The sequence below is a fragment of the Colossoma macropomum genome, unplaced genomic scaffold (genome assembly GCF_904425465.1).
Source record: "Colossoma macropomum unplaced genomic scaffold, Colossoma_macropomum, whole genome shotgun sequence".
NCBI classification, from domain to species: domain Eukaryota; kingdom Metazoa; phylum Chordata; class Actinopteri; order Characiformes; family Serrasalmidae; genus Colossoma; species Colossoma macropomum.
Window position 1 is genome coordinate 32,805,534 of NW_023494804.1, and position 235,701 is coordinate 33,041,234.

At 40.2% G+C, this 235,701-nt stretch overlaps 4 protein-coding genes across 4 annotated transcripts; 3 read left to right on the forward strand and 1 right to left on the reverse strand.

Annotated features, from left to right (window-relative positions):
- The first annotated feature begins 7,386 nt into the window (after positions 1–7,386).
- Positions 7,387–16,566, forward strand: LOC118824597 (tyrosinase-like). The gene is made up of 5 exons (XM_036594871.1): positions 7,387–8,579; positions 10,652–10,868; positions 11,761–11,908; positions 13,610–13,791; positions 15,296–16,566. Exons 1-5 carry the CDS (start codon positions 7,755–7,757, stop codon positions 15,535–15,537), a joined length of 1,614 nt encoding a protein of 537 aa, XP_036450764.1. The 5' UTR covers positions 7,387–7,754; the 3' UTR covers positions 15,538–16,566.
- A 2,097-nt stretch (positions 16,567–18,663) lies between these two features.
- Positions 18,664–25,178, forward strand: kpna7 (karyopherin alpha 7 (importin alpha 8)). Its single transcript, XM_036595193.1, has 10 exons — positions 18,664–18,864; positions 20,348–20,488; positions 20,563–20,648; positions 20,735–21,003; positions 22,006–22,088; positions 22,159–22,422; positions 22,561–22,794; positions 24,455–24,637; positions 24,776–24,922; positions 25,041–25,178. Exons 1-10 carry the CDS (start codon positions 18,799–18,801, stop codon positions 25,128–25,130), a joined length of 1,563 nt encoding a protein of 520 aa, XP_036451086.1. The 5' UTR covers positions 18,664–18,798; the 3' UTR covers positions 25,131–25,178.
- A 1,234-nt stretch (positions 25,179–26,412) lies between these two features.
- On the reverse strand, positions 26,413–32,580 carry chordc1b (cysteine and histidine-rich domain (CHORD) containing 1b). The gene is made up of 11 exons (XM_036595194.1): positions 32,379–32,580; positions 31,922–31,971; positions 31,751–31,807; positions 31,490–31,650; positions 30,031–30,131; positions 29,860–29,918; positions 29,686–29,756; positions 28,509–28,614; positions 28,144–28,263; positions 27,688–27,750; positions 26,413–27,581 (listed from the first exon to the last, which is right to left on the reverse strand). Exons 1-11 carry the CDS (start codon positions 32,440–32,442, stop codon positions 27,411–27,413), a joined length of 1,023 nt encoding a protein of 340 aa, XP_036451087.1. The 5' UTR covers positions 32,443–32,580; the 3' UTR covers positions 26,413–27,410.
- A 2,358-nt stretch (positions 32,581–34,938) lies between these two features.
- On the forward strand, positions 34,939–166,468 carry LOC118824364 (protocadherin Fat 3). Its single transcript, XM_036594455.1, has 30 exons — positions 34,939–38,218; positions 56,423–56,740; positions 76,074–76,135; positions 81,535–81,849; positions 83,411–83,621; positions 87,561–87,632; positions 88,279–88,415; positions 90,815–91,090; positions 92,359–92,569; positions 92,738–96,838; positions 99,699–99,895; positions 101,209–101,362; positions 103,000–103,233; positions 104,790–105,182; positions 113,791–114,005; positions 114,566–114,703; positions 115,035–115,178; positions 116,802–116,999; positions 120,053–120,330; positions 120,610–120,994; positions 122,347–122,512; positions 123,552–123,683; positions 124,550–124,707; positions 128,811–129,288; positions 131,172–131,325; positions 144,691–145,475; positions 151,468–151,566; positions 158,394–158,453; positions 163,699–163,764; positions 165,888–166,468. Exons 1-30 carry the CDS (start codon positions 34,939–34,941, stop codon positions 166,466–166,468), a joined length of 13,998 nt encoding a protein of 4,665 aa, XP_036450348.1.
- Positions 166,469–235,701: the final 69,233 nt, after the last annotated feature.

A 235,701-nucleotide genomic window follows, 5' to 3' on the forward strand; every position in this document is an offset into this window, starting at 1 on the left:
AGATAGAGGACTTTATTAGAACCATTCATCCAAGCCAAGACATATTTAGACAACCTTTCTTTATAAGAGTGGACTAGTATACACTCTCAGAGATAAAGGTACGGGGCTGTCACTGGGGTGGGACCCTCAAGGGTCCATCTCAGTACCTTTAGTCAGGGAACATAACTGTACCATAATCCACTGAAATGATTTTGGTAACACTTTCTATGAATGTCACCTTTGTAAGTATCTATAAACACATTCATAACATGTTATAATGCATTCATAAGGCATTATAATCATGGCTATAAATATTTATAAAAATGCATTATACATTATAGCCATGCTTATTATGCATTATGAATTGTTAACATAATACATTATAAGTACTGTTCATAACAAATTATAAGAGCTCATAAGTTGTATTTGTCCGCTCTAAGTAAAGTGAAGCGTACTGTACTAAAGCCTCCTCCAGTGTTCAGAGTGAGGCTTCAAGTTGAAGTATTTACTGAAGGATTTACTGAAACACTAAAACATTCACAATAAAGCACATTATAGGCTTCAAATGTCAGAGTTTAAACTAATGCTGCCATCAGTGTTTTACCCAGTGTGGGAAAGGTAATGTACACCACCGTTAGCTTGGTATTTGTCTTTACTTTGCAGTGTCCAAGCTGGGACTGACTTCTTTGGCACTGACATTATAACATGTTATCAACACTACTTATAATGCATTATATTAACAATTCATAATGTATAATAAACATGGCTATAAAGTGTAATCCAGTGTAATTCATTTTTGAATTGTTTATGATCATGTTTATAATGTATGAAGGCATTATAACATGTTATAAATGTGTTTATAGATGCTTACAAACGTGACATTCATAGAAAGTGTTACCATGGTATTCTCTAAGCTGTACTGACTCCACACCCCCCGTCTCGTCTCCAGGCTTTTATTTTATTGTTCTGTTTTAAATCATTCGGTTATGAAAAGGTACAAATACGAACTTTTCACCTGGAAAAACTGATTTAAGGTTTACAATCAGACCTTAAAACCGCTGTTGTACCTTTGAGGCAACATTTACATTGTTTGTACCTTGATGAATGAAAAATGTACCTGAACAGAACCTTTACTTCTAACAGTGTATTGTGTAATGTTTATACTCCACCAGTCAAAAGTTTGGACATGTCTGCTCATAGGTTTTCCTGATTTTTACTGTATTCCATGTTCCACACCAAAAATATGAAATGACACATAAAAAAGCAGAAAACATATTTAACAGAACACGGAAGCCTCAGCAACTAAATGTAATATCAGTATTTAGTGTGTGTTTTATTTCAACTTGCTTGCATTTTTTTAAGAAATCTGTAGGGATATTTTTTTTACACATCTCCAAAGTTCAGTCTTAGAAGTTGGTTGTATTTTCTGCTTCTCAAGATCCAAATAATCCCAAACACCTTAAGAGATGTTGAGGTCTGGACTCTGGGATGGACAGTCCATTGTTCCGAGAATACAAGCAGCTTCTTTGATCTGCAAGCATTCTTCTTCTTCCTTTGTCTACTCCCTTGTAATGATTTCTAGATAGCTACACATCTTTTCAGAAAGCCGTTTTCACTGGAAGTTAAGTAAATAAAAGGTGGTTCCTGACTTTATTATTTTGCATTTAAGCCTTTAGATCAAAATATCTTTAATATTCTGAACTGTTTTGTTGTCTTGTCTAGTATATATAGTATTTATAGTCTTGTGTATTTATTGTTCTGCACTCGTTTCACACTGTTGTGTATCTGCACTGTATGTAGTCCTGTGTAATGTACTGCTATTGTGTGTTGCTCCATGGAGCCCGAAGAACAACCTTTCGTTCCAGGTTTTAATGACAATAAAGACCACTTGACTCGACTCGACTATCTTCAGTTACGTGTGTCCAGACATTTGACTGGTAGAGTATATATTTTTTTTGCTTTTGGGTGGATTTTGGGGAAATGTTGCAAAATTGCAACTAATGTTTTTTACAGTTTTTGAATTGTCTCATTAACAAAGTTAGTTGGTGTTTCTATTAGCGAGTCCCGAAAAGATACGTATGTTTAATATGTTATTTTATGTACAAACAGTAAATTCAGCAACACTTTATTTTGGATCGTCCACTTTAGATTATTTGTAGATTTTTAATTTACCTTTGCAGATTTTTAATTGACCATAAATCCGGCTCTAATCCTAATCCTAACCTTAACCTCAACACAAAACCTAAACCCAGCCCTCACCCTGGTCCAAATCCTAACCCTAACCCCACCACTGTTTAGAGTCAACTGACTTTCAACAGATAGCTTGTTAACAATTAGAACATCTGTAGATAATCTATAGGGGATTATAGTGGGCTATCCAAATAAAGTGGGACCAAAAATTTATTTCATATTTAAGTCTAGTATGAACTTTTAAGCTATAAATAGAGTAGGTAGGCCTGCACATGTATTCTCTACACCAAAACACCTGATTACCTCATAATGGACTTGAAAATTAGCTGATAAGCTGGATCAGGTGTGTTGGGGTGGGAGTAGGTGAAAAGGGGCAGAGCAGATGGTCTCCGTTCCTCGAATGATGCTACAAATGATGTTCACAGAAATATCACAGGTCAGTTGCTTACTTGGAAGATCCAAAGATCCATTGTTAGCACCACTGTTAGCTTGCAATGGGAGTCAACTATGCTGTGAGACTCAGGGTCTGTATTCATAAAGCAACTCGGCAGCAGGATCTAGAGTCAGTTTTGTGACCCTGGCGGTCATGAATACGGGGGAATCTGAGATCCGTCTTCCAACCAAGTGCTTTGTGAATTCCAGCCCAGCTTTTTTTCCTTTGATAAATCAGAGTGCGAGCAAGTGCAGTGTTTTATTTTACTTTTTAATTATTTCATAATAGCATGGGTTATTTTTAGAATAGCCTTGCGGTGGCTGATGAGATAGATGATGTCATTTAAGGCCCCCAAATGTTTAGAGATGGCCCTGATTCTGAGTTGTTTACTGCCACCCTTTAGTAAGACACTGGTTGTGTCAGAGGGCTTGTTTTTATTTATGTGGTTGTAAAGGTGTTAGCCCAATGATGTAGTGAGCTTGATAACACATTTGTGTAGGTTTATATTACGATCACACACACACACACACACACACACACACACACACACCCACCCCTCTAACAGAAGGTTAGCTAAACAGGTTGCTACTTATTTTTTTACTCATAATGTTCCTGAGCTGATCTGGGATGAAGTTTCACCTCTCCAAAGCTCCACTGTCTGGGCAACATCTCTACAGGGCCAAGAGCATCATTACTGTCCTAAAAATAAATACATTAAAAAAAATGAATTAATTAATGAATTAAAAATAAATCTAAAAAATGGTAACTTTAAATGAAAGTTCATATAAAGATATTTTATATCACATAGTTTTTTGGCATTTCTATTGGTCCATTCATGATAACCTTTTTACACAGTGTAAAGCACAGCTACTGTGCTCAAATGATGTAGAAAAAGAAAAACAGGGAAAATGGAGATTGTTTTGTCTTGACAGAGATCAAAACTATTTATTTAGTCTGCTAGACAAGCAAGGCTGACACTCTCGTTATTTGAACACAGTGCCATCATCTGGTTAGGTCACGCACTGCGCATCAAACTTGAATTCAGTTCCAAGTAGTTTAAATACTGCCAATTGCCACTGACTACACTCATAAAATACAGTTTTTTTTGGAGCTATGCCTTAGAAGAACCACTTTTGGTTCCCTAAAGAACCTTTCAATGAATGTTTCTTTAGGGAATCATTTTATGTGAGTGGGATGTTTAAGGGGGAGGAATTTTTCATTAAAGTTTAAAGAACCACATACACCCTAAAAATAAAGGTGCAGAAGAGCCACTTTTGATTCTCTTGAAAAAGAGCATGAAGAACCTTTTAAAGGCTTGAAGAACCTTCCCGTAATGTAAAAGTTCTATACCAATTTTCGACCTTTACATTATGTGAAGTTTTAAAAAGCTTTAAAAAGGTTCTTTACATTCACATGTCTCACTTACAGAAACGATTCTCTGAAGAACTGTCCACTGAAAGGTTCTTGAGGGAACCAAACGTGGTTATTCTATAGTAGGCTTTCCCAACCCCTGGGCCGAGGACCACAAGTGGGCCGCAAACCACCCCTTGGACCTATACTGAGGGGGGTCAGTGGTCTGTAGTGGGCCTGTGATGGCACTTTGTCATTAAAATCAGTGAAAAAGTAAATAACTTAACAATAAAAAAGAAATAAAAATGTTTGACAGTTAACAACATTAATACAAGCCCCACAGTAACAGTGCACAACGGCAGTTTCTTCAAGTTTCTGCCCTCTAGAAACACCTGACCTTTCAACTGTCCACTCACACCAATATTCTGTATTGTTTCCTTGAGGTGGAAAAGGTTGAGAACCCCTGTTCTATAGCATCAAACCTAAAGAACCTTTTTTTGGCACCTTTATTTTTAAGTAACCTAATGTAAAGGTTCTGTGCCAAATGACCTAGGACCATACATCCATGCTGAGAACCCCTTTTATGTTTTATTTTTTAAGATGGCAACTAAGATAGACATTGCCCTACATGGGGCAAATTATTTTCTTGATTGATAAATAATAATATTAATAATGATGAACGTTTGGAGCGAGTGCAGATGTAGATGAGGAGGCCTATGTTAGCTTGGTGGAAGGTAACCTTGCTTTGAATCTTAAAGCTTGGTTTAGGAAGCAAGAGATAGATCACCTGACTGGCTGGCGAGCATGTAGGTAAGCAGCTGGAGCAGCTGGGTGAGCTACACACTTTAGTTAAGGCAATGGTTCTACTTGGAGCCATTAGTTCTATATAGAATCATTTCATGCTTGAAGAGTTCTTTGCATGGTGAAATGGCTCTTCAGGCTGATGGATAATGTGTTATATATGGTTCTTAATAGAACATTTTTGAAAATGATTCTATATAGCATATAAAGGGTTCTTATATTGCTATAGGTTTGGCATAGTAATAGTAGAAGAACGCTTTTTGGTGCTATATAGCAGTGTTTCTCAACCCTGGTCCTGGAGGCCACACTGTTAGAAATAAAGGTTCTGTGCAGGTACATTTCTTGTTCATTGAAGTACAAACAGTGTAATGGTTCCCTCAAAGGTACAACAGTGGTTTTAAGGTCCAATTGTGAGCCTTAAATAAGTTTTTCTAGGTGAAAAGTTGGTATTTGTACTTTTTCATAACCAAATGTTTTAAAACAGAACAATAAAATAAAAAGCCTGGAGACGAGACGGGGTGTGTGGAGTTAATACAACAAAATATTATATTATATATATATATATATATATATATACTTCAGTGGATTATGGTACAGTTATGTTCCCTGACTAAAGGTACTGAGATGCACCCTTGAGGGTATTTCTGAGAGTGCACTGCCATGTATTTTCCCTGCTCCCAACACACCTGATCTGACTGAACAGCCCAATAACAGTCCATTATTGAGTTGAATTGGGTGTGTTAAAGCAGGTAAAGTGCTAAAATGTCCAGAGCAGTTGGCCTCCAGGACCAGGATTGAGAAACACTGCTATATAGAACCATAAACAACACATTCTCCATCAATCTGAACTCATGGTTCTAAACAGAAGCATTGCATTTACTAAAGAAACCTTGAATAACCATCTATTCTAAGTGTGCAGGGCTGTGATACATGGGGTGGCTCTTGCTATAATGTATGACCCAAGCCATCCTCTTCACAATGAGTCTGAGCTGTTACCTTCTGGATGATGCTTTAAGATTCCCTTCACTGAGAGAAACCTTAATAAGAAATACTTTAGTCCCACCACCATTAGCCTCCTGACTCAGTCAGTTTTTAAAATAAAATTAATGTAACTCTCTATAAAATTATAACTTTATTTGTTATCATTTGACAGCATGATATCTTAGAAAATATACATTTAACCTTACAAAAAAGTATTAGCCCATCTCAGAAATGATATCTCACATGTTTTCTTTCCTGGCTGTGGCTTTAATGAGTATCAGAGTTGAGTTTTTTGGCATATAGATAGGAAATACACAAAATGTGGTTAACTAGCATTCATGTCAGTGGCATGAGGACATTAAGGACATTTTACTGATTTATTTAATGTATATATGTTAAAGAATCATTCATTTCCAGTGTAGAATTTGAGCAACTGGGTAGAATTTTCAAACAGACCCCATCAGTCAATATTACAATTTCACTGAGAATAAAGAAGAAAGAGTGAGAGAACTCTTCTTCCAATAATCTCAGAGAATTTCTGTTAAATATAATCACTGTCAAAAAAAACACAAAAAAACAAGCATCTTCATTTTTGTCAATTTTTGTTTTGGTATGTCATTTGAACCTGGCAGTTGTTCTGTACAATGTGTGAAAATGTAATGATGAATGGACCAATAGAAATGCTCCAAAATCTCTTGGAATAAAACCCTTTTTACCTTTATTTACATTAAAAGTTTAGAAGATTTTTGCCCTTTCCTGGAAAATGACTATTCTGGAGATACATGTTTTTCTGATGATACGTGAATATATTCTAAATATTTCAGAAGGTTGAGTGAAAGTTGAAGGACACAACTAAAATATGCATTTTCATAACCTGTAATGAATGCCTCATGAACAAGGACGTTTTGGGTGTGAGATGTTAAATGGATGCATGCATTGAAGCAAAAATAGTATGATTTTTGAAGTACTGTAATATTTATATTTCAAGGTAAAGTGTAGTTATGGTGGGCTGGGACAAAAAGAAATGCTGTTTTCTAAGTTCTGCACTGAGGCCCTATTAATGTTTAAGTTATTTATCTGAAATATGCACGTAGGTTATGGTGAGGGGCACTTTGTCTATGTTTAATGTCTTTTATCTTCACTTTACGTAAAGTTGTGTGCAAAAGTCTGGGTGCCCTGTTAAAACTGCATGTTTTATTGAGTTCCTTAGTGAAAATAAGCACACATCCTTTACAGAGAACACTTCAGCATATTTTAAAGCACTGTTTATTAGCTGAATTTAACATACTGCAGGACAAAAAATGTGGCCTGGACAAAAGTTATAGAACATTTTATTTTTTCCCAATGTTGCACTCAGCGAATAAATAGAAATTCTACAGTAAATGTACAAAAAAGGACACATTGAAGTCATTTAAGTCTATTTTTTTACCTAAATGGAATAGCAATGGGACACAAATGAACAAATTTCAACACAGTCAGACAAGAACGGTTTATTCTATTCTACAATTATAAAAAGTAAACCAAATACTAAGGTTGAGACACCAAGCACAGAGATCATAAAGCTTCCTTTTAAGCCAGTTTGTCAAAACCCAGTGCTGAATATGTATTTAAATGTTCGTTTAACTGTCATTCCTTGACACTTTTGTCCCAAATAGTGTATAATAATGTTAAAAGGCCCCCACTACAGCAACACAGCTAAACGCACAGAGCTGACTCTCCAAACTTCTGCTAAATAAACACATAGTCTTCATTTAGGTCCTACTGGGAGTACAGGAGAACTGTAAGAGTTAACTCAACACTGGGGATTTTGCTGCGGAGGGGAAGAGTTCCCAGTACCAGCGAAGGGCGGATTTGACTGAAAGAATTTTTACTCCGAAACGACCTGAGGCTGAGAGGCATGTGATCTGAAGAAGCTGATGGGGGGCGTGGGAAATACTTGTGAAGAAAAAGGACCTGAGAGGATTAACCCCAAATTCTCACTGAACCGTCAGAAGCAGGAGAAGCTCTTCTCTCTGCTGAGATGCGGCTGCTGGCTCTAATCACTCTTGTCGTCCAGTTGCTGAAACCATCATATCAGCAGTTTCCCCGACAATGCGTCACCAGAGAGGTCCTCACTTCCAAGGAATGCTGTCCCGTTTGGGAAGGGGATGGCTCAGCCTGTGGAGCCCGATCGGGCCGGGGAGCGTGCCAAGATGTGGTCGTGTCCGAGGAGCCTAACGGCCCCCAATTCCCATTTGAAGGCATAGACGACAGAGAGAGGTGGCCACTGGTGTTCTACAACCGCACCTGCCGCTGCCTCCAAAACTACATGGGCTACAACTGTGGAGAGTGCAGCTTTGGCTACTTCGGACCAAACTGTAGAGAAAGGCGCGAATTGATTCGGAGAAGCGTTTTCCAGCTGTCGACCACAGAAAAGCAGAAGTTTATTGCTTACCTGAATCTCGCCAAGAACACAGTCAGCCAAGATTATGTGATTGCGATCGGCACCTACAGCGAAATGAACAACGGCACCAACCCTCTGTTCAGGAATGTGTCCGTCTATGATCTGTTCGTTTGGATGCACTACTATGTTTCTCGACACGCTATGCTAGGTGGCACCAATAATATATGGATGGGGGTGGACTTTGGGCACTGGGCGCCGGCCTTCTTGCCATGGCACAGGGTGTTCTTGCTGCGCTGGGAACATGAGATAAGGAAGTTGACGGGAGACTTCGGTTTCACTGTTCCGTACTGGGACTGGAGAGATGCGCAGGAATGCCAAGTATGCACCGACGATCTCGTGGGGAGCCAGAGCCGTCTCGACCCCAACCTCATCAGTCCATCATCTGTGTTCTCCTCCTGGAAGGTAAGTAAAAAAAACATTTTGTAGATAAATTACTATAAACTCCATCAGAGGGAAAATGCACTAGTGTAGGTACCAGTTTATTAGGTTTATTAGGCCACTTTTCTACATAAAACTTTCAATAAAGGTGCCAAAAATTTCTTCACAAGTTATGGAAGAACTTGCTTTGCAAAGCAGTCGTTCTCAAACTGCTCCTCAAGGCCCCCCAGAGGGTCCACATTTTCGCTCCAACTCAATTCATAGCATATATAGCTAGCAGAAAAATGTTGACCTTGTGGGGTTCCCTGAGAACCGGGTTGAGAACTACTGCCCTAAAGAACCTTTCAGTCATGGTACTTTTAAGAATAATTTCTGAAACTGTGATCTGTGGGTATGAAGAACCTCTAAGAACCTCCTCATAATGTAAAGGTGAATAAATCCATGTCGTGTACTTGAGTTCTCACTTGTAAAATATTGTTTCAGTGTCAAAATGTCCCTCTGGTACAGTATTACATGAATCACTTTACACTCTTAAAAAGGTGCTACAAAGGGTTCTTTGTAAAAAAACAGTGCCATAGAAGAACCGCTTTAGCTTCCCTAATGGACCACGTTTGGGAAAGAGATTTGTATGAAGAATTATTGAAAAATCTGAAAAACTTCACATGATGTAAAGGTTCTTTTGCAATTTAAAGGTTTCTCCTAGAACCTTTACATTACATGGAGATTCTTTGAGGAACCTGTGAGGAGCTATCTACACTCTTAAAAATGAAAGTGCCAGAAGCATTTGTTTTTATGTAGTAGCGTACAAGAACCACTTTGGGTTCCCTAAAAACCTTTCAGTGGATGGTTCTTTGGAGAACCACTTTTGTAAATGAGATGTGTGAGGGTGAAGAACCTCTTTTAAGTTTCATGAAACTTCATATAATTTGAAGGTTCTAAGACGAATTCTTAAATTGATATAGAACATTTACATTATGTGGAGGTTCTTTGAGGAACCTGTGAGGAACCATCTACACTTAAAAAATTTTTATTGTTCCCTTAAAACCTTTGGTTCCCTTAAAACCTTTGGTTTCCTGAAAACCCCCCCTTAAAACCTTTCAATGGATGGCCCAAGTTCTGCACCTGTGTGAGGGTGTAGAACCTTTTTTAAGTTTCAAGAAGCTTCATATAATTTGAAGGTTCTAAAAAGAATTCTTAAATTTGTATGGAACCTTTTCATTATTTGTAAGTTTTTTGACAAATTTAAGTGCCAGAAGCATTTGTTTTTATGTAGTGGCGTACAAGAACCACTTTTGGTTTCCTAAAAACCTTTCACTGGATGGTTCTTTGGAGAACCATTTTGTAAATGAGGTGTGTGAGGGTGAAGAACCCTTTTAAAGATTCAAGAACCATCATATAATGTAAAGGTTCTAGGAAAACCACTTAAATTGGTATAGAACCTTTACATTATGCAAAAGTTCTCGACATTTTAAATCAATTCTTCACACTCTCAAATCTCAAGTTTCAAATTTCAAGCATGGTTCTTTAGGGAAAAGTGGTTCAGATCCATTTGTGGCACCTTCGTATTAAGATTGTACATATAAGGTTTCAGACTTAGACTTCATATAAAGGTTCCAATAAAGGTGCCAGGACGTCACTTCTGCTTCCCTAAAGAACTTTTTAATGATGGTACCATTTCTGAAATTGAGATATGGTGAGGATGGAGAACCTATAAGAACTTCCACATCATGTAAAGGTACCATACAACCAAGCCAAGAACCATAGAGGAACCTTTACTTTTTAAGAGTGCACAGCTACCACAGCTGCATTTTGTAGGTAAACAATTACTGACTTCAACCCATCTGCACCATCAATCAGCTCCTCTCTAACCCATCAATCAATGAGAAGGGACCACCATAGGACCACCACTGAGATATTAATGTTTGGAGTATTCTCAGCACAGCAGTGATGCTGACATGGTGGTGGCATGTTAGTATGTGCTTGTATGAGTGTGTGTAGAACTGATCCACTGTTATTTGAAAGCCTCACTGATATTAGATGTTTATGGTTGGTCCTATACAGTGAACACAGTATTGAGTGTTCTTGTGTTTTTATAGGTGATTTGCTCCAGAGCACCAGAGTACAGCTTAAGGGGTGTATTGTGTGATGGAAGAGAGGAAGGACCCTTATTGCGCAACCCTGGTAACCATGACCGGAACTTGGCGGATGGACTGCCCACGTCCGCTGAAGTGGACTTTACTCTCAGCCTGTCCCAGTACGACACTGGACCAATGGACCGTACGGCCAACATGAGCTTCAGGAACACACTGGAAGGTTAAATACTACGATAAACAAGAGACACATACTGTGCATCACTTGAGATGACATTCCAATGATGTTGCGTGTATTAGGAATTTTTCTTGGTGCTTGGTTACAATATACTACGTTCAATTTAAAGTATTTGCAAAAGTCTGAGACCCCCCTTCGTTTATTTCATTTCCAGTCAAAACTGTCAATAAGCACAAGTTATTTATTTTTCTGTGCCAGTAAAAAAGCAGAAAAGACACAACAGAAAAAGACACAAAAGCCTCAATAACTAAATATAATATCAATTAAAGTTGAGGAGCAATCAAGAAATCTCTACATTTTTAATCATTTTTATGAACTCCTTATACAATATCATATAACCAGTATCCTCAGAAATATCTCCTGAAAAAGTATACTCAGTGGCTATTGAGTGGACACTGACTGGACAGAAAATAACACACATAAAAGGTAGTTTCTGACTTTTGCACAGTACTGTACATCTATACATTGCTCCTGCAATGAACACAATACAATGCACACATACTATACATACCATACATACAGGTCAGTCTTATGCATGCCTGGACATAAGTATGGATAAGGGATAAAGAGCAGTAACTGTGGTGCAGTTATGTGCAAGTCAAACATAGTATAATCTGCAGCAGACGTGTGCTGTAGAAAGTGCTGCATTAAATGTACTCAATTCAACTGTGTACATTATTTATATATTAATAAAATACATTACATCAAATACATCACAACAAAACAGACTTTTGTTGATGTAATATACTTTATCCGTGTGGAAAAAATTGAAATTAAGTAATTAAATTTACACACGTTTCGAGTGGGATTGTAGAGTTTAGGCAAACTGAGTCTGTCTCTCTCTTGATCTACAGTCTGATCCCCCTTCCTTGTGCAGGATTTGGAAATCCTCGGACGGGCCTGGGGAACAGTCCTAAGCTGGGTATGCATGCAGCGCTGCACGTCTTCATGAACGGCTCCATGTCTTCAGTACAGGGTTCAGCCAATGACCCAATTTTCATACTGCACCATGCATTCGTGGATAGGTAAGAATAAGACAGGAGAAACTGACCATGTCCATTCAGGGGTCAAATCCATATGTCCACTTCTTTATATTTCCAGTGATTTAGTATGTCCACGACCATTTCTGGATATTTGGGAGCAGGAGTGGATTTAGTGATTCTGGGGCTCTGGGCAAAGACAAGATTGGGGCCCCCTGGACACACAGTTTTAAATTAGTGGTGCAACTATCTACACTTCAAAAAATAATATCTTGGCAAGTGAACTCATCTTAAATCTCTACTATTTCTCATTTTGAGATTACAGTAAGAATGTTATAAGATGACTATTTTTTTCTTATAAAGATTAAGAATACAGAGAAATCTCTGTATGCAAGGGACAAGGTTGAAAACCAATACTGGATGCTCATGATTTTTGGGCCCTCAAGTGGCACAGCATTAAAAACCAACATGATTCTGTAGAGGAAGTCACTGCATGGGCTCAGGAACATTTCTGAAAACTACTGTCTGTGAACACAGTTCATCACTGCATCCACAAATGCAAGTTAAAACTCTACCAGGCAAAGAACAAACCATATACAAACAGAATCCTAAAACTCTGCCGCCTTCTCTGGGCCCGAGCTCATTTAAGATGGACTGAGGGGAAGTGAAAAAGTGTCCTGCGGTCCGAAGAATCAAAATTTGAAATTCTCTTTGGAAATCATGGACACTGTGTCCTCCGGACTAAAGACCACTCAACTTGTTATCAGTGCACAGTTCAAAATCCAGTATTCATGATGGTATAGGGGGGCATAAGTGCACATGGCATGGGTGACTGGCACATCTGTGAAGGCACCATTAATGCTGAACGATATATACAGGTTTTGGCAACATATGCTGCCATCCAGATGACGTCTTTTTCAGGGGAGGCCTTGATTATTTCAGCAAGACAATGACAAACCACATTCCTGCATGTATTACAACAGCATGGCTCTAGAGTAAAAGAGTCCAAGTGCTAAACTGGCCTGTCTGCAGTCCAGAACCGTCACCATTGAAAACATTTGGCATATAATGAAACAAAAAATACAACAAAGGAGACGCAGAATTCTTAAGCAGCCTAAATTGTGTATCAAACAAGAAAGGGAAAACATTTCTCTTTCAAAACTACAGCAGCGTCTCCACAGTTCCCAAACACTTACAGAGTATTATTAAAAGAAGAGGTGATGAAACACAGAGGTAAACAGGCCCCCGTCCCAACTTTTTTGGAATGTGCTGCTGCCATTAAAATATCAAATGGGCATATATTTTTCAAAAAACAATAACATTTCTCTGTTTTAACACATTATTTCAATTAAATATAGGGTTTACATGATCTGCATATCATTGCACTCCATTTTTATTTAAATACTTCACAGCGTCCTGACTTTATTTGGAAACCTGGTTGTATAAAGGTTTAATAAAAGGTAACATAATAAAATGTCAAAATAAAATCTTGGGTAAAAGAAGTATCCAAGGAGCACAAGCTGTGATTAAATTGTTACAGTCAACTGCAAATATTAAATCAGACAATAAATATATTGGATAAAATGAATAATAATAATAATATTCAAGGGCCCTCAGCAGCTGCTTTTGTCACTTATAGCAAGACAGGCCCTGAGTATGTAACTTTAATCATTACTTTTAATCTGAAAAACACTTCCTATGTGAATAAGACCTTATTTTACATCTCCATCCCCATTTTTTCCTCAGCATCTATGAACAGTGGTTGAGGAGACACCAGCCAGAAAGGTCTCACTACCCACAAGCCAATGCTCCGATTGGACACAACAGTGAATACTACATGGCTCCCTTCCTCCCTCTATACCGGAACATAGATTACTTCATGTCCAGCAAAGAGATGGGCTATGAGTACTCGTACCTGCGAGATCCTGGTGAGTGCATGGTTCCCCACTTTTATACATTTCAGAGATTCCAGCTGTGAATATTGTTTTCATGTCTTTAGCAGAGCAGTCTTGCACTATGTTTTGACCAAGCTGCTTTAGAAGTGGTCAGTTTAGCATTTAGAGCCGTTTCTTACATTTTTTATTATTTTATTATTTCTTTACTATTATGCTTATTTTCCAAAATGTTATTACATTTGTAGGGTTTATGGACTAAAACAAGCCATAATCATTTGTACATGACCATTTTCCAATCTCTATGTAGTCTTTATAACAGTGGTGGGGAACCCCAGTCCTGGAGGGCCGGATTCCTGCACATTTTGATGATTTTCCTGATTCAACTCATCAGTTAATTATCAGGTTTAACTGGTGTGCTAGAGCAGGGAATATATTTACATGTTATTTTTATATCTTAAATACATAGTATTTTTAAAGCTTTTAATTGCCTATTTCAGTTATTAAAACTGTACTTGTCTAGTTGTGCCACCTGACTTTTCAGACTAATTTTAAATCAAACAGTCATCTACTTGGACACCTGTAGAAACTTTTGCCCTTAAACTTCCATTTATACTTACTTTTTCAAATAAATAAACATTATTATAATAATTACACATACCACTGGACATGGTGAACATGTCCAGAACCATTCTAACCATGACTCAAAAATGATATTTTTCCCAAATGTTGTGAAAGGGCTACTGATCTTGGCATTGCACCATGAAGGCCGTTTGAGGTCTTCTATATGATGCAATACACTGGCCCCTCTTTCGTATAAGCACGCCAAAATAAAAGTCCTTTGTTTTTGTTTGTGCTGCCAGCCATTTGAGGAAGTAATAACTTGCAGACAAAAGTTTTTCAGTGAGTTGAGTAAAGTTGCTTTATTTTGCAACATGGGTTTAATCTGAAAGTGTTCAAACATAAAATCATGCCAAACTATTTTTTTTTTTTTTTTAGAATTTTAGATAATTCATTTGCCTTATCAAATTATGACTTAATCAGCAAGTGGTTGCACCACCTGACCTTTTCTACTTTTGGAGGCAAAAAGAAACTAAGATGATTTTTAGATGGATGCACTGAAAATTATTTCAGCAGTATTGTTGAATAATTTAATGTATGTTATGTATCTATTCATTTATTTTTTTGGAAAATAATGGACGTTTGTTTCTCCAGACCTTTGTAAGCAAAACATTTGGTGAAAATGGACCTTTTAACTTTCCGTTAAATACCATTAAAATGGAAGAACCACTTTTGGTTCCCTAAAGAACATTTCAGTGGATCTTCTATAGCATCACAAAGAAACCTGTTTGGCAATTTTGTTAAGCATGACGAGGAAAGTTTAAGGCTAAATTCTCCCAAAGGAATCAAAGAACTCGAGCTGGTTTGAGCTGAAAGTGAGGGAATGTAACAAAAATTCACCACCTTTATTCACTGATAGAATCACAGCAGCTCAAGTCCCTTCATGTATTTTCATATGAGTCTCTGTCTCCACCTGCAGGTCAGCGGTTTGTCGATGATGTGGCTTCGTATCTGGAGGAGGCGAGGGGGCTGTGGCCGTGGCTTCTGGGGGCAGCTGTCTTGGGGGCCCTTTGCGCTGTAGCCGTGGCTGTGTTTGTAGCTAAAGTCTCCAGGTCCGTGTGGCGGCGCAGGAGCAGGCGACAGGGCTCCGAGAAGCAGCCCCTCATTATCAGCACCGACACAGAGGGCTCCTCGTCCTCTTACAGAACCATGAGGCCATGAGGGATGTGGGCACTAGGGAGGGACAGCATACTTAAAATTATGTAATCATCAGTTTGACAGCTAGGGGGCGACAAAATACATGAAAATGATGTAATAAGCTATGTGGGCACTAGATGGCGACAGCATCTATACAGGGTTACATACAGGGCCTGTGCTTCCACGCTGCAGTGCTGGAGATTGTCTTTGTACTTGAGCCATATTTGCTAATAATTAAGTCCCTCTTGAGCTGAATTATAAAGAAAACTGTGCAACAAAGTGAACTACAAGACTGGAGTTGGGGAAGGAGGATAATGGGTCCTGAGCTTGCTCTCAAGGCACGGATTAATTGGAGAATTCCACTAATTTTTCAAAATTTCTACATATTTAAATGGTTATGATGTAAACAAAGTCATTCAGAATTGTTTGGTGTAAAATGCTCCATTCTGGATAAACTGTCCCAGTCAGAATCGTCCACAGTGGTGGTGATAGGAACCAGACGTCTGAAGAATTTAAAGCCCCCCTCACAGAATGTTATTACATGAAATGGTTTGCCTGACACTGTCTAAGACATCATTTGTTATATTTTTTTGGATCTTACGATTAATTTGGAATTTTTCAAAAAGCCATAATTGTCAGGAGGCATTGGCAGGGTGTCATAAAGATAAATCATTCTAAAAGAAACCTTATTTTTTAAAAATGTATTACTATTTTACCATCATCATTACATATAAAAAGCCAGAAGACGTGTGGGTTCAGTAGTAGTTTTGTATCGTACACCCCTGGTTCCTATGACCACCACTGTAAAGGAATCAGAGTTGCTAAGTTTCTTTACAATTTCACATCAAACCACTCTGAATGACTTACATCTCAAACACTAAATTACATAGAACTTTGGTGGAATTTCCCTTTAATCCTCACCTTGGACTAATTTTTAATGTCAGTTGATACAGTTACAATCAATACATTATTACATTATTATACTTTATTACATCATTACATCAGCCTTAGTTTAGGCTTAACCTCAATCTGGGTCTCACAAGCCCACAAAAGTTCAGGCCTGGCTAAAATCTTGAATTTCTAGCTAGAGTGCTTACATGTAGGCTATTTGACGTCTCTGTCAAATGTAAATGCTTTTTCATTTCATTTAAAGATCAAATGTAACTAGTTTAATTCCTTTTTGAACCTGTGCTCGGCAAACACATGCCTCCTTACTTGCTGTCACAATTCCTTAAAGATAAAAGATAAATAAAGATTTTGTTCAAAATCCATTCTAGTAAAATGTTCTATGACTATATTCTTACACGATACAAATAACAATACAAATGTACCCATTTTTCTCATGTATAGGCTCAGAGCAGATAACAGTAAATTTAATATGGTATTAAAATGTCACAGAGTGTTACAGACAGAGATAGACTAGCATTAACTGAGTGGACCTAATCTCTAAAGTCTGCTCTGTGCATTAGCTCTGAATGACTGATAAAGTCAAATCCCATTGAATGTGGCTCAGTGAGGCGTTTTTGTCAGTCTTGTTCCACTGCGCTGCATATTTGCCTGCATTAACACCCTCAATTTGCATCATTAGCTTATCAACCAGCCTTTAAATGGGTTCGAGATGGGTGTGTAAGAGGAGAGAAAACGCTGGCCCTGGGTGAAGAAGACCGTTGCGCCTGAGAAATGTTACTAAAACCTGTACATCCTGCAAGATGTTTTATTACACTGGGGCTCAAAGCTTACAAGCATGATGCTGTTAGTGATGCTAAAACTAAAAGACAGTTAAAAAAATGTGACAGTCGCAGGTTAAACAGCCTTAAAGGGCCCATATCATGAAAAAATTCATTTTTTTTAAATAAAAGAGTTTGTTGTATCATATAAACACTGTTCCAATGTACCATTCACTCCTCACTGCATGCCGTCAATATATAGAAATGAAACCGCAAAAAAAGCCCATTTTGAATTCATTGTGTTTGTGATGTCACAAAAAACAACATCAGGCTGCAGCAGATTAGCTCCACCCATTTATGCTGAAGCTATAAGGAGAGTTTTAGCCTAGACTGCTTTTTGAATGGGGCACAAAACAGAGCAGCCAATCAGAGCAGAAGTTGCCTATGTATATCCGTCTTAAAAACAGAGTAATAAAAAATATTTACTAAACAAAACAGCCAGTTTAGTTGTAAGGGATAAAAAGAGGTTGGAAAATGGTTATGTAAAAATTATTTATGACTGTTTTTGCTACATAAAACCACACAATTGTTAGAAGTGGACTTCAAGGAAAAAATTAAATCAAAGAAAAATATCAAATATGGGCCCTTTAAATTGCTAATCCTATGATTTTTCAACATTTCTCATAATTTAATGGTTAAGATGTAAACAAAAAGACATTCAGAGTGGTTTGATGTAAAATGTTCCATTCTATAGAAAATGATCAACTCTAAACTCTTCACAGTGGTGGTGATGGGAACCAGACGTCCTAAGCGTTTAATGCCTCTAAAAGCTCTTTCCTTCGCCAGAAACATTGTTTTACGATTGTTCTCAGATCAGCGTTTAGCATATTTCATATTTTTTAAAAGCCACCCAGGGAGGAGAGGTACATGCAGGTTGCTGTCAGGCGAATTAGATTTTAAAGCAAAATTAATTTTCTGATTTACCATCATTTAACCATTATCAGCATCATATGGGAAAGAGTGGAGCTCACTGATCACTTTTGGATAGTAAATGAAATACTAACCAAATGTCATTCCATGAAAAGAGTTTCATTTGAGAACATTCAGTGCAACGTATAAGTGGGAAAATCTGGTAATGAGTATCTTTTGAGCTGAAATATATTCTTTTTAAGTCCATCATTAACATAATATATGCTTTTTATTGCAAGTAAGATCAATCAAAAAAAAAAAAACTAAATAAATACTAAATAACAACCTAAATAAATATTTTTATTCGTCGTAGAAATATGACCATATGAATGCTAGGCGTGTCGTGTAGTGGGCGTGTCACCGTGTTGGCGCGCCTCCCGGTGGGCGGATGGTGCAGGATGCAGATGAGGGAGGCTGCTGGAGGACACGGCTCCTGATTGGCGCTGATTGGCGTCACCTGTTCGTAGTTGTGCTCAGAATTTAAATGTTTTCAGCTGAAGGCCGGTAAAGAGGTGGAGATTCCGTAAGAATAGCGTGATTATTTAGTTTGACCTGCTCTGCTGGTCCTTTTGTGTGTCTTAAATCTGCGCGTGGGTCATATTTGGTCATTTCTTCGTTTGTGAGTGGTCGCACAGGTTAACCCTTCACAATGCCGACCGAGAACCTGGGCGACAAACGCATGGCCAAGTTCAAAAACAAGGGCAAGGAGCCGACGGTGAGTTTTAAAGGGGAGCTCAGCCGTTTTTCACAGAATTCTACACAGTTAAAGCGTTGAGGTGCAAACAGACATTCAGAGACGTTTAACTTGAGATGCTCAGTTCTAGAGAAACTTGCCGAGTCAGAATCGTTCCCAGTGGTGGTGATAGGAACCAGACGTCTGAAGTGTTTAATGCCTCTGAAAACTCTCACAAAGAAAGTTATTACAATAAATTGTTAGATATGCTGCCTGATGTCTGACACATTGTTTTACGATAAATTTGTGGTAAAGTTTTGGCCTAAAATGTTTTAATTCGTTTATTTTAATCATTTCATGGTGGAGGGGTACATGCAGGGTGTTGTGAGGCAAAATAGTTCCTCAAAACTGTATTTCTTCAGATTTATGACTCTTGCCATCAGTAATACATATAAAAACTCAGACAGGTTGGTTCACTTGTGGTTTTGGATAGTAAACCACTAAAGTTTGTCTACAGTGAACCACTTCACATAAAGCCAATAACTAAATCTGTTCATCTTAAGGACTTAATTTATTTAGAAATGTGAAATTCCCCTTTAAGCTCCTATTTAAAGACCATTCCACAGACTTCTTTAGATGTTTCAAAGCGTCTGCACCTGATAATTGCAATGCAGCTCATTGTAAAGAAGGCTATTGACTTTACAGTGGTGGTCATAGGAACCAGGGGCTGGATCTTTACAGCATGGGCACTTTCTTCACTGTCTAAAACCACTGTGAAGCTTCTACATGTAATGATGTTTGGGGGCTATTTTGCCTTATGATGTCTGTGCCACTACCCAACGACTGGATTATGCATCTGACCATTTTGGACCAAAACCTTATCTCAACTATTGTAAAACCGCTTCACAGTGGTGGTGATGGGAACCAGATGTCCACCAGAGTTTAATGCCTCTAAAAGCTCCCTCACAAAGTTTATTACATGAGATGGTTACAATTATACAGCCTGAGGCCTGAGACGTGGTTTTACAATCACTGAGATCAGGTTTTTGCATAGTGTATATATTTTAAAAGCCATCCAGGGAGGAGAGGTACATGAAGGGTGCTGTACGACAATAGATTTTAAAGTGAATAATCTTCTGATTTACCACCAGTTAACCATTATTAGCAACATGTATAAAAGACTGGTCACTTTTGGATAGTAAATAAAATGCTGTCTTTTATTACTATGATGTCTGTGCCACTACCCAATGAGTGGAATATGTATCTGATTTGTTATGGACCAAAACTTTATCTCTGAACTATTGTAAAACAGTGTCTGTCTTCAGGCAGCTTGTTCATAACCATTTTATGCTGTACCTTTTTATGCAGGCTTTAAACTCTCCAGATGTCTGGTTCCTATCACCACCACTGAACAATTCTGTTTATCTAGGATGGTGCATTTTGCATCAAACCACTCTGAATGACTCTGTTTACATCTTAACCATTGAATTATTCAATTTTGCTTTGTCTTTGTTCGTTCCTGAAGAAAATGCGTGAACGCAGAGTGGCGGAGTGTGTTGAACTTCGTAAAGCACAAAGGGTGGAGAGTATCCTGAAGAGGAGAAACATCTCGTCTCAGCCCGATGAAGAGCCCCTGTCGCCAGAGTACAACACTGACAACCAACAGGTTAGTCACATGATTTCATTTTACCTTTAAATGTATTACGGTACTCTTACCTGATCTTTGTGTTGCTCGATCAGGTGATATCTGCAACAATCCAGGAGATTATCGCCAATGTTAGCAGCGACTGTCCTGAGAAACAGACACAAGGTTGTCAGACGGCCAGGTAGAGCTGCTTGTTTCATTTATCGTTATCTCTCGTGGGCTTAAAGTTCTTGAGCGTTTCATGGCCACGTTCTGCTGTCTGTTTAGGAAGCTACTGTCACGGGAGAGGAACCCTCCACTGAAGGAGATAGTGGATGCAGGCCTGCTGTCCCGCTTTGTGGAGTTCTTGGGCAGGAACGATAATCCCACTCTGCAGTTTGAGGCCGCCTGGTCCCTCACCAATGTGGCATCAGGCACCTCATGGCACACACAGCAGGTGGTTGAACACGGAGCAGTGCCTGCCTTCATTGCCCTCTTAGCCTCGCCCATGCTCAACATAAGTGAACAGGCTGTCTGGGCTCTGGGGAACATTGCAGGTAACACCTGTGACCACTTCTTGTTGGGGCAAGAAATGTCACACTTGTTTATATCTTTCAGTTGCTATTGGCACTTCTTGTTTGCCCCCCAACCCTCTTGAAGCATTAGGTGCAGGTTCCTGGGGTCCTTCCAGGCTTTGAAGTAACTTGGTTCTAAGTATTTTTAGAAAGCAGTGGCTGTCTAAGGGGTGTAACAGTCGTTATTGTATTAGACACAGTAGTGTCTGGATACATTAGCCTCTTATTCTCTGGGGTATATTTTGGTTTTTCCATCTGATTTTATGTGACCAAATCTTAAGGCAAATTATTCAGTAACTGCATGAAATGAATGTGAATTTTCATTTTATTTACTTATTTATTTTTGTAAAAGCTTCCCTCAAATTAACAATGTGTTATGATCACACACATTGCTATATGCTTACAACTTATTGCTGAAAGTCAAATCTTAGATGCTCTTTGTATTTTATAAAAATGTTTACAGAGCAGATCACTGAAGAGACGCCATCTGTTTATAGTTTATAGCACGGATTTGTGGAAAAATGGGTCAAATTTCAGTAGACAAAAAAATGTGAGTTCAGCATTTTCTATTATGAGGGTTTAAAATGACATTACCCCTCTATTTGACTGGAAAAGACAGTTACAGCTCTCATGACACCCACTTTTTGAATGTGGTTTATGAAATATGAAAGTTGTGAAGAATATGATGAAGTGCGTTTTGGAACCACTGGTGGTCCCAAAGAGTTTAAGAGGTTAATATAGCAAATTAATGGCTGAAAATACATACTTGCATTAATGTTAGTTGTGTTCAGTTTTGGAACAATTAGTATTAAGTACAATATTCAGATGTTTCCCTTGTATCCCGACTAAAGGCTCTAGTTACTGGCTAATGTTAGCCCTTAGCTGACACTAGTCGCAAGCTAACATGGTAGTCATGATACTATATGGGACAGCACAACTTGATTGATATATCTGTAGCTAAATGTGTCCAGTGTTCTTCCACAGGTGATGGCCCAGCATATAGAGATGCACTTATTGACTGCAATGTAATCCCTGCTCTACTGGCTCGACTGACGCCTGATGCCCCAGTAAGTCCATTACTGACCTGAACTTCATTCATAAAGCACAGGAAATGAGCCACTTTATTTTTCCCTCCAGGTTGGCTACCTCCGCAATCTGACATGGACCCTCTCGAACCTGTGCAGAAACAAGAACCCTTTCCCTCGCTTTTCTGCTGTCCAGCAGATGCTTCCCTCCATTATACAGCTGATTCACCATAGCGACAAATCCGTCTTGTCGGATGCGTGCTGGGCTATCTCCTACCTCACGGACGGGCCCAACGAGCGGATTGATGTTGTAATTAAGACTGGAATCCTTCCACGGCTGGTTGAGCTGCTGGGCTTTGAGGAGCTTGCAGTGGTGGTGAATATAGTTTTACAGAGGCTTAGAGTTAAATTGAGTAAACTAATTTCAGTTCTATTAAGGCAATGATTGTTACAAACTTTCTGAGGGAGGGGTGGGGCTGTGCACCTGATCAGACTCTTCTATTTTCAAAAACAGACTCCAGCACTGCGCTCCATTGGGAACATTGTGAGCGGCTCAGATCTGCAGACGCAGATGGCCATTGACGCAGGCGTGCTCAACGCGCTGCCTAAACTAATGCGCCACCCCAAACCCAGCGTGCAGAAGGAGGCAGCCTGGGCTGTATCCAACATTGCAGCTGGACCACGCCAACAGATCCAGCAACTAATCACGTGTGGTCTACTGGCGCCCCTTGTGGACCTCCTGAAGAATGTAGGTAGTGAAGGCTCCATTTACTGTATAGGTCTAAAAAAGATTGGGACAGTCTTGGGCAAAAATTAAAGCTAGTCTTAAGATTTTCATGGAAGTTCTCCACTGTTTGCTCCAATTCCAACTAAGGTTAATGTTAAAGATGGTAAGCCTGTTCAGGTATGTGTTGGATGTTCTGATACGTGCTGTTCTCCAGAAAACATGGGCTACGATTACGTTTTCAGATCTGATGTTTTCAGGGCTGTGTAGACACAAATCTGATCTTTTCAAATCTGACTTGAGCCACTTTCATATGTGGTCCTAGATCGGATACATACCCGATTCATGGCCATGTGACCTTAATGTGACGCTCAGATCAGAATTCGTGTCCTTTTTTCCATCATGCGCCATCGTTCAGCATTACCATGGCAGCGTTACCATCTCACCTTTTTCTCCTTCGTCTCGCTCTAATAATGAAGCTGAGAGCTGATCAGAGTTAATTATCTTCACAGCGAAGCTCGTTCTGCTTGTTAGTCTGTTTGATGCTGCATGTGATTCATTCACGTGACGTTACTGAGTAGGATGTGCGCATGAGGGTCGTTTCAGGACGCCGGTTCGTTCACATTAATGACAGATTTGAATCCCTTACCTAAACAAATGTGAACCATTGCATCAGAGATCGGATTTGAGCAATGTAGCAGGTTAACCTTGATCAGAATTCTAAACTCTAAGTGACGTGCTCTGAGACTACATTAGTTATAAAGGAGTGTCAGTTTTGGGATCATTCAGTCAGGTTTAAGGGAGGCACAGTTGGGATTGGCCAAGATCTGAGCTGGCAGACTTGCTCGAAGCATTAAAATGTAGGGGCATAATTATGCATGACCTGTTAAATAGCTGGTTGCCTTTCTTCTGATGTAGCACTCATTGATTCCTGTTATTTAAATGGTTTCTATGGTTTTAAATAGAAATATAAAATGCTAGTTTGGCCCATTTAAAAGCAAATGTTTTACATTGAAAGTTCAGTGAATAGAGTACTGGAAGTGTTTCATGTGTACGTTCACCCAACATGGTGCCGAATCCGAATAGTCCATATTCATTATCTGTGCAGTCCTAGTTAAGCTACAAGTCCTTCAGTGTGTTTGGCTGTTAAGTGTGTATTATAAAGAAACCTGCCAACTTGGATTATCTTTACAAATGTGGTGAATGGTTATGTGTATGTAGCCATTATTTACTATCCTGAACCTGTTGTTGGGGAGGGGGGCGGGGTTTGCCTTACTATGAATGCATTTAAATATTTTAGACCAAAACCTATATGGAACAATGCATCTGTCACAGTGTGACTCATGTATTGGCTTTAATTGTATTTGGCTTCTTCAGACATCATTTGCATAACCACTGTATTAGTTTCTCTCTAATGGTGCCTCTTGTATCAAACCACTCTGGTTCCCCCAAAGTAATCTTAGGAACATAACTCTTAAATGGCTGTGTGAGCATCTTACTGAACACTACCAGCCAAGATGATCTGGTGCCTTTAGGAGACCCAGTACTGTTACTGTTTACACCCTAACAGTGTAACTGCAGATATTTCAGAAAAATGGTACCCTTTAATTTAAAAATTCCCCTTTAAGAAAGTACCAGTGTTATCATGCATAACTTGACTTTGTCTGCTGGACACATCTTTCAGGCTGACTTTAAAACCCAGCGAGAGGCTGTCTGGGCAGTCACCAACTACACCAGCGGAGGAACAGTGGAGCAGGTAGTACAGCTCGTCAAGTGTGGTGGTCTGGAAGCCATCCTAAACCTACTTACAGTCAAAGATGCCAAGACTGTCCTGGTCATCCTGGATGCTGTCAATAACATTTTCTTGGTAAGGGTGCCATCAAGGACCTTATAGCAGTTGACATTGGATCTTCTGTATTGGTTGCATTACTAGCAGGAAAGCCATTTAATAAATGGGTGACCTGTTTGGCTTATTGACTGACCAAGCCTCCACTTGTTTCCCCAGGCTGCTGAGAAGCTAGGGGAGGTGGAGAAGCTTTGCCTGCTGGTGGAAGAGATGGGTGGACTGGATCGCATTGAGCTCCTCCAGAATCATGAAAACAATGCAGTGTATCGTGCCGCCCAAGGACTCATAGAGAAATACTTCAGCGAGGTGGGTTCACTGGAACAGAACTTCACTGAACCTGATGTGCTGCACAGAAATTGGGTTTGGTTGCATTTGTAGGTTATTTGAGCTGTACTTTGTACCTGTCCCCCTTGTCAAACTGCAGGATGGTGAAGATGAATGTCTGAAGACTGAAGCCACTGAAACGGACTTTGTTTTTGGACCAACTGAGGTTCAGAGAAGATTTGACTTTTGATGTGTCTTATGCATTTAAGTTATGGATTAAATAAATATTTTTGCAGTATTTGGTCACTTGTTTTTCTTTGGAATATGCCCAGCTGGCCAAAAACCTAGTACAAAGTACAGAGATGCACTGCACTTCTGTTTACTTTCAGAAGGCTGGATTGCATTCTGGAAAGTGTTTAACCATTTACTGCAGAAGTTATAAAATATTAGTGTTTTCAAAACAATGACTTTGGGGGTGGGGGAGTTTTTGCATTTTGTTGCCATATGGCAACAGCACAGGATGGGACTGCAGTTTGCAGTGCATAAAAAGAAGGGGGTGTAAAATTGCACTGCAGTAAAAGCTACATTCATCATCCAGGCATGAGGGGAAGTGCATAATAGTGATAAATTCTTATTTATCTAAACTGGTTTTGCCTGTGAAAGAAATTGTAACTTCTATTTTATGTGTAAACAGTATTCTGCCAGAATCAGACCACCTATTAATGTGGTTAATTTTCAATGCAAGAAGCCTTTGTGTAGAAGGGCTGTGGCAGAAAACATTTAACTATACAGCTAAATAGCCCATCTTGGTATTTCATGTCTATCCTTTTTGCCTTATCTGCCATTCTTGTCTTCAGATGACTTAAGATTCCTTCATGGAATCAATTTACATCTCAGATGTCCAGTTAGTGTTCTAGTGCAATTTTAACAGCTTCTTGATTGTACATCCTTTTGGACCCATAGCACTGACTTGTCTTCACAGTGTAAGGATGGACAAACACCTGTTGTGTGTGTTTTTTTTTTAGTTCCATGTGGTTTTGTTGTAATACTGGACAAGAAAAAGGTTGAATTAAGTCACTAAACTTTTACTACATAGTGCTGCCATATGGCTACAATTAGATGAATTTGTATAATACTGTATAACCCTATATTCCCTGACCACATGTCTTCCTGTTGTCTGTATAATAGTGATCATTGTGGTGGTCTACCAGGTCTTGCACAGTTGTTAGGAGTCACTTTCTGACATTTTAAATTCTACTTTTGGAAACTTTTTTTCCCCCCATATTTTTCTTTTGACCTTACTTATGCAAATGGATTATTTTCTCTAATCTCAGAAGTATCTCCTTTTACACATCACATCAGATTTCTCATGATGTAGATGCACATAAGGAACCTAAAGCGTGACTGGGTAGTTGTAAGAATGTCTCTGAAAGGGAACAGACGGTCAGTGACGAAGAGCTATACCTCTGTAAAGTGTCAGTAGGGTGTAAAGTAATGAGTAGACAAATTAAATACTGACAGATTTGATAGACTTCAGTGTTGGAGGGTTTTGTATAATTTTCTGATAAATGTTTTCTGCTTTTCCCCCTGATACGGAAAAAATAACTTGGCCATTTTGACTAAACATATAGAGAGGACTAACATGGGTGAAGATATACAGACAACAGGAAAAAGTATACTGTATTACACAAAGCCTTGTTTCCTAAAGTAAACAAAAAATTAAGTCAGACTTAAAAGTAATTGATGCCATATGGCAACAATGCAGTAAAGAGTTAAAGACTTAATTCAACCTTTTCACCTTCTTTTGTTTCCTTTGTCCACTATTATACTGCAAAACTTACATAGATCATATTTTTATTGGACATTAACCAATTTCTACATGGCTACAGATGGGCTAAGTGGTGGTTTAACTCCCATCTCCAATACATGCTTATTCTACTAAAAAAGTAGACCCGTCTCAAACGACATGCTTCTATGAATCATTTTCAGCAATGAATCTAGGGGTGTGAGTGGTCCGACCTTTAATAAACTCAGTAATTGTCGTAGGCAAATCTTAAAACATGGAGGGAAAAACAGGAATGTGTATGTGATACAATGATAAAATCAAAGATGACAAAAGCTCTGTTTCAATGAAGATCCGAAGACCTCCAATATCTCCTGAAACTGAGTTGACAACAAAGGGACAATAGCATACCATCGTCGCTTTCAAGTTTATGTTAAACTGGCTCTGGAACTCTCAAGCTCCAAGTGTGGAAAATGTGCTGGCTGATGGTGCAAAGTACCAAACAGCCACTCTTAAAAACCTACTACAATCATTACTGTAATTTCAAATGATATTCTTTGGAATGTGAAAAGCTAAAAAGCACTGTCATGTTGCAAACTGCAATGACATCAGGACATGTAGAAAAAAACTCTAGTCTTCACAGAAGGAAACGCTTTCATGCACCTAGTCATCTTCCTGAACTTCTCGCATTATAGAATCAGTTTGAAGACTTCATACAGTACTTCACTGTTGCTCTTGCATGTTTGTTTAATCGTCATCATCGTCGCTATCGCTTTCTTTCTTCTTCTCCGGTTCTTTGGGCGGACTGGTCACAGGTGGAAGGTCCAGCCGTCCCCAAGACACTGGCTCGGCTTTCTTCAACACAATCTCGATCTTAGCAGCCATCATGTTCATTGTGCTTTTGCTTATGTCGATGACCTACGGCAAGAAGAATGAAAAAATTTCTTTGATGTATATAAGAAACTAATTTGGTGTTTAATTATTCAAATAAACGTTTGCTATGATAACTAAAATCAATACTTACACCCCATAAGATGATCTTCTGTTCGAATTCCTTGTCTCCATCAAATATAATGTGAATATCCAGCTGAAACAGAGAGAATGGCTTTTAGAATGAAGCTGGTTTTTGAGCTTGTTACTTCAGTAAAGGCTTCTGGCTCAGTTATTCTTAATGGCTATTCTGCAATGACAACTTAATCAACATTAAACATGTCTGAAAAAGGACTGAATGAAATTTGGCAAACACCATGACTGTAACTGCAGGAAAACAGTGTAACATTTTGTGTCAAAGTTGACCAAACCACTGAAACCATAACCTAAAACTGCAATATATTATTGCACATACAGGAAATAAATACTAAACTGTACCACAATTATAAAAACAGTCATAAATGTTTCAGAAAGTTATGTCAGGTTTTTCATATTGTGGTGATTTCTATATTTTGGGCTATAACACATCATAGAAGAAAACAAGACATACTGTGGTGCTGTTCCCGTCCACATAGCTCAGTTCAGGGATGGAGTTTTTGGCGTAGACAGTTATGGTGACTTGACTCCCTGTTTGGTGCCAATCAAACCTGCATGGAACAACCTTTTTACCCTGTGAACATACAAGAACACTGAATCATTAATACAATATACTTGAACAGTGTTCCTGGAGGAACCATTTTCAGTTAGACAGATTTGTGTTCAGTCATCTGAGAAAATTTTGTTTCAAACAAAAGATTTTAACTACTTTTACACTTCCACACTGATTGGTACTGGAGGACACTGCACAAATTGTTCTCATAGTATTGTGTCAGTATCTGTGATAGTTAATATTACAGGGCATGAACAGAAACGCACCATGTCCTTCTTGCGCCACAGATGCTTTCCTTTGGAGCATCCCTCTTGTGAAAGAAAAGTGTTGAAGTCAGATGTTTTCCTCTTGCAGCAGCTCCAGTATTTCATCCTTAGAAGATGAGAAAAAAAATTAGCACACAAAAACATAACACATGAGGAATTATCTCTCTGGTTTCACCTTACACTGTGTAATATTTTATACTGGCTATGCTATTAAAGAAAAATAAATTATACTATTAAGGTTATCAATCCTTATGGAAGATATAGGGGAAAAGCCCATAATAAACCCACAGACTGTATCCACCAACTTTTTAATTGTGAAATACCTTAAGTACTAAAAATAATGGGCATCTAGTAACACAACTTTGTTTATTAGTATGAATTTTGAGCCAATTTCATTACTTTAGTGTACTTGAGATATTGGTGTAAATGTGGATGGACTGTCCTGAGGTCACCAATTTTGTGAAACAATGTTAAAGTTCGTACTGTTTATAAACTAAAGATTAAAATGTAGATTAATGACAATTAGTGGTTGAAAATACAGCATTCCAGTTTTATAATTATTTAATCACCACAAACAAACAATTTTTCCTGTGTTTTTCAAAAGTTCGCAATTGTTTCGATAGTGGGTTTAAATGGTACACCATCATGACTAAACCTTACACATATGCTAATTATACTTTGGGACAAACATGTTACTTTGTCAAACTTTCAAATGCATCAATTATTGTGGCAAGAACTAAAACGCTAAGACTAGTCAGCTAGTTGCCTCAGTAAGAAACAGCCCCAGCTTGAATGAATTAAATATTAATGTTTGTTTTGTTCCCACTTTTTCTGTTTGTTATTACTCCCATGAAATAGTGTTTGTTGTTCATAAGATTAGCAATGATTAAAATGAATAATTTTCTAAAAATAAATTATCTAAAATAAAACGCTGGCTGAACTTTTTACAGACACAAGCCCATTTCAGACTTTTACTTTATTGCATTATTTCTTTTTAATAAAATCATAGAAAACTTGCCTATTTGAGTCAAATGAGAGATTAATATTTAATTTAATTATATCACTAAAACCTAGAAAATCCTAATAAAGACAATGTTCTCTTGGTTTAGGTGGACTTACTGGGGGCTTTGCTCCAATTAACATATAATTATAGATAATTTATGAGTGAGCTGTTTACCCTTCATGGAAGATGGGGACTCCAGCATGAAAAGAGCAGACTTCTTCATCACTCTCTGGTCCATTGAAGGTCTGAGAAAAAGAATAGAAAAGAACAAATCATTACATAATTATTCACTCGAAGTTCAGGAGAGGACGCATTACTGCAGAAACCTTAATTAGCGGAGGACAGTACCTTAGTGCAGCCTCCATTTTTACAAGATGTTCCAATCTTAATTTCGTCTCCTTCCTCCTCTGAAAGACAACAAAAAACGGTCAGATAAACAGTGTTTCTGTCAAAAAAAACAAGAACACACCAATTTCACAGCTGGGAGGTTGTGTGCGCAGAGTTATAAAAATGGCTCACCTTTTTTGTCGGGTGCATTTTCAGACAGCTTGAGCTTTTCTAAAGCCTGTTTGAGTGAGGCAGAGACCTTCTGCTGAAGTCTTGAGATGGGTTCATCCGGACTGAATAAACAACAGTAAGAGATTGTTACGTGTCTCGTCCTAATGAAGTTGTCAAATTTACGTTTTTATTTCAATAATAAACACTTTGTAACATGTTTCTGCTTAGGGTTCCACACTGTGATCCAGGTGACTTCTATTGTGGGCAGGACTGTCTAAACAGTAATTTCCTCTAGCTCAGTGGTTCACAGTCCTGGTCCTGTAGTGCCCCTGCCCTGCATAGATGGGTGTTATCTCTTCTCCAACATACCTGATATTAACTAATCAGATGATTCTCAAATGATAGAGCAAGCATTGCACCTAACAGTCGCTCTACTAGTTAAGATGACCTTAACCCTTAAAATGCGATTGGGGAAACTGGGGTGAGCTCATTAACAAGCCCTGAGCTGAAGTCTAAACTACTAAACTGTACAGAGCAAAGGTTTTCCAGGACAAGGAGCATTTCTTACAAAGCAGAATTTCTTCCTTAGCAGCAAACTTGAAACTTACTTTGATCTAACCCCAGATTTTTTTTCCCCCTCATGATAGATAGATAGATAGATACTTTATTGATCCCGAAGGAAATTTAGCACATTTGATACTGGCTGACTTTCTACTGGGACACATCACCAACTTCTGCTGCATGTATAACCTGCTCTGGGGCAGGTTAAGTTTGGGATTATGTAAACAGCTCTTAGACGAATCAGTGCCAAGGGCAGACTCTCCAGTGGAGGCATACTCCTAGACCTTTTGGGGTCACTTTTTTTTTTGCACGAATTGCAGTGGTGCAATGAAAGACATCAGATATTAAACTGTTCTGTACTCCACATGTACTTAACACACTAAGGTTCAGTTTTCAAAACAGGAATCAAGCATAGTCCTGGACTACACAGCATTCTGTAAAACCGTAGTCCTGGACAAGACTTAATCCCTGTCTAGAAAACCACTTAGCTACCCATTCGTAACATTTTGGCAAAGCCACCACATAATAAAAAAAAGAAAAATTGCTTTTCAACACAGAAAAAAGGTTATTATAATGGAAAAAGCCCCACTCACACAGTGACAGCAGTGACAGAGTTGCTTTATGCCATTAATTAATAACTGCTTTTCTTCACACTTTCTTGTTTCTGAAAAAGCAGCTATTCAACTCCCCTCCACGTTTCACATGATTGTCAATTAAACGTAATGCTTCTATGCATGTGCACAGGGTTTAAACACCCTTTCTAAAAATGAGTTAACCACAACTGCATTTGTTAGGCTTCGAGAAGCTGAAACTTAGTTGTATGTGCTTTGTGAGACAGGCCCCAGGACTGAGAATCCCAGCTCTAACTCTGTAAATGTTACTGTAATACGTAAACGTTGCGCTGAGTAAACTGCTTCACCTTGGCCGCCGAAAACATTCAGCAGGTTTTGGTGCTTGGACGATAGACTCAAAACACTTTGGCTTAAGACCATCCACATCCTTCTTTTCTCCAGATGACTTGACTTCAGGTTTGACAGGCTCGGGGGGCTTCTCCTTGTTATGAGGGCCTTTTGTACAACCCTGAGAGAAATTCAGAAACAGTCAGAACTATCGATTTCAGCATTACTTCAGGTTCGCTCAAGCCAAAATAAGCACGCTCTGTCTCAGAGCTGTTACTCACAGCAATGCTAAGGAAATCTGAGAAGTCAGTTGTTCGTCTCTTACAGCAGGACCAACCCTGATGAGAAACAGAAAAGAAAAGTATGTGTTAAATAGGTCTTCGACTAAAGAATGGTGGAAAAGGTAATCTGATGTACTTAAAGTAATTCGCCTGCCTTTTCCTAACAGTTACCTTCAGTGCATCATGAAAAACTGGTACTCCAGGGTGATAGGTACAACCATCTGTGGGTAGAAGGTTTTAACGTTAATGTTAGTAACTTAAAAACTTGGCAGGAGGCACATAGCTTCAAATAGATACTCACAACTTGCAGACAAATGACATAAATGAACTTTTTTAGTGCCACACAATTTGCCCTGCTCGTTATCTGGCTAGCTAGCCTACCTACAGTCTCTTTCTATGGCAATTAGCAACAACCAGAACGGTACTTGGTTAGCTAGGTTAAGTATCTCACGTTTATATATTCAAAAAAGACTCAAAATGATCAATGTGTTTAACTGTAAGTGCTCAGTCCACGTTAGAAGTATACCATTAGCTTAGCTTAGCTAGCTTAGCTAACCTGAATGGCTCTAAGCATGTCAACTGTTCGTTAGCTTCTAGTTAGCTGTATCCTCAGAGCGGACTGACTCACCTTCTGGATTGTTTTCGGGGTCGAAACGCTGTCCACATCCCTTGTTGTAGCAAAGGACAGACATTATGAAGCTACAGCAGTCGTACACTCGCAAATAAAGCCAAGTTCAGCCTCGGCCGGCGGCTGCAGGCTTGGGTTTGTTCTAGAAAGCTACACGCGGCTCCGCACTCCGGCTATCACATCACAGCCGCCAAGCGCTTCCTTCTCCGGAGCCGGAGCCTTTCGGTAATTTCCGTCAGCTGTCGGGCGCAGTCGGGCTCGTTCGTGCCCTCAACCATCCCGTCGCTGGAATGAATTGCTGCTGTTTGGGATGCCTGCACATACAGGCACAGTGTGCATTAATCACGATAATACATTTTACCGATAGAGCCAGTGTAACTATATTCACCTCGCAACAACATGGTAAATATATATGCTAATTAAGGTAAATAGAAATAAATAATATTATATATAATAATATATAAGTATTACTTTAATCTCTTTCCTCGTGTGATTTTACGTTATTTTTTTATTTATTTATTTTTTTATTAAACGATGATGTCTGCTGCCGGGACCACAGCGCCAGTCTCGTTTGCGCATTCAGGGTTATGGTGGCTCGGGAGCGCGCTCCGGGCGCCGTGCACGCCACCGAGATTACTGAACTGAGGGCAGCAGCGTAGTCAGTGTGAACGTACCGGGACCGTGAGGATGGTGTAGTTTGGCACAGCGGTTTATGTTTTTTAGGTTTACGGGAAGGACTGTGGTTTTTCTCTCACACACTTAGAGGTAAGACATCTCTCTCTCTCTCTTCATCCTTCAGTGTTCCAGTTATCAGCGAGCGAGGTCGCAAGTTTAATAGCACATTGTTTGATTCAGAGCTCTTGTGCTACAGAGGTGAAAGTTTCTAGTGAGCAGTGGCTCCAATGCCAGCAGGTGAAAGCTGACCGCTGCTCATTTTCATCTTTTTCATCAAGTGCACGATTCATTATGCCCAGCTGATATATTTAAAGGAGAACTCAACCGAATTTTCAAAATTTTCTGCATAACTACATAGTTGACATGTCAGCAAAGTCATTCAGAGTGGCTTGGTGTGAAATGCTCCGTTGTAGAGAAACTTACAGAGCTAGAATTGTTCACAGTGGTGGTGATAGGAACCAGACGTCCACCTCTAAAAGCTCCCTCACAGAAAGTTATTTCATTAAATGGTTATAATGGTTATGATTACCCAGTCTGATGTCTGAGACGTTGTTTCACTGTAGTTTTGTGATAAAATGTATTTCTATCCATTTATAGTGGAGGGAGACACATGAAGGGTATTCCAGGGCAAAATATTCCCCAAAGAAAGCTTATTTTTCCAGACTGACCACTAGTTTACCATCATCAGCTTTACATAAAAAAAACTCAGAAGACGTTATGTTCACTGGTGTTTTTGGATAATAAATAAAATGGCTATATTTGTGTTGGGACCTCTGGTTCCTGTCACCACCACTGCAAAGGAAACCTGAGTCGCTAAGCTTCTCTGCAAAGAAACCATTTCACATCAAACCGATCTGAATGACTTTGTTTATATCTCAATCACTGAATTATACAGAAATTTAGAAAAAACGGTGGACTTCTCCTTTAACCATTTAACTTTAACATTTCTTTACTCGCAGCATCACATACGCATCCAGTAGCTTGTGGAATATCGATACAATAATAAAAGACCAATTCTTCTATTGCGCAACCAACTTACATTCAATTATTATTCTTTCTTTCAGTTGTTGACATTTAATCCATTGGTCGTTTTATGCTCTGAATGTCTTTCTGCTGTGAGACTACTTTCATTAGTTACATTGCAAATTCAGTCCATGTTTCAGTGCTGAACACCTTGCCTTTATGATCAGTTATTATTTTTATTTATTTTTATTTTTTGACAGTTTACTCGTGGTAGGACTTCTAAATTGTAGCCGCCAAGTTCATTTTAAAGGGAAATTCCATTGATTTACTGTAATGATTTCTGTATCTTTCAATCTTTGAGATGTAAACAAAGTCATTCAGAGTGTTATGATGTAAAGTGGTGCATTAGAGAGGAATTTTCTGGCTCAGATTTATTTACAGTGGTGATGGGAACCAGGGGTCATGAGGTCTACAACTAAAATATAGTCATTTATTTGACCAGTGAACCTACAGGAGTCTTCAGAATTATGTCATGTAGATGGATTTGAAAAAGATACATTTAGGCCAAAACATATAGCAAATCTATTGTAAAACAGTGTCTGGGGCACCAGGCTGCGTATTTGTAACCACTTCATGTAGTAACTGTCTGTGAGGTAGCTTTAGGCATTAAACGCTTCAGACGTCTGGTTCCTATCACCACCACTGTGAACAGCTCTGAGTCTGAGTTTCTCTAGAACAGAGCATGTCACATCAAACCACCCTGAATGACTTTGTTTACATCTTAATCATTTAATCGTGCAGAATCTTTATATGTTCATTGAAAGGAACATGTGTGTTTAAATTGGCATTGTGAAGTGACCACACTGTATTTCCATATTTGATAACATGTGCTCTCCTATTGACAGGGCTCCTGGACGATGGCATGGCTTTGAATAGGTTTCCTGGGGGCAGTATGAGGACCTGTCCCATCTTCACCCTCGTCCTCTTTCACCTGCTTTCCTGCTGGGGACAGCTTCAGGAGCCTGAACCCTCACTCTTTCAGTTCACACGCTCTGTCTACAATGCCAGCATTTATGAGAACTCTGCAGCTCGGTCCTACGTTAGAAGCGAGGTCAAAATGGGCATCGTTCTGCCACAGTCCAGCTCATGGGACATTAAATACTTCATCGAATCGGGGGATGATGAGGGCTTGTTCCAGGCAGAGGAGTATGTTCTGGGAGACTTCTGTTTTCTGCGCATACGGACTAACGGTGGAAGCTCTGCTATTCTGAACCGCGAAGTACAGGACAATTATACGTTAAGTGTAAGAGCTTTGGATAGAGATGGTCAGGAGGCTTCTAGTAGAGTCAGTGTGCAGATTATGGACATGAATGACCTTCGTCCTTTATTCTCCCCCACCACCTATACCATTACTGTACCTGAAAGCACCCCACTGGGAGCCAGTGTGGCCCAGGTCACTGCCACAGATGCCGACATAGGCTCCAATGGTGAATTTTATTATTTTTTCAGGAAAGTCGTGGAGCACTTTGCCGTCCATCCCACCAGCGGGGTTATATCTCTCACAGCCAAACCAAACGCAGATGAGATTAAAAGGTTTGACCTTGAGGTGTTAGCGGTTGATCGTGGAACAAAGGTTTACGGAAACAATGGTGTGATCAGCACAGCCAAACTAATGATCAGCATCATACGTGTTAATGAATATTCACCCACACTGAACGCAATCGCACTTGTCCCCTCGTTATCGGACAAAGAGCCGGTCTTTGCCGTGGTGACGGTGGAGGATCTGGACGAAGGGCCGAACGGGGAAATCGAATGGGTTGCAATCATTGCCGGTGACCCACTGGAACAGTTTGTTCTTGACAGAGCAGCACTTGGCAATGAGTATAGATTAAAAACGTCCGAGCCCGTCGACTGGAATACGTTTCCGTACGGCTGCAATCTCACCTTCCAAGCTAAAGATAGAGGCAAACCTCCCAAATTCTCCAATACTCAGGTTCTCCAGCTCTTGGTTAAAAAGCCACCGTCTGTGCTGGCAAAATTTGAGAAAGACATTTACAGGGCTACAATTAGTGAGATTGCTCCTCCTGGGACCATCATACAGACTGTTGGAATCTCTCCCAAGCCACGATCTGTCAGCTATGGCCTAAGTCTCACCTCAGACTCCTTTTATTTCAGTATTAACACTTTTACTGGTGCAATCTCGACTGCAAGGCAGCTTACCATGCTGGGTCAGCAGCTTTTTGAGCTTGAGGTGACAGAAGCTATGAGTGGCCTGAGAGCCAAGGTGCTGATCAGCGTGGAGGATGCTAACGATAATATCCCCACTTTTACTCAAGCCTCCTATGAAGTGTTTGTCAATGAGAGCGCGCCGGTTGGTACTGTGATCCTCATCGTTTCAGCCGTGGATGATGACAGAGGGGAGAATGGATGCATAACGTATAGTATAGCAAGCCTCCAGGCTCTGCCTTTCACAATCGACCAAAATACAGGCGAACTGAAGACAACTAAAGAGCTGGATTTCGAGTCTTTTTTAGAGACGTATGTTTTTCCTGTCCGGGCCTCTGACTGGGGCTTACCTTACAGGCGAGAAAACGAAGTAAACGTCACAGTGCGGATTCTGAACGTTAATGACAACCCGCCCCTTTTCGAACGCGTGTCCTGTAAAGGTATGATCGCTCGAGATTTCTCTGTAGGGCAGACAATCATTACAATGTCTGCCATTGACATAGATGAGCTTGGCTTGGTGAAATACCAGATATTGTCTGGAAACGAACAAGACCTCTTCAGCCTTAACCCCGATTCTGGGATGCTCTCACTGAGGAGGTCTCTTGTTGGAGCTAATGTGAAAAATGGAGTGTTCAGCTTGAAGATAGCAGCAACAGATGGAGAGATTCTCTCAGAGCCCACCTTTGTCAACGTATCAGTTGTGAGAGGGAGAATGCCGTCAAAGAGTTTCAACTGTAAAGACACGAAAGTGGCGCAAAAGCTAGCTGAAAAACTTCTCAAAAAAGCCAACGCTATGGGAAAATCAAAAGTTGAAGAAATCTACACGGATCTGTATTCCGTCAACCGGCAGACTCCTCAGTTTGAAGCATTTCCCTCTGATATAGTAGTACGTGAGGATTTGCCTGTCGGGTCAACTGTCATTAAAGTGAACACCAATGATGGGGACACGGGCTTCAATGGTCGCATTCTTCATGTTATATCGGATGGAAATACTGACAGCTGCTTCAACATTGATATGGAAAGTGGGGTTATATATATCTATCGACCTCTGGATCGTGAAAGATCAGACCGATACCTTCTTAATGTAACCATATATGATATGGGTCTATCACAGAGGTCCAACTGGAGGCTATTAACTGTAAACGTTGATGATGTGAATGATAATAGTCCTCAGTTCTCCCTGGAGAGCTACACCGTGGTGGTGCCAGAGAACACAGCCATCGGCACCGAGGTGATCGAGATCACGGCCTCAGATCTTGACCTGGGTCAGAATGGTGAAATCTCCTATTCTTTAATTACAAGCACCCCTTTTTTTGGCATTAACAGCGCCACCGGATGGGTCTATGTCTCTGGCCAGCTGGACAGAGAATCGATGCCAGATATTACTCTGAAAATCGAAGCCAGAGACAAAGCAGAGAGAGGGAATCAAAAGTTCTCAGTGACAACTCTAAAGATCTACCTGGGGGACGTGAATGACTGTCCTCCAATGTTTATTCCCAAGAGTTACAGCTGCCGTGTTCTGGAGGACCTTCCTGCAGGAACTGTGATCACCTGGCTGCAAACCCAGGACCCTGACTTTGGCTCTGGGGGGAGAGTGAAGTATTATCTGGCTGAAGACTTCAATGGGACGTTTGTGGTTAATGTGGAGAGTGGAGCTGTCAAGGTGGCCAAGGAACTGGACTTTGAGAAGCAACAGTTCTACAATCTGTCTGTAGTTGCGGAGGATTGTGGTCTACCCGTTCAGCTCCGCTCCTCCTCTTACGTGGAGGTGGAGGTGGTTGACGTGAACGAGAACCTAAACGAGCCCTACTTCTCCGAATTTGCGGTGAAAGCCACCATTAAGGAGAACTCCCGCCTTGGAACAAGTGTGGTTCAAGTCACTGCTAAGGATGACGACAAGGGCAGGGATGATGTAATAAGATACTCTATCAAGGCGGGAAGTGGTCTTGGCAGGTTCTCCATTGACGAGGAGACTGGTACGTGTTTAATCATTCCGATATCTGTGTAGCACCTCTTCGCTTCTGGTGAAGGTGAAGATGTTTAAACCCCTTTTACCTGCAGATCGTACATCATTCACACAATGCGGGACATTAGTAATTAATATGATAGATTAGCGCTAATACTTTTATTATATGGTGGTGTAGCATTTATAATGTATTTCCCTCATATCAGGTCCTTGAATGGAAAGTAAAAGCCCAAACTAGTACATATATCAATGTGTATTAAAAGTCAATTCCACTGCTCTTTCAAAATTTCCACGTAGTTCAGTTGTCGAGATGTAAACAGAGTCGTTTAGAGAGGTTTGATGTGAAGTGGTTCATTGTAGAGAAACTGATTGGCTTAGATTGCTTCACAGTAGTGGTGAGCGTGATGAGGGGTCGCTTTGAGGGGTCATTTTATATTTTATTTGCTATGCAAAATTACGATTGAACCTACTTGTGCCTCCTGAGTTTTATATGTAAAGCTGATAATGATAAAATAGTGGTAAATCTGAAAAAAAGTTTGCTTTGGGGGCTATTTTGCCTTACAATGCCCTGCATGCACCTCCCACCATTAATAGCTTTAAAAAATATGTTTTAGCTCATCTCAAAACGATCGTAAAACAATGTAGGCATCGTATTCGTAAGCATATCAAGTAACAGCTTCCTGTAAGGGACCTTTTAGAGGAATTTCAAGCACGTCTGGTTCCATCCACCACCATTGTGAATAAGTAAGAGTAAGGTTGGATTCTCTTTAATCGAGCATTTCATATGAAACTACTCTGAATGCCTTTACATCTCAGTGACTCAATTATGCTGGACATTTGAAAAATGGGTGGAATTCCCCTTTAATTAGATGTCAGATGTCCTATATGAGGTGTCTGGAGCCTCATATGGCTTCACTGACAATCGAACTAAAACAGCATGATAAAGCATTAGTCATCTTGTTCTAATAAAACAATCTGTCTGTTAGCAGGTGAGTAATTTCACAAGGTTGTTCCTGTATAATTTGTCTTGGCAGTGAATTTGAGCTCTATAGGATGAAATTACATTCGTGGGCCATCAGAATGGACTACTGACCTAGAAAGCAGGACCTCTGTGGTGTTTAAAGCAATGCTCTTAAAAGCCACTTTGTGGTTTTCTGTGTTGATTGTGCTCGTGAGTGTTGCATGTGGGGTCTATTCTTCATGTAGAATGCAGGTTCAGCACAATACAACGTGAGGTGGGAAAAGAATAGCTAAAAAAAAAAAGGATCCCCAATTACTGACATGACATGTTGTCGAGCAGCAGCCTGACCATTAATTACAGCTAATTACTATTGATCAGATGACTGTGGCGCTGCGGTGGGACACGACTGGGGCCCCCGCATTCACATGTCAACTAATTAGGTTGAGTGTGTTAATCATGCAGTGGTTTAAGCGGTAATGAGCGCGGCTGGTCATGTCAGAGCTGCAGATGAGGATGGATTTTCCAGGGAGAATCAAAATGCCCTATCGGCAGCCACGGGCCAGCTCGCAAGGGTTGAGCGAGGCTCCGGAGCCGGAATTTTTTTTTTTCTTACATTTTTTTTTTTCTTCTTTAATCTTCAAAGTCAGCGCATCCCGTCAGCCGAGGACAGTGGCTTTGGCTTTGGTCGCCCACCACCGATCTGCCCACCAGCATCCATTTAGCTGCCGCATTGAGTGGCATGTTGTGACTTCCCGTCACTCCGGCTGCGTTTGGGAGCCTTTTGATAGAGTGAAATCTGCACTTTGTTCGCGCAATAGATGTGGAATCAAAGGCACTCGGCTTCCCCCTGGCCCCCTGTTTCCAACTCCCGCCTGAGACGTGTTTGATAGTAGCGCTGTACATGTTAAAGCGATTTAGTAATAGGAACTCCCTCTCCGTTCAAGTGCCACAATGAACTAAAAAGATGGATGGGATTTATAAAGGGCTTATCTGCGCTCTGCTTCTCCGCTTTGAGCGGCCATTGGTATTCTCGCCAGGACTTTGAGAAATAAATCAAAGCGCATTCTCGCTCAGATTGCTGTCAAGAAACAGGTTCAGCTCTAATTCGCCTCTGAGTTCTGGACCTATTTACTCCTGAGACGGGTTAAGTCCTCTATATCAAAATCTTTTATATGAAAAGCCCATAAGCACAGCACGTCCTCACGGATGGAATAATCTCATCTCTTTTGCCCTTTCCTTTTTCTTTTTCTTTTCCGGAGAGGTGTTTGTGTGAAGCGATTGGGCGAAGAGAATCGTTACCACCAGCTCCAATCTCCTTCCGGACGATTGAACTTTAATTATAATTCTGGGTAGATAGCTGGCGGTTACGCGCCGGTGTGCGAATGTGGAAAGGGAGGAAACCGGCATCCCAACAAAAAGGTGCAGATCTACCTTAGAACCGAAAGGCCAATGAAGGGATTTGTGTTTAAACTAAAGCATTCTTTAACATTCACAGGGCATGGTGTGCTGTGAGGAGCTTGCAAGTGGGGAAGCCAATTGGGACAAGTGATTGAAGTGCCCTTGATGGTGCATGTTGAAATGAAGGATGAGCAAGATGATTTCAGTCTGACTTTCAAAATTGGGGAAAAAGCATGAATTCTTGATGATGTGTCTCTCCGGATGTAAATTAAACATGATTTTATGAAATGTGCAAATTAAACGCTGAAAACACACCACAAAGATTGAAGTGACAAAATAAGGAAATTGCTTTGTGTTTCCCAGACTGGTGACAGTTTTCCAAAACCTGAGGCATGATAATGAATACTGAAATATGCAATATGCATGTTCAACATGTTTCTATTTGAAAAGAGATGTACTTTCATCGATTTTAACTTAAAGGCAACAAGCAAAATTGAGAATTTACTGCAGAATGTGTCTGGCTTAGAGAAATTTCGAGCATCCATTTACCTGCCAGTGGTAAGAAGTGGTCAGTTATATAGTGAATACAACTACAGTGCTGTGCTGGTGCCAGCATTTAAGTCAAAAGCCTGTTTTCAGGGTGTTTCAATAGTTGTTTAGGTGAAGATTTTCTTTTTGTTTGGAATAAAGAAAGTTGGTAAGCTAATTTGAGTCAGTGAGCAGAGTAAACAAGTTCACCACACTGCAGTGTTTTCCGTGTAGTTTTCGATTTCCTCTTGAGCTGTTACAGCTGCTCTAATTATCCATTACTGATTGAGGATCAGGAGGTCAGTGAGCATTTTTGTGGTCTGCAGTATGTAATCTATATATTAAGATGTATGGTACACCTAATTTTTCAGTGTTGTTAAACAAGCAGTAAATATATATATATAACAAAATGACACTAAAGCCTTAACAACTTAATACAATATAAACATTTTCAGTGTTTTATTTATGTAGTGTGTCCACGCTTTGCCTATTACAGCTTCCATTCTTGTCAGGAGACTTTCTTCCAGTTTTTCAAAGGAATTTGCAGGGATATTTTTCCCTCCTCCAAAGTTCAGTCTTAGAAGTTGGTTACATTTTCTGCTCCTCACGATCCAAGTAATCCTAAACAAATTCAGTGATGTTGAGGCCTGGACTCTGGAGTGGTCAGTCCATTCATCTGGGAATACCAGCAGCTTCTTTGATTGATTTGCAAATTTTCTTTTCTCAGAAACGACTTCTTGACAGCTACACATCCTTTCAGACTCATAGCAGTTCAATTCAGATCTGAAGCAGCTTGATTTTCTCCTCTCACTCAAAGATGAAAGCTTTAAGTTCTGTTTATCTGATGTTGTCGGTTTTGGTGTCTACCAGGTCTCACACAGTTGTTAGGAGTTTTAGAATCAATATTTGAAGTCAAGTTTTGGAAACTCCTGTTTTCTTCACTCATTTTCCTTTGACTTTCTCCTTTTATATGCAGGTGGGTTATCTTATATCTAATCCCCTTAGAAATATCTCCTGAAAAATAACGTTGCCGTTTTGAATGGAAATTGAATAAATGAAGTGTAAATAGTGTATTTTCCATTCCATATTACTGCAGTGTAAAAATCAAACAACAACAATTTTGAAATCGGTTATATTCTTGCAGCTCATCTGCTGCCACAATTTATCTGTTTTCTCTGGTAAATAAAAATGTCCTGTGTACATTTTCATCCGTATATCACTGGATCCTTTGAACTACAAGGTTGCTAAAGAGCCGTAACACTAATATTGCTGCATGCAGGCTAATGCTGCTGTTCATCAATTTGACGTAACTAAGCTATATGAAAGTAACACAGATGTTCTGACGAATTGTGCTAATATTACCTTGTTGAAATGTCCTACAGTAGCACATATTTATAGGTAGCTTTGTACATTAAACCTGTAGGTAGGATATTTTGAAAGCTTAAATCACCTCATCAAAAAATACTACTAGCATCAAAACTACAAAGCTGATGTCAGCTTCTTGTTCAAAGCTGATGTCAGCTTCTTGTCCCACTCCACCTTAAATGGTGCAACAGTTATTATTATAACGCCTCAGGCACCTGTAACTGCTGTATCATTTAAGGTAGAATGGGAAATTCAAACAAGAAGCTGGCAAATGTCCATATCAGAAAACGTTATTAGCATTAAAAGAATAATTAGAATATTTCTGCAGCCTGAATCAACGTATCAAGGGGTAAGTAGTAATATTAAGCCTGCAGTGAATTAACATTAAAAGCATAATAAAACATTTAAAACCCATTTAACTATGCTGTACTAATGATATGTTCATACTCGGTAGGACCACTTAGTGGTTGTTGTATCACTCTGTGGTTTGTCATCCTTTATCAAGGAAGACCAAAAGCTTATTAAAATAAGTGAAAACCACTTTCTGTCTGGTCATGTTGAGCAGTGTAGGTCAGCTTGTAGGGCTACCACAGTGGCACTGTTCAAAGGACAAAACGTACCAGCTTTAAAACATTTTTGATGACCACAGAGTGCGACAGAGGCAGTTTTCGAAAACTCCATTCATTTTTAGACCCAGATTTCCTTATATGGGCACAAGAGCATGGCGCCGACCACAGAATGACGACATGACTTTAGCGGTCTATTAATGGAAAAGGGATCAGCATAGGACCACCGCTGACCAAATTATTTGGGTAGTGGACCAGAAGTGACACTTACAAGGTACTGGCTTGTTCATCAATGTCACTGCTCTATTGATAATAGTCCATCAGCCACAAATATCCAGCCAACAGCAGTGCAGTGGTCAGAAACTGCCCACTGATGAAGGGCTAGAGAAGGGATCCCAAGCGTTATCCTCAAAGGGCAATTGTGGTTTTTATTCCAGACAAGCAGGAGAACATCTCATATAACTAGTGAGACCAACTGATTAAACAAGTGGAGTCAGGTGTGCTTCTGCTTGACTGGAATGAAAATCTGCCCTTTGCAGATAGGATAGGTGACCCCTGGGCTAGAGGATGACTAACACAAATTATGCAAAAAAATAAGTTGCAGCCTCTGACTGTACACCGGCTGACTCAGTGTATAATTATTATGACTGAGTGCAGTGGATTCACAAAAATATTAAGGAATATATGTGAAGATGAAAAGCAATGCATTTCAGTTAAATTACGGCAGAGTTTTGCAGAATGTAGACAGCTATGTTAGTGGCTCTATTAAGGGGAGATCAAAAGTTTCCACCTAAATAAGTACTGGATCCAATCTGGGAGGTGCCAGATCCACTAAAATAAGTGCTGGATTCAGTCTATGAGATTGGATCCACTAAAATAAGTATAGGATCCAATTTAGGAGGCGCCAGATATAATTTGTGAGGCACAAAGTCCATAAAATAAGTACTGAATTCAAACTTGGAGGTGTCGGATCCATTAAAATAAGCATTGGATCCAATCTAGGAGGTACCAAATGTACTAAAATTAGTACTGGATTTAACTTGATCTACTGGATCCACTCTGGGAGGTGCCAGCTGTACTACAATAAGCACTGGATCCACTAAAATAAGTATTGGATCCAGTCTGGGAGGTGCCAGATGTACTAAAATAATTACTGGATCTACTAAAATAAGTATTGGATCCAGTCTGGGAGGTGCCAGATGTACTAAAATAAGTACTGGATCCACTAAAATAAGTATTGGATCCAGTCTGGGAGGTGCCAGATGTACTAAAATAATTACTGGATCTACTAAAATAAGTATTGGATCCAGTCTGGGAGGTGCCAGATGTACTAAAATAATTACTGGATCTACTAAAATAAGTATTGGATCCAGTCTGGGAGGTGCCAGATGTACTAAAATAATTACTGGATCTACTAAAATAAGTATTGGATCCAGTCTGGGAGGTGCCAGATGTACTAAAATAAATATTGGATCCACAACAATAAGTATTGGATCTGATCTGGCAGGTGCAGAATCTACTAAAATAAGTACTGGATTTAATTTGCGAGGCACAGCATCCACTAAAATAAGACAGATCCTTTAAAATAAATATTGAATCTATTCTGGGAGGTAGTGAATCCACTCAAAGAAGTACTGGATCCAGTCTGGGAGGCGCTGTATGTACTAAAATAAGTACTGGATCTGATCTGGGAGGCACAGAATCCACTAACATAAGTACTGGATCCAACCTGGGAGGTGCCACATGCACTAAAATAACCATACTTTAATCATCCTGCTGTCCACCGGTTATTAAGTAACAATAATAATTTTAAACTTTACTTTAAACTGTGAATTCGCAAGAATGTTAAATATATAGATAAAAGGCAATGGCTTTCAGTTAAAGTAAGGCAGAGTTTGGCAGAATGTATACAGTTAAATTAATGTCTCTATTAAGGGGAGATCAAAAGTTTCGAAAGCTCTAAACTGCTGATATCATACAAAGTAAGGGATGCTCTAATGAGCACAAGGGTTAAGTCCTAATGATTGCTGTTACTGAGTCCTCTCCTCTGATGGAGACCTTCCTGATCCCCGTATTCCGTGGCCCGGGAGCTTAAAGAGGACGCACGCGTTCTCTCGTGTGTGAAAAGAAGCTGTGATGTGATCTGCCGCTTTTTCCTGGTGTGAGCTGACCCGTCACCTGTCACTCTTTGTTACATCTGTAGGAAACTCTGTTGTCAGCCTCAAATGTCGCTGTTGAATTATTTGGCCTTTCTTTTGTGTGTGTTTTCTTGGGCGAGCATTTGTGCGCACCTGGTCTGCGTCTGTCCTCTGGCACTTCATACCTTCTGCAGAAGCTTTTTAGATTTTAGTTTTTCAGTCTGGGACCGCCGTGCTGTGTGACCTGTGTGCCTGAGTGGTCTTTTTTCATTTTTGTTCCTCCTCTGCTCATGGTGGCTGTGTAATCAGACTCCCTGAGGCAGCGCTTTCTTGGCTGAGTGCTACCAACGTCTGTTCCGTGGCGTGGGCTATAGGCAGAGGACAAACTGTACAAAAATGTTGAAGGGTTCTGGTGGGTCATATGACCATGTGCATGTGTGGGTGGGGGGGCAGTGGATATGAACTGTAGCTATACTTACTCTTTCAGTGCATAAGAAGGCAAGTCTTATACTGTGATCAGACTGCCTGTTTGTTTATATACAATAAAGTATAAGCTTTTTGTAATTATGCTTTAAAAAAAGGATTCCGTGTGTTAACCTGGTGACCCTGAAGGGGGCACACCCTACATTTTCCCCTGTTTTTGTTGCTGGGGTCCACTTATGACCTTTTGTATTTTGTTACTGTGCCATTAAATCCGAGTCCTGTAAATAAACTCTATAGGTATTATTGGCTGTTCTGTATTGTGCCAGAGATTCTCTAACATAAGGGGAACATTGGATGGCAGTCCTGTGCTGTTAGGCATTGGGGAAAAGTTTAACGACCAGCTTGGCCAGTTATATCAGACCTCATTAGGGCTGAAGTGGGACTTGCTTTCAGACTGGGAGTTATATGATGCAAACCAGACCACCTTAAACTCTAACTGTATTTCTCCTGCTATACACACACACAGAATTGCCTTCATGCAATATAATTTTTTTTCTAAAATCTGCACATTTTTATCTTATTTTCTCACTCTTATCGCTTACTTAATATTTATATGCTACACTGAGATAACCAAGGAGACTAGATGGTAATAAAATGAATACTGACAAAAACTTTCGTCTTAAATGTGATATAATCACATAGTCAATATGCTACAAACGCATAATGATGCTAACATTAATAACAGTAATTTAATTTAAATTCCTGTCAACATTTCTCACTGCCCACCTGCTCGGATATGTCCTCTTCCTTTTAGCCTTTTCATAACTTGGTTCTCGGTAGTTCTTGCTGCTGCTGTCTATCTTTAGAAGATTCACATATGGATATTGCGAAAACAGTAATAAACTCTGTGGAGCACTGTCTGTTGCACATTGCCACACTTAATTTGATAATCTGATAGTCTGATGCTGTTAGCTTAATATTGAGATTTCCGTTCCACCTTAAATTGTGCAGCAGTTACACGCTAGTGCCCGTACAGGTGTCTGAATGTAAGTGCAACATCATTTAAGGTGGAACAGGAAATAAGAATAATAAGCTAACCTAAGCATCATCTATTTTCTATCCACTGTACGAGGTACAGTCAGCCGGGCTGTACAACTTATTACAAATTATTACATACATACACTTGGATGTCATATTTATACTTTGTCAGAGGGTTTTTGTGCTTATATGTGTGAGTTTATTAGCTCACAGAAATTGGCCCAAAATGCTACCAGCCCACCAGGAATTCTCCCGACTCTTCTGTTTACCCACTCCAGCATTGGACCTTGTAAGTTTTAAGCCAATCTTATCTTACCTTTACGTGAGTGAAGCTCTTCCAAGTTTTTTTTTTTTTCTTTTTCGTATTAGACACACAGTGGCTTAAAAAAATGGACACGTGGAAAATGGAAAACATGATCGAAAACATTCTGAAGATTAACAGCAGGGCAGTCATTTTGTTATGTTGCAATCTACATCCACAAAATAGCAGTTTGTTCAGGCTTCTCAGGTATTTCCTCTGTTTACTCCCATTCATCCACTCAGAGCCTCTCGACTCTCTGCTCGCACTCCGTTCCGCTTTTTTTTTGATCAAGTGTTGTCATCTCCACCTGGGGAGGGTCTCTGAGTGTTTCTCATTTAAAAAGCAGTCTAGGCTGAAACACCCCTCGTAATTTCAGCATGAACAGACGGGGCTAAACTGCTGTAGACTGACATCACAAAAACAGGATGCTTTTGCAGCTTCATTTCCAGATGTGGCCTTTATAGACATACCAATTACTGTCCTGTGAACTTTCTATTGGACTTTTAATGAACTCAGAATCTGAAGGTAGCCAGCTTACTTCAAGTGTTCTCTCATATGTGGGTTTCCCAGAACTAAACTTGCAGCTTCTAGTGTATGAGTAGTTAATACACTGATGTCTGAAGCCAGAGGTTTCACTGTGTACTAAGCTCTTTTGAGGGATGAACAGTCGCAGCAGTTCTGGGTTATTAGTAAAAAACAAAGTGTATATATTTCGTATGTTGGATTATTATGTTTTTTTCTTTGTATATCTCCACACATTGTTGCATGAATGTATTTAATAGGTGAAGGAAGTACAGGATAGATTAAAATAAGTACCAGCTTCAACCAGATCCATGAGAGTGTTGGATGCAGCATAAATTAAGCTCTGAGCACTTTCTTAATGCCAGCTGCGTAACTATTTTCTGCCTGTTTATTGATGATTCTATTAAATTGTCAGAGTTCAAAACACATTTCAGCCTTTTAACTGACTGGACTTTAAACTAAAATCCTTTTGCTTTGAATGAGCCTGTAGCTTAATTATGTTTATTTTATTAAAACAAGTGATTTAAGATTCTATTTTGCCTCTAAAAAACAATTAACACTACTGTACCTTTACCAAATGTTTCAGTAGTGACGGTTTCGAAAGTGACAATTTTTGCCAGTTTTGAGCAGAACTCAGAACTGCTACACAGTACGCACATAAAACCACACTATTTTTATTAAAACACAAAAAGTTTACTTGGTTGCAGAAAGTTTGCATTTCGTTGGTGACTCGTGAGTTTTTAATGTTACACACTGATTTTCAGACCTTGGGACACATTTACTTCAAACCAATGGGATCGAACTGCTCACCATTTGGCCATGAGGGACAGAGATGTAGTCTATTTTCCTGCTGTAAAATGTAGGGGTGTGGCTAAAATAAGGCTCCGCCTATGGTCTAAAATTCTTTGTGTTTCTGCAGTGACATGACTACATGGGACTCATGATAAATCTAAATCTTTCAACTGCACTTTAACAGTAATCAAAAAGATCTTAAAAAAAAAAATTTGACTATTATTTTCTTAAGTTGAAATTCAGAGGTTAGAGTTTGAGACAGTCCCCTCCCTATATTTGAACTAATTCAGTAGAATGATCCATATTAATGTTATTAAAAAAAACACATTTTTACATAAAAAATTTACTCAACACGGTTATTGCGGAAAGTAAACTGAGTTAATGTATTTTATTAATTAATGAGGGAATTATATACATGTTTTAATCAAGCATTTCTTTCCATGTGTTAACTTTAATATTTTATGCCGTATAAGTTGCTCACTTCGCTATTGCTACAGGTTACTCAAGAATTAATGATAAAGCCAGCCAGGGTAACAAGCTGACCTGGCTTTAGCACAGACACATTCCACTCAGCACTGGATTCACCTCAGATTTAATTCAGCCTACGACTCACACATGCTCAGCTTTACACTCTAAGGTGTCTTGGATGTATCAGGAGTTTCTCACGTCAAGCCAACAGGTTATGTAGGTTGAAGGCAGCATGTGTGCGCTAACCAGGGGCCAAGGAGTGGAGAGGGGTGGCCTACAACTCACACATACTCAGCTATAAAAAAGAATTAGTCAACATGACACATGATTATAGCTGGGTAATGTTGGATATTAAACACATCTTATCTTAGCCCAGGTTTTCTCGACCTGTGGGAGCACCGTGTAGTGGTCCGCAGGCCTGAATTCTGGGGAGGCAGTAATTTGTAGTGGGCCAGTAACGTCATTTTAAGTCATGAAAACATAAGTGGAAAAAATAATCGAATAAACGAATATTATCAAATTCTAACCAATATATGTAGAAATAAAAACATAGCAGGAGTAGGCTTAATAAACATCATCAGTATGACAGTGCAGCCATGGGTGCGCGATTCGGACAGTTAACGAGATGGAGAGGTTTCTCAGGGCACTTTCACACCTACTTTTAGGACGGTAGGTCACTCCGTCTTGACGACAGTGAGTACTCCACCCGTCTTAGGTCTGCAACAGAGACGAAAACTGTGGGTCTCAGTTTGCTTCCACACAAACCCTTGGTGCTGGCGGGAACACATTCTATGATGAAACAAGAAAAGTCATCAACAGAGCTTGCTTTCCTCTTCTTCTAGCAGCATGTCGGCGCTGTACTGTCAGCATAATCTGCCTGTTTTACTGTCTGACACTTTACAGACTCTCATTCGTTCTCATTTCTGCTGCACGAGCTGCTGTAAAATAAAATAATAGTGAAGATATGTGTTTGATTTTGGCTCATGAATCGGGAATGTATTTTTGCCCAAGCATCAGTGACCTGAGTGGTTAAACTCAAATTGACAAACCAATCCTAAAGAAGCTGATATCAAGTAAGGTTTACTGTTATTGTTGATTTTGTCAAGGCTAATCCAAAAGCCTGGTGAGTGGAGTGAAGTTTGGCTATTTCAAAAGAATCACAAAAACCCTCAAGAGAAATTTCGAGACCTAAGGAAATGGAGTATTTATACACTTCTATTCTTTTTGCTTTTTTCCCCTTATTTAACGTCTCTGCAAAGTAACAGCAAAATTTGGTTTCTGTGATTGAACCAAAATGGACGATCTGATCTCTTTCAGGCCCTGATTGTGAGGTTTTCAGTATCAGCACTAAAGAAAAAGAAATGTGTATTTAAAAAGTTGATTTTAGTTTTCCTGTGCGCTGCTAAATGCTTTGTAGTTATAAACAGGTGGGCCTTGGATTGGAAAAGGTTGAGAATCCCTGCCTTAGCCTACTTCATATGCTGTAGCTCTGAGCAGAACTGCTGAAAGGACACAGTGGAAATGAGTGTACTGGGCAAAATCTTCAGTCGTGACCCACACAGAGCATGACATCAAAAATACTGTACTAGTATATGGATGCAAAATGCATTTAGATGCTTTTAACTGTATTTTCAACCATTCTCGCCAATTTGCTTAGCAGAGCAGTTTATCACAGTGAGCTGATCAGTAACTGCCCTAATGACCATAAATATAGCTGTTCACACAGGGGTAGGTAGGACAGCTCTTCTATGGTGTCTGCTTTATCGATGATTGCTGTCTCACTTTGTTTACCTGGGGTGACTAGAAAGGTGGCCATGCTTCACGCTATGGAGGCACAGGCCACCCCTGTCCACCCCTTGGCTATACGCTTGGTTAGTGCGCACATGCTGTCGTCAGTCATAACCTGTTGGTATGACAAGAGAAACTCCTGATACGTCCAAGGCACCTTGGAGTGTAAATGTCAATCATGGATATATTGAATGTATAAAATAGATGTCTCAGGGTTTTTACAGCAGTTCCAACCATACAATCTGATTTTTAATTTGAATGAGGGCAGCCAATCAGAACATTCTTTACATATATTGGTCTTAAAGGCACAGTAATAAAAACAGCCTGTTCTAATTCTAAGATTAAAAAGAGTGTCACGCATCCCTCCATCCTTGATTCACACAAGGACTCCATTTCCCAGGACTCCTTGGGAGACCATGTGACTGAACTTCCTCGTTCAACCAATCAGCACTCTAAATCTCCTGAGTACTGATTCTCTACATCTGTGTTCTATGTTATATGACCTGTTTAGTTTAAATGAAATGAAATTAACCTTTTTAGCCAACTGTGTCTGAACACATCGGAATTACCCATCCGTGCAGTGAAACGCCACATACACACTAGGGGGCAGTGAGCACACTTGCCCGGAGCGGTGGGTAGCCCTATCCACGGCGCCCGGGGAGCAGTTGGGGGTTAGGTGACTTGCTCAAGGGCACTTCAGTCACATACTGTCAGCTAAGGGGATGGAACCGGCGACCTTCCGGTCACAAGGCTGGTTCCCTAACCTCCAGCCCACGACTGCCCCCGGGACTAACTGTTGTATAATTGTGGTGTTTTGTCTCTGCCCTACTGGTTATGATTGCTCTGTTTTGCCGTCTTGCTACTTTGGATTTGACCCATGGCTGTACCACGACTACGATTCCTTCCAATTCCTTTTGTGTTAAAGCCTCTTCTCTTGGATTTTACTGTGAGCGTCTGACTGGGTCTGTCACGTTACAAAGACGCTGGAAATTGTTTTTTGGTACATAAACACTCACAAATGTAATAAGTGGACCTCAGGGAAAACATGATGTACAAGAAGAATGTAGAATGTAGGTTCAACCTAAGAGCCAAATCGTGATGTGCCATTTTGCGCTGGTGCAGACTCGCCAGACCGCCACTGTTTCTTTTTTTCATCTGCTGTGCTACTAAATTAGAACCAGGAAATACTAGAGAAAAACTACACACAACAGTGGCTCAGTGATGCTAACAGGCCAATACTTATGCAACACCGAACACATTTGAGTTTGGTTGCCACTCCAACACAGACAGTCATCTTCCTACTCTCAGAGTGTTTATCCTCTAAATGGGTCACATTTGAGGGTCAGCTAGCTGGAACCAAGCCTGCACTGTGATGGGTGACACCTTTAGCCTGCTATCTATGCTAGTGTGTTTTTATCCCAGTGGGCTACAGCTCAACACCATTCATTCAACTTTGCTCCCTCAGACATTAGTTTTTAACATCTACATTTGTAACAGCAGAGCAGCAGTTAGTCAAAATTGAACCTGTATTGCACTGTTTGCCTCTGTAGCTGACTAGCTAAGCTAAAAAAGAGTGCTCCTACCAAGGAAAGAGGATCCAGCTCAGCATTGGCCTAGTTAGGAGGCTACAGATCCAAACACCAAACTTTGCTTACTCAGATTTAGGTCATTATCATCTAAATGTCAGTCAGTGTAACTGTTATCCGGAATTATACAACAGTTAGTTCCGGCCCCGCAAGCTGATTGGTTGAGAAGCGTTCTAACTGTGCTGTTATTTCGCCATAACATCACAGGTTTTTCCACAAACACTGTATCACTCCGCTGGGACGCCATTGCTAAGCAACGACTTTGACCGCTGTAGGAGACGCTTGAACGTTTTTACTTCTTACTTTGCCACAAACAGAAAATGGACACTTTTAAGATCACATTTGACCGACAGCCGATTTGGTCAGACTCTGAAGACGAGACTACACTAAATTCCCAAACTGTCAGTTGGTCTGTGTGGAGCTGGAGAACGAACTGCCGGCTGAGCAGCGAGTGGGCGGAGCTCGTTACTCTGACGTAGCAACAAGCTGCTCGTTAAGGAACTATAATTTGGTGAAGGAACTGCGAACATTAGAACATATTAAACGCCGCGTTCACGGCCCAGTTTATTAATTTATTACTTTATTTATTTACCTGTTGTATTAAAGCAATAGAACACTCGAGGAGTGTGTTATCGCCAATAACATCACGGCTGTGATGATCTACGGCGACCAAATCACAGCCATGATGTTATTTCATGATAACACACTCCTTCTCGTGTTCTATTGCGTAATCGAATCTGTTCTGTGGTGAGTAGAGCCTGTTGCATTGGTCCTAGTTAGCAGTGCTGTTTAACATCTACCAGTTGTTGCTAAATTGAGGGTTTGCCATTTATTGAACGGTGGGTTATAAATCATGTACTGCTTTCATTTATTTGGCGATTGTGTAAGCAAACTGAACTCATTTGATTGTTTTCGGTTTTGAACTTACGCAGGATGAGGTGGCGCAATGCTGATATACACTAATCAGCGAACAGGTACGTCATTAGGTCATCACATGGAATGAATCAGAGTCCCTGAGCACAGGTAATCATGTCGAGAAGCCGCAGGGAAGTATCTGACACACTCCCTCTCGGTCTTATGCCTAAATATCACATAACAATTATATCACAATTGAATCAGCGTACATTACATTACATTGATGCAAATGGAAATTGAAAGGAGGGAAATGACAGTTTTCCAAGGGGGATGGCATTCCCTTGCATAACCCAAATCGAGCCCTGGCTATTGGGGGGGTGGTTGTCTGATCGACCTCACAGCACAGCGCAGCCCTGAACTGGGTCACTCTGTCAGCAGCTCGCTGCCCCAGCAGTGCTCATATTTACCCGTGGTAAAGTGGTGCAGCATCTAAAGGCCCTAATCACAGAACAGCAGAGGCAGCACTTCGGTCAGGAACGATTAGATGTTCTACGCTGAAGACCTGAAGGTCGTGTAGTCCCTGAGAGTGGCGCCGTGGTGCTCAAGCCCCGCGGCGAGATGCTCTCCGGTCCAGCTGATCTCCTCCAAACTTAGAGGCGTAACAGGCTGCGCCGCGTGCAATCCGTCAGTTTGGATTGGAGACCACCCGTTCACAAATCTGTCCATTCAGCACCATTCAGCATCAGGCATGTCCCTGGCACAGTATCACCCCTTCGCAGCGAAAAAGAAACAGAAGGCCTTTGCAAATAAAACTGATTTATTATGTGCAGATTTCTGTGTGTGGCCCATTATCCTAAATTCAATAATTTATGAGATCTTTATTTATTTATTTATTTTAGGGGACATTTACTCACTGCATTCATGCTTCGCAGGAAATGGCGCGATAGTGTGAGAGCGCTGGTCTGATGTTAAGAGCTACAAAGTGAGCAATTTTCTTTCCATTGCTGGAGGTTGTTTTCAGTAGCCTGTGTGGTTGGGTAAATTTCCCTAGAGAAAGTGCTGGAAGAAATTTCGCTTTTTAAGACAGGCCAGCGCAGAGCTGGTAATGAAACACAAGGCTTTAGTGGCTTTTGTTACAAAGATCGTGTTTGAGAAAATGTACACACTCCTCTCCCCAAAATCCAAAGCGTATTAGAGTGCCACAAAGTGTGATTTATTGTGGGAATTTGTTCTTTTGACATGCTAACAGATCGGGAACCAGTAACGGATAGCTTGAATTATGAACACTTGAATGCGAAGCTCGCTATTGTTGTTCCCAGCTGATTACAGACTGACAGAAATGCAAATCAAAAGTTCAATTTACACAACTCTATGTAACAGCTGCCAAACGTAAATAATAAACCCTGCAAATCTGTATCAGCCCTCTGAGCGCACTATTTTTCACTTCGACACTGTTTTCATGAAGAACGTCTCCTGTCAACCTGTGATTAAGAGTGGAGGCTCCTCAGAAGCTTCTACTCTTTAACTCTATGTACATTTGGTAAATAAAGCAGTGCTAACTTGCAAACTAATGACATTTGATGTAATGACGTAATTTTCCATTGATGGGAATTTGTGCAGTTTAGGTTGGAGGCGCAGTGGGTAGCGCTGTCGCCACACAGCGAGAATGGCCTGGGTTTGATTCTGGGTGACCAGTGTCATTTCTGTGTGGAGTTTGCCTGTTCTCCCCGTGTCTGCGTGGGTTTCCTCCGGGTACTCCGGTTTCCTCCCACAGTCCAAAAACATGCAATCAGGCCAACTGGACATGCTAAATTGCCCCTAGGTGTGAGTGTGTGTGTGTGTATGTCTGTCTGTCTGCCCTGCGATGGACTGGCGACCCGTCCAGGGTGTATCCTGCCTTCCGCCCAATGACAGCTGGGATAGGCTCCAGCACCCCACCGTGACCCAGAAGGATAAGCGGTTTAGATGGTGTGTGTGTTAGGTTGGAGGAATAGCTTGACATGTTAATGTGGCCAACAGTGAATGGAAGCTAGCCATTGATTACCATGACCTATTTTACATAATGCTAATTGTACAGGTTTGAGCCGTGCACATATGCTTGCAGTATGAGAAGAGATTCTATGACTGAAGGAGAGGAGAGAACTTTGAGAACTTGGGCTGAAGTTCTGAGCAGTTTTTGCTTTAAGCTAGAAGGCCGGACCCCACTTTGATGAACTGAGTTTGGACTGAGAGATAGGACTGAGGAACAGGGAGGAGATAGGGTGGTGGTGGGATACGAAAACCTCATCACTGGAAAGAAGGTCCAGATGGATGATCTAAGTACGGAGGAGGAGCTGCAGGCATGGTCCTCCTCTCAGACATGACTTATTCCATAATTCCATTTGTGGTCTTTTTTTTTCACCATTTTTTTCAACATTAGCCTCTTTAAACCAATTTAAACATATTTTGTGAAAAAGTTTTAAATACAGACTCAGATATGGTCAAGTAAATGTCTTTTTCAGTTCCCATATTGGACCATGGATCATACCTAGTTCCTAATACCTCCTTAGTCAAGTTGAATGACGTTGGCATTACTATGATTTTATAGTCCACAGTGCAAAAAAAATGAATGTCCCAAATACGAAAATTAGTTTCAGTGAATCCAAAATAAATTCCAGTTCAATTTGCTTATTTACTCACTATTTTTATGTCTCATAAGTTGCTGCTCTGAAGGCAGACCATTCCACCCTCTGGCCTCCCACATTGACCAGAATGTTTACTTTAGATTACCTGTTCAATGCTTTAAAATGCTAAAAAATAAATGTATTTTTCAGGTTGTAAATGATCCGTTTGAAAACAGATGACCATAGATGAGCTGTATTAGGAATAAGAGGGAGATAAATAGATTTAGGGCTGTCTGTGTGGTGTTGAGGGCTACCTGGGGAGATATGTTGTTAAGAAATTGTACCTTTCTGTGAGTAATGGGTGTACAATTGTGTCAGTAGCCCCACTATAGATTTTAGGGGGCTCAATTGCTGCAGGCCACCACGTGCCATGGAGGGTTTCTGAGCTATCTGTCATTGACGCTCGATAGTTTATTGGATGGTGGGAGAGGGAGGTTAAATGTCATAATGCCCACTGGTCACAAATCAGAAGAAGTTTTAGAGGTAGGCATTATTTTTTGATGGAAAAACAAGAATTTTATAAAAATCTTTTAAAAGTCTCCAACTTTTGCCTTCCAAAGTGTATCACTGGAAGTGAGCTGCTTAGGCAGGAGAGAACCATTTGAGAGAAGTTCTCCATTCACTTCAGGCTGATTTCAGTCCAGTGATAAAGGCACACCTGAATTTTATAAACATTTTCATTTTTATGATGAATCATACCTAATATGACCAGGGACATGATCTAGCGAGATAAAAAGGTCAGGTTGACTTTAACATCTGACACTTTCATTACATTATAGCAATTTTTCCAATTTAATAACATCCCCTGCTCTTTCCTCATAGGAGTCGTCTACACCACCAGTGTTCTGGACCGTGAGAAGCAGGACTCCTACTGGCTAACTGTGTACGCCACTGACCGAGGGGTGGTGCCTCTCTCTGCCTCTGTTGAAGTGTTTGTCCAGGTGGAAGATGTCAACGATAATGCCCCGTTGACCTCAGACCCTGTCTATCACCCCTTCGTCATGGAGAACTCGCCCAAAGATGTTTCTGTGGTCCGCGTCCAGGCCCAGGACCCTGACGTCACTTCCTCTGCCAACCGGCTCACTTACCGCATCACGGCTGGAAACCCACAGAACTTCTTCACTATCAATTCCAAAACAGGTGGGAGTGGGTTGTTATGATGGCCTTGGCTAGTTTGGGTGTCTTTTTTGACAATTTGTGTACCTAAAGCTCCAGTTAGGACTGCCACAGCACACCAGGGGAGAGTTCCACAAAGCAGGATTTCTTTGTAAACTGGACAGCTTAAGCCAAAAGTGAGGACTGTCCAACAGCAATATCTCTCTTAATAATGAAAGTGTCAAAAAGGGTTGGAGCAAAGCCATAACAGAACCACTTGAGTCCCTAAAGAAACTTTTAATGGATGGTCCTTTGAAAAGCCATTTTCTAAAATGAGAAATGGGAACAGCCTTTTTAAAGTGTAAAGAATGACACCGTATTATCATGGTTCTGTACCAATTTGGGCCGGTTCCCCAGACCCAGGTTAGGCCTAAGGGTAAACTTTAAATTTAAATTTTAATGATCAAACACCACAGATATTGCAGGATTAGGGTACATAAAAGAGGCCCTAAAAGATTTTAACTAGAAGTTATACATCCAAGCCAAGAACCACAGTTCTTCTTCTCTTATTGGGCTTAAGTTAACTAGCTAACTGAGAAATCCTGCATTGTGAAATACCTCATAGGAATTCAAGCTAAATGTATATATGTTTGAGTTTACGTGAGCGTTGCAGTAGTGTTGTTCTCCAGCACCAACATCTCTTCAACCCTCTTCAGCAGTGTCCGATGCAGGCTTCAGGCAATGCTGCAGATGTAGTCAGTATGCTTAAAACATTTTAAAATGTCTGAATTTTGGAAGCAAGCCACCACTACCAGGGATGGAAACCGACCTCATTAACTCCATCCCTCACTGGCTCCAAAACTATTTCCTTTCTGCAAAATGTGAATGCTCACGGGGGCAAACAGGTCCACCTGCATTGTCCACAAAGTTCACAACTTTCCACTATGTGAAAATCTGTTAAAAGTGTCTGTTTTCCAACTTTTGGAAAGGTCAGTATGATAATACAGGAAAAACTCTTTGAACACAACAGAGAAAGAGTATTTTTGATATATAAATTTTTCCTCTTCCATGAATTTTACCATTATACATCTTTTGCATTCACTTTGGAGGTCATTCCAAAACCTTAAACACACTTAAAACAAATGTGAGACAGCTGTGGGAGAGCAGGGTGCAAGCTGCAGGCAAGCTATTGTGATTGCGATCTCATTATAACACAGCAGGATGAATAAACACTCATAGAGATATTGATAGTTGTTCTGTATTAAACTTGATGACATTGAAGAAATAGAATAAGGTACAGATGATGAGGATGAGGCCCTCAGTGGGAATGGGTACAGGGATAAGGATGAGGATAGGAATTAGAATGAGGATGAGGATGGTTTTTATCTACAGAATACATAAGACATAACGCTGTTGTCGGAAGAAAATCTCCAAAATCATCATCAAACTTACTTTTAATGTAAGTCAATGGAACCAGACTTTTTTTCAAGGTCATTTTGGGTCATTACTTTTAGCCCATTCATCATGAAATTTACACACAATGTAAAGGCCAACATTTTTCAAATTATGTCAAAAACTGAAAAACGTCAAAATTGGAGATATGAGGTTTTCCTCCAACAACAGCGATAAGTAAGAACACAGATCAACAACATGAATACAAACTTAACTGATGAAACATGGAGTATACAACCAACACACCAACACAAACTCCTGGTAGAGACAATACAAACATGGCAATAACATACAAAACAGAATAAAGATGAGAAATCAAATACTTATGATGAACTGCATGAGGAAACACACTTACATAGGCCCCCAGCTTTGGCCTTCCAAAGTGTATCACCGGAAGTGAGTACTTAGGCACAAGAGGACCATGTGAGAGAAGCTCTTCATTCACTTCCATTCATTTCGAGCTGATTTCAGTCCGATGATAAAGGCACACCTGAGCTGTTGTAGATCACTTTTACATCCTATTCTAGAGAGACTGGGCTGTGTGTCATTGATTCACAGCTCAACCATCCCTTTATAGTGTCAAAATAAACGTTTATCCTTGATGATGTATGAAATAATGTGATAAAGCTGCATCTTGAATCACTGCACTATAATATTTGAAGTAGTTCTTCAATAATATAAAGCACTGAGCGGGTTCAGTATATTATAATAATAATCAAAATAATAATAATAATATCGATAAAAATGCGGCACGGTGGCGCAGTGGGTAGCGCTGTCGCCTCACAGCAAGAATGGCCTGGGTTCGATTCCCGGCCGGGCGACCAGGGTCGTTTCTGTGTGGAGTTTGCCTGTTCTCCCCGTGTCTGCGTGGGTTTCCTCCGGGTACTCCGGTTTCCTCCCACAGTCCAAAGACCTGCAGTCAGGCTGATTGGACATGCTGAATTGCCCCTAGGTGTGAGTGACTGTGTATGTCTGCCCTGCGATGGACTGGCGACCTGTCCAGGGTGTATCCTGCCTTCCGCCCAATGACAGCTGGGATAGGCTCCAGCACCCCACTGTGACCCAGAAGGATAAGCGGTTTAGATGATGTATGTATGTATGATAAAAATGATAATAATTCTAAGTCTACAGTATATTTTACACAAACAACTAGTGATGGAGGAAGTAGTAACTAAAATTCATAATGTGGTGAAAGTGTACTTTCATGCGGAATGGTTGTGATGATTTATGTTCCCTTCAACACTTTCACAAAAATTTACTGGGCAGCTCCCAAACAGTTTGGTTATTTGCACCACATGGTTTATATTTGCATCATTAAGGTTTCTGTGCAGCCTCACACTATCCGCCGCATGAGAAGCCAGTATTTAGACATCCAAGTAAAGGAAACCTCCAAACAGTCTTCAGTCCATACGGCAATGCATGGTAAGACAACGGCTGTCTGTCACCCTTTAAACCATTAGCCTCAAGTTAATGCCAGCTCCTCCTGGGGAATGTCCAATAAGTAAGATACAAAAAAGGGTTCATAGTCAGGCCAACCTAAAATTATAAGGCAAGCTATGTAAAGCTTTATCTCAACGCGACTCAGTTTAGTCAGAAATTCTCAGAAACTCACATTTTTTTTTTGCTGAAAAAAAAAACAAACAAGCAAACAAACAAACAGGGAATGTGGTCTCACCAGGGTGGTCTTTATCTATTCCCATGAGCTGGCTACAATTCCCCAGTTGAATGATGCCCCCAGGCTGGGGGTGAAGGCTGAGTGCTTCGTCCTCTTGGACTCCTGAGCACTCAGGATGACCTGATGATCAGTCAGTTTGACAGCTGCACCACTCAGCAGCCACAAGATTACCAGTAGAAAGAATAAAACGATATTTAAATACCACAACAATTCAGTAATAATAAAACAATTTGGCTCACATTCATTTCATCACCAGTAGCCTTCTTTATCTAAGCAGAGTCAGTGCTGTCTGTTTGAACACCATGTACCTTTTCAATCTTTCTTGGACACAGCAGCAACTTTGTGGCTTCAGTAGCAGAATGGCCAGTTATCAGGAGATCGTGACTTCGTATCCCACCATCATCCAAGCCCTTTATGGCTGGGAGTCTGAGTGGAGGACGCAGTCAGCTTTTACCCCCAACCCCAGCCTGGAGTATCATGCAAATGGGGAGTCCTAGTCAGTGGGTAGCAGTTAACAGAGAGTAGAAAACAAAGTAAAAATCCAACAGAACTATGGGAGGCAAATCCAGCCAAAAAAGAAATTAAAATTAAAACCATAAAATGAAAATGCAAACCTCTTTTTGCCATTTCTTTTTCCAAACATCTGCGCAAATATCCTGCCAAAACTGAAAATGAAATGAAATGCCTACATTTGCAATTTCATTTTTCACATGAGCACGAGCCATTTGTGACAAAAATAAAAATAAATGTAAAACAGCTATTTGTCATTTCATTTTAGTCGTTATTCTGGGTTTTTCATGGCCAAATCTAAAATGAAAAAGCTAATAGAGAAAAGAAAATCCAAGCTTCACTTTGGCTTTTCTCCATGAAGTGCAGAATACGGGTCAAAACTAAAATCAAAATGCAATGTTTACATTGTTATTTCTTTTTCACAGCAATCGGCTGCAGATCTGACTAAATGAAAATGAAAAGGCAAAACTGATAAATCAACAGCAAAGTGACGGTTTGTGATTCAGTTTTCGGCGTCGACGCGCTTTAAGTGTCAGAATTAAAAGGCAAATGCAAACGAACATCAGCGCCACCTGCTGGACATTTACTTTTCATTTTCGACTTTTCGATTTCGTTTTCAAATTGACCAACATGCAAATATATGTTAATATATGTTAATTAGCACTAGGCGAGGTCCTCGGACCTCTGAGTCAGAACGGCATCATTCCTCAAGCTAAATGACTTCGAGTCTCGAGAAAATCCATCGTGATGACTCAGATCTGGTGAAACTGAACGTCAGCACAAACACCGTCAGACCAAACGGCCTCAGAGAAAAGGTGTCAGACCAAACGCAGGCCTGGTCGAGCATAGACTGGTTCATATAACTTAGAAAACTATTATGTATCTCGATATAAATGCCAGTACAACATTTCCAGTTTTTTCTGACGTTCAGTTTCACCAGATCTGAGTCGTAACGATGGATTTTCTCGAGACTCGAAGTCGTTTAGCTTGAGGAATGATGCCGTTCTGACTCAGAGGTCCGAGGATGTCCTAAATTGTACCCCGTAGCCCCGCCTAGTGCTAATTAACATATATTTGCATGTTGGTCAATTTGAAAACGAAATCGAAAAGTCGAAAATGAAAAGTAAATGTCCAGCAGGTGGCGCTGATGTTCGTTTGCATTTGCCTTTTAATTCTGACACTTAAAGCGCGTCGACGCCGAAAACTGAATCACAAACCGTCACTTTGCTGTTGATTTATCAGTTTTGCCTTTTCATTTTCATTTAGTCAGATCTGCAGCCGATTGCTGTGAAAAAGAAATAACAATGTAAACATTGCATTTTGATTTTAGTTTTGACCCGTATTCTGCACTTCATGGAGAAAAGCCAAAGTGAAGCTTGGATTTTCTTTTCTCTATTAGCTTTTTCATTTTAGATTTGGCCATGAAAAACCCAGAATAACGACTAAAATGAAATGACAAACAGCTGTTTTTTCACAAATGGCTCGTGCTCATGTGAAAAATGAAATTGCAAATGTAGGCATTTCATTTCATTTTCAGTTTTGGCAGGATATTTGCGCAGATGTTTGGAAAAAGAAATGGCAAAAAGAGGTTTGCATTTTCATTTTATGGTTTTAATTTTAATTTCTTTTTTGGCTGGATTTGCCTCCCATAACAGAGCAAGCAATAACTTACATGGCGACATCCACATTCACTGTTTTTTATATAAGCTGAAATTAAAATGCCTCCCAGCCGTCAATACTGAATAGCTCACAAACATAGATATACATACCTAGAGGCCACGTTGGGTCCAGCAGGCACGTCAACAGCGCCACCATTTTGGGCCGGTCAACATCGCTGCTGGACTGCATTCAGTACCTTTACAGAGCGGCAGTTTAAGAGAGATACTGTCCAAAATTATACTATTTCAAGAATATTGTGCTCAGGAAGTGGGATAGGAATATATAACGGAGGGAATGCAGTGATCCACACTCATGTTTGTGTGATGCGTAGAACCTGTTGATATGATTGTTTTTCCTCTGGTTTTATATTAAGCTTATTTCATTTAATAGTCTATTAACTTAACTTGATGTAGAAGTAATTTCCAATTATGTTTAATGCTTTGTAGCCTGGTAAGTTAAAGCATTCCTTAATCCGTGTAGATATTCATAATAGATTCACGTTAGCAGCTTCTTACACAAACCTGAGGTCAGCTTCTTATTTGCCAGCCTGTTGTTTGAATTTTCCCATTCCACATTAAATGCCCAGAAAGTGACTGCTGCACCGTTTAAGGTGGAACGGGAAACTTCAGCTTCGTCCTTCTTACTGTGTTTTGGGGGGTTTATTTTATTTTTATGTGTCTTAAGATTAGAAGTGATTCACACATTGATAGATTTGCTGATGTGTGTGATTATGTTTCTCGGCTAAACACGGTTTTTAACGTCAGGTGCTGACTGAATACTTTCCTGCTGGTCTGGACGGCTAATTATCACGATCAGTTATTAAAGTAATAAAAGATATTGAGAGCAGATCCATGCAGCCTGGATTAATCTGTGTCTGAGGATTATAACAAAACAAATGTGGTGAAAATCGGTTGAGTAATAAGGAAGTTGTGGCTGATTTAATCCTGAGACTCATCGTCTCTCAATACAAGTGAATCTGTTCACAAGCAGATCTTGACCGCTTCAACATGGCGGACGTGCAGACGTATCGCCTCAGATAGAGAACAACAGACAACGCGGCATCTAGGTATGGATATCTACGCGCTCAATTGACAACAGCTGCTGATGAAAACACACTCACTCACATTCTGATTTTGCAACATAAAAATATGATTGTGGAGAATATTTGCTGTAATAATTGTGATCAGCTCAAAAAAATTACAATTAGGTGATTATGTAATAATTGTGACAGGCCTAAATGAGAAATGTCCTTTCCATGGCTCTTTAAAGAACCATTTTTTTGAGTGTAAGGAATGACCCCACATAATGTAAAGATTCTATATAATTGTACCAAAGACTCTGTACCAGCTATACTGTACATCAAAGCCAAGAACCATTTAGAAACAATTATTTTTAAGCATGAACATGTCATGATGAATACAGCAGGTCCAAATTTATTTAGCATGAAATCTTGTTATATTAACACACAGGATGTTTTTTTTCCATTCTCTCATAAAATTTCCAGTGGTCAACCATTTATTCAGAGTCAGGCCTCAGTTTGGGCCATAAATGTGAAATCTCCTCTAAAATCACCTCTAAAACTGCACTAAAAATGCTAACTTTTGCTAGCGCACTTATGGGATTTTAGTAGTGATTCACATGAACCTTTTTTTACTGTTCTAGAATAAACACAGACATTTACACCTTATAAAAGACATTTCATTGTCTATTTGAAGCTTTTAACACACATTAACATGTAGTTTACCTTATAGCAGTTTTACAGTGACTCCTTCAGTGAACAGTCCTAACCCTACAGCCCCTGTTTTACATTTCTTACAGCTCAGTTGTCACCTCCTACATTCACAGTCAGTGATATATTGGACCTCCAGAAGGCCTAAAATGATGGTTTTGTCAGAAAATTCTTCCCATCCGTTGTTAATCAGAACATAATTGGTTGATTCCACTGTCAGTTCCTAATGATGTTAGTGGTTAATCTGAGACCCATGTGTCAAACACACGGTCTGCGGATCAAGTCAAGTCCATGGCACAATCCTATGCGGCCCGCAAAATTATTTTAATTTTCAGTTAATATTAGCCCATTTCACCATGAGCTGCACTATAATTCGTAGCATGCACTGCAACGTATTGTGTGCTCCCACCCCCTCCCCACCAACAGCCTATGGGACAACAACAACAAAAAAAAGATGCCTAGTTTAAAAGAATGGGCGGTTTTAATATACATCAATTAAATGTCCACTGGGGACATTTAAAGAGGTTTATCAGTTATCTGCAGCTAATGTAGTCTCTTAATTTACATGAAACAATTTGCTTGTTTTTTTTTTTTGTTTAAAGTTATTTTTGAATCGTTTAAGTATTCAGTGCCGTTGTAGTTTTGGCATATTTTGAATAAAGGAGTTGGGGTCCAGTTGGGGTCATGGCAAAATGTTAAGTAAAAACCCAATAAAGTCACAGCTGGCCCACAGATTGGTTGAGATTTTTTAATATGACCCTCTTAGTGGTTGAGTTTGACACCCCTGATCTAAGACATCCGGCCTTCAGCTTCTGAAAGCCTAGCCAATGGGAAAGCCAGCTTAGCCGTATCTGCCCAGGTAGAGAAAAGAAGTCGTTTTCACTTGGCCGCTGGTGAAAGAAATGCTGTGACACTTGCAGAGTTTAAGTGTAACAAGAATGATGATTCCATTAACCAGAAATAAAGGAAAAATTACAGATTATTTATAAGCCCTGAGTGAAAATATGCAGTTAAGAAATGTGAAGTTGTGTTGTGACAGTAAAGAATTACTGTTTGGGTTATATTTAACGACTATAAAGTACTGGTGAGTGCATCACTTCCTCAGGTAGTTGAATGTGGCCAGTGTCGGCTGCATAGGGGATTTGCACTAACAGCTATTGATCCACACGTTTCTGTGTGCCTTCGCTAGCTGACTAGTAATCACCTTCTGCGTCAGGACATTGTCTGATCATCTATTAACTGCCACTCACCCCCACATCGTATGGAAGCCAGTATGTTACTCTATGTCCCTCCATGCAGCTGAAACTTATCCTGCGTCTCTGATTGCGCCCACTCTTCACCGCATATGTCGTGAGTCATGGGTGATCAGTGTGTGCGGCTTAATGAAATAATTAAAATGGTCGCTTCCACTGGGGGAGCTTGTGAGAGTAAGCAAAAGCTCTGGGCTGCACTGTCAGATCACATACTTTTACTGGCTCGCTGAGATTTTTCACGTAATATTACTGTGACAAATTATGAAATACAGTGTGACGCGAGTGCTGAATGTGTGTTTAAGTAAATTAGGGTAATACAAAGCAGCACATTGAATGGGAAACTCTATGTTACATGCCTTGGGCTTTTGTTCATGTTCCACTTATAGTTTACCCCAAGGCAGATTTCTGCATCATGTCAAATCTTTATTTATTTATATTTTTTTTTGATGTAGGAAAAACCATGAAGCCACCAATCTCTCCGCTGTGGCTATATGATCTTTTTAGGGGATCTCCATTCTTAAACAAAGCCATCGAAGAACAAAACAGCTCTTCCAGCAGCCAGCAGAGCAAAGAAATGAAGATGAATAAATAAAGAAATAAAGAATAAATAACTAATAAGGGGAAATCAAGCACTGGACGGCAACTACTCGCGCTTTTGTAGTCTACTCCAAACACTGCATTGAAATATTAATGGGGTGAAAGTTTTGCAATTATCTTTGATCAGTCTGCTTTTGCAGATTTGTCTGGAATGGAGCGTCACCGTTTAAATAAATCATATCGTTGTGGTTGAAGGGAGGACGTGGAGGTGGGGGGTGTGACATAAGTACAAGATGACTTTTATAAGCTGTGAAGGTGATAATAAATAAGAGGCACAGACGACAATAACTGACACGATACGCTGAACAGATACAAACAAGATTGCCAGGAACACAGTAAGAGGCTGGACGTGCAAGCAAAAGCCCAAACCTTGGAAGTTGAGTTATTAGTGTAATTTTATGAAGAAATTATTAGATGTTTAATGATTTAGAAAAAAAGGAGTATGTGAAAATGTAATGTTAACGTTGAATGAAAAATGAACAATCGCTACATCTGTTGTAAACATGCTTACTCACATCTTATACTCTGAAAAAACATGGCTCTTCAAGGGTTCTTTAGTAAAGAATATGGTTCTATATATACACAAAAAAATTTGCATGCGTAAATCGCTCTTTGCATCGCAAAAGAGTTCTTCAGATTGATGAAGAATGTGCTGCAGATGGTTCTGTATAGAACCTTTTTTGAAAAGTATTCTGTGTTGCACAAAAAAGGGCTCTTCTATTGCTACAATGTCAACCATGAACACTCAAAGAACCATTTGCATGTTAAAACAGTTGCATGGTGAAATGGTTCCTCAGATTGACAGAGAACATGTTGTATATAGTTCTACTTATAACCTTTTTGAAAAGAGTTCTATATTGCACCAAAAAAGGTTCTTTATTTATTACAGGCTTGACATCATAACAATAGAAGAACCCTGTTGGGGCTATTTAGAACCCTTTCAAAAAGTTCTATATGGGACCATCTATAGCACATTCTCCAGTGAAGAACACTCATGATACAAAGAACCATTTATGCATGCAAAGGGTTCTTTGGGTGTTCATGGTTCTATATAGAACCATTTTCTTTACTAAAGAATCTTTTTTAAGAGCGTGCAGTATCCTACAGTAGTCCCTAAGATTAGATTTTCCAGTTTAAATATAAGGAAATTATGATTGTGATGATGTATCTTGAAGGTGGCTAGAACTTTTGAGAAACTTCAGCTTTGGGGTGGATTTTTATGCATTCGTACCTCAGTTTGGCTACTTTTCTCTAGTTGAACGTGTCGATTTCGTGCTGAATAATGACTGAATAACATTATTTTGTTTGATGACTGAATGAAGAGTTACACTATTGCTACCTTGGTTGTAGTTATTAGCCTATAGGTTAGTGGCCAGGCTAGCAGTCAGGATTGGTTGACACCACAGGGATCCCCAGTGGTTGTATGATGTATTATGGTGCTAGGTATTGTGGTGGGAGAACACTGATAAACAAAAACAAAACATGAAAACAATATAAAATCAAGGCTGAGGGACACAATCCTGCATTACAGAATACTGCAAACATGCCAAAATACATATTACACTGGAATGCCTCTTTAATGTGTTAACATTAATATGTTAATGTTTCTATCTTCATTTTATTAGAGCATTCAGCATATGTGAGACTTAAGAATGGCACAGTGGAGTTCTGCCTCATCCATTCGTTCAGGTTTCTTAGCAGCATATAAACAATAAACAAAAGCACTGTTTGAGCCCCAGTAGGACGTGCTAGCCACAAGCTAATATGTTGGCTCTGATACATGGTGCAATATGTTGTATTGTTCCCCCTAGCCATGAGGGACGGAACCAGGGGTGGGACCACAGGGGGCACTGGTCGCAATAAAAATCTAAAAGGCCCATTCAGTGACTCTTTCTTGTTAATCACCATCTCCAAGCACATTATTAATATACAGTCGCATAGCTCGTCAGCAAAACGTGCTATTTTGAATGGTGAATATAAGATGTTAATCAGTCAGATTTTTAAAGTTTTTTGGACTTTATTTTGATCCTTGATGTCAGCAAGGAGAAGTATGAAGAAGAGTCCCCTTTCCCCAGCAGCAGACCAGAGCCGTTTATATATGGATAAAATATTGTGTTTTTATATTATAAAAGTTTAGAAGGTGAGAGCTTTTAGACTGCTGCAGGGCTGGATTTAATGATACTGAAAAGTGGAACACTTGTGAAAAAGAAAGGAAAAGAAATGTGAAAAAAAGAGAAAAGTTTTGTAAGCAGTGAAGTTGGTTTCATTTTCACATGTATAATTTCTTTTTTCAGTAGCTTATGAATGTTGTTTACATGTTAATATGTGTGAATTATTATTGTTTTAACTGAGACAGTCGGCTAACACTTTGGTTTTATTCAAAACTGATATAGAACATCTTGATTTTCATGGACTGATCCACTATGAGAGCTAAGTGACCGTCTACATACAGTATTATATCACAAATGGCAATCATAGGGGTCCAGGCACCCCACGCCTTGTGGAGCCAGTATAGACCGTTCAGCAGATCGAACACACATGATAAGTGTTTTTGGAGTTTTTAGAATGGCATCTGTTTATAATAACTATTGAGGAAGTGTCTTAAAAGGAGAGTCTGTCAAATTGGGACATTGACCTTGGTATCTTAAGCAATAGGTTTTTAACAAATAAGCCAAAAAATCTGAACTGGAAAGCAGTACAGTTTTTAATATGACTAATATTTCCTAAGCTGTTGAACTCAGTGAACTGAATCATTCTAAGGCAGTTGCTCGTTTGCACCATACTGCTTTATTTTCACATTAAAATCACAAAAAAATTCTCCTGAGAGACCAAGTCCCTTGACTCCCCCTTAAGGGGATGGATGAGATTCAAAAACACACATTGTTTTATTGCTTACAAGTTTGCATGTCAGAATATGGTAGTTTAAACCTCAGCCTCATGATTAGATGGTTATCATGTCTGCGGCTGAATGTAAAACACACTAAATAATATGGGATGAGCTATATCATTAGAGTGGTTGATGCTTAATGAATGTTCTTATTATTATAGAATACAGAGGTATTATGAGATAATTGTGGAGCTCCTTGAATTTGAAGACATTTATTTGGCCTCTAAACAGAAACTGTGGGAACCACATTAAAAAAAAAATCTTAGATTCGCCACTTCTAGTAATTACACAGGGAATTATGCAATAAATTATGTTTGCATTTTGTATTGACTGGTTCAAATCTCCACTACACAAAAGACTGACTATAATGCAGGAAGGCATGATGACATTGGAATCATAAAAGTATACAAAACTATTTCTCTAAAAAAAAATAACAGCTATGTTTGTATTTGTCTGATATTTCAAACTGAAATTTGATGATGTCTTTATTGTTCTTCACAAAAGCAGATTATTTAGGTCATGCTGGGCTACTGCACAGAACAGCAACTTCTAATGAAATTCAAATCATAATAAAACATGTCAACTTCACTTGCAAACACAGACGAGGCATTGATTGAAGGTTTAGAGTCTTCTGACAGAATTTCTCTGCTTGTTTCACTGACCTAATTGATATTGAATTACACCATGCTTTTGTTATTGCTGGTGATGACCACGACTTCTGAGGCTAAAGCTCATGAAAGACTTTGAAAAGACAAACAGGGAAACTCTATATAGGGACTGTATATAGGCTGTGATTGTCTGGGTAGCAGACCCAGGTGATGGAGAGGTAGTGTGGGGATGGAGCAGCTGGGGGTGAGCACATAACAGCGGTGTTGCTTTATTTAAGCCTTATAGTGCACATTACTGAGCCTTTCGTAATGGGAAATGCATTTATATACAGTACATTTCCTCCTGATGCTGGAACGTCTGTATATATTTATGCTTTTGGATTCTGTGTGGGTCGCAGATGAGTGAGACGTTAATATATCTGTCCATATAGATTTATGCTTTTGGATTGTGTGTGGGTCGCAGATCAGTGAGACATTAATATATGCAGTTATTGCCTAATTTAACACACTCATTTCAGTGCATGTGGATTAGGTGGTACATGGTTTTGATTGCTAGCTTTTAATGCCGGAGTCATAATTTTAATTCCATCAACACATTACGAATTACTTCTTCATGCTTTGCAGGCGACGACTGCTGCTTTCGCTCACACTTTAACTTTGCTTGCACTTTATCTCTCTCTCTCTCTCTCTCTCTCTCTCTCTCTCTTTGTGCACGTGTGTCGTGGCGATAGTTCGCAGCTGTTCTAATTTGTTTAATTGAGTCTCTCCGGATCAGGGTGTCACACGTAAGGGAATTGTCGCCAATTCAGCTGCGCTCTTCCGCTCTTTGTTGCCACGGTAACGGGATGGGGCGACACAGCGGCCCAGGAAAGGTTTGAGATGGGGGGGGGGCCGTTATAATCCCATCGCCGAGCCGTCACACTCACGCAGTGTAACAATGACAGAGGCATGTGCGGTCCAGGAAAAGGCGCATGAAAAGGGTTTAAGCACAGGCCAGACAGTGCAACCCTTATTGTTATTGTACGAAATAACTGTCTGGCTTTTAAACGAAACTCTGAAACTAGGACAAAAAGTGCACTTCCACTGAGTGAAAGCTTCTACTTCATCATTGCTTCCTTTTGGATGTTTTCTCCTAACAAACACATACATTTTACACAAATGAAAAGGTTCTATCTGCATTCATTGCAGTTTTTATGTATAGGACTCAAAGCATTCACTTTCAAAATCCAACACCAATTCCAAAAAAGTTGGGAGGCTGTGTAAAATGTAAATAAATGTAAATGAAAACAGAATGCAATGATTGGCAAATCTCATAGACCCATATTTTATTCACAATAGAACACAGAACACAGATCAGATGTTAAAAAGTGAGACATTTTACCATTTCATGAAAAACATTAACTTATTTAGAACTTGATGGCAGCAACAGCTCAAAAAAGTTGGGACACTGGCAACAAGAGGCTGGAAAAGTAAGTGGTACTAACAAAAAAACAGCTGGAGGAGCAATTTGCAACTAACTCACATGACTGAGTATAAAAAGAGCATTTTAGAGAGGCAGAGAGGTTCAGCAATCTGCGAAAAACTGCATCCAAAAATTGTGGAACAATTTCAGAAAAATGTTCCTCAACGTAAAATTGGGAAGACTTTGGATATCCCACCATCTACAGTACATAATATCATCGAAAGAGAATCTGGAGAAATCCCTGTACGCAAGGGACAGACCGACGGTCAATATTGGATGCTCGTGATGTTCGGGCCCTCAGGCGGCACTAAAAACAGGCATGATTCTGTACTGGAAATCACTGCATGGGCTCAGAAACACTTCCAGAAATCATTATCTGTGAACACAGTTCGCCGTGCAATCCACAAATGCGAGTTAAAGCTGTATCATGAAAAGAAGAAGCCATATGTGAACAGGACCCAGAAACGCTGCCGTCTTCTCTGGGTCAAAGCTCATTTAAAATTGACTAAGGCGAAATGGGAAACTGTTCTGTGGTCAGATCAAATCAGAATCAAATTTTGAAATTCTTTTTGGAAACCACGGACACCATGTCTTGCAGACTCAAGAGGAGAGGGACCATCCAGCTTGTTATCAGCGCACAGTTCAAAAGCCTTCATCTCTGATGGCCTGGGGTTGCATTAGTGCCTATGGCATGGGCAGCTTACGCATCTAGAAAGGCTCCTTCAATGCTGAACAGTATATAGAGGTTTTAGAACAACATATACTCCCATCCAGACAGCGTCTCTTTCAGGGAAGGCCTTGCATATTTCAGCAAGACAATGTAAAACCACATACTGCATCCATCACAACAGCATGGCTTCTCAGAAGAAGAGTCCGGGTGCTGAACTGGCCTGTCTGCAGTCCAGACCTTTCACCAATAGAAAACATTTGGCATCATGAAACGAAAAATCTGGCAAAGAAGACCCAGAACTGTCAAACAGCTAGAATCCCACATCAGACAAGAATGGGACAACATTCCTCTCCCAAAACTCCAGCAACTGGTCTCCTCACTTACCAGATGTTTACAGACTGTTGTTAAAAGAAGAGGGGATGCTACACAATGGTAGATACGACCCTGTGCCAACTTTTTAAAGATGCATTGCTGCCATCAAGTTCTAAATTAGTTAAGATTTTTCTTGATATGGTAAAATATCTCACTTTTAACATCTGATATGTGTTCTATGTTCTACTGTGAATAAAATATGGGTCTATGAGATTTGCCGATCTATGTAATCTGTTTTTATTTACATTTATTTATATTTTACACAGCGTCCCAACTTTTTTGGAATTGGGGTTCTGGCAAAGTACAAGTTTGTACATTCCTATCCTAACAAAGTCATTACCTTGAATTACTTTTGACTGCTAAATGTTTCAATTGTAGGATATTTGGAAATAGGCTGGAATAGACCAAACACAGATAGAACTTTTTAATTATGAAAGCTCTCTTTAATTTAATAAGCACAGTATTTGTGGACAAGAAGTCACATTGAGATGGAAACTTTACCAGACTCTTCAAGATTTGATTTGATCTCTATTATTCTAAATGCTTAAATTATATGAAATGTAGGTTGACATAAAGGCAGCTGTTTCAGTGTAATACAGTGTAGTACACTGTTTTACATGAATGTTAGTTCCAGATATTTGTACAGGTTTCATAAGCCACATCAGTATCATGAACATGTTGTTATAAAATATATCCAGCTGATAATTATGAAAGAATAAGCATCAGAACAGGTTAATTCCATAGTATAAATATGTTGTACTAGATCAGTGTGAGAACTCGTAACTGTGGGAAAATGTATTGTACTATGTACACGACACATATATGAGGAAGGTAGTATAACTGTAGGATAAATAAGCTGTGCTACATTATTATAAGGTGAAAAAGAGACTCCAACAACGTAAAATATATTCAGTGTAGCACTTCAACAATAGACATATTCTCTCTCTGATGTGTGTGTCTTGCTGTCTCTCTCTCTCTCTCTCTCTCTCTCTCTCTCTCTCTCTATCTCTCTCTCTCTCTCTCTCATGCCTCTGCTGCATTGCTACTGTCTCACTGCAGTTATCCTCAGAATTTATGAAGTTAAATGTTTAAAATGTACTTTTATGACATTATTTTAGATTTCTACCTACTATGTCTGACTACTCTGGTCGCTAGCCTGCTGCAGGTTGTGTAAGCTAGCTAATTAAGCTGAATATTAGTTAGCCAGCTGGCTAACTAACACCAGTTTAATAAGGAACGTAAGTTAGCTCACTTTAATATTAATTTTTTTGCCAACTAATAACCTCCAAAGTTGTCCATGTTAGCTGATCAATAACTCATCTTTGAGCTTTTAGTTAGATAGTTTGCTGTTTTGTAGAGGTGATAATTTTGCTAGATAATTTAGCTCACTTTATATGAATATTAGCAATCGCTAACAAGATAACTGCTTCAAACTTGGAAAAAAAGCTTATAATTTACATTAATTATTTCGTGTTTCTATACTTAACTTGTGCTACTATGATCATTAATAAATAGTATTAAAAGTCTACTAGTTCCTTTAACTACGCTCTTAAAAAAAGATGGTTCTTCAAGCGTTTTTTTAGTAAAAGGTATGGCTCTATTTAGAACCATGAGTTCTATATAGAACCATTTAATGCTGAAATAATTCTTTGCATGGTGAAATGGTTCTTCAGAGCGATGGTGAATGTGTTGTAGATGGTTCTATAAAGAACCCTTTTGAAAATGGCTCTGTACAGCACCAAAAGAGTTCTGCTATTGTTATGAAGCTTGACATCATAACATCATAACCCTTTTTGGTGCTGCACTGACAGGACATTGGGTCATCCAGCCATCTCAATATGTAACTCTAATCCATTGCATCTGTGTCTTACTAAAACCACTTGACAATGTCAGTCAATAATGCTTCTAATATAGAAACAGGCACAGGTCATCTTGCATGTGTGTTTCAGATCTGTCCACAGATTGTCATCACATTGATTTATCAGTCTACTCAGGCTTTAGCAGGAACAGATGTTGACTCCTCCATGTAGTTGATGTAACAAGTGCACAGTGGACCAGTGCATCACTATTCCCGTTTCAGCCAAATCTACCTGTAGTTCCTTGGCAGTCATGTGGGGGTTTTGCTTTGCACACCTGAACAGTCTACGAGCTTTTTTCCAGAGATTTTTCTTTGTCTGCCAGATCTTGTCTTAACTTCAATGATTCTTCTTAACTTCTGTTTCTTATTGAACTTTCATACAGTGAAAAGTTCAAGCAGAAGGTGTTTATATATCTTTTGCAATGCTACACATTGGGTTCCCCACTGGCAGAACCGTCATTGTCTGTGATTGAGACTAATAAAACCATAGATTGTCAGCATCAACCAGTATTGTTGGCCAATTTATATATTAGTTGGGCTCTGATGATGATGTGTGTGATAAGTCACAAGCATAACTTCATGAAGCCCAATGTTGTGTCCGCAGTTGTATTTTAGGTCAAGTCGTTTGACCCATTCTTCGTTATTTAACTAGTCTCCAACCAGGTGTCTCCAGCCTGAAGGAAAAGTTTAAATTCCAAAATATCTCTCCAGTCTGGACCTCTCTGGGTCTTGAGGTGGTTTTAAGGCTTTCTGAAGGCCACAGGGGGCTCTGAAAAAGAGCTTGACAAGTCCACTTCTTGCCATCTGTGAAATGGGGTTATGCCAGAAGCCCCCTGAGCTCCGACGGCTGCTGCCCCCTCCCTCCTCCACTCCACACAGACGCTACAACCATGCTGGATTTCGCCACTTGCCGTGTTGCTGCATATACTTGCAAATGGACTGATAATTGCTACTGATTCTGATTTCAAAGTCTTCTGTAGAGCTTTTGTTCATTTCATGGCAAAACGATAGTTTGTGGGGAAATTACATTTATTCCTTTTCCCTCCTTAACCCAAATGTAGTTAATCAACCTAGACATTGTGTCCAAAGTTTACTTCTTTAGTTTTGTGCTAGAGTTACGAGGCTAATGTAGCTGACAAGTAATAGAAAACAATTAGAATTGTGCCAAGTGCATGTCTAAATCATCACACACTTGCATCAGGTTATTATATAATCTCAGTTAGACTTTGTGTTATTTAAAACTGTATGACATACTGTTATATATGAAAATGAAACATAAAAAACATTGCATAACTAAAAACAGTAGCAACAGCCATTGTGAAGTAATTTAAATAAGTAATCCATTCAAAATTACTATTTACTTATTATGTCCTGGAAAAATTAATCCCACTACTGATTACTTTGCTTGCATGTTATTCTCTACAACTCACACAAATCTATACCAACTGGAAAGTACAAACGAAAACTTGACAGCTGTTTCAGAAAGAAATAGCCAATCAGGGTAAACAACATTTAACAGGCCTGTCAGTATCCCTGCCTTTGAACAAGATAATAGCTGTGTCCCAATTCAGGGGCTGTGTCCTTCAGAGTCTGCATTTGAAGGCCGATTGCATCACAGCGGCGCAACTAGGCTGTCCCATTTTGAAGGCTCCTTCATATGCAGTCAAGAAATGTGTCCTTCTTTTCTATGGCAACAAAGGATTCAACGGGTGGATCCTTCACCAGCCAGCATATCCCGAGGTTCATTGCGTGCCGGCGATGATTCGAGAACATGACGGCGTCGGAAGAGGAGCGAATGGTGGTTGCGGAGACACTTTTAAATATAAGTACTAGGTTTCAACTGAGACGAATAGCAAATGATACAAATGTAAAAGAACCCCAATCTCATCAGTGGCCGGCGGTGAAGCATCTCTATCTCTAATAAATGAAAAAATAAAAGAAAAATCAAAGTTTCTGGCTCCATCTTTAAAGAACTCAACAGGAGTGCAGTGGTAAGGGTGGGAACAGCGGTGCAGTGATGCAAACAGAAAATCCGCCATAGAGCAGACCGTCTCCCCCTGTAAAGCCTGAAACCGTAGGTTGGATTTTGCAGTTGAGAACTTCGGACCACATCATACGTCTTTAAATATTAACGTTGTGCTTACAGGCTCAAAAAGGAGATCCAGCTTAATGATTAAGCCTCAAATGCAACAATATACTGTTGGAAGTACTATTCGGATAGAGAGATGGGGTGATGCCAGTTTACCTCAGGATGTCTATTATGTTTAGGACTAAAGTAAAGAGTATGATGACAATATTAGGTAATCCTCAGAAAACACATCGTTCACCAAATTTTGACTGAGTTCTCTTTGAATACTTTTTCAGTGTGCTTACAATCACCAGATTCATCTTAACAGGGAAGGGGTCTGACGCACAACCAGTGTTACAGACTGTTCCTCTGCTTGCGTGCAATTCCTTATTTCCACCAGAGAGGTCTCCAAATCCCCAAAACTTACATAGTTTACATGAAGCTTTAACAAAGATTAGTTTCATTACATTTTTTTTTTGGCCAAGTTTATCACATTAAGGTATGAAAGCATTTATTTTAATGGTTTGATAGTTTGAAATATTTTGCCTTGTATGACGAAACTTTTTTGTTTCTTTAAGGACTCATCACCACAACGTCAAGAAAACTGGACAGAGAGCAGCAGGCCGAGCACTTTTTAGAGGTACAGTGTCTTTTCAGCTTTTCATATCTACCCACATTCCCAAAGCTCGTCATAACATTAAAACTGAACCATGTGTCTTTCAAACACATCATTATCAGTTGATTGCGTAGTGCAGACACAGGTATTTCTGTGCAGAGCTCAGAGCTTGGAAAGTGCAGCAGAATACAGTCCACAGCGACAGACCATATAATGTTTAAATGTTTTCAACTATTGCGTGACATAGACCAAGTCTCAGCACAGCCAATAGGAGGGCAGTAGGCGTGTCTGGTCCTGTCACTACCTAAAGGGCTAGTTTTACTGAAGAGGGCTGCCCACTTTTGTATCTAACTGGAGTGGTGTGAAAACAGCTTGGCGCTGACACAAGCGGCGAGCGCAGTGCATATCACGTGAGCAGCTTAACAGACCCTCTCTAACTGATTGGATTTAACTGAGCAAGTTAGTAGAAAGCTAACCGGCTAACAGGCTAACGATCCAATCTTTCCAATCCAAGACAAACTTGAAGTTCAAGCCTTCACAGAAGGAATTACTAAAAACTCAAAGTAAACACAGAGTGAAGATTTTGCATGTACTTACATGCCTGTTGTGAACTTATATTCATCTAGACCTTACACCTGTCATCAAATCCAACGTAACGCTGACCTAACCCTTCTAGCTTGGCGCTGACATACCATGTGAGGAGCGTTATCTTAACACGGGTTAAAATTAACAGATTTTTACACTAAACATTTATGTGTAATGACAGTGCTTTATGGTTTCATGCATGTGCATTTACCATAATTTATGAACAAAATAAAAAGTTAAGATGATTTTATTAGAGCAAGTAATTTGTGTGAGCTATAAATAGAATCTTCTAACCAAACCGTTTCTCTCACACAAGTTCAGGTTTTTTCTTTCTTTCAGATTCGATTACAAACATTGGCACAAAAGCATTCAAGCATCCCAACAATAAAGATTATTTACATTTTTATTTTTCCCACTTCTCTGTCATGTTAGGATGTTGTTAGCATGTAATATGTATAGTCTGTTTATACTTTGCAGGAAATTTTGTTCATTTACTGGGTGTAGGAATAAGATTAGATTGAACTGTATTGGATTTTTGGAGGATTTGCTGTTAATTGCATTAAATAATATTATTAGTATAATAATATTAATAACAGCTAATTTATTAAACATGAATGTATTTCATCATATCATTTCTTCTTAAAATGGTTTATTGCTTTGCTACATTGCAGATTCAGCCACGCTATAACTGTGAGAATCGTCCGTCTTACATGTAAAAGCATTGAGTTGAATAGAATTTTGTGTTGTTTTCAGTATTTTGTTGATTTTATCAAGCAATACGCGATGTTTACATTATCTGTCCATTGATTTGTTGCATGAGCGCATCTTTCAGCTGGAAAAAAAAGCACTTTGCATAGGAAAAGGACAGGCCCTTATATGCTATTGATTATTTAAAGCAGGATAGATTGCATACAGGGCAAAATAAGAGCCATTACTGTGCACTTTAATGACTTTGTAATGAAGTTCTTGATGAGGGCAGTGCAAAGCAATAGACCTCCAGTAAAAGTGACAGGGAGGCCTGTTATGGAACACACGTGGAATTATTCAGATTTTGACACAGTCTGGTGAACAAGCGGTCATTGATCAGCGTGGTCAGAGTTGGTCAGCGGCGCGGGTCGATAGCATGGGCGTGATTCCCCGTGATTACATCCCCACGTGCACGAACTGGAGGGAGAAGCATCAATTTCTTTGTCCTGACGATCATGTGACATGGTTTTGAACTCTTTAGAGCAGCAGCCCCGAGCTCAAACTGTGGGTGAGATCAAGAGACCCCTTCTGTGTGGCAGTATGCTGATCAGTGCGGCCTGCGGGCCTTTCACTGGCTATTATCTAATGGATCTGTGAAGACAGCAGACGCAGAAGTGCATTCATAGGCTGTGATGTTCATTAGCATACGCCGTGTTTAACCCCTCATCCTATGTAAAAAACGTTTTTTTATATCTTACTTTCCTTTTTTTTCCTTCATATCCATCACACACTGTGCTTCACCACTCAAGTGTGATTTATTATATCCTATAACTTAATGTATGCATTGATCCGCTAAAGCAGAATTATTCATGCTTATTTACTCCCTCGCTGTGAAATCCCGAACGCTGTATCTTCTCCCATGCAAATTTTGCAGTGTCGACTCGTGTGGCATTTCATCCTAGATGATTTCTGCAAGCTGTTCGATGGTAAAAGCCTTCCTGAATTTCAAGTCAGATGTAATTCTGATGAATATATCCTATCGTATGAGTGGACGTGCAGAAACGTAATGCAGTTTAGGCAGCCATGTGGTCAATGCAGACCTGAGTGATTAGTAATTGATATTTTATTGTTTTCCTCTTCTGTAATTTAATGTATCATTTGATTGTTTATTTAGTTCATTTTTGCCTGGTTGAGTCTCATTCAAGAAGCAGTCCAGGATGAAACACTCCTTATAACTTCAGTGGGAGTGGGCGGGGCTAAACTTTTTTAGGCTAAATTGGCTAGTTGCACGATTGTAGTTGCGTGATTTAATTTCCGATATAAGCAAAGTTTGCATAGCAACATCCGCTGCAGTCTAAGTTGGTACTTCACCATGACTTTCTACATGAGATTTTAGCGAGATCTGCCAGACATCACAATTGTCACAGTGATGTATATCCCTGCATTCAGCACTGATGAGTAAAAGAAAGATTCGTGCGGCATTTAAACCTGAAGTTACTATCATTTATACGTCCACCAGCGATGTCGCATCTCTTTTATGCAGAGCCAGCACGCTTTGCTGCTTCTATCTTGCAGCATGCTACTAAAATTATATACAAAACACACTTTTTTCACTTAAGGAAAACTTTAAAAAGCTCACATTAAAACCAAACGTGCCACAGAAATGTTTCATTTTGCCAGCCATAATCAAGATGTCATCGAAGAAGCCAGTGTTACTCGGAAAGACAGCAAAAATGTTTTTACTTGGGCAAAGCTGAACGTTTCTGATAGTGATGTGTCATTTGCAAATCACTCATCTCTTTAAGCCAGCTCAATATGAATGATGGGAGCCAACTTGCATTGAAAAGCTGTTACCTGCTAGCTGCCTGGTAGTCTCTCCCAATTACCGGATAGGGCCAACGCTATGCTGCGTTCACATGTTTGCGGTAGATGGACAATGGCAAACTGGATATTCCATTGTTTTCAGTGGAGCTGTCATGTAAAATTGCATCATTCTGGAGGCCACAGCGGTAAAGGGACCGTTCAGGAAAGAGTTCAGTTTTCCAGACTTTTGCTGTCGACCGCAGCAGTGAAATAAACCGGATGTTGATTATTTTGGGGAGCCCCAAATAAATAATCAATCTGCACTGCTACAGCTCTTCTCTGATAATCATTCATTTTCGCCAGCGCTGTGGTCACCATGCCATTGTTTGTGTGGCTTCATGCTGCCATCGGCTGCGTACCTGCATAACGCTGTGAGGCATAGAATGAATTTTTTCAATGCAAACTTGAACACAGTTACACTTGGGAGCTCCTCTGAGTTTTGCTTGTATTGTTGATGACTGGTTGATGGATTTGCCTGCATTTTGCCCAAAATTCTTGCTTTGTGAAATTAATTGTATATTAACTTACTGACAGTCAGTTTTTAAAATAAAATGCTCAGTGCTCTAGCTAGTTTTGTGGAAAAAACATTTAGAAATAGGAAGAACTACTGAATGAAGAGATGTTTGGGAGCCAAAAGAGTCTAATGGTTCTAATGGTTGAGTTAAGTTGATTGATCTAAAAGAGCTGGAATGGCCATCACTAATTTCTGCTGCATGTTTTAGGTTAGTTTAATGTTAGTTTGAGTAAAAGAGAGTGTATTTTGTACATGACTGTAGGGGCAAACCACTTGAGAGAAGCCTTCATGTGTGCACAAAAGTGATGCAGCAGCGCCAGTACAGCAGAACGTTTGTGTTGTGCTTTTGTTTTTACAGTGGAGTTTTCAGTCTCTGCAAGAGAAAACGTAGTAAGACTGTATTTTGCACATGATAGAGAAATAAAGGAACTGCTGGTCATTCATGTTGAGAATGTTACATCATATGTAATTGCGGCAAATGTGAATGTGTGCCTCCAGTAGCCTGTAAGGGCTGCAACTTTGAATGACACAAAGCCCGGATAATAGTAGTAAATGTGTACTGGTAATGTATCCAGGTTTGAGTATGAGGGCTCTATTATACCAGCTAAATCTAATGTTAAATGGACATAATAGCTAAATGCCATTAATTTAACTTTCCTTTGTTATTATCTGTGTAACTGGCCACATTTTGCAGCACTTTATTCTTTTACTCTTCACTGATCGTGATCTTTGGCAGATCTTTTTCAAAGCTCTTGCAGCATAATTTTCATATATTATATGGAGTAGTGTATTGGGAATGAATTGCTTGAAACATTGTTTACATACTACATCAAACGGGAATTTTATTCTTCCATGATTTGGCAACTTAAACATATAAATTTCATGTACAAGAAAAAGAAAAGACAAGAATAAGGAATTACATTTTATATGACTTTTACAGTCTTTTAAGTCAAACATAACACAAATACTAATATTGTGCTTGAAAAATGTAAAGCATATATAGTGTAAGGTTTAAAGTATCACCATAAGCATTCAGCTGTGTAATACCTATTGTCTCTTTCACTCTAAGGCTCATTAGAGCCTCATTTGCATTCTTTGAATATGACCACAAGTAATCAATCATGAGTGTGCACTGGAACTGGTCATTAAGCCCTTTTTTAGGGTCAGTTTTGATAAGATATCTGACAATTCAGCTGTACTATCATGTAATTATTTGATAGCTCATTACTAGACTCAGTGTAAGATTATTCTGACTTCTGTACCATATATTTATCTTGTAGGCTATGAAGTTTTTTTACCTCAGCACTGAAAGCTTAGGGTTCTCTTTGCTTTAATACGTCTGATTCAACACCTAGGCTTATTATCAAGTGTTTTATTGAATTGGTTAAATAACATGGGAAAGCAATTAAGCCTCAAGCTCGCCTCAAGTGCTGTGCTCACCCTACAAATGCACTTTGATAACCCTGCTTTAATCATTCCATTTAGAGCCTTTGTAGAATCAATTTGAATCTATTGCAATAAAAAGCCTAATAACTCTTAGTTTCATTTTTTAATTGTCCTCATTTGAAAAAGACAGCTGCCCTTTGCGTCGCGTGAAAATTTCATGACAAATGAGCCAAAGGAAAGAATACGGAAGGAAAGAATAGAATGCAAAATTACATGGAGAAAAATGATAATGAAAAATCCTTTTCCGCTTTGGAGGAATGAGGGTCTATTACAATAGCGATGATATGAACCTGCATGACTTTGTTTTGAAACGTTTATGTCCGTTCAGGTGACGGTTACGGACGGCAGTGATGCGTCCAGGCAGTCCACAGTCTGGGTGATAGTGCACATTCAAGATGAAAATGACAACAAACCTGAATTCCCTGAGACAGTTTACCGCATCAGCCTACCAGAGAGGGACAGGAACAAGCGCGGAGACCCTGTCTACAGAGTCTTTGCCTACGACCGGGACGAGGGGCCCAACGCAGAGCTAACCTACAGCATAGTGGAGGGCAACGACGATGGCAAGTTCTTCATTGACACCAAGACTGCCATGGTTTTCTCGAGGAAGATGGTCACAGCAGGAGGCTACGACATCCTTACGGTACATGACCATCGTGTCTATGTTAAAAAGTTACTTTGACAAAAAAGACCCTCCTCACCCTAAATTTGGTCAGTCAGGTGAGACATGTTTGTTGTGTGAAGTTTGCTTATTTAGTTTCTTGCCGACGCTTCCAGGATAATGTGGCTAACAACTAACACGAAGCTTATGTGCCAATTAGCATTGTGCTAAATCATCACTTACTTATGACGGCGTTTTAGGGCCACTGTTAATAAAAAAAGAAAGTCATAATATTTCGAGAATAAAGTTGCAATATTTTGAGAATAAAGTCGCAATATTCCGAGAAAAAAGTTGGAATATTTCAAGAATAAAGTCATAATATTTGGAGGATAAAGTGGGCTAACTGTAGGGGGGCTAACTGTAGGGGGGGCTGCTATAACACATTGTGGTCTCGGTTGCTGTACTGGCGCCGGAGCTCCACTCACTCCTGTCTCTCTGTGGATCATTTTGATCATCATTCTCACTGTCTGTGAAACTTCATGCCCTCTTTGAATGGGGGGAGATGTAGCCCCTGATAGCCATGTAGACGACCCTGCCTGAGATTCAACAACGCAGACAGACAGTTTCCTCCGAGTCCGTCTGGCTCTTTATTCTAGATAAACACAGTTTCCTGCTCAGCCGTTTCAGCCGGTTCTTACACTAATAACAGGCTGGTGCTGATGTGCAGGAGAGACAGGGAGACTGAGTGTTTCTTTATGGGTGAATCGATATGAAAGTAGAACTCCACCAACTCACCGCCCCTCATTTAACATGAGGAGGTGCTGCCTTCCCTCTGCAAAGCCTTTGGCCACAATATTGCAACCATTCCTGGTATTACTGCCACTTTAATGTCGTAATTGTACATCTTTTTTTTTTTAATATTACAACTTTTTTCTCGAAATAGTACGACTTTATTCTTGAAGTCTACTACTATTATTTTTATTAACAGTGGCCCTAAAACGCTGTCGTACTTACTTGCCCCAAAGCACATTGAGTTCTTAAGTCAGGGTGTCCAGTCTTATCTGCAAAGGGCCGGTGTGGCTGCAGGATGTCATTTTAACAAAGCAGGAGCTCACATGATCAATAATTTGAAGACTGACCAATTGATAAACAAGTACAAACAAGAAAATCTGCAGCCACACTGGCCCTTTGATTACTGAGCACCCCTGTCTTAAATAATCTCAAATGAACTTACTTTCTGATGCTGTATCACATACTATTATCTATAAAATGGACAGGACTTGGCACAGTTTGAAGCGAGTGTGATGATTTAGGCGCACAGTTTGCCTGGTGTTCATTGGTAGTCTTGAGGATCTATTACTTGTTAGCTGTGTTAGCCTCATAAGCTAGTGCAAAACTAAAGAATCAAACTTCAGACACCAAACATGTCTTGGCAATCAACCACATTTGGGGCGAAGGGAAAATTATGTAAATTAGATATTTCGCTGAGCTATCACTTTAAATTCAATCATAGCCTCTTTATTATCTACTTCCAAAACCAATTGGAATCTATTGTACACCTCTCAGTTTGTCTTGTTCATTATGCATTCTCTGTACTCTGCAGATAAAAGCCACGGACAACGGGAGCCCTCAGAAGTGGTCGACAGCACGGCTGCATATCGAGTGGATACGGAAGCCACTGCCCTCGCTACAGGCCTTGCGCTTCAGTGCGCCGAGCTTTAACTTCACAGTGTCAGAGAGCGCTAAAGTGTCTGAAAGTGTGGGAGTCGTCTCTGTCCGGCAAACAGAAACACCACTCTGGTTTGATATCACTGGTGAGCTTCAATATGGATACGAGTTTAAAGTGATGGTCTGACAGAAATCTAATTTGCAGAATGTTCACTTTACCCCAACAGCGAAGATGAGTTTCGTCTCCGAAGTTAACTTTTCAAGTCAAGTCAAGTCAGGCTTTATTGTCATTTCAGCTAAACACAAGTACACAGTGAAACGAGACAACGTTCCTCCAGGACCAACACAGGAACACAAGTGCAGAACAATACAATATACACAGAGCAGACAGTACAGTACAATAAATAAACCTTACAATAAATACAAAACAGAACACAGGCAGTTCGCGGTACTGAGAGCATGTGGAGCTGTGTAAAGGAGGATGTAACATAGTATGATGTAGTAGCAGATTAGCAGATAGCCTATCATATATGAGCATAGCGGTCACTGAGGTAGCCAGAGCAGCAATATACAGTATACAGTATTTGGTTGATACAGTAATTCTAGCAGCTAACATTGTTAAAGTGATGTAAAACGTGCAAAAATGCAAGCATTCAGATCTGCAGTCATATCAAATGAAGTGTTTCAGTGAAATGCAGTAATTATATTTAAATACAGTGTTTCTGACATAATTCAGAACTGCAAGAAGTGGGGAGTGAGTTAATCCCATATTGTTATGTATATGTGTGTGTGGGTGTTATGTATATGTGTGTGTGGGTCCATGTGGGTGTCCTTCAATTCAGTCCGTGGGAGTTGAGGAATCTGATGGCTTGTAGAAAGAAGCTGTTGCCCAGTCTGGCTGTGAGGGCCCGAATGCTGCGATACCTTCTTCCAGATGGCGGAAGAGAGAACAGTTCGTGTGAGGGGTGTGTGGGATCAGTCACAATGCTAGTGGCTTTTCGGATGCAGAGTGTGGTGTAAATGTCCGTGATAGAGGGAAGAGAGACCCCGATGATCTTTTCAGCTGTCCTCACTATTCGCCTGAGGGTCTTGCGGTCGGAGGCGGTGCAATTCCCAAACCGGGCAGTAATGCAGCTGCTCAGGATGCGCTCTGTAGTACCTCTCTAGAAGGTGGTTAGGATGGTGGGTGGGAGATGAGCTTTCGTTAACTTCCGCAGGAAATAATTTTTTTCCGGTTTGCACTGGAGCTACAAGACTACTGTAAAATAGGCTAATGGAAGCCTATATTTGCCTAAATCATCACATACTTGCCTCAAACCATGTTGAGTAATCTCAGAGGGGCTCATGTGTAGTTTCTCTGCCTGCTGTGCTGTTATCTGTAAATAAGGACTAAAATACATTGCATAGCAAAAGGCTAGTAGCAGAAATCTTGAAACCAGAATTTTGTGTGTATGTTTATGGATAACAGTATGTTGTGCAATGTCTGAAATCATAAGCAAATCAAGTCTGTTTAAGATTACCTAATGATTTAGAGTGGTTTTAGGGAGTTGTGTGATGATTTATGCATGCCGTTTGCTCCGTGCTAACTAGTCTTAGTGAATAAGCTGACTTTACTTGATAGGTATGTTAGCCTTGTACAAAACTGAAGAAGCAAGCTTCAGATACCAAACATGCTTGGGCCAATGGATTACATTCAGGATAAGGAGGAAACTGTAAATTTGATATTATGCTGACTGATCATTATAAGCTTCATTTATGGCAATATTAGCATGAATGCATGGTTTACTACTATATTTTGAACAATGCATTGATGGTTTTTTTAATGTTTTATTAGGCACACCTATCTTGTATCGACACTCTTTGTCCATTTGATCAGCTCTACCTACCATATAGGTGCTCTTGCAATTGTAGTTCTACAGTTACAGACTGTAGTCCATCTGTTTCTCTGCTTACTTTGTTACCCCTTTTACCCTGTTCTTCAATGGTCAGGACCCCCATAAGGCCACCACAGAGCATATTATTTTGGTGGTGGACCATTCTCAGCACTGCACAGTCACTGACATGGTAATAGTATCTTAAAGGGGAAATCTGTTGATTTTTCATACATTCTACAGAATTCAGTCACTTAGATGTAAACAAAGTCATTCGGAGTGGTTTGATGTGAAATGCTTAATTGTAGAGAAACTTACTGACAGATTTCTTTACAGTGGTGGTGATAGAAACCAGTGGTTTAGATGTCCACAACCCAAATATAGTCATTTTATTTGCTATCCGAAGCCATCAGTGAACCAACATCAGCTGGGTTTTTATGTATAGTGTTGATAATGGTAAAATAAAAATTTGAAAAAAAAAATTATGTGAGGACTATTTTGCCTTATAAAAGCCTGCATGTGCCTCCCTGGCATGAATAGATTTAAAATTAAAAGGCCCGAACTTCTCAAAACTACTCTAAAACAATGTTTCAGACATATGGCAGATATCTTCACCATTTAGTTATGCAGAATTTTTGAAAAGCCCTTAATAAGTGTCTGAGTGGGTCACACACAGCAGTGTTGATAGTTTTTAAATAGCTCAGTTTCATGAATTGTCATAACAGATTTTATCCAGTAATATAAAAGTGCCTTGTTAACATTACTGTTAACTGTCATGACAGATGGCATGCTTGATGCTGTAATCGCTAACTAGAGTATACTTGGCAAAAATTAGCACGACATAATCTGACGTGACATCAAACACGATGTCATCTGTTATTAAATTTGTGAGTAATAGGAACATGACAGTGTTATATTACTGAACAAAACCTGTCCTGTGGAGAATGATTCATCACTCACATAATACCTGCTCTGTGGAGGTCCTGTGGGTTCCTGACCATTGAGGAATGAGACAATGAGTGGTTAACAATGTATGCAGAGAAACAGATGGACTTCAATCTGTAACTGTATATGGTAAAATGGTAAAATGGATAATAAGTGTAGATACAAAGTAGGTGTACCTTACGAAATGACCAGTGAGTGTATTTTTGCCTTTCTACACTTTATGTCCAAAGTATGTGTGCATTATTGAGTTCAGGTGTTTCAGACACACCCATTGCTAATAGATGTGAAAAATAAAGCACACAGCCTTGTAATCTCCATTACAACACTCACTGTAGAGTGGTTCACACTGAAGAGCTCGGTCACTTTGAATGTGGCACTAGGTCATAGGATGCCACCTCTGCCACAAGACAGTTCGTAAACTGTCTGTCTTGCTATATCTGCCCTGCAACAACAGCTCAGCCACAAAGCAGTGGACTACATAAACTCACTGGCTGGGGCCGTCACCCATCCTCTGTTGCATCGCTCACTATGGAGTTACAAACTGCCTCTGGAAGCAATATTAGCACAAGACCGGTGCATCAGTAACTTCGTGAAGTGATTTTCCATGGCTGAGTAGCTGCACATAAGACCAAGATCACTATGTGCAATGCCAAGTGTCGGCTGGAGTGGTGTAAAGCATGGCATCATTGGACTCTGGAGCAGTGAAAATGTGTTCGCCCAGTCTGCTGGATGAATCTGGGTTTGACAGATGCCAGGATAATGCTACCTATGTGAATGTGTAGTGCCAAAAATGGTAGACGAGGGCGCTGTTTTAAGGGTTTGGGCCCGCCCTCTTAGTTCCAGTGAAGGGTAACCTTAATGATACAGCATACAAAGACATTTTAGACAGTTGAGTGATTTGGAATGTTGATTGTGAGTCAGACCTTCTTGTCCAACATCAGTGCCTGACCTCAGAAATGCTCTTTTGACTGAATGGGCATGAATTCCCACAGACACACTCCAATATATTGTGGAAAGATTGGGGTTTTGGGGGTTGGACAGGATGTCCAACAAGCTCATTTATGTGTGACAGTCAGGTGTCCACATACTTACAGCCATATAGTTGTCCTGGATGCCGACTTGCTTTTCTGATCCCACATGTTAAGCTTTTCAGTGACATATCAACAAATGAGCCTCAATTCAGCACAGATGGACAATTATGATCATCATTATTATCATTATGTTTGCCATCTCACTATTTCTCCCTCTTCGTCTGTCTGTCTTTGAAAGGTGGAAGGACAACACAAGAGACATTCTACATTCCTCAGAGCTTCTGTACTAGAAACTATACAACCAACACAGGCAGGGGGGAAAAATATCCTCTTCTTATTTTGCTTGCGTTTTGCATTAGCCATTCCAGGTCAGCTTATCTAGTTTCCAGATTTTCCCATGCTTGCTTTAAGAACTCTGCTTGCTTGGGGCAAAAGCAGAACTCTTGTTACAGTAAACAGTGAATACTCAGACACCTGCCAGACTCCAGCTCCTCTGATCTCAGTAAAGTGCGGTGGAAATTGAGTGGAATTGGATAAGATACATGCAATGAATACTAAAAATGCCCGGAGAGTTTGCCCTCATCCTTCAGAGTGGACCGGAATTAATGATTTGAGGAAGCGCGGCAGAGGAGCCTGAACCTGCTGCAGCTGTTTTGTGGCAGATTGCGATAAGGGGCTCGCAGCTGATGAGAAAGATGCCAGCATAAAGCGGCTGATGTTATGAAATCCGTAAAAAACTTTGATGACGGCTGCGCGACATAGGAATGGATTTTCTCAGGGAAGCGGAAAAAGCACGTAATCATGATGTTGGTAGAATGATAGCGCTGATCAACCCTAGCTAAACCTTGACATCACAGCAACATCATAAATATGCCGTCCGCAAAAGACTTTCTCGCAGTTAAAAGATGCTATCGTTCTCCTATTTTATATGTGTTTATTTGTTTATTTTGTGATAGGAAACTATGATGGACCTTTTGACATCCACAGAGGGATGGGGACTGTAGTGTTGGCAAGGCCTCTCGATGCAGAGACTCAGTCTCTCTACAACATGACCGTCCAGGTGACTGATGGGACAAATACAGCAACTACACAGGTGTGTTTATACTGTGATAAGCGTTTACTGTAAAAGCTTCAGACAAACTACTGCTGAAAACACTACCTTTTCTAATTGTTAGTAAGACTGAGTAACACTAGGGGCAGTTTATCCAGATGAACTGTTCTGAATGATGTTAACTCATTTGTAAAGGGTGATATAAATATTATATTCTGTCAATTTCAGCATAATGAAAGATTGACCTGCATTATTTTGACTAGAGGTGCACTGATCATGACTATTTTATGGCTAATTCAGATTTTTTCACAGCCAAATTGGCTGGCTGTGGAGAAGTTTCTGCTGAGTTCCTAATATTAATTAAATATTTAGAGAAAATTGGACTCCTAACAACCATAAAAAGACATGGTAGCCCATAAAAACTGTCTCCATCAGATAAAAGTACTTACAGCTTTTTATCTTTGAGAGAAAATCTCTCTTGCTTCAGATCTGAAAACATCCACAGCTGTGTGAAAGGATGAGTTGCTGTCAAAAAGCTGCTACTGAGAAATGGAAACTCGGAAAAAAAGAAAAAAAAAATAGAGAAAAGAAGACTATTTGCAGTAGAACACCAAAACTAGATGTCAATCATTTGCCTATTTAAATAACATGAATCACATAAAGTTGTACATTAAAAGTAAGAGGCAACTAACAGCTGCACAATGAGTCATGCATAATTATACAACAGCGTTTTGGTATAGCAGCAGCATTACATACAGCACCGATACACTTACCCGATATTTACATCATAAAATTCCACCACAGATCAGCTAAAATGAAAATAATAAATGAGCAAAATTTTAGATGCAAATTGTTTACATTGTTTGAATTGCGAATGCTGTCAAAAACCTACAGGAACTCATCTGGAACATCTAAGTTGGTTAGAGACACAATGCCACTTTTTCTGACACCGAACCTAATAGTGAAACCTTGAGTATCAATCCAAAGCTTTAAAATGAACTATTTTAAACTGAAGCACTTCACATAAGATGACCATGCTATCATTTTTACACTGACCACATTTTATATATATATTTTTTCAAATAAACAGTAATTGTGCATTAAAATAAAAATGCAGAAGGGGGATGTGTAAATTTATTCTCATTTAGAATATAAACAAATTTTGTCATTTGACTGGGGCACGCAAATATATAATTTGACTGGGAGTGTTTGAAACGTTTCCATATGACTGTGCACGCATATATATGTGTATATATATATATAGTGAAGAGTGTTCAAAAACAGATATTTTCATTTTAATGTACATTCATAAATCATGTAATTTTATTGTGCATTTCAGGTAATATCAATCAAACTGCAGTTGGGTTGTTTTGATTAAGTAAAAATAACTTAACAAAAAAAAAGGTAACTTACAAAATTAAACTTTATTAAAAATTGTTGTTTTTTGAATTAAGTTTTTTTTTTGTTTTTTTTGTTTTTTTTTCCAGCAAAGGCAGATAACTCCAAAGTCATTTATTGTTTCAGAGTTAAAGTTCAGAGAGCTGAAAATTGCAACAGAAAGAGCCCATTAATGGTCAATATTAAACATCTATATGATCAGACCTCAGAAAATCCTGAGGCTGAATCTCAAATGGCTCACTGCTCCCTATGTAGCGCACTATGTGAGTTATACAATTTGGGTTCTAACAACCGTATAAAAATTAGGACCATTATAATATGGTTTTGCTTTCTGATGGAAATTGGCTTGATCTGTTTCCTGTAGAAAACCTTTAGATCCAGAAACCATCAGATACATTTGACATCAGCTATTGGTCACCTGTTAAACCATTAAGGTTACATTGTGATGTCAACAAATTAAAAGAAAGGCACACAATAGAAACTGTGTATATATATATATATATATAGCTGTTGTCAGAAAACCTTGTATCTCCAAAATGGTAACTTTACAGGAGAAGGAAAAAACCTACTTTACTTTTAATGTAAGTCAATGGAACCAGACTTTTTTCCAAGCCATTTTGGGTTGTTTCTTTTGGTCCATTCATCATGAAGTTTACACACAATGTAAAGGGCAACAGGCATTTTCAAATTATGTCAAAAAGTGAAAAACGCCAAAAAACGTAGAGACGAGGTTTTCTTCCGACAGCAGTATATAATGTATGTAAGGCCGGAAGCTTAGCATTTGTTTTTGTTTGCTGGATATGCTCAAGACTGACACTGGCTCTTTATTTATGTGTAGTGTGTTTATTTGCTTTGTGAGTTAGATACTTGAACGTCCTTTGTTTTGTGATGCTCCACTTTATCTTCACACTAATGGACTTGGCTGCTCATAGTATATATAGAGACAGCTGAGCTAGACACGTATACAGGTTTATGGCTTCTCTTTATTATATGAGATAATGCAGATATTTTAGCTTGTTGGTTTACACTGGTTCTCCCTCCAGGTTTATATCAGGGTTTTGGACAGCAATGACAACGCTCCTGTGTTCTCCCAGCCCATGTATGAAGTCTCCATTTCAGAGGACACACCAGCGGACACGGAGATTCTGCGCATCAAAGCCACGGATGGAGATGAACGCGCCAAGCTCAGCTTCTCTATCCATGGCAGCGTCGATCCGGCCAGCATGCGCATGTTCCGGATCAATCCGGGCACTGGTGTCATGTACACGGCCGATCGTTTGGACTACGAGGCACGCACCCAACATATCCTCACTATTATGGTGAGAACTCACACACACGTATGCTACCCTACTTAGTACAGATATGCACATATAGTGCAGATATTGTTCCACAAGGAGACGTATAATACTGTATGTAATATACAGTATAATATGATATAATATAATAATGTGAGTGAAGAAAGTGAAATTTGTTAACTTCATTATTATGTCATCATTATTGATTTCATAGATGCTGAATGTCAGACAGAAATATTGATATGGAACTACCCTACTATTGCACTGGCTTCAGTTACTCATCACTATTCATTGTAGTCTAGTCGTTTATCTCTTCTTCCTTTCTGCTTTTTTAGGGGCAAACTTTTTTTTAAGTATATATGTATATATACACTGACCAGGCATAACATTATGACCACCTCCTTATTTCTATGCCCATTGTCCATTTTATCAGCTCCACTTACTATATAGGTGCACTTTGTAGTTCTACAGTTACAGACTGTAGTCCATCTGTTTCTCTGCATACTTTGTTAGCCCCCTTTTACCCTGTTCTTCAGTGGTCAGGACCCCCATGGACCCTCACAGAGCAGGTACTATTTGGGTGGTGGATCATTCTCAGCACTGCAGTAACACTGACGTGGTGGTGGTGTGTTAGTGTGTGTTGCGCTGGTATGAGTGGATCAGACACAGCAGTGCTGCTGGAGTTTTTAAACACCTCAGTGTCACTGCTGGACTGAGAATAGTCCATCAACCAAAAATATCCGGCCAACAGCGTCCTGTGGGCAGCGACCTGTGACCTCTGAAGAAGGACTAGAGGATGACCAACACAACCTGTGCAGCAGCAGATGACTTTACATCTACAAGGTGGACTGACAAGGTAGGAGTGTCTAATAGAGTGGACAGCGAGTGGACACAGTGTTTAAAAACTCCAGCAGCACTGTTGTGTCTGATTCACTCAGACCAGCACAAAACACACTAACACACCACCACCACGTCAGTGTTACTGCAGTGCTGAGAATGATCCACCACCCAAATAGTACCTGCTCTGTGAGGGTCCATGGGGGTCCTGACCACTGAAGAACAGGGTAAAAGGGGGCTAACAAAGTATGCAGAGAAACAGATGGACTACAGTCTGTAACTGTAGAACTACAAAGTGCACCTATATAGTAAGTGGAGCTGATAAAATGGACAATGAGCGTAGAAACAAGGAGGTGGTCATAATGTTATGCCTGATTGGTGTCTCTACATGAACATATAAATATATAACAATATATCTTAGGTCTTTTACCACTGTATCCTGTTTTATTTTCTAGGTGAAAGACCAGGAGTTTCCATATTACAGAGACCTGGCTCGAATCATAGTGAATGTGGAAGATTCCAATGATCAGAGTCCTTTTTTCACACGTGTAGTATATGATGGGGTGGTGCCTGAATCAGCTCTTCCTGGAACACCTGTTGTACAGGTCACAGCCTTGGATAGAGACACAGGCAGGAATGGGGAGCTGATATACACAATTGAAGCAGGTGGGTTTCAAAAATTGCAACCCATTTTTCTCACCCCCTCATTATATTTCATGAAATGTTTTTTGTCATTATTATTAATTTATTATTATGTACAGCTTATGTGTCCACTTCTGTAAATTACCTATTTCTCCTTTACTGTCTACTATGTGGTACTCTGTTCTCTTTCAGGCAACACTGGAGGGGCATTTGGAATTGATTCGCTGTCTGGCATCATTTCAGTGGTCAGAGAGCTAGACCTCACATCTGTTGGGTATTACATCCTCACCGTGCGTGCCACAGATGGGGGCACTCCAGCGCTAAGTGCCACAGCTACTGCCAGGATCACCGTCTCACTCTCAGACTTCTCCAGCCCTAAGTTCACCCAGATGGAGTACCAGGCTGAGATCACTGAGAACGTGCCTATAGGAACGTTTGTCACCAATATCAGTGCCGTAAGCCGTTCAGCACTCATTTATGAAATCTCACAAGGGAATATTGAGAGAAAATTTAGAATAAACTGCTTTACAGGCGTAATCACGACTCAGAAGTCTTTAGATTTTGAGGCCACCGCATCCTACGTGCTGGTCATCCAGGCAGTCAACATGGCAGGGATTGTTTCCAGTGCCACAGTCAACATCCAGGTGGTAGATGAGAATGATAATCCGCCAGGTTTTAAACAGCTGCGCTACTCTGGGAGCATTAGTGAGGCAGCCCCCGTCAACACCGTGGTTTTAGGTGAAGACGGAAGTCCCCTGGTGATCCAAGCCATTGATGCTGATAGGAACCAAAATGCCTTATTGGTTTTCGAGATTGTGGAAGATATGGCTAAGTTGTTCTTCACTGTGGACTCAGGTACTGGATCAGTCAGGACCATTGCCACCTTGGACTATGAGACCTTTAGTGGGTTTTACTTCCGTGTCAATGTGAGGGACAGCGGTACGCCACAGTTGACTGCAGCAAGTCCAGCTGAAGTTGTAGTCAAGGTAGTGAACATCAACGACTCTCCTCCTAAGTTCTCACAGGATGCCTATGATGCTGTCTTAATGCTTCCTACTTATGTCGGTGTAGAGGCTTTGAGAGTGGAAGCATCAGACCCTGACATGACCTTGAGTAGTGTTCTGACTTATTCTTTGGCTGACAACAACTTGGAGCTCTTTGCCATTGAGCCCACTTCTGGCATCCTCACAGTCAAAAACAACAAACTGTCCCAAGACCGCTACCGCTTTAACGTAAAGGTGTCAGATGGACGTTACTCCAGCACAGCTCTTGTGACAGTGCTAGTCCGGGAAGCTATGGACAGTGGTCTTCTTTTCAGTCAGCCCTCATACTCCTCTTCAGTGCTGGAGAACACTTCAAACATATCCACAGTGACGGTGGTCAACGCTATTGGGAACCGTCTAAATGAGCCACTTAAGTATACGCTGCTAAACGCAGGGACTCGCTTTACTATCCGACCTACATCTGGGGTCATAAAGACCACAGGAGTCCCATTTGATCGTGAGGAACAGGAGTTTTATGAGCTGGTCGTGGAGGTGTCCCGGGAGTATGACCGACTGAGGGTGGCTAGAGTGACCGTACGAGTGCAGGTGGAGGACGTCAACGATAACGCTCCTGAGTTTGTCGGCCTTCCATACTATGCTGCGGTGCAGGTGGATGCCCATCCGGGCTCATCCATATTCCAGGTGTCGGCCACGGACCTGGACAGAGGGATAAATGGGAAGGTTTCCTATGAGCTCAAAGAGGAGCACAGACATTTTGAGATAAATCGTGTCACTGGTGAACTCACCCTAAAAAGAGCTTTTGTAGCAGACCTGTCCAATGTTGAGTACCCGGTGGTCATTCTCGCACGCGATGCAGGCTACCCCTCCCTTTTCACTGCAGTGGAGCTCCCAGTCACAGTAGTTAACAAAGCCATGCCTGTTTTCGACAAGCCCTTTTATGGCATTTCTGTTAGAGAGGACATAGCTGTGTCCACCCCTATTTTAAGCATTAATGCTACAAGTCCTGAAGGACAGAATATCATCTACACCATTGTGGATGGGGATTCCTCTCTTAATTTTGACATTGGTTTTGACAGCGGTGTGATTAGCGTCATTTACCCTTTAGACTATGAGACTACCTCCTACTACAGGCTGACAGTCAGATCCACAGACACGCTCACTGGAGCTAGATCAGAAGTAGATGTTGACATTGTTGTTGTAGACATTAATGACAATGCACCTGTGTTCGAGAAAGCCTCATATTCGTCCATGCTGGCTGAGAACTCGATGATTGGGACAGCAGTTGTACAGCTCTTGGCAACAGACAAGGACTCTGAAAAAAATGGTGCTATTCGCTATCAGATTCTTTCAGATGCTTTTAACAGCACAGACTACTTCCATATTGACAGCAGCAGCGGTGTAGTCCTGACAGCCCGTCTTCTAGACTACGAACTTATCCAGAGCTACAACTTCATCGTCCGGGCAACAGACAGTGGCTCTCCGGCCCAGAGTAGCGAAGTCATGGTTACTGTTTTGGTGAATGACACGAATGACAATCCTCCAGCCTTCAACCAGCCACTCTACGAGGCTTTTATCAGTGAACTGGCTCCCAGGGGACACTTTGTGACATGCGTCCAAGCTTCTGATGCAGATAGCTCAGATACTGACAGACTAAAGTACAACATACTCTCTGGAGATGACAGGATGAACTTTGTCATTGACTCTCAGACAGGAGTCATTTCCTTGTCCAACCAACGCAGGCAAGGCATAAGGCCGGCCTACATCCTCAATGTGTCCGTATCGGACGGAGTGTTCACTAGTACAGCACAGGTGAACATACGGATCCTGGGGGCCAACCTCTACAGCCCTGTCTTTAGCCAGAGGTTTTACCTGGCTGAGGTGCGAGAAAATGCACCTGCAGGAACCAAAGTCATTCAGGTGCGGGCCACAGATGAGGACTCTGGGCTTTTTGGTCAGATCATGTATTCATTCATCAATGACCTTGGGAAGACTCAGTTTAGCATAGGAGCGGATGGAGTGATCACTACTGCTCAGAAGTTGGACCGAGAGAATCCTGTGAACAGGGACATTGTACTGACGGTGATGGCTCTTGATGGAGGTGGGAGGGCATCCTTCTGCACTGTTAGAGTAATGCTAATAGACGAGAATGATAACGCTCCACGTTTCAGGGCTGTGGAGTACAGAGTTAGCATCAAGGCTAACATAGCTATGGGCTCGCTGGTGACTCAGATCCAAGCTCAGGACCCAGATGCAGGAGATAATGGCAGGGTGAGTTACTCCCTGTACAGTGAGGCCCGACTTCCTCTAGTGGATGTGTTAGAGATTGAGCCCGATAGTGGCTGGATGGTCACAAAAGGAAGCATGGCTCACTTAAGAGGAACCGTTCTCTCCTTCTTTGTTAAAGCCACAGATGGAGGTGTACCTGCTAAACACTCGTTGGTGTCCGCCTTCATCCATGTCCTGCCACCAGATGCCAACATACCAACGTTCACTCAGCCCCAGTACTCCTTCACTGTTCCAGAGGATACACCTGTTGGGACAGCTTTAGGTTCTGTGTACCTGGGTCCAGGTCAGACAGGAGCTTTTGCTGCAGTAAACGGTGAGACCATGGCGAGCAACCAGGGCGGAACGTTTCTGGTGGAGAGAGAGACTGGTCTTCTCAGGCTTGTTAATGCACTAGACTATGAGCAAGTCAGCATCTACCGCTTCAAAGTGTCTGCCACCATGAGACAAGCTTTGGTTGAATCCATGTCTGTCGTGGATGTGGAGGTGAAAGTGCTAGATGTGAATGACAACAAGCCATCCTTTGAGACTAGCTCTTACGTAGCAATGGTCATGGAGGGCATGCCGGTAGGAACGAGGGTTGTCCAGGTACGTGCTCTGGACCCAGACTGGGGCTCAAATGGACAGGTCACCTACAGCCTTGGGCCAACCCTGAACCAGGAGAAGGACCAGACCTCTGGCAGAACCTCTGCCACAGGCTCCATGTTTGCAATTGATAGCAAAACAGGATGGATTACCACTCTTGGTGACCTGGACCATGAGGTGTGTCCATCTTACACCTTCAGTGTGGTTGCATCAGATCTGGGAGAGCTAGTCTCTCTCTCTTCGACTGCTGTGGTTACTGTGGCCATCGCCGATGTCAACGACAACCCTCCCACTTTTGAGAGGGGATACTACAGGGGTGCCGTGAGGGAGAGCGATCCAATCGGAGAAGTCGTGTCTGTACTCAGCACCCGAGACTGGGACACCTCCGATCAGAATAGGCTCGTCAGCTTTCATATTACAGGTGTGTATTAAACTAGACCATGATTTATGGCTGCTGGGGACTCTCAGGAAAAGATAATCACATTGAAAGGGTTTAATTTAATGAACTAGGGGAACAAAAACAATGCGAGTGAAAAGCCATCTGTTTTATGTGTCACATCCTTTGTTTAAAGCCCATTTAGGGGAGTAAGCAGATTGTCAGAATTAAGCTCAGTATATTGCTCAGGTTTCTAATTACACTGAGTACTTTAGGTATGTATTCCATGATGTCACACACATTATGGGTACCTGTCTGAATGCATGTTTACTTAGGTGACGGTTACTGAAATGCACTTTGGATGAATATACAGTGGCAGTCAAAAGTTTGGACACACAGAAGATTTTCTTTTTTCACATTTATTAAACAAATCAAATATACACCGATCAGGCAAAACATTATGACCTTTATATTATGATCATTATGATCTTTGCCGCCTTTTACCCTGTTCTTCAGTGGTCAGGACCCCCATGGACGCTCCCAGAGCAGGTCCTATTTGGGTGGTGGATCATTCTCAGCACTGCAGTAACACTGACGTGGTGGTGGTGTGTTAGTGTGTGTTGCGCTGGTCTGAGTGGATCAGACACAGCAGTGTTGCTGGAGTTTTTAAACACTGTGTCCACTCACTGTCCACTCCATTAGACACCCCTTCCTTTTCAGTCCACCTTGTAGATGTAAAGTCAGAGACGATAGCTCATCTGCTCCTGCACAGTTTGTGTTGGTCATCCTTTAGTCCTTCATCATTGGCCACAGGACGCTGTTGGCTGGATATTTTTGGTTGGTGGACTATTCTCAGTCCAGCAGTGACACTGAGGTGTTTAAAAACTCCAGCAGCACTGCTGTGTCTGATCCACTCAGACCAGCACAACACACACACTAACACACCACCACCACGTCAGTGTTGCTGCAGTGCTGAGAATGATCCACCACCCAAATAGTACCTGCTCTGTGAGGGTCCATGGGGGTCCTGACCACTGAAGAACAGGGTAAAAGGGGGCTAACGAGGTATGCAGAGAAACAGATGGACTACAGTCTGTAACTGTAGAACTACAAAGTGCACCTATATAGAAAGTGGAGCTGATAAAATGGACAATGAGCGCAGAAACAAGGAGGTGGTCATAATGTTATGCCTGATCGATGTATATTGTGCCATATTTTATGTACTTGTGCCTGAAGCTCCTCCTCCTTCTAATCTGACATCCTGTATATTTCCACCTTTGCCTTTTGTATTTAGATAACCTACCATCTGATCAATCTTTCATTCTGAATCTAGTTCCTTCATCCTTTAGGCTTTTACTCTTGTACCAAGCTTTAAGTTCTCCCTCAGAGATCTCAGAGATCCCCCCCCCCTCCTGCAACGGAGTGGTCTGAAGTTGTGGACTAACTGAACTTTGAGAGGAGAACCATGCCTGAAGTGCCTCCCCCTTCCAGTGTAACATCTTAGAATTTTCCATCTCTACCTTTTGCTTTCACCACCCCATGTCCTCCCTGTTCCTCAGTCCTGTCTCTGTTCATCAAAGGGAGTCCAGCCTTGTAGCTTTAAGTTTCTCAGAGTTTTCTCAGCCATACAGTCTCTTCTCATACTCTGATCATGTGTTGATGGTATGAAGGCATGGTCTGAACTGGCAAAAGGTATTTTTGAAGATCCCAAATACTGAGCACTGGCTAGCAGGTCTTGGGATGGAATTGAACATTTATGTGTTGTAAGTTTGTGCGTCACTGTTATCTTAGAAATAAATCTGAAGCACTTAAGTATCCTTTAGAGCTGAATGTCTATAAGATTATAGAGAAACATACATTCACTCAGGTGTGTACAAACATTTGACTGGTTCAGTATGTCTTAATGAAGAAAAAAGCTCTGGTGAAATCTTCCTTTTTTTAACTAGATTAGATTAGATATTGTCGTTGCATGTTTGCCTACAATGAAATTCAAGTGCACCACCTGAAACATCTCTCTTTCTCTCTCTCTCTCTCTCTCTCATATATATATATATATATATATATATATATGTGTGTGTGTGTGTGTGTGTGTGTGTGTGTGTGTGTGTGTGTATTTATACATACACATATGTAAAACATCAAACTTTCACGCAGCTCACACATACATCCTTGGCAACCATACACATTCTTTAAAAAGTGTGTACTTTACTGGTTCAAATAACATAGATAGATAGAACTTTATCTAAATTGCAGTGTTTCAATAGCAATACATATAACTGCACATAAACTTACATATACTATGCCAAAAATAAAAAAATAGAGATAAAAATAGACATAAGTTAAGGTGTAAGAGAGTAGAAATAAAACTATATCTATTTGCATATAAGACAGATTTGTTGTATTTACATGATAGCAGACACTAAGTGGTATGAGGGAGTCTAAAAAAACAATGAGTACAGACATAACTAGGAGTTGCAGCTATATTACAGTGTAGAGTGCGCAGTGAGAGTTATTACAGCAGCAGGTTATGATATATTGCACAGTGTGTATTAACAGGAGAGGTGATATAGTGATGTGGTTCAGCTCAGTTCAGACAGCAGGAGGTCAGTACCATCTCTGCATTGAGGAGACTCGTTGTAGTGGGTAAGAAAGAGCTCACACGGCTCTTTAACAACAGTCTGCACTGAATGTGCTTCTCTGTTTATCCAGTGTAGCGTGCAGAGGGTGTGAGGAGTTGTCCAAGAGTGAGGTGTTGTCTAAATAATAAATAATCATAGAAATCAGACGAACCCTGAACACTTGTATGACTTCATAATAATCTGTTCTGACCTTTGCAGAACATCATATTTCTTCTCATCATTTGAAAAATTGAGGATACATATGTTTTCTTGTTTTTTTGACCCAGGTGGGAACCCTAAGGGGGTGTTTGCATTAGCTCCAGTGCAGGGAGAATGGAAGGTGTTTGTGAAGCAGCCGCTGGACAGGGAGGAACAAGATCGATATCTACTAAATATCACTGCCAGTGACGGTCTATTTGTTTCCCGGGTGATCGTGGAGGTCACTGTCATGGATGCCAACGACAACCGCCCCATATGTAACCAGGTCTGGATAAATTACCTGTGTTCACTCAACACCTGTCAAAGTCCAGTGTACACAGAATAGTTATTCAAGTCTTATATAGGCTTTATGTACACTTTAGGGTGCTGAAATGGCTGCTTTTGCTGCTGATGCCTAGATTTAAACTTAAAGATTTATTGTAGAAATGATTTATATACAGTACTGTGCAGAAGTCACAGTTTTACCCTGCATTCATTTCATTTCCAGTCAAAACAGCTATTAAGTACAGGTTTTTCTGAGGTAGTTCTGAGGAGATTAGATATGAGATAACCTGCATGAAGTTAAATTCAAAGGAAAACAAGTGGAAAACAAAACTGGAGTTCAAAACATTATTAAAATATACACTGATCAGGCACAACATTAGCAGCACCTCCTTGTTTCTACGCTCATTGTCCATTTTATCAGCTCCACTTACTATATAGGTGCACTTTGTAGTTCTACAGTTACTTTGTTAGCCCCCTTTTACCCTGTTCTTCAGTGGTCAGGACCCCCATGGACGCTCCGAGAGCAGGTACTATTTGGGTGGTGGATCATTCTCAGCACTGCAGTAACACTGACGTGGTGGTGGTGTGTTAGTGTGTGTTGTGCTGGTCTGAGTGGATCAGACACAGCAGTGCTGCTGGAGTTTTAAACACTGTGTCCACTCACTGTCCACTCTATTAGACACTCCAACCTTGTCAGTCCACCCTGTCGATGTAAAGTCAGAGACGATAGCTCATCTGCTGCTGCACAGTTTGTGTTGGTCATCCTCTAGTCCTTCATCAGTGGTCACAGGACGCTGCCCACAGGACGCTGTTGGCTGGATATTTTTGGTTGGTGGACTATTCTCAGTCCAGCAGTGACACTGAGGTGTTTAAAAACTCCAGCAGCACTGCTGTGTCTGATCCACTCATACCAGTGCAACACACTAACACACCACCACCACGTCAGTGTGACTGCAGTGCTGAGAATGATCCACCACCCAAATAGTACCTGCTCTGTGAGGGTCCATGGGGGTCCTGACCACTGAAGAACAGGGTAAAAGGGGGCTAACAAAGTAACTGTAGAACTACAAAGTGCACCTATATAGTAAGTGGAGCTGATAAAATGGACAATGAGCGTAGAAACAAGGAGGTGGTCATAATGTTACGCCTGATCGGTGTATAGAGAAAATGGGGCTCCTAGTGCAGTAGTGCAGTAGCAGTGCTTTGAGAGACAGGAGAAAATCAAACTCTGTCAATCTCCACCTTCTCATTTTAATTTGTTCTGCATTGTTATACAATATTACGTTTGTTATATGTTGTGCTTCATTTCACCAGGCCTTATATGAAGCCTCGTTTCCCGAGGATATCCTCATCAACAGTGGCATCCTGACTGTTGGGGCTGTAGACTTTGACTTAGGCTCCAACGCGGAGATTCAGTATTCCCTATTCGGTATAGGAGTTGAAGACTTCTACATGGATGCAAATACTGGTATAAGACAACATCCATTACCCAGTGCTATAGACGTTTTACACTATGTACATGAGAGTCTCAGCATTGTTTGATCTTTCCTGAAAACAGTGATGCATTGAATTCTTCAAAGGTGCGCATCATTTGTCCATGAATAAAATCTACCACTAACACAATTTTGCCTTTCAGTTGGCTAAACCGTCATACACTGGACGCACAGTGTCACGCTGCACAGCATCCAAAAATTTGAAACTCCATGAGTCAAAGCACTGTTCAGTTCCTCAGCGCCTTACAGCGTGACATGCAACGTTCTGTCACTACTACATTAAATTAAAGCCATATTGAGACCACGGAAACCCAGAGTAGATCACATGTGACCTGAATTTTACACAGAGGAAGGCAGGCAGTCTTTTAGATAAACAGACAGATGCTGATGGTCAGTTACCTCAGCTAACTTTACCAGCCTAGCCTTTTACAGCTCAACAACAGCCAGTTTGTGTAGAGGTAGTAAATGGGTGCCAAGCATGATAAGTGATGCCGAATTTTTTTTTTTAATTAAATTCATATGAATAGAGTATAAAAAATGAACTTGAGCCTGTTTTTTGGGTTCTCCCTGCTGGCATTCAATAGCAGTGCTCTGCTGACGCTACGCGATGCTGCACTGGGCAACGACCTTTACAGTACACTCTCAGAAATAAAGGTAGTAATCTATCACTGGTGCAGAACCCCTCTTGTCACTGGGGTGGGACCCTCAAGGGTCCATCTCAGTACCTTTAGTCAGGGAACATAACTGAACCATAATCCACTGAAATGATATGTTCTAAGCTGTACTGACTCCACACACCCCGTCTCGTCTCCAGACTTTTATTTTACTGTTCTGTTTTAAAACATTCAGTTATGAAAAGGTACAAATATGAACTTTTCACCTGGAAAAACGTATTTAATGTTCAGAGTTGGACCTTAAAACCTCTGCTGTACCTTTGGGGGAACATTTACACTGTTTGTACCTTAATGAATGAAAAAAGTACCGGCACAGAACCTTTATTTCTAACAGTGTACAGTTCAAAAGCTTATCATAATGATAAATGTTCTTATTTTATTCGATAATAAAAGCAGTGTTGTATAAAATACTGTAAGCTGGACACCAAAAGGTATTTTAAAATGTTTATATTTGATACTTCAAATTTTTAAATGATAAATATCTGTTATCTATTTACAGTGATTCTTTGGTAAGTTATCTATCTGGACGCATGTAAAATGATTTTTACAGGTTTCTTCAAATTAGTTAAAAACCTATGAAGAGTAGTGGTATGATATGGCAATCATTATATATATATATATATATATATATATATATATATATATATATATATATATATATATATATACAAAAATTAGTTTTATTTTATGGAAACAGAAACTGATCCCAAACTTTTGAATGGTTGTGCACTTTTGGCAACATCTGTGTTAAATATAAATTCACTGCATCATTTTCTTTAGCGAAGGTTTTGAAAATAGACTACTATATATCTCTGAGATGGGAGTATTATTTATCACATGGCAGTGATCTGGTCATCTGATGACATCCTACAAGGAATTCACTATTCTGTTTGTTTATTATTTTTTATTTTGATATTCATTTCTCTTTTCTCTTTCAGGCGAGCTGAAGACAGCCTCTGTAATGGACCGAGAGAAAACGCCAGGCTATAAACTAATAGCCCAGGCTACGGATGGAGGCGGTCTGTTCTGTCGCTCTGAGATATCCCTCGCTGTTCTGGATGTGAACGATAACGCTCCATCCTTCTTTTTCACTGAGTTTCTAGCCAGCGTGTTTGAGAGCGCTGCACCCAAAACCCTGCTAACTCGATTGCAGGCCAGTGATCCTGACGAGGGTATGTACCCCTTTACAAGCTTAATAGTGCCATATTCAGTGTTCAGTTAACTGCTGAGTCAGTGGAGATACAGGCAGGCCCATACATATTTGGACATTGACAAAGTTACTGTTATTCTAGCTGTCTAGCACAGCATCTTGGAATTGAAATTAAATATGTGAGTTCCACTGTGCTGAACAGCTGAGGTGGTATATTTTGGGTCATGAGCACAACTTTCCCTTCTCCATTCTCTTCCCATCCCATCATTCTGGGACAAGTTGATCTTTATATAGCATTACATAATAAGATAAGATAAAATATATATAAATAAATAAATAAAAGCATATATGTATATATATATACATTAAAAGCAAAGTTATATATATATATATATATATATCACTGTTGTCGGAAGAAAACCTTGTATCTCCAAAATGAGAACTTTACAGGCGAAGGAAAAAAACAACTTTACTTTTAATGTATATATATATACACAAAAGTGATGCCTTTGTTTGTATTTATTTTAAAACCAGAAACATTATTTAAAAGCAAAACCTTCCCAAACAAATAGTCTCAGCAGCCGACAAGGTCTCAGCATATTTGAATCTTCTTCAGCCCTGTTGGAAAATCATCCCAGATGGCTCCTCATGAAGCTGCTTGACACCAAGAAAGTGCAAAGCTGCATCAGGGCTTAGAGGGCTGCATCTAATAATGAGTAGCTTTGCTGAAGAATCTTAAACAGAAGAAAGTTTTAACTTTTATAACATGCTTTTTGGTCCCTGAATAATTCCGCATTTTCACTGTTGTACAAAAATCGTACTTATTTTATAGAAGGAATGTCTGTTAGAGTAACAAAATAATATTCCAAGACCTTATCTGTAGTTTGTATGTGTAGTTATGGATTTAAATACTAAAGCATAGGTTTAGAACCAGAACATTGATATTAAAACATCTTTTTAGTATTTATTTCACAATGTAACCAGCAGCTAGCATTCAAACAGTTTTCTAAAAAAAGGTACATTTTTTAATGCTACAGTGTTTTCTTTTTCAGGAACAATATATCACTATAAAAAGGTGTAAAATTTACAGCAATTTACTAGTAGAGAGCGGGCATTAATGTACTGTATATTCATTGTAAATATTTTACAGTATTTTACACAGTAAAACTACAAGATTTTACAGTGTGATCCTGTAAAATAAACAGGTATTTTACTGTAAAATTAATACCATAATATATATATATATATATATATATATATATATATATATATATATATGCATATATATATATATATATATATATGTAGTTTGGGTGCCTTCATCAGTATTGTAAAATGTGGAAAAGCAGTGAAAATGAGAAACACTTTTCACGAGTAAGCGTGTCCAAACATTTGTCTGGTACATTGCCAAAATATTGAAATCATAATTGCATTAACTAAATAAGATTGTCGAGCTGCAGGTGTCATGACTCTAATTAAGCCTAGCCTCAGGCTGAAACACTGTGCCACTGGAAATTGTTTGAAATGTTCAGTTTAATTAAAATCACTCTCATCGTTTGTCTCTTCTGTCTGGACCAGGCCTGAACAGAAGCATCCTGTACTCTTTGGTGGACTCGGCTGATGACTTCTTCTCCATTGACCCGTTTTCTGGAGTGGTGATTCTAGAGAAGCCTCTGGATCGTGAGCTCCAGGACTCGTACCGTCTGAGGGTCCAGGCTGCAGACCAGGCAGGGGCACCTGGCTCCCTCTCCACGCAGGTGGACCTAACTGTCATGGTTCTGGACGTGAACGATAACCCGCCGGTCTTCCAGAAGCAGGACTATGCAGTTACAGTGCCCGAGGATGTTGCCGTGGGAACAGAGGTGCTGAGGGTTTTTGCCACCAGTGAAGACATCGGCGTCAATGCTGAGATCTACTATAGTATCACTACAGGCAACGAACTGGGCAAGTTCATCATCGATGAGGCCACAGGTGAGAGGAGTGACTGCACTCTTAACACAGACACATCTGTATGTCCACTTAAGGACAACACATAATGTGTTACTGTTAACACAATTAGTGTATTATCTAATTGAACTCTTATAGAAGTTATTGCAGATGATAAAACACTATTATTTCCTGATCATTGATCATTAAAGCAAAATCATAGAAATTCTTTTGAAAGTGCAGATTCTAAACTTTCAAAAAAGGAGATATTTTATTAATAGAGATGCACTGATATGGCAGTGGTGGGCCAATACTTAATATTTTTCATCACATATCTGTCAATGCCAATGCAGATACATATATAAGGACTAAATGTGCCTGTTTGAAATGTTGGCCAAATCTAATCATCTGCCGATGCGGATCATTTTTTAAAGTAATTATCTGCCAACATCATTGTGTTTAGCACATCATTATACATCCCTATTTATTATAATTTGATTGCGTACATTTTTTAATCACTATAATGACCAAATCTTTTATCACAGTTTATAACTTTATCACAATATTGCATTAAAAAAAACTTTTGTTTAAAAAAAATGCTTAAAAATCAAGATACAAAATCAATACATTCTGAATGCCATTTTTTTAAGTATTAAAATAAAAATGAAAAACTGTCCACTTACTGATGCTGTGTATCACTATCATACAGGACTATTTGCAGTGGAGACTGTGAAGCTGCTCCAACATAAAATACAGCATGGAACGTACTACTGGTACCTGCACCGTACCAACAAAAATGGCATATACTGCTCTGTACCATATAATTATCATGAGCATGCCATATTAGTCATTATATAACAGTGCTTAATGTGGAGATCATTGCTTTATTAGTATCCTCTGTTGGTCAAAAAACAGCCATTATGAAAAAATGTTATCAGGTTTTTTCATTATATATTAGCATCAAGCTAACAGTGGTGGCGTTTTTACACACTGAGTTCAATACTCAAGTCGACTTTAGACAAACAAAACTTGCATGTTGCAGTTTTACAGTGAAACAGCTGTAACTAATAGTAACTATTTTAACTAAAACCTAACCGAATGTTACTGGATTCGCTTGTTAACCCATTAGCAGTCTGCTGAGCTGCTTTCATGACTTTTACTTTATATACGTTAAATTTGTGACTTCAAAGCTACAGGTATTTATAAGATTGAGCTTTTTCTTCCTTCTCCATGCTGGGTGGGATTTAAGATTTTTACCGTTTTGAGGGATAAAAACTGCTCTGACTGCTTCTAACTCTTCCATGCTCGGCTGTTGTGATTATTTACAAGCTCTGCTCAGAAGTGGAACCGTATTCTTGACAGTGTAGTGGGTGTTTATCTGTATCTCTAAAAAATAGTGTTACCTTTATACTGAATATACCCCCGAATTACAGAATCCCGGCACATGTACAGCTCTGCGTACAATGTTCTTTGGGGAAGAAAATGATTCTTAACACTTTTGACATATTTTTTGTCATTTTTTGACATTAAACCAGTGGAAAAAGTGTGAATCGCAGCATGCAACACAGAATGCAAATCAAATGTAAATGCAATGCATTTAATAACTCAGAGGAAGTAATAATGTAATTCCATTTGACTAGTATACCTTCAGTATAGCTTGAGAAAACATGTTTTGGGTTGAGAAGTCTTGTGTCTGTAGCCATGTTGCAGTAAAGGCCTGTTTAGATTGCTATGGACATTCTCTCAAGCTTTTAAACCCCACTCAGTATAGCATATTTGATATTTGCATGATTATTTCACCATAAGTAGCACTACATGCTTGTGCTTTCTGAAGTGCAGCTACAGTGTTCGACTTCTAAGGGTTAACACAACCAGCCTGGTCAGAATTCAGAAACAGAAAGATGTTCTAATTACACAGTCTGTGTCGGAGACGTGTTGCGAAGCCTAATACAAAATGTGTTAAAATAGTAATAACACGAAATAAGTGATGTGTGACATCACTTTTGAGAGTGTGGTGCTGATCTGTGAACAGGAGAAAGAACTCACTCCTCATAGGATCCCTTTCCCAGGACCCAGTAAGTAAATCTTTCCCACTATAATGGCAGAATCCTTCCACATTAACTGAATGACGGGACAGAAGTGTCAGAGGAATGTTAACAGTGGATTATAATTTGAGGATTGTGGAACATCTGAGTGCAGCGGATGAAGTAATTAAATTATGCATAGCCCATAAGCTTAAGCAGTGTTATATATAGTCGTATATACTGGACCCCGCCCCCCCACCCCCCCTTTGAATGCACAGTTTAGTTTCCACCCTGATTTCCAGCGTGCGAATCTGGGTGGGAAACACTGACAGGTATAGATTAGTGCGAGAGACGCACAGCGTTCGAGTTTGCTACTTTAGCTTTGCACAAAGCTAAGAACTACTGGAAGCTGATGCCTCATTAATTAGCACTGTGTGAACTGCATGCTTAAATCATCAAACACTTGCTTCAAACAACATTGAGGTGTTAAAGGGACACTCCAGCCAAAATAAAAAATGTACCCATCACTACATCCATTGTAAACATTCCTTCTCGCCTCCTACAGCAGTGTTGTGGTTGTCTGTAGAGTGAGATTTTCTGGTTTAAATGTTAGGAGAACCTGCTTCTCATGATGAATCTTGAAGGTGATGGGAACTGCAACTGCTTAGGGGTGGATTTTTGGGGGATGGCTGTTTTAAAAGGTTTTTTTTTTTTTTTGTTGCATGCATTAGGAAGACAGATGGCTAACGTTACTGCTAGGAAACTGAATATCTTATGGAAGCTGCATGACCATCATTCATCATTACAGTAGATGAGGGGTTCTCAACCTTTCCACTCCAAGGCCCAACTGTAAAGCATAGTGGCCCACAAAAAACTAAAATCTACTTAAATTGCTTCTTTTTCTCAATTACTCACACTGAAAACCTGTGAATTGGCGCCTGAAAAGATCAGAACGTCGATTTTACTTCAATTACAGAAACCAAAATTTGTAGTTATGTTAAAAAAACATGTTTGCAAACGTCAAAAAAGAAGAAAAATAAAGAAAAAAGGGAAGATGTAGATGTGGGCTGTGATTTGGAGCTGCAGTTCATCGCGTTTTCACTGCAAACACTCTTGTGTCTTTCCCACAGGAGTAACTGTTTGGTCTGGAGTCTCTTTAGTTTTGAGGGTTTAAGCGATATGAGAGCAATGAGAACGATACGGAACGATATGAGAACAATGAGAACGATACAGAACGATATGAGAACAATGAGAACGATACGGAACGATATGAGAGCAATGAGAACGATACAGAACGATATGAGAACAATGAGAACGATACGGAACGATATGAGAACAATGAGAACGATATGAGAACAATGAGAACGATACAGAACGATATGAGAACAATGAGAACGATACAGAACGATATGAGAGCAATGAGAACGATACGGAACGATATGAGAACAATGAGAACGATACGGAACGATATGAGAACAATGAGAACGATACGGAACGATATGAGAACAATGAGAACGATACGGAACGATATGAGAGCAATGAGAACGATACGGAACGATATGAGAACAATGAGAACGATACAGAACGATATGAGAACAATGAGAACGATACAGAACGATATGAGAACAATGAGAACGATACCGAACGATATGAGAGCAATGAGAACGATACCGAACGATATGAGAGCAATGAGAACGATATGGAACGATAGCAGAGCAATGAGAGTCTGTAAAGAGTCAGAGGTTCAAACAGGCAGATTACGCTGACAGTACAGCTGACCTGCTGATAGAAAAAGAGGAAAGCAGGCTCTGTTGACAAATTCCCTCGTTTGATCATAAAATGTGTCCCAGCAGCAGTGAACTCAACAGGGTTCGGTTGGAAGCGGACCGAGACCCACAGGTTTTGCAGAACCGGCCTCTGATGTAGACCTGAATACGGGTGGAGTGTTTACCCACATCAAAACGGAGCGAACTAAAGAAAAAAGTTTGATAGATCCGCAACAAACAAGGTAGGAGAAACACCCTGAGAAGCCTCTCCATCTCTGGTTAACTCTGTACTGCGCACCTGCGGCTGCCTTGTTTCAAACTGATGATGTTTAATTAGCCTGAGACTGCAATATTTTATTTATACATCTCTACCAGCCCACGACGAACGACTGTCTGCCCCTGAGTACAGGCCCACGGACCACTAGAAGGGGCTCCGCGGCCCACAGGTTGAGAAACCCTGCAATAGAGAGAAGTCAAGTCAAGTCAGCTTTATTGTCAATACTACAATATGTACAGGACATACAGAGTATTGAAATTGCGTTACTCTCAGACCCCATGGTGTAGCAATAACATTAAATAGAAAGTAAACAGGAAAAGTGTGAATTTAAATAGACACTAAATAAACACTAAACACTAATCGTAAAAATAAGCACAAAAAAAAAAATATATATATATATATATAAAATAAAATAAAATTTGAATAATAAATATATATGTATATATATAAATATGGATCTTGAAAATTAACACGAAGTGACATGAGGCACAACAGATTAAGATCTGTGGGTATAAATAGTGCAAATATAAACAGTAGTGCTATTGGAATGAGCTTATGGAGCAGTTAAAGTGATGAGTGCGTAACAGTCCCTGAGAAGGTCAGAGTTCAGTATTGGGGGAGTGGGGATCAGGAACCCGTGTATGGGTCCAAAACTCTGTGTGTGGGGGGGGCAGAAGGGGAGAGGGGGGGGCAAAGTAGGGAGAGAGTTCAGCGTCCTGACAGCCTGGTGGATGAAGCTGTCCCCCAGTCTGCTGGTCCTGGCCCGGAGACTCCGCAGTCTCCTCCCTGATGGCAGCAGGCTGAAGAAGGTGTGTAGTGGGTGAGCGGGATCACCTGCCATGCTGAGGGCTTTTCAGGTGAGACGTGAGCTGTATATCTCTTGGAGGGAGGGGAGGGAGGTGCCAACGATCTTCTCAGCTGCTGTCACGATGTGCTGGAGTGTCTTGCGGCAGGACACGGTGCAGGATTACTCAAACACCAGAAATGACTAGTCAACTGTGGCGAACAATAAGCTGAAAGTTAGTGAGGTAGCTATCATAGCTGTTAGGATGCCTTACCTCAGTTTACCTCAGTTTCCCTCAGTTTCCTCTGGTTCTCTGACTGAAAGAGTAAAACTTTGCCTCTGATGTCCATTTTGTGCTGAATAATTATTTTTAATTATTAATAATAATTATGAAGAATTATGCTGCTGTTTTCTTTATGATTTTGTTTGAGGCCTGAGATTACAGTTACACTAATGCTGGCTGGGTTGTGTTTATTAGCCTTTACATCAGTGACTAAGCTAGCAGTCACGACTCGGGGACAGCACAGGGATTCCCAGTGGATGTACTGCGTGATGTACGGGTACTGTAGTGAGACAACAATTAGAAATGAAAACATGGAAATGATATGAAATAAAAAACTGTGCTACAGAAAACTGCAAAACACGACAAATAACATTAAAAGATATGAAAAGATAGATTTAAGCTGGAATGCCTTTGAGTAATATGTTGTTTCTGACACTGTATGACACATTGCTGTCTAGACAAAATTCAGGCTTCTACTACTAATAATTTCCCAATTATGTAAAAAGGCCCAGAAATACATTTTTGTACTTAACTTGATCAACATTTTAATAAAACCCATTGATGGTATAGTTTTATTGATAATGTAATACCTTATTTCATTATTGGGAATTAGTTATATTTACGAGGTGAGCATATTTTTCAAATTGATGATTTAAAACTTTGATAATGCAACAGTATGTTTTTATTCCATATTCTACATTCTGGGCTGTTTTCAGAGTTGAGTTTAGCGCATGTAGAGGAGATAATATTCCAATTGAAGATCAGTATTCAGACGTCAGTCTTATCGGAAGACTCAATTAATGCTCAGACAGATATGTGCAGTGGGAGGAGTCTGTGCCAAACAGTGGTGTGTTTCAGTCTTCCACCATTCAGTCTTTGGACTTTTGCTTGTCTCTAGCATTAGTGTTGTTTTCACATGCTTTTTTATTTATTTTCATTTTAGAAAAGCGTATAATAAAATAGATATTTTCACCAGAATTTATACCTGTAACTACAGAAACACTACAAACATTCCATACAAGTTTTCCTGACCAGATGAAAAGTGTGCCTCTTTGCAAAATATCCAACAAGACACAACACAATTTTTATGAATGTCACCTTTGTAAGCATCTATAAACACATTCATAACATGTTATAATGCATGCATAAGACATTATAAACATAGCTATAAATATTTATAAAAATGCACTATACGTTATAGCCATGTTTATTATGCATTATGAATTGTTAACATAATACATTATAAGTACTGATCATAACAAATTATAAGAGCTCATAAGTTGTATTTGTCCGCTCTAAGTAAAGTGAAGCGTACTGTACTAAAGCCTCCTCCAGTGTTAAGAGTGAGGCTTCAAGTTGAAGTATTTACTGAAGGATTTACTGAAACACTAAAACATACACAGTAAAGCACATTACAGGCTTCAAATGTCAGAGTTTAAACTAGAGCTGCCATCAGTGTTTTACCCAATGTGGGAAAGGTAATGTACACCACCGTTAGCTTGGTGTTTGTCTTTACTTTACGCTCTCCAAGCTGGGACTGACTTCTTTGGCACTGACATTATAACATTTTATTAACACTATTGATAATGCATTATATTAACAATTCATAATGTATAATAAACATGGCTATAAAGTGTAATTCATTGTCATTCTTTTTTATAAAAATGTATAACCATGTTTATAATGCCTTATGAATACATTATAACATGTTATAAATGTGTTTATAGATGCTTACAAAGGTGACATTCATAGAAAGTGTTACCGGTTATTCTTTCACCTTCAAAAGATCCCATGGTTAGCTCTCTTTTCTTCATGAATACTGAAAAAGTTCAACACTAAAATGTTTCTTTCATCTGATACAATATTCAAAAAAATATTATGGGCAGAAACCAGAGCCAGTCTTACAAGAAGTCTTAAAAGTGGGAGCTCCTCCTGAAAGAAGAGTGTGTATATATGCACTCAATAATCAGATCATAATCAGATTTCTGTAGTTATCCGATTATTCAAATGGTCATGTAAACACCATACCCCGATCTATAAATCTGATTGAGGAATCTGATAAAGAGAGCTGGATTTTAGCTCAGTAATCAGATTTCTCAGTGCATGTAAACTCTTACTCTGATTTCTTTCGGATTTCTCAGTCTGCGCATGCGCGAGATCAGACGGTGGATGTCGCGAGACGCAGCAAAACGCTTTTGGAGTGACACTGAAACCAAACACGAAATCATGATTTCAATATTCTTCATCTTTTAGATGATGTAAGTTCATATTTTCAGGTAAAGTGGCGCGATGTGTAAAAAAAAAGCTTGAGTTTGAGTTTTACATTATGTTTACACCACGTCTTTTCTGTGAGTCTGTCAGCTGGTTGCAAAGCAGAAATCCGATTACTGTCTGACTCATGTAGACCCAGAGTTTCCACATTGTCTGATTACTCAAGTGCATGTAAACATGTTGATCGGATTACCGACAAAATCTGATTTTCTGCAGTTATCGGATTATTGAGTGCTTGTAAATGCACTCATTGTCTTATTGATGCCCCCCTTCTTCCACACTGGGCTGATTCTGTGTACACCAAAAAAGCGTTGTAGGAGCCCCTTGTTAACTGCTCTTAGCTGGGTTTCCTGAAAGCATCATAGCACATAGATGATTCTTAAATGGTAGAGCAAGCATAACATTGATCATGATACAGGTTAATACAGTCTTAATACTAAGATGCTTTTGGGAAACTGGGCCCTTAAAAGCATCACCCGATTAGAAAACAAGAGCACAAAGCATCAGTGAAATGAAGCGCCAGCATGTAGCACCCCAAAGGTTCTAGAAAGCACACACGTCTTGCATGTCTAATACTCAGTAGACTCAGCCAAGGTTGTTTTCACTCTAGTTACTAGAGTGCGGTAGCTCCCCCTTGTGGATGATCGTGTTAAACATGAGTCAGTGAGTGAGTGAGTGAGATCCAAGCCATGAGGTGCTTCACATCTAAGAATAGAAAAAAATATCAATTTGTAACTACAGTTAATTCTAAATAATAAAATAAGGTTTCACATTCTGTAAACCTGAAAATGTAATACATTTCCTGTCATTAAATAAGTTATTACATTATCCATAAAAGTATTCATACATTATCAGTTAAGACATTATATTACATCATTGAGCAAGTTTTTACATTATTGGATTTTATTACATATTTGAGTACAAAAATGTATTACCTTTCTGGGTGTTATTATGTTATTGAAGAATTATTACAATATTGGGCTCTACATGGGATGATTTCGGCGTGCAGTTTACATGATGCTATTTGATGGTCATAAGCTTAGCTTCTATATTAGCTCCCGAAGAAAACTTCAAGCACCAAACCTGTCTTGGGGTTAAGTGGGAAATATAAACTTATTAACTAAAATAAGTTTGCGCCAATAGTTAACACCTGTGTTTGCAGAGGTGTGGTCACTGAAACTGCCCGAAAGCAGGTCTGTCTGTCCTGTGGTGAACGCTAATGCAAATTCTCCTTTCTTGTAACCCCAGGCACCATCGCTGTGGCTGACGATTTGGACTATGAGGTGTGCAAAGACTTCTTCCTCAAAGTTGAGGCCGTGGATGGTGGAACACCGCCTCTTAAAACCTCCACCATCGTAACTATCGAAGTTATGGACATCAACGATAACGCACCATCCTTCAGCGAGGACATTTACAACGTCCTGATCAGTGAGGACGCTGCCATCGGAGAAGCAGTCACCAGGGTAAGGTTCTCTCATTTTATGGCTTTATAGCTTCATTAGCACTTAATGAGCCAGAGGCATCACTTTATTTTTACAGCCGCTACTTATTGACCTTCAGTACTCTCGTCCATCTTTAATGAACAAACTGATGGTATAAAGTTATTTGCGTTATGTGCCTATGCAGTATCCAAGCCAGCTGATTGTTTTTCTTAAATGAATACTCCAGTGCTTTTCAACGTGATCTCTGTCTGCTGCGTCTGTGGCATACGGTCGGTTACCATGGACAATGGTTTTGAAAGATTCTCTGTATTGAGAAAACAACATAAAAATCATTGACTGGAAATAAACACATAATAGAAGCCAATGGGCAAATGCTGTAGCAACTGAAGCTGAAGAAACTGCCTATTGACTTCCATAATAAGTGTTTTTCAAGTCAACATATTTTCTGTTCTTTTAAATGTTGAAACTATTGTCGATGGTAACTGACTGTATGCCTCAGACTCTGGCTGATGGGGAATAGGTTGAACAATGCTGGAGTATTCCTGTAGAGCAACTGCTTTGTGTGCGTTTGTGATGTGAAGCTGTTAGCAGAAGACCTTGACAGCCAAGTTAATGGACGCATCAGTTACTCCATCCTGAGAGGGGACCGTGGAAACCAGTTCTGGATTGATCCCGTCACTGGACTTCTGAAGGTCAACAAAGCACTCGACCGAGAGACGGTTAGTGCTTTGAACAACTCTGGAGATTAAATAAGCCTCCTGACTTTGACTAACCACACTTGACACTAAATTACTTTGGCTTTGGTGCTTAGAGTCTTAATTGTGTCCTGCCCCATTCTGTATATTCGCTCAATTATTTGCAAACCAACCATAAAAGCTTGAATTAACGCGCCGGTGCTTCTGCAGGTGGACTAGAATTGCTATGTGGGATGGTTGATGTTGAAAGAGGGGACAGTTAAAAAACTATCCACACACAGTTCGACTCCTTTGATAATCACACTCTGTCCTCGATGTGTGTTTGTCTTCTGTCTTTCTGTCTCGCTCACCTAAGGTCTCCAGCTACTCGTTGTCAGTCCAGGCATTTGACAGTGGATCACCTGCAATGTCCACGACAGTAACTGTAAACATTGAGATTGCTGATGTGAATGACAATGCACCAGTGTTCTCCCCAGCCAACGCCTCAGCGGTGATTCAGGTACGTGTCACTTAGCTTAAAGGAATACAAACGCAATTCCGAAAAAAAGGTGAGACAGTAGGCAAGATGCAAATAAAAACTGAAAGCAATGATTTGTAAATGTATTTTTGGCCTTTATTTATTTAAATGAAAACATCCTAAAGATCTAAAAATCTTAAAGGCCTAGACCTTTATAGGCCCTTTATAGGCTGTTTATTTCACCGTTTATAGTGTGTAATAACACCAAAAGATTCAGGGAATTTGGAGAAATCTCTGTGCATATAGGGCAAGTCTGAAAACTAAAATTGAATGTCTGTAACCTTTGATCCCTTGGGCAGCACGGCATTAAAATCAACATGCTTCTGTAATAAATACACCGATCAGGCATAACATTATAACCACCTCCTTGTTTCTACGCTCATTGTCCATTTTATCAGCTCCACTTACTGTATAGGTGCACTTTGTAGTTCTACAGTTACAGACTGTAGTCCATCTGTTTCTCTGCATACTTTGTTAGCCCCCTTTTACCCTGTTCTTCAGTGGTCAGGACCCCCGTGGACCCTCACAGAGCAGGTACTATTTGGGTGGTGGATCATTCTCAGCACTGCAGTAACACTGATGTGGTGGTGGTGTGTTAGTGTGTGTTGTGCTGGTCTGAGTGGATCAGACACAGCAGTGCTGCTGGAGTTTTTAAACACTGTCCTCTCACTGTCCACTCTATTAGACACCCCTACCTTGTCAGTCCACCTTGTAGATGTAAAGTCAGAGACTTTGATGCTGCACAGTTTGTGTTGGTCATCCTCTAGTCCTTCATCATTGGTCACAGGACGCTGCCCACAGGACACTGTTGGCTGGGTATTTTTGGTTGGTGGACTATTCTCAGTCCAGCAGTGACACTGAGGTGTTTAAAAACTCCAGCAGCACTGCTGTGGCTGATCCACTCAGTCCAGCACAACACACACTAACACACCACCACCACGTCAGTGTTACTGCAGTGCTGAGAATGATCCACCACCCAAATAGTACCTGCTCTGTGAGGGTCCAAGGGGGTCCTGACCACTGAAGAACAGGGTAAAAGGGGGCTAACAAAGTATCAGAGAAACAGATGGACTACAGTCTGTAACTGTAGAACTACAAAGTGCACCTATATAGTAAGTGGAGCTGATAAGATGGACAATGAGCGTAGAAACAAGGAGGCGGTCATAATGTTATGCTTGATTGGTGTACATCAGTTCTTTATTGACTGTTCGAAAATATGACTAATTTTTGACTAATTAATGTTATTAAGTAATCTCAGATGACTTGCTTGTGTTCTTCCTGACACAGTATGACACGCTTTTATCTACAAAAATAGACAAATGCATTTGAACATCTATTTGAAATCACTGAACAGCTCAACTCGGTATGTGACGATTTAGGCATGCGGTTTGCCTGATGGTAGTTGCTGAGATATAAGCTGCCGTTTATTAGCTACATTCTGGTTCCAGCACAAAACTAAAGAACCAACTTCAGACATCAGAACGTTCAAATAAGACTCTGTAACTGTTCTTTTCCAGAATTGTTACTTTGCATTAGAATCTGCTTAACAGCTTCATGTCACGAACTTAATTAATTATTTGTCGGTATTAAATGTTGATTTTTCAGCTGAACAAGCCCGCAGGGACCACCATCCTGACGCTGTCTGTGTCCGATAACGACTCCCCGCGAAATGGAGGTCCTTTTGAGTTTCGCATCGTGTCTGGAAACGAGGACAGCGCATTTAGTCTGGACCAGAACGGCGAGCTGCGCTCCAACAGGGTGTTTGGGCCGGACGCTACGCGGGAGTACACGCTGGAGATACAGGTAAACACACCACTAAATCATTAAAAGAGCACAGAACGCAGGTCTTTTCCTCAAATAGAGAAACGTTTAAACTACATCCATGAAGATTTTTCAAATATCTTCAGGTTCGACATCTGATCACTTCAACCATTAACCTCTTCAACTCCTTGAGACCACCGGTGGTTCTAAAACGCACTTCGTCATATTCTTCATAACTTTCATATTTCATAAGCTACATTCTAAAGGTGGGGGTCGTATGAGAGCTGTAACTGTCTTCTTTACAGTCAAATAGATGGGTGATGTAATTTTAAACACTTATAATAAAAGAAGCTGAACTAAATTTTTTTTTCTACTGAAAGTCGACCCATTTTTCCACAAATCTGGGCTATAAACTATAAACAGATGGCGTCTCCTCAGTGATCTGCTCTGTAAACATTATTTTTATAAAAAAATACTAAGAGCCTTTGAGATTTTTGGCTTTCAGCAGTGAATTGTAAGCATATAGTAATATGTGTGATCATAAAACATGTTCTGTTAATTTGGGGGGAGCTTTTACAAAAAATAAATAAATAAAATAAAAATGTACATTTATTTCATGCAGTTATTGAATAATTTGCCTTATGATTTGGTCATGGAAATTCAGATGGACAAACCAAAATATACCCTGGAGAATAAGAGGTTAAGGACAGGAAATTCAGAAAGGAATTAACCAACCTTGAAGTGTTACTGATTAAGCATGATCAGGTCAGAGGGTCGATTTCACTAATTTATGAAATCTTGCTAAACAGTATTAAGGCGACAGACTTAAAATTTGGGAAGGGGACCTAGACCAGCCTATCTCAGAAGAGGACTGGCTTAATATTAGTAAAAACCTGTTTCCCAAATGTACCTCATCTGACGTTCATGAGCTTAACTTTAAATTCATGAATAGGATATACTGTACACCTGTTTGTCTACAAAAAATGTTGCCAGACAGATCAAATTTGTGCTTTAAATGTAAAATTGAAAAAGGAACGTTCTTTCATGCCTTTTGGTGATGTTAAAAAACTGGCACATTCTGGGACAGAGCACCTATTACGGTACAAATATTTTCCAAACATGATTATTAGAGGCCCCTGCCCTGTATCTTTTGGGAATAGGAGCAGAACATATTTTTGATACTGATGGCAAATTTTTGTTTCTGATGTTTTCATTTCTGGCCAAAAAATGTATCCCCATTCAATGGGCCAGTCCCACTTCGCCAACTGTTGAGCAGTGGCTTTCCCAAGCTGCTACGCTGCTTCCTTTGGAAAAACTGACCTACGATCTACGTCACCAAACAGACAAATTTTGGGAACTTTGGACCCCCCTGTAGAAAATCTTTCTTAAAATTCTTTGTATGTTGGCCAGATTTAAAAGTATGATTGTCAATACTGAATAGAGTGCAATGAAAAACTACATCCACAAAATGTCAGTAATTTATCGATATGAACATTTTTTTTGTGCTTAGATATTAATTTTATTCAGTAGTAAGCTTCATATTTTAAGGCTCTATTGTAGAGGTTACATTGCTTCCATTCTTTCTGCCTGAATATTGTTACTGTCATAAGCATATTATTGCATCCTTTCTATTGGTCCATTTGTCATGACATGTTCCCACAATGTGAAGGTCAGCTGGTGTTTTTTAAATAGTGTTAAAAAATAAAGAAAAAATGTATGAGGTCACTCCCCGTGTCTGCGTGGGTTTCCTCCAGGTACTCCGGTTTCCTCCCACAGTCCAAAGACATGCAGTCAGGCCAATTGGAGATGCTAAATTGCCCCTGAGTGTGAGTGTGTGAGTGACTGTGTATGTCTGTCTGTCTCCCCTTCGATGGACTGGCGACCTGTCCAGGGTGTATCCTGCCTTCCGCCCGATGACAGCTGGGATAGGCTCCAGCACCCCCCGTGACCCAGAAGAAGAAGCGGCTTAGATGATGTGTGTGTGTGTGTATGAGGTCAAAATAAACGTGACCAGGTTAAAATATGTCTAAGTACTACAGTCAGAACATACTACAGTATGCGTGCCGTTATAAACTGTGAAAAAAAAAAAAGATGTGCATTCTTCGTTCCCCAGTCAAAGCCCTTGCTAATCCTCTCTAATCCTCCCTAGGTGCTACCAGAAGATGAAGCAACTGATTAGCCTGTTAGACTGTTTGGGCTGACCACAGTCTCTTTTGAAATAAAGAAGCAAAGAGCTTCAGAATCCTTTCAAGTTCCTCAGATTTATCTTTTATCTTTCAAAACGTAGCTAATTCTCTTCGAATGTAGTGTATCAGTTCTAAAAGGCTTTGCTGTGCTAACTTGAGCTTTTTTTGATGTTGTTTTCAGCTAAATTCATTAAGCCTGCAGAGACTTGCTGTAATAGAAAACAACTATGACTACATCTAAAAAAACAGGACAGGAATAAATACAAACACTGGCATTTAGAGGTGGCACAGTACCAGCTTTTATATTGCTGATACTGATTGAGTATGGCTGATAACGATACCAATCCATGTTTTTTCTTGAAAACTAAGCTTTAAAATGAAATATTTTTACTGGAAATAATACACAACCTCAGTGTTTTTCTGTTGATTAATAAATAAATAAATAAATAAAGATACAACACTGTGCAAAAATCAAGGACCTTTTAATTTATTTAATTTCCACCCAAACAGCTATTAAGTAGAAGTTATTCATTTTTTATTTTTATCAGGCAAGAAAACAAAATTTAAATTACAGAGAAGTTTTTACAACTGAATATCTAAATATTTAGTATTTATATATAGTATTTAGCATGGTCACCCTTCACCTTCGCTTCTGGTCTTTTAAGGAGTCTTGCTTTCAGTTTTTCTAAGAAATCTCAGGGATATTTTTCCACACCTCCAAATTTCAGTCTTAAAAGTTGTATTTTCTGTTTCTTACAAACCAAATAATTCCATTGACAAATTTTGCTTCATCAATCCTCAAATCCTTAATCTGATACTGGCTCAGATCAGTGCCATATCTGAGTATTGTATATCTGAGATCTATAACCTTCTGCGTGTCGTTTCCACTCTGATCCTGTTGTGAGGAAGGCTCGGGACTTAGGCAAGCCTCAGCTGTCATCCTCCTCCTTCGTGTTCGTGCGTGTGATTGGAGACAGCCTCTTCAAGCCTGTGGCCTTCCCTCTGGAGATTAGCGTGGTGATGGCTGCGGACGTCTTCCCCGGAGGCATCATTGGCAGGATCTACGCCACTGACCGAGACGAGAATGACGTGCTGTCCTTCACACAGCGTCCTCAGCCCAAGAGCCTGTTCAAGATCAACCGGCAGGACGGCAAGATTGTTGCCCTCAGCGGACTGGAGCCGGGCAGGTAGAAATGTGGGGAGGCGTCTTTTGTTGATCTCTCCTTGGTTTGTTTGACTTCTTGTTTAACCCTTGTGTGGTGTTGGTGTCTGTGGGACCCATTTTCAATGTTTTTCAAAAAAAAAAAAAAAAATGATGTGATTTATTAATTTAACCCCAGATTCCTTGGCCTTTGCTCATTTTCTGTGAAGAAAATATAAAATAACGCACACTAACACACTAACAAGTGCATATCTGGTGTGTTTATTATTGATATTTTATCAGTGAGACCATAATGTCTTCTCAGGTACTTCATGAACGCGACGGTCAGCGACGGCCGCTTCTCGGTGACGGTGGGTGTGACGGTGCAGGTGGAGCAGGCCACGGAGGAGATGGTGCAGAACGCGGTTACTCTGCGCTTTCAGGACCTCTCCCCGGAGGACTTTGTGGGCCTGTACCTCCAGGACGTGAAGAGAGCTCTGCAGACGGCACTGGGGGAAGCAGGGCTGGGTGCGGGTGGAGTGGCCCAGAGCCCGGACCCCCTGCACATCCTAGGGGTGCAGCCGGTGGGGCGCTCCTCAGATCTGGAAGTGCTTCTGGCAGTGGAGGCGCAGGACGGAGGCTATGTGGGGCCGGGGGAGCTGGCGCTGAGGCTGGGGGAGGTGCGGGGGCAGATGAGAGGAGCGCTCAAGGTAAGGAACAGATTACCAGTTTTAAAAGTTAACCCAGAAATGTGAACAAAGATGAAACCAGTCCACTGTAGCAGGTCCAGCAGCATCACTCCTAGAACATTTTAGTGATTTTTAACATGGAATTCTGGTGCAAAATATTGTACTGTTTTAAAAGTATTTTGACTTTTTGGTTAAAAATCTGTTGCTTACCATACCAAGTTCAGAAGGTCAGTCTGGATGAAATTTGGCAGACATCTTCTTTTGAGACCCCACATCTATTGCAAAAAGTCCATTGTAAAAATTTCCATAAGGCGCGTCGTGCTTGGACCCCAATTATTGCCCCTTGTAGACAGTTTTGTAGTTTGTATACAGTTGTTTGGCTCTTATAGTGGTTATGACAGCCCACAGGAATCAACAGTAACTGGCCAATAATAATAAAATGCAGCAGAGACCACCCCCCCCACCGAAACTGTTTCATTCAAAAATACGTCACAGCTTTGAAGGGAAAATGCATTATGCTTCATTTTGCTTTTCGGTTTGTTTTGTGTTTAGAGCCGCAAGTCTTGAATATTTTCATTTTAGAGTATTCTATCGCATATTATCTTGAATATTTAAAAAAAAATCTAGAACAATTGTGAAACATATGTTTTAGTTTAATAACTGATTAGAAACTTTTTTATTCTTATTATAGCTTAATTATTTCATAGTAAAACTTATTCTGATTCTACCCAATCTGGCAACCCTGATCTGGCTCTGAACAGCAATGGACGGCGCAAAAAAGAACCGACACAACGTCTTTTAGCCGTCATCTTACAAATGAAACCTGTTGAGTAAACGCTTATCAGAGAACAGAAGAGTGATGGAGGTTTTTAAGCCGCTAAAACCGCTTTATGCTGTAGAACATGTGCAAACGTTTCCCCACAGAGATTCCTGGGTTCATAAAAATGGAATAAAAACATCTGTTATCCAAATGGCTTTTCTGTTTTCTAATATTTTAATTATAGAACTTATCAGATATTTGTTGCAGCCCTATTAGACTTTATTGAGATAAGATTGCGGTAATCATACCATCTCAAATACATAGAATTTTAATAACTAAGTACAAATTACTGTCTTTTCATGTAGTCACATTGGAAGGAAACACTTTAGACAAAAATTAATAGCTTAAATCTCTTTTATAATGTAAAATATATACATCAAATATAAATATATGAAGTTTAATAAAATATATCCTTATGAATAAAGGTCCAATGAAAGGTCTATATCTATAATACGTATAATGATTAATAATGATTTTAGTATGTATTACTGCCTTTAAAACATTTTCAATATATTTTACAGTTTTACATGATGAGTGTTCTTCTGTGCTGCAGATGGTGGACGTGGTGGATCAGAGCTGTTCAGGTGAGCTGGACTGTGGGGACAGGGTGTGCGAGCTCAGCCTGAGTCTGGAGCCCAACGGCCTGGTCACTTACAGCACGTCCAGAGTCAGCTTCGTCTCGCCACGCTTTGCTCGGACAGAGAGCTGCACCTGCCCAGGTAACAGCTCTGTTCACCTCCGACCCTAAACTACACAACAGTCACATCATATTATTATATTTCCCTCCCTTTTTAAATAAAGGAGTTTGAAATAATATGTAAATATTAAGTATAATATTTATAGTTATAATAGTTATATAAGTTTCAAAAGGTATTATTCAGTCCTCAGTCCATATATGGACAGTAAGCTACAAAAACCACCTGTTTTGAATACATTTTTTCTATGATGTCATGAGAACCAACTCACCTACATATATCCACCTATGGCTGGTGAGCAGCGCCCACTCATGTTGACCTTCTAAGCAGTGTTTCAGCTCTGAGCGCTTTATAAATGAGGCACAATTCAGGACAGAATATCAGAAACGAGATCATTTACAGATATCAGTCTTAAAGGCACAGTAATCAAAACAGGCTTTTTAATTCTAAGAGGTTTATAATCATGTAAAAATGAATTATGATGTTTTTGGTACATAAAACCCAACAGATTTTATAAGTGGACCTCATAGGAAAAAATTAAATAAAAAATCAAAATATAAGATATGGGCCATTTAAGAAATAACTTGTACAGTATAGATTGTAAAATTGTACAAAATATTTTAGAAGTTTTTAAAATGTTTTAGGAACAGTTGGAAGTTATTAAATGATAAATATTAACTGTGATACTATTGATATTAATTTCTTTAGTTTTGTGCATCAAGACGATCATATTTGGAAGTTTCTACAACTCATCCTACAAATTAGATGAAAAATCTGATGCTGCAGAGTGGCCTACTAGCATTGTGTTAGAATAATTGCTATACCTGCTACTCAATGGTTTTTATATTATTGAAAACATTAATCAACTTATTAATGATGATCCCAACTTTTCACCAACAGAATAAAAATCAAACAATCCTCAAAGACTGACTTTAGTACCATTTGGCTGTTTGCCTTGTCGTCGTTTATTAGGCATGTTAACTGATATTTAGCTAAAGTTTTTTTCTGGTACACTTTTTTTGCTCTGTATAGTTTGTGAGTTAACAAATCCTCCTTCTGGCAGGTGGAATATGTCCGTCCTCTTTAGAGCTGTGTGAAGGCCAGGCCTGTCCGGCTGACATGCAGTGTGTGCGCAGTGGCCCAACAGCGCCCTCTGTCTGCCAGTGTCTGCCTGGCACACTGGACCAGTGCACAGGTCAGTGAAACTCAGGGTCAGATGTAGGCCTACTAAGCCTTTTGGGCCAGTTTCAGGCATAAATGGGCCGCATTCTGCTCACGTGTTGTGTACAAATCTGGCATACAGGTCAGTTTATGCCGTGTGCATCTGTATGCAAAGGTTTGAATTCCCCGTGGCAGATTACATGTGAAAATAATTTTTAGTACACAATGTCCATTTTTTGCTGAGTTTAAAATATTAGTTAAAAAAAATTTACATTATGTATAAAATTGACCATTTTTAGTGCGCAATTTCAGTTTATTTGATGAGTTTAACATATTGATAAAAAAAAGATGTAAAAACATTTAAAATGTGCCAAACATATAATATTTAGTTTTCCCCCAATATGTTAAATATAGCAAATAAACATTATCTGTGCATTCAAATGTGCAGATGTGTTCTCTGTAGGAACGTCTTAATGCATTTACACTTAGAAAATCAACAAAACATATAATTTGACCAGAGACATCAAGACTTTGGCATAATATACAAGCAAAATTATCATTTTCCTTCATACATATGCATCTGAGCAAAACCTGGGAGGATCACACAAAAATGGGTGGAGTTGTAGTAAGTGGGGCCGATATTCTGCTCCCAGTTTAATCATCTTAACTGAAGAGAGAGAGAGAGAGAGAGTTCAGTGTGATGCTCGCTCTACCATTTAAGAAGCATCATAAATGGAGGAGCAGTAGAAACAAATGGTAGAGAAAAAAACATTTGATCAGGATTAATAATATCAAAGATTTCAGTATTGATATTTGTATTGGAAAAGAAAAAGTGGTGTCATTCCATGTCTGGTTTGTGTTCATGCATGTTCTATCGTATGTTCTGTTATGTTGTTCTAGGTCAAACGTCTCTGAGTTTTGCTGGAAATAGCTATATTAAGTACAGAGTGACTGACAGCAGTAAGGGTCAGGACATGAAGCTCAGCCTGAAGATCAGAACCCTGCAGAGCAGAGGAGTCATCATGTACACCCGCGCTGACCCCTGTACCATGCTGAAGGTCAGTACACACACGCCCACACACACACACACACAGCGCAGCACACACACACAAAAGTTTGTATTCCTTTCTATTTGGTGTATTTCTAGTGAGCTTTGGACCAACAGAGTAATAGAAATGGTCTAAAATAAGCCAAATGATGGGGAAAAAGCATAGATTGGACCACATTTAATGATGTACAGACTATTCTGTGTCTGATTCATGAATCTTTAATATAACTTGGAAACAAACAGAGATTTGAGCGCAAATGATGAATAGCTTCAATGCCTGAAATCAAACCTCTGCCAACCAGTAGGTCATTTACACCGTATTTACATTAATCCCTCATTCATGCAGATATTTTGATATTTTGAGCCAATAAAATGACAGCATTCAGTGGCCAAAGGCTGTGCTTGTTGGTAGGAGTTTGAGGTTGAGCAGTGACTGCACTGCTCCCCCTACTGACCAAACATTATATTAGACATAATATATATACACCTTGTTCCTTGTTTCTACGCTCATTGTCCATTTTTATCAGCTCCACTTACTATATAGGTGCACTTTGTAGTTCTACAGTTACAGACTGTAGTCCATCTGTTTCTCTGCATACTTTGTTAGCCCCCTTTTACCCTGTTCTGCAGTGGTCAGGACCCCCATGGACCCTCACAGAGCAGGTACTATTTGGGTGGTGGATCATTCTCAGCACTGCAGTAACACTGACGTGGTGGTGGTGTGTTAGTGTGTGTTGCGCTGGTCCGAGTTGATCAGACACAGCAGTTCTACAGAAAATTTCTGTGGTTATCCGATTATGGAAATGGTCATGTAAACACCATACTCCGATCTAGAAATCCAATAAAGAGAGCTGGATTTTAGCTCAGTAATCAGATTTCTCAGTGCATGTAAACTCTTGCTCTGATTTCTGTCAGATTTCTGAGTCTGCACATGCGAGAGATCAGACAGTGGATGTCGCGAGACGCAGCGAAACACTTTTGGAGGGGCGCTGAAACCAAACACGAAATAAAAGATTCAAATATTCTTCATCTTCTAGATGATGTGTGTTCATATTTTCAGTTTGAGTTTCCATCACGTCTTCTTCTGTGAGTTTATTGGCTGGTTTCAAGGCAGAAATCTGATTACTGCCCAACTCATATAGACCTGGAGTTTGATTACTCAAGTGCATGTAAACGTGTTGACCGGATTACTGACAAAATCTGATTTTCTGCAGTTAATTAAGTGCATGTAAACAACCAAAACATTTTTTTTTTGGTGCAAATATGTTTTCATAGTTTTGGTGCTAACATTGGTAGTGACAAAATGGAATGTTCAATCCATTATTATGATAGAGTAAACAGTATTAAGGTATAGGGTCACTCAAAGCACACACAGTCTAAAGTCCAGGTCAGTTTGAATAAAGTCTGAAATAGGAGTCCTGAACTCTGAACCAATTCGGTGGGATGATCAATAATATTTTATAAATGAAGCCCTTGGTCCCCACAAAGATCTGTAAACACAGCCACACATACACATCAACACATTGTCATAGTCTTGATTATACGAGTGCTTTCTACTGAACTCTGTATTATTGTTGCTAACCTTAGACCTGGTCCCAAACCCTAAACATGAGGAAAAACATCTTCTAGCCCTCAGTTTTTTCAAATGAAAGCTGCAGCAGTTGAGGAAAAGCATTTCTCCTCCATACAATGTCAGAAGTGTTCTCTTCTTGTGGGGTTTGGTCCCCACAAAGCGAATAAAACAGGATTACTTAATTCTCTCTTTCTGTCACTCACTCACAGACACAGGCCACTGCAGCCCCCTCGATCTCAAACACACTTTAATTCTTTTATTGGTCAAGGACGAACGAAACTGCTGATGGTTTTGTTTTGGACCGCGTTTGACAAAATGCAGTTGATTTTGAAGCGAGCTGGACTGGAACAATCGATAAAGCAGTAGAATTAAATTCAGGATGAGTCATCAGGCCAAGACTGAATGGAATTCCATTCCAATGACATTTCATTCCTCTAGGTGCACAAAATATCTGCAGTCCCTCTTCTCTTTTTTCCTCTTCTAACCTCCTTTAAGGCACACTGGCTTTTTGTCAGTGAAACTGCATGAGTGCAGGTGCATTCATAACAAAGGCATTAGCCATAAAAACAGTTCTGCATCACAGATTTCCAGAGCTACTAAAACTTGCATGTGAAAATTTGCATGGAGTTAGACTTCGATGAACTTTGACATATGAATTCACATCCTTTGGCTGCAGGGACCTCGAATGGGACGGGTTTTAGCACTTAAGATCTAAAATTGAGGGAAAGCTAATTTTATCCGTGTCTAAACACAAATCTTAGAACATTTCTTTCACAATGGCTATAAATAAGCACATTAAAGAGAGACTGTATCAGTTACACAGTCAGGAGACTGTATTAGGTGTATAGGTGCTCTTTACTTTTGTATGCCAGTTTACTAGCTGCTTAAGTTAGCTGCTTGGCTAACAGCTGCTGCATGCACCAGTTATACCGTTGCCGCTGACCACGCCAGTTACCGTACAGTTTTTGCAACTCATTGTGCAGCACTGTGCTCTTGTGATAATATAATGATACAGTTTAATTATGTTCACTTTGTGTTTTTACTGCTTATAGTATATAGGGGACCTTTATTGTCACCAACCCACTGGTGCAGCCTTAGTCAGACATATTTCACTAGGAGATGTAAACTGCAAGATTCTAGTGTGACTGCAGGTTAAAGCAGTGGTTGGCAATGCTAGGGTTAATGCTGCGTTCACATGTTTGCAGTAGACAACAACAAACCATATATTCCGAATTCTTCCACCGGCAGCAGTGCGCAAAACATCCCATTATGAGTTCAATTTTCCTAACTTTTGCCAACATCCACAGAAGTGAAGTAAACTAGATTTTCTGGAAGCCATGGATGCCAAACTTCTCATTGTTGAATTCCACACAAACAAACAAAATCATAAAATCTACACCGCTAAAGCTCTGCTAAAGCCATCATTGGCTGCATGCAAACTGTGAAGTGTGGAGCAGCATTTTTTTTTCAATGTAAACATATGAATGCAGTGTGAAGTACAAAGTAATGTAAGGTGAGTTTTTCCAGTTTAAAGGTAACGTAACACATCACACTTTAAATTCATGTAATCAAATTGCAGTAATTACTTGCATTACTCATATAGATAGATAGATCTTTACTGTCAAAACAATGAAAAACCCTTTAGCAGCTCTAGAATTGACAGGAAAGACATGAACGAAAAGAAATAAAGATAAATAAGGACATAAATATGAATACAATAGGTAGGATATACAACATACTAGTGCAACATTAAATGATGTATAGTGCAAAATGAAAGTGTCTGTCGTTTGCGGGTGCATGTGCTGCCTGCAACAGCTGACTGTGGGCAATCTGTCAAAGCATCTAATCATGCTAATATGAAAACGATGCACAAAGACGCTACAGACGAGAGAGCCCCAGTGTGATGATGTCAGAGGCCAGGACACTGTCTAAGACATTACACCTCATTAATAAGAGACATTGTAGGAGATTAATAAATGTGTACACTTACCTTGAATCCAGAGAAATGGTGGCGCAGGGGTCTTTATTATCTTATAAGAGCTGGGTGATGTCACAGCTGTCCTGTAGAGGGGGAGCAAAGCTGGAGTAAAACCTGTAGAAAGAAAACAGAGTTATCTAAAAAAGAGTAACTGAGCTACATTACCAGGCTGAAGTGGCACAAATCCGATTTTGTACCTTAAAGAGACACGTCTGATTGTTTTCAGAGCTGTGTGGACACGCAAATCTGATCTTTTCGAATCAGATCTGATTCACTTTGGCTGTGTTCACATTACAAGACTCATTTCACATTTTTTTTTCTGATTTTTTTGCTCAGATTTAATTTGGTGGTCCTAAATCTGATCCGTATCTGATTTGTGGCCATGCGATCTTGAGAAAATTCAGATCGGAATTCATGTTAGAGAATCCCATACACACAAAAACTGTCAGACCTTTAGTCGTTTATTTCATTACCAAGTAAAAGTCTGTGTGGAAACACGTTTCAACTTCAAGCATTTAATCAAGTGAATGTCATGAAAAAAGCTTTTTTAATGTGTGCTTAGATCGAGGAGGGACGCCTGTGGTTCCAGCTGGACTGCGATAACAGCCTGGACATCTTGGGCATATCGGGTCGTCCCATCAACGATGGCTCCTGGCACGCAGTGACCCTTGAGCTGACCCGCAACTACACACTACTCTCTCTGGATGATAGCTACGTAGAGCGCCGGCGGGCCGCTCGGGCCCCCGTCCACCTCTGGCCGCTGGCCGCCGACGGCTCGCTGTTCTTCGGGGCGCAGGTGGTGCGTGGGCCGGCGTCGGCTGGAGGCGGGCAGGGACCCCCGCGTCCGCGGGACGGCTTCCAGGGCTGCCTGGGCGCGGCCGTGCTGAATGGAAATGAGCTCCCACTGCAGAACAAGAGGAGCCGCTACGCAGAGGTGGCCGCCCTCAGTGAGGTAAAGCTGGGCTGTGTGCTGTACCCTGACCCCTGCCTCGGAGCGCCCTGCCAGAACAGAGCCACATGCGCCAGCATGCCCTCTGGTGGTAAGACGTGGAACTGTGTTGTGTGTGACGGTTTTTGCTGCATTCGCATGCTAATTGGATGGTCCTGTTTCACACCTGTAAAGTCTTGGCATTAGGTGCTTTGTAGTCAGATGAAAGGTTAGATAATTATCTAGTTTAATCTGTTTTGATTAACATTTTCCTGCAATGTAATAATGTACATACTAATGTTCAAAAGTCTGGAATCACTGTTTTCAATAATGCAAAAACTTATCTGGTTGCAGATTTTCACTGTCAAAGCAAAACTTTGTATCTCCATTTTTCACGTTTTTACATAATTTCAAAGTTCCAGCTGCCAATTACATTCAAAATTTCAAGACAAACGTATTGATAGAAACAACCCAAAATGACTGTTACAATAATTTACATCAAAACTTACTTACAAACTTACAAAAGTTACATACAAAGTAGTAAAAAAAGTAAAAGATTCTAATTAGATCCTGACCAATATGTCAGTTAGCTGATAATATTAGTTGTTACTGAAGACTAGCAGTTTTAACAGAACCAGAGAATATATCGCCAATAATGCACTGATAATTAGCAGCTTTTTGGTTGTGATCTCCCAAAAATAGGGCAAAACCCTATAAGTCTGTGCTACTGTGCTATACTATAAGGTATGTTGGTTAGGCCCAAATTATAATCTGATACTTGTACTGTGTAACTTCTGAGGGTTCAAACGATTAGCTTGAAGCTGTAAGACTGCTGACAAAATATTATATGGCTAATTACAGTATTATTTATCAAGTAATAACTTTTGTTGTTCCCAAATATAATAAATGTATATTGTAAATGTAAATTTGATCAGTATAAGGATTAGTATGACATGTGACACCAAACATAGGTGTTTAAGTTAAGTTGCATTTAAGTCGCATTCAGAAAAGTAAATAGCCCTGTACCCTTTCGCCGTGGCATGATGAAAGTTAAAGATCGGTAACAAGTTAGAAACACAGGAATCAGAATTGTTTACAAAGTTTCCCCCTGTAATTGCCACATGTGCAATTTGTATTTACAATAATTGTGATGTATATGAAGGCATGTGTACAGCAGTGGTTCCCACCCCTGGTCCTGGTGTCTCCTTGTCTTGCACAGTTTGGTGATCCAAATAATTAGCCTTTCCTGAGTTGATATAGGTGTCTAGAGAAAGGAAAACTCGAAATGTTCAGGACAGGGTTTTCCATATTTCTACTGTTTTCCACAATTCAGAATGAAGGTATTATAAAAGATGTGAGCTGCGTTTTAAAGGTACATACCTCATTTTAGCAGCCACCTGGGATACCACAATAACGGCCTTGCAGCACCTTAGCAGCCACCTGGGATACCATAGCAACAGCCTAGCAAACTCTTAGCAGCTGCCTGGTATATCATAGTAACGGCCTAACGACACTTTGATAACCACCTAATATAGCAATATCTTAGCAACCACCAAGCAAGGCCCTAACAACAAGCTGGAATACCATAGCAACCTCGTAGCAACTATCTGGAATTACCATATTAATCCGATTAAGTCATCGAAAACAGTCGACAGTTTTCTGCAGCTGCTTTAACTTTTGAAACATTATTAACTGGCTTTGTCAGCCAACTTAAACTTTTTTCATGAACTTTTCCTTTTCAAATTAAAATTTCAGTTCATTGAATATTCAGGAACTTCAGGTGGGTCTAGTTAGAGCTGCAGTAAAACTCTGCACAACAACAGAGAATCAGTTGATCGAACTCTATCGCTGCAGACATCCCGTTCCATATTAATACACATTACTGTCTGTTATCTCTTCAAAAATGTGTATTTTACTGAACTTTTACTGAACTTTCTGAACCTTTGGCCTGGATACCTGTCATATTGTCTAATCATCATGCTTGTGACCCCACAGCGTTTTCCTGCGGCTGCCCCCCGCAGTACACCGGAGCCCGCTGTGAGACAGAGGTCACGTCCTGCGTTCCCACGCCCTGTCAGAACGGAGGAGACTGCAAAGCAGTGGGCAACACCTTCCTGTGCGGCTGCCCCAAAGGCTTCACTGGACTCATGTAAGGGAATCATTTTCTGCTAAATGACACACCGCACTCTCAAAACAGAAAAAAATAATGAAAGCAATATTAGTGTTTTATTTTTTAACACATCTGCATGTCCAGTTAAAGGTCCCAGAAAACTGAAAACGGAATTTATATGAAGTATATACATGGCATGCCATTTAGGAAATTATTTATATATATATATATATATATATATATATATATATATATATATATATATATATATATATATATTGACTGAAAACCCTGAATATATGGAATGAAACCTGAGAATATGGAATGAAACTCTCTCTCTCTCTCTCTCTCTCTCTATATATATATATATATATATATATATATATATATATATAGCCCAATCATGTTGAAGGTGTGTTTCAACCTGAACTGCTTTTTGAATGAGACATAATTCAAGAGAGACAATTAAAATGGAGTTTATCTGCATACAGTGCAGTGCAAAAGTCCAAAGCAAATTCTATACAGCCATTTATCTGGACAACGAGTGAGTTCTTCCTTAAAAAAACACTTATAACATTAGAATTAATTGCTGTTGTCAGAAGAAAACCTCATATCTCCAAAATGATAACTTTACAGGAGAAGGAAAAAACCTGCTTTACTTTTAATGTAAGTCAATGGAACCAGACATTTTTCCAAGTCATTCTGGGACATTTACTTTGGTCCATTCTTAATCAAATGTACACACAATGTAAAGAGTAACAGGCATTTTCAAATTATGTCAAAAACTGAACAACGATAAAAATGGAGATGCGAGGTTTTGTTCCGACAGCAGCGAAATGCAGACGTTAATGCAGTGACTTCTTATTTTCAGAAAAGTGTCTGAAGAATTCCAGATTTCTCCTGGTTGTCCTCAGCCATTCCATGGAGTTTTTTCAAATCCATTACCAGCACTACTCATTTAATATAATGAAGTATTGATTAGACAGTCTAGGTACTGGCTGATTATTATAATTAAAACTGGGCTGTCATGAGGACAGGTTTGGAAATGATTGTGAACATACTGACAAACCTAAAATCATGACTTATTATATAAATGTTTTGCATTTAGTGTTTATGTCTAATATTACTGTTTTCCTGAGCAAATAAATGCTTACTGACCAGATAAAAAACTTTAAAAAATCATTACCGGGCCTCATATTGGTGCTCTGTGCTTAGACTTTGATTGCAATGCAATTTATTGACGGTCTCTGAGCTTTCAGTGGTTACGGCAGTGCAAAGAAATGAACGTGGACATGTTGGAAGCTTAAGAGGCGTTCATTTCAGATAAAAGCCAAGTGGGAGTTGAACATTGACTTACTTCAGCATGATAGAAAAGTTATATATATATATATATATATATATATATATATATATATATATATATATACATAAATATATATTTAAGCAATAGAACACTCGAGGGAGCGTGTTATCGCGAAATAACATCACAGCTGTGATTTGGTCGCCATAGATCTTCACAGCCGTGATGTTATTGGCGATAACACACTCCTCGAGTGATCTATTGCTTTTATACTACAGTTAAATTAATAAAGTAATAAATTAATAAACTGGGCCGTGAACGCGGCGTTTAATATGTTTTAATGTTCGCAGTTCCTTCACCAAATTATAGTTCCTTAACAAGCAGCTTGTTGCTACATCAGAGTAACGAGCTCCGCCCACTCGCTACACAGCCGGCATTTTCAAATTAGGAAAAACTGAAAACAATAAAAATAGAGATCTGAGGTGTTTCGTCATATCCTGCTAATAATCACCCTGTTTTTATAATGTACCTGTTATCTGATTACTGTCTTTTTTCCTGTAATTGTACAGTAACATTATTTATATCCTGGTTATGTAGCTCCGTTACACGTATTGCTTTACTGCCCAGTCCTGGTGATGCTCATATTGAATCATTTGAACCATTTGAGCAAAATGAATCAGTTGCTCTGATCAGATTACTTGATTGCACGTATAATTTCTCTCCAGGACGTAGCATAATAAAGACTTTCTCACTGCAGATACATTTTTTCCTCATGAACATACTGATGCGACGTCACACCTTATACATATTTTTATGCACATGGAGTTGAACATGTTTTGCTGTGTGCTTCTTCATTTATACATAAGAATAAAACACATGTAATCAGTACTGTAGCATCCAGAATTGAGGATACAGAGAATGTGTGTTTTAAGCCGTTTCGAAACACTGAGAGTTTTAAAAGAATCGATGATTATCTTTTTTGTCCTTTTTATGATTATTTATATTACTTAGAGGCACAATAATAAAAACAGCCCGTTAATTTTAAAGAGAGGTTGGAGAGTGGTCATGTAAAAATGAATTATGTCTGATATTGGTCCTTACAAGGGCTTACAGACCTTGTAAGTGGACTTCAGGAGAAAAAATTAAATGTAGGCTGTGGGCCCTTTAAGGACTTGGTGTTAAGTTTAACACAACCAATATATTCTCTTATTAACACACTCACTTAAGAATGCGTTCTGCTTGCACAGTCAGTGTCAGAGACGTGTGTCCAGCTCTAAATGATTAACAAAATCATTTACTCCACATGCAGTTGAATTCAATATTTTACCAATTCATTTGATTTCTTCCCAAATTTGCATTCGGCAAAAGTCAAACATTAGTTTTGATGTTTGAACACAGAGTCTGTTGAAGTCAAGATGAGACGGAAAGTATAAACAGATTTAAGATAATGTAACAGTCTTTTATACACATACACACTCAGTCAGCACTCAGTCTGTGCACCTCCCGCGCGTATGCACACACATAAATATGCATACACACACTTACACGCTGCGTCTAATCCCTCATTTCATTTCATTTCATGTGGCGCTTATTCTTAATTAAGTTCCTCATAATATCTTTATGGCTGGAAATGATTATTGAGGGATATTGCATTAATTAGAGCTCTGTGATTGCTTCCATAGTAATGAGTCACGGAATTTGGGGTGAGTAGAGAGTGTTTGTCCATTAGAGGGCAGCAGTGCAGTTGATTTCTCTGTTGAGCTATGTGGACAGTGGACAGTCATATGCAAAAGTTTGTGCACCTCGGTTAAATTCCAGTAATGTTATACAAATGTTTTGTTGATTTTGTAAGAGAAAGTAAGTGAACAGATCCTCTACACAGAAAACACCCGGTAATGCACAGTTACTGTTTACTGAAGTTATATATTGATGGGTCATTCACGTCCACTTTTCTGTGTATCCATAGGAGTCACTGGTGTTACCTTTCTTATTTCTTTGTCTGATTTTATAGTTTTTTTAAATATATATATATATATATATATATATATATGTATATGTATATATATATATATATATATATATATATATATATATGTATATGTATATGTATATATATATATTAGTCAGTTTATACCTGAGCTATATAAAGCCAAAGTAGAGAGAGCAGCAGCAGGGCCAAGAAATGTAATCATTGGTCAAGACCACGGTGACCACACCACATCTTTTGTCCTCCATTGCTGTGGCTGCTGATTATGTTAACTTCTGTGATGTTTTAAGTCACGTTGGCTAAATTTATAGGGGTCGTTCTACAGAAACGTCCACTTTTTTATCTGTCCATAAGAGTCACTGGTGTTACTGATCGTCACGGGTGTTACACATAAGAAAAGTAACTCCAGAGACATTTTTAATTAAAAATGCATTTTACAAAATGGCTGCTACAGAGCAATCATGGAATATCCACCAAAATATGTAATTTAATCCATTTGTATTCTATTTTTTCATAATAACCTAAGAATAAAGTCGGTCACACCAGTGACTTCAGCTGAAAGTCTTCATATGAAATCATGAGCTAAATGAGAAAATCTCTGATAACTGAAAGACACAGTGGACTCACCATGTGCTTTTCTTCATAGATCCTCAGAAAACAGGTAAAAAGAAGTCAAGTGATGTCATCAGCGTGACCTTTATTTCAGAATAAGAGATTTTTTGTTACTCAGTAACACCAGTGACACGACTCCCGGGGGACCACAACTTTCATTATATATTTTATAATATTTGTTTGGTCTTTGTTTTCTTTATATAATTTAATTTATATATTCCACAGTCATGTATAGATTATGGCAGTTAAAATGGCAGGATGTGTTTTTTCTTCAAAATATGGCCTCAGCCTTCACACATGACTGTGGGGACGAGCTCTTCTGTGGTGCTTGGAATTCTAGATGATCGATTTAAAAACCAAATATTGCTAAATTGAGGCTCAAGAAGGTGTAACTGTTAAAATAACTTTTTGTTTTATTTTAAAATATGAATAAATTGTAACCTGTAACAGGTTTAAGTGTAATATATCTGTAAACTCTAGGGACACAAAAATGGACGTTTCTGTAGACTGACCCTGATAAAAAAAATGACAAAATGTAAAATGTGCAAATTCATTTCAGTTTGTGAAATTTCTGTTCTGCTAGGTCTGTCCACATTAATGTGCACATTTATGTGGACAGTTATGGCACATTTTATATTTTATTTTTTATTTTTTCCAAATACATTAATCTGCATTAACATTTGCAGACAAATGCCATATTTAATTATGCTCTCTTTAGAGGATGTGTTCAAAATCAGCAACACATTTAATTTGAGAGGAGGTGTTTAAAGTTTTCCGTGTCACATGATTTTTCCTGTTGTGGCCGCCATATTTGGGACCGCATTTCTGGTTTTGCTGCTCTGCACAAACTTAACTAGAGGTGAAAGACGGCTAAAATTACTCTCCTTACTTTGGAAGAGAAAAACGTTCCTCAATAAAGTCGATAAAACAGTCTGTGATCCTCCTGCTCCCACTTAAGCTGGCAGAAAGCTACCAAATTTGTGTTTTCCTGATATATTTATCTCATACTCAGCCCCTCTCCCTATTCTGGAGAGTCTCTCACAGCATTTAAAAGCACAGAAGCCCACCGGCTCTTCACGTCATGGTGGGTAAAGGACCCCATGGTGTTGCATGAAGAGGAGAAAACACTCTGTCATCATAGGAGGGTAACGACATCAGCTACTTAACACAGATGTGATCAATGCTGGCCTTTAGATAACTTTAGCTGATGTTAACAGCCGAGAGATGAACAGTCGTCCCCCTAACGGAGCTGCAGACAGCCGGTATGACTTCACTCTCTGTTTCTGGAGATTTAAACGTTTGGACGTTTAGACGTTTGACGTTTGAATGGAGAAACATAAACGTTAAATGTCAGACTGAATGTCGTGGGTCGGAAAACGGCGTCCTGTTTCGACAGACGTGATTCTGTAAGTTTGCTAATGCAGTTAGTTCAGAGTTCAGCTCCAGTCCTGAAACCCCTGCACTGCATAACTGTGGTTTCCTGGTTAAAATACCTGATATTATTAGCTAATCAATCCCTTCTTGAGCTGAACGAGGTGAACAGCAGAGAAACACTAAACTATTCAGTGCAGCGGCTCCAAGCCTGGAGTGAAAACACTGAATTAAAGGTCTGTGTGTCTCTCGTCCCTCGGCTTCTGCCGCATCTTGCAGGTCAGTCATTCACAAAGCACAGCAAATTGAAGACATTGCACAGCGCAGTCACTCCCTGATTCGGTCCTCAAAACGCCGGCCACTATATAGTATGTGGACACCCCTTCTAATGTATTGAGTTCAGGTGTTTCAGCCACACCCATTGCTAACAGGTGTGAAAAATTAAGCACACAGCCATGCAGTCTCAATAGACAAACAGTGGCAGTAGAACGGGTCATACTGATGAGCTCAGTGACTCAGTAAACATGGCACTGTCGTAGGATGCCAGCTTTGCCACAAGTCGGTTTGTAAAATTTCTGTTCTGCTAGATCTGCCCCTGTAAACTGCTATCACTATGCTACTTTGCTCAGCCGCAAAGCAGTAGGCCAAGCAAACTCACAGAGCCGCTAAGTGCTGAAGTTCGTAGTGTGTAAAAATTACTTATGCGCTGGGGCATCACTCACTGCAGAGTCATCAGCACAAGAACTGTACGCCAGGAGCTTCATGAACGGGTTTCAGTGGATAATCAGCTGCACTCAAGCATAAGATCACTATGTGCATGCCGAGCGTCGACTGGAGTTGTGTAAAGCACACCGCCACTGGACTCTGGAGCAGAAGAAAGTGTTCTCTGGAATAATGAATCGTGCTTCTCTGTCTGGCAGTCTGATGGACAAATTTGGGTTTGGTGGATTCCAGGAGAACACTACCTATCAGTACACATAGTACAAACAATAAAGTTTGGTTGCGGAGGGATAGTGGTCTGATTCTGTTTTTCAGGTTTTGGGCCCTTTAGTTCCAGTGAAGGATAAAGTTAATGCTGTAGCATTCAAAGACATTTTAGACAAGTGTAAGGGTTCAGCCGGCCCCGCCTGCTGCCAGCAGAGGGCGACGGCGGCAGGGTGTCCAGCCTGCGCCGCCAGCTGCCAGCAGAGGGCGACGGCGGCACGGGGCCATAACTTCAGGGAACTCCAATTGCCAGAAGCCCACGGGCTGATTAGGCCCAACCCGACACACCTGCGAACTCCTCTACTTAAGGCCGTGGCAAACAATGGTGTTTGTCACACCTTTGTAGAAGGGTGACCGGTGTGGTAGAGAAGAGAAGAGAAGAGAAGAGAAGAGAAGAGAAGCTGTCCCAAAGCTACTTAAAGCCAAAATCGCTCAGGAGCGCCCTCTAGTGTTTGAGAAACCCGGAAGACATTTCAGTGCAGTAATTCTCCTCACTACAAGTTCTCAGGTTGTAGTTATTATGACCTTCTTCACCGTCGCCATGTTTGTTGTTGTCTGAAACCTTTTACGCTGTGCTGCCCTATATTGGATGTACTACTTAACATCCATGCCAACGTAAAGGATGCATGGAAGTATGTGGGCAGTGACGGTTACATCATTTGAAACTGACATGGTCTTTTTCATTCATTACAGGGAGTATAAATGGGCCTTTAAACAGGGTCTCTTACAAAGTTTCAGCTTCACGAAGCCAAACAAATGCAGCCATGGTTAACTCCTTTTACACGGACAGGGAACAGCTTTCTCTGTTAGCCCAGGTGTAGATACTACGATCAGTTTTTTATCTGCAAAAAAGAAGGTATCTTTCACACTGTGGACACCACAAAGGAAAAAATGACCCCAAACCAACCATCCACTTGCATCAGAAGGCTGTCTCTGATTGGTCAGAAGCTTGGCCCTGATTGGTCCAAAAGCTGTTTATGATCCAAAATCGAGAGCTTAACCTACTCAGGCGGAGGTTAGGTGTGCATCATGAGTTGCTAACATGATGTAGCCCAAAAAAGTGAATCACTGTTGTGAGACAGAAAATCCAGGGTTAGACTGAACTGAGCTTTAAGTTAGTTGGCTAAGCAAAAATGATGCTTTGTGAGACAGACCCCTGGGGGATAGGTTTAAGATTAGGTTTAGATTTTGTGTTGAAGTTAAACAGAGTTGGGGTTATGTTTAAAGGTTAGATCTAATAGAATCACATACAGTTTAAAGCTGCATTTAAAATGTCCGTATCATGGAAAATTTAATTTTCATCACTGTTTTTTGAAATAATAGTTTGGTGTAGAATGTAAACACTGTTAAAGTTTCACAAACCCAGTCCATCCAGTCCATATATGGAAGCTAAGCTGCAAAAACAGCTCGTTTTTGTGATGTCACAAAAACCAACACATTTACACAGTCTTATGCAAAAGTTTGAGCATTCTTTGTCAATTTACATGATTTTTTTTAAGTGAAAATAAGTCAATTCATCCTCAACAGAGCACAAATACTGTTTATTTTATGAATTTAACACATTGGAGGGGGAAACAAAAAAATGGCCTGTGCAAAAGTAATATGCTTTATGCTTTATGTTTTATATTTTATGTTTTATTTAAGTGTGTTCCCTGTTGAAGATACGTTATTTTCACTTAAAAATCAATAAAACTTGACCAGGAGTGTTCAAACTTTTGCATACGACTGTATATCTGCCTCTACAGCCTACAGCAGTTTAGCCCCTCCCATTCACACCAAAGTTATAAGGAGTGTTTCAGCCCGATCTGCTTTTTGAATGAGGTACAATAAAGTGCAGCCAGTCAGAACAGAGCTTATCAGTTGTCTGGATCTTCTGGATATCTTAGCTATGGTCACAAAAACTGCAAAACTAGTCTGTTTAATTCTAAAGGATAAAGAGAGGATGAAAAATTGGTGTGTAAAAAATAAAAAATAATGACTTTTTGATACATAAAACCTGCCCTAGTGCTTTAATTGTAGACATATACACTGATCAGGCATGACATGATGACCACCTCCTTGTTTCTACACTCACTGTCCATTTTATCAGCTCCACTTACTATATAGGTGCACTTTGTAGTTCTACAGTTACAGACTGTAGTCCATCTGTTTCTCTGCATACTTTGTTAGCCCCCTTTTACCCTGTTCTTCAGTGGTCAGGACCCCCATGGACCCTCACAGAGCAGGTACTATTTGGGTGGTGGATCATTCTCAGCACTGCAGTAACACTGATGTGGTGGTGGTGTGTTAGTGTGAGTTGTGCTGGTCTGAGTGGATCAGACACAGCAGTGCTGCTGGAGGTTTTAAACACCTCAGTGTCGCTGCTGGACTGAGAATAGTCCACCATCCAAAAATATCCAGCCAACAGCGTCCTGTGGGCAGCGTCCTGTGACCAACGATTAAGGACTAGAGGATGACCAACACAAACTGTGCAGCAGCAGATGAGCTATCGTCTCTGACTTTACATCTACAAGGTGGACTGACAAGGTAGGAGTGTCTAATAGAGTGGACAGTGAGTGGACACAGTGTTTAAAAAATCCAGCAGCACTGCTGGGTCTGATCCACTCGTACCAACACAACACACACTAACACACCACCACCACATCAGTGTTACTGCAGTGCTGAGAATGATCCACCACCCAAATAGTACCTGCTCTGTGAGGGTCCATGGGGGTCCTGACCACTGAAGAACAGGGTAAAAGGAGGCTAACAAAGTATGCAGAGAAACAGATGGACTACAGTCTGTAACTGTAGAACTACAAAGTGCACCTATATAGTAAGTGGAGCTGATAAAATGGACAATGAGCATAGAAACAAGGAGGTGGTCATAATGTTATGACTGATCGGTGTAAATATTCAGTGATTCATTTTTGCAATTCATCGCTCATTCAGGACCGACTGCTGTGCAAAAAACCATCAAGGAGATGATTAGGAGTGTTTCTTTCTATAGAGTATGCATCTATGAGCTAAGACATGTCTAATGGCACAGGAAAAGACTTTCCTTGCCTGAAGTGCGTGCGTTTGGGTGTGTTTGTATGATGAAATTCTAGCTTCATGTATCGTAGTGCGTCAGTCTGGGAATTGATTAAATCCATTTACATGTTTTTTATTTTGTGCACTCATCACAGAGTTATGTCATAATGTTTCTTTAGTGGTTTCAGTTTTTTTTTTTAAACCAGAAATGATCAACTTAGCACCAGGCTGGGACTTATTTTAAAAAGACATTCTGTTTACTTCCGTTCCGTGTTATTCATACATTCATGAGAGCTTTTGATCCTTTTTTTTAATAACTAACTATGATATAAGCAAAACAATTAGCACTTCCAGGCATGTTTCTTCATATTACGCACTGCAGCCTTTTACAGCTAGAGCACTTTCCAAGAATCAGAGGGGAAATCGTCTACCTCTATCTTTTTTTAAAACTTTTTTCAAAGCAGAAAATAACATTCCTAAAGTTTTTTAGCTTAGATGAAGCAATAAAAAGGTTCTATGACTTTTTGCGTAAATACTGAAGTCCCTACACTTGAGTTTCATATCACTCAGTTTACAGAAAGGCCTCTGAATTCCCTCTGAATGCAGAGTATAATTGCATTACGTAACTGTTCGGTTGTTTAAGTTATGCAACATTTAGACCATATAATTACAGCCTCTCGCATGGAAGACTTGCTTAACTTCATAGCATTTTAATCAAAAGTTTGATGTCTTTCAAAACTTTGTCCACTTTTGAACTGTGTGCTCCTCTTATCAGTGCACTTATATCTGGTGTTTGGAAATTCCCTTAATCACAGATAATTAAAAGGAAATATTACACTGTGTTTTGCACGTCGGGCACAGTGGGGGAGTTTTTTGTATGGTAAATTACAGAACATGGAATTCTGAATCATTAAAAACAACAAGCCCCCTGGTGGAGCCCCTCTTTTGGAGCCTGACAGAGCTTAGTTAATGAGGAAAAATGAAAGGATGGGAGAACTGATGTCAACAAGCTTGTCTCTCACTAAAGGCTGGGCGATATGGTAAAAATACAACCTCGTTTTGAAAAAGTTGGGACGCTGTGCAACATAATGCAAAGATATGCAAGTCATTTTAAACCCTATATTTCATTGAAAATGCTTCAAAGACAACATATCAAATGTTGAAACTGAGAAATATAAATGGGTATAAAAGAGCATCTCAGAGAGGCTGAGTCTTTCAGAAGTAAAGATGAGGAGGGGTTCACCACTCTGTGAAAGACTGCATGATCAAATCATCTATGGTACATAATCACATTTAAAAGATTCAGAGAATCTGGAGAAATCTGTGTACAGTTCAAAAGCCAGTATTCATGATGGTTTAGGAGTGCATTAGTGCACATCTGTGAAGGCACCATTCATGCTGAACAATAGATACATGTTTTTGCAACATGTGCTGCCATCCAGATGACGTCTTTTTTTAGGGAAGGCTTTGCTTATTTCAGCAGGACAATGCCAAACCACATTCTGCATGTGTTATAGCAGCATGGCTCTGTATTAAAAGAGTGCAAGCGCTAAACTGACCTTCCTGCAGTCCAGACCTGTCACCACTGAGAATATTTTGCACATTGTGAAATAAAAAAATACTGCAAAAGAGACCCTGAACTGATGAGCAGCTGAAATCCTGTATCAAACAAGAACAGGAAAACATTTCACTTTCAAAACTACAGCAATTGGTCTCCTCTGTTCTCAAAACGCAGAGTGTTGTTAAAAGAAGGGGTGATGAAACACAGTGGTAAACAGGCCCCCGTCCCAACTTTTTTGGAACATGTTGTTGGCATCAAATTCAAAATGGGCACATTTTTCAAAAAAAACAATAAAAATTTCTCAGTTTCAACATTTTTGAGATGTCTTCGTAATATTTTCATTTAAAAATATAGTTTATATGATTTGCACATTATTTTTATTTACATTCTGCATAGCGTCCCACCTTTTGTGGACATGGGGTTGTATATCTCAATGTTTTTCAGCCTTTTGGCAATAAGCGAATGAGTGAGATTAAAATATTGTTGTTCCCAGGTAGTTTCTGCAGCAAATGTTTACTGCAATGGAAATACAGTAAAACTCTATGCTCGAACAAATCAGTCTTTTTCACTAAATGAACATACATAACTTTACACCACAGTTAGTTCTGACCTTGCAATGTGATTGTCTGAGACTGAGAACCATCTCCTGATAAAAACACTCTGAATCAATATCACTCCACCAATTTAAAAAGGAACCAGCCACAGCAAAGCTTGTTATGAGCAGCAAGCCTGACAAAAAGAACTAGGACTATAACATCTTGTCCTCACAGCAAACGATGCAGGCGAGCAAAAATGACAAAACCCAAACACTCACACTGTAATCAGTAAGACTTCACCAGACACAAGTGACAGGTCGCTGTTTCCGATGCCCTGTTCCACCGTAAAGGCAACATGAACTGAAAATCGTAACACATTTTGTCGTAATTCCAAGTGAAACTAGATATTCAGGTGGGAAATCATTTGATTGGATTGTGAAAAGCAGGCATTGTGTGGTTCTGCACTTCACACCATCATCAGCTGACCTGCCTCACAGCCTCACAACCTCACAGTGCGACTTCAGAAAACTTTAAAAAACAGTGCAAAAGCTGCCAGATATTTGTTAATATATTCATAAATAATGGAAATATACTGTAAAAATAGAATGCATAGCTCAGCCCTGCTTTATCTCTCTGTAATTGTCTTACATAACTGTTTGGTTGTATAATTTATGTAACATTGGACCATATAATCTCACATTCCTTCATTGCAAATAGATCATCATCAAAAAAAAGGTCTGTAATTATTGGCACCCTTAGTAAAGATGGATACAATGTCATAAAAATATCACTGGCACACTTGGAAATTCCTATAAAGAAAACACAGCTGAAATATTTTCCATTTATATTTAAGTATTTGTGTTCAGGAACTCTTAAGCAGTTATCCATGACTTCCTGTTTTAATGGGATATAAATATGAGGTGAGACAGAGGCCAAATTCTCTATTCATTAATTAACACGAGAAAGATTAGAGAATACTCAGCTGATGTGAGACAGAAGTGTTTTGAGCTTTATAAATCAGGTATTGGATATAAATAAGGAGCTGCATGTTGAGGTGATACATATGAAGTTTCAAACAACCGGAGTTGTAGTGAGTCTGTCTGAAATGGGACTCAAGTGTATTTTTGCCTCCACACACAGTGAGGAGGATAGTTAGAGAGACAAAAATGTCTCTATGTTTACAGAAGATAGTAGCATTTTGGGGTCACTAAGTGGAAGCCAAGTCCATGCCAGTAAACTTTGGAAAGCGTGCCAGAAAAAAAGCTGCTTCTTTCATTTAACCAAAAATGAAAGCAGCTAAAGTTTGCTGGACAGTACTTGCACTGGGTTCTGTGGTCAACAAACACCGAAGATGGGTTTGGTATAAAAAGGATGATACAGAAACTCAGTCTCCACTCTTAAACATGGTGGAGGGTCTGTGATGTTTGGGCCTGTCTTGGGAATCTTGGTAGGTTGCATGGTGTCATGGAATCCATGGAGTGCCAGGAGATTTTACATGAAAATGCTGCCTCTGCCAAAAAGCTAGAACTCATGGTTGGACCTTCCAACAGGATAATGATTCAAAACATGCATCTAAATCCACACAAGTGACTACAGAATCAAGCTTCTGACATGGCCACCCCAGTCCTCTGAGCTAAACCCCATTGAAGACCTATGGGGTGAGCTGAAGAAGAGAGTCAGTGGAGGACCTGGAGAGATTCTGTATGGTGCAATCTCAGATTTCTTGGTCTGTATTCTCTCAAAAAGCATTATAGGAGACGAGTCATTGCTGTTATGTTGGCAAAGGGAAGCTGCCCAAATCGCAAATTACAGGACTGCAAATAACTGACACATGTGGTATATAATATTTTTGTTTCTCAGACTAAATTTACTTCAATAAAAAGTTAGATTTCTCTTGGTGTGAGACTGAGCTTATTAATTACAATGACATATTTATGATTTTTTTTTTTCCCTTGTTAACAAGGGTGCTAATAATTATGGAGCTGAGTTTATATTGTAACCTTTCAGTACATTGCCCAGCCTTTCTCCCTCTCTCCCACAGATGTGACGAGGATGTGAATGAGTGCGAGAGGGAGGAGTGTGAAAACGGTGGTGCGTGCGTTAACACGTTCGGCGCCTTCTACTGCAACTGCACAACTGGCTTTGAGGGCCAGTTCTGCGGGCAGCCGTCATCCCGGGACAGCTCAGACCTGCAGGCGGAGGCGCTGTCCTACGTCGGGCCGGGGGAAATCATCGGCATCGGGGTGCTGCTGTTCGTGGTGCTGGTGCTGCTCACTCTGCTGGCTGCTTTCCGCAAGAAGGTGCTGCGTAAGGACTGGGCCAGAGCTGAGGCCGTGGGCATCTCCACAGAAACGGGCTACAAGGGCACCGAGGGCATCGAGTTCAAAGCGGTGCGGGTCAGCAGCGCCGGTCTCTATGGCAGCGACGGCACTGGAGGGCCCCCGCAGGTCATGGTGCGCCCTACGGCCTACACTCTGCCCCGTTGCCAGGGAAACCCCGGAGATAAAGCGGAAGGGACCGGGGTCCTGGCCACTTTGTCCTGTCCGCCCCAGTTGAGCACCTTCGGGACGGATGGGTCGCACATCCTAGGGGTCCCTCGGAGGGGCGTGGCGGTGTGCAGCGTGGCGCCAAATCTGCCCTCATCGTTGCCAGCCCGCCCTGCAGATCGCAGCCCTATTCGCAAACCCCCCTGGGAAGAGGAAGAGGACGATGAGGATGATGAAGATGATAATGATGAAAACGATAATGCAGAGCGGGAGGCCCGGCTTCTGGACTGGGAAGATAGAGGCTATCAGGCAGATGGAGAGGAAATGGACAGGGCGCAAGGTAACAGCTTGAAAACACACGCGCACACAACACACATGTGCACTCGTCTCAGATAAAGCAGATGCTGCGATAAAACACAGAGGGTGTGTTTTTTTTTTTTTCTATGACTCACAAAAGGGCCTCTATAATTCCCCAAGGCCAATTTAGCTGCCATTTATATGCAAGGAATTACGTATATTGTTCCCCATTTTCTGAATGTTACCGCACGCTAATGTAAATAGACCGAAATTACCTTGGCGCCGACGAACGGTGACTGAAAGGCTTTATTCCAAGTGCAAGTAATAAAGGAGAGAAGGCTTTTAGCATCGAACCCCACTCCTGTATGTGACACTTAAACAGCACAGATACATTATGGACCACTAAAAGTATCGGAAATGCACCTGAATCATGTGGAGCTGGAGTGAACATACATCATAGCCTAAAGCCTGAAGTACTATTTGGGGTTAGTTTTACATAGTGAGGTTTGCGGTAATGTACTTTTTTTTTCCAGAGTGTCTGTAAAGTTCATGACCGATTTGCACGTGACAAGAAATCTGACTATAATCTACAGAATTGAGAAGGGCTACTCACTGTGCATTGCTGTCACAGCAAATGTTTCAGCGTCACTTCATTTGAATTGTCCACTTTAGTCCCCTATAGATTATCTACAGATGTTCAAGTTGTTATCAACCTGTCTGTTGAAACTCAGTTGACTCTAAACAGTGGTGGGCTTAGGGTTAGGATTTGGACCAGGGTGAGGGTTGGGTTTAGGTTTTGGGTTGAGGTTAAGGTCAGGGTTAGGTTTAGAGTTCAAGAAAATTATGGCCAATTTAGTAGATATTTAGTTGAATGTAACTTTAAAGTATCTACAAAGCATCTAAAGTGGACTGTTCATATAAAGTGTTACCAAAGTTTCATACGCAAAATGTTCAGCTGCTCACAAGTAGAAAATGTTTCATTTAATTTGCTTAACTTAAATATCTACCTAGCTGTTGCATTGTCATTAGCATAGGAATTCACAGCCAACAATCATCACTTCATAAAATCAAAATGTTCAATTGCGCAATTCAAGGGGAATTCCACTGATTTTCTCCATAATGAATCAAATTAATGACATTTTTCAAACATAAACAAAGTCATTCAAAGTGATTTATGTGAAATGCTTCTAGAGAAACTTACCAAGTCAGAATTGTTCACAATGCTTGTGATAAGAACTAGATGACTAGTGTTTAATACCTCCCTCACGTAAATAAAATACCTCCCTCACAGAAAGTTATTACACAAAATGGTTACAAATACACTTCCTGATGCCCAAGACATACTTGTATGATAGTTCTGAGATAAGCTTTTGATCTAAAACATATTTTTATTTATTCATGGTGGAGAGATACATGCAGGAGGTTGTAAGGCATAATGATTTACCCCTATTCTAACATTATCAACGTTACTTAAGGAAACTCAGAACACATGTTTAGGTTCACTCTTTCGTTTTGGATAGTAAATAAAATGCCTATATTTGTGTTGTAGACATTGAGACCCTTGGTTCCCATCACCACCGCTGTAAAGAAGTCAGTAAGTTTCTGTACAATGAATCATTTCACATTAGTAATAAATAAGCTACATGGTGGACAGTTCTAAAATCACTAAGACAACATCACACAACAACAGTATCCAAGTCCACCTTACCCCAAGACCGTGACAAGTCCTGGTCCAAATGAGGTTGAGACCAAGAAGAGATCGGGACCACTCGTTTATGGTCTTGAGGTCAAGACCGGACTCAATTACTTTAACAATACTAGTTTGTATTAGTTATTAAAGGAGTCCTAAAGACTTGGCCAGAAACTAAGTGTGCAAAGCTGCCCAAAGGTAGTCAAACAGCCAAGACTCGTTTGCAGTCTGCAGTTTAGTTTTGCACTGGTGCTATGATGCTAATGTAGCTAACAAGTAAAGGAAGCTGTACCCAGTTAGCATCATGCAAACTACATGCCTGAATCATCACAGACTTAACCAGGCAAGTCTATTTGAGTTACTTCACTCTGTGTGGTTTGAGGCGAGTGTGTGATGATTTAGTTATGCAGTTTTCACAGTATTTCACTAGTTGTTGGGGACTTCCATTGCTAGCTACATTTAGCCTTGTAGCTCCAATGAAAAGCTAAAGAACAGCTCCAGACACTAAGCATGTCTCGGCTGATCTGCTACACTGGGGATTTAAAAGGGGGGTATGTACATTTTTGGCCGAACTGTCACTTTTAGATTATTAACCGAATAATAAGCTGAGTGTTTAAACGGTTAAACGCATAACATTTAAACAAAATCAGCAGCGTTGACTAGTTTTAAACGAACGAGCTGTTGCTTTATGATTTCATATCCTATGTTCTTGTTTTGTCACTGCTTTTTACGGCAGAGAAATTGCCTTCCTCTTCAGAATTGACCAGAGGCTTGTAAATTGTTTTGCAACAAAGCAGATTATAGTAATCAAAGCCATCTGCCACGGTGCTTGTGGTGACGCTAGAAATAGTCCAAAAGAGAGTCGTTTCCGTCCATATGAAATATTGACAAGCCCTTTCCAGGTAGACAGCAGCGTGACAGGACAAGTGCCCGGGCTGAGTCGAGGCTTTTTTTAAGGTTTATTTAGCAAGGTACAAACTTTAAGGTCAGAAAATGTTTTTGAGGTGAAGCACTTTTAAGTATCAGGATCAGGGACTGGCCAAATTATAAGTGTTTAATTGCCTGTTAGTATCTTTGCTTTACACAAGATTAGAAATATAGCACAAGCTAACAGTGTCAGTAAAACATCTGTTTCTCAGCCATCTTCCTGTCTCATCCACACACTCACACAGCAAGTGTGTACACACAGTTTGTGGGCATAAAAAATATCTTCTAGTGATGCCTGCTTCAGTATTAAACCGATAGGAGTTCAGTTTGCAAATTAAAGAACCCATACCTTGGAAAACTTTTTCTCACCAAATTTTTCTCACTTTTTTTGAAATAAGAGTCTGAAAACATTTTCTATGAATGTCACCTTTGTAAGCATCTATAAACACATTCATAACATGTTATAATGCATTCATAAGACATTATAAACATGGCTATAAATATTTATAAAAATGCATTATATGTTATAGCCATGTTTATTATGCATTATGAATTGTTAACATAATACATTATAAGTACTGATCATAACAAATTATAAGAGCTCATAAGTTGTATTTGTCCGCTCTAAGTAAAGTGAAGCGTACTGTACTAAAGCCTCCTCCAGTGTTAAGAGTGAGGCTTCAAGTTGAAGTATTTACTGAAGGATTTACTGAAACACTAAAACATTCACAGTAAAGCACATTACAGGCTTCAAATGTCAGAGTTTAAACTAGAGCTGCCATCAGTGTTTTACCCAATGTGGGAAAGGTAATGTTCACCACCGTTAGCTTGGTATTTGTCTTTACTTTACGCTCTCCAAGCTGGGACTGACTTCTTTGGCACTGACATTATAACATGCTATTAACACTATTTATAATGCATTATATTAACAATTCATAATGTATAATAAACATGGCTATAAAGTGTAATTCAGTGTAATTCTTTTTTATAAATATTTATAACCATGTTTATAACGCCTTATGAATACATTCTAACATGTTATAAATGTGTTTATAGATGCTTACAAATGTGACATTCATAGAAAGTGTTTGCGAAATTTCTTCTTAAAACCCACTTATGTAAATTCTGACATTCACCAGTGTTTTCTTATTTGGGATTTGTTCTTAGGTAGAAACAGAATCTACACACGCTCATGAACACAGGCTGTGTCCCAATTCAGGGCCTGCATCCTTCGGAGGCTGCGTTTGAAGGCCGTTTGCGCGACTAGGCTGTCCCATTTCGAAGGCTCCTTCATATGCGATCGAGAAATGTGTCCTTTTTTTTTCATGGCAACGAAGGATCCACCAAGTGGATCCATCACCAGCCAGCATATCCCGAGGTTCATTGCGTGCTGGTGAGGACTCTAGAACACAGAAGTGGCAGCAGAGGAGTGAACATCGGCTGAGGAGACACTTTTAAATGGGTTTAAACTGAGTCGAATAGCTAATAATACAAATGTTAAAAAAGCCCATGTGGTCTGAAGCAAAACTTACACTAATGTGCCGGCGCCGGTGGTGAAGCATCACCAGCTCTAATAAATGAAAAAAAAAACTAAAATCAAAGTTTCTTTGAAGAACTTTAAAAGAACTTGACAGGAGTGGCGTTTCTTAAAGCAGTGGTAAGAGCAGGAACAGCGGTGCTGTGATGCAAACAGGAAATCCGCCGTAGAGCAGACGGCCTCATTTCGGTTCAGCCTTTGCGGGTCTACGCGGCCTTTAAAGGACACGCCTTCATAGACCACATCATTCAAAGGATGCAGCCCTTGAATTGGGACACAGCTATAGACTTTTTATTAGGACCTTTCTCAAGAACAAATTTAAGAAGAAACTTCGGAATATATTGGCGAATGAGGCCCATTGTCCATTCCATCTACCATATAGGTGCACTTTGTAATTGTTCATCAATGTACCCCACAGGACCACCACAAAGCAGGTATTAATTGGCTGGTGGTGACATGTTTTTAAACAACTCATTGTCACTGCTGGACTGAGATTAGTCCACCAAACAAAAATATCCAGTGAAAAACATGCTTTGGCTAGAAACTGACCACTAATGATGGACTAGACGATGATAGACACATTGCACTACATTGCGTAGCAGATGCAGATAAACTACATAGAACATTAAGCTCATAAAAGAACATAACATTAAGCTCAAGCTCATTACGTTTGGCATCAGCTTCCTAGAGGTCAGTCTGACTGCCTCTCTCGGCGTACATTTATTGCCGCATGTCATCTACAGGTTTTTGTGGTCTTGTAAGTAACACTGCTGTCTCTGATACACTCATATCAGCTCAACACACACTAACACACCACCGCCACATCATTGTACTGCAGTAATACCTGCTCTGTTGTGGTCCTGTGGGGTCTGCACCACTGAAGAACAGGGTGAAAGGTGGCTAACGAATTATACAGAGAAACAGACGGACTACAGTCTGTAGTTAAAGGACTACAAGGTGCACCTATATGGTAAGTGGAGCCGATAAAATGGACAGTCAGTGTAGAAAGAAGGAACCTAAAAATCAAACAAATAGCAAAAATGTTAAGGATGTTATTGTCTTTTGGCAAAACAAGGCTGTATGCAGAACAGGAACTTTGTAATATGTATTTTAAATTTGGTAAACACAAATGTGGTATAGATTAAAACTGTAGAATCCACACCTTTGGTGGAATTTCTCAGCTTGTTTCAATGACCTATGAGTGAGAAATAACAATAACATTATTTTGTTATTGCCCACAGCAACTTCTAAGACTGGCTTCACACAGGAACACTTTCATGGAACATTAGTGGTGATGTTATTTACATAATTGCACCTTTTTCATCATCTTTTTTTTTTTGTCGCTGCTGCTCTTTTTTCCTGTGTCTATTTACACCGATCAGTCATAACATTAGAACCACCTCCTTGTTTCTACGCTCATTGTCCATCTTATCAGCTCCACTTACTATATAGGTGCACTTTGTAGTTCTACAATTACAGACTGTAGTCCATCTGTTTCTCTGCATACTTCGGTACCCTGTTCTTCAATTGTCAGGACCCCATGGACCCTCACAGAGCAGTGCTGAGAATGATCCACCATCCAAATTATACCTTTTTTGTGGTGGTCCTGTGGGGGTCCAGTGAACTCACCACATTATTGCAGTTTTGACTAGCAGTTTAATAAACCTGCTTCACAGAGTTTGCAGCTGTTGTTGCTGAGTTTCGAATGAGTTGCGGGATGTTTTACATTATGCAAGTGCAATTTAGTTTCATGTAGGTTTCAAACAAAGAAAGTTTGAAAGTTTTGCTGTGTAAATCCAGCCTAAAGTTTAACACAGTAAGGGCTATTAGGTTTCATATACATTTATTTGTGTGGGTAACCTGTTTTCCACTCCTCTGTAGAACGCATCAGCTCTGTGGAGGAGGCCACCTGTTTTTCAGACAGCAGTACCAGCGAGGCTCACACAGATTCTGTCAGATCCGACTCCTGCGACGACAATGGTGAGGCCTGCAGGCTACATGAACTAACCACCCACCCCCTACAATGCTCACGACCCAAACCAGCTCCCACCTGCTCCAGCACTCTACCTCCATATGGGAAGCAGTAGCTCAGTGGGCGGAAAGCTCAGCCATGAACAAGAGAACATGTTCACAGTGGAACAAGGCACACTTGCCTCAAGCCATGTCAGGTTGTTTAAGGGGAATTCCACCATTTTATTATCCAAATTTCTGCATAATTTAATGGTTGAGATGACAAAGTCTCTGAAGTTGAGACAAATTCATTTAGAGTGGTCTGATGTGAAGTGGTTCACTGTAGAGAAACATACCGGCAGCAAATACAGGGTGATTCAAAAAGATTCATCTGATTTCAAAATGGTTTATTTCACTTGTAAATCATTACAGATCAATGCAGTAAACTGTAAATGGTTTAAATGAGCATAAAGTTTCTTATGTAATTGTACAAGTGCTCAGTATGAACCTCCTCCAGCTGTACAGACATCAACGCCACAGTCAAATTCATCCCATACTGGATTGAGCATGTCGGGTGTCTCTGTAGTCACGGCTCTTTCAGTGCGATTTTGGAGATCATCCAGTGTTGTGGAACCAACGACGAACGCTCTGAGCTGTTGGAGGTTCGCTGCCCACAAAAATCACGCTGCAGTTATGACGGATTCTCTCTTATTGAAGTGGAGAACGCAGAACGCTTTCTGCTCAGGGGTCGCATCTCCTCACAGACTGAAGCGAGCCATCTGCCGGTGAAAGTCTATGACCCACTCTTTCAATTGGATTGTGATTGGTTCCTAGGTGCCTCACGGTTGTAAGAATATGGCGCCTTGAAATCGGATGAATCTTTTTTGAATCACCCTGTAATTAAAAAAGCAAGTTTTTTTGTTAAATACATACAGAATTGGAGTTGAATCCAAAATTTCTGTAATCTAACAGGCTAAAATCCCCTCCTCAGTCAGAACAGATGGTTCTCTCTCTTTCTTACACATACATTAAAATTGTCCAGTGCTGTTTGTAATTTTCTGTAAACTTACAGCAAAACAAGTCATTTGCAAATGTTGCTAGTGCATGCACAGAGATTTTGGCCTTTGAACAAGTGTGGATTTACTTGTCCATAATGACCCATAAGTCCGCAGACAAGCTTAATGTCAAGCCTGGAATCCATATCGCCAATTTACATCTGTAAAGTAGCAGCTAAATGGCATAATCAATACTGTTATTAACTTACTCCTTGTTGCCAAGTGTTCAGATAAACACATTATTACACACTACACTGTACATAAACACTGTCATTTAGTGTTTTTGGAGAGCGGAGCTGGTTGAGCACATGCCAAACTCACTGTTCTCCTTCACAGCAGCCTGGTCCGTTATTTATCTCCATATGGGCTTATTTTTCATTCACATAATTTCCATCATAACGAGGAGAGTCGTGTTGATGGCCAGAGTGATCCATTTTGCATTTTCACAGCCAATCACACGGCTTTCCATTATATAAATCATGTCAACCCGCTGCGGTTCTCCATGAGGTGGCGAGCTAATTTATGAAATGTGTTCGCTTAAGAGATTTATTACTGTAATTATTTTATTTATGGAAATAGTCTGCTGACAGGATGGGTGGGTGGGCAGCTGTGTTTTCTGTGTTCGTCAGGTTTATGCAATGCTAGGGTTGACCTGTTTGTTGACTTTGTTTACTTGTTTACTTGCTGGTGGGGATTGAGAGATAGTCATCAGAAGTTTGAGTCACAGTGGCCACTTCCCCCCAGAGGGACGTGCTGGTCGATGTACTAATAAGCTCACACAGGAATCTGCAGTGCTACTCTTTTGGACACATCTGCCAAAATCATCCTATGATAACAGTTCATTCATGCACATGCCTCAAACCTATTGATAGAGAAGTAGTCCACCAGTGAAGCTTATAAGTAATGCAAAGCATATTTTAAAGGAATATTCCAGTATTTTGCAAACTAATCTCTATCTGCTGCGTCTTTTATGTATGGTCGATTACCACAGACAATGATTTTGAAGCCGTTTTGCATATTTACACCGATCAGGCATGACATTATGACCACCTCCTTGTTTCTATGCTCATTGTCCATTTTATCAGCTCCACTTACTATATAGGAGCACTTTGTAGTTCTACAGTTACAGACTGTAGTCCATCTGTTTCTCTGCATACTTTGTTAGCCCCCTTTTACCCTGTTCTTCAGTGGTCAGGACCCCCTTGGACCCTCACAGAGCAGGTCCTATTTGGGTGGTGGATCATTCTCAGCACTGCAGTAACACTGACATGGTGGTGGTGTGTTAGTGTGTGTTGCGCTGGTCTGAGTGGATCAGCCACAGCAGTGCTGCTGGAGTTTTTAAACACCTCAGTGTCACTGCTGGACTGAGAATAGTCCACCAGCAAAAATATCCAGCCAACAGCGCCCTGTGGGCAGCGTCCTGTGACCACTGATGAAGGACTAGAGGATGACCAACACATCTACACTTTACATCTACAAGGTGGACTGACAAGGTAGGAGTGTCTAATAGAGTGGACAGTGAGTGGACACAGTGTTTAAAAACTCTAGTGTCAGTGTTACTGCAGTGCTGAGAATGATCCACCACCCAAATAGTACCTGCTCTGTGAGGGTCCATGGGGGTCCTGACCACTACAAAGTGCACCTATATAGTAAGTGGAACAGATAAAATGGACAATGAGTGTAGAAACAAGGAGGTGGTCATAATATTATGCCCAATCAGTGTAAATAAAAGCTGAAAACCTGTTTGCTCAAAACTAATTTAAACAGAAGTCATAGAGTTGCTGAATTTTGTGAATAATGTCTGAAATACATGACCTGAGAGAATGTCCAACCAAAACTGCTCTTATGAAATTTACTCCAACACTAGGGCAGCACAATAAAAAAAGTAGTCCCTTCCACAAGGTTATCCAGTGTCTATGCACAAATAGGCCTATGAAAACTCCACCTACATCACTAGGCTGGTAATATATTACTATAGATACTCCTCTCTAGAAAAAGAGTCTCATCTCTGAAAGAATTAATTGAACAGATTAACAGCTTAATCTCTTAAACCCTATATGACCTGCCACAAATATTACATAATCGACTAATCACAATTATTTGAGACGGTCGCAATTATTTAAGATGACCACAGTAATTTTCCACAGTTGTTAGCCTTTAATGTCACAGGTCTTAAAAAAACTTCAGATTTTTACACCTTTAGACTGTTTGTTAGTATTATCTTTAGAGGGCAGTGGTCAGTAATGTTTTTGTTCAATACCAGGGGTTGCAACTCAGGTGTTAAGAAGAGCCATTTTGTCATTTCAACAAAAATCCAACCATCTTGGGAGCCACATTTTATGTCCATTTTAACGTCTTGGCTGTAAATATGTCTCAGTATGTGCTAAAGTACTAGTATAGGCTAAAAATATAATACAAACAAAAACACAGACTTGGCTCTGCTTTAAGCTTTAGCTCAGCTATAGCTACTTCTCTCACATCTCCAGCAGGAAACTTTTCCACAAACGTTGAATAGTTTCTTGTAAGATGTCTCTCAACGTTAGATTTTTACGAGGCTGAAGTCACTTCTCATTCCCCAGCTTCTTGTTTGAATTTTCCCGTTCCACCTTAAATGTTGCCTGAGGCTCCAGAATGTAACTGCGGTACCATTTAAGGTAGAACGGGAAAGTTCGAATGAGAAACTGACTTCATCTTCACTTCAGTGTTTGACAGTTTCTTGTTGCAGGTCAAACATCTTAAATCTTTCTCTTTGCCTTTTAGTTAGCTGCTGGCGAGACTGTTGTCTGTGTTGCTATGTGACCAGCAGACTGCGCACTTTATTTTACTGCAACAGAGGATTATTTTATTTTTACCTAAAAATCTAATTCTGCTGTGGAGCTGCAACAGGGCAGTAAAAGAGCCGCATGATGCCGACCTCTGGTTAACACCTTTAGAGAGCAACTGTGAAAGATGTTTGTGTATCTCAACTCGAGCTGTATCTGTTGCCAGTTGGGAGCTTGTATTGACAGCTAGGAAGTAAAATAGCTCATCAGTCAGTTTGACCTCTTTAGGCTTGTACTTTATAGTTGCATACAGTGAGCAAATAAAATTGTTAATTACAATGAATTACATGCCAGTTAATCAGCTACAATTTCATGACTGTGACTTGCCTACTTTGTCTTTTATTACATCCTAAGGACTATTTTTCAAATATTTCATAGATAGCAATGCAAACCTTCAGAGTTATTCTTAAGTTACAGAATTGAGAAATGCAAGTCTGTCTGGTTGGGCACAAGAGGTTAATTTCCAAATATCTTTGACTGACGATTTCATGAAAGTGTCCAAAATGTATGATTTGAATTAGGGATGCAAATTTTCAAAATTCAGATTACGGATCATACATGGAGTAGCAGAAAGTAACACAGTGGAAATGCTCGGTACACACATGGAATGGCGATACTTCGCAAAGTAACTAAAATTGGTATATAAGTTTGCGCTTTAGCTAACAAACACATGAAATGAGGAACAGGTGTGGGTGATTAGAAGTCAGGCAATCTTGAACAGGGATAGGTGGATTTCTGGGAGTCCTGTGTCACATCCTGCAGTGAGGGATTCTGGGAAACGTAGTCCTGAGTGGCAGGGTTGGCTATAGGCTCAGCCAGGTCTGAAGAATGCGTGACACTGATAACCGACCGTTATTAGTGGGAGATTAATCGTTGACCGACAAACCTAAAATTATGGACACCACCTATCAAATACAACATTACTCCATTTATATGAACAAGGCTTTTGGCTTTCTTGATTGACAGCCTAATGCAACAGATATGATAGTAACATAATGTAGTCTACTTATTTACGTCCACCACATATTGTTAGCCTACATTAACGAACATGTAGCCAGACCAGGGCAAGCTCAAAATTCATATGCAGTGTGTGAACCAGTGTTTCCCAACTGTGGTCCTTGAGGCACACTGCCCTGCACAACTTTGTTTTGCCTGCTTCCACATTTCAACTCAGTAAGGGCTCGTTAATGAGCTGATTAGTTGGATCAGGTGTGTTGGGAGCAGGGGAGACACTAAAATGTGCAGGACAGTGTGGGTCCAGTACTCAGGTTGGCCAACACAGGTTTGAGCAACTATCATAAAGTTGGTAGCTGACAGACTTTTTTTTTGTCATTGCTAAACACATTTGTAGGCTAAAGCTCAAGGCTAAATGTGGCTAAATATCCTGATTGCTGTAAACTACCTTTAGGGCAGTATAGTCTATGTTATATCTCTTTGACAATGGCTCTAATGCTTTGGTTTAAACTAAGTGGACTAGAGGAGTCGACTCTAAAGACTCCGGCAGTAAGAGCTGAGAGTCAGAGTCTCACTAAGTAGCACTACCAGAACAAGTTGCTCCCTCATGCATGCAACTCTAAAATGGTCCTCAAGTTGAAAGAAAAACCCACCTTTTCAAATGTCGGTTGTTTAACGGAAATAATATAAACCTTTTTAAGCATTGATTGAACATTTATGTTTTTGTCGGTTAACAGTTGATCAGTTAATCATTATCATAAACTCTCAGAAATAAAGGTAGTAAACTGTCACTGGGTCACTGGGGCAGTGCCCCTCTTATCACTGGGGTGGTTCCCTCAAGGGTCCATCTCAGTACCTTTAGTCAGGGAACATAACTGAACCATAATCCACTGAAATTATATGTTCTAAGCTGTACTGACTCCACACACCCCGTCTCGCCTCCAGGCTTTTATTTTACTGTTCTGATTTAAATCATTCGGTTATGAAAAGGTACAAATACGAACTTTTCAGCTGGAAAAACGTATTTAAGGTTCACAATCAGACCTTAAAACCACTGATGTACCTTTTGAGGCAACATTTACATTGTTTTTAACCTTGATGAACAAAAAACGTACCTGCACAGAACCTTTATTGTCCCAAATTCGCAAAAATGTTTATTGATGAAATTCAGTAGCTGCCCAGTGGCTTCTATGTTTAGTATGTGTTTTAGTGTAAAGGTTTTCTGTTCTTTTCTAAGCACAAGGAAACGCCTCAAAATGATTGTCTGGGTCAATTGACTGCACGCTACAGATATGGCAGATAGAGCTTAGGCTGAAAAACACTGGAGTTTTCCTTTAACTGCTTTCACTAAGACACTGTCTATGCTCTAATCAGAGCACTGTTAACTACGGTTCAGTTAAGGATCGGAAGGAATTTAAGGCTGTGATGTGCTCTGCTGAATTTCTTCACTGAGCCGTTAAAACGTCGTGCTCATTAGCACTGGTGCTCGTCCCAAAAACCGCCAGCCTACAGCACAGAGCACAAGCATACCCCCACTCAGACACCCACATAATACAATTAGTGTCTTAGTCATAGCGAACTAATTATGCCATTCACCTAATAAAGATGGCTTAAGTGTATGAGCTTTCCCAGGGACAACTGGAGGATTAGTGATAACACAGCTTTTGAGAAAAAAAGAGAAGAAGGCAGTCAGAGAGGGCCAGAATGGGTCAAAACAGTAATTACGCTCTTTGATTTGGCGCATGGCATTATCCTCTCAAAATATGATTGCCGCCATGACTCAGCGTGGAAACTGCGTTCACGTAAAACAAAACAGTCGAACAGATTTGAAGCACTTCTTAATTTTCCACTTGTTTTATTTGTTTAAACGGGTTTCATAACATCGGTGTGTTACGGACAGACGGCTGGTTTCCTGTGAATCACAATGGAAAGGTCAACTCGGCTGTTTGACAAATACACTCAAGTGTAATAATTCAGCCCTTTGTTGCCTGACGCTGTGCCATCCTTTGCTTTGCCCTCAAATTAGCCTCCATCGTGACGGTCATCCGGCTGGTCAACGACGCAGTGGACAGCATCGAAAATGAAGGTATGACGCGGGCTGCATTGTGAAGGCGCTGACTTCATTCTAAAGGGAGGGCAAAACACCTGCTGTGCCTGAAAGCTACTTTCAAACTCCTGACGTTGTCCTCAAGGATATGTTTTTGGCAGTGTGCCTATAATGTGAACTGACTGCACTCTGTAGGTGCCACAAAGAATTCTTCGCGTGATGCCGTAAAAGAACAGCTTTTGGTTTTCCATTTCGAAAAAGAGGTGTGTTTAGAGAACATTCAGATAATGTAGTCAGGACAAAGTTTATTTGTAGAGCACTTTTTTGTAACAGGTGTTGTCACAAAGCAGTTTTCAGAAAAATCTGGGTCTGAGCCCCTCATGAGCGCCGTACGGAGCCCCTAAGGGGCCGTGGCTAAAAAAAAAAATTAATGACAATGTATTCACTCGCAAAGGTTTTGTGTTCCCTTGCAAATATTCTGCATTGCGATGCAACAGTTTGCGTTCACTTGCAAAAGCTGTGCTTTGCTTAAGCTCAGACATGAAGCAGCTCATTCAATTTTATGTTGATCTTGGATTGAAATATAAAGACATAGTGTCGCTTCTCAAAATCAAACATGATTCTGTTATTAGTGACACAAACTGAAACTGAGGTCGAGTGTCCTCGTACAGTAAAAGCTACATTTACAGAGACTGCAGAGAACAACTCTGAATAAACTCAGCAAACTGGGAAAACGGCTTTTAACGTTAGCTATGCTGAAAACCAAGCTCTAATGTAGGCAGTGTTGTTGGGCACCTCTGGTCCTACATTTGCTTGCTGTCTGACGAGCATATATTTTGTGAAAAAATTCAAAACATTTGCGAGGGAATGCAATGTCATTAACTTTCTTGGTAACACTTTCTATGAATGTCACCTTTATAAACACATTTATAACATGTTATAATGTATTCATAAGGCATTATAAACATGGAAAAGAATGACACTGAATTACACTTTATAGACATGTTTATTATACATTATGAATTGTTAATATAATGCATTATAAATAGTGTTAATAACATGTTATAATGTCAGTGCCAAAGAAGTCAGTCCCAGCTTGGAGAGCGTAAAGTAAAGACAAATACCAAGCTAACGGTGGTGTACATTACCTTTCCCACATTGGGTAAAACACTGATGGCAGCTCTAGTTTAAACTCTGACATTTGAAGCCTGTAATGTGCTTTATTATGTATGTTTTAGTGTTTCAGTAAATCCTTAAGTAAATACTTCAACTTGAAGCCTCACTCTTAACACTGGAGGAGGCTTTAGTACAGTACGCTTCACTTTACTTAGAGTGGACAAATACAGCTTATGAGCTCTTATAATTTGTTATGAACAGTACTTATAATGTATTATGTTAACAATTCATAATGCATAATAAACATGGCTATAATGTATAATGCATTTTTATAAATATTTATAGCTATGTTTATAATGTCTTATGCATGCATTATAACATGTTATGAATGTGTTTATAGATGCTTACAAAGGTGACATTCATAGAAAGTGTTACCACTTTTTTTTTTTAACCACGGCTCCGTAGCATCATCAACGGTGACAGTAGCAAGAAAAACTCCCTAAGAGCAAGAGGAAGAAACCTTGAGAGGAACCAACACTCAAAAGGGGAACCCATCCTCCTCTGGTCGACTCCGGACAGCAAACAATAACAGCAGAGAGTGAGATTTGATCATTAGTATAACATACGGAAAAAGCAGGAGTAGCAATGTCTATGATTAAAAAATGCAGCAGCATCATCAGGAGGGTCAGTTCATGCAGGTGAGCTTTGTACAACGTTGCTCAGCAGGAAGCTCCATGAAGGTCAGACTGGTCCAGAAGGCTGGTGAGCAGTGGGCATCTGATCAAGGCAGATGAAGCAACAGTATCAGACCACACAGGACGGGCAGCTGTTCAACTCAGCAAAGAGACACACAGGCAGTTAGTTCTGTTAATAGAGACTGGTTACAGTATACAGTGTTAATGTAAAGGTTCTATACCAAACTAAGGGTTTTTCCTTCAAACTTTACATTATGTGGAGGTTCTTTAAACATTCTTCACACTCAGACATCTCCTTTAAAGAAATAATCCTCTAAAGAACCAACCATTGAAAGTTCTTTAGGGAAGCAAAGTTGGTTCTTCAATGGCAACATGCAAAGAACCCTTTGTGGCACCTTTTTTGTGTGTTTGCGTGTGAATCTGTGAGTGTGAATATTGACTGTCATATTGGCTGGACATGCAAAATGTACAATGCTATGCTGAAGTCAGAGACCCTTTCTTTTGTTTAATTTCCAGTCAAAATGTTCAAAATTTCAATTTTTGAGCAAAACCTGAAAGGATATTTTCCCAAAGTTCCCAAAGTACATTAAGTAATGTTGGTGTTTTGGACTCTGGGGTGGTCAGTCCATTGTTCTGGGAGCACCAACGGCTTCTTGGTTTGATAAATACATCTTGATATTCTCAGCTTTGAGACATTATCTTGCTGTAGAATGAATGTCTTCTCAATCATAAGTTTTCCAGAGGGTGCATGATGCATTAAAATGTGCTTGTTCTTATGAGAATTCATGAAACCTTCAGTCAAAAAGAAATCTCTCCAGAGGAGCTTAACCCTTATGTGGTGGTGATGTGTTTGTTACTCAGTGGTCTGCTGGACCCACCACAGTATTGTTTTTTAAATCAATACAGCGAAAACAATTTATGTAAAAATAACAGATGTTTAAAATATCACAAGTGTCCAGTGTAGGGTTCTCCTTTAGCAGCTATAGCCAGTCAGCAGCCTGTCCATGTTGTCCACCCTCACACACACATACAAACACACACACACACAGACACACACACACACAGACATACACTAACAGCAGGCCATGTAGGAGGAGAACAGAGTGAAGGACACAGCACCTCCACACTTTAATTCCCTACGGGTTCACCCAACACCACATGTGTAATATAAATGTGTGGGGGGTGAACAGAGTGAAGACACTGAAAATGGGTTATTTTATATGTTCTTCACAGAAAATGAGCAAAGGACAAGAATCTGATGATGAAATAATAATAAATCACATCATTTTTTCTTTTGGTAAACATTGAAAATGGGTCCCACAGACCTGAACACCACACAAGGGATAAACACCTCCAAACTTGCGCTAATCCTCCACCATGTTTGACTGATGGTAGACATGGTTCATGGAGTCTTTGTCTGCATACATACTGCCTTCTGTTACTTTCAAAGAGTACATATTTTTTCGTTCTTTGTCTATTTCCTTTTCTCAGAGAGGCTTCTTGACAGCTACACATCCTTTCAGACCCATAGTGTTGAGTTCACAGTGGAAGGTTGGACTTTTTCAGATCTGAAACAGGAGTGGAACTTCATTCCTTTTCTCACAGATAACAGCGATATGTACTGTTTATCTGATTGTGGCAGTTTTGGTGCTCTTCCATTTTCTCTGTATCTTTTAATAGATTTTCGAACTCCAGTTTTGGAAACTGCTGTTTTTTCAGTGATTTTCGTTTGACTTTCCTCTTCCTTATGCAAGTGGATTATCTTATATCTGATTTCCTCAGAAAGACTCCTTTGGCCATTTTAGATACTCATGAGAAGGAAATTGACTGCTGAGGTGTGTTTGTGTAGTTGCTTGTGTGAATGTTGGTGTCTGTTTGAAGGGGAACATGATTTCAGTGACTCCATTGGGAGCAGCTTTTGTTGGGAGGTCACAGCTGTAACTTGACAGGAAGGATGGAAGAGTTAAATTGGCAGTAGATACACAAAAGTAAAGAGTGGATAAAATAAATATTGATAGATTTTATATTATATTTGATATTTGATATTTTTTGTTATATAAATGTATTGTGGTAAAAAATGAATTACTTAATGGCTGTTTTGACTAGAAATTGAATTATGAAACGGTGGTCTCTGAATTTTGCATAGTACTGTACATTCTGCAGAACCTAGTAATAAAGTATATAACTTTAATGTACAGGGTGATTCAAAACGATTCATTCATTTTCAAAATGATTTATTTCACTTGTAAATCATTACAGAACAATGCAGTAAACTGTAAATGGTTTAAATCAGCATAAAGTTTATTAGGTAATTTTACGAGTGCTCAATATGAACCTCCTCCAGCTGTACAGACATCAACGCCATAGTCAAATTCATCCCATACTGGATTGAGCATGTCGGGTGTCGCTGCACTCACGGCTCTTTCAGTGCGATTTCGGAGATCATCCAGTGTTGTGGAACCAATGGCGAACGCTCTGAGCTGTTGGAGGTTCACTGCTGATGAAAATCACACTGCACAGATATGACTGACTCACTCTTATTGAAGTGGAGAACGCAGAACGCTTTCTGCTCAGGGGTCGCATCTCCTCCCAGACTGAAGGGAGCCATCTTCCACTGACAGTCAGAAACTCTATGACCCCCTCTTTCAATTGGATTGTGATTGGTTCCTAGGTGTCTCACGGTTGTAAAAATATGGCACTTTGAAATCAGATGAATCTTTTTTATTCACCCTGTATTTTAATGTAATCACATTTTATTCAAAGTAATGTTCTGTTAGCCAACTCATCATTAAATGATCACACAATGCAGTGGATGTTTTCAAATGGTGTGAAAAAAAATATCTGAAAAGTTAGAAGTTATGAGAGGTTAAGAGTTACAAGGTTTTGATATGCAATGACATATTTTGTGTGATTGCTATTATATTTTCAGCCCTGATATATGCTGTCTAATGAAAAGTGTATGGTTCATTCTAAAAGCTCTAATGTTGGTCAGATCAGAGCAAAGATTAACTTTCTTTTCTCTTTTGCAGTTGCAGTCCTGGATGAAGGACCAACATATAGTAGTACTTGTGAGTTAACTTTGAATTTACTACTTTATTTCTAGCCATTCCTGCTCTCATCTTTTATGTTCAAATACCCAGAAACATTCTCATTACATCTACGCATGCACATCTTATGTAACTGTCTTGTTTGTGTGAGATATTGCACACAATAACCAAATGCTTTTTTGCTCTATTTTCCCTTTTTATTTGACCTCTTAAACTGCAAGGTCCTGCATGTGTGCCCACGGTTCACTCTCATAACCACTTGACTTAGTTTCATAGTAGTCAGTGAATAATCATTTATGTTAATCACTGAACAAGCCTGCAGTTTAAGAGGTTTGTCATTTAATGACATGATAATGTAATCATATTTTATCTCCTCATCATCTAACCATTCCATCTGTGCGATGTTGTTCTTGTGTTTGTTTGCAGCCGCCCCCCATCTTCATCGTGAGGATCAAATATGCGTTGAATATGTCAAAGAATATTTTGTCAACTGTAAGGATCCCAACTCTAGCCTCAATCGTTCCCTCAAATCTTGAATGACTGGATCGAAGATGAAGGAATGGCACTCAGTATAGTTGTATTTGGAAAAACGAGAAATGTGTGCAGCCACAGTCGTTAAGCAGTAAGCAATTTAGACTCGCAAGCAATTTCTGTGTTTATCAAGTTTACTGTATATTCCCATCGATTCCTGAAGAACTTTCTGATGCCTCATTTTTCCAAATACAATTATTTTACCCTGTGAGCCAAAACAATAGGGGTTTCAATTCCAGTGCACAATAAAGAAACCAATCTTACGTTCTAGCTATGAATAAACGGATGGATGCAAACCCCCAACTCTTTGCTTTATTGCTTTTAAAAGTTCACAGCAGTGCTTCCTGCCACTTACTTGCTCTGAATTGACCCTTGCTGATTCTTTGATTTATATCTTTCCTTAAAATATAACACTGATGTGCTAATATTAATAAAAATGTATTTTTATTAATAAAAAAAAAACATGTTGCCCTTTACATTGTTTGTAAATTTCATGATGAATGGATCAAAGGAATCAACTCAAAATGACTTGAAAAAAAGTCTGGTTCCATTGACTTACATTAAAAGTAAAGTGTGTTTTTTCCTTCTCCTGTAAAGTCACCATTTTGGAGATATGAGGTTTTCTTCCGACAACAGCGATATAATGTGATCATCATTTAGCTGAGACATGTTTAATGATTGAAGTTAGCTTTTTTGTCTTGCAGTAGAGCTATAAGACTCTTGTTAAGCAATTTATAATGTCTGTCTGTCTATCCATCCATCCATCCATCCATCTATAGGGGGAAAAAAGCAGAAAACATTTAACCAAAAATGACAGAAGCCTCTAACACTTAGTATATTATCAATATCAGTATTTCAACAATCAATATCGGTATTTAATTTATCCACTCTATACTTTTCTGTACCCTACTTCCACTTTAACACTTCCATCCTTTCAATCTTAAAACCAATGAGTGACCGCCAACAAAAGCTTTTCCCGAAAATTTCACTGACATTGTTATACTTCATAAAGACCATCAAAACTGTCACCATCAGATAAACAATACTTAAAGCTTTCATATGTAAGACAGAGAAAATAAAGCTCCATTCTGGCTTCAGATCTAAAAAAAAATCCATGAGAGTTTAAGTTCATCCTTCCACTGTGAGAAGACAACTCAGTACTATGAGTCTGAAAGGGTGTGTAGCTGTCTAGAAGCCATTACTGAAAAAAGGAAATAGACAAAAAAGAAGAAAATCTGCAAATCAAACAAAGAAGCTCCTGCTCTTCTTAGAACAATAGACTGGCCAATCCAGAGTCCAGACCTCAACATCATTATATGTGTTTGGAATTAAGTGGATCACAATAAGCAGAAAATGCAACCAACTTCTAAGACTAAACTTGGGAGGTGTTTTGAAATATCCCTGCAGCGGCCAGGAAGCCATTACTGAGAATAATGCACAAGAAAACACAACCTAAGATGTGGAGTAAGGTTTTATTAACTGATGAGTCTAAATATGTAACAGGGATTATTTGGATTTTGCAAAGCGAAATGCAGCCAACGTTGACTGAACTTTGGGGGTTTGAAAAAATATCCCTCCAGATTTCTTTGAAAAACTGAAGGCAAGTTTAGAAGGCAAGAAAAGAAGCTGTAATAAGGGCAAAAGGTGAAAACAGTCATTTCTGAAAACTTGGTATCATAATTTGTTGTTGCGGCTTCTGAAGTAATTTTCTGTTAAGTATGTTTTCTGCTTTTTCCAGACGCTGAACAATGAATAACTGTAATGAATGTTTTGACTGGAAATTAAATAAATGAAAGGGTTTATTTAACTTTTGCACAGTACAAAACATGTCTTTGCTAATTAACTAAGTTTAGAAGGGAAATTGGGGTGTAAATTAGATTTTTTTGCAAAGCTGTTACTTCACCATCACTTTACTGGCACAAGTTTGTCACATGTTGCATAGTAGCGCACCTCTGTCTACTCTCTAAGCTACTTCATATGTTTTGCAACATGTTTCCGAGAGTGAATGTTTCATGAGTTGGGAAGGTCATGCTTAATCAATGTTTTGATCACATCTGGCTGAACAGTCTGTTCCTGTCCCACAGCTTACCACTGGGAGACGGCAGAGTGGCTTCCTGACACCTGCCTGCCAGGTTTGGAATCCGAAGAGGCCCGAGACCTCTCTCCTACCCCTCCCCCTCCGCCTCTTCCTGCCCCTCCACCCCCCCTCACTCTCACCCCCAGTCGGCTGGGCGGCAGCGTCCGTTTCGGGGCCAGCGCGCGCCCCCTACAGACGGGCTACCCGCTGAGAAGGTATGAAGGCCAGAGAGACTTCTACTCGTCACTGTCCCGGGACGAGTGTTCCTCCCCGGTGTATGAGGAGTACCGAGACGACGAGGGCCATTATGACAGGCTTCCTGTCGCACGGCCCCCCTACAGGGGCTACAGCGAGGGTCGGGCCAGCCCGTCCTGCTACCACTCGGGCCACAACCAGCCTCCATCACACCCCCCTCTGCTGGCCTGGGAAGAGAGGCCGCGGATCTGGGAGGATTCGCACCCCTTCGGCAGCCAGAAGGAAATTAGCAGACTTTCAGACAGGCACTCACTGCGGGCCCGGCACCAGCGCGCTAACCAGAGCAGCCCATTCAGGTCACTATCAGCAATGAGTCAGTATGAACACTACTAGCTCTACTAGACTTGAGACTATATATGGGGACGGCCATGCTGTACGCTTCTGACTGCTTTTGCTTAAAGCTGCCATCATCACTGTGCCATTGTTGTTCTGCTGCCATACATGGAACTGTAAATAGAAATGGACAATATGATGCATGGCGGCATGGCCCCTATAACGGTAAGATAAGAAGTACAGTTAAAGTTAAATCACGGTATATACTACTGCCTATGTATTGATATGTATTGCCTCATAATTCAAGCCTCCGGCTGTGTGGACTGTATGTAGCAGCATACTTCAGAAGTAGAGAGAGACTGAGTAGTACTAGTCTGTGAAATTGTATAAAAGTGACCATCTCTCCATTTTAACGCTGTTTTTAACATGCCCTTGTCGATTTGCCCTCGTCATTTCCCAAAAGAGGAAACCCACACCTTCTTAGGGGCTGTTCTATTACTGTATTTGCTTACATAATTAACATAATTTAACATAAATTAACATAAATGTAGTCTTAAGCAGCAGACCTTCAGCAAAAAATCATTGCAATCAGACACAGTTTCCTTCTTAAACCTGAAACAATGGCAACTGTTAAAAGCCAGAGGAGTAAAGTACTGTAAATTACTTAAAGCTGCACTGTGTAAGATCTCAAGATTTGGAGACCTCTCTGGTGACCATGTGTAATTGCCACAACATGCAGAAAAATATTTTGTAACAAAGGTTGTGCTTCGGCCCTCTTCCCCAAGTGGATGAATCCGATGATAGCGAGCATGTTGAAAGAGTATTCAGAAAAACCTGTGGATTTAAGTGTCATATCTTCATCAGTATAGTGTTGATTTTGCATTTGAGACCCAAACATCGAGCTGCACCCTCTTTTTCAGCCTGTGTGTGAGACAGTAATACGTAAAGACGTATGATGTGGTCTGAAAAAATCTCCCGCTGAATCCGACCCAACACCTCTGACTTTTATATTACTTTTTTTAGGCTTTACAGGTTGACATGCATATTTTAGCATGTTTTGCTCTCAACCCAGTCATGCTACTTCTTTGGATTACTTACATAGTGCAGCTGTGATATTTTAAAACTGTAACATTCAATTTTCTGTGTTCAAACTGGCCTTTATATAACAAACTACCCAATTATACATAAATGCTGGTGTTACTTTGTGAGTTTACTCTGCTAACTTGCTAGTTAGCAAGTTAGGAACCAGCAACAACAAAAATGAAAGCAGCTTTGCAACAACAGTGAAAGACAAATGTGCCACATTTCTCATTATAAACCTGCAGCTTAAGCAAATCGAAGCAATTATTAACAAAGTGTATTTACATCACACTCAGACTGGTGAGAAAAAGAGAGTATATCATTATAAATTTGCTGAACCAGTTAACTGGCTTACTGAGACTAGCCTAGCTAAGGACAAGTGTGTTCCTATTGAAAAATCTGCTCCTCTTTGTCCCTTCCTGCCCTTGTCCTGTGAGTGACCGCTTGTGTAACCTATGCGCCAGGTGTGAGTCATACAAAGTCAGCAAGGTCTTGTTAAAAACACTATCGGAAAGGAGGGCGTATCTAGATAAAGGTCAACCCTGGTAAGACCCTGATTGTGTCAGTGTGTATTGAAGTGTTTTAGAACTGGACTGTCAGACTTACAGTATATGGCTGTTTATAGAGACTTGCACTCCGGGTCTGTCTGGGAGTGACTGCAGTGGTCAAAGAGGTGGGTGGAGTAGTAAAAAATACATATTAAAACAAATATAGTAATTAAGAGACTTTAACGAAGTTCATTGGGACTTAAAAGATGGGTATTATTATTTTTTTGTAATAATTGACGAAATTAACATTCTGTCAGCTGTCAATAAAGTATATGATCATAGAAAAAACATCTGCTCTCTGTGGTATCCTCAGTATGGAGCCCCACTGGTGACATCCTTTCTAAATAAAAATAATGTGTGGCCATAATAATTAAGATAATTAGATAATTAAATCGTGGCCACGACTTAGTAAGGCATTGGAATGAGATCCTAATGCATGGCCACAACTTAGTAAGACATGGGAACGACGTTCTAATGCGTGGCCATGACTTAGTAAGGCATGATCTTGTTCCCATGCCGTACTAAGTCATGGCCACAACTTGATCTCAGTCTAAGTCGTTGCCATGCATTGGTATCTCCATGCATTAATAAGTCGTGGCCACGCATAATTTTTATTTATGTGGAATGTCGCCAGCAGGGCTCCGTACCTCAGTCTCCTGTAAACGGGCAAAAACAAAAGTGGACCACCCATCGTTCAACAAATCAGGACAAGGAGAGGTATCTACCGGTCAGTCTGCTAGTCATGTTGCACACTCACAGCACATAGCGAGCTAAAAACCTGAGCCCTACTAAGTGAAACAGCTGGTTAGAAGTAATGGCAAAGAAAATAGGGTAACACTTTCTATGAATGTCACATTTGTAAGCATCTATAAACACATTTATAACATGTTATAATGTATTCATAAGGCATTATAAGCGTGGTTATAAATATTTATAAAAATGAATTACACTGGATTACACTTTATAGCCATGTTTATTATACATTATGAATTGTTAATATAATGCATTATAAATAGTGTTAATAACATGTTATAATGTCAGTGCTAAAGAAGTCAGTCCCAGCTTGGAGAGCGTAAAGTAAAGACAAATACCAAGCTAACGGTGGTGAACATTACCTTTCCCACATTGGGTAAAACACTGATGGCAGCTCTAGTTTAAACTCTGACATTTGAAGCCTGTAATGTGCTTTACTGTGAATGTTTTAGTGTTTCAGTAAATCCTTCAGTAAATACTTCAACTTTAAGCCTCACTCTAAACACTGGAGGAGGCTTTAGTACAGTACGCTTCACTTTACTTAGAGCGGACAAATACAACTTATGAGCTCTTATAATTTGTTATGATCAGTACTTATAATGTACTATGTTAACAATTCATAATACATAATAAACATGTCTATAACATATAATGCATTTTTATAAATATTTATAGCCATGTTTATAATGTCTTATGAATGCATTATAACATGTTATGAATGTCTTTATAGATGCTTACAAAGGTCACATTCATAGAAAGTGTTACCGAAAATAGTACCAAAAATGCCAAAAATTCCACACCTGCCTACAGTAGCTTATAGTACAAAATAAACCATGAACTCAGAGCTGAAAGGCAAGAAGAGCGATGCTAACCTAAATCTCTGTACTCTGTATTTAGCATAGCATATCTGAAGCTAACAAAGCCTCCTAGCCTAGGCAGTGTGCCATGTGTTTTGGAGGTGGGATTTTGGAGAATATAGGAAATGAGGGCCTGAATTTGTTTCAAAGCAATGAGTTTCAAAGCAGCTGGCTTCACCAAAATAAGTGACCCCCTCAATGTTATCAAGATCTGATAGTAACTCTCCAGCACGGAGCTGGAATAAAACATACATCATCATCATACATACATACATCATCTACACCGCTTATCCTTCTGGGTTGCGGTGGCGTGCTGGAGCCTATCCCAGCTGTCATTGGGCGGAAGGCAGGATACACCCTGGACAGGTCGCCAATCCATCGCAGGGCAGACAGACAGACGGCACGCATACTGTAGTATGTTCTGACTGTAGTACTTAGACATATTTTAACATGGTCACGTTTATTTTGACCTCATACACACACACACACACACACACACACACACACACACACACATCTTCTAAGCCGCTTCTCCTTCTGGGTCACGGGGGGTGCTGGAGCCTATCCCAGCTGTCATCGGGCGGAAGGCAGGATACACCCTGGACAGGTTGCCAGTCCATCGCAGGGCAGACAGACAGACATACACAATCACACACATTCACACCTAGGGGCAATTTAGCATGTCCAGTTGGCCTGACTGCATGTCTTTGGACTGTGGGAGGAAACCGGAGTACCCGGAGGAAACCCACGCAGACACGGGGAGAACAGGCAACTCCACACAGAAATGACCCTGGTCACCCGGCTGGGAATCAAACCCAGGCCATTCTTGCTGTATGGTGACAGCGCTACCCACTGCGCCACCGTGCCGCCCCTGGTCTGCACCCGTGGTCTGCACCCGTGGTCTGCACCTCGCTGTGCTCTTCCAGCACATGCCTATAGCAGAGTACCTGATGGCCAAGGGACAGGAAGTGGATGTCCCAGACTCAAACGGACAGACGTCATTGATGCTGGCTGCACAGAAGATCATTGGGCCGGAGCCGACCAACTTCCTGTTGAAGTGTAACACATCAGTAAACGCGGTGGATAATTGAACAGGAACTCTCCACTGCACTGTGCCGTGCTGGTGGAATAAAACAGTGTGTGGTAAAAATACATTATTTTTATGCCAATACTGAACATAGTTTTTAGCACTCGAGCTTAGCAATTGCTTGCAGAGCATCTGTTGATACCTGGCCTGGACTCTTTTTCTAGGACTAGCTCGCTCTTTATGCGGTTGGTCTAAAGGACTACGCTTTAAAGGAGATGTTACTGGAGTCTTGGATTATCAAAGTAGTGTGGATTCAAGAACATGATCGAATCAAATGTCAAATGAATGTCAAAAGGAAAGGAAAACGCGCAGTTCAGTTCCAAATAACAAGAAAGCAGACAAATTTTTCACAATTACGAGTGAACGTCAAACCCGATGTGAACTCATCCGTGAATTTGACATTGTTGCTACCCTCTGCAGATGTTTTTTTGTTTGCAGTTTAGGGAGAGAGAGAGAGAGAGTGCTTCTCTGTCCGTGTCCAGATGAAAGGTTGAGTAATAATGTCCGTGTGGGACAGTGTCCGGCAGGTACAGTCACGCATGCTGGGCTGCTGAGGACATTCAGTTCCTCTGCCCAGCGCCCAGGCTCAGACAAAGACTGGATGTTCTTATCTTTTCGACCAAAGTCGCATGCAAAAATAAAAACAGCCAGCATAAAAGCGACAGGATGCTTTCAGCCACTTATTAGTCTGTTAGCGTATTGCGATGTGGAAATGTGTAACTATATTTCATTTTGGTGCAGTAATAAAAACATACAGCAGTTTTATGGATGGAGGGAATGGAGTTTACCTTTAACACATAATCAAATATGAAGGAAACATCAATATTGCTCCACGGCAGTGGGTGCAGTGTATGAAGGATGCAGTGAAGGCTCATGGATTTTCCATGAGCTGAGAAAATCCCCTTCTGTTTGGGTCACGCAGGTTAACTTTTATTCCAATGTCATAAAGAGCCATGTGACTAGCCGTGTGACCGTTATTGAGCCAGAGCAACATGCCAGAAATGAGGATCAAAGACAAAATGCAACAAACGCTACTGCTGCTCCTGTAAATTGCAATTTCATAGCATCTGACTGATGCCATAAAGCTTTTTCCCCTCATCGATTGCCTGCTGTAAAGCAGACAAATGTGGGCCTAATCAGACTGCATTCTTAAAAAACAAGGTGCCAAAAATGGTTCTTTGGTTGCATAAAGAACAATTTAAGTCTTTACAGAACCAGAATCAAAATCACTATTTTGCCAAATAGAAATTTGTCTTGGTGAGGGCACACATTTTAGATATAGAACATACTAAACAGACGTTTAAATATTCCAAAGAAAATGAGTCATTTAACTAAGGGACAAATAAAAGCAGAATAATGAATAAGAGAATAGAAAATAAAGAGCCAGTGTTTTTGCAAGAACCTCCACAAAACCTAAAGGTTCTTTCTAATTCAACATTTGGTCATACTTTATTTGGATGGTCCCCTATAGACAATCTACAGATACTTAAGTCATTAACAGATTTTTTGGTGATAGTTGATTATCAACAACATTATGATTAGGGTTCGGTCTAGGAGAAGGTGTAGGTTTTGCCTTGAGGTTAATGTTAGGGTTAAATTTAACAGAATCTTTCACACACAACTTCAGGTTCAGTTGCATTTAATAGATATTTAGTTGAATGTTAGTTAAAGATATACTGAGCATCTACAAAGCATCTACAGTGGACCATCCAAATAAAGTGTTACCCAGCCTTTTTTTCCTAGGATCATCCAAGCATGGGTGCCTGAACAACGGAGATGCACCTGCACCCCTGCTTTTATTAGACATACGCTTTTGCAAAAGATTGATTCAGTGCAAATTACTGTGTGAGCACAAGTTTAACAAAATAATACATTGAAGAAAATAATATAATGAAAGCAGTGAAGTCACTCTTTGCTGTGAGATTTGATTCTGAGCATCTCAGGACTGAAAGGCAGAAATACAAAGGTAGCTTGTAGAGCTTTTTGAATAACTCAGCTGTAAAGATGTAAACAAAGTCATTCAGAGTGGTTTGATATGAAAAGGTGCATGGTGGAGAAACTTAAGAATCACAGTGGTGGTGATAGGAACCAGACGTCTGACGTGTTCCTCTAAATGTTATTTCACAGAACGTTATTACATGAAATGATTTTGACATTGTTTTGTAATAGTTTTGAGATGATATTTTGGCCTAAAATGTCATTTTTTTTTTTATCCCTTCGTGGCAGAGAGGCACATACAGGGTGTAATGCAAAATAGCTCCAAAAACCTTTCCCCAGGGTGCACCAGTACCATAGTACCTGTACCACAGTACCAGTACTACAGTACCAGTACCACAGTACCAGTACTACAGTACCATGTAGTAAATAAAATGGCAATATTTCAGTTATACACATCATGACTCTTGGTTCCCATCACCACCACTGTAAAGAAATCTGAGTCAGTAAGTTCCTCTACAATGAACCACATTTCACATTAAACCACTCTGAATGACTTTGTTTACATTCCAGTGATCAAATTGTGCAGAAATGGAGTGAAAATCACTTTAAATGTAGTCTAGATTATCTTGGCCAACATTAATATGCAGCAGTGATTGTTTCAGCCATAAACATTTTCAATATCTCTCAGTTGGCTAATGTAACAAGTTAGCTAACTGCATATGCTAGCTACTGCAATGTAGTTTGTAGCTAATGTTAGCTTGTGTTAACTAGTTTAGGATTTTTTGTCTTTATTAGTCCGAGAAATCACAGAACTAGCAACTGGCAATTAAACACCTAGTTTAATTTAGCATAGCAAGTATAAACTAAGCCTCCTTCCAACTTTGCTCCTCCCTTTCCACACAAAATTGTTGGTTAAGCATCGAAGAATCCATTTAGAAACTTATTTTTAAGAGCGTACACAAGGTAGAAAAATGGTTTGGTAACACTTTCTATGAATGTCACGTTTGTAAGCATCTATAAACACATTTATAACATGTTATAATGCCTTCGTAGGCATTATAAACGTGATTATAAACATTTATAAAAATGAATTACACTGGATTACACTTTATAGCATGTTTATTATACATTATGAATTGTTAATATAATGCATTATAAATAGTGTTAATAACATGTTATAATGCCAGTGCCAAAGAAGTCAGTCCCAGCTTGGAGACTGCAAAGTAAAGACAAATACCAAGCTAACGGTGGTGTAGATTACCTTTCCCACATTGGGTAAAACACTGATGGCAGCTCTAGTTTAAACTCTGACATTTGAAGCCTGTAATGTGCTTTACTGTGAATGTTTTAGTGTTTCAGTAAATCCTTCAGTAAATACTTCAACTCAAAGCCTCACTCTGAACACTGGAGGAGGCTTTAGTACAGTATGCTTTACTTTACTTAGAGCGGACAAATACAACTTATGAGCTCTTATAATTTGTTATGATCAGTACTCATAATGTATTATGTTAACAATTCATAATGCATAATAAGCATGGCTATAACGTGTAATGCATTTTTATAAATATTCATAGCCATGTTTATAATGCCTTATGAATGCATTATAACATGTTACGAATGTGTTTATAGATGCTTACAAAGGTGACATTCATAGAAAGTGTTACCAATGGTTTAATTCAACTGACTGTAGCCTAAGATACAAGACAGTTCTTTTATGAATATGAAAGGTAGAAGAAATGGTCCAACTCTACATGAGGCTCGAACTTAAGACACGAAATACAGTTGTTTCATCAATATGCAAGGCCTCTCCACATGCAGCTCTGTTCAGGGAGCCATATTCTCTCTCCAGATAAACACTTTCAAGGACGCACATGCTGACGTTAAAGCGCTCCGCGGCTCAAACAGTTATGAAACCGAGGAATTATTCATTTCGCTTTTATTGGTTAATAATTAACATGAAACACAAACCTGCTAAAGTTTACTGAGACAGCGTGGCTTCTTTCACAGCAGAAAAGCCTTGAATTTTTCACATTTCTGTCCATATTAGTTGATTTTCTGTATGCTTGATGTATTTCTCATGATACATACTCATTTAAACTTTATGCTAATTGACTCCTCAGGTAGAGAACGCTGGATCTGCACTAGTTTGTCATGCCATGAAATCAACATGCTTGGGTTTCAATTCCACATTTGCATATAACTGTCTGTAATAAGATGAACTGTATTCCATGGAACATACATCAGTCTCAGCACATTTTAAGGGTTGTCACACTTACAAAAGTGACAGATGTATTTTCCCAAAGTAAACGGTGTTGATGGCTAATACTCCGTTTTCTCACATGTACTGATGGTGTGATGGTCTGTTTAAATAATGAGGTACCTCAGGCCTGTGAACGATATGTATGAGTAGGAACACTGATTAATTATTATTATATGTATTATCAATGTACACTGATCAGGCATAACATTATGACCACCTCCTTGTTTCTACGCTCATTGTCCATTTTATCAGCTCCACTTACTATATAGGTGCACTTTGTAGTTCTACAGTTACAGACTGTAGTCCATCTGTTTCTCTGCATACTTTGTTAGCCCCCTTGTACCCTGTTCTTCAATGGTCAGGACCCCCATGGACCCTCACAGAGCAGGTACTATTTGGGTGGTGGATCATTCTCAGCACTGCAGTTACACTGACGTGGTGGTGGTGTGTTAGTGTGTGTTGCGCTGGTCTGAGTGGATCAGACACAGCAGTGCTGCTGGAGTTTTTAAGCACCTCAGTGTCACTGCTGGACTGAGAATAGTCCACCAACCAAAAATATCCAGCCAACAGCGTCCTGTGGGCAGCGTCCTGTGACCACTGATGGAGGACTAGAGGATGACCAACACAAATTTTGCAGCAGCAGATGAGCTATCGTCTCTGACTTTACATCTACAAGGTGGACTGACAAGGTAGCAGTGTCTAATAGAGTGGACAGTGAGTGGACACAGTGTTTAAAAACTCCAGCAGCACTGCTGTATCTGATCCACTCGTACCAGCACAACACACACTAACACACCACCACCACGTCAGTGTTACTGCAGTGGTGAGAATGATCCACCACCCAAATAGTACCTGCTCTGTGAGGGTCCACGGGGGTCCTGACCACTGAAGAACAGGGTACAAGGGGGCTAACAAAGTATCAGAGAAACAGATGGACTACAGTCTGTAACTGTAGAACTACAAAGTGCACCTATATAGTAAGTGGAGCTGATAAAATGGACAATGAGCGTAGAAACAAGGAGGTGGTCATGATGTTATGCCTGATCAGTGTATGTATATAATAATATATGTAACCCTAGTTCTTCCATTCAGATCAGAATCTTTAAATTGTGATTGATAGAGGCTGGCTGACAAAAAATAAAATATAAATAAAAAACAATACAATATTGAAGTGGAATCATGGCATAGAACTGTGATTCTTTTGGGGGGTGGCATGGGTGGGGGGACTCTACCTTGCTCCACAGAAGCACTGGAGTGACAACAGGATGCCCTAATGAGGGCTCTCTCCAGTCTGGAAGTGCTTAGAGGCAAAGCACAGTCTTCTCTGATCACAGTTAAACCGCAGAATCTTCACAGAGGCTGTTTTTTTTTTCTCTGCAATCAAAGCATTACAAGCACACTCGGACGATTTTGTGGTGAGCCTGTCATTTTGCTGTTTTTTTGTGTCGTAGCTGTAAGTGATGAACAAGACAGGATAAAAGATGATCAGAATAGGACATCGCCACAGCAATGCCTGTGATTGAACACACCGGGTGCATTTGGGATGTCTGATTTCTGACCAATCGGAGATGACGAGGTGGATAACAGCACAATCAGAGGCTGTCGTCCTGAGCTTGCTTCCTAGTATCCGGCAGTAATAATCTGAACGTGGTGATTTCATCATAGGATTTGTTCGATGGTATCTTCAGGAAAAATGCTAAACTCTGTGTGAGGGGTTTGGTGAAAAAAGGGAGCACTATCACTTTCCAAGAACCTTTTCGATAGAAGGGAGTGATTTCTTCTCTTTGTGTCGTGGAGTGTGTGCCGTACTGTATAGATTTGCCTCATTGTGGGCTGGAATAGCTCGGGGAATAATGGTTAAATGGCAGTGTCTATCATCTTTTCTCTTCGAGGGACAGACTGTCCTAAATCAATACTCATTTCACCTTAAATTTTACAAACCCATGCTGAAATACTTAGACTGGCACTGCAGTGAGGTGGCTAGAATTTCATTTCTGAATCCCACCAACTAAAAGGAAAGCCAGAAAAACTGAATCAGGACTGGGGAGTTTGCTTTACAGATGTATTACACTATATATTACCATACAAAGGTCAAAGAGCACCTATTCGTTTGTTTCATTTCCAGTCAAACTGGCCAGTATGATATTAATTTTTCAGCATAAAAAAAAGACGAAACGACATTTATTCATATTGCTGTTGTCTGAAGAAAACCTTGTGTCTCCAAAATGGTAACTTTACAGGAAAAGGGAAAAACCTACTTTATTTTTTATTTTTTATTTTTATTTATTTTTTTAATTTTTACCCGATTTTCTCCCCAATTTAGTCGTTTCCAATTCCACCCGCTAGTTAGGACTCCCCCAATCACACGATGCTATCAACGCTAGGAGGGTGACCTACTTTATTTTTAATGTAAGTCAATGGAACCAGACTTTTCCAAGTAATTTTGGGTCATTTCTGTTGGTCCATTCATCATGAAAATTCATCATGAAATTTATACACAATGTGTTGGACCATGAGTACTTTCAAATTATCTCAAAAACTGAAAAAAATCTCAAAAATGGAGATGTGAGGTTTCCTTCTGACAACAGCGATATACATTTATTGAACAGGAAATTACCCAGAGGCCTTAACAACTAAATATAATTTCAGATGTTTCAGTATTTCATGTGTCCACTCTTTGTCTTTATTACAGCATCCATTCTTTTCAGGAGACCTGCTTTCAGTTTCACAAAGAAATCTGCAGAGTGATTTTTCCACACCTCCAAAGTTCAGTCTTTGAAGTTGGTTGCATTTGCTGCTTCTTACAATACAATTAATCCCAATTACAAATTTAGACTCATCAGTTTATGAAATCGTGCTCCACATCTCGGATGTTTTTGTGTTTTAGTGCTTTTTTTTTCTTTTTTGTCTATTTCCTTTTGCTGCACAGGATGGACAGAAACACCCGTGGATTTTTTTCAGATCTGAGGCAAAAGTGGAGCTTGATTTTCTCCTCTCTTTCAAGCTTTAAGTTCTGTTTATGTGATGGGGGCAGTTTTGGGCCCAATCCCATTTCACCCCTCGCCCCTACCACTCAGCCCTTAGCCTTCTGTTTTGTGCGTTCACATCTAGGAGTAGGGTGTCCCGATTTTTGTTGAGATGGAGGGGTAGGGTGAAGTGTTGGGGCTACATGATCCTCCAAACTGAGGTTTTTCAGAGACTCACTCCAAACAAAGAGTTATGAGAAAAAAGGAAAAACGGCAAGATGGCTGAACAAGAGACCAAAGAAACACAAATGTAAAAATTTTCTCTGTTACAAAAAATATGATAATCATTGTTTTATCCTAGTTTAATGTCATTTCAATGTATTGTGGTCGTTTTCTTCATAACAAGCATAAAGAAACCGCTAATAGTTTGCTGATGTCTCGGTAGCTAGCTAGCTGACTTGCCCTTTCCACCTTAAATAGTCCAGCACTTCTGACGCCTTAAGTGCCAGAATATAACTGCTGCACCATTTAAGGTGGAACAGGAACATAGAACTTCAGCTTTGTATCACCAAAAATTTAGAGGTGGGCAATAATAAATAATTGTCTTATACCCCCTCTTTGAAAGCATATGATGCCCTAAATGTAACTAAAGCCCAGCAGTGAGGTTGCTGAGCTTTTCCCTCCTCTGCTATCACTGATGACAGGCCGGGTCACCTACAGAGCATCACTAGTAGCCTGTTAATGAAGCAATGTTTGTTTTTTTTGTTTTTTTATTTGAGGGTCCCATTTCATAGGGCAAGATTTCAACCACTACCCCTTGTAACTCAGTTCCAAGGGGTTAGGGTGACACTCAAAAATAAGAGGTAGGGGTGAAAATAAGAAATGGGATTGGGCCTTGGTGTCTACAACGTCTTGCATTATTCTTAGGAGTCCCATTTTCTCTGTATCTTTTAATCTATAATTAACTCCAGTTACGGATAGTCCTATTTTTTCACGTATTTTCTTTTGGCTTTCCTCTTCCTTCAGCGAGTGGATTATCTTTTGTGTAATCTCCTCAGAAACATCTCCGTTAGCCCTTTTAGATTAAATTTAAAAACTTGCAAGGCAGTTAAGGTGTGTTTGGGTAGTTTCTTGTGTGAATGTTAGGCTCTCTTTGAAGGGAAACTTGATGTCAGTGACTCATCTGGGAACAGTGTTTGTTGGGAGAACACATCTGTAACTCATTGGTTTTAAGATTAGAAGGGTGGAAGAGTTCAACTGGCAGTAAAGTGTGCAGAAATAAAGAGTGGATAAATGAAACACTGATACTGTGATATGTTTAGTGTTGAAGCCTTCGGTAAATGTGTTCACTGATGTTATTTGCACACTGAAAAATGAATCATTTATGTACTCGGTGGCCATTTTGACTGGAAATTAAATAAACAAAAGGGTGGTTTATAGATTTTGCACAGTACAAAACTTTGTAGACTCACTTGCTTGTCCAGCAATTCTTCCAAAAATGAGGATATTAATAGAGTTTGTCTTCCCTTTGATGCCAGTCTCTACTCTTCTGGCAAGCCTTTACACTAGATGTTGGATCATTGCTGTGAGGATTTGATAGCATTCAGCCTCAGGAGCATCGGTGAGGTCAAGTACTGATGTTGAATGATTAGCTCTGGACCACCAATGCCACTCTAACTCATCCCAAAGGCACTGGATTATGCTTCATCAATCTTACACAAAATTCCTAATAAAATTCTTATAAAATTCTAAAACTCTTTTTTGTTTATTTGCTTTTTTTGTCTTTGACAGCAGCTGTCCTTTACATTGTGTGAGCATTTCAAATGGACCAATAGAAATGAACCAAAATTATCCCAGATGTAAAATAGTTGACATTAAAAGTGCTCATTTTTAATTTTTTTATTATTTATTTCCTCATATATATAAAGCTACTGTTTTATAGACATCCATTGATGTCCAAACCTGCTTAGTACTACTGCCCGACAGCAGGGTCTCTAGTCCAGCCCTACTTGGGGTCTCTAGTAGCTGTGGCGAACACTACATGTATAATAATGTCATTTGCATTCTGTGGCTCCGCAGCGAGCCATAGCTGATGGATAATTTGTCCCAAAGGCAGACAAATGAGAACAAATTCAAGGTCATAACTCACAGCCTGCAGACTGTCCACTGAATGAGACTGGCCATCTTAAATCCAGAGGGGACACTGTACGAGCCCTAATCCCTGTGTGAGCTGTCATTGGTCCAGCTGCTGTTTACACTATAAAGAAGGCTGAGCCGTGCTGGAGAATCTGTTTTCTCCTGGTCTCTTTTAACTCCTGCTTTACACAGAGGAGAGGAGAGTGGACAGAGAGAGGGAGGAAGGGAGCAGAAGAGAAGGAGAGAGAAAGGAATTATTACTCCCCTGTTTCTGCTTAGAGACGGGGGACAATTACAGCAGTGATTAGAGCCACATGATTTACTGAATAACACCCAGATTAGACACACTGACCAGCCTTAAAGGAGCAGTTCAGTGAAAAATCAAATTAACATGGTTTATCACTTACCCCAGATGCGGTCGATCAGCCAAGACGTGTTTGATTGAAGTCTGCCTCTTTAATTTTGAATGGGAGATGCTAGGCTAACATTGCTAACAAACCCTGGATTTAGACCAGGGATGCCCAGTTCTGGTCCTGGATACCTGCTACCCCCAGTTTAGCTCCAGCCCTAATCAAACACACCTAATTCAGGAAATGAAGGCCTTAATGGGCATTTGGATATTAGAAAAAGCCCAGTTGAATCTGAACCATCCAGGGTGGTAGAGGACCAGGAGCAGGACTGGGAACCCCTGACTTTCACTGATCTCATCTTCATAAATACATGTCAGGAAATGTCTCTCTACACGCTCAAACGCATCCAGATCTTCATTCATTTTGCAGGGCTGTCAATGCCATTTTACTACACCGCTTTTAGACACTTGTTTATGTAGTTTTTTGATAGATTTCTGAAGCAAATAAAATGAACATTTGGGCTTGTTTTTATAGAGATGAGACTGGTGACAAGTCCAGTGTTAGCAGTGTTGTAAACTAAAGAAGCAGACGTCAGATATCAAACATGTCTTGTCTGTTCGAACTATTCTTTTGACCCTCTTCCCCACTCAACACACAGACACACACTCTAACCAGCTCTCTTCCTCACTCAGAACCATCTGCCTCTACACACACACACATGCGCATGTATGTGCGCACACATTGAACACACACAGAAGATCACACACACGGGCAGGTGGGTGTTACACACAGCGCTCTTAAACAGATGTGTGTGTGTGTACGTCACACACAGAGCAGCGTCGTACAAATGATACAAAGTGATGTAAAGAGAACGATCTGTACTCAGCCAGAGCTCAGTCCTCCACTATCTATCTATCTATCTATCTATCTATCTATCTATCTATCTATCTATCTATCTGTCTGTCTATCTATCTGTCTGTCTATCTATCTGTCTGTCTGTTTGTCTGTCTGTCTGTCTGTATCTATCTGTCTGTCTGTCTGTATATGTCTGTCTGTCTATCCATCTGTCTGTTTATCTGTTTGTTTATCTATCTATCTATCTATCTATCTATCTATCTGTCTGTCTGTCTGTCTGTCTGTCTGTCTGTCTGTCGGTCTGTCTGTCTATGTCTGCCTGTCTGTATATATCTGTCTGTCTGTCTGTATATGTCTGTCTGTAAACATCTCTCAGTCTCTCTATCCATCTGTCTGGTTATCTGTTTGTTTATCTATCTATCTATCTATCTATCTATCTATCTATCTGTCTGTCTGTCTGTCTGTATATGTCTATCTGTATGTATATATCTTTCAGTCTCTCTATCCATCTGTTTATCTATCTATCTATCTGTCTGTCTGTCTGTATATGTCTGTCTGTCTATCCATCTGTCTGTTTATCTGTTTGTTTATCTATCTATCTATCTATCTATCTATCTATCTATCTATCTGTCTGTCTGTCTGTCTGTCTGTATATGTCTATCTGTATGTATATATCTTTCAGTCTCTCTATCCATCTGTTTATCTATCTATCTATCTATCTGTCTGTCTGTCTGTATGTATCTCTCAGTCTCTCTATCCATCTGCCTGTTTTGCTGTCTATCTATATGTCTGTCTATATATATATCTATATATACACGTCAGGTATGTTCTCTGGAGCACCTGGAAGTTCCCAGACATAAGGCCTTTGCAGCCATTCCAGCCAGGGGAAGTCCTCGTTCTCCACCATGGACACACACTTGCCAAGCTGACCTCCCCATCCCTGAGAAGAGAAACGATAAGGCGTGGGATCAGGTGTGGGCCAGTGATGTGACGGGGGATGGTGGGACTCCAAAAACCCCCTAACTCATCCAGCAGAACACAGGAGCGCGAGAGAGAGGGAAAACAGAGCTGGGTGGACGCGGGAGGGGGCCATCGCTGTGCCAGGGACTTCCTCCAAAAACAGGATTAAAGCAGCATTGCCGAGGGAGTGTGCAGGCCAGGGTCATGGGATGGCCAACTCCACTGGCTCAAGCGTGTACAGTGTGGTGTGTGGAAGCTCGACTACATCTGGGGCCTTGCTCTCATCGTCATCCTCCTTACTGCTGTTGCAATCATTCGCAAGATGTCTCTCCCTTAGGCACCATGTTTACCAGTCCTACTCCGGCAGTGCTTAGGCGCCGCCTCTCCTCCAGACATGAACCAAGTGGTAAATCAGCTCAGCCAAACTATTGACTCCCATTGACCGTTGAGCTGATCGCTCCAAGCTCAGCAGAGCAGCTCCAGTGGGTCCAGTGGGTATAAAGGTGAGTTGCTGGCTTTTCTTGCTTCTTCATTTGTTCCATGTTCTCGGCATTTTCTTTTGTATATTTGTTACACATAAAACTCTCTGCTCCCAGTAAAAGGACATGCCACCAGGGGGGTGGTGCCCACATTCTCCACCACTGTGGCATCGGCCTGGGGAGGGGCCTATGCACACCGACTGGGGAACTCAATGGAAACTCAGAGACACACGAACACCAGCGTGAGTGAACCAGAGTGCTTTATTGACATATTAATGTAAATGCAACCATAACAAGTTAATCAGTCTTACTTATCATACTATAAAGAGTCCTCTGGGCTCTGTTCTCTGACCCTTACTTTTTCTCAGCTTGCGGCTTTCAGGCCAGCGTCCTTCTCCCTCCTTTCACGCCGGAAAGAGCCAGTCTTACGCTGCCAGGGCTCCTATCTACACGAGCATCAGCTCTCCATGATTAGGGGAGGAGCACCCATCAAGTGCTCAAATGAAATACTCAGTTGCTACTGCACAATTTCTAAAACATGGATAAAATCATTAAATCTGTAAGTATATTCATCACATCTGTTTATTCTATATGGCACAGCAACATATTTCACCTGCAACAGGTCATAGCTCACTCGAAATGTTTGACTGACCCTTTATGGTTGCTTACAGTATGAAAGCCAAAATGCAAAATAACAATGTCAAAATGACCATGCTCTTCAGAAAATGTTTCCTTACCAAGTTTCTCCCTGATACAGTCGTCCACTACGAAATCCGGTCAAAATGACTCCTCCATCTCTTCCATGTTTCTACTGTGATGTCCTCAAAAGCAGCACACATCATGCCTAGCTAAGTGCGTGGTCATCAGCTCAGTGATCATAACTTCCATCTCCGCTTGTATTGCAGGATGAGGAGTAGGGTAGGAGGGATAAGTAGGTGTGTAAGAAAGCTATGAATGTGTTGTGTAACCCAGTGATGGTGATGCACATCGTTATGTTGCTCTATGGTAGCTTGGCTTGTCCACAGTGACTCAGCCACTTCTGACTGCCTCGTCAACGTAACATTTGCCTCCAACTCCGTCACTCTCTATGACGGATATACAAGTGACTTATAAATCACTTCTATAAATCTATTGGACTGAATTTGACAGCATATTTCACTACTGCAGTTCATGGCATGTATATGTTCGACAGTTGGCTAATAAATTTCTCATGTAAGAATCTACTCAATGAGCATATTGATAAATGCATGTGAGAAAAATAAAGTTATATGCAAAAAGAAATGCATGTAAAGCTGTCAGTGAATGAGCTGTTGATTTGGAGCGTTTTATGCAGTGTTTAGAACACAGTGGTTTTCATTTGTGAGTTGTGCTTATGCAACAGGGCTGCACAGTATAACGTATAATAAAAGGGTGCAATATGCGATTGAATCTCACTGAATTGCATGAGAGCATCCTAACCAATCACAGATGCATGTTTGGATGAATTAAGCATTCACACGATCCAATAAAGCCCTGCGATGGACTGGCGACCTGTCCTGGGTATATCCTGCCTTCCGCCTAATGAAAGCTGGGATAGGCTCCAGCACCCCACCGCAGCCCAGAAGGATAAGCGGTTTAGATGTTGTGTGTGTGATGATGACGATCCAACAAACATAAATGATTTGGGTCAAAAATAATGCTGACCATCATATTCAGGGTGTTTTTAATATGATGGAAAGTATCTCAGTATGTAGCAGCAGAATTCACTGAGACTTGATGTTTTGTCCATATTGTGCAGTCCTAACCAGAATATTGGGTAACACTTTATTTGGAGTGGTCCCTTGTTTGGAGTGGTCTCTTAACAGATTATCAGTAACACATCAACAACATGTCAGTGATGCAGCAGTAGTGAAGCATCTGAATACACTGAAGTAAATACCTTGTAGATTTTCTGTTGATACATTACTTATATTAAGTAGATGTACTGTTAATATGTTACTTCCATTATGCAAAAACTAACCTTACCAATCTTACCCAGCACCTAACCCTCACCCTGGCCCTAATCCTAACCCTTAATCTTATCCCAAAACCTAATCCTAACCCTGACCCTGGCCCTAACCCTAACCCTTAATCTTATCCCAAAACCTAATCCTAACCCTGGCCCTAATCCTGACCCTAACCTTAACCTTAACCCAAAACCTAATCCTAACCCTGACCCTGACCCTGGCCCTGGCCCTAACCCTAACCCTAACCTTAACCTCAACCCAAAACCTAATCCTAACCCTGACCCTGGTCCCAACCCTAACGTTAACCATAACCCAAAACCTAATCCTAACCCTGACCCTAGCCCTAATCTTAACCCCTAGCCCTAATCTTAACCCTTAACCTCAACCCAAAACCTAATCCTAACCCTGACCCTGGCCCTGGCCCTAACCCTAACCTTAACCTCAACCCAAAACCTAATCCTAACCCTGACCATGACCCTAATCCTAACCCTAACGTTAACCGCAACCCAAAACCTAATCCTAACCCTGACCCTGGCCCTAATCCTAACCCTCATATGTTTTTAACATGTTACTGAGAGTCTGTTGAGTATTTGTTTCATCTAAAAAGGACCCTCAAAATAAGGTGTCACAGAATATTGAGCTACTGCATTAATTCCCCCTCAATACACACCTTTTTATTTCTAGAGTCAAACTTAGCTCCAGTTGGAAATAATATATCTGGATACAGTTTTATTTCAGTTATGGATTCTCAAAGTGCTTTACAAAGATGATAAAAAATCAGAAAGAAAAATATTAAATTCTAGATGAAGTAATAAATTAAAACAATATTATTATACTTTATCCATACGCTATCCCAAACAATTAAAGCACCTATCAAGCTTACATACCTGACATTCCCTGGGTTCCCTATTCCAGAGATTAGGTGCTATATAAGAGAATCATCTTCCACCAGCAAAAGTAGTAGCAAAGTGGTCTGGATGGCCTTAACAAATCAGTAAGATATGCTGGAGCTGGGCCATTAAGAGCTTTAAATGTCATAAGTAAGATAATGTAGTAAGGGGCGGTGCCAGAAGTTTTTCTGCAGGGAGGCTAATATTTGAATAGGGTTCTTTACCTGGGGCTGTTGCGGTGGCTGTATTTGAACTCAGCATTTGAAATCAGTATGTAGAAGATTCAACCTGAAGTTTCAGTATTTGACTGCACATCTAAGCAGCTAAGGCTGCTGTCACCACGTTTCATTGGGTTTTCGTAGTCCATTTTATTAGCTCCACTTACTATATAGGTGCACTTTGTAGTTCTACAGTTACAGACTGTAGTCCATCTGTTTCTCTGCATACTTTATTAGCCCCATTTTACCCTGTTCTTCAGTGGTCAGGACCCCCATGGACCCTCACAGAGCAGGTACTATTTGGGTGGTGGATCATTCTCAGCACTGCAGTAACACTGATGTGGTGGTGGTGTGTTAGTGTGTGTTGCGCTGGTCTGAGTGGATCAGACACAGCAGTGCTGCTGGAGTTTTTAAACACCTCAGTGTCACTGCTGGACTGAGAATAGTCCACCAACCAAAAATATCCAGCCAACAGCGTCCTGTGGGCAGCGTCCTGTGACCACTGATGAAGGACTAGAGGATGACCAACACAAACTGTGCAGCAGCAGATGAGCAATCGTCTCTGACTTTACATCTACAAGGTGGACTGACAAGGTAGGAGTGTCTAATAGAGTGGACAGTGAGTGGACACAGTGTTTAAAAACTCCAGCAGCACTGCTGTGTCTGATCCACTCAGACCAGCGCAACACACACTAACACACCACCACCACATCAGTGTAACTGCAGTGCTGAGAATGATCCACCACCCAAATAGTACCTGCTCTGTGAGGGTCCATGGGGGTCCTGACCACTGAAGAACAGGGTACAAGGGGGCTAAGAAAGTATGCAGAGAAACAGATGGACTACAGTCTGTAACTGTAGAACTACAAAGTGCACCTATATAGTAAGTGGAGCTGATAAAATGGACAATGAGCGTAGAAACAAGGAGGTGGTCATAATGTTATCGGTGTATGTGTGTGTATATATATATATATATATATATATATATATATATCTTTTTCCAGAAATGGTTGTGGTCATCATGGTATCATCTCAGGGTTGTGGTGGTCCTTGCAGCTGTAAAGATGACCACACGCTATGGTCACTTAAAACACACGTGTGGGCACTTAATCAGTACAAAGTGATGAAAAGCCTACTGACTCAAAGTTGCAGCAGCTGGTATGACTCTCCTTACCTTCAGTGTTTAGTGCTGAATTTTATATATTTTGGTGACTGACTGAGGGTCAGTATTTTAGAGTGTCCTCTAATGTTCGACCCCTTAAAATCCCAAGATAATTACATACTAAGGCTTATTACTCAGTAGCTACAGAGACTTCACTGCAAACTGACTGAGCAAATTTGGGCCCGCCGGCAGGCCCTGGTCATGTAAGGGGTTAAGAGTACGCAAAAACAGGACTGATCCTGTATCAGAAGCCTACTGTGTGTTCTCAGTGAATACATGTGTGTAGCTACACAAACTAACAAATGACTTGAGTGTACGCATATCAGGTGGAAGGTGGAAAAGATTTATGAACCAGTAGTCTAATTGTATTTATATAATTTATATCATAAAGCCAATGAACATTTTACATGGGGTGATAACAGGGGTGCTGAATGGTTTTCCGAAGGTGCTTGAGCACCCCCAGGACAAGCAGACCCCCAGTCTGCTTGTAATCAATGTGAAACCTAAGAAAAAGCCAGAGTAAACTGAAAAACCCCAGAATAACAGGCTGAGCATCCAGTCCGCAACACATTACAGTAGACCAATACAATAACGTCTGAGCATCTTGTAGAGTTAGTTGTTGACTTATTTTAGCTATTTTTCTGAAGTCATAAAATGCAGTCTTGGAAATATTACTGATATTACTCACTCTGATAAACTAGCAAGCAGTTTTACGTCAGCTTTTGACTCATTAAGTTCAAGGATAAAATCCCAAAAGCACTACTTCTGTTATCAGAGTTTAGCAGGAAGAAGTTCTTAGTCATCCAGGCTTTTATGTCTTCAACACAGTCTTTCATGATGTGTTACTGTGTTGCTGAATCATCAGATTGAAAGTAAAATGCAACATTGTGTTTATGGGTTATGTATCCTAACGGCTGTAAATAAACAGAGAACACTAAGGGCCCTAAAACAGAGCCTTTTGGGACACCACATTGCATTCTTCATGCTTTACATGCATTACACAGACTGCGTCACTAATGGTCAAATCTTATTCTCTGCTGTTATCTGGTGTCGACCAGAGGAGGATGGGTCTTGGCTTTCTTGGTTCCTCTCAAGGTTTTTGCTCTTGCTCTTAGGGAGTTTTTCCCTGCCACTGTCTCCTTTGGCTTGCTCATGGGGGCTCGGACCCAGATGTTCTCTGAAAAGCTGCTTTGTGACAACGTCTGTTATAAAAAGCGCTAAATAAATAAACTTTGACTTGACTTACGTCCTTATCACAGTGTTTTGGGTGACGTGAAGTTTTTGACGTAATTTCAAGACTGAAGTTGATTGTGAAATGTCAGTGGGCGACACTCTTTCATACACCAACACAGTAGATTCAAGAACTATATTTGAGATTTCAGAATGAAACTGTTTGAAACCACCTTTGTAGAAGAAAACCACCTTTGCCGAACATCACAGATGTAACACAAAGGAGGGAATAACTACTGTACACAATAGACTGGACAACTACTGTATATATTGTGTTTTCAGGGGCTGCAAACTGTGCTTTCATAACAGTTTCTCGGAAAGTATGTGTGCGGAGGGGGTGCACGTTTTTCGAGCGTACAGTATGTGTGAGATGGAAGACTTACTGACCATATGTTTCAGTGAATGAATGAATGACTGAATGAACAAATAGGCCGAAGCGCTGACATACTGTGTATACGGCCGCAGCTCATGGCTAGAATGAAATGTGCTCGTCCATAAGACAGTATTACATAATGTGATTATTTCAACAGGATGCGTACACAAACACACTGTGTACACACTGGAATTAAATCTCTGTCTAAAGAAGTCATGTTAAATAATGCCCTCCTAGTCTAACCCTATTTACAATTAGGTGAACAGAAAAATCCAACTACCATTTTTTTTTGTCAGAGAAATTTGATTTAGGTACTTATTTACTCTGCTTTTCCATATCGGCAGATTCTACAGCAGCAAATTGATTAGGAAGTAAACTCTTAAACTTTACAATCTTACAGTTTGACCATTAATCTAACTTTGGCTAAAGGTTCAAACAGGTAAATGGAACCTGTGCAGGACAGAAAGGCAACGTACTGGGTACTGGGACTGTAAACACATTACACTGCAAAGGGGTCCAAGCACAGTGCACCAACCTGAGGCCTTAAGAGCATGTATAGGCTTTTTAGCAGCATTATGGCCAGTCAGAGTTTCTCTAATGGCTGCTATTTATAATTATTGTTGATGAAGGGTCCCAAAAAAGATGTCTACCAAATTCCAAACAGAACTGACCTTTAGGTATGGTATGTATGATTTGGTATGCAACAGATTTTTAACAAATAAGGCAAAATCCCAGTTTATAACAAGACATGCATTTACATAGATGATGCACAGATCAACTGAAGTGAACTATTTAACAGCAACTACTGGTTTCACTGGACTGGAATACATTTTTTAAAGTAGTTCTCACAACCCTGCCATGCTAGTGTCACTGCTGTGTTGAGAATAGTAGAATGTATTCTGTGCAACAAGGCAGGAATCACTCACACATACATTATGGATTTTAATCCAGTATGAACCTGCCATGTCCGTCGCTTTAACAAGTCTGCAAAGTAATCATTCCGGAGCAAATTACTTTCTTTAACAAGAAGAGCTTCTTTTGTAATAGACTGTTCGAATCAAACTCACTGTAATGTAATCACAAATCCTGGTAATAAACATTGGCACCTCTGTATTTTGGCAACCAGGAGACAAGGCTAAATGCTCTTGGCATGCAAAATGCACTTGGCACAGATCCTAATACTAGGACTACTGTAATCTAAGACATTTATGCTAAAGGACTAATTAGAAGCAGAATGAAATCGAACATCTGAAGGTGCCTCTCACAGGGCAGAGTGATTTCTGTACTGATGGGTGACATTTGTTAAGTTAAATGAGCTCACTTTACTAGCTTAGTGCTACTCTCACTGGAATAACTGGAAGTTCTCTTTGTGGTTTGTTTGGATCTGTTTAATTTTAATCTTAACGGTGATGTGAATTTCCAGGCTACGATTTTTTTATCTATGCTGTCTGAAGTAATTTGTGGAAATTACACAAATACACATGAAAATATATGGTCCACAGAGGTCATGTGGTCCAAAACAGACCAATGATGATGGGAGAGTGGCTGATTGTTCTGTCCAATAACAGATGGACTACTGTCTGTAATTCTGTACTGATATGGAATATCCTAGTGAATTATAAAACTACAAACCCTAATTCGAAAAAAGTTGGGACAGTAGGTAAAATGCAAACAAAACAAACAAACAAAAAAAAACAGCATTCATTTATTCATCATCTTTAACTGCTTAATCCAGATAGGTAACAGTTGGGAGAGCAGAGAATCCAGGACGACCCTGCCCCCCGCAACTTCCTCCAGTTCCTTCCGGGGACCCCGAGCCGCTCCCAGGCCAACTTGGAGATATAATATATATATATATATATATATATATATATATATATATATATATATATATATAATATATATAATCCCTCCAGCAGATCTCAGAAAAAGAAAACATTGATTTATAAATCTACTTTGACCTGTACTTGCATGAGAGCACCACACAAAGACAATATATGTAATGTTTTACCTCATCCACTTCATTGCTTTATATAAATACTGATGCCTGCATCACATTCCAAAAAAAGTTGGGACTGGAGCAATTTAAGACTAGGCTTGGACATAAAAGGAGCATCCAGGAAAGGCCTGGTCTTTTATGAGCGAGGATGGGTCAGGCTTGACACTTTGCCAAAAATGCATTATCCAACAGTTTAAAAATAACGTTCCTCAATGAAGTTTTTGCAAAGATTTTTGGCATTTCACCCTTTACTATCGCATCAAAAGATTCCAGAAACCAGAAAATCTGTTCTCTGTGCATACAGGGCAAAAAACCACTGTGACCTTCAACCCTTCAGACAGCACTGCATTAAAAACTGCCATGTTTCTGTGATGGATGTCACTGCAGGGGCTCGGGAATACCGTGACAAACTGTTGTCAATAAACACCGTTTGTCACTGAATCCACGAATGCATGGTCAGACTGTACTATACACAACAGAGGTCATATGTCAACAGTGTCCAGAAACACTGCTTTCTTCAGACTTAAGCTCTTCTGAAATGAACTTAAGCACAGTGGGAATGTGTATTATGGTCTGATGGGTCAACCTTTCAGATTATCAGTGGAAATAATGGACATTGTGTGATCTGAGCCAAAGAAGTAAATGACCATCCAGATTGTTACAAACATAAAGTTCAAAAGTCGTGGTCTATCTTGGTAGGTATTAATGGGTAACTTGCAAATCTGTGAAGACATCATTAACGCTGAACATACTTTGGAACGACGTATGCTGCCATCTAGACGCCGTCTTTTTCAGGCATGTCCATGGTTCTCCTTTAGCGGCTGTAGCCAGTCAGCAGCCTGTCCGTGTTGTCCACCCTCACACACACACACTCACACATATATACAAACACATACACACACAGACACACACACACTAACAGCAGGCCATGTAGGAGGAGAACACCACACCAACCCAACACTACATGTGTCATATAAATGTGTAGGGGGTGAACAGTGTGAAGGCACAGAATGTTCTTCACAGAAAATGAGCAAAGACCAAGAAATCTGAGGCTGAAATAATAATAAATCACATAATTTTTTCTTTTGGTAAATATTGAAAATGGGTCCCATGGACCCCAACACCTCCCCCACCCCCCCAGGGATGAAGGTTATGTACCAGCAATAGAGAAACACAGGAAAAGTACAGAACATTTTAAGATGACCTAGGAGAATCAGGCTGGTAGAGACAACACAACAGACAAAATAAGCTTACAACAGAACTGACTGTCTTAAACTCTAACCCATATATTTTAACTTTAATACAATTTTTGTATTTTTTCAATGTTTTAAAAGATCTTGAAAGTGAAGAAAGATTTGGATTTAGATTTATCATGAGTTCCATAATACATTATTGAAAAACGTGTCCCATGTTTTCATATTAGTACTGAAACACAAAGTTTAATCCATAGGCGGAACCCTATTCTAACCACACCCCTGCATTTTAGAGCAGGACGTGATCCTTCTGTATCCTTCTCCCCCATGGCCACATGGTGAGCAGTTAGATCCTAGTGTGTGTTTTGTGTATAACATTAAGAATTGTCACTACCGAAACACGTTTTCTGCAATTAAGTAAACTTTTTTGTGTTTTAATAACAAAAAAAAATATTTAATGCATGTTCAACAGTTCAAAGCTGTGTTTGCTAGTCATATACTGGTTAGCATTTTTGAGTTATGCTCAAAATTAGCTAAAATAGTCTGATAGTAATGACAAAATGGAATTTTCAAAAAGGTTTTGAACTCTAACTCTGATCAATTTGGTAAAATGATCCATATAGTGGACCTAGAATTGTAAATCATAAAGTTCTAGTAAGTGGAAAAACATAGCAGGTGTTTCAAATAAAGTGGACGATGACTGTCACACTGCTTTAAAACTCTAATCACTTCAAAAGACAACAGCGATGATTGCACTGTTTCTCTTGAAACATGTCAGACAGTATTACCTAATGTATATTATGTGTTTGATTTGATTGACTGAGCATAATTACACAGACACACTTCAAACTCTGACCCTTTCAGCAATCTACTGTTTAGATGTGACTGCAGTCACTGTGGCAAAAGGGGTTGAAAATTCTGTGCCAAGTCTGGAAATTGATTTGATCATTTTTGCAGGTGTGTTTAAAGAATCACAATCATCTGTTCAGAGGAAAACATCAACAGCAATTAGCTCTGAGGTGTGTTAACTGCTTTGGGAGCATTGACCTCAGTCCTCAATAACATTCTAAAGCAAATAAAAGCCTGAAATAGCTCTGCTGGTTAAAGGAAGTATCTAGGAGCACAAATGCACTAGTGCTGCACAGGAAATGGGACACAGCATTTTTAGCTAAAACTGTTCATTTCTCTTCCCAAATTTCTGCATAATTCAATCACAGGCATGTAAACCAAGTCATGTTGATGTGAAATGCTGCACTGTAGAAAAGCTTTCCAACATTTCTTTACAGCAATGATAGGAACCAGGGGTCTCAATGTCTAATAGAACCACAACACATATATAGCCATTATACTTAATACCCAAAATGACCACTGAACCTACCCATCATCTTCTATGTCATCACTGGCCCAAGAAAAACATGTATCTCCAAAAGACAAACTTTGCAAAAAAAGTGATTCATTTGAAGTCATTTTGGAGCATTTCCATTGGTCCATTCATGAAATGTTCATACAATATAAAGTGTAGAAAAGCATAATTAAGAAAAATGGAGATAATCTTTTTAATACTTTTTTGGACAGCTAGGATATGTAATGATTGTAATATAGTTAATACTTGGCCTTGCATGAAACTCTTTGCCATGAATGTATTTTTAAATATGACTTTACACGTTTAGGCCAACACTTTTACCTGCAAAGCAATATCTCAGGCAACATATTTATAATCACTTCATGTAATAACGTTCTGTAAGGGAGGCAGAGGCATTAAAATCTTCAGACATCTGGTTCCCATCATCACCACTGTAAACAATTCTTGGTACAATGACTTGGTATGAGCATTTCACACCAAACCCCTGTGAATGACTTTGGTTACATATTAAACATTTCATCACGCAGAAATTCTGAAAAATTGGTGGGATTCCCCTTCAATTTAAGTTAACACAGGAAAACATGAAGCTTCAGCTCGGAACTGGAGCAGATCAAAGAAATGAATATGTTTATGGGGTATGTTTGTCAGTGCCTGCAGTCACTCACATACTAAAAATCATATTTCACTCACTAAAGTAAGGATAATGTACGCTGTGATTGAATGAAGGAATAGGCTGAGAGCTGCAGTGCTGTGTTTATGGACATAGCTTTGTGCTGGAGTGGCAGTAAGACATGCCTGAATTAAATGAATAAATAAATAATCAAACAAATTAAATCTATGCCTTAATAATTCATGTTAAATAAAGCCCTCGAGTCCCCAGCATGCACTGCAATGGAATGTGCGCTCTGACTCCCCTACCCAAAAGGAATCTATGGGACAGCGGTTACACCTTAGTTCTACACAGTTCTACCCAGTTCCACACCAGTCATATCACCAACTAACTGCAGTTCAGCCAGTATAAACACTTAGGCCCAGTCCCATTTCTTCTTTTTACCCCTACCCCTTGTTTTCGAGTGTCACCCTAACCCCTTGGAACTGAGTTACAAGGGGTAGTGGTTGAAATCTTCCCTCTGAAATGGGACCCTCAAATAAAAAGAGCATCACTTCATTAACAGCTACTAGCGCTGCTCTGTAGGTGGCCCAACCTGTCTTCGGTGATAGCAGAGGAGGGTAAAGTTCAGCTCCTCACTGCTGGGCTTTAGTTACATTTAGGGCATCATATGCCTTCAAAGAGAGCGGCCCTCCCCTAATTCTTCAGTGATATGAAGCTGAAGTCAGATATTCACCAGGTTCTTTTTCGAATTTTCCCGTTCCACCTTAAACGGTGCAGCAGTTACATTCTGGCGCTTCAGGCGTCAGAACTGCTGGACTATTTAAGGTGGAACGGGAAAGTCAGCTAGCTAGCTTCCGAAACATTAACATGCTATTAGCGATTTTTTATGCTTGTTATGAAGAAAACGACCAAAATACACTGAAACGTCATTAAAATAAGATAATACGATAGTTATTATAATTTTTTAACAGAGAAAATTCTCAGTTTCTTTGGTCTCTTGTTCAGCCATCTTGCCATTTTTTCTTTTTTTTTCTGATAACTCTCCGTTTGTGCCTCTGAAAAATCTCCGTTTGGAGGGTCATGTAGCCCCGACGCTTCACCCTACCCCTCTATCTCAACAAGAATCAAGACACCTACCCCTACATGTGAACATGCAAAACAGAGGGCTAAGGGCTCAGTGGTAGGGGCGAGGGGTGAAATGGGATTGGGCCTTAATGTTAATTCAGCAACTCAGGAACTGAACTTAAGTTTTAATGAACGTGCAGCAAAGAAAGGATGCCAGATGTCTAGTTCAAGTAGACAGGTAGGTTTAGACTGAGCTAATGGGGGCTTTTAAATTGAATATTTCAAGTATCCATGTAATATTTCATGGATTCTTGGAATATATAGGTACTACTACAAGTGCCTGTGTTTTACTGCTGAATTTTTTTGCGTATTTCTAATAAACAATGGTCAGTTTGGTTTATAGCAACACGGTAAATGCAAAATGAAATAAAACACAGGTGTTTTCTGGCCCATGGATTTGTTGAGATTTTTTAATATGGCCCTTCTGGTGGTTAAGTTCGACACCCCTGCTCTTGCTCCTCATCAGTGGTCTGTCTTTGACCGTAGAACTACTCTGGATATTTTTAACACACTATTGTTACTTAAAGGAATAGTCGGGCAAAACGTACAATTGACCCAATTTTCCACTTATCCCAGATATAGGTGATCAGCCAGGACATGTTTGAAGTCCACATTTTCCTTCTTTAGAACTGAAGGCTAATGTTGCTAAAAAAGCACTAGATCTCAATAGTCACCCAAATCGTTTCTGTGAAAACACATCCCCAAAACTTTTTTCAACTTGCTCAAACTGCATCCAGGTCTTTATTAAGGTCGCACAGACTCGCTGTGGTTTAGAGCGCAGTATGTCTTACTGTGAGCTTTGGTTAGCAATTAGCATCAGATTACTCAGTCATTGTCACAAATAATGATTCTAGATTAGCGCTCCTACTACTGAGGTGGTTTGTGAACACAGACCCTGTTGTCTAAAGTGGCTCTCAGCAGTTTTGCACTATATAGGAAGACATACTGTCTCCAAAACCACATCTAAACATGTCTTCACAACCTAAAAGAAGACTTGGATGTGGTTTAACCCTTTTGTTGCCATATGAAGGCTGAAGCAGAGGGCTAATAGCAGGTTTTACAGTGGTCTGGCTGTGTGTTTGTGCTGTATTTCTGGGTTGTGGGATGTTAGAGCTGGTTTCTCTCACTCTGGCTAGTGAGGTCAGGTCCCTCTGAGTGTTCTGATGTGAATCATGTCGCTATTTTTAACCCTTTGTTTATAATATGAAGGCTAAAAGCAGAGATGTAATATAACAGTGGCGAGTGGGGTTTGGGTGGTTTTGGAGCTGGATTTCTGGCTGATGGACGGTCACAGATGGATGAAATCACTCTGTATGGTGAGGCAGAGTCTGATGAGTGATCTGATGTGTGAATCATGTCGCCGTTTTAACCCTTTGTTGGAATATGAAGGCCGAACAGCAGAACAATAATATCAGGATTTTGGGTGATTTTCCAAGCCAAATTACTCACTGATGCTGACATCTGAACTCAATGACGTCACACTACCTATTTAGGGAGGGGTCTGCTGAATGTCCTGATATGTGTATCATGTCTGTAGCCTAAACCGTTTTGAAGTTATGAAGGCTAGAAGTGACCTATCATGCAGTCTCCGGGTCCCAAGGGTTAAGAAGGTGGAAAATGATTCGGGCTATTTGGGTGACTATTGAGTTCTAGTGTTTGTTAGCAATGTTAGCCTCGCTGCTCCAGTTTTAAACTAAAGAAGCAAAATATGGACACCAAACATGTCTCAGCTGGTCAACTACATCTAGAGTAAATGGACAATTGTGCACATTTAGTTTCTCACCGAACTCTTCCTTTAAAGAATGTTTCTACAGAACAGTGCATAACTCTAGTTTACTCTTTAATAGTTAATAGTATTTCACAGAATAATAATACATTTCGCCAAAGACCTACAGTGCAAGGTTTTGAAAGTGATTTGGACAGTTTTGGTGACCCGTTTTTTGCCACTGTAGCTTTTAAAGTTAAATTAGTTCTACACCTGCGTTAAGCAATTGGGGGAAAAAGGTGAGCTTTCATTTATTCGAATTTAAATCTAAATGAATGGCGAAGTAGTGCTGATAAGCTACACTCCTGGCATTCACTCACTTCTTGTCTTTGATTATCATCACCTGGAGCCTTAAGCTAAATGAGTAAGGCACGAGAGGTCAAGTGCGGTGACTCCAATTCAAACATTTTGATAAGGAAGTGACTAGTCGCCCCACATATTTAAGAGAGAGGCAGGTATCTGTTTGTGTTTTCATTAACCTTATCCCCTGCAATTATGCAGATCCCTATGCCAGAGTCTGTGAGAATCAGCTCAGCATCGACCGAAGCTAATCAACGGCCCTCTTCACTTACGCTTCAGCGAGAACCTCCGCAATGACCTGTCGGCGAAAAATAAACCCCCTCTTTGTGTGAGCATTACTTAAGACGCTATCTCGGGTTGCCCCGAGTTTCAGTGGTGAACCCAGATCAGCTACAGCAGTGAAAAACTTTCCAGATTCGTTCTATTTTGTAACCCCAGAGAGACTTAATACACAAAACTAGTACTTCAGCAACATGGCCCACATTCAGATTCAAAGCAGGTTTTTCACATGTTTTTGCTTCCAAGCTGCCACATATTTGTGAGTGTTTAAATCCGCCTTTTTTTCACTTTCGAAGCAGCGAATGAAGAAAAACACCCTGAGGATATTATGTCTTGCCCCGGGAGCTCATGGACAAGTGGGCTCAGATCAGTGCGAAGTAATTATGCCAGTTTCTGTCCGATATCACTTAACTAATATGGGCAGAGGAAATGAGTCTCTCGCTCTGGCGGCCTCGAGTTGCCTGTCAGTAAAAGTCTAAATGTCTGGCTGAATAAACTGAAAGATGTGCATGGCGGTGCAGTTCACTAGTGCACACGCTCAGGCAAAAACTAGTGAGGGCTGAATATTGAATGCAACATGTTCAGTAACTTATTCAGAATATATTTGGGAAAAATAGTTTTTTTTTTCTTTTTCACTTAATTTACACTGTTTCTTGCTGTTACTGGTTGGCGTACTGGTATTAGTTTGATCATTCCTTTATCAGAGCTCAGTAACACTGAGATTAATAACTGATCATCACATTGATTATCAGTCCACTCAGGCTTTAGCAGAGCTCAGTAACACTGAGATTAATAACTGATCATCTCATTGATTTATCAGTCTACTCAGGCTTTAGCAGAGCTCAGTAACGCTGAGATTAATAACTGATCACATTGATTTATCAGTCTACTCAGGCTTTAGCAGAGCTCAGTAACACTGAGATTAATAACTGATCACATTGATTTATCAGTCCACTCAGGCTTTAGCAGAGCTCAGTAACACTGAGATTAATAACTGATCACCACATTGATTTATCAGTCCACTCAGGCTTTAGCAGAGCTCAGTAACACTGAGATTAATAACTGATCACATTGATTTATCAGTCTACTCAGGCTTTAGCAGAGCTCAGTAACACTGAGATTAATAACTGATCACCACATTGATTTATCAGTCTACTCAGGCTTTAGCAGAGCTCAGTAACACTGATTAATAACTGATCATCACATTGATTTATCAGTCTACTCAGGCTTTAGCAGAGCTCAGTAACACTGAGATTAATAACTGATCATCTCATTGATTTATCAGTCTACTCAGGCTTTAGCAGAGCTCAGTAACACTGAGATTAATAACTGATCACATTGATTTATCAGTCTACTCAGGCTTTAGCAGAGCTCAGTAACGCTGAGATTAATAACTGATCACATTGATTTATCAGTCTACTCAGGCTTTAGCAGAGCTCAGTAACACTGAGATTAATAACTGATCATCTCATTGATTTATCAGTCTACTCAGGCTTTAGCAGAGCTCAGTAACACTGAGATTAATAACTGATCATCTCATTGATTTATCAGTCTACTCAGGCTTTAGCAGAGCTCAGTTACACTGAGATTAATAACTGATCATCACATTGATTTATCAGTCTACTCAGGCTTTAGCAGGAATTTCAATGCTTGTCAAGAGGCCGTTAACTGAGGTGCTTTTTAGAATTTGTCTAACAAGCATGTTTGCTCCATGATGTGCGCTGATTCTGAAATAGTTCACAAACTAGCAGTGATGGTGTTTTTATTTAGTGGGTAAATCTTCTAAAGGTATTCTTCTAAAAATGTAAAAATACTGCCATTACAAAATGGAGCTTGGACTTAATAAAGACTGAATCATTCCTGTATTCTAAATATGTGTTCCCAATACAGTTAGTTATAGTTACATCCCAACACTATGATGCCAAACGGCAAAAATGCTTACTTCTATTAGAATTTGAATGCCAAAATAGTTCTCCAAAAGACCTGTGTCTAAAACTGTAGTATTCTTCTATTCTTACGATAATAATAATAAAAATAATTATAATAATACTATGATTTTCGGTTTAGTTAGAAAATCTCAAAGTGCTTTACATAGGAATATAAGTAAAAGAGTATAGAGAGATAAAACATTATGGTCTACATTAAATAACAACACAATTACAACAAACAAACCACAATACTCTAGACATATGGTAGCCTAAACATTGTAATCTGGATGTAAAACACTTCCGCTTCCATTTCTGATATTCTCTGGAATGCTATTCCACAATATGGGAGCTATACAAGAAAAAGATCTTCCACCAACTTAGCTGTCAGTGATTATAGGACTTTGCAGTTAACTAAAGTGGCTAAAACGCTTCAACAAATAATTAAAATATGTGGGAGCCAGGCCATTAAGAGCTTTACATGTCAGAAAGCCAGTCTCAATTGAATAAGCCTGAAGTAATATGTTCAAACTATCTTTTGCTGGGAAGCACACAGGCTGCTGGATTCTGAGCTAGTTTGAGCCTATTTAGAAAGACAGCAGGGCAACCAGTCAGTAACGGTACAGTGGTTTAATCTAGTAGTTATGAAAGCATAACTACATAACAGCTGAACGGGTCTAGCTCAAACCTTCAAAAATAGCCCCAGACTATTATTTCCTCTCCACCAAACTTAACAGGTGTCACTATGCCTAGTGTTCTCCTGGCAGATTCATCCACCAGACTGCCAGATTGTGAGGTATAATCCATCACTCCAAAGAACGCTTCCACTGCTCCACAGTTCAACAGCAGTATAATGTAAACCACTCCAGCTGACACTGCGCATAGTGATCTTAGGCCTGTGTGCAGCTGCTCAGCCAGAGAAACCCATTCCGTGAACCTCCCGACACACAGTTGTTGTGTGGATGTTGCTTCCAGAGGCAGTTTGGAGCTCTGTAGTTAGAGATGCAATGAAGGATGGGTGATGTTTATGTGCTACGTGCTCCAGCACTCAACGTCCATGTAGTGTATTACTGACAGGGGACTCAAGGATAAACTACCACAGTCAAGGATAAAATCTGCAGTCTTATTTATGACCCAACAGCAATACTGCTGTTTTATAAGAGTTAGCAGGAAGAGGTTCCTGGTCAGCCAGACTTTTATGTCCTCAAGACAATCTTCCGTTATGTTTAACTGTGTCAGTGATCTGGCCGAGCTGACACGTAACTGAATATCATCAACGTAAAGTGAACGGCTACATGTTTACGGATTATGCAGATCAAAAATGTATCAACATGTAGGATGCTTACAGGATGCTTCTCATCAACGCTAATAGTAAAATATACTTTTCTTACTTTTTCTATCAATGAATTCTTTGTCTTTGTCATGCATTCGGCCAGTCAGCCAACAAACTACATTCTCCAGAATACACTGGGGAATCAGGAGCCGGAGGTATTTCCTTTGCTGCCCAGTAATGACTCGAACTCCATTTCCCAGAATCCTCAGCCAGCTCACATGACTCCGCAGAGATCCTCATCCTATCACCGTTCAAGATCACCTGAATACTAATGCTGTGCACCTGTGTATTTGTGTCACATGACTCAGATAGATAGCATTTTAGCCCGGGCTATAGCTAGAATCATTGTGAGGTATTGCTTTCCTTAGAGAAACTACTGAGCAGTCTTCTTCTTCTTCTTCTTCTTCTTCTTCTCCTCCTCCTCCTCCTCCTCCTCCTCCTCCTCCTCCTCCTCCTCCATGGAGTGTATGGCCTTCTGCTTTCCATTTTCTCTGACTCTGTTTTTGGATTTACCCCTGTGTACTTTTGCCTGGTTTATTGGATTTATGGTTTTGACTCATCGTCTGTTTTTCGGACTTCGCTCTGTTTTCCCCTTTTCTGTTATGGTATCCATTTCTCTACTACTGTTTATATTGGAACTGACCCATGCCTGTTTGCTGACTTCGTTATACTTGCCTGAATCCACAAGTAAAGCTTTGTTTTTTAACTGTGAGCATCTGCTGACTGGTCAAATGTTACAGTCTTGCTAAAGTTACCAGATGCATTGATTAATAGTCCTAAGTAATTATGTTCCATAGTGTGCTGTAATATAATGCCACCAAAGGTAAAGTGGGATTTTGATTTGTGTGATCTGGCTTTTCTTTTGAAAAAATCATATTTTGGTTTTGTTGTTGATGTCTAATGCCCAATTTTGACAATATTCTTCTAATGTTTATGTGTTGTTGCAAGGCTGGCGCTGTAGGAGCTGGACAGACCAAATCATCTGCATATGGAAATGTATTTCTCTATTATTTAGTTCTAATCCTAAATTTGATGATTGTTCCAGGGTTGTGGCCAGGATGTTAATGTATAAGTTGAAGAGCGTTGGGGAAAGTCACAGCCTTGATGCTCTCCACATCCTTGTGTAAAGAATTCTGTCCTTTTTAATTTTATTTCAATCGCACATTTGTTTTTATTATATCTGAATTTATGTAAATATTCTATGTTGTCCTGTTGGTAAAAAGCCAGTTTGACCTTTTGATAGTGTTGTATTTCATTAAATATGTCATTAATACAGTGTTCAGTATACGACAGAGGACTTTGCCTATACTGCTATTCACACAGATACCTCTGTAGTTTTTATAAAGCTCTTCAAAAGTATATTTTCCAGGTTTTGGCATTTTTAATTGGGGTAGTTTTGGAATGAGCTGTATTGTATTTGTTCCGAAGATCCCCAAAAAAATGGCTTTTTCCATTTTACTGAATTTATTCTTCATGCGTTGATTTCTTTCTTTTAGTGTGAATTAATTTTTTATATTGTTGTTGTAGTGCTTGGAGGTTTTCAAGTCTAGTTAGTTGGTCAGTTTGATTCCTGTGTTTTTAATGGACAATTCATAAAAGTTTCTCTGATATTAAACATTCGGAGTCAAACCATCTTTCCTTTGGTTTTTGTTGAGATTTCTTAGTTTTGATATTTTTGTCAGCTGGTAGAAAATTTTGTTTAAATCATGTGCTGCTTATGATTTGTTTGTGCTTATAAAACGGATAGCTCCGGTCCTGAAATCTGATTGGCTGAGCCACGTTCAAAGCCATTGTAAAATCCATGATATAGACCACTGTAGTCGTGTCGTCATTTTGTAGTCGGCTCCATGCTCTTACGCCCATATTAGGAACTCCAGGTCTAAGCTTCATTTCTCTATGGCCAGAATGAATAGGGTTTTTGAAAAATCGCCTCTATCGCCCCCTGTGTTAAATAAACATGTTCAGAAGCCGATACATTTTTTCCTATGAACATTTTTCTCCTGAATACCACTGGACCCTCTGAATTACGAGGTCGTTAAAGAGCTATAATTCTAATATTGCTACATGCGAGCTAAAGCTACTGCGCATCAATTTGATGTCACTAAGCTACACAATACTAAGGCGGGCTGTGGCGGCGCTCTGACGAGCTGTGCTACCTTATCAAAATGTTCTACTGTCGCGAATAATTACAGGTATTACCTGTAAATAAAACCTCTAGGTAGGATATTCTGATAAACTAAAACAACTTATCAAAAATACTGCCTGTGTTAAAACTACAAGGCTGAATTAGCTTCTTTTTTTCACTTTTTTCTACAATTACAGACTGTAGTCCATCTGTTTCTCTGCATACTTTGTTAGCCCCCTTTTACCCTGTTCTGCAGTGGTCAGGACCCCCATGGACCCTCACAGAGCAGGTACTATTTGGGTGGTGGATCATTCTCAGCACTGCAGTAACACTGACGTGGTGGTGGTGTGTTAGTGTGTGTTGTGCTGGTCTGAGTGGATCAGCCACAGCAGTGCTGCTGGAGTTTTTAAACACCTCAGTGCTCACTGCTGGACTGAGAATAGTCCACCAACCAAAAATATCCAGCCAACAGCGTCCTGTGGGCAGCGTCCTGTGACCACTGATGAAGGACTAGAGGATGACCAACACAAACTGTGCAGCAGCAGATGAGCTATCGTCTCTGACTTTACATCTACAAGATGGACTGACAAGGTAGCAGTGTCTAATAGAGTGGACAGTGAGTGGACACAGTGTTTAAAAACTCCAGCAGCACTGCTGTGTCTGATCCACTCAGACCAGCGCAACACACACTAACACACCACCACCACATCAGTGTTACTGCAGTGCTGAGAATGTATATTAATATTGAAGTGATATATGCTGGCATATGTTATTGATTGGACGTCACGAAGGAGAGAGTGCAGAGAATCCAGTGTGTGTATCAGTTGTGTACTGTATCAGTTATGTGTGTGTTGTTGTGACACATCATGACGCTGTTTCATGTAAATTATGAGAAAAAAGGCGAATCGTTTTGCATAACATCACTGAACATATCATTCATGTACTTTTTCATGTAATTTACATTTTAGTTAGTCTTTCTACCTCTATCTGTCTCTCTCAACACCTGCGTGTCTCTCTATCTCTGTGTATCTCTCTTCATCTCTCTGTCTCTCTCAACCTCAGTGTGTCTTTCTACCTGTGTTTGTGTGTCCCTCTCTTTCTACCTCTGTGTTTGTGTCTCTATCTCTCACTGTGTGTCTCTCTACCTCAGTGGGGGTCTCTCTATCTCCTTCTGTCTCTCCGTCTTTCTACATCTGTCTGTCTCTCTCTCTCTCTCTCTCACTGTGCCTCTCTACGCCAGTGGGTCTTTCTATCTGTTTTTGGATGTCTGTCTATTTACTTATGTGTCTCTCTTTATCTCTCTCTGTATCTCCTCAGTGGATCTCTCTTTTTCTACCTGTGTTTGTGTGTCTCTCTGGTTTATCTCTCTGGTTCTCTCTGTGTCTCTCCACCTCAGTAGGCGTCTCTCTTTCTACCTGTGTTTGTGTGTCTCTCTCTACCTCTGTATGTGTGTGTGTCTCTCTGGTTCTCTCTGTGTCTCTACCTCAGTGGGTGGCTCTCTTTCTACCTGTGTTTGTGTGTCTCTCTATCTCCCTCTGTCTCTCCATCTTTCTACTTCTATGTGTCTCTCTTTATCTCTGTCTCTCTACCTCAGTGTCTGTCTCTCTTTCTACCTGTGTTTGTGTGTCTTTCTCTACCTCTGTATGTGTGTGTGTCTCTCTGTTTCTCTCTGTGTCTCTCCACCTCAGTGGGTTTCTCTCTTTCTACCTGTGTTTGTGTGTCTCTCTATCTCTTTCTGTGTGTCTACCTCAGTGGGTGTGTCTCTCTCTATCCCTGTGTGTTTCTCGCTGTCTCTCCTTTCCTGTGTCCCTCTGTAGCTCAGTGTGTCTCTCTGTCTACCTCTCTCTGTGTCTCTCTCTCTACCTCTGTGTGTTTGTCTCTCTAACTCTCCCTGTGTCTCTCCACTTCTCTATCTCTCTTTCTCTACCTCTCTTTCTCTGCCTCTCTCTGTGTGTCTCTGAATCATTTTGATCACTGTGTTGGTGAGAGGGTTTACTGGGCTGTGGTTTGAAGGTGATGTTGTTCACTGGGGGGTCTGAGGGGGTCTATTTCCAGATGTGTGCAGTTGCTGAGATACACTGTGTGATGGTAATACTCTGGATGTTCCTGGGATGAGCGAGAGAGGAATTTATAGCTCATTTTAACACGGAGAGAGAGAGAGAAAGAGGAAACTCACCCGGGTCTGATCCGCACAACAGATTTGCTGTATTTTGCACTTTTAAGATCATCTTTATAAAATTCTAGATTAAATGTTTTCATGGGTTTTTGTCCCATAAGGTGTCTTTTCAATACATTATTGATCCTCAAACTTCACTGCAATATATCAATATGACAATATGTAAATTCTGCATGCTTTTCCATTTTTAAAAACTGTGAGTTTTTCTGGTAGGTAATGAGGTCGTCTAGAAGGCACTGGTTATTTTTTATTGATAATTATAATTTGCTAGGTTTTTAATGGATTGTGGCCTGGTTTGAATTCAAATGATGACATTTCAAATTGTTTATTTAAGCTCTTTAAAGTATATTTTCCAGGTTTTACTATTTTTAATTGGGCCTTTTTGCATTTGTTTTATGGATCCCAGAGGGAATTTTAATTACTTTTCCATTTTACTGAATTCATACTTCATACTTTTTTTTAGCGAAATTAATTTTTTGCATTGTTGTAGTGCTTGGAGGTCTATTCTAGTCTGGCTTGGTCAGTTTGATTTCTGTGTTTTCGACTGGACAGTTTTCATATTTTCTTTTATATGAAACATTCTAAGTGAAATCATTTCGTTTAGATGTTTTGATTCTTACCATCTTCAGTTCTCATAGTTTTGTCAGCTGGTAGAAAAAACCTTGTCCAAATCATCCGTTACCAGATTCATGCCTTTTTTTTTAGTCTGATAGTTTTAGGGAAGTTTTAGGGAAAAGCTGTTGTGTAATCAGTGATGCTGTGTTCTGAGTGTTTCTGTAAAAGGGTGTAAGTATCAGTGCTTTGGTCTTGTTTGTTCTTATATGACTGTTTGTCTGTAATCTGATAGATGGAGTTGAGGTGAGACTGAAGGCAGTGATATGACTGTGATGGTGTCTCAGAGTTTTTAGAATTTTGTGGTAAAAAGGCATTTTGTTTAGGTGTAAATCAATAAAATATAATCAACAAAAATCAATGAAATGAATATAATCTTGTTCTCTGTTAGTTCTAGCGTTTCTATCAGCACCGAGCAAAATGTATCTTGAGTTCTGGAAATGGCTTCATCTCCATCTGAAGATCTTCAAAAGTGTCTTCTAAGTAATACAGAGAATTTGGTGGAGATTTATAAATTACACATAAATAAACATTGTCATTTTCTAACAAGATCATTTTGATCTATAAATACTTTTTGACTGGGTTATAAATGATCTGTTCTTCTTTATATCACACGGGTCTCTTTATACCACCAGAGTTTCTACCAGTATTTTTATGAAAATATTTATAAACATATAATTCTGGGTGATGGTTTGGGCAGAAAGAATTGTTGTAGTTTCCAAGTTTCCTGTAAGATGATAAAATGTCTATTTATAACATCAGAGTGGAAGTTCCTCTCTACCTCTGTGTCTCTCTCTCTCTCTCTCTACTTCTCTGTGTCTCTCCCTACCTCTTAGTTGTCTCTCTCTATGTTCTTATCTCTGTCTTTTTCTCTCTACCTCTCTCTGTCTCTCTTTCTATCTTTGTGAGTGATAGTAGTGATAGTGTACCTCTACCTTAACTCTGTGTGTATCCCTCTCACTACCTCTCTCTCTGTGTCTCTCTACCTATGTGTGTATGTGTGTTTCTCTCTACCTCTATCTGTGTCTCTCTTATTCTCTGTGTGTGTCTCTGTATACCTCTCTGTGTCTCTTTACCTTTGTGTGTGTGCATGTGTGTCTCTCTTTCTACTTCTATCTGTGTGTCTCTCTAACTGTCTGTCTCTCTCTCTACTTCTCTGCCTCTCTCTACCTCTCTCCATGTGTATCTTTCTCTACCTCTCTCTGTCTCTCTATACCTCTCTGCGTCTCTCTACCTATGTGTGTATGTGTGTCTCTCTCTGTGTGTCTCTCTCTGCTTCTATCTGTGTGTCTCTCTTATTCTCTGTCTCTCTCTCTACTTCTCTGCCTCTCTCTACCTCTCTCTGTGTATATCTTTCTCTACCTCTCTCTGTGTGTATCTCTCTCTATTTGTTTCTGTTTAGTAAGCTTTATTGGCAGGACCATATCTGTCTCTCTCTGTGTGTCTCTCTACCTGTCTCTATCTCTCTACCTCTACATGTATGTCTTTCTCTACCTCTGTCTCTCTCTGCCTTTCTGTGTGTGTCTTTCCCTCTCTGTCTCTCTCTACCTCTCTCTGTGTGTATTCGTCTTTTCCACTCTCCGTGTCTCTCTACCTGTCTCTACCTCTCTACCTCTACATGTATGTCTTTCTCTACCTCTGTCTCTCTCTGCCTTTCTGTGTGTGTCTTTCTCTACCTCTTTGTCTCTCTCTACCGCTCTCTTTCTGTGTCTCTCTCTTGGTGTAACTGTCTCTACCTCTCTACATGTATATCAGTTCAATTCATCTCAATTCAGAAGAGCTTTATTATAATGACTGTTAAATACAGTATTGCTAAAGCATCATGACAGTAGCAGTTTACCTCCCTGTCTCCTTCTACCTCTCTAAGTGTGTCTCTAGCTCTCTCTGTGTCTATCTCTCTGTACCTCTCTTACATCTGTATGTCTTTTTCCTCTACTTCTCTCTGTGTGACTCTCTCTCTCTACCTCTCAGTGTGTGTCTCTCAAACTCTGTGTTTCTGTGCTTCTCTGTCTGCACTTCTCTCTGTGTGACTCTCTCTACTTCTCTGTTTGAGTGCCTCCCTCCAACACACACACACACACACGTCTGCCTGCATGCATCCGTCTCTCTCTCTCTCTCTCTCTCTCTCTCTGATCCAGTGAATGTGTTTGGTATGACGGCACAGCAGGTGTTTCTAATTGATTCTCGGTTGCTTTTGCCTTTAACACGCAGCAGTGGGATTCCTCAGCCTCTCGGCTTTCGGCGTTGACGATGCCATTTACAGTTCATGCATTTCATTTTCCCTTCAGCTCTGAGCTATCACACTTTAACTCAGCACTCCATCCAGGTTCACAGGTGGATGTTAAAATTCAGCTTTTTCTGAATACTGAGCTCAGGCTCTCTATGTGCTGCTGGACAGATACACTGTGCCTTTACATGACCAGCAAATAGAAACAGGGCACAATAGAAACCTGCAGATCTTTGTATTAAGTCTAGGATCACCTAGTCCAGGGGTCACAACCCAAATGTTAAGAAGAGTCATTTTGTCCTTTCAACAAAATCGAACCACTTTGGGAGCCACAACATTTTATGTCCATTTTACCATCTTGGCCGTAAAGGTGTCTCAGTGTGTGCTGATGTGCCAGTATAGGCTAAAAAAATATAAGTGAAAACACAGACTTACTTTGCTCTGCTTTAAGCTTTAGCTCAGCTGTAGCTTTATAATAAAGATTAGTGTTTTGTAGTAGGTACAAGTTCCTTTAATAAGTTAATAACATTTGCTTTCTGTTTTCTAAAAAGACTGTGGGGGAGGGTGGGGGGTTGTTTTTGAAAGGTAGGGGTGGCACAGTGGTTCCTGTGCTCATGCTGTACTAAGACATTCCACTGTAGTTCTGTAAGGAGCTCAGCACAGCAGGGGTTTTTGGACCTGATACTTTTTGCTCTTTCTCATGCTGTTTTGGTAGCTACTCTTGCTTCTACTTGAGTTATTGATTCATTGAAGTATGTAGGTCAGTAGTTGGGTTTTAGGCCACCTCTGGATACCGCTGTGCTATGCGGATACGACTGCCAAATAGCGCTGCCAACTTTGATTTCACTGTTTGTAAAGATCTATAAAGTTCAGGCTGCAAACTCTGCGCTTATCATGTATACTCGCAAAAAAATGCGTTCCCTCGCAAATGTTTTGCAATCCTTCGCAAAATATATGCTCGTCAGACAGCAAGCAAACGTAGGACCAGAGGTGCCCAACCACATTGCCTACATTAGAGCTTTGTTTTTAGCATAGCTAATGTTAAAAGCTGTTTTCCCAGTTTGGCCAGTCTGTGCTGAGTTTATTCAGCAATTGTTCTCTGCAGTGTCTGTAAATGTAGCTTTTACTGTACGAGGAAACTCAGTCTCAGTTTCAGTTTGTGTCACTAATAACAATCATGTTTGATTTTGAGAAGCGACACTATGTCTTTATATTTCAATCCAAGATCAACATAAAATTCAATGAGCTGCTTCACATCTGAGCTTAAGCAAAGCACAGCTTTTGCAAGCGAATGCAAACTGTTGCATCGTAATGCAGAACATTTGCAAGGGAACGTAATTTCATTGCTTTTAACCACGGTCCCTTAGGGGCTCCGTACATCAGTGAGTTTGTTAGAAGAATTTCAAAGTCAGACTTCAGAACACATTTCAGTTGTTTAACTGACTTGGACTTTAGACCAAACTCTTTGTGCTTTGAGTGACTCAGAACCTTAATTATGTTTATTTCATTAAAACTAATGATTGAACATTTCCATTTTGTCACTACCTAAACAATCATAACACTACCGAAACTTCACCAAATGTTTCAGTAGTGACTGTTTCCATAGTGACAGTTTTAGCTAATTTTGAACAGAACTGAAAAACGCTAGCCAGTATTTGGTTAGCAAAAACACCTTTGAACAGTTATGCACAGATAGTTATAATACTCTTATTAAAACACAAAAAGTTCACTTAATTGCAGAAAATCGTTTTGGGTAGTGACAGTTTTTAATGTTACACCCTGATTCTCAGACTTATTTCAAAACAATGGGATCGAACTGCTCACCATGTGGCCATGAAGGACAGGAAGGCAGACTCACTTCCTTCATCAACAAGCAGGGGTGGGGCTAAAATAAGACCCCACCCATAAACTAAAATGCTTTGCTTTTTAGTAATGACAGGAAAACATGGGACAGCATTTATTGAATAAAGTTATTATATTTAAAAATTGAACTGGTTGTAAATGGAAATCTTTCAACTTCACTTTATATTATGATACAGCACTGATATTTCTTCTATGTGTAAAGCCCACTCCCAGCAACATATGAAAAAAAAGGACATTTTTGAAAGTAATGCATTTTGGAATTAAACTCTTAGTTTAGCAATAATCCTGAGGAATGCTGAAATGATTAGAACTGCAATTTGACCAATTTTCGACCCCAGGCTAAGTTACAGTTTAATTTTCCAATCCTTGGCGCACCGGTGCCTTGCAGGCCCCTCCCCTACACCAATGTGTCGATATGATGTGCACGTTGAAATCAAGTAAATTCCATGCTTTCCTTTCTCAGTATGATGCAGGGCATATCAGCAGGAGACAGTTGCACATTTAAGTAAATAATAAGAGCGCATATCATGCATATAGTGGTCCGCAGTGGGCTTCTGATGTGGGCGAGCTTTTCCTAAGCAATTAAGGGCCACTATGACAGCTTTGCATCTTTTTTTGATAAGAGCTTTCTATCCTTATGCACTGGCTGGACACAATGTGCACTTATTCTTCATGGCAGATTTGCTCCAGCTCCCTCAAGTTGCCTGAAAATTGCTTGCGGACTGCAGTTTCCTCGTTATGCAACAGATCCTCAATGGAGTTGAGGTCAGGGCGATGGCTGGGCCTCTTGCTGAATTCCTTTTTTTAGTTTTGGAATCGCTGTTGTAGAGCGTTGGCCCTGTGCTCAGGATTTATGTTGTGCTTCACTCTTCAACTTTTTTCCCCGACAACTAAAAAATAGCCCAAAATTCAAGCTTTTTCGTGCTGTCTGGAAAAGTCAAGGTGAACTCATACTTAACCCTACGGTGCACTCATATTCAACCTTTGATACAAACGGTACACTTTTAATGTTACTCACTGCTTTATCTCAGGGATCTTTCCTCTCTATGATCCGAGTGACACTAGAATTTAAGGTCTCTCAAACTTTAGACAACACTGATGGTTTACTGCTGGTTTGAACAGGTAGGAGAAATTCATGCACATCTTGCCACTGAAACCTGAGTCAATCACAGTTAAATTCTGGATTTACTGGATTTACACACTTTGTCACACACTTCTATAACCTAAGAATAGCTCAATATGCTTGCATTGAAGTCCCTGTATTTCCTGAATAGTAAGGCTTGGGATTTTACAGGGTTAAAAATGTTATGTCAAGTGGTTCAATGGCACTGTGTGCCTCTTTTTACTTGTGTAAAAAGGGAGGCAGGATGTAAGTCCATGTTTCTTTTATTACAGTTTTATGAAATGTAGCTAATAGCTGTAGCGCCTACAAATTTTTGTGTAGCTATAGCGATAATTTTAGCTACAATTTCGCTACAGGCTTCAGGCAATCCGCGCAAAATCTGTACCACAGAACGCGGTCGATAACTGGGTTAGTAATCCTGACTGAGCCGCGGACAGTTAGAGCAAACGGGCACGCGCTGATCACCCCGTACTAGTAGGCTTAGCTCAGGGGTCGCAACCGAACTGTTAAGAAGAGCCATTTAGTCCTTTCAACAAAAATGAAACGACCTTGGGAGCCACAACATTTTATGTCCGTTTACCATCATGGCTGTAAATATGTCTCAGTATGTGCTGATGTACTAATAATATAGGCTAAAAAAATAATATAAAAAAGAAAACCACAGACTTACTTTGCTCTGCTTTAAGCTTTAGCTCAGCTGCAGCCGCTTTTCTCACATCTCAGGAAACTTCTCCTTGAGTTTCTTGTAAAGTGTCTCTCAAGAAGCTGGTGAAGGAGAAACTGACTTCAGCTTCGCAAGTTGTTGCAGATTAAACGTATCAAGAAACCAGCTGAGTGATTATAAATGCAAATAAATCCATTCATCTCCAGATTGTTGGTGTTCATCTCAAATCTCTCTTTGCCTTTTCGTTGTCTGCGTTGCTGCATGACCAGCAGACTGCGCGTCGGTCTTCAGTGTTAAAGGTTGGTGAATTAGCCGTTATGCGTTAAGTCCAGTGTTTAAGACCATTTATTGTGAAAACTGTGTTAGAACTGTGTGTTACAATGATTTTACAGTAAAGGAGGATTATTATGTTATTTTACCTAAAATCTAGTTCTGCTGTGGAGCCACAGCAGCTCTGCAGCAGTGGAGAGATTATTCAGGCCTGATTCTCACCCCAAACAGAGCCAGGGGTCACTGATGAGGATTTTGAGGCTAAAGTGTTGCTGAAGTTTAAAGGACTCTGAATGTCATGTCTGTATATCTTGCTGAATGTTTAAATTGGAGCAGTTTTGTTTCAACAGTTGACAATGCTTTGCACAAAATTGTTTGGTTTATATTTGGTTATTTTTATTGGTTTTTGTTAGGAAAAACCTGGAATGATTAACTTTGCCTTTACTTAGTCTAATTTTTGTTGGGTATCACAGCTTTGGTTGTGTAAGTTTGATTGTTGGTTACACTTAAACTCACTTTGTGGTGATCTTTTTGTATATTTGCAGCTTTTTAGTTACAGGTTTCTTTCTGGCACCTGATTAAATGCAGTGTCTTGTTCACACTATCAGTTGGGCTTGTTTGGTGAGTCAGGTGGAGATTGATTTTTGAAAGTAGCTAAAAAGTAGCCACTACTTTTTCTGGAAAGGTAGCTAAATTGTAGCTAGCTATAAATTTTGGGAAAGTAGCTACAAAGTAGCTAACTACTCATTTTTCAGTAGCTATCCCAACCCTGTCTGGAATCACAGTTCTGCTCTGAGTTCATATCTTTCCAAGTCACATCATTAGGATCTGGATCACATCTTTCTGGATCAGTTTTCCGGTTCACAGTTCCCTTCTGGAATCAGATCTTTTCTGGATCATAGTTTTCCACACTACAGCTTTCTCAAATCACACCTTTCTGGATATAATCTTTCCAGATCATATTTCTGTATCATAGTTTTCTTCTTGATCACACCTGGAGCTTTTTTAGAAACAAAACCAAAACAACAGAGACAGAAAACTAGAGACTGAATAACTGAGAAAAACAAACCAAGAAACTTCCTCTAAAACAATAAACAGGAGGGAGCAACAAAGTCACAAAACTTATCCAAGAAAAACAAGAAACAACCACACACGATGCCCAGCAAGGACAAGGCAGACCAGAGGGGTTTGAAATACACTGAAAGGAACAAGACAAAGCTGAGACCAGTGGCTACAGGGCGAGGTTACAGATACCACTCAGGTGAAGGGCAGAACAAAAGGGCGGAGCCAGGCAGGAACAGGACAACAAACAAAAGCACATGGCTAGACACGCAAGGGAAGGTAAACAAAAGCAGACACAGACAGAAACAGAGTAATATGTACTTTACAAATTCACGTAAATCACATTAAAATGATTTGAGTAAATTCGAATTAACTGAACTAATCATTTATACATCTTACTCGACATTCAACCTGTGATGGTCATGTTCTAGTAATTAAAGTAGAAAAAGAACATTAATAGGTTTAAATTAGATCTACATCATTTCATTAGGTTATTACTGAGCTACTGAGCTGTTGTAGCCAATGTGGCTAAGCAGGAGAACAGGGGGAAAGACAACATGAAGATGAATAAAACAAGTAAAACTAAATGAGAATAGATGAGAATAGGAGCCAATGGTAAAGATGTTGAGTTGTACTCAACAATATTACATTGACCAAACAAAGACTTGTGAACAAACTAAATTAATTTCATTGAAACAACTCAAGTAATTCAGTTTCATTGACTTACATGCATTTGTTAAGTAAAATCAATGAAAGAAAACTGATTAATACCAACAACAGTGATTTTTCTGCACGCAGCAGAGACATTATAAAGGAGGAGGAGACAGTTCACTTGTTGAAAAATGAATGAAAAGGCTTGTACTGTTCATTGTTGGGCGGCACGGTGGTGCAGTGGGTAGCGCTGTCGCCTCACAGCAAGGAGGGCCTGGGTTCGATTCCCGGCCGGGCGACCAGGGTCCTTTCTGTGTGGAGTTTGCATGTTCTCCCCGTGTCTGCGTGGGTTTCCTCCGGGTACTCTGGTTTCCTCCCACAGTCCAAAGACATGCAGTCAGGCTGATTGGAAATGCTGAATTGCCCCTAGGTGTGAATGCGTGTGTGATTGTATATGTCTGTCTGCCCTGCGATGGGCTGGCGACCTGTCCAGGGTGTAACCTGCCTTCCGCCCAATGACAGCTGGGATGGGCTCCAGCACCCCACCGTGACCCAGAAGGATAAGCGGTTTAGATGACGTATGTATGTATGTATGTTCTCTCATTGTGCAGCTATGCATATGCAGTAGCCAAAACAAGCACGATTTATTGCATTATTCGAGCCAAATGCTGCAAACTATGTGATTTTGGTCAAATTTTAGCAATTTCAAATATGAAACTATATGGCTTTTAGTTTGGGGGTTTATACATCTTGCCCCATTTAAAGAGACAGGAGCCAGGGGCCATAATTACAGAAACGTCCTATCTTTTTGTCTTAACTTAAGATCTGACAGGTCAAGATAAGATTTTTCACAAATTCGTATTACAGAAGCAAATCTGATCTTGATTTAGGAGTCTTATCTTACAGCATCTTATCTCAAGCTAAGAAATCTTAACTCACTCAATTGAAGTCGACAATCAACTGTCATGTCTGTTATCTAGCAACCGAGTAAAGTTAGTTACTTAGCCAGACAGCTAATGTTAGCTACCATTACTGACATGCAAAAAAAGTTCAAACAAAACTAAAGCGCCATAAACTGAAAGTTGAGAATATTGCTGTTTATTCAGAAAGTTGCCGCTCCAGTTTCAGTCTCCATTTCCCAAATGTTTTAGTTGAGCGCGCTAATGTTAATCCTCCTAATAAATAGACACACGTTCAGCTCTGTCTCCTAATATTTTAAGAGGGGACAGTGGAGTTTGTGTCTGCAGCATTTGAGATTTTCAAACACTGTTAGAAAAAAACCCTCACAAGTCAAAGCAGCCTTTTCAGTGTAGATAAATGTAGCGTCATTATGCCAGTTATAGTGAACTGAGCTGCCTCTCACTGCATAAAACAATAGAAACAGACAGTTAAAACTGAATTTAAGATGCTCTGGGGTTTGTCTTAAAGTTAGGACTGAATTTAGGAGACTTAGTCTAGTTAGGGTGTTTGTGCAGCAGTGTTTTCTTATCTGGAGTTAATGGACAAGATCATGAACTTAAGAAATAACCTCTGTAATAGCTTCTGTCCTAAATTCAGTCCTACGTAAAGTTGTCATGGTGACTAATCAGATAAGATAAGATTTCAGACTTAAAACGTTTCTGTAATATGGCCCCTATACTGGAAATAACTGGCCAGGATTGCCAAGATGGTCACTGAGTGGACAGTCAGTTTCACTCATTAGCTAGGCTTCCCCAGCACACAGTGCTATCTATACCACTGGTGTCTATTTAATGCTACAGACAAGTTTTCCCCAGTTAGAAAACACCTCAACTAAACGCTGTGACTTTAGAACATGTTATAGTGTTTAGAACCAAAACATATGGATTTACAATGTACCTTAAGGGGCGTTTTCTTGCCTCTGCTGCCTTCAGCTTCATCTTCAGGGGACTGGTATGACTTTGAAAACTCTCCCTTGCAGCTATGATACAGTGCTTCCTGGACTGTTTTCTTGCTTAGATATTGGATATTGACTGAAATGGCAGGGGGCAGGGGTACAGCCTATGGCTCAACATCAACACAACCTTCTGGCTTAAGGGATCACTGAGAGATTTAAACCTTCCCCTTGGCCAAATCAAAATGGTGTAACACAAATTAGCCTCGTTGAAGAAAAATCCCCAAACATACGTTCACAGCACATCAGGATAGACACAGTGGCTGCATCCACTGTGTACTGAGCAGTGATTTTACTGAGTAGGTGACTCAAGTGAATGTAAATGTAACGTTTTAACCCTTAAAATACCAGATTTATTACATCCTAAGGCTTATTATTCACTAACTACACCCTCTCACCAGTACACACCACAGCCCAGCACACCATATCACCATCACACACCACAGCCTAGTACACCCTCTCACCATTACACACCACAGCCCAGCACACCATCTCACCAACACACAACACAGCCCAGCACACCCTCTCACCATCACACACCACAGCCCAGCACACCATCTCACCATCACACACCACAGCCGAGCACACCATCTCACCATCACACACCACAGCCCAGCACACCATCTCACCATCACACACCACAGCCCAGCACACCCTCTCACCATCACACACCACAGCCCAGTATACCATCTCACCATCACACACCACAGCCCAGCACATCATCTCACCATCACACACCACAGCCCAGCACACCATCTCACCATTACACACCACAGCCCAGCACATCATCTCACCATCACACACCACAGCCCAGCACATCATCTCACCATTACACACCACAGCCCAGCACATCATCTCACCATTACACACCACAGCCCAGCACACCATCTCACCATCACACACCACAGCCCAGCACACCCTCTCACCATCACACACCACAGCCCAGCACACCATCTCACCAACACACAACACAGCCCAGCACACCATCTCACCATCACACACCACAGCCCAGCACACCATCTCACCATCACACAACACAGCCCAGCACACCATCTCACCATCACACACCACAGCCCAGCACACCCTCTCACCATTACACAACACAGCCCAGCACACCATCTCACCATCACACACCACAGCCCAGCACACCATCTCACCATCACACACCACAGCCCAGCACACCATCTCACCATCACACACCACAGCCCAGCACACCATCTCACCATTACACACCACAGCCCAGCACACCATCTCAGCATCACACACCATAGCCTAGTACACCATATCACACCACAGCCCAGTATACCATCTCACCATCACACACCACAGCCCAGCACACCATCTCACCATTACACACCACAGCCCAGTATACCATCTCACCATCACACACCACAGCCCAGCACATCATCTCACCATTACACACCACAGCCCAGCACACCATCTCACCATCACACACCACAGCCCAGCACACCATATCACCATCACACACCACAGCCCAGCACACCCTCTCACCATCACACACCACAGCCCAGTATACCATCTCACCATCACACACCACAGCCCAGCACATCATCTCACCATCACACACCACAGCCCAGCACACCATCTCACCATCACACAACACAGCCCAGCACACCATCTCACCATCACACACCACAGCCCAGCACACCCTCTCACCATCACACACCACAGCCCAGCACACCATATCACCATCACACACCACAGCCCAGTATACCATCTCACCATCACACACCACAGCCCAGCACACTATCTCAGCATCACACACCACAGCCCAGTACACCCTCTCACCATCACACACCACAGCCCAGCACACCATCTCACCATCACACACCACAGCCCAGCACACCATCTCACCATTACACACCACAGCCCAGCACACCCTCTCACCAGTACACACCACAGCCCAGTATACCATCTCACCATCACACACCACAGCCCAGCACACCATCTCACCAACACACACCACAGCCCAGCACATCATCTCACCATCACACACCACAGCCCAGCACACCCTCTCACCATCACACACCACAGCCCAGCACACCCTCTCACCATCACACACCACAGCCCAGCACACCCTCTCACCAGTACACACCACAGCCCAGTACACCATCTCACCATCACACACCACAGCCCAGCACACCATCTCACCATCACACAACACAGCCCAGCACATCATATCACCATCACACACCACAGCCCAGTACACCCTCTCACCAGTACACACCACAGTCCAGCACACCCTCTCACCATCACACACCACAGCCCAGTATACCATCTCACCATCACACACCACAGCCCAGCACACCCTCTCACCATTACACACCACAGCCCAGCACACCCTCTCACCATTACACACCACAGCCCAGCACACCCTCTCACCATCACACACCACAGCCCAGCACACCATCTCACCATCACACACCACAGCCCAGCACACCCTCTCGGCAGTACACACCACAGCCCAGTACACCCTCTCACCAGTACACACCACAGCCCAGTACACCATCTCACCATCACACACCACAGCCCAGCACACCATCTCACCATCACACAACACAGCCCAGCACACCCTCTCACCAGTACACACCACAGCCCAGCACACCATCTCACCATCACACACCATAGCCTAGTACACCATATCACCATCAGACACCACAGCCCAGCTCACCATCTCACCATTACACACCACAGCCCAGCACACCCTCTCACCAGTACACACCACAGCCCAGTATACCATCTCACCAACACACACCACAGCCCAGCACACCCTCTCACCATTACACACCACAGCCCAGCACACCATCTCACCAACACACAACACAGCCCAGCACACCATCTCACCATCACACACCACAGCCCAGCACACCATCTCACCATCACACACCACAGCTCAGTACACCATCTCACCATCACACACCACAGCCCAGCACACCATCTCACCATCACACACCACAGCTCAGTACACCATATCACCATCACACACCACAGCCCAGTATACCACCTCACCATCACACACCACAGCCCAGCACACTATCTCAGCATCACACACCACAGCCCAGTACACCCTCTCACCATCACACACCACAGCCCAGCACACCATCTCACCATTACACACCACAGCCCAGCACACCATCTCACCATCACACAACACAGCCCAGCACATCATATCACCATCACACACCACAGCCCAGTACACCCTCTCACCAGTACACACCACAGTCCAGCACACCCTCTCACCATCACACACCACAGCCCAGCATACCATCTCACCATCACACACCACAGCCCAGCACACCCTCTCACCATTACACACCACAGCCCAGCACACCCTCTCACCATTACACACCACAGCCCAGCACACCCTCTCACCATCACACACCACAGCCCAGCACACCATCTCACCATCACACACCACAGCCCAGCACACCCTCTCGGCAGTACACACCACAGCCCAGTACACCCTCTCACCAGTACACACCACAGCCCAGTACACCATCTCACCATCACACACCACAGCCCAGCACACCATCTCACCATCACACAACACAGCCCAGCACACCCTCTCACCAGTACACACCACAGCCCAGCACACCATCTCACCATCACACACCATAGCCTAGTACACCATATCACCATCAGACACCACAGCCCAGCTCACCATCTCACCATTACACACCACAGCCCAGCACACCCTCTCACCAGTACACACCACAGCCCAGTATACCATCTCACCAACACACACCACAGCCCAGTACACCATCTCACCATCACACAACACAGCCCAGCACACCCTCTCACCATTACACACCACAGCCCAGCACACCATCTCACCAACACACAACACAGCCCAGCACACCATCTCACCATCACACACCACAGCCCAGCACACCATCTCACCATCACACACCACAGCTCAGTACACCATCTCACCATCACACACCACAGCCCAGCACACCATCTCACCATCACACACCACAGCTCAGTACACCATATCACCATCACACACCACAGCCCAGTATACCACCTCACCATCACACACCACAGCCCAGCACACTATCTCAGCATCACACACCACAGCCCAGTACACCCTCTCACCATCACACACCACAGCCCAGCACACCATCTCACCATTACACACCACAGCCCAGCACACCCTCTCACCATCACACACCACAGCCCAGCACACCCTCTCACCATCACACACCACAGCCCAGCACACCATCTCACCATCACACACCACAGCCCAGCACACCCTCTCACCATCACACACCACAGCCCAGCACACCATCTCACCATCACACACCACAGCCCAGCACACCATCTCACCATTACACACCACAGCCCAGCACACCCTCTCACCAGTACACACCACAGCCCAGTATACCATCTCACCAACACACACCACAGCCCAGTACACCATCTCACCATCACACACCACAGCCCAGCACACCATATCACCATCACACACCACAGCCCAGCACACCATCTCACCATCACACACCACAGCCCAGCACACCATCTCACCAACACACAACACAGCCCAGCACACCATCTCACCATCACACACCACAGCCCAGCACACCATCTCACCATCACACACCACAGCTCAGTACACCATCTCACCATCACACACCACAGCCCAGCACACCCTCTCACCATTACACACCACAGCTCAGTACACCATCTCACCATCACACACCACAGCCCAGCACACCCTCTCACCATTACACACCACAGCCCAGCACATCATCTCACCATCACACACCACAGCCCAGCACATCATCTCACCATCACACACCACAGCCCAGCACACCATCTCACCATCACACACCACAGCCCAGTACACCATCTCACCATCACACACCACAGCCCAGCACACCCTCTCACCATCACACACCCAGAGAAGAACGAATATGTCATCAATGCAGTTCAGGACAAACCGAAACTGAGCAACACTTTCTCTCCTCATGTAACAAGCATAAAAGTCTTAGAGAAGATTATTTCAAATCATTTAAAACTTACATCCCATCATTTAAGGAGGAAATGGTTAAAACTAAAGATTCGTTAAGTGTGTTTAGGAGAGACACCAGAATGTGTTGAACTATCAGCTAAATATGTTTACAGCTGAAGAGTGAAACAGCACCTTAAACTAATCCCATGTAAATATATTGTTTCTTTGATGTGTGTGTGAATGTGTATGTACATATGCATGCAGATAGATATATAGATATATAGATAGATAGATAGATAGATAGATAGATATGAATATTTTATTATTTTACTCTTTCTTGTATACATTATTTTCTTCTTCAACATTATCTTCATATTCTACTGTAATATTCTACCAATTGCTTTGGCAACAATTGTTCATTAAGTTATTTGAATTGAACTGACACACACACAGATAGATGTAGAGAGAGACACACAGAGAGGTACAGAAACATATTGAGATAGGTAGAGAGACACACAGAGAGAGGTAGAGAGGGAGACACACACATACACACACAGACAAGAAAGAGTTAAACTACCACTACTACTACTCACAGAGGTAGGGAGAGTCACAGGAGCCACAGAGCGGCTCCAGAATGAAGCCAGCTATGTTGCTAACTGTTGCACTTTTAACGGTGGAACGTGAAAATTTGAACAAGAAGCTGGCAAACTAGAAACGGACTTCAGCCTTGTGACTTTTTAGTGTTTGACAGTTTCTCTTCGCAGATGAATTGTATTAGGGAACCAGCTGGAGTGGAGTGATTATAAATGGCAATAATTTGTCTCCAAATTATCGATGTTCCTCTTAAATCTCTCTCTTTCCCATTTCGTTAGCTACTAGCTAGGTGAGATTGTTACCTGCATTGCTAGGACCTTCAGGGTTAAAGGGTGAATCAGCAGTTCTACATTAACTCCAGAGTTTAAGACCATTTATTGTTAGAAAGCTTTATTTTACTGCAGAGGAGGATTATTTTATTTTAACCTAAAAATCGAATTCTGCTGTGGAGCCGCAACAGGGCAGAGAAGAAGCCGTATGCGGCTCTGAAGCTGCATGTTGCCGACCCCTGACCTAGGACTATTAATGCATCTGCTAACTTTAGCAGGCCTATGAATGCATCGGTATGAAAATCAATAAAGGCATGTTACACTATTAAAGTATCAATAAACATACTTAACCCACTAATTTAATTTTGGCAAAAATATTTAATTGTGTATTTAAAATCATATTGATATATTGCAGTGAAGTTTGAGGATCAATAATTTATTGAAAAGACACCTTAGGGGACACAAATAACCATGAGAACATCTTAAAAGTGCGTCAAAATACAGCAAATCTGTTGTGCGGATCAGACCCGGGTGAGTTTCCTCTTTCTCTCTCTCTCTCCGTGTTAAAATGAGCTATAAATTCCTCTCTCGCTCATCCCAGGAACATCCAGAGTGATACCATCACACAGCGTATCTCAGCAACTGCACACATCTGGAAATAGACCCCCTCAGACCCCCCAGTGAACAACATCACCTTCAAACCACAGCCCAGTAAACCCTCTCACCAACACAGTGATCAAAATGATTCAGAGACACACAGAGAGAGGCAGAGAAAGAGAGAGAGAAGTGGAGAGAGAGACAGAGAGAGAGGTAGAGAGACAAACACACTAAGTTAGATAGAGAGACACAGAGAAAGCTAGAGAGAACGAGACACACTGAGGTACAGACAGACACAGAGAGGCACACTAAGATAGAGAGAGAGGTAGAGGGAGAGAGACACACACAGAGAGGTAAAGGGAGAGAGACACACAGAGAGGTAAAGGGAGAGAGACACACACAGAGGTAAAGTGAGAGAGAGAGACACACACAGAGGTAAAGGGAGAGAGACACACACAGAGGTAAAGGGAGAGAGACACAGAGAGGTAAAGGGAGAGAGACACACACAGAGGTAAAGGGAGAGAGACACAGAGGGGTAAAGGGAGAGAGACACAGAGAGGTAAAGTGAGAGAGAGAGACACACAGAGAGGTAAAGGGAGAGAGACACAGAGAGGTAAAGGGAGAGAGACACATAGGCAGAAATTTTGGATGTCCCTTTTCAGACATCACCTCAGCTGTCAGCAGTTTAAAGGTGCTGTATCTCCTCTCAGGTTTCTGTGAAGAGTCTTATCATTCATTCTGTAATGACCTCAGACATTTTTGCAGTGTTTCAGTATCTTTCACTTTATTTATTCAACTTTTCTTACTGTCGTTGTCCTTTTTCACTGCTGTTGTCCTTTTCACTGTCGTTGTCCTTTCCCTGTTGTTCTTTTTCTCTGTTGTTGTCCTTTGTTGTCCTTTTCACTGTTGTTGTCCTTTTTAACTGTTGTTGTCCTTTGTTGTCCTTTTCACTGTTGTTGTCCTTTTTAACTGTTGTCCTTTTCACTGTCATTGTCCTTTTTAACTGTTGTCCTTTTCATTGTCATTGTCCTGTTTCACTGTTGTTGTCCTTTTCACAGTCATTGTCCTTTTTTTACTGCCATTGTCCTTTTTCATGGTCATTGTTTTTTTTTCCACTGTTGTTGTCCTTTTCACTGTCATTGTCCTTTTCACTGTCATTGTCCTTTTCACTGTCGTTGTCCTTTCCCTGTTGTTCTTTTTCACTGTCGTTGTCCTTTCCCTGTTGTTCTTTTTCTCTGTTGTTGTCCTTTGTTGTCCTTTTCACTGTTGTTGTCCTTTTTAACTGTTGTTGTCCTTTGTTGTCCTTTTCACTGTTGTTGTCCTTTTTAACTGTTGTCCTTTTCACTGTCATTGTCCTTTTTAACTGTTGTCCTTTTCACTGTCATTGTCCTGTTTCACTGTTGTTGTCCTTTTCACAGTCATTGTCCTTTTTTTACTGCCATTGTCCTTTTTCATGGTCATTGTTTTTTTCCACTGTTGTTGTCCTTTTCACTGTCATTGTCCTTTTCACTGTCATTGTCCTTTTCACTGTTGTTGTCCTTTTCACTGCCATTGTCCTTTTCACTGTCATTGTCCTTTTCACTGTTGTTGTCCTTTTCACTGCCATTGTCCTTCTTCACTGCTGTTGTCCTTTTTACAGTCATTGTCCTTTTCACTGTTGTTGTCCTTTTCGCAGTCGTTGTCCTTTTTTTACTGCCATTGTCCTTTTTCATGGTCATTGTCCTTTTTCACTGTCATTGTTTTTTTTTCCACTGTTGTTGTCCTTTTCACTGTCATTGTCCTTTTCACTGTTGTTGTCCTTTTCACTGCCATTGTCCTTCTTCACTGCTGTTGTCCTTTTTACAGTCATTGTCCTTTTCACTGTTGTTGTCCTTTTCGCAGTCGTTGTCCTTTTTTTACTGCCATTGTCCTTTTCATGGTCATTGTCGTTTTTCACTGTCATTGTTTTTCCCACTGCTGTTGTCCTTTTTCACTGTCGTTGTCCTTTTCATTGTTGTCTTTTTTCACTGTTGTTGTCCTTTGTTGTCCTTTTCACTGTTGTTGTCCTTTTAACTGTTGTCCTTTTCACTGTCATTGTCCTGTTTCACTGTTGTTGTCTTTTTTCACAGTCATTGTCCTTTTTTTACTGCCATTGTCCTTTTTCATGGTCATTGTCCTTTTTCACTGTCATTGTTTTTTTTCCACTGTTGTTGTCCTTTTCACTGTCATTGTCCTTTTCACTGTTGTTGTCCTTTTCTCTGTCATTGTCTTTTTTCACTGCCATTGTCCTTCTTCACTGCTGTTGTCCTTTTCACTGTCATTGTCCTTTTCACTGTTGTTGTCCTTTTCACAGTCGTTGTCCTTTTTTTACTGCCATTGTCCTTTTCATGGTCATTGTTGTTTTTCACTGTCATTGTTTTTCCCACTGCTGTTGTCCTTTTTCACTGTCGTTGTCCTTTTCATTGTTGTCTTTTTTCACTGTTGTTGTCCTTTGTTGTCCTTTTCACTGTTGTTGTCCTTTTAACTGTTGTCTTTTTCACTGTCATTGTCCTGTTTCACTGTTGTTGTCCTTTTCACAGTCATTGTCCTTTTTTTACTGCCATTGTCCTTTTTCATGGTCATTGTCCTTTTTCACTGTCATTGTTTTTTTTTCCACTGTTGTTGTCCTTTTCACTGTCATTGTCCTTTTCACTGTTGTTGTCCTTTTCTCTGTCATTGTCTTTTTTCACTGCCATTGTCCTTCTTCACTGCTGTTGTCCTTTTTCATGGTCATTGTCCTTTTTTTACTGCCATTGTCCTTTTTCATGGTCATTGTCCTTTTTCACTGTCATTGTTTTTTTTCCACTGTTGTTGTCCTTTTCACTGTCATTGTCCTTTTCACTGTTGTTGTCCTTTTCTCTGTCATTGTCTTTTTTCACTGCCATTGTCCTTCTTCACTGCTGTTGTCCTTTTCACTGTCATTGTCCTTTTCACTGTTGTTGTCCTTTTCACAGTCGTTGTCCTTTTTTTACTGCCATTGTCCTTTTCATGGTCATTGTTGTTTTTCACTGTCATTGTTTTTCCCACTGCTGTTGTCCTTTTTCACTGTCGTTGTCCTTTTCATTGTTGTCTTTTTTCACTGTTGTTGTCCTTTGTTGTCCTTTTCACTGTTGTTGTCCTTTTAACTGTTGTCTTTTTCACTGTCATTGTCCTGTTTCACTGTTGTTGTCCTTTTCACAGTCATTGTCCTTTTTTTACTGCCATTGTCCTTTTTCATGGTCATTGTCCTTTTTCACTGTCATTGTTTTTTTTTCCACTGTTGTTGTCCTTTTCACTGTCATTGTCCTTTTCACTGTTGTTGTCCTTTTCTCTGTCATTGTCTTTTTTCACTGCCATTGTCCTTCTTCACTGCTGTTGTCCTTTTTCATGGTCATTGTCCTTTTTTTACTGCCATTGTCCTTTTTCATGGTCATTGTCCTTTTTCACTGTCATTGTTTTTTTTCCACTGTTGTTGTCCTTTTCACTGTCATTGTCCTTTTCACTGTTGTTGTCCTTTTCACTGTCATTGTCCTTTTCACTGTCATTGTCCTTTTCACTGTTGTTGTCCTTTTCACTGCCATTGTCCTTTTCACTGTCATTGTCCTTTTCACTGTTGTTGTCCTTTTCACTGCCATTGTCCTTCTTCACTGCTGTTGTCCTTTTTACAGTCATTGTCCTTTTCACTGTTGTTGTCCTTTTCGCAGTCGTTGTCCTTTTTTTACTGCCATTGTCCTTTCTCATGGTCATTGTCCTTTTTCACTGTCATTGTTTTTTTTTCCACTGTTGTTGTCCTTTTCACTGTCATTGTCCTTTTCACTGTTGTTGTCCTTTTCACTGCCATTGTCCTTCTTCACTGCTGTTGTCCTTTTTACAGTCATTGTCCTTTTCACTGTTGTTGTCCTTTTCGCAGTCGTTGTCCTTTTTTTACTGCCATTGTCCTTTTCATGGTCATTGTCGTTTTTCACTGTCATTGTTTTTCCCACTGCTGTTGTCCTTTTTCACTGTCGTTGTCCTTTTCATTGTTGTCTTTTTTCACTGTTGTTGTCCTTTGTTGTCCTTTTCACTGTTGTTGTCCTTTTAACTGTTGTCCTTTTCACTGTCATTGTCCTGTTTCACTGTTGTTGTCCTTTTCACAGTCATTGTCCTTTTTTTACTGCCATTGTCCTTTTTCATGGTCATTGTCCTTTTTCACTGTCATTGTTTTTTTTCCACTGTTGTTGTCCTTTTCACTGTCATTGTCCTTTTCACTGTTGTTGTCCTTTTCTCTGTCATTGTCTTTTTTCACTGCCATTGTCCTTCTTCACTGCTGTTGTCCTTTTTACAGTCATTGTCCTTTTCACTGTTGTTGTCCTTTTCACAGTCGTTGTCCTTTTTTTACTGCCATTGTCCTTTTCATGGTCATTGTCGTTTTTCACTGTCATTGTTTTTCCCACTGCTGTTTTCCTTTTTCACTGTCGTTGTCCTTTTCATTGTTGTCTTTTTTCACTGTTGTTGTCCTTTGTTGTCCTTTTCACTGTTGTTGTCCTTTTAACTGTTGTCTTTTTCACTGTCATTGTCCTGTTTCACTGTTGTTGTCCTTTTCACAGTCATTGTCCTTTTTTTACTGCCATTGTCCTTTTTCATGGTCATTGTCCTTTTTCACTGTCATTGTTTTTTTTTCCACTGTTGTTGTCCTTTTCACTGTCATTGTCCTTTTCACTGTTGTTGTCCTTTTCTCTGTCATTGTCTTTTTTCACTGCCATTGTCCTTCTTCACTGCTGTTGTCCTTTTTACAGTCATTGTCCTTTTTCACTGCTGTTGTCCTTTTTACAGTCATTGTCCTTTTTCACTGCCATTGTCCTTTTCATGGTCATTGTTGTTTTTCACTGTCATTGTTTTTTCCCACTGCTGTTGTCCTTTTTCACTGTCATTGTCCTTTTCATTGTTGTTGTCCTTTTCACTGCTGTTGCCCTGTTCACTGTCGTTGTCTTTTTTCCACTGTCTTTGTCCTTTTCACTGTCATTTTATTTTTTCACAGTCATTGTCTTTTTTCACAGTCATCGTTTTTTTCACTGTCATTGTCCCTTTTTCACTGTCATTGTCTTTTTTCCACTGTCATTGTCCCTTTTTCACTGTCATTGTCTTTTTTCCACTGTCATTGTCCTTTTTCACTGTCACATTTTTTCATTGTTATTGTGTTTTTTTGTCACTGCTGTTGTCCCTAATCATTTGTTACTGTTCTTTGTCCAGTAGTCTGTGCTCACATGAAGATGTGTTCTTTTCCTTCTTAACTGCCCTTCATAACCTGAAACATAAACCAAGATTTACGATAAACGCACTTCTGAGGCAACTTCTTGAGGCAAATTTTGAATTTTTTCATCTTAATCCATCATTTCTACTACACTATCTCCTCTCCTCACTAGATATTTTAGGCTTTCTGCTTCTTCCCCTAGCCTCCCTTGCTAACCTGATCCTAGGCTTGGACAGTGCACTGGAACCACTGATGCTGCTTGCAAACTAGGCCTCGAGGATGGGTTGCGCTGAAGGCACCATTCGATCAGATTATAGCATTCTGTGCAGAGTGAGCAGATTGGATGGGAGAGAGATACTTAACTACTACATTTCAGAAGAACTACCAGTAAAAGGGTGGGATGTGACTATAACATGAAAAATACACTATTTTAAACTTATACGTTTAGGGACATCATCCATCCTAGAGATACCTCATTTACCTGGACACTCCCATTTATCTTACCTTGTGATAGGCCATTCCTGAAGTGCAGAAACCCTTGAACGACGTCCTGTTTTTGCATAAAGGGATATTGTCCACAAACCATCTTGAACAGCAGGACACCAAGTGCCCAAACTGTTGCAGGATTGGCATGATACCTGTTCTCCAGATGAAACTCGGGTGGGCTGTACAGATACGTGCCTGAGAACATAACAAGGGAAAGAAACAAGCACAGGTGAGCACAATGACCCATTAAACAACTAAGCAGCTGAGGGACACGATTCTCCTTTCAGCTCATGTTTTTAGATGTAAAGCACCTCATGGACCTGGTTGGAAACTCATTCACTCACTGACTCACTCTCTCTCACACTTTTAGCAGGCTGAAGGTTCTCCACAAGGGGGAGCTGTTAGCGTTCAAATTTACCTTCATAACGATCATAACCCATACTCCTGATTACATCACCACACCCGAAGTCAATCAGCTTGACCTCTGAGGTGTCCTTGTTGACCAGAAAGTTGGCCAGTTTAATGTCCCGATGCAGGACACCTCGCGAGCTGCAGTGGCTCGCTGCCTCCACTGCCTGAAGCATTAAGGCTCTGGCCGTCTCTTCATCCACATAGCCTCCTAAATTGTTAAGAAAGCACATCAAGTCCACACAAGGGTCAGGACGCTCCAGGACCAGGATGTATCGGCCTGGCTCGTCGAACCACTCAATGAGCCGGATGATGTTCTTGCAGACAGGTGGCTGGTTCACCATCTGCATCAGGGCCACTTCCGCAGGCACGGCCCTGGACTCAACAGGCTGCAGGGAAGTAGACAGTTTGGTGGTGAGGTGAAGAACATGGGGAGAAACTCATGGGGGCTGTTTAGGATCATCATGTGTTATGAAAAGTAGGTGCACTTACACTTAGGAGATATCGACTATAAGTTGGCCGTTTTGAGACAATTTTGATTGCCACCTACAAACAAAGACAAAAGATATTAAGATTACTAGCAGTGAAAAGAGAGAATGAAATAATGACCATTAAAATGAGATTTGAGGTATGAGCAGAACCTGTAGGCCATCAGAAATGCGTCTTCCCTTGAAGACTGACCCAAAGCCTCCTTGGCCCAGTTGCTCTCCAATCACGTAGTGGGAGGCGAAGTTTTCTATGGAAAAAGATCATGTTGCAAATAAACAACAGCCCTCTTTAGGTCATTTTTTAGGGGTTTAACAGTCACAATTTCACAATTACTGGCTATAAAGGATGCAGTGGAATCTACTTTCTGTGAACTTCATTTAGATGATAAACCCTTTTCACAAAGGCTGAGTAAAACGCTGAGTAAAACAAGCTCCGCTATTGCCTTTTGGACAGTTACTACCCTCAGAAATACAGACGCTCGTGTGACTTTATCTTTGTCATAGTTGCCAAGATTAAAATGCGAGGCTGTGTCCAGAATTGTTGGAGAGCACCAAACTCACAACAATGTGTGAGTAAAACTAAATTAAGGATAGAAATGATTCGTGGAAAAACTCCTTTACAGCTATCAGAGTACAATAATGTCAGCTGACGTCTACAGAGTGATAAGTTGATGGACAGGTGAAAATAACTGTAACCAAAATGCTGGAGATGTAAAACAGCTCGCTAACAATAAACTAGTTAAAGCGGCAAGAAGCTAAACACGCGCACATCCCAGCAGCGCAGGGGGGCATGCCAGGTCGTCAGGGTCCATAGCACCACTGTAGACGTTTTCTTAATTGCATTTATAAGCTCTCAGCTGGTTTCCTGATACATTTAATCTGCAATGAGAAACAATGTCAAACACTAAAGATTTGAGAGGCTGAAGTCGCTTCTTCTTCGAATTGTTCCATTCCACCTTAAACGGTGCAGCAGTTACATTCTGGCGGCTCAGGCACCATTTAAGGTGGAACCACCGGCACCAGTGAACGAACACCGACTCTCCGCCGAGCACTCGGTCTCTCAGCCGCTGATCATTTTTGAGGGAGAAAATGAAAACTGTTGCTCTGAAAGCGGCTGCAGCAGCAACTTTAAAGCACAAACGGCATTAATGCAAACTTGTTAACGCAGACACAGAGGTTCTTTTACTCCATATGACAAATTTTATTCCTTTATTAACTGAACAAACTCATTTTCCTCTGCTCATCATCAGCTGACAAACCACTGAAACTGAGATGAGGCTGTTTTTGCTTCAAGCTCTAACAGTTGAGTGATCTGTACTCGCTCTACTCATCATTGTCGCTATTATAAATGCTTTAGCGGAAGCAGTGATACCTGCAACGACTACTTCCTGCAGAAAAAAGGCGGAAATGTGAAAAGGGCCTATTGTGGCTCTCTTAGGATGAAGTAAAATGAAATGCTTACTGGGTGCAGTTGTCTGGCCAGTGGACGGGCCTGGCTCGGTGGCTTTCCTCGGACCCCGAGACATTCTTTTGGGTTGGATCTCTGCCTCCTTCCTCTTTTTCTTTGGTGGAGTGTTAAAGTTGGGATCGTTGTTTGTTCCTTTCTCAACATTTTGGCTGCTTTCCTCCTCTTTCCTCTTCCTCTTTCTTTGTGGAGAATCTGAGTCCAGGATGATCACAAACCTGCACTCTACTTAGTAAAAAAGGGATTTCTTTTGAGTTTTCTCTGTTTTCTCTGTTTAGCAGTTTTCTTTTATCATGTTCTTTATATCGTTTTCTACAGCCAATGTCTATAACTTTCCTTTTCTACTCCACGGCCAACCCTTTCAGCTGCATATTAACTCTTTTTATCCAGTCACGTTTCCTCAAAGACAGCATTTAGTTTTACAGTATGGGGCAAGTGGACTGACCTGGCTCAGCGGGTTTTTTCTGTCCCTGAGTTGTTCCCTTGGGCTGGTTCACTGCCCGCACCTTCCTCTTGCTTGCTGGAGGTTCTGTGTTGGGAACCTCGCTCGTTCCCTCCGCAGCAGTCCGGCCACATTCCTCCTCTTTTCTCTTCCTCTTTTTGTTATCTGAGTACAGGGTGATCATTTGAGTATTTAATGTAATTTCTTACAAAAAAAAGCTGAATATATATCTGTAGTAATGATAATTCTGATATATTGCATTAGATTAGGATGTGTTAACTGGTGTGCATATATATATATATATCCCTGTGTGTATATATATATATATATATATATATATATAAAACCAGATTGTTCAGAGCAGAGCTGTTCAACATCGAGAGCTCATATTATTGATTTAATTAATTAAGTCACATATGTGTTACATCTTAAAATCATTATCATTAACTAATGAGTGACAACGCTACTACTGAGCTCCGGTGCACCAAAGAAGTGGACTGAGACCCCTGTTTGTAGGAAACACAGTTCCAGTGCAGAACCTCTAGAATGAAACAGAGCTTGAAATTAAACTGATGAACCCAGATTTCAATGAACCCAGTCCAGATGTGTCCACCACAAATCCCCTCACCCAGCCCCCCCATGCAATTAACCCATACTGTCTGGCCAGTTCACTGTTATATGTTACTGAAATCTAACAGCAACTTTAAAGCACAAACTGCATTCAGTGTAACGTTAACTTGTTAACGCAGACACAGAGGTTCTTTTACTCCGTGTGACAAAGTTTATTCTTTTATTAACTGAACAATCTCGTTTTCCTCTGCTCATCATCAGCTGACAGACCACTGAAACTGAGATGAGGCTGTTTTTGCTTCAAGCTCTAACAGTTGAGTGATCTGTACTCGCTCTACTCATCATTGTCGCTATTATAAATGCTTTAGCGGAAGCAGTGATACCTGCAACGACTACTTCCTGCAGAAAAAAGGCGGAAATGTGAAAAGGGCCTATTGTGGCTCTCTTAGGATGGAGTAAAATTAAATGCTTACTGGGTGCAGTTGTCTGGCCAGTGGACGGGCCTGGCTCGGTGGCTTTCCTCGGACCCCGAGACATTCTTTTGGGCTGGATCTCTGCCTCCTTCCTCTTTTTCTTTGGTGGAGTGTTAAAGTTGGGATCGTTGTTTGTTCCTTTCGCAACATTTTGGCTGCTTTCCTCCTCTTTCCTCTTCCTCTTTCTTTGTGGAGAATCTGAGTCCAGGATGATCACAAACCTGCACTCTACTTAGTAAAAAGGGATTTCTTTTGAGTTTTCTCCGTTTTCTCTGTTTAGCAGTTTTCTTTTATCATGTTCTTTATATCGTTTTCTACAGCCAATGTCTATAACTTTCCTTTTCTACTCCACTGCCAACCCTTTCAGCTGCATATTAACTCTTTTTATCCAGTCACGTTTCGTCAAAGACAGCATTTAGTTTTACAGTATGGGGCAAGTGGACTGACCTGGCTCAGCGGGTTTTTTCTGTCCCTGAGTTGTTCCCTTGGGCTGGTTCACTGCCCGCTCCTTCCTCTTGCTTGCTGGAGGTTCTGTGTTGTGAACCTCGCTCGTTCCCTCCGCAGCAGTCCGGCCACATTCCTCCTCTTTTCTCTTCCTCTTTTTGTTATCTGAGTACAGGGTGATCATTTGAGTATTTAATGTAATTTCTTACAAAAAAAAGCTGAATATATATCTGTAGTAATGATAATTCTGATACATTGCATTAGATTTTACATTGTTATTATGGAATAATATTTAAATTATTCATATTGTTCACGTGAAAAAAGAGAAACTGACAAACAAACTAAGAGCTATTCCAAATAAATAAATAAATAAATAGACAAACTCAAACAGGAATGTATGGAACCTCTGGCTGCAGAGTGCTGCTCCATCCTCTTCTGTGTATTAAATTCCTTCACTAAACTTGTTTGCAATGGACGCAAGTTAGACGTGTGATACTGTGTCGTCTGTTTCTCATCGAACTGATCAGAAATGACCAAATTCTGAGTGCAGAAGGTTTTTAACATCACTCAGCCATTATGACATCATAATGAAGCTGTTCTACTTGGACACACATTGCCATGGTGCTGTTTAGAATGTTGTGTGTATTCATGTTAACACACACACACACACACACACATATATATATATATATATATATATATATATATATATATATATATATATATATATATAAAATGTACATATACACACATATATATAAACATATATATATATATATATATATATATATATATATATATATATATATATATTTACACACACACGCACAGCTGGTGCAGAAGTTATGAAATGTTTTTATGTTGCGTTATATTTATTCTAATATGTTAAACTCAGCAAAGAAATTATGCAGTACAATTAGCAAGAAAATGATATATTTAGGTGTGACAAATTAGGATGTGTTAACTGATGTGCATATTTCTGCATACAACTTTAAAAAAAAATGTTATATGTGTATATATATATATATATATATATCAGCCATATATATCAGCTATCAATAGCTAAAATGTTTCTGGCTCCATCTTCGAAGAACTTTAAAAGAATTGACCAGGGCGGTGTTTCGTGATGCAGCGGGAATAGCAGTGCTGTGACATAAACAGGAAATCCGCCGTCTCATTACGGTTCAGCCTTTGCGGGTCTACGCGGCCTTTGAAGGACGCACCTTTACAGACAATGTCCTTCGAAGGATGCGGCCTCTGGATTGGGACACAGCTAATATCACCATATCACTGAAAGTGCAGAAAAAAGAATGATAAAATTTTACTTTCTCCCATGATCTTCAGGAAATTCAGTTAATGCAACTTCCTGTTAAGCATGCACCTCATAAAATATTCTAAATACGTACACAACTTACAAGGAATGAAAAAGATGTTTCAAGCATGATGGATTCATACATTAATGCAAAACTAATGCGATTGTTGAAGTATTTTAATGATTAAGGTAAAGTGTAGTTATAATGATCTGGGACAGACAAAATGCTACAGATTTGTTGTTTTCCTGAAACATACAGGCTCCTGTAAATTACTGATGTAAATCTAATCCTGCAGTAAGGTGCATTCTGGTAGCAGCAGGCCAAGTGTTTTGCCGAAGAAGTTAAAATGTTTGTAATTAAAAGCTGTTATTTGCGAAGCATATTAGGAAAGTGAGCAGTACTTTGTGCAGTCCAGAGCAGCCTGTCTCTGACTATTGATGTTACAGGACTGGAGCTTTTCAGCATTTCTTGCTGTGTGGTTAGTTTTTGTTAATTAGCTTTCATGTTTCACCTACTGTTAATTTCACTGTTATTTTTTTGGGTATTTAAATATGTCGTTCTGACCACAAATATACATTTGAATACCTTTTACATGTTTTGTTATTCAAACTGTGATGATATTCTGTGTTTCAGAACTATCTGAAACTAATTTATCACATAATGTTATAAATCACTTTAATTGATAGAGGAAAACTCTGTAAAATAATGGAAAAAGTCTGTAATTTCTTTTTGGTTAATTTACATAAAAAATCAGTATAATTGTCGAAGGAAAACTGTAAAATAATGTAAAAAATCTAGGTAATAAGCTGCCAGTACATTTTCTGTAATTTTCCAGAGTTTTTTTTTTTACAGTGCTCTCATGTAATGCAATAAAATGCATGTTTTCATGCATTAGAAGGCTTTTTTTCACAAAAGGACTGTCAAAACAAGAACTGGACATCACATTACAGGAGTTACTTGCACTTTTACTGGTTGTTAAGGCTACAAAGATAGCACTAACCAACTGTGCATGAACATTCAAGCATCTGCCATCAAAGGCTAACTAGATAGATTTGCCCTGTTTGCATGTAAATTTACAGATTGTACTTCTTACTACAGTAAAACTAAGGGTCCTCAGACCACATTAAGCCCCCTGTTATGTTCAACTGTAAGGAACAGCAATAATGTTCGCAAGTCAAATTAACCCTTCCCTTTCAGATTACACTAAATGAGCCATAAGTCCAGCAGAAAAAAAATGCATGCCCTAAAAATGATTAAAAATATTTTTCCTTTATTTTTAAGCTTTGAAATTGGTCAGTTTGACCCAGGACATAAAAAGGTTGAAGGAGGGTTAAAGGAGGGTTAAAGCACACATGAGCTGTAATCAACTTTAGAATTACAACTGTATTAAGAATTACAGTAAAGTACTGTAGTTGTATAATACAGTATAAGTACTGTAAATAAACTCACTAGAGAAATTGCTGCCAGTAATTTCACACTAACATTTTTTACATTGAAGGTTATTGTGAGGGACACCAGCGCTTGATTTAAAAGGGGATCTGAGGGCAGTTTAGCTCTTCCGAATGAGACTTTGAGCTACCTTAAAAACAGTAAAGTCTGAGGTTTCGGGGGATCACTGATACTCATAGCATACTTTCTTAATCATTCTATTATTCATAATGGTATATTTATCTCTACGTTTGCAATGGTTGATGGGAAAAATAAAAGTAAAATCCATCTCCATACAGTCCATCTCTTCTGTCTTTCTGTTCTTGCTCTTTTACAATAAGCCATGAGTGCTACTAGTCCAAGCTGAATGTAAAATAAAGGCACAGATGTGTAGATGTTAGCTCTTCTGATGACTGTGTGTGGCTATGATAGTGGATAATTGTTATATTGATTATTATTGCTTAATGGTCAGTCTTTTGTTAAGCTTTGGTTGTTGCATTTGAATTTCGTTTTGTAACAACTGTGCATGTGTGTTTGTGCTTCAAAAAGCACATGTAGGTCAGTGTGTAGGTCAGCACTGCAATGTACAACAGCTGCATTCTACCTTAATGCATATAACAATTGGTTTTAAGTATTATGTTTGAGGGCAGCCTGATATTGTAGCTTGTGTTGTAGAGTTTGATTGCTTGACCTCTGAAGGGACCTGCCTGCATGTGATTGTGTGATTACTGTGTTTGGCTGTTTTGAATGGACTGTTCTTGTAAGGGATTGAGTCGGTCAGTGTAAGAGTGCACATAAGAGAACCTGTCTGAGAGATTATGCTGAATTGTTCTATCAGTATGTCAGTTTGAGTGCATGCAGCTAATTAAACAACATATCTACCATGAACATCATCACTAGAAAGGCTCAGCGGGTTTTTCAGAGCCAAAACTTGAAAGCAGTGCCGAAGTTTGAACCATCCACCAAACCTAACCGAACTGTAAATGCCAAATATATGTTAATAAAAAAACACAACATTAATGTGAGACAGTGCATGTTTGTGCCTTATAATACACTAAAGCCACATTCATACTATTCATACTAGGCTGTCTCCTCTCTATTCTCTTCAACAAGTATGGGTGGTCCTGATGTGATTTTGGAGGTAACGCATAGTTCGGTGAACAGATAACACTAGCTAGTAAACTTGTTTGGTGGTGCTACGTTGACTGAAGAGCAGCTCCTCCATTTGTGATTGTTTTCAGAAGAAGACACCGCAGCTCGCTCTTGTTTCATACTGGCTCATGCTTCTGAGGTTAGCAGGGTTTTTTGCTGGGTTCATCTACATGAACTCAGCGGGAAGCGAAATTTAACCCCTGCCAGAAGCGAAATCTTTTCATTTACTTTGTCCTTTACTGTTTAAAGTAAAGT

What these genes read in the sequence shown, in the direction of transcription:
- LOC118824364 (XM_036594455.1), top strand. Translation starts at nt 34,939, where the DNA reads ATGGCTTTGAATAGGTTTCCTGGGGGCAGTATGAGGACCTGTCCCATC. An exon ending in GATATACACAATTGAAGCAG is followed by an intron (nt 92,570 to 92,737) that starts GTGGGTTTCAAA and finishes GTTCTCTTTCAG; the next exon opens with GCAACACTGGAGGGGCATTT. An exon ending in CATCATCGATGAGGCCACAG is followed by an intron (nt 105,183 to 113,790) that starts GTGAGAGGAGTG and finishes TTGTAACCCCAG; the next exon opens with GCACCATCGCTGTGGCTGAC.
- chordc1b (XM_036595194.1), bottom strand. Translation starts at nt 32,442, where the DNA reads ATGTCTGTCCTTTGCTACAACAAGGGATGTGGACAGCGTTTCGACCCC. An exon ending in GAATGTTTTCGGCGGCCAAG is followed by an intron (nt 30,132 to 31,489) that starts GTGAAGCAGTTT and finishes TTGTTTATTCAG; the next exon opens with TCCGGATGAACCCATCTCAA. An exon ending in TGTGGCGCAAGAAGGACATG is followed by an intron (nt 28,264 to 28,508) that starts GTGCGTTTCTGT and finishes GTATGTTCACAG; the next exon opens with GGTAAAAAGGTTGTTCCATG.
- kpna7 (XM_036595193.1), top strand. Translation starts at nt 18,799, where the DNA reads ATGCCGACCGAGAACCTGGGCGACAAACGCATGGCCAAGTTCAAAAAC. An exon ending in ACAACACTGACAACCAACAG is followed by an intron (nt 20,489 to 20,562) that starts GTTAGTCACATG and finishes TTGCTCGATCAG; the next exon opens with GTGATATCTGCAACAATCCA. An exon ending in TTGTGGACCTCCTGAAGAAT is followed by an intron (nt 22,795 to 24,454) that starts GTAGGTAGTGAA and finishes CACATCTTTCAG; the next exon opens with GCTGACTTTAAAACCCAGCG.
- LOC118824597 (XM_036594871.1), top strand. Translation starts at nt 7,755, where the DNA reads ATGCGGCTGCTGGCTCTAATCACTCTTGTCGTCCAGTTGCTGAAACCA. An exon ending in CTTCAGGAACACACTGGAAG is followed by an intron (nt 10,869 to 11,760) that starts GTTAAATACTAC and finishes TTCCTTGTGCAG; the next exon opens with GATTTGGAAATCCTCGGACG. An exon ending in CTCGTACCTGCGAGATCCTG is followed by an intron (nt 13,792 to 15,295) that starts GTGAGTGCATGG and finishes CTCCACCTGCAG; the next exon opens with GTCAGCGGTTTGTCGATGAT.